This window comes from Astatotilapia calliptera, chromosome 7 (genome assembly GCF_964374335.1).
Source record: "Astatotilapia calliptera chromosome 7, fAstCal68.1, whole genome shotgun sequence".
Lineage (NCBI taxonomy): Eukaryota > Metazoa > Chordata > Actinopteri > Cichliformes > Cichlidae > Astatotilapia > Astatotilapia calliptera.
Window position 1 is genome coordinate 55,539,897 of NC_137428.1, and position 286,440 is coordinate 55,826,336.

The following is a 286,440-nucleotide window of genomic DNA, read 5'->3' on the forward strand; positions in this document are numbered from 1 at the left end:
ATGCAGCACTACGGGCAATACCTACAACCACGATTACCGACACTAACAAGCTGATCTACAGTACGGCAACAGTGATCAGTGAGATGCTTGGCTACAAGTTGAACAGCGACAAGGAGCAGTACCCTCCATGGAGAAGGAGGCTAGAGGGCAAGATCAAAGTAGCACGGAGGGAGGTTAGCCAACTAACGGAGTTGCAGAAAGGTGCGACAAATAAGGTGCCTAAGAAATACAGCAAGCTGTCCATACCTGAGGCCTTGGAAACTGCCAAGCAAAGACTCACAGCCTTGGCCAGCCGCTTGAGGAGGTACACCAGAGAGATAGAAGGCAGGAGAATAAACCAACTCTCAGTGGCAAGGGAACAATAAGAGAACAGCACCACCAAGGCTGGAGACGGAGCAATACTGGAAGAGCATATGGGAGAAGGATGCAATGCTCAGTGGCTAGAGGATCTGAGGGCTGACCACAGCGACCTCCCTGAACAGGGTCCAGTAACCATCACAGTGGCAGATATCCAAGAAAGGGTCTCCAGTATGAAGAGTTGGACAGCACCAGGGCCCGACATGGTTCACGCCTACTGGCTGAAGAAGCTGACTGCACTCCACGAGCATCTGGCAACACAAATGAACCAGCTGCTAGTTAACGAGAGACACCCGGAATGGCTAACTGAAGGCCGGACGGTCCTGATCCCCAAGGACCCCAAGAAGGGACCGGTCCCCTCCAACTACCGACCAATAACCTGCCTCAGTACTACATGGAAGCTCCTGTCAGGCATCATATCGGCTAAGATGAACAGGCACATGGGTCAATACATGAGCGGGACACAGAAAGGAATTGGCAAGAATACCAGAGGCGCAAAACACCAGCTACTGGTAGACAGAACAATCAGCCGAGACTGCAAGACCAGACTGACCAACCTGTGCACTGCCTGGATTGATTACAAGAAGGCCTATGACTCAATGCCCCACAGCTGGATACTGGAATGCCTAGAATTGTACAAGATCAATGGGACCCTAAGAGCCTTCATCAGGAACTCAATGGGGATGTGGCGTACAACACTAGAGGCCAACTCCAAGCCCATAGCACAAGTCACCATCAAGTGCGGGATCTACCAAGGAGATGCTCTGTCCCCACTGCTGTTCTGCATAGGCCTGAACCCCCTCAGTGAGATCATTAACAAGACTGGCTACGGATACCGACTACAGAACGGAGCAGTTGTCAGCCACCTCCTGTACATGGATGACATCAAGCTGTATGCCAAGAGTGAACGAGACATCGATTCACTGATCCACACTACCAGGCTATACAGCAATGACATTGGAATGTCGTTCGGACTGGAGAAGTGTAGTCGGATGGTAACAAAGAGAGGGAAGGTAGTCAGAACTGAGGGGATTGAACTACCAGAAGGCAACATTGCAGACATAGAGGACAGTTACAAGTACTTGGGGATCCCACAGGCGAATGGGAACCATGAAGAGGCCGCTAGAAAAGCTGCAACCAGCAAGTACCTGCAGAGGGTCAGGCAAGTCCTGAGGAGTCAGCTGAATGGTAAGAACAAGATCCGGGCCATCAACACGTACGCCCTGCCCGTGATCAGGTACCCTGCTGGGGTAATAGGCTGGCCAAAGGAGGAGATAGAAGCCACTGACATAAAGACAAGAAAGCTCCTTACCATGCATGGAGGGTTTCACCCCAAATCCAGCACCCTGAGGCTGTACGCTAAGCGGAAGGAAGGGGGCCGGGGACTGGTGAGTGTCAGCACCACAGTCCAGGATGAGACAACGAACATCCAAGAATACATTAGGAAGATGGCCCCAACTGACCGAGTGCTCAGTGAATACCTCAGGCAGCAGAAACCCAAGAAAGAGGAGGGAGACGAGGAACCATCATGGAAGGACAGGCCCCTGCACGGTATGTACCACCGGCAGATAGAGGAGGTGGCTGATATCCAGAAATCCTACCAGTGGCTGGACAAAGCTGGACTGAAAGACAGCACAGAGGCACTAATCATGGCAGCACAAGAACAAGCTCTGAGCACAAGATCCATAGAGGCTGGGGTCTATCACACCAGGCAAGACCCCAGGTGCAGGCTGTGTAAAGATGCCCCAGAGACAATCCAGCACATAACAGCAGGGTGCAAGATGCTAGCAGGCAAGGCATACATGGAACGCCATAACCAAGTGGCCGGCATAGTGTACAGGAACATCTGTGCCGAGTATAACCTGGAAGTCCCGAGGTCAAAATGGGAGATGCCCCCAAGGGTGGTGGAGAATGACCGAGCTAAGATCCTGTGGGACTTCCAGATACAGACGGACAAAATGGTGGTGGCTAACCAACCGGACATAGTGGTGGTAGACAAACAGAAGAAGACGGCCGTAGTGATCGATGTAGCGGTTCCGAATGACAGCAATATCAGGAAGAAGGAACACGAGAAGCTGGAGAAATACCAAGGGCTCAGAGAAGAGCTCGAGAGGATGTGGAGGGTGAAGGTAACGGTGGTCCCCGTGGTAATCGGAGCACTAGGTGCGGTGACTCCCAAGCTAGGCGAGTGGCTCCAGCAGATCCCGGGAACAACATCGGAGATCTCTGTCCAGAAGAGCACAGTCCTGGGAACAGCTAAGATACTGCGCAGGACCCTCAAGCTCCCAGGCCTCTGGTAGAGGACCCGAGCTTGAAGGATAAACCGCCTGCAGGGGCGTGCTGGGTGTTTTTTTTTTATATATATATATATACACACACACACACACACACACACACACACACACAATACACATGCAAACGACTGTGTAACAAAATTAAGAGAATACTTGAATAACCTTAACTTTTTGATACCTTAAATATCACTATAATTTACCCGCAATATTCAATATGACCCAAAATAAATGACCAAACCCATAAACACATTTGGAATGTTTCTATAGGAGCCAGGGCTGAGAGCCATTTTCCAATAACTGTTTCTAAAACCTACAATCATTTTTCAGCCACAGTTATTGCCCCCTTACTGGCCATTAAATAGAATGTGGACTTAAGGGCACTTCCACTTTTCAGTCCCCCATGTTTTCATCATTGAGGTTCCTTCGTTTGCCTGTTAAGACAGAAGTGCTAGTATCATTGTTTAGATATCTTTACTAGAAACATTGCATCTATCGAGAAGATTCTATTTTATATACACACACTGCTAGGTAATTGTATTTTCTGTATTAATTAGGTTTTATCTTTATATTTATAACTATTAAAAGCAATTCCTTTTTGCTATACCAAAGGTTCTATCTCAACATTTTTATTACACTCAAAACAACGTGTAAAAAAAACTAACTGACTAATTTAAAACTATAACTATTTCTGAAGTTTCTATGTGAGGTTTATTTTTCTGCTTCACAGAAACACTGTAAATGCCTAACTGACATGAGCATGAGCATACACAAAGAGAACAACTTACATGCTAGTGCATAGTGGTTATGTTAACTCCATCTTGTTTCAAAGGTATAATACAGATTATTTGAAGTTCACTATCTTAGTTTAATGTGTCAGCAAGCTAAAATTTAATTACTTGCACAAAGTTGAGTCCTAATGAGACTGTTTTAAAACAGTACCATTAAATTGTTATAGTTACATCTGGGGAAGTTAAAATGTACCTAAAGTTAGTAGAATCTATCTTCTTGGGGCTGTGAGACATTAAACCAAATGTTACACTTGTTGAGCAAACTACACAGAAAATAGTGCCGTTATCATGATAACTGATGATATTTGGCAATGTAAAAATATTGGCAAAGCCTCAGAATTACATCAGTCTCATCATCTCACTTTTTGAGCATTTGCTGTATGTTAATCCAAAGCTACTTATGCTGATTACATATACATCCCATCATGTAGTTAAATCTTAACTTAAATGTGAATAAAGTTACCTGGTAAGACAAAGCAGACTGTCTTAGTGTGTAAACCCTTTCATATCTACACATCTTTGACAAATGTTTACTCAAAGTATGATTCAGTGATTCATAGATGTATTTTACATCAGCAAATTTACTTATGTCAATGAAAGATACAGAGGCCAACCCACAGTTTAAATTCTCTGGGCTGGTCTTTCTGACAATGACGTGAGAAAAGCATGCAATCCTTGTTTGACAATGTGTCGTTCTCATGAAAATCTGTCCTGAAAGTGTTCCATAATAAAAACAAACAAACTGTATGACAATTCAGTTTAAAATATTTTTCTTTATAATGTTGATGTTTGTCCAAGATTACCATTAAAACTGAGGTATGGAGCATGAGAGAGGGAGTGACAAAATATATCATGACTCAAACAGATGAAGATGAAATGTTGTTATAAGACACTTCATGGGTGTGATTTTAATGTAGACAAAAAGGTGAACACCCAGGATGCATCTTCTGCTCCTCCTAAACTGCAAACATCAAATGAACTATATTACACGGCCCTTTCGGTGAGGTATCAGTTGGTGCACCTTTCCCTCTCTCTGGACAGGGATTGCTCAAAGCCATGAGGTCAGCCAGCATGCAGCTAGAATGGGTGATACCATGGCTCAGCCTTTGCCTTGGCCTATCAGCAGCCACCATTGGTATGTAGTCTATTGTAACACAAAGAGAGTGGTATCCATGACTGTGTGAAGATGAAACTTTAATTATTTCAGCTTTTTTTTCCTTCTGTTTTGTGTTACATTAAGATGAACAGAACTCAAGTACAAGTCATATTTGTCTTCTGACATAATGACGATATGTAGGTGTTATAACTTTTATCTTCTTTTTCTTCTTTTTAAGTCACGGTTCAGGACACTGGAAAAATTCCAGTAATTACAGGTAATTTTTTTTTCAGAGACAAAATAACGCAATGAATAAATAAATGATTAACCATTACACTAGTGTAATGACTTATTTTCTTTCAAAATAGTAGTGAGCCCATCTCACAACAACCAGTTCTGCAGCACATGGGGAAACTACCACTTTAAGACATTTGATGGGAATTTGTTCAGGCTTCCATCCACTTGCAGCTACATCTTTGCATCCCAGTGTAAGGCAGACTACAACAGTTTCAACATTGAGCTCCAACGACAGGAGTCCGATATGGTTACCACCATAAAGAAAGTCACAATGAAACTGGATGGTGAAGTTGTGGAATTAGGCAATGGATTCATCAAAATCAACAATGAACCGTGAGTCTGTCTTACAAATGTGATTTTTCATTGACAGCTGATGCACTGGTTTAATAGACGATTAATATTTAATCTAACTATGATGATTTTTTTTTTTATTCCTTATAGTGCTAAAATACCCTTCAGTCGGGGTGGCATTTCAGTAGAAAGCATTGCATCCTATGTTAAAGTTCAGGCAAAGCTGGGATTGGTCTTAATGTGGAATCAAGAAGACTCCCTCTGGGTATGCTTTTTACCTACTGTGTTCGACGCCACTAATGTTTCTGAAGTAATCTATAATAAATAAATTATGCTGATTATAATTACTAAAGAAAGCTAAGTGGATTTTGTGCTTGATACAAATAAATCTCATATACTGCAGATTATAGTAAATAAACTGTATATTATAGTGAACAAATAACTACCAAAGTGTGCTATATGATTTAAACACACTGTGTGTGTCGTGTATTGCTACAGAAATGTTGAGTTTTTTAATTAATATTACCTTTAGCACAGGTAAAAAGCAGCTTTACCAGAGTATTCCTCACTGCACTGTATTATTCAAATAGTAATTATAGATTTCATCTTTATTTCTGCATTTAATTCATATCTAATTTTTGAAATGGTTTTAAGGTTGAACTGGATGCAAAATTCAGAAATCAAACTTGTGGTCTGTGTGGTGACTTCAATGAACTGAATAATGAGTTCACAAATTCAGGTAAGAACTAAATCCTAAAGCTTAAAGAAGACTACAATCCAATTCAGTGATCACACTTGCTAAAACATAATTTCCTATTAGATACAGGGGCTTCTTACTGTATTGAAGAATATGGGGACAAGTGGAAAATCAGTGGTCTGTCTGACAATTGTGAGACCACGTCCTTTAAAGCTAAAGAGTCATGTGAAGTTCCGGTATGTCAAATTATTTTTGCTTGGAAGTATCTTACATATATTTAAATGCATGATATTAAATGCATAATAATCTTTGACCAACAGGAAGATCTCTGCCAGAAACTGAAGACTGAAAGTGCATTTGACAGTTGTCAAGGCCTGATTGAAACCGAGTCCTTCATTGACGCCTGTAAGGAAGATCTGTGCTCCTGTGTCAGCAATGATACGTCTTGTGTGTGTGCGACCATGTCAGAGTACTCCCGTCAGTGTGCTCATGCAGGCGGGACACCAGGGCAGTGGAAGAACCCAGATTTCTGTGGTAAGAACATAAACAAGGGGATTTGTTGTTTTCACTGTACTAACATCCAGTAGCGGTTTCAGATACGGGCGATACGGGCGGTTGCCCGGGGCGGCATCGTGGTGGGGGGCGGCATCACGGGCACCGGCAAAAAAAAAAAAAAATGCTCGTACTCATGCTGCCCTGACGTCAGCCAGCGCTTATTGGGAATGGCATAGGCACCGATTGGTTTTCTATTGCCCATTTGCTGGGAGAAAGGGCGCCCTTCCTGCTGCTTGCTGTGCAGAGAGGGGAGGGCGGGTGATTCTGTGACCGGCTGGAGCAGCATCTAATAACCAACTCGCAAAATAAAACAAAATAAAAACAAACCAACAAACACGAAAACACCAGACATTATGATACAGACTTATAATTTGCACCGATGTTTTTTCGAAATTCTATACACAAAAAGTGAGCGGGAGAGCCCTCGGTGCGCCTGCTTGCTGCTGAAGTCAAAGTAAACTTTATTGCCATCTCCACTACATACAGTCCAGTATATAGAGAGACGAGACGACGAGGCTCCAGTTACAGCAGTGCAAGTAAACAAACAATAAATATAAGAAGAGTAAGAAAATAAATCTACACTTTAGGACTAGAGGTAAAGGGATCAATAACAATTTAAAAATTTCTGAAATCTCATAAATGCACCCTAGACAAAGTGAATCTGTGAACTAAGGTGTAGGTGTGTTAGATCATGTTGTGGTGATCCTTGGGTTGAGGGATGGGTGTTCATACTGGAGTACAAAATTAAAACCAATGGAAATGGACAAGAAGTGTTCGCCCAAGGCGCCAAACAGGCTAGGACTGCCACTGCTAACATCACAATTACTTGTTTATTAATTTTAATTCTAACTTTTGTGTGCTTAAAAGGAAAATCATGCCCCTTCAACCTGGAGTATAAGGAATGTGGTAATCCCTGCATGGACACTTGCAAAAACCAGGGCACAAACCAAGTGTGTAGTGAACACTGTGTTGATGGATGTTTCTGTCCATTTGGTAAGTTTTGTAGCTTCTAGAGGATAATATTCTTTCTTTTTTTTAAAAAATTGGGGCTAGTATGTATTCACTATTATAATTCTTAGGTTATCACTTTTATTCTTTAAATGTATTATTTTTCCCTTTGACACTCTATAGTGTATTTGTGAAGCTAAATTGGATAATATTTGATCAAATGTTGCCATCCTGGGTTGCAACGTTTACCACAGTGAAATCTAAGAAAATTTCTTCTTAGGTCTTTTTAGCCCATTGGGAAAGTGAGGAAAGTGAGGACATCTATGTTAAAAAAATAGGAACATTTGGGGCCTCAAAATGTGCCGATGACATACCCATCAGACCTAATGGTGATTTTGTGTATTATCATAAAACTATCTGTTTCCAAAGGGACTGTGTTGGATGATGTCACACATACTGGGTGCATCACTGTTGACAACTGCAGCTGCCTGCATAATGGAGAAATATACCAACCGGGGCAATCCTACTCCGGGCCATGCAAGAGCTGGTAACTGTATCATTTATAACTTCATATCTATATTCACACTGGTTTATGAAGATGAACTGACGGACCTCTGTTTAACAGCACCTGCAAAAATGGTGAGTGGATCTGTAATCTTAAAGACTGCCCTGGTGTTTGTTCCATCCTGGGTGGCTCTCACATCACCACCTATGACGATAAAACGTATATGTTTCACGGAGAGTGTTCTTATGTTCTGACAAAGGTGAGGTGAAACAGAAAATAACTTTCTTTTGTTTTTTATATTATTTTTATTGTTATTATTCACAAACATGTATTATACATGTAAACTACATGTGTAAGTGCATTTTTGACTTTTCAATTTTAGGAAATCAAAGGGACTTTCAGCCTTCAAGGCGACTTGGCTAAATGTGAAAAATCTGATAAATCAACTTGTCTGGCTTCAATCACTCTACTACTGTCAGATCATGTGGTAAAATATGTGTATATTTTTATCCAGTTTATTTTGTTTTCCAATGGTTCAGATGGCTTTTCTGATATAGTAATATACTTTGTCCTATAGATTGTTAAAATTGATGCCAGTGGGCAGGTCTTTTACCACACACTGCTCACTCAGCTTCCTCTCTTTTTGGGTGAGCACTTGTTTATCTTTTAGTGAATGAAATCTCAACATTTAAATGAGTCTCATCATTTAATTTGAAAATATATACGTATAAAATATATTTCCCTTTACAGATGATATCACAATTTTCCACCCATCTACATTCTTTCTTGTAATGCAAACCACCTACGGGCTTGATGTTGAGATTCAGCTCACACCTGTTATGCAGGTCTACATCAAAGCCAGTGTATCTAATAAAGGAAAACTCGTCGGTGGGTTTGGATTTTGATTGGTTTTGGGATTAAGTTTAAAGTGTGAAGATTGTTATGTTACACCATGATCATCTTTATCCAGGTCTGTGTGGAGATTTTGATAACGATGGATCACAGGACTTCAAAACAACCTCCGGTATAATTGAAAAAACAGCTTGGACATTTGCCAACACATGGAAAACCAAGTCAAACTGCCCTGACGTGACAAATATACTCGGGGACCCCTGTAGTTTGAGTACAGAAAAGGGTAGGTCACAGTCATCATGCTCTATGTTTTGTTGATGGCTTATCACTTTTTAAGTAAACCTGTTTCTTTCTGTAGAGGAATATGCCAAACACTGGTGCTCCCAGCTGTCAGACCCAAAAGGTGTTTTTTCACCGTGCCATCCTGTGGTACACCCAGTAGAGTATCAACTTGTAAGCAGGGATTTCTTCTTTTTTGTAATCAAGTGTATGTTTTTATTTTAATTATTTATTAGCTTTAACTGATGATTAAGCTTTTTGCTGTTTCTCTTCGCAGAATTGTATTTATGACACCTGTGCCTGTGAAAAAAGTGAGGATTGCTTGTGTGCTGCTTTGTCCGCCTATGTTCATGCATGTGCTATTGAAGGTGTATTATTGACTGGATGGAGGAACAACACATGCCGTAAGTTTAAATGAAATTATCTACTACAATAAATCATATCTGTCTCTGTTTAAACTGTAAAGGGTCCTTTTTTCTTCCAACAGAGAAATACACAAATGACTGCCCACCTACTTTTGTGTATGACTACAAAATGACAAGCTGTGGTCGCACCTGTCGCTCTCTTAGTCAGTCAGATTTAACATGTGGGGTTGATTTTACTGAGCTTGATGGCTGTGGCTGTGCTGAAGGAACTTATCTAAATGAGAAGAACGAGTGTGTGTTACCCTCACAATGTTCCTGTTACGCTGGAGACACAGTGGTGCATCCCGGGCAGGTTACTACACTCAGTAATGGACAGACTTGGTATGTTTTTCCATATATTCTGTATTTTTATTAATTCATTAATTTAGTTATTTATTTATTTTGTGTTTTGATGATGTTTGATGGTTAACATAAAGTAGATAAGAACAAGGGAAGAGAAAACACCAATAATTTAGTATGCTGTGAAGTACTGCACTTGTGCTTGCCAAGATGTTTTTTTGGTGCCTTTATACTTGTAGAAGAGTATGCGATTGATTGGTTGTACTTTGCCCTACAAAAGTCTGCCTAAAGTGAAGTGAAATTGTGGCCAATATATGAGACAAAAACTGTAAACTTGTTACATTTCTATTTTTTGTCCGGAAATTTTTTTCCATGTCCATTTTTCATGGGGCAAGATATTTGATACTCTGAAACCAGGTACTAGTAACCAATGTTCCTTCTAATTTTTTATGTGTCTGAGCAAACACACAAACTCTCTGAGCGGTCCCTTGGACCACCATAAGCAACATTAGACGTGTGCACATCATTGAATCCATCCAAGTTACATGGTTTATTAAAATAATCAAATTACAGCATTTACATTTATGTTGGACGACTTTTAATTAAGTGCTTTAATCCACTTAAAATGAAAATTTAAAAAAAAATCTTGTTCAAGACCTGTGTAGTATGTTAACACTATTGGAAGTAAAAAATAACTTGAACTCCAATTTTGAAAACACAATTTTTTATTTTTTATTTTAAATAAAGCTCTGACTGTATTATGAGTATGAGTCTGTGGTCTGAGGGAGAGTCTTGTAACTCTCTGTCTGTAAAATACAGTATATGATGACCAATGTTGGGCAATTAATTATATAGTTACTTCTTCAAAAAAATGAGTTTTGCAAACAACTAAATTTTTTGCAGTTATTTACCTAAAAATGCAGTCAAGGCGTTTTTTAAAAAAAACAAAAAAAACATTTCAAACTATTTACAGAACAATCAACTGTTCTGCATCAAATCTGATGCCACACAAAGTATTTGTGCCACTCCAAAAATAATTTTTGTCCACTATGAGATAAAGGTGAACATCACAAGCCTGCAGACCTGGCAACAGGAGATGTATCACTCCTGTAACACCTGCAACATTCAGCAGTCGCCTCATTGTTCTGACACACACAACAAAACTAGTGACTACACTACACACTAACTACACAACACATTAACTTCAGACTCCAAACACACAAAACATCGTAAATCTCTCACATCTCCAAACCCCGCCGTCACTCCTAAAACTTCCCCCCTTCCTAAACATCTAAATGTCATGCTGCCAACATTTTTAGATTGGTCAACATGGTACATTTGTCCACCAATAGGAAAGGATGGGGCGGGGTTAGTTTTGTTTTTGCTCACATCATTGGCTGGAGCAGCCACTTACTGACTCACACTACAAAACAGAATAAATTGTTTTAATTCCAATTCAGGTTAGATTTTTTTGGTGCGCAACACAGATTTTCTGTGTGCGGAGACCGTGCCAGCAGTGTGCGATTACACACACTCTTAGAAGGAACATTGCTAGTAACCATTGAATCCAGTTGGATGTAACATCGTTTCAAGTTGACATTGGGCCATAGCAATGCAAATGTGTGGGTTTTGATAGGGTGAAGCAAAGTCAATTAAATACATATAAATAAAATTACGTTTTTTGCTTTACAGTAGTTAGCCTTGGGGGTCCTAAAAACACCATTGTGCACCATTTCAAATATTCTTGTCAAATAGTCCAGCTTGATAATTATTGATATTATTGTGAGATGTAAAATAAAACTGTATTATTGGCAAATTATACATTAAGTAACAAACTGAAGCCACTGTGAAGTGGACATGGACACACTCAGAAAATGGAGACATGCCACACAGTCCAATGTGAATCAAAACAAGCATGCTAGACACACTTGTCAACAAAAGATGGCAGTAATTTAAAGGACGAGTGCAAATAAATAAGAAAAGTTAAAAAAGAACATTGTTTGAGATGAAATGAAAGAGAAATTGCTTTCACTTTGGTAGTTTTACTTGATAGCTATTTTTAGGCAGGGGCAGGGCATGCGTGTTTGGCTTCTTTGTTTTTTAACCCTGTTACAAAACAAATAACTCATTTCATTCAGCAAGTGGACTCACTTAACTCTCAGGGCCTATGCAAATGTGCAAAGAAGTTAAGATTCTGGCAAATTCAAGTTTCATTATATCAAAGAACTTTATTGCTTCACTGATGTGGTTCAGGTTGTGACATGCCCAAGTATCACCAAGTGAAGTTGTCCCAGGAATGTTTAACCTGAATACACACAGCTGCAATTGATACCTTGTTATTTCATTGAACTGATACAATGCATCTCTTTTCTTTGTCTTGCCTATCTTCATTTATGTTTCAGCTCTTGCTATGGTGGAGAATTAACCTGTTCAGGAAAACAAGTGATTCAAAGTAGGTACAAAGTACTTAATTACTGTTCATTAAATGGTTATTTCTACTGAAAAGCAAAGTATAAGTAAATACAACCATACAGTTGTGTCCCTTTAAAGACACTGTCATTGTTCTCAGCATGCACAAGCCCAATGGTTTTCCTCAACTGCTCAAATGCAAAGCCGGGAGAAAAGGGATCTGAGTGCCAAAAAAGCTGCCAGACACTGAACAAACAATGTGTAAGACTGAGAAGCTGATTCATAACTGCCACACATGGACATTACAACAGCATAATCAGTTATTAAGCATATTGATGAAATATGTCTCTGTTATCCTGAACAGATCAGCACAGATTGTATCTCAGGATGTGTATGTCCTGATGGCCTGCTATCAGATAATAATGGAGGCTGTGTAAAGCAGGAGGACTGCCCCTGCTCATATAATGGACAATACTATAAACATGGACAATCTGTTAAAGTAGACTGCAATACATGGTGAGGGCTTTTTTTGTTCTTCTTGGGGTTTTTTCTAACAATTTCCTGTTATTTACTCATCCATCAACTCTGTTTAAATAAAGAGTATATTTTAAAAACACACTAAATAATACTCAAACTCTGGTGTCCCCAAGCATGTTTTTCACATCACTGAAACTTTTTTTGGGGGGAGGGGGGGGGGGGGGGGGGGCTTTGGGAATAGTTATTTAACAAGATTTAACTTCCCTTTTCAAATCTAAGCACATGCAAAAGCAGCATATGGGAATGTACAGGTCAAGACTGTGGTGGAACCTGTACCATTTATGGAGCAGGGAATTACATCACTTTTGATGAATCAAGATTTGCCTTTAGTGGAGGCTGTAGCTACATCTTCACCCAGGTACAGTCTGCACTTACGTTTAATCTTTATGACCTGTTAAAATCAGTCCTGTGATACTGACATGAGAATCCTGCAGGATTCCTGTGGAGGTGAGAACGGCACCTTTCAGGTACTGACTGAGAGCATCCCCTGCGAAAATGCTGAAAGCGTCTGCTCCTTTGACATCACGCTCTATTTAGGGGTATGTAAATATGAACAGAAATTGCATTTACAAGTTGTTTTTTTTAAAAAGATAGATACCTTAATAATTAATAATTATGCATTACAGGCACCTTCCTTATCTGTTTTTAAATCACGTCTTAAAACATATTTATTTACCTTGGCTTTTAGCATAGCAGGACTTGTTGATGTCTCTTAATATGTTTCTTATTAATTATATTATTTTTAATTTTAAGATATTTTATATGTAATTTAAACTGTTTCCTCTCTGTTTTATATTTGTAGCACTTTGGTCAACATTGTTGGATGTAAAGTGCGTCATAAATAAAGATGCTATGCTATGCTATGCTATTACCTCATTATTATAATCACTATATGAGAAAATGGGTTTTTTGAAAAAGAAACAGGGTACACAGTGTTGTCGTTAATATAGTGAGTTGGACTGTGTGTTTCAACATGAGCCCTGTTCTATTTTTGAAAATTAAGCATGGCAAAAAATTAAATATTAACCTTTTGCTGGGTACTGTAATCTGGTCTACAATTGTTGCAAATCCATACGTATTAATGTTCCTAAATGGTCACATCGTTTTTCACAATTCCCAATTAGCATGTTTTGTTTTTAACAGAACAGTGAAATTCGTCTCTCAGATGAACATATCAAAGTTTTTAAAAAAAACAGTGGGGAAGAAATACCCTATCAAGTCCACACTTTGGGTTTATATCTCGTCATTGAAGCGAAGAATGGCCTTATTGTCATTTGGGATAAAAAGACAACCCTCATGATAAAACTCAGATCTACATTCAAGGTCTGTGAGCACACACACACATACACACATACACATATATAGATAGATAGAGAGATAGAGAGATATAAACAAACTTGTTCTTTTCTTAGGGCAAAGTCTGCGGTCTGTGTGGAAATTTTGATGGAAATATCAAGAATGATTTCACTACCAGAAATAAAGAAGTTGTGGTTGATCCCCTTATATTCGGAAACAGCTGGCAAGTGTCACCTAGCTGCTCAAGTGCACAAACTCCAAAGGATGCATGTACACTGTACTCACACAGACAGGCATGGGCAGTGAAGCACTGCAGCATTATCAAGAGTGCAGTATTTGAGGCCTGCTATTCAAAGGTAAGTGTTTATGAATGTAAGTAAACGTTTAGGCTATAATGGACCAAAGTCACTCTTTACTTACATTTACAATTACTTATTCCAAAAAGGTGGATCCCCAACAATATTTTGATGCCTGTGTGAGAGACACGTGTGCCTGTAATTCAGGAGGAGATTGTGAGTGTTTCTGTTCAGCTGTAGCAGCTTATGCAGCAGCCTGTAATGAGGCAGGAGTGTGCGTGAAATGGAGAACTCCCACCATCTGCCGTGAGTGTTTTTTTTATTTTTCTGTGACAAGATACATATAAAATGCAAAGTATAATAATAACTGTCAGCATGAGCTAAGTTTACAAATAAGGTTTAATGTAAAATCGAGTTCATTGTTATTTATGATTTATTACTTTTGTTTTATTAGCTGTATTCTGTGATTATTACAACCCTGATGGACAGTGTGAATGGCACTATAAGCCTTGTGGAAGATCATGCATGAAGACATGCAGTAATCCCTCTGGAATATGCTACAATCAACTTCCCGCATTAGAAGGTATGCATTGTAAGAAAAGGAAAGTACATGCATTTGTAGGTTCATAATTATACAGCCAGGCATCACTGACCATGTCTCCTCCTTCTAAGTAAAGTAGATAATGTAGTGCAAATGTGCCCCCATGTTCAACGACTGTTTGAAACCAGCTGTATTGGTGTCCTATATCTACCTTTTAGCTAATTTACTGACAAAATACTTCAGAAACTGGTGACGGGGGCTGCTGCTCTCACTGACATCATGATATTATTATTGACCTATTATTGTACAGTCTTTACTTTACAATACTTTTCAAATTAAAACACCTCGAGGCAACTGTTGAAATGAAATAGAATTTAACTGAATTGAAAGAAAGAACGATTGGATTTTAACCACACATTTATTTCTTAATAAATAAATACGAGGACATCACAAGTTTTTTTTTAACAAAATAAAAAAGCAGTCAAAAAACACATGGTTGAAATAATATTGACCATCGACAAAAGAACAGACCACATTATTAAAACACAACTGAGAGAAAAAATCTGTCAAATGATCCACCAATGAATAAAACAGAAATTCAGCTTTAATATTTAACCAGTAAAATGACCATTTGAAAATGGTCCAAGCTTGAAAAAGGCTGTTATAAAACATTGGCATTTAATAAGAAGATGAGATCAAATTACAATTTCATAAAATTATCCATTCCCAACTATCCCATTCCTCTTACAAAGCACTAGTTACTGGTTTCCTGAAAACATGTTCTTCCCTTCCCATCAGGTATTTCTGAATTATCTGCATTCTGAAAGCTGCAGTTCTGCTCTCTAGGTGAACTAGTCCTTGTCCACCTTTTTCTTTGTGCAAAAAAAGCACAGCCTGGGATATCCAATGTCAGTTATCCCAAAAAAACTTGATCATCAAAGACTGAATTTATTTAATAATAAGGAAGTGGGCTCTAAACAAGTTAATCTATGCCACAATAAAAAACAAACTTAGTTTATAATATATTTATAATAGGCACCCTACCTTTATATGACATCTGCGGTAACAACCATCTCCACTTCCCTAACTTCCCCTCAATTCTTGTTTAGTGTGTCTTCATGTCCCAGTTACACACCCAGATACTTCAAACATCCTCTTTTCCATTTCAAACCACCTGGAAGTTTTGGGACCCCAACAATATGACATCACAATGAGCTTGAGACCTCCAAAATATCTTTGACTAGTGACACATTATCAACAATAGACCTGCCTGGCACGCCGTAGGTTTGTGTTCAGTGGACAACATGATTCATCACCTTCTTTGGTCTGTTTGCCAGCACTTTTGACAGTGCACATTATAATCAGTGCACAATAAAGAGACAGGCCACCAGTCCTTAATATAGTGGAGATCACCTTTCTTTGGTAAGAATGTTAGAACAGCTCTCGTGTAGCTCTGAGGCAAAAAAAACTTCAGCGAAGCCCTTCTCAACAACCTCCATGATATCATCACAAAGGTCAGACCAAAAAGCTTTATTGTGCCTTACTGGCATACTTTGTAAAGCAGTATAAACTTCTTTTAATGTTAGAGGCTCCCCCAGCTCCTTGTTGAACTCCTCAGAAACTCTGGATTGACTAGTCCAGAAGTTATTAAAAGTCTTTTAAAAGCTATAAAGATCTGAGTAAAGATCCACTGTGCTTCAATGATGTCACTATCTGCTGTTATAAGATCTCCAGCAGATGATTTCAAACCATGCATGAACTTGATCTGTCCTTTTGGAGGGTTTTCCAATGAAAAGAAAAACTTGTATGTCCATCAGGGAGAGACTTGAGGTTCTCAAACCAACCTTGAGCTCCTGTGAAATCTGCAGACACCTGTAGCTCCACTATGTCAATCTCCAGTTCTCTCATATATTTGGCCGAAGAGACATTGACAGTATACTGTTGACAAAATTCTTTGATTTCAGTTTTTCTCCAATCCCATCACTGCATTAAAGACATAAAATCATATTTTCTACATGTATACACTCTCCAGAAAAAAAAATAGCTGTCTAATCTAGCTGCAGACAAAAATGTTCTCTACTCCTGGCCCATGTATATTGTCTTTCTTGATTGTACATATCCTTCCCTACATCAACTAAAGACTGTGCTTCTGTCAAACACTTTAGAAATGTTTAAGTGCACAAATGAGGTTCTAAATGATTCCTGTCCAACTGATTATTTTCTATACAGCTAAACTCTCCAGCCAAAAAAAGAAACTCATCTGGCTGGCAGTTGCATAAGATATCTTCAAGCTTCTGTAAAAAAATAAAAATAAAAAATTCTCTCTGGCCCTGTATTCAGAGCATACATATTCAAAAAATACAATTTTAAAACACTCATACTTTGCCTTCACCACTATTAATCTGCCCTTTATCACCTGATGAAATTAATTGGAATCTGGTAAAAAAAAAAAAATTAAGGAGTGCCATTCCATCACTAGCTCTGTTTAAATGAAAATATTTAACATTTTGCACACCATTTACAGATTTAATGGTTGAACTGGCCAGACTATCTGCAGTCCAGCCTTCCTCTTTATCTTCATCCTCTTAGTCTATATCACTATTATGCAGTGTTGGTCAAGTTACTTGAAAAAAGTAATCAGTAACTAATTACTGATTACTTCCCAAAAAAGTAATCCCATTACTTTACTGATTACTTATTTTCAAAAGTAATTAATTACTTAGTTACTTAGTTACTTCAGTTTCACGATTTACAACCTGAATAGGTGATAAAGTGATAGATCTTTCAGCCCAATTCTACTTTTTCTACATAATCCATCATACAGAATGTAATCAAATGGAAAGGTCCCTTTTTAAAACTTGTTTTCAATCAATCAATCAATGAATCTTTATTTATAAAGCACTTTTCATACAAAAAATGTAGCACAAAGTGCTTCACATAGTTAAAAGCAGCCCACGCCACCCTCCAATTCACTCCCCGCACTCTCATTAACATAAATGATGTGAATACACACATATCCCCCCCCCCCCCCACACACACACACACACACGCGCACACTTAAAGAGTAAAAATTGGGCTGGGTTCACGTGAGCCAAGTGAGGAAACACTATAACAGGGAGCCGTCTGCACCGGGAGCCGGTCACAGACCGCAGCCTCCAGGCTGGGCACACAGCAGGAGGGAGGCAAAGGAGCCCCCCAGCCAGGCTGAGAGGACCCCCAGAGACCCAGCAGCCACGGTCGATCACAGCCCCGGTGCAGAGAGCCCCCTCCGAGGAAACACTGGAGATATAACACAATAGGCTATATACAGAGTAAAATGATCAAATAAATAAGAAAGGGATACAATATAAATATAAATAGAGTAAGAAGATTAAAAAAATGAATAAGAATAAAATCAATAAATATTAGGTAGAGCCTAAATTAATAATAAAATAACAGGATAGAATAAATAAGCATAAAATAAATAAACGTTAGGTGAAAGCTAAATTAAAAAGGTGGGTCTTGAGCCTGTTCTTAAAAACATGTACGTTCTCTGTGGCCCTGAGCTCCTCCGGCAGGCTGTTCCACAGACGAGGACCATACCACTGAAAAGCTGCCTCTCCGTGAGTATGTGTCCTGACTTTAGGGACAATCAAAAGGCCAGTACCAGAGGACCTCAGGGTCTGCGAGGGTTCATATGGTAAAAGCAGATCTGAGAGATAAGAAGGCCCAAGACCATTAAGACATTTAAAAACCAATAAAAGAACTTTAAAATCGATCCTGAAACACACGGGGAGCCAATGCAGCGATTCTAAAACCGGTGTAATGTGGGCCCGCCCTCTGGTCTTCGTCAGCACACGAGCTGCCGAGTTTATTAGTTTTAATCTTTTAACTTTATGCATCAAGCAAAAATTTTATTATATGCAACATTCTCTGGCTGAAAGAAATTTGTTTAATATTTAAACCTATTTTCTGCACATTCCAGCACATAAAATATTTTTTTTGTGTGTGTTTACACTCAGTCTTTCAAATAGATGCAAGTAAAACACAGCAGAAAATAAATAAAATCAAAGACTCAGCGGTCCTTTTGCTCTATTTTCACCTGTAAAGCAGGAGTAGGGTAGGCGGAGGTTTACCCTGGTGCAGGTGTGCCGCGGTGGTCAGTGGAAGAATCCGCGAGTTTCTCTGTGAGTTTCCCATTACGTCATATGCTTGCTTGGAAGTTTAGGGGGTTATTTTCGCTGTAAAAAGAAGTTTTCTTCCCACGCACAACGGACACTAATGTTTTTGTCACTTTTTATGGAATCAAACTTAAAGTAAGGTCAGTACTTCCACGCTTTAAACGCTGCACGCTCATACTCTCTCCCGCACTCGATATATTATCCACTGTTGATCTGCAGACAGCTGTTGTCAAGAACGTCACACTCGCTTACGTCACTGTCATGAGACATTCTCGCAAAAAAAAATCACGGTTTTAGTAATGCAGTAACGCAGCGTTCCTACGCGAAAGTAACGGTAATCTAATTACCGTTTTTGCAATAGTAATCCCTTACTTAACTCGTTACTTGAAAAAAGTAATCGGATTACAGTAACTACTTACTGCCCATCTCTGCTATTATGTTCTGCCAGATTGTTTCCTGAGCTTTCCATCTCTATTTTATCTGTGACTTCATTTTCAATTTGAGAGCTAACTATACTCTCTATTAATTTCTTTTTGACAGAAACTTTAAAGGAATCTTTTATCAGCGTTTGACTGGCTTCTGTATCCACGGTTCCATTTGTAGTCATTTTCCTTTCTTGAGGCTTCTGTTAACTCTGCTTTTACTACACTTGTGTTATTCTCCTGATTGTCCTGTGTATCCATCACTGTTTGACTTTGAGTTTTTTCCAGGACACACTCAAACTAAATGTCCAACTTTACCACAACTAAAACACACGAAAGCTCCCAAAGTTGCATGGATATTATTACCAAATCCACAAAGATCCACTCGCACCCTAAACACTAGATTAAGGTCCTCATCCCTTTTATTAATACTCATAAGAACCTGTTGCCCGTGTGAAACAACATGCTTTCACAGCGCTGATTTGAAACTTGATGACAGCTTTCTGATCTGAGATAATTTTTCCATGCAGAGACAATTCTTTCACCAGAGATTTATTGCTGATAAACAGAGGAATGTTGCAATATGGACTTAGCTGGCATGCTTAAAGGAGAAACTGACAAAAAATATATAATTCACCAAATTACACTTTTAAATTACATTTTGCCTTCTCCATACTGTCAACAAAGATCACCACTGCGCTATTTGTCTGAGCAGCAGATTTAATGCTGCTTTGACCCAAAATTTCACCCAACACCAGACTACACTCCTCGATCTTAAAACCATGTTATCTCATAAGTTTAGTGAAGTCCATTTCGGCAACTTGTACGCCAACTGGCCGAAACACTGGTATTGCGCACTCAAAAGAAAATCAGCAACACTCACTTAAACTCTAAGCAAACAATCAATTCTAAATATAATACCCAGTAAAACACACACACACACACAAACACACACAACAGGTAGAAAAGTAAAGTTAGAAGCAAGTCCTCAATCTCTCAGTGAGACTCACCACATGCTCCACTACCACACTCCCAGCATGCAATTCAGAGAGTAAGGAAGAAAGAATAAGGATTTTTTTTTTTTTAATTGTGTTCAGAGCAGTCACAGCATGGGAATCCACTGTGAAAAGCATAATACTTTGTACTGTGGCGTTACCTATTGTTTTATTTCCACTTCTCAGAGTTGTTCAAAATAGTTAGGCTAGATTTCATGCATGCACCTATTTTGTGTGAGGTTTGAAAATTTACAGTGATGTCTCAATTCTTAAGGCTGCTATCCAACTTGCCCACCTGAAAGGCCTTATTTGGAAGAAGAAACCATGAAATGTGTTGATACATGTGGAACACCACCCACAACAACCACAACAGGAACACCTCCCACAACAACCACCACATTTTCACCTCCCACAACAACAACTACAATTTCACCGCCTACAACAACAACGACAGGATCGCCTCCCACAACAACCACCACAGGAACACGTCCCACAACAACAACCACTGGAACAACGCCCACAACAACCACAACAGGAACACCTCCCACAACAACAACTACATTTTCACCTCCCACAACAACAACCACAGGAACACCTCCCACAACAACAACCACAGAAACAACCACTACAACACCTTGCAATGACTACGAGTGTACATGGTCATCCTGGAGTAATAAGAATTATCCCAGTAGTACTCCAGATGGTGGAGATTATGAATCCATCGCTAACATTACTGATCTGGACCTGAGTGTGTGCAAAAAACCGCTGAAGATACAATGCAGAGCTAAAGATTTCCCAGATATGTCGCTGGAAGACTTAGGTCAAACTTTAGTATGTGACCAACAAGATGGACTTATCTGTCATAACAAAGACCAAGGTTTTCCTCCAAAATGTAATGACTATGAAATACGAGCTTTATGTTGCCGTTATACTTGTGAGCCTACCACAACAACCACTGTATCCACAACAACAACTACAGGCTCGCCTCCCACAACAACAACCACAGGAACACCGCCCACAACAACAACTACATTATCACCTCCAACAACAACAACTACATTTTCACCTCCCACAACAACAACGACAGGAACACCTCCCACAACAACCACAACGGGAACACCTCCCACAACAACAACTACATTTTCACCTCCCACAACAACAACCACAGGAACACCTCCCACAACAACAACCACAGAAACAACCACTACAACACCTTGCAATGACTACGAGTGTACATGGTCATCCTGGAGTAATAAGAATTATCCCAGTAGTACTCCAGATGGTGGAGATTATGAATCCATCGCTAACATTACTGATCTGGACCTGAGTGTGTGCAAAAAACCGCTGAAGATACAATGCAGAGCTAAAGATTTCCCAGATATGTCGCTGGAAGACTTAGGTCAAACTTTAGTATGTGACCAACAAGATGGACTTATTTGTCATAACAAAGACCAAGGTTTTCCTCCAAAATGTAATGACTATGAAATACGAGCTTTATGTTGCCGTTATACTTGTGAGCCTACCACAACAACCACTGTATCCACAACAACAACTACAGGCTCGCCTCCCACAACAACAACCACAGGAACACCGCCCACAACAACAACTACATTATCACCTCCAACAACAACAACTACATTTTCACCTCCCACAACAACAACGACAGGAACACCTCCCACAACAACCACAACTGGAACACCGCCCACAACAACCACAACAGGAACATCTCCCACAACAACAACTACATTTTCACCTCCCACAACAACAACCACAGAAACAACCACTACAACACCTTGCAATGACTACGAGTGTACATGGTCATCCTGGAGTAATAAGAATTATCCCACTAGTACTCCAGATGGTGGAGATTATGAATCCATCGCTAACATTACTGATCTGGACCTGAGTGTGTGCACAAAACCACTGAAGATACAATGCAGAGCTAAAGATTTCCCAGATATGTCGCTAGAAGACTTAGGTCAAACTTTAGTATGTGACCAACAAGATGGACTTATCTGTCATAACAAAGACCAAGGTTTTCCTCCAAAATGTAATGACTATGAAATACGAGCTTTATGTTGCCATTATACTTGTGAGCCTACCACAACAACCACTGTATCCACAACAACAACTACAGGCTCACCTCCCACAACAACAACCACAGGAACACCGCCCACAACAACAACTACATATTCACCTCCCACAACAACAACGACAAGAACACCTCCCACAACAACCACAACTGGAACACCGCCCACAAGCACCACAACAGGAACACCGCCCACAACAACAAGTACAATTTCACCACCCACAACAACAACCACTGGAACACCTCCCACAACAACAACAACCGCAGGAACACCTCCCACAACAACCACCACATTTTCACCTCCCACAACAACAACTACAATTTCACCGCCCACAACAACCACAACAGGAACAACTCCCACAACAGCAACCACTGGAACACCGCCCACAACAACAACAACCACAGGAACACCTCACACAACAACCACCACATTTTCACCTCCCACAACAACAACCACAGGATCGCCTCCCACAACAACAACAACAGGGACACCTCCCACAACAACCACCACAAGAACACCTCCCACAACAACAACCACTGGAACAACGTCCACAACAACCACAACAGGAACACCTCCCACCACAACAACTACATTTTCACCTCCCACAACAACAACCACAGGAACACCTCCCACAACAACAACCACAGAAACAACCACTACAACACCTTGCAATGACTACGAGTGTACATGGTCACCCTGGAGTAATAAGAATTATCCCAGTAGTACTCCAGATGGTGGAGATTATGAATCCATCGCTAACATTACTGATCTGGACCTGAGTGTGTGCAAAAAACCGCTGAAGATACAATGCAGAGCTAAAGATTTCCCAGATATGTCGCTCGAAGACTTAGGTCAAACTTTACTATGTGACCAACAAGATGGACTTATCTGTCATAACAAAGACCAAGGTTTTCCTCCAAAATGTAATGACTATGAAATACGAGCTTTATGTTGCCGTTATACTTGTGAGCCTACCACAACAACCACTGTATCCACAACAACAACTACAGGCTCACCTCCCACAACAACAACCACAGGAACACCGCCCACAACAACAACTACATTTTCACCTCCAACAACAACAACTACATTTTCACCTCCCACAACAACAACGACAAGAACACCTCCCACAACAACCACAACTGGAACACCGCCCACAACAACCACAACAGGAACACCGCCCACAACAACAAGTACAATTTCACCGCCCACAACAACAACCACTGGAACACCTCCCACAACAACAACAACGGCAGGAACACCTCCCACAACAACCACCACATTTTCACCTCCCACAACAACAACTACAATTTCACCGCCCACAACAACCACAACAGGAACAACTCCCACAACAGCAACCACTGGAACACCGCCCACAACAACAACAACCACAGGAACACCTCACACAACAACCACCACATTTTCACCTCCCACAACAACAACCACAGGATCGCCTCCCACAACAACAACAACAGGGACACCTCCCACAACAACCACCACAAGAACACCTCCCACAACAACAACCACTGGAACAACGTCCACAACAACCACAACAGGAACACCTCCCACCACAACAACTACATTTTCACCTCCCACAACAACAACCACAGGAACACCTCCCACAACAACAACCACAGAAACAACCACTACAACACCTTGCAATGACTACGAGTGTACATGGTCACCCTGGAGTAATAAGAATTATCCCAGTAGTACTCCAGATGGTGGAGATTATGAATCCATCGCTAACATTACTGATCTGGACCTGAGTGTGTGCAAAAAACCGCTGAAGATACAATGCAGAGCTAAAGATTTCCCAGATATGTCGCTCGAAGACTTAGGTCAAACTTTACTATGTGACCAACAAGATGGACTTATCTGTCATAACAAAGACCAAGGTTTTCCTCCAAAATGTAATGACTATGAAATACGAGCTTTATGTTGCCGTTATACTTGTGAGCCTACCACAACAACCACTGTATCCACAACAACAACTACAGGCTCACCTCCCACAACAACAACCACAGGAACACCGCCCACAACAACAACTACATTTTCACCTCCAACAACAACAACTACATTTTCACCTCCCACAACAACAACGACAAGAACACCTCCCACAACAACCACAACTGGAACACCGCCCACAACAACCACAACAGGAACACCTCCCACAACAACAACCACTGGAACAACACCCACAACAACCACAACAGGAACACCTCCCACCACAACAACTACATTTTCACCTCCCACAACAACAACCACAGGAACACCTCCCACAACAACAACCACAGAAACAACCACTACAACACCTTGCAATGACTACGAGTGTACATGGTCATCCTGGAGTAATAAGAATTATCCCAGTAGTACTCCAGATGGTGGAGATTATGAATCCATCGCTAACATTACTGATCTGGACCTGAGTGTGTGCAAAAAACCGCTGAAGATACAATGCAGAGCTAAAGATTTCCCAGATATGTCGCTCGAAGACTTAGGTCAAACTTTACTATGTGACCAACAAGATGGACTTATCTGTCATAACAAAGACCAAGGTTTTCCTCCAAAATGTAATGACTATGAAATACGAGCTTTATGTTGCCGTTATACTTGTGAGCCTACCACAACAACCACTGTATCCACAACAACAACTACAGGCTCGCCTCCCACAACAACAACCACAGGAACACCTCCCACAACAACCACAACTGGAACACCAGCCACAACAACCACAACTGGAACACCGCCCACAACAACCACAACTGGAACACCGCCAACAACAACCACAACAGGAACACCTCCCACAACAACAACCACTGGAACACCACCCACAACAACAACAACCACAGGAACACCTCCCACAACAACCACCACATTTTCACCTCCCACAACAACAACCACAGGATCACTTCCCACAACAACAACAACAACAGGGACACCTCCCACAACAACCACAACTGGAACACCGCCAACAACAACCACAACGGGAACACCTCCCACAACAACAACCACAGGAACACCTCCCACAACAACCACCACATTTTCACCTCCCACAACAACAACCACAGGATCGCCTCCCACAACAACAACAACAGGGACGCCTCCCACAACAACCACCACAAGAACACCTCCCACAACAACAACCACTGGAACAACGCCCACAACAACCACAACAGAAACACCTCCCACAACAACAACTACATTTTCACCTCCCACAACAACAACCACAGGAACACCTCCCACAACAACAACCACAGAAACAACCACTACAACACCTTGCAATGACTACGAGTGTACATGGTCATCCTGGAGTAATAAGAATTATCCCAGTAGTACTCCAGATGGTGGAGATTATGAATCCATCGCTAACATTACTGATCTGGACCTGAGTGTGTGCAAAAAACCGCTGAAGATACAATGCAGAGCTAAAGATTTCCCAGATATGTCGCTGGAAGACTTAGGTCAAACTTTAGTATGTGACCAACAAGATGGACTTATCTGTCATAACAAAGACCAAGGTTTTCCTCCAAAATGTAATGACTATGAAATACGAGCTTTATGTTGCCGTTATACTTGTGAGCCTACCACAACAACCACTGTATCTACAACAACAACTACAGGCTCGCCTCCCACAACAACAACCACAGGAACACCGCCCACAACAACAACTACATTTTCACCTCCCACAACAACAACAACGACAGGAACACCTCCCACAACAACCACAACTGGAACACCGCCCACAACAACCACAACAGGAACACATCCCACAACAACAAGTACAATTTCACCGCCCACAACAACAACCACTGGAACACCGCCCACAACAACAACAACCACAGGAACACCTCCCACAACAACCACCACATTTTCACCTCCCACAACAACAAGTACAATTTCACCGCCCACAACAACAACCACAGGAACACCTCCCACAACAACCACCACATTTTCACCTCCCACAACAACAACTACAATTTCATCGCCCACAACAACAACCACTGGAACACCACCCACAACAACAACTACATTTACACCGCCCACAACAACAACAACGACAGTAACACCTCCCACAACAACCACAACTGGAACACCGCCAACAACAACCACAACAGGAACACCTCCCACAACAACCACCACATTTTCACCTCCCACAACAACAACCACAGGATCGCCTCCCACAACAACAACAACAGGGACACCTCCCACAACAACCACCACAAGAACACCTCCCACAACAACAACCACTGGAACAACACCCACAACAACCACAACAGGAACACCTCCCACCACAACAACTACATTTTCACCTCCCACAACAACAACCACAGGAACACCTCCCACAACAACAACCACAGAAACAACCACTACAACACCTTGCAATGACTACGAGTGTACATGGTCACCCTGGAGTAATAAGAATTATCCCAGTAGTACTCCAGATGGTGGAGATTATGAATCCATCGCTAACATTACTGATCTGGACCTGAGTGTGTGCACAAAACCGCTGAAGATACAATGCAGAGCTAAAGATTTCCCAGATATGTCGCTCGAAGACTTAGGTCAAACTTTACTATGTGACCAACAAGATGGACTTATCTGTCATAACAAAGACCAAGGTTTTCCTCCAAAATGTAATGACTATGAAATACGAGCTTTATGTTGCCGTTATACTTGTGAGCCTACCACAACAACCACTGTATCTACAACAACAACTACAGGCTCGCCTCCCACAACAACAACCACAGGAACACCGCCCACAACAACAACTACATTTTCACCTCCCACAACAACAACAACGACAGGAACACCTCCCACAACAACCACAACTGGAACACCGCCCACAACAACCACAAAAGTAACACATCCCACAACAACAAGTACAATTTCACCGCCCACAACAACAACCACTGGAACACCGCCCACAACAACAACAACCACAGGAACACCTCCCACAACAACCACCACATTTTCACCTCCCACAACAACAAGTACAATTTCACCGCCCACAACAACAACCACAAGAACACCTCCCACAACAACCACCACATTTTCACCTCCCACAACAACAACTACAATTTCATCGCCCACAACAACAACCACTAGAACACCGCCCACAACAACAACTACATTTACACCTCCCACAACAACAACAACGACAGTAACACCTCCCACAACAACCACAACTGGAACACCGCCAACAACAACCACAACAGGAACACCTCCCACAACAACAACCACAGGAACACCTCCCACAACAACCACCACATTTTCACCTCCCACAACAACAACCACAGGATCGCCTCCCACAACAACAACAACAGGGACACCTCCCACAACAACCACCACAAGAACACCTCCCACAACAACAACCACTGGAACAACGCCCACAACAACCACAACAGGAACACCTCCCACAACAACAACTACATTTTCACCTCCCACAACAACAACCACAGAAACAACCACTACAACACCTTGCAATGACTACGAGTGTACATGGTCATCCTGGAGTAATAAGAATTATCCCACTAGTACTCCAGATGGTGGAGATTATGAATCCATCGCTAACATTACTGATCTGGACCTGAGTGTGTGCACAAAACCTCTGAAGATACAATGCAGAGCTAAAGATTTCCCAGATATGTCGCTCGAAGACTTAGGTCAAACTTTAGTATGTGACCAACAAGATGGACTTATCTGTCATAACAAAGACCAAGGTTTTCCTCCAAAATGTAATGACTATGAAATACGAGCTTTATGTTGCCGTTATACTTGTGAGCCTACCACAACAACCACTGTATCCACAACAACAACTACAGGCTCGCCTCCCACAACAACAACCACAGGAACACCTCCCACAACAACAACTACATTTTCACCTCCAACAACAACAACTACATTTTCACCTCCCACAACAACAACGACAAGAACACCTCCCACAACAACCACAACTGGAACACCGCCCACAACAACGACAACAGGAACACCTCCCACAACCACACCTACCACAGGAACACCGCCCACAACAACAACTACATTTTCACCTCCAACAACAACAACTACATTTTCACCTCCCACAACAACAACGACAAGAACACCTCCCACAACAACAACCACAGAAACAACCACTACAACACCTTGCAATGACTACGAGTGTACATGGTCATCCTGGAGTAATAAGAATTATCCCACTAGTACTCCAGATGGTGGAGATTATGAATCCATCGCTAACATTACTGATCTGGACCTGAGTGTGTGCAAAAAACCGCTGAAGATACAATGCAGAGCTAAAGATTTCCCAGATATGTCGCTGGAAGACTTAGGTCAAACTTTAGTATGTGACCAACAAGATGGACTTATCTGTCATAACAAAGACCAAGGTTTTCCTCCAAAATGTAATGACTATGAAATACGAGCTTTATGTTGCCGTTATACTTGTGAGCCTACCACAACAACCACTGTATCTACAACAACAACTACAGGCTCGCCTCCCACAACAACAACCACAGGAACACCGCCCACAACAACAACTACATTTTCACCTCCGACAACAACAACTACATTTTCACCTCCCACAACAACCACAACAGGTTCAACTCCCACAACAACAACCACTGGAACAATGCCCACAACAACAACTACATTTTCACCTCCGACAACAACAACCACTGGAACAATGCCCACAACAACCACAACAGGAACACCTCTCACAACAACAACCACAGGAACACCTCTCACAACCACAACTACATTTTCACCTCCAACAACAACAACTACAATTTCACCGCCCACAACAACAACCACTGGAACACCACCCACAACAACAACCACAGGAACACCTCCCACAACAACAACTACATTTTCACCTCCCACAACAACAACCACAGAAACAACAACAACAACTGGAACACCGCCAACAACAACCACATTTTCACCTCCCACAACAACAACCACTGGAACACCGCCCACAACAACAACAACCACAGTAACACCTCCCACAACAACAACCACAGTATCACCTCCCACAACAACAACTACAGGAACACCGCCCACAACAACCACAACAGGAACACCTCCAACAACAACAACTACATTTTCACCTCCCACAACAACAACAACTACAATTTCACCGCCCACAACAACAACGACAGGAACACCTCCCACAGCAACCACAACAGCAACACCTCCCACAACAACAACTACATTTTCACCTCCCACAACAACAACTACAATTTCACCGCCCACAACAACAACCACTGGAACACCACCCACAACAACAACCACCGGAACACCTCCCACAACAACAACTACATTTTCACCTCCCACAACAACCACAACAGGTTCACCTCCCACAACAACAACCACAGGAACACCTCCCACAACAACAACCACAGAACAATTCTCCACAACAACCCCTAAAATAATTACAAATTCAGTGGTGGTAACAACAACAACAACAACAACACCAAAAACAAATCCTCAATGTCTGTGTAAATACCAGGATCATTCATTTCGTGCTGGTAAGTTTTGTGCTTCTTTCCTCGTTGTTGTCCATGCAATAATTATTTAGTTATTAAACTTTATTTTCTTATTTTGCCTTTGCTTTTTATAAAACTTTTTTTCATAAAGTGTTTAAAAAGATTTTTATCCACGTCCATTGAGGAATAATTAACTTTTTTTGCAGAAACTTGAAGTGGCCACAGGAAAATCTAATAATCAACTCTGTTGCCAGTGTGGCCAACTCACAATGTTAACAACTGTACATTTTATAATCCATTATTAGTTATTTAGCTCTAACTCAGTTCTTATTGTCACATAGGTAATGTCATGTACAATTGGACTGATGGAAAAGGCTGGTGTTACACTGCATATTGCAATTCATCATGTGGTACTGAAATCCGTTCCCAGCCATGTAACTTTACACCTCCACCAACTTCATCTATTCCCATAACGAGCTCTCACACTCCAGTAACTTCAGTAACTCCAGAAACCCAAGACTGCTTCTTTCTCAATCCACGTAGAAAGGTATTTGAATTAAAATATGTTGGTGAAGAAAAAAATCCACTGCTGTCTTTACTAAGTTATTTAGGCTGAAATATGAAACAAGGTCAAATTTATAATTTTATGCAATGTAACGGCTTTGCTAGCAATTCCACTGTGGTTGCATTTCTCTGTGTTACTGAAAGTTCTTACTGAAAGTTTACAGCAAAATAATTTTTTAAACAGCCTCTGCAACATTTGTGGACATACAGATAAGTGTTAAATTTAATACATCCAACGTGATTTATAGTGTGTATCAGTGTGTATGCCTCTTTTAGGCTAAAATATAATGTAACTCATGTGTAATTCATTGCTAAAAGCACTGTTTTTCTCTCATCAGAATGGTGAAACCTGGCATTCAAACAACTGCACCACAGAAACATGTCAAAATGGTCAACACATTACAACACATGTGCAATGTAATGTAAAAGATATTGTTTGTGAGAATAGGCAAACACCAGTTAAAGTTTATGATGAAAATGGCTGTTGTTTCCACTATGAATGCAAATGTAAGTTTCAGTAAAACCCTTTTAAAATTCCACATATCAAAGCTGCTAAACATGTAAGTAAATTAAAAAAATATTTTTTGTTTTGATGCAATCTCAATCTAATATTTGCAGGTGTTTGTGGTGGCTGGGGAGATCCTCATTATGTGACATTTGATGGACAATACTACAGCTTCCAAAAAAATTGCACTTATGTCCTGGTTAAAGAGATCACACCTCGACACAATTTTAAAGTTTATATTGAAAATGTAAACTGTAATCCCACTGGAACTGTGACCTGTCCTAAATCCCTTATTGTGTATTACAAAAACTATACAGTTATTCTCACACAGGAGAGAGGAGCAAAGACTGTGAACAAGGTGGGTATCACTTAGACAAAGTGTCTTAAAATTACTGACATTATAATATATTTAAATATTATGCAGCACCATTGAGATATTTCACTAATAGTAATTAATGCTAAAATTCCTTAGGTATATGTCAACGGCAGTCTTGTCACTACTATGTTTACAAATAATGACATGACCATCACAAATCAAGGAATTGAGATGCGGTTAACAATCCCAGAAATTGAAGCAGTTGTGATGTTCAAAGGTCTTTTATTCAGCGTAGATGTACCAATGACTCTTTTCTATGGCAACACAGAAGGACAGTGTGGTAAGCTAATAGTTGAATGTCTTAAAGTATTGATTGTGAAAGTTAAATGAGCATAATATGGTAGTAAATAATGCTAGAAATAAGTCTATGTTCTAATTAAAAACCTATATTTACAAGTCAAATTTTCCTTCACGATCTGTGATTGATATAACATTCTCTTCTGCATTAACAGTTGCAGTTTTATTGAACTTGTGACGGTGCTGTTTGTAGCCCATATGATTAAAACATGGGCTACTGTATCGCTTAGTAAAGAATGCCAGGCTCATATACAGGCTGATAGTCAGTTTGTCCCTGTGTTTGGCTGTAATCTGTGTAATGTTAACATTTCTTTTCGCAAGGTACCTGTGACAATAACACAAAAAATGACTGCAGACTGAAAAATGGTCAGATTTCTCCATCATGCTCTGACATGGCATATGATTGGCGTGTATCTGTCAACAATACGCCATACTGCAATGGGCCTCCACCTCCACCTCCACCTCCAACTCCACCTCCAAAATGCGACAACAGCTCACTTTGTGAAATCCTAAACAGCGAGTACGAATTTAAAATATAAACACATGTTAGTTCCATCAGTGAGACCACTGGAGTAATCTTCTTTATTTGACATTGTGTTTTAAGGGTATTCAAGGAATGCCACAAAGTAATAAGTGTACAACCATTTTATGAAGCCTGTAAATTTGATGTTTGCCACACAACTGTTCATATGGGATGCAGCAGTATTGAGGCATACAACTTGATGTGTGCTGAGGCATCTATCTGTGTAGACTGGAGGAATGCTACTAAAGGAGTGTGTGGTAAGACAGAGCTTTTTTTCTTAGTTTTTTTTTTTTAACCATAATGTTTTAGATGTTTTCTACCCATTTTCATCTTAAATACATATTTGTTTCTTGTAGAATATAAATGCCCAGACAATAAAGTCTACAAGCCTTGTGGGCCAACTGTTGTTCAAACTTGCAATGCAAGGTAATCACTACATTATCATAACTGCACCCAAGTAACACTAAACACAAAGTACAGTTACAGGTGTAATAAGAGCACTCAAAGAGTGCAATTCCCCACAGCGAGTGAGGCCTATACTAAAACTTTGATGTTTTATATCTTTTTTATCAGAATCAGAATCAGAATCAGAAAGGGTCTTATTGCCAAATGTTGAGCAGGTTTACAACATTAGGAAATTGCTGCAGTGCTATATTATATTAAAATGTCCTCAAATGCTCAGCTAACCTAGGTACTCATGTCTCCAAAAGCCTAGTTTGTTGTTGGAAAATTTGAAGACTATCCATAACAAATGTGGAGAATATAAAGTTTTTACTGATTTTCACATTTGATGTCACATTGACTGGATTTTTTACCCAAATTAAATCTGTTATTGGTATCTACCGTCACACAAAATGTAAACGTATCTTAAAAACTGTGAATGCTGGACAGCTAACAAACAGACAGACAGAGAAACAAACAGAACAGATTACATCATCCCCTGGGGAGGATAAATACAATCAGTCTTGAACTAACTGAAAGTTGAATGCAAAGTGGTATGAGATGAAAAACATGCATCAGTTTTAGTGACATTTCAGGTCATTATTTGTAGTAACAGATTTCAGCCTGAACCAAAGGGGACTAAGTGATGCTACTCCTACTCCAGTACAAAAGTACTACACTGACATATAATTATAAATTCTTGTTCTATTTCTGAAGTAATGATACCTCTTAACTGACTTCTTATTTAGATACAATGAACAGTTCTCTCAGCAATGTAATGCAGAAGGTCCCCAAAACAAGAACTGCAATTCTTTTGGAGAGGGGTGCTTCTGCCCAGCGGGAATGACTTTGTTCAGTTCAACCTCTGATGTCTGCGTCTCCTCTTGTAAGCATATTTTCTGTTGCATATTAAAGAAAAATCTAATGTGAATCTTTGTAAGTATACATGTGAGCTGCTTGTTTTTATGATTTAAGGTTGCGCTGGACCTGATGGCAAACCTAAAGAGGTAAATACTATGATATTCTACATATACATTTTCAATTATTCACAGTGTATTTGTTGATGTTGTGTAAATAATTCTTTTTCATCACCCATATAGCTTGGTGAAACCTGGAAGATTGGTTGTCAGGAATGTGTTTGCGATAAGAACACTTTTAGTGTGGTTTGTAAAAATGTAAAATGCGCTACTCAAAATCCAGTAAAGTGCACCGAAGGTGAGGTGCTGGTGAACAAAACAGTGGACTGCTGTGTGACACCGACATGTGGTAAGTTGTTTTGGATATCACGTATCCTCTTCTGCATGAATCAAAGCAAATATGAACAGTTCTTAAAAAAAAAAAATTAAAATAATATTTTAGGGCACAGTTTAACATCATTTAACAACAGCAATAATCAGCTCCTTAGATTAACTGGGTTTAGAAAAGGATTTTTTTTGGGGGGGGGGGGGGGGGGGGGGCAGCTGCTCACTCACTGAGCTAAACTGGTGCCCAGGAATATGCCCTTTAAATATGATATTTTTAGCTCATCTAGTTGAAGGACCTTCATCTGTCTGTCTGTCCATCCACAAATCACAATGCTCCTCCTAAAGAGGAATTGAAACTTGCACACAATGATCAATTTGGTCTATAAGACTAATTTTGCTCAAGGTTAAGGTTGGGGTTTTTTTTTAGGAAAAAACCTGTGAGTTGCAACTGATTTTGAGCCAGATGAGCTACTGCTAAATATCATTGATGTTCTGGATCTATTTCCATTTTTTTTAAATATATGTTTTCCAGAAACACCTGCTGTAAAATACTCTAATTCATTCTGGATTTTACTGGTTTGTTTTGTTTTATATCCACTAATGCTGGAACTATTTCCACCAACAGAATGTAACACGAACACGTGTCCATTGCAACCACATTGTGACGTGGGATTTGAATTGAAGGTTAACACCCCAAAGGATAAATGCTGCCCTGTTTACAGCTGTGGTTAGTGCAACTTATAGGTGTTGTTTATTCAGTGTGTGAAAAGTCTTAAACTTTAATCTAATTATTTTTGTGAACACTGTCTTATTTAGTGCCCAAAGATGTTTGTGTCTTTAATAATACCGAGTACAAGGTAAGGAAAAATTATAGTGAATATTTATATTTATTTATATGTATTTTGGAGGGTTTCTTTAAAGGCAATATTTATATTATGTGTTACTATTAAAACTGTTAAAACATTACTTTTTATTTTCACACACAGCCTGGTGATAATTTCCACAAAAGCCTATGTGAGCAATGCCTCTGCACTGAAACCAAGAATTCCAAAATGGAGCTGAACAGCTACAAGTGTAATGAAGAACAGTGTTTAAAAAATTGTGACAAGGTACTTTTTGATGAAAATTTTTGTATTTTCATTCATTCTGAATGTGAACCACTAAAATTATATGTAAATAAGGTTTTTAAATGACCTCACATTTTACATCCAGGCTCATTTATTCACATACTTTATTTTTTGAAATCTAAGATGAGTGTGTTTTTAAAACAGGTGAAGATTTATGTAATTTATGTAGTGTATTATTATTGATATGTTTGAAGACCTGATCTAAATATTGGAAAGTGCTGCCCTAAATGCTGTTGCTGATTTGTGAAATCAATCTTTAAAAGGGTTTTCATTTGTTCACTTCACAGCTAGCTATTCACATAGTTATGTTGATGTGATATGCTCTGACTTTACATGTCTATCTATAAAATATTTGTTAAATATCTGATAAATATAGTTTTTACCAATTCAGCAAACCTTCTACTCAACCTTCTTAAGTAGCAATGAGAATATTTCTGGAAAATAATATTGCTCTAATATTTTACTATTTGAGTATCACAGATCTAATAGCTACCACAATCTGCTAAATGCCACTTGCAGGATGATTATTAAGTATTTTGTAACTGCTGCCTACTAATCATGCTATATGTCGATTTAACTGGGTGAAGTTTCAAACAATATTAAATGTTGTATTTTTTAAAAAAAAAATAGGGCTATGAATATACGGATGTGCCTGGGTCATGTTGTGGAAAATGTATAAGGACAAGCTGTGTTGTGAATGTCCCAGACGTTTCTTCTCCAGTAATTATTAAGGTTGGTACAACATAATTGAAACACTTAATGAGTTGTGATATGAAAAAAATATATTTTTAATAACTGACTACTGTTCTTCACAGCCTTCTCAAACTTGGTCAAAGGATCAGTGTACCAAGTATGACTGCAAGCAAGTGAACAATGAATTTGTAGTTTCTGTACAAAAGACAACATGTCCTCCATTTGATCCCAACAACTGCATTCCAGTGAGTACAATCCTTTAAAAGCAGAGGTTTTGTTTCTTACAGCCAAATATTGACACTCAAAAAAGAACATTTGAAAGATTAGTTCGTTTCTTTCTTTCTTTCTTTGATTTTGTTTTATAATTATAAAATACAATTCCTAAAATTGTAATTTTGATTTAAATGTATTTAAAATGCACAGAAGCCAAAAACAGTCAATGTAAACTACATCCAAATAAAAATATGCATCATTAAATTAAAATAACTGCAAAGCCAAATTTTTTAATTAAACAGAATCAACCTGCTATTGGGTCTTCCAACAGTTTTTTATACAAGTAAGTTGTGTAAATTGCTAATGTTTACAGTACAAACTCCCTGTTTTGCAGGGAACTGAGCAAACAGATGCAAGTGGTTGCTGCAAAATTTGTAAGTATTAAAAAAAATCACATTACACAGTATTACTATATATTTTTGAAAATGTAATTTCATATTAATATATGCCTTCATAAATCATTTATAACTGTTAAATCTCAAATATTTTCTTCTGGTACCCCAAGAAAGAAAGCCAATGCTTATAAATTTCCTGTCAGGCAAACCACAAACAAATCATTTCAGCAGCATGTTTTCATTCACAAAGGCTTCTAGACTTAAGAGCTTTTTTAGGTGACGATCAAATTATTAAACATGAACAACAAACAGAACATGATAATTACCAATCCGGTCATTCAAGTGATTTTCTGTCATTCACAGGTGTGCCTCCTTCCCCCTGTAAAATCCACACCAACACCACCTATCTGTACATAAATGACTGCAAATCAGTTGAGAAAGTGGAACTCACATCATGTGAGGGATCCTGTGGAGCATCCTCCTCAATGTGAGATTCATGAAAATATGCAGAAACAAACTATTTACTCATTCATGCTAAACTGCATGCGCTGTTTTTTATGATAATTTCTTATTAAACAGTTGTTTGTTTTTGAAACTATCTTTATTTACAGGTATTCGGCAAAGGCCAATAGCATGATGCATTCATGCACCTGCTGTCAAGAAATGAAGACCAGCGAGAAGGAAGTGCAGATAAAGTGCGCCAATAACACCACAAAAATGTACAAGTACATTTCAGTTGACCAGTGTGGCTGCAAAGCTGCTGAATGCAAAGAGCATGATTGTAAAGATTGTGAAAAGAAAGATGGAAAACTGGACTAGAAAATCTGACAAATATATATGTCAATTATTTCTTCCTAAAACCTATCTAAACAATATAAACTTAATATCAGAAGACTAAAAACAAAACTCGATGCTAAACCTCTTAAACAGCAGAGATGTTTTAGTCTGAAACTTGCATCTTCTTAAGTTGTCTCTTTCTAACTTACAGTCCCTCTCCAAACATTTGCATGTACTCTTTTGGAGGTGGGAGAAAATGATATATTTCTGTGGTGGGTGTGTCCTTTCATCTCTCCAGAAGTCATTCCCTTACAAACTTTATAATGTGCCATTTCAGCTTCCACATAAATTTAGAAATCCAGATTTAACTGAAATCGCAGTAATTCAGTCATGGTTCTTTGAATTGGGAAAAGAGTTCCATATAAGAATGGGAAAACCAATAACTTGAATTTTAAATTATAGTTGAACATTATTTCTAACAACACAATTATGTAACATTCAATTTTATTATTAGCAAAAGAGTTAAAAGAATGTCTAAAATATCTTTGTCAAATATCTAATATTTTCAACTACTTTCTATTTCAATAAAATTCAGCTTTGATCATGATCATGTGTTCTTGTTTTGGTTTTATATCCATTTTCTGTGTGGTCATTCCTCATTTGTAGCAATAATTGCATGGTATTTGAAAATATACCATCATTAATATTACATGTATTGAATTTGGATTATTTGATGTGATGCTACTTGAAACAGCTATTGGGTGCAAAACCTTTCAACTCTAAAATATCTTTCTGCAATTGTCATTTGTAATAAACCCAAACATATAAGCCAATTTGTTGGCAAAGAGTCAAATGCACTTGCAGCACAGATTTTGAGTAGCTAGAATAAAAACCTCATCCAGAATTCACATTAGATTCAGATTAACTCTGACAGAGGGCAGACAGGGTGGCGTGGGTGGAGACAAGTGTTAAGGCTTGATTGGTGACAGAAGGATTGCAGCACGATTGAAAGGGAAGGGTTTCAAAGCTGTAGTGAGACTTGCTATGATGTATGGTTTGGAGATGGTGGCACTATAAAACAAAGAAAAATTGGAATTGCTATATAACTGGGTATAGGTAATACATATGAAAATGTGATGTTAATAACCTATAAAGCAATAAGGAGGGTAAAGCTATTAGTGAAGCAGCTGAGATTATTTGGCCAAAGCAAACTTTGTTTAAAAATTTGAAACAGCCAGGAAAGTAAGAGCATGGAATCTATTTTTATAATATTATGAGCATTAAGAAAATTAGAAAGAGGTATTAAAAGGTTGTTTTTATTCGGGGGGGGGGGGGGGGTTTCTAAAATACTAACACTTTTAGACTCTATATAACACAAATGTCATGGCAGCAACTCACTGTATGTAGATGTATGACCAAGATGACCTGCTGAATGTCATTACTCAACAGAATTCCAGAATGAGGAAGAAAGTTGATTTAAGTCACTTTGAACATGGCATGGATGGCAACCAGACTGGTCTCAGTATTTCAGAAACTGGTGATCTACTGGGATTTTCCCGCCATCTTTACAGTTTACAGAGGATGGTGCCACAGTGAGTGGTAATAGTGAGAAGGACTCATCCAGGCTCATCCAGGCTGGAAAAACTGATCAGGAAGGCTGGCTCTGTGGTCGGCATGAATCTGGACACTATGGTGACAGTGGCAGAGAAAAGGACACTAAAAAACTGCTGGACATTATGGACAATGCTGGGCATCCTCTGCACACGGCCATAAACAACCAGAGGAGTCTGTTCAGTGACAGGTTGCTTCTCCCAAAGACAAGAACCAACAGACTTAAAAACTCCTTTGTCCCACACGCCATCAAACTGTTTAACTCCTCTCTGGAGAGGAAAGGGAGGGGAAGCAGGAGGACAAAGGAGGGGGGAACAACTAAGCTGTAGTGCCTTTTCACTGTCCAATACTTTTTGTTAATAACCAACGGCGCAATAGACTTCAATACTTGAAATGTGCAATTCCCTTGTATTCTTATTCCTATTTATTCTATTTATCCCTTTTGTATACTCTTTATTTATATATGTCTCTGTATTTATATATGTTTATATATGGTATTCTGCTCACATTCTGTAACTTCTGTTGGTGCTGTGCTATTTGGAAACCGAATTTCCCAGAGGAACCCACACGAGGGATTAATAAAGTTCTATCTTATCTTAAATCTTATCTTATCTTATCTTATCTTATCTTATCTTTTATCTTATTGTCTTGTAAAGTCAGAAAAGACTAGCCAGACTACTTCCAACTGATAGGAATGCACCATTAACTCAAATAACCGCACACTGCAACCAAGGTATTCAGAAGAGGATCTCTGAATGCACAAGATATCAAACTTTGAACGCAATGAGCTACAGCAGGACCACAATGAGTACCACTCAGAAACTCAGCTACAATTCATGCAGACTGACTAAAACTAGACAACAGAGGAATGGAAAAACATTGCCTGGTTTGATGAGCCTTGATTTCTGCTGGAACACTCAGATGTTAGGGTCAGAAACAGAAACTGACAGTTCAGGCTGCAGGTGCTATGATGGTGCGTATATTTTCTTGTTAAACTCTGGGCCTGTACCTAATGAGCATCATTTAATTGCCACAGTCTCCCCGAGTATTGCTGTTGACCACGTTCATCTCTTTATAACCACAGTGTACCCATCTTCAAAAAATATTGTTTCCAGCAAGATACGTGTGCCACAAATCTCAAAACATCTCAAACTGGTTTCGTGAACATGACAATTAGTTCACTGTATTCAATGGCCTCACCAGATCTCAGGTCAATAGAGCACCTTTCGGAAGTGGATGAACAAATCTGCAGCAAGTGTGCGATGCTGTCAGATCAATATTGACTAAAATCTCAAATGAATGTTTTAATCGTGTTTAATATCCTCCTTAACAGCATCGTAATTACTGGTAACATATCTGTTAATTTGGTTAAAATGCACGTTAAATAGAAATCGTACCTTTCACTTCTGGCTTTGGTGGAACGATGGTCTTCTTCGCCTCATCCCACCGGAACCTTTATAGTGTAACACACCGCTCGGCAGTCATGTCGGCGCTGAAGTCGAGTCGCTCGTTGCCAGAGTCGTGAAAAAATCGCCAGTGTAACTCATTCTGCAGTTTTTATACTGAAGAATAAAGCGTGTCAAGATTATGTATTGAGGGGAAGCAAGGCGTTCGTTGCAGTATTGATTTATTTTGAGGTAAAGTAAGTTTTCTCCCGACTTCACCCTGAAGCTTTTTTCTTCTTCACTGTTAGCTAACGTTAGGCAGCTTAGCTGAGTAGATATAATAAAACAGTCAACACCACGTCGACTTTGCATATGTTTAAGTGCCATTAAGGTTATATAGGAGAGACTTCCTAAGAAGTAGAACTTACAGTTATGGCACTACAGTGGAGGGAGTTTAAATTATTATTGCTTGCAGCTTATTTGAGGTTCTTGAATAAACTGAGAAATAAACTGTTCGCTTTTATTTGAGCTACAGTTATTATTTTTTCATCCCACTAACCCATATTTGTTGCTATTCTCCATTTTATAGTGCGTGATTACATTAATGCGTAGTTACTACTATAATCAGCAGCAGTTTATCTGTTTTCTCAGTTAGTTGCTTGAGCCATGACATCGCTATCAGAGGAGGTTCTGTTGGTGGTGAAAAAGGTCCGCCAGAAGAAGCAGGATGGCACTCTCTATCTGATGGCTGAACGTATAGCTTGGGGTCCAGAAGGCAAAGACCGCTTCACAGTCAGCCACTTGTATGCAGATATCCGCTGTGAGTACTAGATGCCGTTAAACTACAAATCGAGGCACAGAAATGCTCATCTCTACAAAAATTGCTCAAGCTGCTGTTTCTGCTCTGTACAGGTCAGAAGATCAGCCCTGATGGGAAAGCCAAAGTCCAGCTCCAGCTCGTCCTTCACACTGGCGAGAGCACCACATTCCACTTTGCCAACGAGAGCACTGCACTCAAAGACCGAGAGGCTGCCAAGGAACTGCTGCAGCAGCTGCTGCCTAAGTTCAAGAAGAAAGCCAACAAGGAGCTGGAGGAGAAAAACAGGTACATTTTTAACGTAAATACATGTATCAAGGGTAATGTTTTAGCAGAAGTAATCACAGTCTGTACTAGCCTGCCTGCAGTAATATGTGGTGGTCGTGTTTGTAATTCAATTTTTGGATGTTTAAATGGGGGCCTTCATTTTCAAATTGTGTGAACTGGGGTGTAGATTCCCAGCTGCATTTGTTTTTTCTGAGAAGTTGGATCTCAGAGCTTTCAAACCTGAATGGACCGCAGTCCCCCAGTAGAAGTGGAAAAACCTGGTTTTGTTTGTTATCTGGAAACGTAGTCATTCAGCCATGACTAGCAATACCTGAAATGCAGTGCAATGCCTGCTGCTGCTGCTGCTGCTGCTGCATATTCACAAATAGAGCCTGATCAGTTCTCTGAGTCAAAATACATAACAGTGGTAGTACAGATTCTTTTAAACTTTTACTTCTGTTTATCGGATTGGTGTGGCTTTCCACATCTTTGAGTTCTCTATAAACTCCTATTGAGTTCTCAGAGTCCATCTGTGTGCATGCTTGAAAGTTGTTAATATTTATTTAGTATCATGATAATCCTTTTGGCTCTGCCACAGGATTTCCCATTTTACAAATATTCTGCAAACAAAGTGCAAATTACAAATGCTTGTCCTGCAGACCTGTGTGGAAATATACTCATTATTATTTATATACACATTTGTATATAAAGAATGACATCAGTTCCAGGGCTCTAGAGTGCGACCAATTTGGTAGCAAATGCAACCAAATATTTCAGTGGTGCAACTAAAAAAAAAAATTTGGTCGCACTGTTCACGTAACAAAAAAAAAAAAATCTCTGCAACTCTCTGTGTGGCCAACAACAGACACACATTATGCCCCTATCGTGGACTAAAGCAATCAGAAATAGTCAGGGGCGGGACGTCACTGATTGGCAGTTGAAAGTGCAGTTGGAAGAGGGAGGTGAGTAGCTTGAATAAAGCGATATCGATTCATTAAATCCTGAATTGACTTTTAAATATAACTGTGTTTTGCCAGAAACGACAGATTCTCAGATTAAAGCTCACAAAACTATTTCAACAACCACCAAACAGCAAATGAGAGCAGGTACACGGATTCCACACAAAGACGTAAACACAGAGCGGACCCGACGCATCAGAATCAGCTTTGTCTTTCTCGGCTTTCTCACCCGACAGCCCGCAGACGGACACGCTGTCGGAGCTCAGCGATTCTGATGCGTCGGGTCCGCGCTGTGTTTACGTCTTTTTGCGCTGATTCTGAGCTGCAGGTTTTGTCTCTCTCCAACTAAAATTCAGCGAGCCAGCAGCAAAGGAAGCAGCAAACTGCGCTTCACATTTGATCAATGTCATCATGAATTCCCTCTGACTTTTGCTGTTTTGCTTCCACCACGATAAAAATCACACTTCATGCACAGCTCTCTATCTCTCTCTCTCTCTCTCTCTCTCTCTCTCTCTCTCTCTCTCTCTCTCTCTCTCTCTCTCTCTCTCTCTCTCTATACTTCAAGAACAGTTTCTCAAATCTCTGTTTTTTCCATTATTCATTCGCTTATTACCCACCAGTCTACCGTTGTTTACAGTGCTGTCGGCCACTGTCTTTTTCTTTTCTTTTTCTTTTTTCCACTTAAATGAAAAAATTATATTTTTAAGGTTATCTGCTATAAAAAGCCAGGCCAGAAAAATCTCCTTCAAGTTTTTCTGTGTTTTATTCTCAGTTACTTTCACACAAAGGCATCTGCTGTGATGTTCAAAATTCTGATGAAGTCTCACATGTATCAATACTGATAAATGATCAGAATTGTAATATTTCTGACTGTCTGGGGCTAAATTGAATCAAATCAGGACTTTGAGAACCTGAATCAAATGAATTATAGAAATCAGTGATGATACCCAGCCCTAGTGAGCAGCCTAGGCCCGACAGAAGTGGATGTAGCTGTGGGTAATGAGAAAAGATGAAAAGAACTATTGATAACTTTTTTGTTAAGTTAAGGCCTGATCCATCTGAAATTCATAGCCAGTGCTCTGACACGGTGCCATCAATATTTGAATGCTGAAAAAGCACAGTGTATCCAGAAAACACATTATATGCTGCAATAAATGCACTGCCCAAGTGTCCCCTCTCCCCACTGCCTTTCAGCAGCATGCAACAGCAAACAGGTCGTCAGAGGAGGCCGAGATGATGATTAAGTTTAACATTTTCTACAATATTGACAAAGCACTTTAAGTACAAGATTGTTAGTTAATAATTTAGAAATGAATATTGTCTGTATGGACTGCAATTCCCCCCCAAAAAAGTGCACATGTAAAACTGCGGTGTTAAGCGATGCGGTTGAAAAATTTGAGTTAGGCACACCGGTGCGCCCATGGCAAGAAGTTAGTCTAGAGCCCTGAGTTCAGTTTAATTCGATTTTTTTTTTATTTGTTTGTTTACATTGTCTTATATTTGACTTACATTTGACTTTAGTAATAAGAGACATTACGTCTGAGATGCATTTTTAGTGGAGTTGGAATTTATAAATATGTATAAATAAAGGCTGGTAAAAACAAGAGAGGGGAAACATAATGATAATCTCATTATTTACCTGCTCTTTTCAATAATAAAAATATAATCAGCTGGCAGATTTCACATGAGTGGCCAGTTACATTTGCACTGTGGGCATGCATGAACTAATGTAAACAGGAAGCAGAGGGCAATTTTGTGGAAAAATACTATGGGGAGTCAATGATGAAGTGAAACTGTTACTCAAAGAACAAACTGAGTATAAAGTGGTCATGGTAGTAGACAACAGAATAGGAGTTGCCACAAAAGGAAAATGCATCTAGGAGCATTATCCATACACACACATTTAAGCTGATTAGGAAGCTGTTATGTTTCTGTTTAAATTTTGTGGCTGATGAGATTAAACCAGTAAACAAATGAGGGTGCCAGCATCAGCATTTCCAAAAGTGTCTTTTCTGCCCATCTAGACTAAAACACAGACCCACAATTTTCAACCAAAGCTGGACCAGCAGCATTTCTAGGTTAAAGGATCCTAAAATGCTGCAGGAGTAGTGTAACCGTGGCTCAGGGGGTTGGGAATCGCATGTGTAACCGGAAGGTCGCCGGTTCGATCCCTGGGCTCTCTGTCCTGGTCGTTGTGTCCTTGGGCAAGACACTTTACCCTACTTGCCTACTGGTGTTGGCCAGAGGGGCCGATGGCGCGATAGAAGCCTCGCTTCTGTCAGTCTGCCCCAGGGCAGCTGTGGCTACAACTGTAGCTTGCCTCCACCAGTGTATGAATGTGAGAGTGAATGAATAGTGGTATTGTAAAGCGCTTTGGGTGCCTTGAAAAGCGCTATATAAATCCAATCCATTATTATTATTATTATTATTATTATTATTAAATGGTGTGTGGGAATATTGTGATTAAAAACACTTCATTCTACATGGGTGTGTCTGATCTTACAAGATATGGCTAAAATTAATAAAATAAATACAATTAACAAAAACTCTAAAACCAAATTGACTTTGTAGTCCAATAAAAGTTAACAAAATGAATGTCTGCATAATAGTACACAGATCTGGCACTTCTTGAGTCAAAGATCGAATTGTCAATTTGTATCTATCTTAGTTAATGAGCTGACTGAGAAACAGTAAAGCAAATAAAGATGCTCCCAGCTCCTTTACATTTTTATGTGTCAACACACTTTTACTCTTTTATTTTTGTACTTTCTCCTGCAGGATGCTTCAAGAAGATCCGGTGCTTTTCCAGCTATATAAAGACCTTGTGGTGAGCCAAGTGATCAGTGCTGAGGAATTCTGGGCCAACCGGTTAGGAGGCATTAACAACACAGACCCCTCACCGTATAACAACAAACAGGAAGTTGGTATATCTGGAGCCTTTTTGGTGAGTCCATGAAGTCTGACATAATTATGTCACATTTTCTAATCTGAAGCTCTTACCTACAGCTAAAGTTTAACAGACCTCACTTTTATGCTCCACAGGCAGACATTAGACCTCAAACTGATGGTTGCAATGGCTTGAGATATAACCTGACAGCTGACATTATTGAATCCATCTTCAGAACATATCCTGCAGGTAAAGAATTATGTTATCTCCAACTCTTAAGCCCTTAAAAATCCCAGGAAGTGGTTATTACAAGCTCAGGTTTTTATTTCAGTCAAAGCCTGCAACAATGATTTTTAGGGCTGTTCGATATTACAATATTTATCAGATGACGATATGAAAACGTCTATCGTTTTATATTACGCTGTTCTTTGTTTCATGGTGTCGCAAAATAAAAAGTTTACGGCAATATTTTTTTCATGGTTTTGATGGTCACTGGCTATATTAATAAGTTCTCTCTTACTCTAATATTTAAAATAACTACACTACGGATGGACAAGCGACTGTTTTTACGCGTTGTCGTTAGCAAAAATGACAGTAAACTCAGCGTGTGGCTCCGCCGTCCGCTTGTTTATTTTCCACATAAACCTTTCACAATAAAGGTGAAGATCCTGTTGTGATTTTTCATAATAAACTGAAATGATGACAAACAGAAAGACCAGTCAAAACAAATCAAGGACCTTATTTCTAAACGAGGGGCTACCTCTGAAGCATGGACATTGTTATGAAAAATCTGACATGGACTGTACTATGCAAATTATGCAGGAAACCGGTCCCCACCTCAGACTCAAACACGGCAAACGTCTTTTACCACCTACTTAAGAGTCACATAAAAGAATATGGAGAGAGTGCTCAAGATAAACCACGCGTCGGTCAAAACACTCGACTCCAGGTACACGACGCCCAGCTGGAAATACTTCACGCAATTCGTGTTACTCGAGATTCAAAGAATTTACAGAAAATGTAAAAGTTTTTGTGATGTATATCGTTGTTGGGACGATAAATGTCTTGTATCGGGATATGAGATTAATGATTTTAATAACTGGCATGAAATCAATCAGAAAGGAAGCAAAACTACAATTTTCTCACTGAAGCAAAGTCAGTGAGAAAACTGCATAGAGGCTTCGATGTTTTTCCTCAGTCTATTAAATGTGCAGCTGGTGTCCCTCATGACATTTAGAAATTAATTTTTTGACTTTGCATTTTACTTGCAGTGAAGCAGAAGTATAGCGAAAATGTGCCTCATAACCTGACAGAAAAGGAGTTCTGGACCCGCTTTTTCCAGTCCCATTATTTTCACAGAGACCGCATCAACACAGGGACACAGGATATCTTCTCAGAGTGTGCAAAGCAGGATGAGAAGGGTAGGCAATCTGACTCCTTTCTAGGACTGCCACCACACGTAAGAAGCCATTAATGTAAAGTTTTAACATTCAATCCATGCAGGGTTAAAGACTCTCGTGACTCAAGGAGTAAAGAATCCTTTGGTTGACCTCCAGTCGTTGGAGGATAAAACATTAGATGAGGTCAGATGATTAGCCATCCTCAGTCATTTGTGATAACTCTTTAATCGTTTACCTTCCTTTACATATCAAAACCTGTTTTTTGTGACACAGGGTTATGGAATTTGCACAACACAGCCCTCAACTTCCAATGCAAACAAGTCGGTGAAGGACAGCAGCAACTCTGCCATTATAAAGCGGTTCAACCATCACAGTGCCATGGTCCTGGCAGCAGGCTCAAGGAGAGGGTAAAGAAGTCACACTTAAACCTGAGTGCAAGCTTTTCAGCGTCTTTTATCATTTTCCTGAAAATCTCCTGTTTTTGAAGGGAGTTGGCGTCTGACCAAGCCAGTGAGACGAGCAGTACAGATGGAAACTCGAGGGATTCTGACTTCTTTCAACCTCCTGTTAAGAAGGTACAATGGCTTTGCTTTTTTACAGTATTGCTCTCTGTGTAGCAGCTTCACTGACTCTGTTCTGTGGACAAACTTTCTTAGGTTAAACTACAGGAAGCCATAGAATTTGAGGATCTGCAAAGGGAAAACAGACCAAAAACAGTCCCATTAAACCTGAAGAAGTCTGACAGGTACCACATGTCCACTTATTTTCATATATTATTAAATTCTTTCTGGGTGACTCCATGCTTTTTTAATCTAATAATATCATCAGTTAACAAGTGTAAAGTGATTCTAAATTATCGTTAGTTAATAAATGTAAAACATACACAACTTATGGGCTGCCTGTAGCTCAGGAGATAGAGCAGCTCATCTGCTAATCGGAAGGCTGGTGGTTTGATCTCTTGCTACTGAAGTCTGCATGCCAAGATACTAAAACACCATACGAAGAGCCAAAATGGAGTTAGTTTGGGCAAGATATGAACCCCAAGTTGCTCTCAAGTTGTGTGTGAATGTTAGATAGAAAGCACGTAGAAAAAGCAATAAATTAAAGAATAAAGTGAATGGGTGAGTGAGGCAGGTTGAATAAAGTGCTTTGAGTCCTCAGGTAAAGTAGAAAAGTGCTATATGAGAACCAGTCCATTTACCGTTTAGTTTATTGTTTTGTTTTTACCTAAAATTTAAAAACATCTAGGTTAACATACAAACAGCTGATGTAATTTAGCTGTCTTTATTTTCCAAGAATTTTGCAGTTTATGAAATTGTTCAGTAAGCTGTGTTTGTGTTTTGAAATGTAGTTTATTGAGAGATTTTTGCAGATGAGGAAGTTGACAGAACAAAGACGGAAGTTTTGGAAAGTCCGGTGGTTTTTGATTGCATCATTGCCTGGCTGTATCTTTTGACTAAACAATTATTAGCTCAGTAGTTCTTACCTGCGACTTCTTCTGTATATTGTTTACATGAGTTAAATAAATTGAACACAAACTCTTCACATCAGAAGCCAAAAAAGATCACATCCACATATAATGCTAGTTTATTTTCCCAACAGAAATTATATCTATTAATCTTAGTTTCATGCCATGTTTTTCCCTGCACTGGCTCGCAGCTCACAGAAGCACTGCATTAGGTGCTGATTAGCTGTCAGGTTTAGAAAAGTTTGTATAGCCGGGATAGTTTGTAGAACTCTACAGACAAAAATCAGCCAAGCAAAATTTGAGAAGAGGGTTTGTTGTTGCTGATCCTTACTTCTTTTGTATAAAGTTCTCACTTGCAGTGTTTCATAATAGATGTGATGTAATACAAGGTCAAATGTTTTTGCTACAGCTTACTGTTGCTATAGCACAAGGGGCTGCTCTTCTATTTTGCAGCACTGATTCATGTTTTAGGCTAACAAAACTGCCTCGTTTTTAGTCAGACTATCCAATGTGTCTCACTTCTCTTTTTATAAGGTATGCTCATGGACCTGTGCCACTTCAATCCCAGCAGTATACAACTAGCCAAGATATCATCAACTCTGTCAACTACATCCGTCATGAGATGGCTAGTTACAAACCCAGCCTCACTCAGGTTAGAGCTCAGACTTTGTGTTTCTGTTACTTTAGCATTTGGCTAAAGATGATGTCATCAGATCTTAACCTGCATTCACATACTCATTCAGACTACAATTAGATGCATGCGTGCTATTGATGAGCCTCTGTTGTGATTCAACTGATCTTTGGAGTCATTCGTGCACAGCTGTGAAGTTTAGCAACTAATTTTCAGGTAAAGTTCAGGAGAACATGTGTTAGGGAGGTGCCCAACAAAGAGTCTGATATCCCTGTGATGTTGTTGTTCTTTCAGCTTAGAATTCAGTGTCGCTCCAGGCACATGTTTAGAATGTAAGCCTCCAGTACTTTGTGTCAGAAAGTCAAGGCAGAAAGGCTTTTAAACACATAGTTAATGTTGTAAACAAGTCCATTTAAATGGAACTATAAGCCAGGAAGTTGAGTGCTTAAACCCATCACAAAGCAGCCCTGTCATTTACTAGGAAAACCTTGGCAGACATCCATTTTTTATGACTCTTCCCTCAGAGATGGGACATTTCACATACTGAAGCTTATATTCAGTGTTGCCCCTGTCAGCGGATTGGGAGACATTTCATTGTCCCAGACTGCAATAAGTAGATGATGTTGATATTTTCACTTTCAAATGGTGATTATCAGAGCTTTCTTATATATTGTAAACTTTGTAATGTATTGCAATATTTAATTAGTTCAGTCTGCTACTGTTATTGTCTTGGAGCAACTGTAATCCACATCATTTCCTTATTAGGGATTATTGAAGTATTCTGATTCTGATTAACAGATGAGACAATTTTGGAATTAATTTATTCTTTGGTAGAAAAAAAAAGATTTAGATTATCGTACTTGAGTATTTAAATTGTTAGAAATAATCTAATAATTCAGGTAGTGACCGAAAGAGCGAGATCAGGAAAACATAGGTGGAAATTGGCTTCCTCCGAAGGGTGGCTGGCCTCTACCTTAGAGATAGGGTGAGAAGTTGCCATTCGGGAGGGGCTCAGAGTAGAGCCGCTGCTGCTCCACATCGAAAGGAGCCAGTTAAGGTGGTTCGGGCATCTGACAAGGATGCCTCCTGGGCCCCTCCTGGGCAAGGTTTTCCGGGCATGTCCCACCGGGAGTAGGCCCCGGGGCAGACCCAGGACACGCTGGAGAGATTATATCTCTTGGCTGGCCTGGAATGCCTTGGTGTTCCCCCGGATAAGCTAGAGGAGGTGGCTGGGGAGAGGGAGGTCTGGGTTTCTCCGCTTGGGCTACTGCCCCTGCGACCCGGCCCCGGATAAGCGGAAGAAAATGGATGGATGAATAATCAAACCTCTCAGAGCTAAAAAAAAAAATTCAATTTCAGATCCTCTACATTTAATTTTACTGTTGATATCACTGTAATTACTTAATCTGCTTACTGTTACAGCTTTATCAAATTATGAGCATGACAGATTTTAACTACAGTCACGCTTTTTGTAGGTGTTGTCCAGCACAGCAGCTACTTCTGCCATTGCAGCACTTTCTCCAGGTGGCGTCCTCATGCAGGGAGGTGCACAGCAAGCCATAAATCGTAAGTGTGTACTACAGATTTGGTAAAAGCATTGTTGCTGACTGTTGGCAAGCTATAAACGATTGAGCAATATGATGAATGTCAGCTGAGATGTGGGCTGATCAAGTAGAGTTGTCACCCGGGGCGAGCGGTGTGGACAACTTGTGAACAAGGCAACGTAGGATTTTCCAATTCATATCATAGGTGCATTTAATAAAAATCTTGGACAGTTTAAATCTCAATGACCTCAACGTCACAGGTAGAAGTTTCTGGAAATCTTGTTAATGCGATAACTCAAAAAGGAAGCCACCTAGGATTTTGATATTCATATGTTAGGTGTATCTGCTAGGAGGCTGAGGGGGTAGCACTGGCAGCTGCCAGTATTTTTCTATCCTTAAATGTGTTTAATTTCCACCACGAAAACGATCGGTTGTCTTGTATTGAAACATATTTTACCTAACAGCTTTGAGAATAATTAAGGTTTGTCTTTTTTCCTTCCAGAAATGGTACCGACCGAGGTTCAGGGAGAGTTGAAGCATCTTTATGTAGCTGCTGGAGAGCTATTGAGACACTTCTGGTCCTGTTTTCCTGTAAATACACTGTTTTTGGAGGAGAAGGTGACTGACATTCATTTTGTTTCCATTATCCCTGTGACCCATATATTTGACTACACAAGAAAATCATCTTTGTATTTAATGTATATTTCTGCCTCCATGTAGTTTTGGGAGCAATTAATTAATTAGCATTAATATTGAGTGAACATTAACATAAGTACTGTGCAAAAGTCTTGAGCCAATCTTTTTATATTTATATATATATATATATATATATATATATATATATATATATATAAATAAACGAGACATCGATTCACTGATCCACACTACCAGGCTATACAGCAATGACATTGGAATGTCGTTCGGACTGGAGAAGTGTAGTCGGATGGTAACAAAGAGAGGGAAGGTAGTCAGAACTGAGGGGATTGAACTACCAGAAGGCAACATTGCAGACATAGAGGACAGTTACAAGTACCTGGGGATCCCGCAGGCAAATGGGAACCATGAAGAGGCCGCTAGAAAGGCTGCAACCACCAAGTACCTGCAGAGGGTCAGGCAAGTCCTGAGGAGTCAGCTGAATGGTAAGAACAAGATCCGGGCCATCAACACGTACGCCCTGCCCGTGATCAGGTACCCTGCTGGGGTAATAAGCTGGCCAAAGGAGGAGATAGAAGCCACTGACATAAAGACAAGAAAGCTCCTTACCATGCATGGAGGGTTTCACCCCAAGTCCAGCACCCTGAGGCTGTACGCTAAGCGGAAGGAAGGGGGCCGGGGACTGGTGAGTGTCAGCACCACAGTCCAGGATGAGACAACGAACATCCAAGAATACATTGGGAAGATGGCCCCAACTGACCGAGTGCTCAGTGAATACCTCAGGCAGCAGAAACCCAAGAAAGAGGAGGGAAACGAGGAACCATCATGGAAGGACAGGGCCCTGCACGGTATGTACCACCGGCAGATAGAGGAGGTGGCTGATATCCAGAAATCCTACCAGTGGCTGGACAAAGCTGGACTGAAAGACAGCACAGAGGCACTAATCATGGCAGCACAAGAACAAGCTCTGAGTACAAGATCCATAGAGGCTGGGGTCTATCACACCAGGCAAGACCCCAGGTGCAGGCTGTGTAAAGATGCCCCAGAGACAATCCAGCACATAACAGCAGGGTGCAAGATGCTAGCAGGCAAGGCATACGTGGAACGCCATAACCAAGTGGCCGGCATAGTGTACAGGAACATCTGTGCCGAGTATAACCTGGAAGTCCCGAGGTCAAAATGGGAGATGCCCCCAAGGGTGGTGGAGAATGACCGAGCTAAGATCCTGTGGGACTTCCAGATACAGACGGACAAAATGGTGGTGGCTAACCAACCGGACATAGTGGTGGTAGACAAACAGAAGAAGACGGCCGTAGTGATCGATGTAGCGGTTCCGAATGACAGCAATATCAGGAAGAAGGAACACGAGAAGCTGGAGAAATACCAAGGGCTCAGAGAAGAGCTCGAGAGGATGTGGAGGGTGAAGGTAACGGTGGTCCCCGTGGTAATCGGAGCACTAGGTGCGGTGACTCCCAAGCTAGGCGAGTGGCTCCAGCAGATCCCGGGAACAACATCGGAGATCTCTGTCCAGAAGAGCGCAGTCCTGGGAACAGCTAAGATACTGCGCAGGACCCTCAAGCTCCCAGGCCTCTGGTAGAGGACCCGAGCTTGAAGGATAAACCGCCCGCAGGGGCGTGTTGGGTGTTTTTATATATATATATATTTATTTATTTATTTCTAGGACAATGGGAAATAGGTGCTGTGTGTACAGTATATAAGGAAAAAACTGTTTGTACAATTCTAACAAAAGCGAAAGTTTATATTTGGTATGACCACCTTTATTCTTCAACGCAGCCTGAACTCTCTTAGGCAAGCTTTTATGTAATTTCTCTAAGTAGCCCTTTAGAAATATTTCTTCTGGCTTCTTGAAGGATATTGTGTTTGGGATCATTATCATGCTGTAAAATAAAGCAGATGTTTTCCGAACAGTATTGCAAAAATACTAAAATATGTTATCTTTGCCATTTTTCATAGAGTGAACTAAAGAATGAGGAGAAATTGTGTGGTTTTTGCATGTGGGGGGGTGTCAGGCTGCTAGTAACAAAATGTGAAAAATTACAAAAAATTGGCTCTTTTTTTTTATGCCTGCTGATTTCGTAGGTCAGTAATATGTCTGTGTAGGTTCTCAGTCATCCAGGTCATGGTACTCTATGGAGCTTGGAAAGAAAGTGGCTGGATTTCTTTAAGTTTTCATTTTCACAAAATGAAAAGTCTGCTCGCTTTCTGTCTAAGCTTCTTAGACCGAAAGGTCAGCAAAATATATCAAAATGAGGGGTGGCTCAAGACTTTCTTGAGTTTTGAAATTAAAGTGGAAGAGAAAGGCTTTTGTCTTTAAGTTTTTTGACACATCTTAGTAGCAGCTTTCCTAATTGCACTGTTATTTCAGGTTAAAAAGACCTGTGTAAATGAATTTGACTCTTAACTGAAATTATCACTAATACATTAAAACTGAAGCTATAAAATCCCATGTAAAATCTTGGTAAAATAAATAAAAAAGACAACTGTTTTTAACAGTTTGCTGACTTGGCCCTTTTTCTCACTTTGACAATATTGTGACATCTGTGACTCATCCCACCAGCGTAACTAATCCCAGCATTTAAGAAATGTCCTGCAAACTCATAGGTAAACTAAGTAAAACAATAACTATACTTAACTAGGTATTTGCTATGAAAACTAATAGACATGCTTGCCACCGTAAAGCTGAAACTTATGTGAATTAGTTGACTTATATCCATGTCTGCACACCATTAACTTAGTCTTTGTTTGTTTTTTAAATTTCTGTGTTTCATGTTTTATTTTTTCTTGCAGGTGATTAAAATGAAGTCGAACCTCGAGAGATTTCAAATGACTAAGCTTCATCCTTTCAAGGAGAAAATTCAGCGTCAGTATTTGAGTACAAATGTAAGTTTTTGAGCCATCGACAGTGTTGCACAGACTTTCTTTCACCTCGTAGATGTAGCGCTAAAGTCTCTTTGGTGTTCCCACAGCTCACAGGGCACTTGGAGGAAATGCTGCAGACTGCCTATAGCAAGTTCCAGGTCTGGCAAACTCGTCGGATGATGAGGAAAACCTGAGCTCTGACAGTTTTTCAAAGAGAAGCCAAGAAAGACAGTAAAGTGGTCGGACAAATGACTTGTGAAGGTCCTCCGAACTGCTGTGAGCAGACCACAGACTAAAGCCTAATGGAACACAGTTCACAAGGGCTTAATGAGGAGGATATAGAGGGATGCTGCTACAACCCCAAATGTTCAACAAAGACTAACTGCATTTCAGTCACAGAAAACTGTAATTAGTTTCTTTCTCTTTTCTTTGTCTTTTCCTGGTGTTTGAGAGATTGGTGCCTGTAATGGTTAAAACAGGACTTTTAAAAGGGTTTAACATGACCAAAATGCAGATGGAAATGAATAAAACTACAAAAACGGCTCTCAGGACAACAGTGTGAGATGCAAGTGGAGGACTGCCAATGTGTTTCATCAGTGCACAGAACAGAACGAAATGTGCATTGATGTGCAAGACACCCTTCTGAACTCTGGATAGATTTGTTGGAACAGTTGTCCGGAAAATCTTAATCAAGAGGGGACGTGAATATAGCAATACTGTAAAGACATTTCACACACGAGTGCATTAGTACGTGTGGCTCAAATCACACTGTCACTGATTTGTAACGTCTGCACTGAAGACAGAAATGTAACTCTGAAATAAAGTGAGGCATAAAGCTTTTGTTCATCATACTGCTTGTGTAGGCTTAGTTATTTCATTTAAATCTCCACACTGCAGCTTGTTTTGCTTTGGTTTTTTTTTTTCTAATAATGTGATGAGTTGTTTCATCTTTACCTCAGAGGGATTATTTGCTGCAGTATCCAGAGTATATGTGTAGCCTTTCTAAATGCGCAACTGATTTGGGTAATAAATGCAGACGCTTTCAATTTCAGTTGATCTGTAACTCGGAGGAAGCCCACGCGCTGCTTTCAGGAAGTGCCCTCATCAGCTGAGTGAGTGAGACTGTCACGGGTCTGCTGACCGACTTTCTCCAGCACAGCGGAGCAAAGACGCAATAAATCTGGGATGTAAGAAAGCCTTGTAAGTGTGGTGTTACAGCCGGGAGAGTTGCTCGGTATATCTGGTGAGTTTAATATATGAAGCTGGAGGTGAATGGACATGACAGCGTTTAAGCTAGCATTCTTGCTAAGTTGTTATTGAAAATAAAGTGGGAGGAGCGGGCTGGTTAGATTTGTGTTAACTGTAATAAACGGTGACAGTGAAATGTTTGAAATAAGTGTTACACTTTTAAATATTTCCCCGTGGTTCCGGTGTGTTTTGACGCAAATTTTAGCTTCAGTGATTTTTGGACCGGTGTTTCAGATTAACTGGTGTTAGATTAACTCGTGACGGTGGGCGCTGCTTTTCAGGACCCATTGCCCACTAACGAGGAAGTAAACACTGCGAATATTTTAATCTTTAAGTGGATATTATTGTGTGTCTGTGCGCGTTGTCACGTTTCGCATTGTTTTGGGCCAAAAGAGAAAACGCTTTCGATTTTAAATTATGATCGCGACATGCGTGAATCCTCTGCAGCAACTGCAATGAACAAACATAGGTGACGAGACTACTGCCTGTTCATAATACTGAAATGGTTAATAAACGCGCTTTCTTTGTTCCTGTTTTTCCTGTATATTGTTACTGCTCTGGTGACATTTGAGGTTTGTCAGTCCCACAGTTGGATACAGCTACACCAACATGAACTGGGTTTTAGTCTACCCACGCGACAGTCTACAACCAGAGAAATTTTTGACGCATCAGAATCTGACTCGATTCTGACGTATTTCAGACGGAGAATGTGTTTCATGCCCAGAGTGTTTTGGTACTTGCATCTTACAAAAAACTATGGAATAAATAAAATGTCATCACTATTTATTTTTGGTTTACTATAATCGGGCTTATTTTTGCCTATTTATTTTATTCACAAGATAAAAGCAAGTTTATTTTAACATACAATAAAGGTGTGGAAAAATAATTACTTTTTTATGGTATATATTTATTTATTTAATAGCACTGATGTGTTTTAAAGTTGGTATAGATGGTGAATTAGGTCGGAGATGGAAAAAAATTGTATTTCCCTGTGTAAATGTGGAAAGTTCTGATCTCGGAGGTTGTGAATATAGAAAAATTTGGACACTACGTGAGTACTTGGTACATGGATTACTTTTTATATTCTGCTTCATACAGTGAACCAAGTGCAAATGTAGGGTTTTGTCTCATTGCTTCAGTAATGGCATTCACCAGTTTAGCAGTTTGTGCCTTCTCTTTGAAAATTTTTATAAAACAGAATTATGGGGGGAAAAACTGGGCATATAATGTAGTTACAAGCACGTTAATATGAAAGGGGTGGTGTTGGCAGCGTGTGAACGGTAACAAAGATGGTTTCACTGGCAAAGGAAGATGGAGCTATAATATTACATAAATATGAGCTTAAACACTTAATGCAGACGGAAAGCAGCACAGCTGCTGCACAGTGTCAGTAAGTGAGAGGGACAGTATAGCATTTGTTCAGTAAGACTGGAGCAGTGCTATTAATAAAGTTTAGCAAGAAAGGAAAGTGGCCAAAAAATGCTCACTGTGTAAGTTAAATGATTTCAGCGTCACAGTGTTTTCATTAAGAATAATGAGGATCAGAGAGATTACATTTTATTACTGAATTATTATTATTATGTATTAATTATTGTTTGTAATATTTATTATTTCAGGCAGAGCACCAGTGGTGTTTAATGACCTCAGAGCCTAATTGCAAATTTTATACGAGGCCATCAATTGTGAGGCCCTGTTGCTCTGATTTACAGTATAGTATAGAGCAGTAATGAAAACTGGTGTCTGGTGTAGCCAGTGACTGCAGCCTTTGGGTCAACTATTCACAGTAGCAGCTCATTTTTCTGCAACTAATGCTAACGTATTTATTGCAAAACTTTAACTTCTAACTTCAACTCTTGAATCTACACAATTTAACACCACTTTGAAACGGCTAACATCCAACACTAAATGAAAGATGAATCATTTTGAACAGCAGCTAGGGCTGAATGTATCCAGCAAGAAAAAAATCAACATCCTCCTCACGGCTTTTATCCTTAAATTCGTCAGTTAATTAAGTGCAAATCATCACTGTGCAGCACCGAGTTCTGATAATGTAGCCAGTTCTACATTTTCAGTCCCTTCAGTCCCTTCTCACCTTCATGCTGTCCTGTCAAAAGATCTCCAGAATAAAAGGCTTTAATAACAAAAAATGTTAAAGATAAACATATTTTTAACTCCAAAAAACACCCTAATGTTGAAGTTTGCTTATATATTGGGTAATAACTAAAAGCTTCAGTATTTTATCTGAATTATAATAAAATCATTTAAAAAGTGCTCTGTGCACCAAACTAACTGTTTTAAAGAGGGGGTTCTTTTCAGGCTGGCGGTAATGTAGAGTGGAGTCATGACTGGTCAATTAAAGAGGGTAGGTACGCTGCTGAAAGTCATGTGAAGCCACACGGCCGAGGGCCATGGTATGAACTCTCTCCTATTTTCTTTCATACTTATCTGACTCACTCTTTGTCCTTCAGCTGTGTTGGAGCACCAGTGAAGATGCCTCCGATACCAGTTGTTCCAGAGAACCACAATTATGTCCTGGCAGAGTTCGACTGCCTCGATCCACTTCTCTCTGCTCTGCGTTTGGACTCCGGCAGGCTAAAGGTAGTAATTCTAGCCAGTTTTCTATTTATATTCAAGTAGGCACCTCATATTCCTAAATATCTTTAAAGAAGGACTTGAAACAAAAACAAATTAGTGGATGTAATGTGTCAAGAATCTTGTTTATTTTGGTATTTGTTGTTTTGGTGGTGTTTATATTTTAACCATTAGTGATCTGAAATAAACTACCTTCAGGCCACATAAAGGGTTACTAATGGGCGCCACCATTGCCACATGAACCGCACTTTGATAATCCTGGCTTTAAAGTTAGTAGGACGTATTAAAAAAATATACAATATGGATTTAATTTCTTTCAGCTGTAGTGGAAGAAAATTAGAAAAGCAAGAATACAATTATGCTTGACATTAATTCTGTGTTACACTGTGCTGTAGTGTACCTGTTTGGCAGTGTCGAGGAAGTGGCTCGCATTAGGAACATCAGCAGGTGGGGTGCACCTGATTCAGAGGGAGGGCTGGAAACAACGGCTCATCCTCACTCACAAGGTAATAAGTGACTGTGAGCCTGTGCTGCTCTTCTGTTAATGAGTGATAGAGTTAAACATAAACAGTAATGCGGTGTTTGTTTTCTTTGCATTTGTCCACTGACCCATCACTCAATGTGCGTGTTTCTCCCAGGAGGGATCCATCGCTCAGGTGGCATGCTGCCCTCACGATGAAGACTTTATTGCAGTTGCAACAAGGTTAGCGTTTATTCAAGAAAGTAAATAAAATGTTTCGTACCACCTTGGTTTAAAATGTGTGTTAACACACCCACTTGTAGAATGCTGCCCCCTGTTGGTTAAAGTTGTAGTTAGATTCTTTTGTGGGTAACTACAAAAAGTACTTTTAAACAAGTTGCAGGCTTTTTCTTTCCTGCTTCATCTCTGTGTTTGGCTGTGGTTCCCATATTGTTCACTATGTGTGATACACATCCAGTCAGGGTCTGGTGGTGGTGTGGGAGCTGCAGTTGGAGCGGCGGGGTCGTCCAGAGAGAGTCAGCGTGTCCTGGGAGCACAGAGGTCAGACAGTTACTGCACTCTGCTGGGATACAAGCGCGCTGAAAGTTTTTGTCGGCGACTCTGGAGGCAAGGTGTCCTTTCTCCGTGCAGGATCCTCCAAAATGGGAAAGGTAGTGACTGCTGATTAACATTGAAAGCTTGGCACTAATTAAAAGTAGGTACTAGTTCAGTGGTTAAACATGCAACTATAAGAGCTGCTAGCTCTTACGGCGATTAGTTTTCTGACTGTACTTTTTTTCTTTCTCAGTTTTTTTTTTTTTATTCTGGCAGACAAGAGCAATGTTGCCTCTGCATGCTACATTTATTATTATATTTAAAATTCATCCTTCCCTATGATATATGTATTTATTTTTTTTGTCTTTAGGGGTCAGCGTTTGTTATATTCCCTGTCCAGACTGTCACCACTGTGGACTCTAAAGTGGTTCAGCTTGGGTACCAAGATGGACGACTGCTTGTGTCTTCCCTCACCCGCTGCTATCTCTGCGACACAGAGAAGTGAGTACCACCTTTGCTCCATCCGTTTGTGTCTTTCATATTCTCTTTTTCGGGAGAAACTCACAGAGCGCTCGCACTCATGCTTCCATTTAGGTAAATGTTGTCATTAATGGTCCAGTAGTAATATGTTGGGTCCATTATCATGGACATATTAGTTTTTATCACAGATTCTTCTCTTATTCTTAAAATATTAAGTTTGTATTTTTATTAAACATGAACTACAACAGATTCTTCTGTGCACAAAAGCAGTGCTACAAGCAGGATTAATACGTTGGCGAGTTTTCAGTGTCAAAGGTGCCTCACTTTTAACTTGGCTAGATCGCCATAGTAACTTATGCTGAAAATATGGTCCAAAGCACTTTATATGTCCAGTGTGCTATGCTGTGAGTTTCAGTTTGAAATCATCCGTGACACATTCTGATTAACAGTATCATTCAGTATCATCATTAACAGGATCCTATAATTGTTATACTCTACAAAAAGAATACACTTTAAACAGCCACCCTGAGCGGTAGTTTACCTGTAGCGCCAAAGGAAGCCCAACTGTAAAGTTACAGCAGTGTGAGTGATGTGCCCCACATTGTTTCAGTGATTGAATGAGCAGCTGTTACATTAGGAATAAATGGCAGCACCAACAGTGCGCTTACTGGTAAAATCACTTCTGCATTTTGCGGCACCAAGTTTGTTCATTTCTGCAGAAGAAGAGTCAAATAACGCGTCGAAACACTATTTCACGTTAGCACGCAGAGCCTGAAGTAGAAATAACAAAGAAAGCCGAATGAGAACAGAAGCCGTATTGAAATGTATTAACTTTATTTTGTACAGTATTTTTTTCTCTCTTCTCTTCTTTGCTAAATGTATCTGTATATTGTTTACGTGATTGAAATAAATTAACAAACAAACAAACAATAATCCCTGTTGTAATGCCCGTTATCTCCAACACAAATAAAGCCTGGCCACGTGGGGCTTCCTGTATAGTATATTATAAAATCAATATATATTTTATTTTTTCCTCATGTTTATAAAAACTGTATTCCGTGGTGTATGGGGGACTTTTCACGGTTGTTATGTGATTTTTGGCTTCTGTGTGTCTCTTCAGGGAGAAGTTCTGGCGTGTTGGTAATAAGGAGCGTGACGGGGAGTTTGGAGCTTGCTTTTTCCCTCAGAATAGGGGATTATTAATGGGTCAGCCCCCACTGCTGTACTGTGCCCGGCCGGGGTCTCGAATATGGGAGGCCAGTTTTAATGGCGAGGTTCTGAGCACCCATCAGTTCAAACAGCTTCTGGCGTGTCCTCCACTGCCTCTCATCACCTTTAGGTATTGTGTGCTCCTGCTTAGGACCCTGTTTATTTTAAAAGCCAGACTTCTGATCTAAATTTTCTTCCTCTGACGCAGAAATGAGCCAAATTACAATCCAGTGCAGAAGACTCCACAGTCTATCGCCTTCCCTAAGCTGCTTTATTTGGGGTAATAAGCATAATTTTTCATGTCATGTTACAATATTTGAGATATTTTCATTTTATCTGACATGTCAAATTGTTTAAAAAAATCCATATGCAGATCAGCCTGTCACTTGACTAACTATACACTTTGTTTTTGTGTATAGGGACCAAAACCTGCTGACCTGGACTGATTCTGCCATTTATATCTTCACACCTCAGAATGGACAGCTACTTTTGTGGACAGAAGTTAAAGGTGTGTTTCTGCCTTCTTTTGTTCCCAGAATACCACCAACCTTTTACTTCATGAACACAAACAATTTTCCCTTAAAATGTAACCATTTTATTATTTTACTGCAGTAACATCATGTTTATTTTTAATCTCGATAGACAAAAATCATGAAGGTTAACGATGATCACACAGAGCTTTGTTGCTCTGATATAATCAAGTGTAAATTATTCTGTCTGTTTTCTGTTTTTTGTAGATTTGCTTGACGTGGCGGTTTATCGCAGTGAGCTCTTCTGTCTCCATGGAAGCGGGCGTCTGTCCCACCTCTCCTTGATATCTGCAGAGCGATGTGTTGAGCGCCTGCTGCGCAGGGAGTCCTGGCCTCTGGCTGCTGCTGTCTGCTGTATGTTCCAACACGCAATCACTACCAGCAGGGTAAGATTGCTACCACTCCCATACTAAAGCTGCTTTGTATTAGCGTCTCGTTGGCTCCACTAAGTTCATCTTGGCTAGATTCTATTCAGTTTCAGTCATTTTCCATTACAATGAAGTACCAGCTCAATGTGGGTGACATCGTGTTTGTGACACAATGCAACAATCGAGGAGATGGAGGTGATGGTATACCTGCTGCTTGGTTTCTGATTTGTTGTCACAGAGAACGTGGTGGGCGTTGTGTTACCATTTCCCTCTTGCTTCGTCTGAAAAATGTCAGGTTTGATTCTTGTGAAGGAGTCGCTCTCATGACTCATTCATTCATGTCGGTCCCAGGCCAATCAGTGCCATGGGTTCTGTTCGTGTTACAGTTTTGGCTTGATTCAGTTTGCTTGAAACCCCGTCCAAGAAGGTGCTAAAAATGTCCCTAGTACCAGTACGATCACCTAATACTCTAAAGGTACAGTCGAGTTGAGCAGGTGCTAATAAAAAAGAGCAGCTGGAAGTAGGGTTAGTTAAGGGACATTTGGTTTACTTGGGACAACCTGGAGCAGGTGGCAGGGAGAGGGAAGTCAGGGTGTTTCTGCTTAGACTGCTGCCCTCGTGACCCAAACATGGAGGGATTGATAGAAGGAAGAGAAAAACGGAGAGAGAGTCCTTGTGTTTACTGTTAAGTTTTCATAAGAAAACGTAATGATTAATCTGCATCATCAACATCAAACACAGCAGGGCTCAGTGATATTTAAAGAAACTGTTCTCAGCTATAAAAGCAAAAGAAACTTAATTAATTACTTTATTAATAATAACAACACTGCTATCTTACCATCAACAACTTCAACAAGAAGAGGCCTTGATAGGCCTTTGCTTACACTTGTGTCAAACAGTCCTAAAGCCCGGGAGGTCAGGTAAACCTTAAGCTGTGCTTCTGTTGGCTCAGACTTCTGTGGGGCTGCATGTGATGCATTGAGACAGCTCTTTTTGTCATTTGGTGCTATTTAATTGAATCAAATTGAATTTTAAGTTTATCAAATGCTATTTTCCATCATGTTCCTTCTACGTTAGATATATATATATATATACTACATACTACTGTGTGGAAATTTAATTCAGACTTTTAAACTAGAAAGGCAGTCGTTCGACTTCTGGTCCACACCTCTAAAATAAAAATGTCAGTGGCGACGATGCTTTAGTCAGTTTTCTTGACAACTTTCAGATGTTTGTATGCTGCAGATTAAAGTTTAAGTACTTTTTAATGGTGTTTTTGCATTTTTTTTTTACTTTGTTTATCAAGATCTTAGTAGGAATTATTTTTTATTTAATTCAGGCCAGGAAATCAATTCCCATTGACCGCCTCGAGCACCTGAAGTCTCAGCTCAGTTCCAGCACACATCTAGAGCTGATCGGGCAGCTGGAAGAGGTCATCACAAAGCTGGAGCCTCTTGACTCAGCCTCCAGCAGCCGGAGGAGCAGTATCTCCTCACATGTAAGAACTAATGTGTTTCTTTAGTTCTTCAGTGGCTCACAGTTATTCTATGTAATGAATGAATGAAGTGCAGTGATATTAGATACGTGGTTTTTAAGGAGAGTTTCAACGTCCTGGACTGTGGAATCTATCGAGTGATCAGCCGCAGAGGAAGCCAGTCAGATGAGGAGACGAGCTCGCTGCTTAATCACTCTGTGTCAGAGGAGGAGCGACTCAAAGAATTCAGCTTTGTGCAGGATGAGGATCAGGTCAATCACGGTAAGAGACAGTCTTAAGTGATGCATACAGAGTTACAAAGAGCCTTCTAATACTGGTGATAAAATAACACTTTTTCCATTGTATAACCTTCATATTTAGTATAATCTGCAAAAACTGAAAATTCTCAGAGATGAAAAGTTGACAACCGCAGCCAGAATTTAGTAAATATTAGCAGACACAGCATTTTTCTGTAGAGAGCAGACTTAAGTCGATGTAACTCTTTTTAAAAATGATCAGAACAGATTAAACTAATACTGAAACTGAGATCACAGCAAAGCGGAAATCTAACTTACTTTTCTTCTTTCTTTCATTCTTTGACTCTTATCCTGATTCCATCTCTTTGTGTTTTCTCTCTCTTTTTTATATATTTGATTTATGTCTCAGGATCAAATTCATTTTCTACCCCTTCTAATTTCAGCGTTAAGAGAGAGTAAAATTATTTTCAGTTTAACGCTCTACTAAAAACCAAGAAAGAGGGAGAAAAAAAACCTGTGAATAACCTAACTAATTGGATATGGGAGCGTTCCACAGGATCTGTGTAACCCAACTGCTAATAATTTGACTCTTTGCCTCTCTGTTGTAATGATCATACATGTTTTTAATAACCAACTGTTTTTTTTCTATTACAGTTTCTGACTTGCGTTTAAAAATAAAATAAAATCATTTGATAAAAAATATTTCTCTGCTGCTGCATTGTTGGATTTGCTGTGAGTGCTGAGCAATCACTGTGATTATTGACCTGCTTTACAAATTTAATCTTCACTTTGTCCCACTGTTAATACCAAGTTTCTTATCTTTTTCCATCGTATCACTCACATACATCACTGTTTTGGGTTAATTTTTTTTGTATCGTGCAGCATTTGATTTGTGTTCTCTCTTCATTAGTGTCTGCCACGTTTGCTCCATCTGCTTGCATTATGTCCACTGTCTCTCTCATCTCTTTGGTACTCCATCCATCTGTGTTTTTCCTCCGAATCTCGCCCCCACCTCTACTCAGATCCGCAGACCAGTGAGCGCACGGAGGCCGAACGATCTGACCAAGGCCTGCAGTTTCACCTCCCGCTCTCGTTCCGTCCCAAACCCCCCCGCATCGCGCTGCAGGCCGTTAAAGACAGGTGAATGAAACAAAGAAGCTTTAACTACAAACGTGCCTCTCGCTGCAGCTCATGCGGCTTTGAGCTATATTTTAACACTTTCTTCTTCTGAGAATTGAAACTTTCACTCAAGTGCAGCTGTGCATTCATATGCCTTACTTCCCCTTTCCGCTGAAGACCCACATCTGTGTTTTATTATTCATACTGAGGCACATGTGGTGTGTTTAATTTTAAGGTCTCGCATTTTTCATCCTTCTGAGTCATTTCACCTTTGTATTTGTACTGCTTTCTCTTCCTCTTGTTGTTTTGCTAAATGGTGCAACAAAACGTATTTATTGTTCACCTTCTTGTCATCAGTGTTTCTAGTTTTGTTAAGAAGACAACAGAGAAGATCAACACTCTCCAGATGAACTCTGAGCTCTGGCAGAGACCTGAATTCAGAGAGGGCGGACCGACTGAAATATCAGCCACCACAAATTTGTACTCCGAGGAAATGGAGAATGAGTAAGTGCTGTTGCGACCCTGTTTTAGAGTGCTTAGAGCAATGTGTGTTGTTTCAATAGTAGCCATAAAAAAGAAATAAATCCAGACTGTTTTCTTTTTTACTTTGACATGTACGTGTCACAGGGTTGGTGATGAAATATCTAACGCTGAGGCTGAAATGCAGGAACTTCAGTCAGCAACAGAGCAAGCTATGTAAGTACTGCATTTTGTCAATTTCCCCAGTGCAAGATCCAGCAATGTCTTCTATTAAACAGTTACAAATATGTTTCCGACATCAGCTCCCAGATACAAGATCCTTTGGTGCTACTAGACCCAGCCTCCCTGAGAGAAGCTCTGCTGGAGTGGTTGCCGGTTCTGGAGCGAATACTTGGGTCTGTGGCGCTCAAGTCTGCTGCTGCAGGTGATTCCACTATGGATGGAGCAGGAGAGGAGAGATGGGACACGGATTATTTAAGCACCTGCTCAGATCAACGAGAGTATCCTACCTCTTCATCAGAAGAACCAACAGATGTAACAGAGAAGAACGAAACGCCTAAGCCTGAGGAAGAAGAGGGACAGCGTGAGGACCAGCTAAAGTTAGACTCAACGAAAAACGGTGCTTCAAATGGGAGTCCTGCTGAGCCAGTCCGTGTGGTGCCCCCTAAACCCATACCATCAGATCTGCTGGCTCATCTCTGTGAGCTGGCCACACTGTACACAGAACTGAGCTGCTTCAGAAACCAGAATGAACAAGAGCTGGGGTGCACAGTTTTCCTGAGGCGCTACTTTTTTCTGCTGGACCAAGAGCGCGTGAGAAGAATGTGTCTGTTGTGCCATCAGGAGCAGCCCGAGATAATGAGCTCCTTCACTGAGGCAATGCTAGGTCAGACAATTATCCTTGAAAACTTACATGTATGTGTGTTTTCAGAGTTCACAAATCGACAAACAGACAATTTTAAAAATTAAAACATTCAAATAGAAGAAAAATACGCAGAAAATAAAGGTGAATATGTTTAATTTTGGTTAGGAAATTAAATGCATGTGCTCTGCAATAATCCTATATATAACAAAAGACTAAAAACTAGTCAGAACTTTGATAAAATAATGATATACATATATTGCTCATTGATTCTTGGTGGTTTCATCTTCGTCAATATCATGCTTGTATCTGTAGAGCTCACCCAGTCTAGCAAGGTGGTGGAAGTTTTTCAGAGAGGTGATTTGCAGAAATCTTTGAGAAGTCTGAGAGAGCTGCAGCCCTGGAGTCCAGCTCATCTCCTCGCTCACTTTCACAGGTCGGCATCCTTTTTTGATATATCACATATTTAAAGGTCCCTTCTTTAATGTTTGACCTTCAAAATGAAACGCAAAGTCTTGTATTGTGTGATGTGACAGTAAAAGTGATTTGATTTTGATTTGATTTGTGATTTTAAACTATAGAAATAGAAAAGTGGTGTTAGACCTTGTGAGATAAGTTTGCTATGTTATTTTCCAGACTGTATGAGAAGCACGGTGAGGCTGCTGTACGCTCCTTTTCCCAGTTCTATCCTACCATAACTCCTGCTGATGTAATGACCATGGCAAAAAAAAGCCATTTCCTGGCATATCTGGATAATCTGGTACAATCACAAACTGAGGAGCACAGGTACGTCTTCAGCTTAACCTTTTTGTTCAATTAAATAAAACACCAAGCTCATGTTGTAGAAGCAGAATTTCACACTTATTTCTTCTTCTTTTTTGAGGCTGTCATTTTTGCAGTCCCTCCTTGATCCAGAATCGCTGAGACAGGATTGGCTGGAGCTGGCACTTACCCATGATGCCCCACAGTGCTGTGATACCCTGACCCCTGATGGACAGCCAAGGTAAGTTAGCACATTTTTGTCTTTATCCTTCAACTGGCAGAGTGAGATTGTTTATGAGCCCAGCCTTACATTTCCATGTGCCATTATGATACAGGAACTGGCTCAATGATGCCACAAAGATAATGGAAGGTTGTGTGTGAGTTTTCTCTCATTTTGACAGTTACTGTTTCTGTAATCTAAAATATTTTGTGCACAAACCCTCAAAATATTTCTAATATTATACAAAGTAATAATAATGGGCTTTTTTTAAATTGATTAAGTTGGTCACCAGTTTATTTGTATTTTGATCTTAAGGTAGTTCAACATACTGTAATGCTGTGCAAAAGTCTTGAGCCACCCCTCATTTCTTTTTATTTTGCTTCCAAAAAGCCAGACTTTCTTGTATTTTTTTAAATGCTCTTGAACAATAGTTCTTTAGCTTTCTGTAGGTCTTGTCATAATTTGGGTCTGCATTTCAGATGTAGATGTTGAGGGATCTTGTCAAGATTGATGGAAATATGATTTTTTTTCTGTAAAATCTGTAACGTCTTATTGGCCACAGTTTCATTTTTCAAACACACGGTTAATGCAATAAAAGCACCTGGATAGAAAACACACAAATTTACACTATCAGTTGTGGATTGGCCTCCCCAGATCTCAACATTACTCAAGCAGTGTGCGGTCCTCTTCATAGAGAACAGAACAAAAGGCAGCCAACATCCAAAGTGGAGTTTTTAATGTATGACGAAACCTGGAGAGCTACTCCTCACGACATCTTAAAGAAATTAAGAAATTACGTTTCTTTAAGACTCCATAAAAATGATAGAAAACAAACAAAAAATTACAGGAGAACATTTTAGAATGTGTCTCACTAATAAAGGTAACAGTGTAGAAGTGACTAAAGTGACTAAAAACTTTCAGACTAATTTTAGTCACTAAAGCAGATAATATGTTTGTTTGTTTTTTTTTATAAGTGCTATTATTTAACCTGTAAGGCCCAGTAGATTAGCTGAACATGATGAAAACGAACCATAGCTGGATAGATCCAAACATAGCCGTTTCTACTGGAATCTATTTAAGTAAGATACTGAAGTGAGAACGAGGAACAATAATAAATATCACTAACTTCATGTGTTTCCTGCTGCAGGTGGCATTCACATTGTTTCGCTTGGGGCTATGGACGCCTTCTGTCGCTGCTGATTCGCATTCCTGCAGACTTTTCCTCAAAGCAGAAGATGTTACAGACTTGTCGAAGTCACGGGTATAATTAGTAATTAGTTGCCTACCTTAAAAAAAAAAAAAAACAGGATGTATGTGGTATAACCCTTTGTGTAACGTGTGTGTGAAGGTACTGGACGGGCTACCTCTACCTCTGCAATGAGCTCCAACTTCGCACAGAGGCTTTCATCGCCATCTGTCAGCTGGATGACATCACCCTGCTGGATGAATCTGATGGTAAGACGAAGTCTTTAAACCACCGTCTCTCAGATAAGAACAATTAAATTTGGGAAATCTTCACTGGATGATGAGATTTAATTACAGTAAACACGTCAGGGGTTGCTTTTTTTAATACAAGAACAGTGCTGCATCTTTAAACTCATTACAAGAAATACAAAGATACAGTACGTCTAACTATCCATTAATAAGTAAGTAAGAGTGAGGACAGTTAAAGTAAATGCAAAACCTGTGATCAGCTGTTCTTGTGCGATGAGCAGGTAATACATCTAAATTAATCATTACCATGTAATAAAGATGGTCTCGATAATCTTCTTAAACTCCAACTGTGGAGCAGGAGTTATGAAATACAGACTTTACTGACCGACTCATTTAAACTGAGTAACTCAAGTCGATTCATTTCACTTGGTTTCAAATCACCACAACGTTGACCTCAAGAGATTTATAATGTAAGGTAAAGACCCTACGATAATAGAGAGAAAACAACCCCCTATGAGCAAGCACTCCCATTCTACTGTTAAATATCCTGAGAGCCAGAAGTAAGCCCGTAGTCTGAGAGCAAAGTACTCTGTTGGGGTTATGCGGTACTATAAGGTCTTTAAGATAAGATAGTGCCTGATTATTCAGAGCTTGGATGTGAGGAGAAGAATTTTTAATTTGATTTAGAGTTTAACAGGGAGCCAATAAAGATAAGCCAATGCGGGAGAAATATGTTCTCTCCTTCTATTCCCTGTCAGCTCCCTCGCTGCAGCATTCTCCTTTTATTTAATGCTGTGGTGGAGGACAGAGGGCAGCCTTGGAAATGTTTGACTTCACAGGTTGTCTGAATGAAGAAATTCAGGAATGCCTTTAACACTTGCGCGGACCAATTCCTTGGAACTGTATCCTGTTACTTGGCTGGTTCATTTAGTTATTATTGAGACCTTAAAATGGCCACGTTTGTAAACCTAAAAAAGCACTAACGTGTGTTCCTTCTCTTCTTTATTTGCCAGGTGTTAGGCCCCAGACCGTGGACGAGTGGAAGCTCTTGATCCAGCTGTCTCAGCAGTGCAGCAGCACGGTCAACTCTGAGCAGGTCGCAGGTGCGAACGGGAGCGACTGGTCCAATGGCTCAGCAGACTGCAGAGGAAAGATCAGCCCGGAGAGCCTGACTCTCATGCTGGCTAGGACTGTTGGGCCTGACCAAGCTCTGACCATCCTGGAGGACTGTGGTGTTCAACTGGTCCTTTCACCCCACTCCAAACTGGTCTGTGAGGTGCTGAGAGTCGCTGAGAAGAGGCAAAGGTGGGTCAGGCTATCAAATGTTTAGAATCTCAAAACAACAGGATAGACTATTCATGTATTGTTAGATGCAGAAAACGGTAAAAAATTGGGGTCTCCTGCAGTTCCTGGCTGATGTGAGGAAGTAACGTTCACAGAAACAAACCTGCAACATGTTTGGATGTTTGCATAACAAACTGCTGACACTGATTTATTTCCTTGTTCATTAAAACACGTAGTCGAGCGAATTAGTAGTGGTAATTGTTGTAGTTTGCACTTTTACACGCACTGAACTTAAGTTAGTTGTTAGTTCGTTATTTTTTTGTACTTAACACAAAGCAGAATCTTGTGTGACTAAGATTCCCAAATGGGACTAAATGTAGTTCACAGCTCAACAGCAGGCTGCAAACAAACTGACCCTATACTGACTACATTTCATGTCAAATTTGTTTGTACGGTTATTAAACCAGAGGCACTCTGAGAGCACAATCCTCCATCAAGACAGCTCACTCGCTGGGCTGTTTACTTTTAATGGAACATTATTATATTTTGCATATATCATTTTGTTCTTTTTACATGTTCTATAAGACGTTTGTAATGCAGCAGAAATCAGATACGTTTATAAAATATACATTTTATATTTATATTTTTATATTTTATATTTATTAACATTGATCAGATTTCGTCTGAGCAAACTGTAAGTTGGGTAAATGAAGGAGACTGAAATGTCTCCCATCCTATTTTTAAGCTGTGATGCACATTGACACACGGTCACATTGCTCTGTCCACTGGATTAAAATACAGGCGTTGCTTTTTAAAAGTCAGCTCAGGTTAAAAATGTCTTTGTCATGAAAAAAACTATTAAAAAGTATTTTATTTTTCAGGGCCATGATCCAGACGATGCTCGAGCGGTGCGATCGGTTCTTGTGGTCTCAGCACGCCTGACTCCAGATCTGAAACCAAACAACATACAGCTAACACTTACAAGTCTTCCCACTAACTGCTGTTAAAACTGTGACTTAATTTATTCACTGTGATATCTGTCAAAGTCCCCGAGTTTAGATGAAGTTATTTATCTCAGAGTGAAAACAGTATTATGTGTCTTCATTGTGTGTACTTGCAAATTTCTGTGAATACTCACGCGTGTGTGCCTGCAATGTGTGAGTTTTTTTAATTAGTAGTTCTGGTTACTGCTTTTTGCATGTTTCATGCGACCAAATGAATCAATACATTTTTCTGCTTTGGCAAAAATAAACTGACCAAACTAACTGAGTAAAATAATGTGAATAAAAGCCATCTGCATCAAAGCTCTTAATGCTTTCATTGTTTGTTTTTAAGGTTTCATTTATTGTGCTATCGATCCTTGTTACTGTATTTTTCCCTTGTGAATCTGTGCCAGATAGACAAATCCAGAAAGCTCCAAACACAAAGGTGGCTTTAATCCAACCTGCAGACCTCAAAACCAGGTGATGGTGAGAAATGCTTTATCCCATATTTGGGATTTTTTTTTTTTTTTGTTACAGCAGTTGAAATCATAATGAAATAATTATAATAACAATAACATTTAGTCAATGTGGACATCCAGGTCACATCAACATCCTGGCATAAAGCTGTTCTTTCTCTATCTCTAGTCTTATTCACAGTCTTATTCACATTCACCAGGACATAATGTCTCCCAGCCCACATCCACAGAGTCATAAGTACATAAAGCTTCACTCTTACCTTTCACTTTGAAAAACAAATACCTAAATTACAAGAAAAAACAAACTGACTATCCAACCATATAGTGAAGTGAAAAAGAAATACCCTGTTTCAGTTCTAAGGTGTTACATATAGGGACATCATAAAATGAATCTGGTCCTTAGCAGCTCTTAAATTATTAAAATGCAAACCCAGATGAATAATATAGATGTTATAACACCACGTCATTATTTTTTTACTAAAACTGGTAGCAGCTTCTCCGATTACTCTCTCTCAGCAAGTGTGATGACCTTTATAAAAGCAGAAATTTTGTCTATTTGCAGGAGCATATGGGTGCACGTTAAAGATCACAGAGAAGGAGCTGTTGCTGTCATCAGTCTGGGGAGGCTTAGAAGGCAATATCTCCAAAAAGCTCATCATTCTGAATGTGAAAGATTATTTATCCATGGAAAACAATTAACATTCATGACATGTCAGCTGTCCTAGCAAACTGTCCCTAAGCTCAGTCCATGCTCAGAGAAACTGCACATTGCAGGCATTGAGTCAACCATGAACTCCTTTGTATACAAAATCTTGTGCTGTGACCTCAAGAGAGCAGAGCATAACTGAATGCCCACAAACCTCAAAGAACTGAAGCAACACTGTAACAAAGACTTGGCTCAATAATATGAAACTGATAGTTATATAGAAAATAAATAATAGTAATAATAATTACTTCAAGTTATTGATGCTAAAGGTGTTTTAGCATCAATAACATAGTTTTAAGACCTGCTAAGAACCAGGTGGCTTTTTTTTACTATCAGAAATGATCACCTGAAATAATCCACTTGACCAGAACTCATTATATACAAGTGAGGAAATGTGGGTCAACTGACACTTGATCTACCTGTATGCCAAATATTTGGTTGTACCTTTGTGGATACATCGACTCTTCTCTGGAGCACATGGAGTAGACGGTGGGTCAACAGAGATAATATTAATAACAGCGTAATGAAATGGGACTGGTGAATCATTTGATGATATCACACACCTGGAACATCAAAGGGGGGGAAAGCAAGCATACATTTGAGTTGTTAAGCCTCACAGTTGACAGAAACACTCTGAAATCTTTCTGCCTCATCCTTGTGCTCGGTTCATGGTCATTTCCCAGAATCCCCGCTTCCAGCTCACCCACCTGTCTGTGTCACTGGCACAGGGACCATCAGATTGAAATGTTTGGCATGTGTTGAAGACACAGACACCCTTTTAATTTAAAAAAAAAATCCCCAAATACTAAGCTTAGCTTCTCATTGTGAAGTCTAACTGCTTTTTTTAAACAAATCTGCCACTAAAGTAACTTTGACATCTAATATTTCAGCCGCCTCTTTGTTTGGTTGAGTGCTCTACTACAGCAAAGACTCTCTCTGCTCTGCTGAGGGATGGGTAGGATTATTTATTTGTAACGCTGATTTGACAGAGGCTTTTCATCGAGGGCGAGAGCACAGACGTAAATTTGATTTGAGAGGTTATTAGGTCGAGGCTGCGAGTCCTGCGTTTGATGTTGCCTTTCTGTCACCATGAAGGACAGATAAGGGGATTCTGCACATACCTGTTGGCCCTGCTCACAGTGTATACATAGCACCCTTGACACTTGGAGCCAAACACACACCTACACTTGCTTGCACTCAAGATGAGTCGGAGCGAACGCAGCGGTAAGATCCTCCGATTCCTTCTCTGAACCTGAAGCGATCCTTCTTTGCTCACACCGAAAAGTTTTCAGAATCACAATGACTACAGCACTTGTGGTGAGTTTCTGCTTTAATGTACAATTTAAAGTTTATGCAGAAATTTTGACCTTTTTTTTCAAGATTTGAAGGTTAATGTGGTTTCATTTCAGGTGTCTGCATCTCTTTTTCAACTGGTTGTTGTCCTGCTCTTAATCCCTGGTCATGCTTCACTGACCAAAGTGAAGCACGGCAACACCTCAGGTAGGATTTCTGATAATTGCTGAAAGGAGAAGGTGCTTTGGAGCCTTTCTAACTGCTCTGCTCTGTTATGGTCTCAGGAGTGGTGTATCTGGGATCTGCGTTTGTTGATGAGGCTCTTCAGAGGGCGATTGAGCTGACTGATGCTGCTTACACCCACACGAGTGAAAGGTAGAAATTCTTTATTCTGGTCTAAAATATATCTGGAAATATCTCAAACCAGGCTGACACATAGAAGAAAATAAATCATTTTACGTCTGCGAGGGACTGAATACACAGTTCTGAATGTTTCCAGGGTGAAGACGTCGCTGTCTGAAGGCGCTCTGAGACCCAGTGACCTGCTGGCTCAGTTCAAACAGATTGAAAGCACAACCAGGACCCAGATCCGGGCTGCTGAACTGCTGGACAACACAGTGGAGCTGATCAGAGAGATGGTCTACACTAACACCATGATGCAGCCCAACGCTTATGGTACTGAACAGCAGCAGAACACCATGTAAACCTGCGGGCCATTTAATCTGATGTATGATTAAACAAGCTTTATTCTACATCATATTTTTAGTTTGTTTCAGGATATAATATTACACAGCCAATTTATCTCTTCTATAACTCTTTGTTTTATGTGCTTTATTTAACCAAGTATGGGTGTTTTTGGTATTAAAAAATCTCTTGTTTAGGAGGACAGAAGATATTTTTACAATGATGACTACAAACAATACAGTTTACATATTGTGCCAGAAAATATTAGTCAGCATAAGTTGACTCATGGAGGCTACTGAAGCATAATCAAGCTCAGCAAAACCAAATTCCAGAAATAGATTTGGATCATTTGGATCATTTGAATCATTTGTATCTGCTTTTGACAGGAAAGGACACAACAATTGATCTGATCTTTCTCATATATATTTCTTTATGTTTCAGTGTTACTAACTTGGACCTTGTTGTGCTTACCGTGCTCCCTCAGAAATGCTGAGTGAAGAAGATACGGAGAATCTGCTGCATGTGACGGGCTGCTCCGCTGAGCTGCAGACGCCCAGCTGTCAGATAGACTGTCTCTCTGAGCGTTACAGATCCGTCACAGGCGAGTGCAACAACAGGTCAGAGCATGTATAAAATTCGACAGGCTGGCGCAACAGAGATCGTTGTTTTCAGGTAACCATCTCTCTGTGTTCTGCTGCTGTACAGACAACATCCGAGATGGGGGGCTGCTAATATCCCGTATTCCCGTTGGTTGGCTCCAGAGTATGAGGATGTGTGGGGGATGCCCAGAGGGTGGGAACCAAAACACACCTATCACAATGCCAGCCTGCCTCCAGTAAGAGTCCTGCAGCAGCTCTCGGTCTTCTGTCCTGCCAGCTGCTGTAAGCCCATCACTCCTCCTCCTCATCTCGTATGTTCCAGGTGCGGCTGGTGTCACAGGAAGTGCTGTTCACTCACAATGACAACATCTCTGTGGACTCCACTCTGTCCCACTTGCTGGTGGATTGGGGTCAGTGGATAGACCACGATCTGGTGCTGACGCCTCAGAGTCCCAGTACGGCTGCCTTTAAGACTGGAGCTGACTGCACCCACACCTGCAACCGAGACTCACCCTGCTTTCCCATCCAGGTGCATTTCACCAGCTCTCTTGGAAGGCTCTAATTTATGTTGTTTTTTTTATAATTTTCCTTCACATGCTAAATGCCAAACCCGTAACCTGCACAGTTTCTGTATATTTACTGTATAGCAGATTATCTCTTACCATTAGCACCAAACACAGGTTCGGTAACACTGTCAATGGTTTAAATAGAAAATATAAACCAGGAAATACTCTCTCATTACGCCCAATTAGAAGATTTCTCATTGGCTGTTGTACGTAAAGTTCTGTGAAAAGAAAGTTCACTTGAGTCTAAGGAGCTTGGAAAGAAAAGCGTCTGGACTTCTTTAAGTGGCTTGAAGACGTTTCACCTCTCATCTGAGAAGTTTTCTTTCCAAGCTCCTTAGACTACGATGACCTGGATACTGAGAACCTTCACAGTTCAGTTGACTGTTTTCATAGGAATTAAGAAGTTTAGGCAGTTTGAAGGTCTGGAGCATTCAGGTGTGTGCTAAGACAATGCTGCAATCTTGAGCAGACATTCAACCAAATTTACCCCAAGGTCAGAAAATGCAATGCTAAGAGAAATTGCCAAAAAAAAAAAGAAAAAGATCTACATCTAAACCCTACAGCACTCAATTAGCATGTTAAGTGTTAAAGGTCATGACAGTACAATTACAAAAACACTGAAGAAGTATTTGGAAGGATTGCCAGGAGAAATCCTTTTCTGTCTAAAAAGAACATGGCAGCACGGCTCAGGTGTGCAAGGTTGCACAGAGTCATTTGGTACTGGGCGAGAGAATTTATGGTTTTCAGGGTGTTTATCATTAACTCAGTTTCCCTGGGTCTTTTACCGTGTGTTATGAATAAATCTTCTTTTTTTGTACCAGTACTGGTTTTATTTTGTCGTATTTATCCTCGACACCCTAAAGGCTGGACCTTGAAAATATTGTCCTACATAAACCAGTCCATGGCGCAAAAAAGGTTTGGGACCGCTGCACTAAATGACAAGCAAGGTGGTGGAGGGGTGATGATTTGGGCTTGTTTTGCAGCCACATATCCTGGGCACCTTCCAGTCATTTTGTCAACTATGAATCTAGTCATGTATAAGGACAGCAATCCCATGAACACCAGTGACTGTCTGAAAAAGAAAGGAATGAAAGTGTTCAAATGAGCCAATCAAATCCAGACCTCAGCCTGACTGAAATTCTGTGGGAGGACCTTAGGAGAGCCGTGCAAATGCCTACAAACCTCAATGAACAGAAAGAATCTTGAAACAAAGAGTGAGCCAGAATTCCTCCACCATGATGCGAGAGACTGATAAAGTTACCTCACGTTATTGCTGCTAAAGGTAGTTCTGAATCACGAGTAGACACATGTCTGATATTTTTTATTCTTTACTCCTGGAGGTGAAATTGTTTTAGAAATTTGAAATTGACAGCTGTTCCCAAAAAAGACTAGACTTGCATCATTTTTTTTCCTTATATTGTTGCTTTGGAAAAGAATGTCCTTCCCTCATCTGCAGCAGTTTAAAGACAACTTTCTTTACTAGATCCCACCATCTGATCCTCGTAATGGGGTCCAGAGTTGCATGCCTTTCTTCCGCTCTGCTCCCAGCTGTGGTGCTGGAGTTCTGCCTCATCGTCAGCGGGAGCAGCTCAACGCCATCACCTCCTTTGTCGATGCCAGCATGGTGTACGGCAGCTCCACCAGCCTGGCTTCTGCTCTCAGAAACCAATCTTCTCCTCTGGGCTCAATGGCCATCAACTCCCAGCACTCAGACCACGAGCTCGCCTACATGCCCTTCCTACCTCGCCTCCAGGCTCACCTGGACCCCTGCGGCCCTCGCAACTCCACCACCTCAGGAACATCAGACAGGTCTGCTCACCGACAGAACACCACATCCTGCTTTCAAGCTGGTGAGTGGGCGAATGTTGTAAATTCTCCACCCACTGTAAGCTTCAGTGCAGCTGTTGCTCATGACTAATGCTTCACAGGTGATTCGAGAGCCAATGAACATCTGGGATTGATTGCGCTGCACACGCTCTTCCTGAGAGAGCACAACCGACTGGTCAAAGAGCTGCACCTGCTAAACCTTCATTGGAGCCCAGACACCCTGTACCAGGAGGCCCGCAAGATCATAGGAGCCATTCATCAGGTATCTGCAGGATTATCTGATGAACAACATATCACATCTACCTGTTCTCATCCCTTTGACTGGTGTTCTAAATCCTTTAAGATCCTAACATGGGAGCACTACCTGCCACGGGTCCTTGGTGAGAATGCCATGTCTCATCTGATGCCTCCTTACAAGGGTTATGATCCTGACATGGATCCCAGCATTGCTAATGTTTTTGCAACTGCTGCATTTCGTTTTGCTCACGTCACCGTGCAACCAGTAGTGACCAGATTGGGGCCAGGATATAATGCTAACTCGCAGTATCCCTCTCTGCTGCTGCATCACTCACTGTTTGCCTCTTGGAGGGTTGTGCAGGAAGGTAATGAGCAATGTTGTTGTTTTACTCTGATTACATGTACTCAGCATTTCTATTTCTGTTTTAATTTCCTCCTGTTGTTTCAGGTGGTATAGACCCAGTGCTGCGTGGCCTCCTGCTGTCTCCAGCCAAGCTGCAGACTCCCGGTCAGATGATGGTGGAGGAGCTGACAGAGAGACTCTTTCAGGCACAGGGTGGGATGCCTCTGGACCTCGGAGCCCTTAATCTCCAGAGAGGCCGAGACCACGGCCTCCCCGGTATCAAGACTTGCAACCTCTCGCACCGATATCCCATCTGCTGTCTGTCCTATTGTTCTCTTTTCCAGCTCCATGTTTTCATTATTGAAGTCAGCTAGAGTAGCTTTGCACCAGTCACAGTTAAAAGTAATCCATATGTGCAGTATCTTATATTTATCCTTAATACAGTCTCTCACTTCCGCCTCTATCTGAAACAAGATGCTTTAGAACCTCCCCTTTTAAACAGACTTTCTTGTGATTGGCTGCCCCCCATATTAGAGGAGGGGCAGGTGGGTGGAGATTACTTGCACATACAGTGTCTTTATTTTTATTTTTAAACTTTGTCCATTTTTACTATCAGTATCCACTATTGTTACAGTATATAGGACATTGCAAAGTGCTTGAGCTACCCTTCATATTTTGGGAAATTGGAGACATATATAAACACACATTTGTTCAATTCTAACAGCCTTAAAAGTCAATATTTGGTATGACATCTACAGAGTGCAGCCTCTAAGCTTCTTGACAGTTACCCTTCAACTGAGGCAATTTCTGATGAAACTTTGTGGAAATCATCTTATTGATGACATCTTATCAGACTGTGTTATTGTTGCCATTTATGACATATACAACGAAAGAAATTGGAATAAATAAATAAATAAAATTCTCTCTCTCACACACACACACACATGCACACACGCACACACACACACACACACACACACACACACACACACACACACACACACACACACACACACACACACAGAATAGGTCTCTTTTAAATGATTTAAGAAAAATTAGGATCCACAATCCATAGTTACCAACACCTGCATTTACCTCTTTTAGTCTAATATTTTAAAAGAAATTACAGTAGCGTTAAGACCATAAAACCATGTACCAGCGGTTGTAGTTTTTCTGCAGCTACAGTATTCCTTCTATTATCACAGGGCTTCCATTCTGGGGAAATCTGCAAAGTAGAAACCATATGTTTATTATATTACTTTTGTATATTTTAAGCCATAGAAATCCTCCCCATGCTCTTATAAACCCTATTATAACTTTGTTATTCATTTTTTAGGCTAGATAATGCTTATTTTTACTGCAAAAATAAATTGCAATTTTAAAAATTAAAACACGCAGAAACTGTAATATAAATTTGCAGATAAATCGGAAATGTAGCGTGTCTGGAAAGGTAAAACACGATATGACATGGGAATACTGTATACTAATTCTTGTATTAAACTGTGTGTTTTCATATTCTAGCTGCAAAAAAAATGAGAGCACAGTTGATGTTATTGTAATGTAAGTCAACGTGCACAACATCACAGCATCATTAATAGTAGTTATACTTGTTTCCTTGAAAGTCTGCCATGAAAAGTGTGTGCTGACTCATGATGAACCAGTCCCAGATGTAGGAATGTGTTAATAACCCTGCCAGGTGGCCTGTAGTCCTCTAATAGTTATTTGTGTTGCTTGTTAATTAAGAGTTAAAACTGGCCCTCTGAAATTTCCCTCAGGGAGTGACTTCTCACAGAGCTAAACCAACTAGTTCCTAATGCACGTTATCACGTGATGCTAATGCAACAGTCAACCTTGAGAGAATCCAGCTATGCAACCTAATCTCACCTTATTTATTTCATTTTTGTATATCTACACTTAAGTTTGAAGGTTCTAATTTCCCTCCTATTACATCTGCCTTCCTTTTTAACTGTAAAGCACTTGGTAAAATCAGTATTTTGCTATGTTCACTTTCACATGAGCCCCATATATTTAATGCTTATCTCACTTTCTTTACTCCATCTTTAACCTGCAGTCTTCTGACTCATCTCCTCCATCAGGATACAGCTCCTGGCGAAAGTTCTGTGGCCTTTCTGTTCCCAACAACACACTGGACCTGGCTGAAATTCTGGGCAACTTCACTTTGGCTCACAAATTCCAACTGTTATACGGGACACCACACAACATCGACGTGTGGGTGGGTGCCATCTCTGAGCCAGCTCTGCCCGGAGGCCGAGTCGGACCGCTCCTGTCATGCCTGCTTGCGAGACAGTTCAGAGCGCTGAGAGACGGTGACAGGTGGGCCACAGCTAAAATTAAATTATTAAAAAATTAAGTGAATGTCTCTATTTAAAAACAAACAAACAAACAAAAAATTCATGATGTGATATTATAGTATATAAGTATATCAGAAATCTGTTCACTATTTTTAGTACAAATTATATCAGTAAGGAAGCTGACTAAATATTCACTGATAATTTATGGCAAAGGGGTGGGATTAAATAAGTGTATACTTCTTCCCACTCCCTTTCAACATGTAAATTAATCAGAATGTTTTTGGGTTTTTTTGTATGTAATTTGTATAGTATTTTTTTCTCTTATTTCTTTTCTTTTCTAAATGTACTTATATATTGTTCACATGTTGAAATAAATTACCAATAAATAAATAAAATAAATAAATATGATGCAAAAAGTGAAATTCTAAAATATGTGCTTGTCTTTCAAGGTTTTGGTGGGAGAGGGAAGGAGTGTTCACCCGCGCTCAGAGGAAACATCTGCGTTCAGTCTCTTTATCCCGCATCATTTGTGACAACAGCCACGTCACACATGTCCCTGCCGACCCGTTCTCACGCACCGAGACCTCGGAGGACATGTTGGCCTGTTCTGACCCCCTCATCCCTCACCTTGACATCAGCCCGTGGAAAGAGCAGGACTCGGGTGAGGCTGTGGAAAACAAGTTGTGTCGAGTATGAAGCTGGGATGGCCTTATTTTTTCACTGACTTTCTCACAGATCCCCGCTGCGGTCCAATACCCAGGATTCAATTTGGCTACTATCTCCTCTGTAACTCGGTGATCCTGTATCAGTGTCACTCTGGCTACAAGCTGCTGGGAGCTTCATCCATCAGTTGTGATCCAAACAGCCAGCAGTGGAGCCCAGCACCCCCATCGTGTCAGGGTACGAAAACTAAAATGTCCAGTCAAGCCCTGATGGCATGTGTTGTTGTTTTCTTTTAACGCCAGAGTTTAACATTATGTTTTTTGTTTAAGGAATTATAATTGTTTTCAAAAAAAGGCATTAAAGCTTATTTTAAACACATTTTTAGTCAGCTATATTATCTACATTAATTGTTTCAATATCTGGGCTGCAGCCCCCGGTGGACTGGTACTGCGGCTGGGCCCTAGTCATTTATTTTTTTTAAATAAATCATTCAGTAAACTTGTTTTTTAGTTAAAAATATCCCATTAAATATGTCAGTTTAATGAAGAAAGTACTCGAGGTAATGAAAACAAGTGATGGGACTACAAAAATAAGATATGCATTATGCAATTCTTTGTTTTCAGCCATATTTTGCGTCAGCAGTTGATAAAAGTAAAATGGAGCAGTGGCTGTCAGATGCCACAAGAGACGTTTGAAATAACGAGAAAATGTAATTAAAGGCTTGGGTGGACTGCAAAAGATATTCTGTGGGCTGTGGGAGTAATAAGTTTGGAAATACCTGGTCAGTATCCTAATGAGATTTCAGCAAAACCTCTGAGATTAACTCCACGTACCTCGTAGAGACATCATTTGTTTCTCATCTGTTTTTTGGGCTGATTTTGCAGATATCGATGAATGTGAGGAAATGACTTCTTGTCCACAACATCTGGAGTGTCTGAACATACCAGGCTCCTTTGTGTGCTCAGGTTGGTTTCTGATCACTTTAAATATTTCCCAATGTGAATTTTAAACACCATTCAGCACGTAACTTCTGAACACCTCTTCACATGACCCAGAGCCCTCCTCGCTATCGGCCGTCTCCATCGTCACCGCAGTGATAGTTGTGTTTGGAGGCGTGGTCGTGCTGGTGATGGGCATGTTCTGTTTTCGAAGGCGAGTCATCTGCATGCAGAGTTCTCATTTTACACAAACACTGGTGGGCTAGTTTCAACAGACTGAATTGAAATGAAATGTAATGATTAAAGGAGCTATGCAAACATGTTCATCCATCGCTAAAAATATTTAACATTTCAATAACTGAATTTGTTTCTTGCAGATATCTCCCAAAGAGAGAAGCGCTGGTGACTGCTGGATGTTGCCAAGAGAAAAGTTAATCAATCCTTTGTAAGAGTTTGGTTGATTTTTGTTGTAATATTCCTGTGAAATTATCTAAATGTTTTTAAATGTTCTTATGTATTTAGTTGACTAGCTGCAGTTTTTTTCATCTTAATTTATAAGTATCACATCTGTGTTCAATAACAGTTCAGCTTATAAGAAATTCGTCTTGATTTCATCTTTTCTCCTCCCGTGCCCTTTGATAAACAGCAGGGCAAACTATTTATTAAGGTCTGCTGTAATCGGTACAAAGAGGTCATCAAAACAGCAGCTCAGAGAAGTCTTTCCAATCCGGAAACTCAAATCTTACTGGAATGTCGGCTTCATAAAGCCCCTCTGAGCTGGACACAGTCTCAGTATTTCCTCGGTATTCCTGCTTGAGAACCTGTTTGGCGTATGTAAGTGTTATGACCTTATTCTAACCCCAAATCTGTGCCCAGAGCAAACATCACCCCTGGGATATCTGGTTGCACTGGGTTGAAATTAATTGAAGTGATGAGTCTTTCCCGGGCAAACTTCCGGAGTCTCCCTCTCTTGATCGGATTTCTAATAATAAAAGAGACATGGTACAAAAGTGACAGCTGGTATACAATGCCTCGTGTTTAATGCAGCTTTTACACAGTTGGTTATGAGTACACTGAGGTCAGGAACCTCAAAGCCCTGCATAAGGCTAAGAAGCAGTTATTGCACGTTCTGACACACTATACTTCATTGTTACCTTTAAAAGATTTCTGTTTTTTAAAAAAGTCAGTAACAATAAATCTATAATATGAGATACAACCTATATACACTATGGCTATTTTCTGCATTCATGCAAAGTCAATTATGGCTTTTACTTTATGTTCATACTGTTAACTACAGATGTGCAAAACTCAATCACATCTTAAAAGCTTTTTTCACCTGTCACTGTAAAGCTCTCCCTACTCTGAGCATGGGTGGGTAATAATTAACGATACATCTGATTTTTAGGTACAGGGCTAACGAGAAGCTGAAGGTGACTAAGTTAAGTCTTTGTACAAGGCAGAGCAGGAAGTGTACCAACAAAATTAAGGCCACGCTCAGAATGAAGGTCTGGGCTGTGGTGTCTGAGCTGATAACTGAAAGTACAAAGAAAACAAGCTGAATCATTGCTGTGTGGAAACAATAAAACTATTACACCACATATTTGTAATACTTGAGGTTAAGATTGTGCTCATTATTTTGCAGGCTAATGCCTGAATCAGGACACACAGTCTATTGTATAAAAATGAGAAATTTTGTATTCCGTGGGTGATTCAGTAAGAAGTTTCTCCACACTTTCTTGGGGACAACAGTTATTTTCCAGGAATGTGGTGCAACAGAAAAAACTTCTCCGACATGTCTGGGAATAATATCATCTTTTTTTCTTTTTTTTTTTAAAACATGGACTGTAATGTCATTCCTGGAGTGCTGGTTTGATTCTAATTGTTTTATTGCATTTCCAAAAGTGACAAACATGTTTTGCTTCCCTTGTTGGTGACCTTTGCTGCAGCACTGTTCAACCTGATCAAAGACATGTGCGTTGCCACAGTTACCCAAGGCTGTAACTGCTATGCTCTCTTGTTGAGTGTTCCAGGTACCGTCCTAGCCCTGGTCAGTGAGGTAGAAACCTAATTTGGCCACATTCATCTCTCTACGAAGACGCATGATTTCCCAGAACATCTGCTCCGCTGAACATGGGAGGAACAAAAAAAATTAGAAAGAAAGATGTTGGTTGTTGGCAAAGTTAAGACCGAGTGGTAACAGAGCCGCGCACCTGTAATTCAATTTTAAAGGAAGACACATTATTCTATGTAGTGCATAACTTCATGTGTTTTCTGGGAAAGAAGAAATTATTAAATGATACATCATATAATAAAAAGGACAACTGATTATTAATAAAACATCAACATAATGATTATTAAATAAAGATGTAAAAAGGCAAGATTAATCCATCACAACACGGCTCGTGCCCCAAAAAATACAGTGGAAGAAAGTTACCACAAAGTTACCATGAAATTACCCACTACTTACTTATGCTGTACTTAAAAATACGACCTACTACCTACTTGCAGTACAATTTGTATCTTTCAGTAAAATACCTTAAGTTACTCACTACTTAAAATTCCTCATGCATTGCATAAAATGACTTGCATAATAACTACATTTGCTTAAACTATTTATTTCTGTGTCTCTGCTAACTTACCATCATGTCTCACCAGGCCCTGCTGGATGTAGCGGATATAAGTGAAGAAATTGCAGACAGCCGTGATCTAGAAAAGCGAATATGTGACAAGGTCACGACTCTACACAGTGGCTACGCAAACTTTTATAACACTGGCATGTCTTGGAATTTTGTATCATTCAAACATTATTACTATAACTGCAGAAAAGTAATGAATGCAATTTGAACTTTGCAATTTGTACATATGAAGATGAAAATCACATTAAAGGCCTCTAATGAGAATAAAACAAAACATACAAAACACGAGAAGAAAAAAATGATATACTATGAAAGCTACCTGCCTTAAGGCTTCAGCTAGACAGAAGATGTTAAGTCGTTGCGTGAGTGCATCATTTGCTGGGTGGAGTTAACTAATGCTAATATGGTGCAAAGCGTGCTTAGGGCGAGGCACACAGAAACCAAACATTCCTTCAGAGAGAAAGATTGCCTGAGAGAAACAGCTGAGGATCTGAACCACAGGTAGAAACAACATGTGTTTGCTTGAGTCAAACTGTTTGATAAGGGTGTGCAAACAAGACTACAGGTGTGCCTTGGACGGAAAGGAAGTGATATTTACCCGTGCTCGGCTGGAAGGTGAGATGTAATAGTAGCTCTCTTTGTCGCCAAGTTTAATGCGATGTTTGCAAAGCCGTGACAGGCCACTTAATGCACATTTTCTACAAGAGAAAACAACGTGTCAACAATTTATTGCAGCACAACGTAGATGCACAATCATCTGTTTTAGGACAGGATACAGCAAACATGAGCTTACGGGCCTTTCGTTCTTCAGCAGTAAAACATACTGAGAACACTTTACAACTCGTTTTAGTGAAAGAGGTGCGCAGAGAGAAAGTTAGCCACAAAAGGAATGAAAGTGGGATCCCGTCTGGTTCATTAATTTACAGATTTGTTTATATCGTTCCACACATCTGTGTTGACAGTTTTTTATTTCATGCCACAGTTATCAGAGTTAGTGAAAAGCTGAAAGGGTTATTAGCTCCCGAGAGGACTTACGTCTCTACTGCAGCCCTAAAGCCACTGGAAAAAAAAAAAAACAATTTTAGATCAGGGTGATTAGAAATGTGCCCACTGATTAAACCACTCTCAGTCATAATTATAAGATAGACAAAAGGCTCTGATCATAAACCATCGATGGAAAAACCAAACCAACCAAATCAGAGCAGTGAGTGGTGAAACACGACAGGATGACAGTCAGGTAACTCACTTAGGACCTCCACACTCTACAGCTGAGGCTTTAACCATCGGTACTGCCGACATGGCGACAGGCTCAATGGTCAGAGAGTTGTTCTCCACTGCGCTCTGGACCAGGTGGGACAGCTGTGGAGAACAGGAATCAATAACTTTAACATAACTTCACATTAACTCTTCCACGGCATGCGTTTTTTGGGCATATTGGGGCCAGATGAATGTAAAAACAAAGAATTGCCACATTTTTTTTTTTACCTTATTTCTGTTTTTAAGAAAAAATAAGAGCCACATATGAGGATAATCGTTTAAAATTTTGATAAACAGTAGCAGTATAATGTCCTTATAAGTGGATATCAGGCCCTTGTAGAGCAAAATTGAGTATTTTGGTCTAAATAACCAAAAATGTGATGTCCACATATGTGGACGCCAGGTCCTAGGAGGTTAAAATACACATGAAGCAGCATGGTAGCTGTACAAAGAAGCAGTGAGTATGACCTCTGATCTCGTGAAGGAGAGGCAGGGCCCGATGTCTTCTCTGTAAATACGACTCAGGAAGGCGGAGGAGCGGTCCAGGCTCGGGTGTTCCTTCCACATCAAAAACTCAGCAAACAAAATGGAGTCCATCTGCAGAGAGAAAGCCAAACCCTCACTCAAACTGGATAAAACTGATTCTCTGACACACATCTAGATTAAAGACGTGTTTAATCCCCAAAAGACCGATGACTGACAATAAAAGATCCACTGTTGAACACACAAAAGTGTTTAAATACTAAAGATAAGAAAATCTTGTATTCAAAGAATTCGGGCTGTCAAAACATCAGAGTTTAAAAAGGAAATATCGTCAATATAAAGCCCATAAAATTCCTCCACCTTATTTAGGATTTATATGATAGAAGACAAATGATCTCAGCAGACCTGAAGTGAAAATCCTTTTAAAATAATCAGGAAGTCTGGGAATACCAAAACAGACTGGACTGGAGCAAACCTTGAGCACGCTTTGGTCAATTTATATAGCTCATAATCTGGATTTAGAGAGTGTCTATAAATCTATGTTCTTCATACTTCAAACAAGGCAAGTCTCAACAAGAAGCCCATTTTAATAAAGCAGACAGCGCTGATAGGTCACCTGTGGGTTTAACAAGCAGTTAAAGAAAATTCAAAACACATCAGTCGATCCTTTAAGGTGAAAAACGTAGTTAAGGTCCACCATCGCTATGAATTAAGGGATGTAATCATCTCCTCTCCTTTCATAAAAAGGATGGTCCGATGCATCCTCTGCTAAAGGATGTAATAAATGAAATACTGAAACACCTCATTTTGTTATCTGGAGAATTAAAATAGCTCTTAGTAATGCTGTTGTGCAGATAACTCCAGGTCAGGTCACTCAGTAACTGTCCCAGGCAAAACTGGCTGTTCGACAGCGCTCAGTCAAAGTTATGGAGTTTGTTGTAGGAAGGGATTCCCACAGTGTGAAAATTATGGAGTTTCATACTGAATTTGGCAGGAACACTTTCAGTGGCTGTAAGATCTACAGCGCCTCCTTCAATATTGAAAAAAAAAATGTAATATTGAAAATTGTTTCTAGCTGAATGGACACTTTGAGCTCTTTAAGCTAAAAACTGCTCCAAACGGTTTGTTCATTTCCATTTTGACCATTTGTTTAACTTTAGCTTTCATTTTTTTTAATGTTAGTTTTACTTTTTATTCTTATTCTTATCAATGGTGTTGTTGTTGGTAGTAGTAGTAGTAGTATATGGGCGGTACTAGCAACGGGGAAGTAAAATAATCCAATGCATCATTATAACCACTTGACTGACAGTCATGTAGACATCCTCAATGTCAAACATCAGCAACAATGTCTCCTCAGGCTCATTGCATAGACAAATACAGTGGGGCAAAAAAGTATTTAGTCAGCCACCGATTGTGCAAGTTCCCCCACTTAAAATGATGACAGAGGTCAGTAATTTGCACCAGAGGTACACTTCAACTGTGAGAGACAGAATGTGAAAAAAAAATCCATGAATCCACATGGTAGGATTTGTAAAGAATTTATTCGTAAATTAGGGTGGAAAATAAGTATTTGGTCAATAACAAAAATACAACTCAATACTTTGTAACATAACCTTTGTTGGCAATAACAGAGGTCAAACGTTTACTATAGGTCTTTACCAGGTTTGCACACACAGTAGCTGGTATTTTGGCCCATTCCTCCATGCAGATCTTCTCGAGAGCAGTGATGTTTTGGGGCTGTCGCCGAGCAACACAGACTTTCAACTCCCGCCACAGATTTTCTATGGGGTTGAGGTCTGGAGACTGGCTAGGCCACTCCAGGACTTTCAAATGCTTCTTACGGAGCCACTCCTTTGTTGCCCGGGCGGTGTGTTTTGGATCATTGTCATGTTGGAAGACCCAGCCTCGTTTCATCTTCAAAGTTCTCACTGATGGAAGGAGGTTTTGGCTCAAAATCTCACGATACATGGCCCCATTCATTCTGTCCTTAACACGGATCAGTCGTCCTGTCCCCTTGGCAGAAAAACAGCCCCATAGCATGATGTTTCCACCCCCATGCTTCACAGTAGGTATGGTGTTCTTGGGATGCAACTCAGTATTCTTCTTCCTCCAAACACGACGAGTTGAGTTTATACCAAAAAGTTCTACTTTGGTTTCATCTGACCACATGACATTCTCCCAATCCTCTGCTGTATCATCCATGTGCTCTCTGGCAAACTTCAGACGGGCCTGGACATGCACTGGCTTCAGCAGCGGAACACGTCTGGCACTGCGGGATTTGATTCCCTGCCGTTGTAGTGTGTTACTGATGGTGACCTTTGTTACTTTGGTCCCAGCTCTCTGCAGGTCATTCACCAGGTCCCCCCGTGTGGTTCTGGGATCTTTGCTCACCGTTCTCATGATCATTTTGACCCCACGGGATGAGATCTTGCGTGGAGCCCCAGATCGAGGGAGATTATCAGTGGTCTTGTATGTCTTCCATTTTCTGATGATTGCTCCCACAGTTGATTTTTTCACACCAAGCTGCTTGCCTATTGTAGATTCACTCTTCCCAGTCTGGTGCAGGTCTACAATACTTTTCCTGGTGTCCTTCGAAAGCTCTTTGGTCTTGGCCATGGCGGAGTTTGGAGTCTGACTGTTTGAGGCTGTGGACAGGTGTCTTTTATACAGATGATGAGTTCAAACAGGTGCCATTCATACAGGTAACGAGTGGGGGACAGAAAAGCTTCTTACAGAAGACGTTACAGGTCTGTGAGAGCCAGAGATTTTCCTTGTTTGAGGTGACCAAATACTTATTTTTCACCCTGGTTTACGAATAAATTCTTTACAAATCCTACCATGTGGATTCATGGATTTTTTTTTCACATTCTGTCTCTCACAGTTGAAGTGTACCTCTGGTGCAAATTACTGACCTCTGTCATCATTTTAAGTGGGGGAACTTGCACAATCGGTGGCTGACTAAATACTTTTTTGCCCCACTGTATCTCCAGAGAGACAAGATTTTGATTTTGGTTTTTGATTTCTTTAGCTTGTTTTCAAATACACAATATCATTTCTGGTAGTTTTTAGTTCTCTAAAAACTTGTTTTAGTTCGTTATAATAACCTTTGTTCATAGTAAGACATAACACCAGTTATGTGGACAGGATCTAGAGACAATAGCTCCACAAATGACACATCACTTGCAGTTAAACATTAATCCATTATGATAGAAAAGTCAAACAATAATTTCAAACTCATAAAAAAAAAAAAAAAAAAAAAAACAACAGCTGCAAAACTGTGAGCCCGAAATTTACAACCTTGGGTAATATGGATAAGAGACACCAGGGACAATTAGTTTTGGTAACCCTACCACACTTTAGCAATGAGCCAGAGGCACTGACATTACTGAACCAGCTCTACAAATTCTCGAAATTATGGCGACATAAAATGGTATCTTTTGTTTTTGTTGTAGTCATACTAGACAATCCAGTGAGTGTGTCATGCTTGGCAATTTTCAAAAATATCTATAATATCTCGATATTAGCCAACATATCAGTGATTATCTGTCAAGAACTGGGTATAAACTTTGTGTATCACTAATGTACGTTCAACACAGATAACTCCAGTAAGAAGCAAACAGCTGCATCAAGAAGTCCCTGTTCACCTTACATACACGCTGACAAATTTCAATACAAACTACAGAAAGAAAAGCTCTCAGACCAGACTCACCACACTCTTGACTCAACAGATATCACAGTCTAGAATCACAGTCAAGACGCAGGTAAATGTGAAAGATTAGAGAAATGTAGGAAATGTAAAGGAATGCAGATTACCTGTCTGCCATCAGTGCCCATCCCCTCTATCTGTTTTTGCCATTGAGGGTCATAGGTCATACTGACAGACTGGCCAGGTATCAGACAGAAGATCAGAGAGAGGAGGGCAGGAGCAGCAGGCTGAGAGAGGAAGAGACCCCAGATAAAGACAAGAAGAACAAGTCGGAGAGGTTAGCAGAAAGAAGGGAAAAAAGGAAAGAGAATCTGGCTAAAAGTGATAAAAGTGACTGGAAACAGAAATGGGAAATAAAGTGGGACGCATACCTGAAGGAGAGGAGAGACAACTGTATAAACTTCAGTTTACCTCTCGGTCCTCTTTGGACACAGGCTGAATGGAAACTTCTTTTTTTGCAGGTGAGAGTGGAAATGCACCACTGGCACTCTTGTTCCGTATGTGCGATTTGTACGATCCCCTGGTACCTGAAGACTGCAGCTGTGGATGCAGCTGGCGATTTGGTGAAGAAGGTGTGGACGTCAACACCAGAGTCTTGAGTGCCGTCACTTCTGCTTGCAGAACATCAATCTGCAAGCCAGACACAAAAAAATTTAATATTGATAATTTGAGGCTATTTTATGACCTTCAACTATGTGAAAAAAAACTGTTCTGATTCAGGAAAGATTTCTGTTCTTCACTGTTTTAATTTTTTTTTTTTAAAGAAACTTCACACACCTTCCCCTGAGCCTCCTTGAGCTGTTTCTCTGAAGCTGCTTGTTTCACGTTAGCATCACGCACCATCTTGTGAGCCTCCTGTTGAAAAGTAAATTGAGACTAATTAAAATTGTACGTTCAAAGCTCAGCAGCTAGACAAAGACAGTGACTGGCTGGTCAACACAGCAGAACATGTAAGGAAAAAGATGACCTTCGTGGCATTAAAAAACTACTTTTGGTAAGAAGTGTGCTGTCAATTTTGCGACTGAAAGGTATTTTCTGCAGCTGGTCTTACTGCATATGTTTAAGAGTGTAAGATTTTGAAATATACTTTGGATTATTTTCCATCAGAAATTATCTGCGCTGCTCTTAACAGACTTCTGTTCACTATTAAATTGAGCTGGCTGCATCTTTGTTTATATATTGATGCATTTTAGTAGCTAAACCTCAGAGCTAATTTAGAAGAAACTTGGTAAATCTTGCTCTTAACAAAGAGATGGACTCCCCCAGAGTCAGTGGGTCAAATTTTTTTCAAAGCAATTACAATGTTGCTTAAAAATCACATCAACCTGAAATTTTTATTTATATAAAGGAAGTGATGGTTCTGTAGAAATGCAAACTGCTGATTTAAGGACTTTTGTGGCATAGCACCAACCACCTTCTTCGTCACCAGCTGTCAGAATTACAGTGCACTCAGCAGAGAGCGATGATTACTGCTGACCTCAAACAGACTGGCTGTCAGCTCCTCTAGCTCCTGCTCCAGTTGATTCCTAACTTGCGACAGACGCTCGCACTCCTTGTCCTTTAGTTTCAGTTCCTGAGATGTGCAGGGGAAAAGGACACAACCACATTTAAAACAGAGAAGAACATTTGCATTGTCAGCGCCTTGTTTTCCTGGTCACACTATCTTTTGTTTCTCTGTGTGTGCGCAACCACAAAGTAGGTTACTATACATTCTTTGCAGCATCCAGCTGTTCCCTGAGGATTTCGGACCCTTTTTCCCTGATTTCCAGGGAGGAGCTGCGAAGCCGGGAGAGCTGGCCATGGCCTCGGATTGACGTGGGCCCGACCTGGCCTCCTCCCTCCATTCTGGTCTCTGGTTCTGGATCCAGATCTACCAACCTTCACAAGACCACAAAAAATAAATTGTGTAATAAAAATAAATAAATATATAAAAATAAAATCAATCCTGTACTTAACTACACCCTAATGAGGTTTTTACAGTAATTTAAAAGACTAAAATTAACACCAATGATAAATAAACTAAACATCTACAAGAAATAAAAAGTAAACTGAAACTAGAACCACTTTTTAAAACTACACTATAAAATGTAAACAAAAACTAAAACTGTAGAAAACCAAATAATACTTAAAAGAAAAAACACCAAACCATAACAACCTTAGAGCCAGTGTGATTACTTACAAAACCCTGAGATTCATTTCTACTTACTTTTACAGTGTCAACACAATCTAACAACAATAGCCTTCTTGGTTACAACAGTGCGCTCACTGCAAGACCCCGGGGTGGACCTCGCACCACAGCTTGGAAACCCCTGATACAGCATTAAAAATCCCGACATTTGAATTTAAAGGAAGCTTAAGTTACTTTTATCCCCAAGTTGCAGATAAATCGGTCCACAAAGCAGCTAAATAATTAGCAGACCTTGAGCTAACTAGCTAGTTAGCTTACATTTCCAACTTTTTTTCCTTTCTTTTTTTTTTTTTTTTTTACCACGGAGAGGTCCCGCGTCAGTATCCGCCCTTACCCTCTCTGTCAGTGTCCGGGACAGCAGATAAATAAACCTCCCAGCCCGTCTGCGTATTTGTCAGCTGCTCCTCTCCAGTTTCCCTGAGCTGCTGCTGCTGTTAAGTTAAGAAATATAGCATAAACCAAGCTAATGTCCGAGCGAGTTTCAGTGAAACTAATCCCAGTCGTTTTCAATCACAGCTGAGGAATGCGGACGCCTGCGCAGACGATCAACCGCCCAGCAGCAGCAGTTTCAGTCAGAAACAAGACGAAAATCAAGAGCAATGCCAGCTCTGGTTTGCACTTCCTAGAAATAACACTCACTCCTTTCTTCTCCTTTTTTTTTTTGCCAAGACAGGAAAATGAGTGTATCTCCTTTTTCCTGCCTCCTCCTCCTTCTTCTTCTCTCTTCTTCGCTCTCACAAGTCACATGATGACATCCACCCGACTGCCCAACCGGCACGTCCTGTACGTGGACCAACAAGGTGTCACGGGTCTACCTGCTTAGGTGTATGCTTTTTGCGTGACCAGAGACAACCGATTACAGAGTCACTCTATGGAAAATCAGTGAGTCCCCCCTCTCTGATCCCCAAATATCAGCTGATAATTTTTATTTTACTTTATTTTGTAGTAACTTTATCATACTTAATGGAACCATACAAATAATTTTTCTTCACTGGGTAAAAGCCATTCAGGGCACAGAAATGAAGCAAGAGGCCTAAAATCCAGCTTTTGTAAGTGCAATGTAGCACAGAGTGACAGAGCCTTATGTACTTACCGTGTTTATATACTTTATATTAAGTGTTAAAATCTCTTACATTCAAGGATGATAAAACATAACGTGCGCTAGTTGCATTTATTTATTTTTTTGTAATCAAAATTTAAAAATAGTAAGTTACTAAAAATTGTTTTTTCATTTAGTAGAACTTGATTTTTCCGATTGTGCAATACTAATTGTTTACCCACAAGTTATTTTTAGTACTGTGTACTGGCAATGAATAAGATGTCTTAACATAGTTATCTTTTTCTCTTTTTTTCAGTCCACATGTTTGCATACTTTTTTAAGTTCCTGGAACTAATTAGGTTGTACAGGGTACTCAGAATAAATAAGTTGCCCTAACTTAGTTATCTTAAGTAAGATTAGCTTTTTTGAGGCAACAAGTTTGCATACTTTTTTTAAGTTCTGGGAACTAATTTGATTTTACAGTGACCTGATTCCTGCTGTAATTAAATCAGAAGTTTGATCAAAAGATAGTCAAGAATCAATAAAGTTGAATAAAAATATAATTTTAATGTGTAAACCTTTAAGCCCTGTCTGTGAGGAAAGTGTAGCAGGCAGAAAGATAGAGAAATAGAAATGTTTTTGATTTTATTATGCATGAACAACCAGAAGAAGTCATTTTTAACTGTATTGCGATTGATTAAGCCTTCTTTTTTTACAAATTGGATTCACTGTTTTTGAGATTTGCTCTGCTCACTGCCACGATCTTGGATTGGGGCAGTGAGGGCGTTCTCCCCTTAGCCATGCAGGATGGCTGAGGATTGTAAAACCAAAACTGAGAAAGTTTTTGATTTGAAGGTAAATATGTTAAATAAAAAAGTTAATTATGAACCAAAGTTAGTTTGCAGTCTTATCTGCAAACGTGCTGAACTTATTGTACCAAAAGGGTGGTGAGATTTTATCCCCTATGGTTGCCTCCAGGGTTCCTGAACTTTAATGTTCATCATGGTTTTATATTCATATGAAATATGGTTGAAGTTACAAATAATAATATCAGCGCCAATACTCTAAGTTTACATTTTTTTCTATTCTTGGATCTGTTTGATGTCACTAAGAGCCAATATTCTAATATGGTTATCTCAGCCCCACACCTTTTACTGTGAAATCAGAAGCCCCATCCACTTGCTCTTCAAACCTGGTCTGCCAAAATCACAGAGCGGGGATGTCAAACTTGTTTTATATTGTGGGCTGGACCAGTTAAACTATCCTTTCTTTAACTACACACGTAATCCCTGAGATATAGTAACATAGTGTTATGTGTTAACATATATATATATAATGTAAAATATCTACTTCAGGTTCTTCTATGAGATAAAGAAATGCTGTTGCATTAATTACAGACATCTGTCAGCATGACTCTTTTGGGTGTAAATTGTAAGAAATAAATGTGTAAAATTACAGAGTTCTGGTATCTCATTGCCCAGGCTGTCCTGTAAGTATATATTTTTTTATTTTACTGAGGGCCTATTATTACTATTACTATTAAACAAAAAAGAAATTTCTTAAGTAGTTTCTGGAAAAAACAGGAACTTTGCTGTCACTGAATTGTTTTACTTAATTACTTTGGTGTAGTATGAATGGCCATGGTGGAGGTCTTTATCATTTGGCAAAACTATAAAACTTACAGTTAAAAGTCTAGGATTATTCCTTCCTTCGCATTTTCTAAAGCCATCCAATTGGCCGGATTGGAGTCTTTAACTGGCCGATTCCGGCACCTGGGCCTTATTTTTGACACTCCTACTATAGATGGTGTAAGAGACCGATTGTAGCTACTCAGCTGTTTATGAAGTCCTGAAACCGCACGTGATGAGCAAGGAGTGGATCTGACTTTAAAACCAAGAAGGAAGCCCACTTGTTGGGTAATGACATTTAATTGACGAGTCTTTAGCCAATGAGCATTCTTAGACAACCTCCTGACTCTAAGCCTAATCATTTCAATATGTCCTAAAAATACAGAGCAAGGTTTTTTGCAACCAGATGAGTCGCCTCCTGCTGGCCATTAAAAGGAATGCACAAATCAGTAGACGTAAGACCAGTGTGATAAGGGTGGGGATAAATCATGTCCAGGAACACTAATTAATAGATCACAATTTCACACAAGGCTGTGAGACTGTGTTGGTTTACATGAAGCAGCCAATCAGAAGAGAGGACAGGGAGCTACAATGGTTTCCTTCAGCGGATGAACTTGGCTACTCCAAGGTCCAGTTTTTCTTAAATTTTTTTAATCTCTGACATGTCCTGTCAGTGAATTTGTCAGTAGGAAAGAATTAGGAATACTGCTGACTGCAGGGTTTAAGACGCTAAAACTCGAAACGTTCTGTGCGGATTACATTTCAAGCATTTATCCTCCATCTCAGGCCAACAGCGGCACGTTTTCCAACTTTTGCATGATCGCTGAACAGCAGAAGGATTTTTCATTTACAAAACATGCCTAAGAAAATACCAATCACTGTTGGAGTTACACTAAAACTAAACACAGACCTTTGTTTGCACTTTTGCATATCTGACTCGGTCACCTTGTTACAAGTGCACGCGCCCACAATCACAGACTTCACACTGAGCAGGACTTGTGACAAAGCAATGTGCTACTTTTAGATACATTTTACACCATGTGCAGAATTACACAACTATCTCTGGAGAATCTGGATAAAGGGAAGATAAATGTATACATGAATCTTTATACATAAGCAGCAACTGGCACGTGTTATGTTAAAAAATGTGTTTTATCAGTTTATCCAGTGCTCCAAGATTTAACACTTACTGTCCGACAACACAGCCTTCCTCCTCGATGACCTTGCTAGACTTGTGCCTGACAGTAGACACATTTTGTGTGCCAAAGAAGACTGCAGAGGAGTATACTGCAATCCCAGATATTCCCGCCTTGAGGACTTCATATCCCGGGCTCGATGAAGTTGAAGGTGGAGAAGAGGAAATCTGGACGCTGTGAATTCCCTCAAAAGCATCCATAAGTTATCTCTCAGGCTGTGCAGAGATTCATCAAATGCTGTTGGATAGCTCCTGGGATGATTTAGTTTGTGGAAGGATGACTCTGACGTGTGTGGGTATTAAGCACCTAAGATGCAGAAAACACAGAGTTACATACTGCAACTTAAAATCAGTGCAACTAACTTCAAGATCTTTTCCCCTTTCTGAATACCACATTTTCTTTTCTTTGCAGGCTGATTGTGCTCAGTCTGTTAAACTGCACTTGTGAGATGAATTAAGGAGAAAAAAATAGAGAGGATATACTCACCAGAAATATGTAAAACTGATTCACAGATGTTGCCAGTGCAGAAGAAAATCTGCCAAAAGCAGCAGAAACCAAACACCCTGCACTTCGCCCTGCTGTTGGTCCTTCTGGTTATACAGGAAGGGTTAATCACTAACACACTCTGACCAGTAGCGATTCAGCTGTATGCATTTTTTCCAGCAGAGGGGGGTCACACACGTTCTCACCTGACCAGGAGTTTGCCATGATGAAATCCTGCTACAGATGGGAAAAAAACAGCAAAGGTGACCTGACATTGAAACACTAGAACAATAGCTCAGAGGTGTGTACCTAATGCACACCTCTGAGATGTAGAAAAAGTGTTAAATTACAAAAAGTCGAAGCAGGCTGAGATTTGGTTCACAGAGTCATATTTCTAACCTAAACCCACACACTCAGCATTTATACTCGTAACCAGCCTATTTGTGGCAGTGTGGGTTCTCTGCTGCCCTCAGATTTGCTCAGATTAACAGGAGCTGGCCTCACAATGCAGCTTTGTTGGAGAAACAGATTAACACATCAAGTGACCGGAGGTGTAGGAGGCCCTCGCTCGCTTTTTCTTTCCTGCTTTGCTTTCTCCAACATTATCCCTGAACGCTGCCACCGCACATCTTGAACCGCAGAGAGCATGATGGCCATTTTCGTTTTCTTTAAGTAAGTCTGCGCATATCACCTCTCTCACAACCTTGAAATCCGAATCGCATCACATTTCAAGGTGTCTTTTTCCAATCAGATTAAATGAGGACCACAAATCAACCCATCTGAGCTGCTTGGTTTACCTCTCTGTCCTTTCAGATCTGTCACCACACTGGTCTTAAGGGGCTGATCGCCGAACCTGAGCTCAGACGAAGCACGGAGGACAACACCACGCTGGTTTCCTTCATGTCAGGCCACAGTCAGCCAGCACGTTGGCCAACAAGCAGCAGCAGCGATGACAGTGACGTACTCCCGCCGAGTTGCTGATGCGGGTTTGGGGACCTTTTTTCACCTTCTCCTGCGATGGAAGGGCAGCATCTACAAACTGCTCTACAGGGAGCTTATCATCTTCACTCTGCTCTACTACTTCTTCAGTGTTGTTTACAGGTAGGAAAGTCACATTACAGCAGCACGAGTTTTGCTCTCATAATGACATTTTTCTGTTTTTAAGAGAGAGTTAACTGTTTTGGTCCCAAAACTGGGAATTATGAGTCATCTTTTAGGCCTCAGTTGGATTAGGAACATAATTAACTTTAAATGTAATTTTACTTTAAAGCTTCAAAAAAACAAACAAACAAACAAAAAAAACTAGCACTCATAAATTAATTAGACTACCACTCCAATGTAAGGTTTATGTCCCTTATGCTCTATATTTAACAGTATTGGTAATAACTAAAATCAGTTTCTGTAATGGTTTATGGCTCTTTAAACAAAGTGATATTTGTATTGCTAAAATATGATTGTTGTTGTTAAGCAGAAAGAAAAATATTGTAAAGCACATTATTATTATTAACTTACATTCCTGAACAAAGAGTTTAGATTTAGTGGTCAGATGTTTTGTTTTCTTGTTTTTATCACAGATGGTGTAATAAATCACTGTACATGCTTTCCTCTCCTTTTTATTGTGCCATTCAGTGTTATCTACAAAAATGAAAATTCACAAACATCTCAAAAGTTCATTCTTATTATGAGTAGATGTTTGCGTGTCTGTTTGAGTAGCACCCTGCTACATAACGGCATCTGTGACCCCTTTTACAGCTCTTAAAATAGCTTTAAGTGTTCTGCGAGATGTATTTCACAAGGCAGGTATTAACAAAAGTAACAACCCTTCTGACTTTGGCAAGTAAAAGAGTCACTTTGCTGTTTTAACAGAGCTCGCGTCAGTGCTTTTGATATTTCCCTCACCAGGTTTGTGTTAAACGATGATCAGAAGAGGCTGTTTGAAAAGTTGTCGATATACTGCGACCGCTACGCAGAGCTCATCCCTGTGTCATTTGTGTTGGGTGAGTTGTGGCTCACTAACCCTAACCCTTTTAAGTCAGGAGGGCATCACTGAAAGTTTCACTTCATTTATCTTAACCAGGTTTCTATGTGACTTTGGTCGTGTCCCGTTGGTGGGGACAGTTTGAGAATGTACCCTGGCCAGACCGTTTGGCAGCATTAGTCGGAGGTCACGTTCGAGGAGCTGACGAAACATCCCGGCTGACCCGCAGGACACTTATGAGGTACGCCAACCTCTCTGGTGTGCTCATCTACCGCTCCGTCAGCACAGCAGTCTACAAGAGGTTTCCAACCATGGAGCATTTGGTGCAGGCAGGTGGGTCGTTTGCTGTTATTAGTCTTGCCTCTTTAAAACATAGCATGCTGTGCAGAAGCTGCACAGCATTCAGACCCAATGTCTTCTTCTCATGTGGCTGAACTGATGAGAAGATTATGAGGCGAGCTCTGGCTGTTCACCAGGACTATGCGTGCAGGAACACGCACCTTTTGGCTGCTTTCATCAACACGTTGTGTTTTTCCATCTCAGGTTTGATGACATCAGAAGAGCTGAGGCACTTGGAGGATTTGCCCTCCCCTCATAATAAGTTCTGGGTGCCCTGCATGTGGTTTGTCAGCCTGGCTCTGAGAGCACGGACTGAGGGTCGCATCAACAACGACGTGGCGCTCACTGCTCTCCTCACTGTAGGTGCCCGTGTGCAAACCAAAGCCTCACAGCCTGCAAATATTTTCTGGTTTTGCATGACTTTTACTGTTTTCTGTTTAGGAGTTGAATAGCTTACGGGCGAAGTGTATGAAGCTGTACGGCTATGACTGGATCAGCCTGCCTCTTGTCTATACTCAGGTTTTTGTTTATATTGCATTCAGCACTGAAACCAAAAAGTAGCCGATAGCAGTAATATTAGGTACTAAAAATATAATGGTTTTCTTGCAATAATCATCATATACCTTAAATCGTTAACCCTCCCTAATCCAGATGCATTTGATCGGCAATAAAAGCCATAACTCAAGATAAACTGTTTCTCTAGGATGGTGTAAAACAATCCTAATTAAAGGCATATAATCAGTTAATGCTCTGACTTTTTTTTTTAATTAGGTGGCAACAGTTGCAGTCTACAGCTTCTTCCTAGCGTGTCTGATCGGTCGTCAGTTCTTGGATCCAACTCAGGGATACCCTGGTCATGAAATGGATTTCTACCTCCCTATTTTTACCCTGTTGCAGTTTTTCTTCTATGTTGGATGGCTGAAGGTGAGGGACCACTGATTGATCATGTCTGTGGTTCTTAAAGTTGAGGCCTTCCGCCACAAAAAGAAAGGAATTTGCTACTGGACAGTTCATCCCATTGAGCACTAAAGATGTGCAGAACAAGACTTGGAAAACATTTTTCTTTAATTGAACAGATGAAACATCCCCAACTTTGACAAAAACAGCTGGTCAACAAATGAAATAACCACTTGTGTTGAAAAAATAAATATAAACAAGAACTAAAAAGGAGGATTACTAACATCTAAACTCTGGATTATGCTGATTGCTGACTTTGACTTGTTAATTTGTCCACTGAGTTTCATTGAGGTAGTGTGTTTGTTTTGGTCTCAGGTGGCTGAACAACTCATAAATCCATTCGGTGAAGATGATGATGATTTTGAAACCAACTGGCTTGTGGACCGCAATTTGCAGGTGTGAATCTAAACCAAACTATTTGCTAACTGATCCTAGACAGCGAGTGTATTGTTTGAGTCAATGTGGTTTTCACTGTGTCCCAGGTCTCATTGTTATCTGTGGATGAGATGTACGATAGCCTGCCTCTGGTTGAGAGGGATATGTACTGGAATGAGTCGGAACCTCAGCCGCCCTACACTACTGCCAGCGCTGAACACCGCAAACCCTCCTTCATGGGCTCAGCGCTGGATATCAGGTTTAATGATTCTTTCTTTCTTTCTTTCTTTCTTTCTTTTTCTTTCTTCTTAATAAACTTGCTGAACATATGTCAAACCTTCTGTTTGGTCTTCAGTGTTCCTAAGGAGGAGATGGAGTTCCAGTCCAATCTGGAGCAGATCAAAGAAAATGAGGAAGCCAACTACTCCACTCCTCTGCTTGGAGGGCTTGGTCGTCTTCTCGGTGTCCACTCCCCAAACTTCCCTCGCTCCTCCCGGGTGTCACTTCTCCGCCGTCGCCCTGGAGCTCCACTAAGCCGCTTTCCCCTTTACTTGCACACAGAGGCACCTTTGACTCAAGGTCAAGCCTGCCAGGAGGGAGATCCTGACTACGCCTTTTCCACCACACCCTTGTACGAAAGACCAGGTTTCTATAGCTGCCCACAAACCCCAATTCACTGCATTCCTCCTGCGGTGCCCCGTCCTCGACCTGCTAGGAGAACCCAAAATGACTTGGATCACAGCTGCAGTTCTCTAGCCCCTCCAACTGTGGGCTCCCAGATGCTGCCTCCCGACACCCCTAACCACATCCCCCCTCCGCCATCCTCTGCTTTCCCCTGGCTGAGTGAGGATGGGGATACGCAGAGTGCACCTACCTTCTCCTTCCCCGACCCTCCACCTGAACTCTGCCCAATATCTAAACTCAGACTGGGACACGGCCTGCTATCTCGCCGCCCTCCCCCTCCTCGCCTCACCCTGGACACCCTACCATCTGCTGACATTCAGCCTGGACCAGCAAGTGGCCGGGCTGCGGGAGGCGGAGGAGAAAGGGTGTTCTCGTTCACTCCGCCCTCTCGCACAACGGCAGCAAATCCCGGTAATCCCAACAGCAGCTCTAGCAGCATTAATGTAACAAGCACCAACAGCGCAGGCACGACGGGAAGTCTTTGCAACGGCACAGGTCACGGTAATTTTAGTAACCATGGGAACTTCAGCGGCAACATGAGGGCAAGCAACGGGGGCACCAACGGTGGGTTGAGCAATAACATGAACACAGTTTCCACTTCAGCGCCATCGCAGCAAGAAACCAATCAGCAAAACTCGCCCAACGATTCAGGAATCTCACTCGCCGAAGGAGACCTGCTGGGCGTTCTGGTGGATGGTGGGGTGAACAAGGCAGCAGGAGGGAGGGAGCAGGACTAAGAAAAGAAGGTGTGACTCACTGTTTTTTTTTTTAAGCACATGTGCCAAATATCTCACAAAAACAGGCACTGGACTGTATCAGCTGGAGCCACTAAAAATTATTTACTTTCCAATGAACTCTCACAGAAGAATTAACCTACTTGTAATATTTTTTAAAAAAGGACCTTATGAGATTTGACCCTCAGTGCATTATGGAAAAATACTTTCCAGTTTCATCAGTGGCAGCCAAAATGTGTATATTCTTCATCTGTGGTAGTCTTTGCATCAGTGTCTTTATTAATAAATATTATATATTATTCTTCTTTTGACACTATTAAAGTTTTTTTCCAAATAAAATGAAAAACTTTAATTTATTTGTACATTACAACTTTATTGTTTTATTTTACAAGCATACTGAATCTACAATTTGACTTAACATCTGCAGAAGGAAGCAATCAGTCCAAATAAAATACAATGAGAAAACATTTTCACAGGTCTCACTGCTTATGCATGTTAATGTTTATTTAACTGTCAAAAATAAAACAAGCTGAAAGATTTTATGAGACATTAAAAAAATGACAAAAATGTACAATGTTATTCATAATTATGGATGGTAGAGCTAGCTTGTCTGCTCCAATGGACCTGGCATGTTAAAAAATGGTGTATATTTGAGAGATAGGGAATTGTATTCTTAGCTGTGAACTATCAGTGTTCTGTTTCAAGTATGCTTCCTTCAGGATTTGATAGATGGGTAAGTGGCTTTTTCCACCATTAAAAGTGCATTTAGCTGCAATTTCAGCTTTCTGAGCTATCTCATCGCACTGCCCTACATCATGCTCTTGAGGTGGCTCGTCTGTTTAAGTCAGATGTAGTGAAAGTGGAGTTTCATTGATTGGACAAAGCAGAAGGCGTCTCACAGTGAGATACAGAGCTCAGTTTTCAGAGAACTAGAGTTGTGCTAGTAACCAAAGGTTTCTTAAAATAAAGACAAATGGAAAACAACACACACACACACACACACACACACACGCTATAAAATAATAAATATAATTAAATTAACCAGTGTTTTAGTATTGTTACATATTGTAACAAGAATATATTGGAGTGGTCTATAAACATGGTTCTTGGCTTTTATGTGTGGATGGTGGTTAAACTATGAGAAATATTCTGTGAAAAAAAGAAAAAGAATAAAATAACTGAATAGGCCAGAAAAACCTTATTGCGAATAATACCGTGGTAGCTTTATCAGTACACAGAAGCCTGGGGCTTCAGCTGGACAAAATACCTCAGCCTGAGTGTGTAATTTTTGGGAGGTGTAGCTTAATGCCAACATGGTGCCACACTACCTGAAGAGGAGCTTGAAAAGCCAAAAAATGCACCAAGATGGTTGGACTTAAGTGCTAAATAAGAGCTAATGAAGTGATGACACACATGGTAGGTCCAACTCTGTCCAAAGTGCCTTTACCTTACTTTACAGTCACAAAATTTTAAACACCACTGGTATAACAGATAACAAAGCAGAATTTCTCTTTGCTTTTTAAATTCTCAAACAAAAAAGGTTGATTAACAATTTTTCAATGCATGTAATTTAAATTATTGCAGCCTAAAACGTTTCAGTGCCACGGTCCAATCTTCCTAAACCTGACATGTAAGGAAACCTGAATGCATAACTAGCATGATTTAAAGGCCTGCTTAGTCTTTTTTTTTTTTTTTTTTTTACACACTACACGTAGTATGAGGTGAGGGTTACACAACTCCAGTCTGCGCTACAGCCTCTGCTAACAGCTAATGAACACAAATAAAGCAGCATTCTTTTATAACATATGCAGTATATACTGTATTTGGCAGACATGCAGCAGAATTACCCATGATCACATGTGCCTCAATTTAACTGCCCTCTTCAGCCATGGTGTGTTTGTCAAAGAGGTACTCAGCCATGCCGCTCTGAGGGGCTCCCATCCGGCGTAGGTTTGAGGTCCAGTCTGCGAGCTGTTTGATGGATTTTACCTGCTCGTCCAGAAAATGTGTTTCTATGAAGTCGCACATCTGCGGGGGACGGAAAAAGACAATATGCTGCATCTTACTAGATAGTCATATCCGAACAGCGGAGACTGTACATCCTCCACGCCTGCTTCTTACATGAGGGTCATTGTGTTCAGTGGCCATTTTCTGCAGGTCCAGCAGGGATTGGTTTACATTTTTCTCCAGCTGCAGGGCACACTCCAAGGCCTCCACGCCACTCCCCCACTCATCTCTATCCGGTTTCTAACGCATTAATATTTCAAGAAGATTCAGCACCGATCAGATTCATGTAAAATTATTCATATTAAAGCAACCTGAAGCACTGCAGTCCATCCATTTTTATAATTAAAAAACATTGTAAAGCCTTGATGAATAAAAAGACTGTTTTGTTTTTTAATATAAAAAGACATGAATTTGGCTTTTTTTTTTTTTTTAACTCATTAGCGAAAATATCCTTACATACCCTGATGTCTTGCAGAAATATTTTGCCTCCCCGCTTGTTCTGGAAGGTCATCAGCTTCTCTGCATGCACAACCTCTTCTTTGGACTGATTGTGAAAAAACTTTGCAAAATTTGGCAAGCATTTATCATCCCTTTCAAAATAATATGCCTAAAAGTCAGGAGAGTAAACAAAAATAAACAAACAAAAAGATTAAAACACTCTTTTTAATGCCTTTGAAATAACACAGGGCTGTGATACATAACACCACTGACTCAGAAACATTTCTTACCATAGAGAGATAAACATAAGAGGCATACAGCTCCAGGTTTATCTGTCTATTAATGGCAGCCTCGCAGTCATGGTGGAAGTTTTGACGGATCTGAGAAGTCATTTCTGGAAAGATCATAACAATAACTAAATGCTGATCAAATGTAAGGCTGTTCATAACTGGAGAAGCAGATTATTCAGGCAGTTAATTGCAGTATGTTGCATTTTAAAAAAGTATCTAGCCATCAATACTGAGACACTGAGAATTTACACTTCACGTGTTTGTTTGCCTGCATCAAACTAAACACAACTACTTTTAAAACATCTGAAAAATGTCCCTACATATAAATAATCGAGTGGACACTACAACGTCATCTGTATTCACATTAATCCAGACAAATGACCTTGGGACTAAAAAAGGCAAACACCAGAGCAGCTGTTGGTCAAAGTTAATAGTAAAGTAGCAGACAACTTCTGTCTTAAATTTGCACCTAGTTAATACAGAATCCGTGTTTCGTGACACTGAACTTGTGATAAGACGAGACACAAACATTGTTTACCTGCACACGCAAAGAAACCACAGCGTTCAAGCCTGCAGCTACTGCCAAATAACGGGCTACCACCCGCGTTGTTTTATTTGTTGTTCTTGTTGGCCGTGGTGTACCTGCGTATACTAAGCATTACGGTAAGTGCTGCTTTTAACATAAAAGCTGCCTCTCGGTGTCTCCCGCACAATAACAGTCTGGTGTTGAATTGAAATATTAAAACTCTTAATCGATCTCGTTACACGCAAGTCACTAAGTTTGAAGGGAGTATATATATATCCCAATTCCCCAGAAGCGCTTTTATCGTTAAGGTATTTCTTACACTACCGTAATGCTTAGTATAAATACATGAAAAACAACGCTGGTTGCTTGCGTGACCCAAGCGGAGGCTGGCTTAACAGCTATGAGGAACGTTAGGTTATGGCAGTGGCATGAATAAGGCCAACTTGGTGGCTAAATTATATCAAAATTTAAGCTTCGTGCACCTTGCAGGCATCGAAGCCCACGCTAACTGAACAACAGTTGCGTTGCCAAATATATTCAGCGCAGCTAATCGCTGCTAGCAACCAAATCTTAGTCAGCTGATCTCACAAACAACAGGACAGGTTGCACATTTAAACCCAGCTGCGGAGGAAGCGGTTATATAAACCAACCTTCTTCGACGATTTCACACGTTTCGCTAAACTTATCGCTGATAGTTGCGCTTGCTTGCGACATTAAATTTCCAACTAAGGACTTAACTCGCCGTTTTGCCGACGCGCAAACGCACTTAGGTGACTGCAACGCTGTTGACGTTAGCCGTTAAAGGTGCGGAATGGACACGTTAAAATTAAAAGCTTTTGTGGCTATGTGGACAGCACACAAACCAGTGTGCCAGCGGCTGCATTAGTCTGAAATTATGTTTAATCATTGTGCATTGTTTTTTTTTATGTTTAAATTAAAGACTGACACATTCCCCAAAAATTAAACACTGAAGATTCAAACTATGAAAATATTCATAACAAAAACAAGTAAATCTTGTAGATCTTGGGACCTGTCTTGTCTTTCATGCATTGCGTATTCCGTAGACCAAAGGTAAAACACTACAATGGAAACTGGTACATATTTAATGCCGCCTTTTAATTTCGATTTCTTTTATTATGCTGTCTGACAGAGATGTCAGTCTAATTTTACAGAATCTCCCCGCTCTCTCTCAGGATAAAAACATTTATTTACAGTTCATTCTTGTAATGTTAATATAAGAAAAAGAAATGCAATTGCAACAGGACGTCTGTTTTTTCTACGCGATGAAGAAAATTGCTTTTGTAGTAAATAAATGAAATCTGTCAGCATGACTCTTTAGGCTTAAATTCTAAGAAATAAACATTTAAAAGCATTCAAGTTTATAGCTACTGTTCTTTATCAGGAGCTACAAAGACAAAAAGTCCAAAATGTAGGCCTTCCTTTACATTTACCAAAGCTGTCCAGTGGGTCCAATACTGGGCTCAAGACCTGTCTGACACCCATTTTAGGGATCAGTAAACCCGAATAAAGAGCATCTGAACTTTATAATAATAAATGCAGAGAATTCTCGGTTGTAGCCTGAAACTAAACGAAATTAAAAACCCAGATTTTAAACCAATTACAAAGTCTATAACTGAGAGGCTGCATGTGTGATCTAGATCGATGTAACTTAAGTCAAGCTAAACCTTACTTTAGTGAAATAAACGCACCAAATTTAAAAATTTTCCCCAGCCGTGGTGCCAAAACTATTAAGTAGCTATTCTGGAACACACAGACTTCTTAGCAGAGGATTTCCCTGAGCTTTAAGCTTTACAACCAGCTTTCAACACAGTGCTGCATTTTGAACTAAAAGTCATGACAACTGCTGAGTGACAAAATCCTTTTACAGCACATACCTCTAATAGAGAAAGTTTGACATACCAGATTGAAGAAAACAACCATAAATATTATAAAAGAGATTCTGCTTTAATGTCCAGCAAAAACAACCATCACCATTGTTATTCAGTTAACCTGCTTTTAATTTACAAGCCAAAACAAAACAATTACATTTCTAAAAGCTAAACAAACCACAGATACAAAAACCTACTGAGACAAAGATGTGAAACACAAACATACATTTAAAAAGAATATTCAGAAAAACAAAAAAAATGACTTTATTTGAAACAGATTTTCAGAATTTTAACTATACAGCAGTTTAATACATCTGTATGAGTGTACAGATGTTACTTTCCAGCTGGAGGCGAGTGCCACACTGCAGAGCTGGTACGTTTAAAATATCTGGGCTTGCTCTTGTAAAAGATGTTTTCTAGTCGTGGTGACTCGATTGCTCCAAAGAAAGAGTCCAAATCAGGAGGGTTGAAGTATTGCTTCATTATTATCTGCTGCAGATTGGGACCTGGAAGAGAGAGAGAGAACACAAACAGGTCTGTTTAGGGGCTTTAAATAGCATGCAATATCCACAAACACATGTGGGTTTAGCTCAGTTTGGTAGGGGTGTAAAATTGTGACGTAGAGACCAGAACTGTGATACAAATGTCTGAAATATCTTATCATGGTTCAAGTTTCCTGTAGTGTCATACCTAGGATTCTTCATCCCAAGTTAAAGTGTGCTAATATCAAGGGAGCCATTACATTTCAAGTTCAGTCAGGAAATGAAGTTATATTTGTGATCAAGTAATCAGTTGTCCATTTAATCGTTTGTGCTCTGCCCAACTGGGAATGAAATGCTTGGACCAGCTGGCTGTTCAGGGTGCAGAACACATGAAAACATGGACGTTACAGAGTGCCCTCTGGTGGCCAAACTATACAATCTTAACCACTGTAAATGTTCACATTGCACATGTGCAGGTATGGCCAAAATCTCATATCCCAATAACAATATACAGGGCTGTAGACTAACTTTTTGCCATGGGCGTAACTTTAAAAAGTTAGGCGTACCGGCACACAGCCGACAGCGCTGTAAACAACGGTAGACTGGTGGGTAATAAGCGAATGAATAATACAGAAAACAGATTGGAGACGGGAAACTGAAAGTACAGAGAGAGAGCGAGAGAGAAGCAAAATTCATGACGACATTGATCAAATGTGAAGCACAGTTTGCTGCTTCTTTTGCAGCTCAGAATCAGCGCAAACACAGAGCGGACCCGACGCAGAATCGCCGAGCTCCGACAGCGTGTCCGTCTGCGGGCCGTCGGCTGAGAAAGCCGAGAAAGACAAAGCTGATTCTGATGCGTCGGGTCTGTGTTACGTCTTTGTGTGGAATCCGTGTACCTGCTCTCATTTGCTGTTTGGTTGTTGTTGAAATTGTTTTGCCAGGGAAAAAAAAAACTCAGTTATATTTAAAAGTCGATTCAGGATTTAATGAATCGATATCGCTTTATTCAAGCTACTCACCTCTCTCTTCCACCTGCACTTTCAACTGGACCACAGCCAATCAGAGAGGTCCCGCCCCTTACTATCTCTGATTGGTTTAGTCCACGATAGGGGCATAATGTGTGTCTGTTGCTGACCACAGGGAAGGTTGCAGAATTTTATTATTTTTTTGCTACCCGAACAGTTGGTCGCACAGGTGCAACCAAATACTTTTTACTTTTTTTTTTTTTTTTTTTTTAGTCGCACCACTGAAAAATTTGGTCGCATTTGCGACCAAATTGGTCGCACTCTAGAGCCCTGATATACATCACAAAATAGTGGCTTTCTAAATTCTGTGAATCTCGGGCACCTCAACTTGTCTCAGATTTTCAAAGCAGGGTCTTAAAAAAAACCATCATGGTGCTGGGCCATTTCATTTCACCAGCAATTCCCTAAATTTAGGCTCAGAGTTTCAGCCTAAATTTAGGGGGGAAAGAAAGAAAACCCCAAACATGGTGGAGAAAAAAAAAAAAAAAAAAAAATTCTCAGTCTTCCTGAGGCAAACAAATTCAGGCTTGGTGACAGAGTTAGAGTTAGAGTTAGAGTTAGAGTTAGAGTTAGAGTTAGAGTTAGAGTTAGAGTTAGAGTTAGAGTTAGAGTTAGAGTTAGAGTTAGAGTTAGAGTTAGAGTTAGAGTTAGAGTTAGAGTTAGAGTTAGAGTTAGAGTTAGAGTTAGAGTTAGAGTTAGAGTTAGAGTTAGAGTTAGAGTTAGAGTTAGAGTTAGAGTTAGAGTTAGAGTTAGAGTTAGAGTTAGAGTTAGAGTTAGAGTTAGAGTTAGATCATGGAGGTTACAATATTTCTTTGACTGGAGCTGTGTAGTAGCAGTAGTAGGACTCCATGGTGAATTTTGAGCTTAGTATGAATCCACCGTAACAATTTGAGACAATCAATTATAACTGAGCTGGATTAACGTGTAACACATAAGCACTTCAGGTATACTGAAGAGTTAAGAGATCATTAAATACCTTCTGCCCAGGATGGAATAGGCTTCCTTGGTGCAGACTCGTCATCAGTAGAGTCATCACTGTTTTGGTCCATCCCATAGTCTTCTGAATTTTTGGACAAAATCAAAGGTTTATCTCCACCCTTTGGCGTGATGGCATATGACTGTGGCGAGGAGTGCTGCAGAAAGAGGAGGGAAAAAAATAATTTAGTCTTTGTTTAGAATAAATATACGTGTGTTAAAAATACATAAAAACAATCACATACCTCAATATCAACAGTCACGTTGAGATCACCACCTTTTCCTACAGGTGTGCTCATTACTGAGCGCTGAACAGTTCAAGAAAATTGGGAAATTACACATTAATTTACACCCTTTGAAACATTTATTATAAATGTTTGCTACTGAGAAACTAAATTAAATGCTAATCTATTACCTTTGTCATGGACACACACGTAATCATTTTCACATGCTTAAGGCTTCAGATGAAGAGACATGGTATAATGAATATAATCCAATGTAAAAAGTATAATATCTATTGTTATTACCTCAATATCCACAGTCACATTTAGGTTAGCAGCAGTCTGTATTGCATGGGGAGAGGGAGAAGGAAATTTAATAAGGTTTAGGGAAAAAACAAACAAACAAACAAAAAAAAAAAAAAAAAAAAAAAACCACCCTTAAAAGCGGTTTCATTTGAAATATTTTTGTTGACTATATGATCTCAAATAACAGAACGCATAGAAACACAGGAAATATTTCTGTAGTTTGGGTTTGCTCCCCAGTTTGTACTAGGGCTGCTCGATTATGGCAAAAATGATAATCACGATTATTTTCACTGAAATTGAGATCGCGATTATTTGACGATATTTATTTAACCCTTTAAGACCTACTATAGAACCAAGTCCGCCAGAGCTTATATTATTTTTTTTACATGTTGTAGTGCCATTTGTGGGAGCATTTCAAGTTGCTAAATAACTGTTATAGCCCATATTTTAATAATATGTATGCATTAAGTCCATAGTAACTACATTAATTGCAAAAAAGTGCAATAAACTACAAAAAAATTTATATCGTTTTTGTTTTTTTACATATATTTCTACTTGGAGAAATTTAAGAGGTTTATCCCTCAAAACTTTAAATACAAAAAAGTTGCAAAAAATAGTTTACAACAACAGGAAATTTAGTTTGAGTATCTTCATAGTTTTATTTTGGAGATACACCAATTTTTATATACTGCAGGAAAAACAAAAAAAACAATCCTATGATGCAAATTTGCAAAGAAAACAGCAGGTGCATCAAAATAAACTATTTCCAGCAGTGCAATTTGAGTTCTAAGCATCCCAGAAACTATTCAGAAAAGTTAAACATGACCAGTATAGGCTTTTAAGGCCTACAAGTAAAAAACTACATTTTCCGCGAAAATGACGTCACTTCCGGTTTCGGGCAGGAAATGGCGGACATGCGATGTTTGCGCTGACGTCTGTTTCACTGTGGGAAGTGTTACGAACAGCTGATCGGATCGGCAAAGCCTGTTTCTGGAATATTATGTTTTTGTTCCTGCAAGCGCTTTTTATGCAATTTTTGCAAAGCTTTATGTGGAACAAAACCGTGACCGAGGACAAGCTGATGGCATAAGATGTAAGTACAACTCCTCCGGTTTCATATGCAAAACAAATTATTGAGCTAGCTTACTCGGTTCGGGTTCTACAGGGATTTAAAAATAGTTACACAAAACGGAGCACTCTGACCGGATTTAAAGGGTTAACAATGACTTTAGAAAATAATATAAAATAGTGTGCAACACCACTGAAGTTTTTTTTTTTTTACCTCTCTTTTCAACCAACAGCAGTCACTCTCCTCTCCAAATAACTTCTGCTTAGCTTTCCGAGCTTCCCCCGGGTCCTCTTAATCAGCGGTCTCCAACCTTTTTTGCGCCACGGACCGGTTTATGCCCGACAATATTTTCACAGACCGGCCTTTAAGGTGTCGCGGATAAATTAGGGAGGGGCTAATAATCGGCTCTGTCATTTTTAATGATCGTTGAAAGCCCAGATCGTAATCGTGATTAAAATTCAATTAATTGAGCAGCCCTAGTTTGTACCCATGTTAAGATGTCTCGATGAACTGAAGGTTTTGCTGTACCTGTGTTTTAGCAGCCTCTTGAGCAGCAGCGTCCCTCTGCTTAGCAGCTTCCAGCTCTTTAGCAGCTTTCTCTTTTGCTGCCAGCCTTTGCTGCTCCTCCTAGTGGAAGAAAAACCAGACAGCTGAGCAGCTGCAGTCACAAACAGCTGCTGACAGACGTCCTCATACATTAAGTTAATGAGATTACCACGTGTTGAGTTTTTATGAGAAGAGAAAACTTTCCGAGTCATTTCCTGAAAGAGTCCTGCTAATTAACATCTGCTGAAGTGGATCCCCATCAAACACCGTGAACGAGAAGCTCTAGCATAGACAGTGGAGAACCTGCTGCAGTCTTTACATACCTCACTGACCATGACATCAAATGCAAGAAAGCCACAGACTTGCATGTTTCTGCCACACTGATTATGTGTGTGCACTTTCACCGTTCAGTACTTTAGGACTAAACATTGAAGTAAATCTGATTTCCTTTGCTCTGCTAAATTGAAAGTACCTGAAGTAATTTTCTCTGCCACATACAAAAATGAGCTGAAATACTGAAGCCACTGACAAGTGAACTGTGATGCTGCATCACATTTCTTTGCTGGGAAAGCACCCAGCAATAACACATATTGGTACATACACCACAGAGAAAAAACAAACACCACCACAGGTTCACATTAGGACCAATACCTTATAGTTTGGGCCAATTAAAATTGTGCTTGTAATATGCATCATCAGGGATTGTAACATCTAGTCCTTTTATTTAATAATGCTGCTAATATTATTATTATTATTATTATTATTATTATTATTATTATTATTATTATTATTATTATTATTATTATTATTATTATTATTATTATTATTATTATTATTAATAATAATAATAATAACAACAACAACAACGCACAGACTCACATCTTTAATTTCAGGGTATTCACACCCATGTTTCCTAATCATCTGAATCAAGTTCTATTTTTTGTTTTTAAATATCAAGCCCAAACATGGGGAATTCCACTCACTTTTTATTTCTCTTATTAGGAGTAACTATTGCGAGTGCTCAAACATCAAGTTTTGTTTAAAATTCCGTTTCTTACCAGTTTTCTTTTTTCCTCGAGTGCCTTCCTTTTCTCCTCGAGTTCCCTCATCTCTTTCTCTCTCGCTGCTCTCTCAACTTCACGCTGCAGAGCAAGAGCTTTTTCTTTCTCCACTCGCTGTCTGCAAGCACAAACATCACATCAACTTTAAAAACAAAATCCAAAAACAAAACCTGGAGTGAAATCACATCCTTTTCTTACAGGCTTTAACAATCTTTTTTGTTTGTCATTTCAGGTAATTAACACTTTAGGTATGTTAGGTATGGTGTTTTGTATATACACTACTCCTCCACATCACTGATCACAGTTTCCTGTTAACTGTTTCCATCTGTGAGGGACAGAGAGTAATAAAGGACAATTTATGGATGTTTGGAAAGTGAGAAATTTATTAATCATTTGAAATTCACATTGTTTAAGTCCTACTTTGCAGAGCAAAAAGTTTCCAGTGCAGCAGGATGATATCAGAGCCACCACAGCTCTTAGCACTAAAGTTAACAATAGCCTTTTAAGCTAAACATCTGGAGTTATATTTGTAACGGTGACTGTTAATGTTAACAACTGTGGATATATTTTATCTGATAAGCCCAAGTAACAGGTGTCCTTAAATTGGCAGCGGGGTCATTTATAATATGGAGCAGACTGGTTGTATAGCCAAACAAGAGAAAAGACCCCGGTCCTTTCTTTTTTTGGGGATACATTTTCAGTTTAAGAGGAAAAAACCGTTACAGTTAGTGGATTCTTAGAAAAGCCAATCAAAACCTAACAGTACTAATATATGCTCTTGTTTAATCAGGACCACATATTATTCTTCTGCATTCCTGTATACTGTGAGAAGTATTGAAATCATCATATGACCTTTCCGCAGCAGCTTGCCGTTCCCTCTCCAGCTCCCTTTCCCTCTCGCGTTCTTGCTCCCTCTTCAGCTCGAGAGCTTTACGAGCCTCTTCCTCAGCTTTCTTCTTGGCCAGCAACTCTTGCTGTCGCTTTTCTTCCTCCTGATTTAACAAACAAACAAACAAACATGCATGCAGTATAAGAAAATATAGTGCCTTTAACCCTCTGCACAAGAGCTGTAGTGCCAATACTCCACAAAAAGCAAATAACCTGCTGAATCTTCTTCTTTCTGGCCTCCTCTTCCATTTTCCTCTTCTGCTCTAGCTCCTCTTGACGCTTCAGGGCCGCTTTCTTCTTGGCCTTCTCCTCCGCCACGCGCTGCATGAATGTGTAGAATGGGAAAGACCGAGCAAATGTGAGTTGGTTTCTTTTAAAGCGGAATATACAGATTCAGGCCCAACAGAGCTGTTGCATACCTTATCATTTTTCTCATCAAGCTGAGCCATTTTTTGCTCAATCTTCTTCTTCTTCTCTTCCTCCCTCTGCTCCTCTTTTACTTTGGCCTCAACGACTCTTCTTAACCTCTCATCCCTCTTCCTAGAAGACGATGTTAGAAGTTAATTAAAAGAAATTTAAGTTGTGCCTTTGATTCTGAAATATGTGCATGGTTAACCTTTTAAGTTCCTCCTGTTTCCTCTTCTTATCCTCTTCCATTTTCCTCATCCTTTCCTCCTCTTGCTCCTGCTTCTTTTTAAGTGCTTCAAGTTTGTTACGCTCTTTTGTCTGAGAATATAGAACAAAGAGGTTACAAATTAAGTAGATTTTCAAATAAAAACCTCATCCTGTCACAAAGAAATATGATCAAGATGCTGTAAGGTGAAAAGGTGGCAAACAATCATAAAATTAAAAAAAATAAAAAAAAAAAAAAAGGGGGGGGGGGGGGGGGGGGAGAAGGCCCCCTACAAAAATAAAGCAAAAATCCATCCAAAATGCCAGTTTCATGGTCTCTAAAAGGTTCAGTTAAATCAAATGTGCAGATTAGAATAAGGAAACTATGCATTAAGAAGGCCATGAGGGAAAAACCACCAAGTGCACAAACACAGCACTGTACAAATCCCAAAAGTAACTGTGCGATATACTTCCCCAGTTTTATCTTAATCCACAAACAGGTCAATCACATTCAAAAGAAAATAAATAAAAAGCTTAGGTTAAGATGGATTTCTACTTTATGATGAAATAATGTCTCAAAGACAACACTGAGATTACCAAAGCTATTTAAAGTGATTTGATTTCTGTTAGCTTACAACATGACAAACAAAGACCATTAGTGATCCGTGAGATCAGGCTGATGAAATGTTTACAGAGCAGCCCCTTCCACACACGGCCGCTGTGAAACAAATGCATTTGATAAGCTTCAGGTTGTTTACATGCAGGTCGATCTCATGCCCATAGAAAGTGCAGCGCAGAGTCCACCTTTACATTTAGTACTTGACTTTTTATTTAAAACACCCAAATGTCATGCCAGTGGGAAAGAGGCTTGGATGGGGAAAGTGCTAAATGAGTACAAGTTTAATCAAGTCACACAACGGGAATATTAAACACCAGCAATGCCCAAAAACAAAGTGCTTCGATGTTTGACATTACACTTACCACTATGCTAGTGTTGAACTGAGGAGAGGAGAAAGCACATCCAAATAAGGTCCGCATAATTCATACCAGACCACAAATATGACCCACAACATTTATGAAGTGTGTTTTTTTGTTTTTATTTGTCCCCCCACATTTTAAGCTCCCATAAGTTTCTCAAATACATACAAGATTTAGGTTTATGGGATACTCACTGATGAAAGGACCTTTTCACATTAGTCAGATTAAAAGTGACTGAATGCAACTTTAAATTCACTGCAACACTGACTATACCGAGCATGTGGAGAGAAGCTGGTACATATTAAATAATGCTACCTTGCAGCGTGTGAAGCCTACCTTAGGATCAATCCTCAGAGGAGTGTTGTGTTTGATGAAGGACTTGATCACTGCGGTCCGGCCGACTGAATTCGGAGTCATCATCAGCATCTGATTCTTTTGGACGGTGTGCAGAAAAGACTTCATGTGGGGTTTGATTGCCTGTTCATCCAGAGCAAACAGAAAGTGTCAAACCTTAAGAAATCCACTTAAAACATGAAAATGTCCATCAACCATATTAAGAGCTTCTTACACTTTGACTTTTCTTGGGAGGAGAGCACCTCTTTGTCGGACTTTCATCTATAGTATCAGGTGCTTTACGCTTAGTGCTGCGACTTGACCTTTAAAAAAAAAAAAATTAATTAATAAAAAACAAACAAAAACAAACAAACAAAAAAAACCCCACACAACACAGGTAGAAATAAATAAAAACACAATTCATTTAGTTTTTCCTGTAAATGTGCTCTTTATCACAGCAGTCATATAGCACCCACCTCCGAACTGGCAGCAAATTCAGCTTCTCAGTGACATCTGAAAGAAAACAATGTTTTCAGTGCAAATAAGTCTCAAATGAAATGACATTTAGACTTAAAAAAAATATATATTGTATTTGTTAATAGTTTCCATACTTGCTCGGTTAGGAGTCATCTCACTGATAAACAATGATGGGGGCGCCAGTTTGGGTGAGTTTGCAGCCACGGAACGAGTGATGCGCACGAGACGTGTTGTTGCTCTGTACACAACCACAGTGGATTTTTAAAAACGAATAAGATGTGATTGAAGTGCAGACTTTCAGCTTTAATGCAGGGGGTTTAACAAAGATTTTACTTTGACTGCTTGGGAATTACAGCTTTTTAGTTTTCACTTTTAGTTTTGCAGCATTAGGCTGAGTCTGAGCACAGCCCTGTACATGTCACAGTTCATCCTGCTACTTCATCAATAAACACATCAAAAAATGACCTGGTTCCACTGGCAGACATTAGGCCCATGAGATAACACTACCTCCACCATGTCTGACAGATAATATGGTATGCTTCAGTTTGGTTTCCCTCTTTCTCCATACTTTCTACTTCTCATCATTCTGGTACAAGTTTATCTTGTTTCTACTTGTACAAAGAATTTCTTTCCAGACCTGAGCCAGCTCATTTAGATGATTTCTGGCAAAGTCTAATGTGGGCTTCCTGTTCTTGAGCATAATTTGTAGTTTGCATCTTGTACCAACTTTTTGCATTTACATTCATGAAGGCATCTGTTGATCACAGAACGTGACAATGAGATGTCTACCACCCTCATCACTCCTAGGTTTCGTGCTTATTGGCTTTGGGTAAAGATTTAGTTTAAGGATCAGTAGATTCAAGAAGACCATTCAGAACTTTTTTTTTTTTAAAGCTCTGTTACAAAACCATATCATTACGATTCCCATATCCTTTTTTTAAAATAACACTCACACTTCCTGGTTTTCCCTCTCCATTTCCTCCTCCTCCACGCAAGAGTCATCTACAATAATAAAAAGTCAAACATTTCAAACAGCCCTTTAATAATTGGGAAATTAAGTAATTATAAGCAAACTAGTCCTTTTCTTACCACTAACTTTGGTGCTACATGTGGAGTTACCCGCACGAGTAGCTTTCCTCTTAAGCATGGAGCGGCGCGAGGCACGGCGGACAGATTCCTGAGTCATACTGTGCCGCAGGCCAGCCAGAGAGTGACGTAGCTTCAGGGAGCACTGCACAGAGCTTCGCCTTGAGGTTTGAGCAGATTCAGCTATTGCAATCTTAGCAGCTGTACGAGGAGAGGGCTCAGGCTCTTTTGCAAGCTCAGCAGACAAGCGGTCTGCATGAGAGATGCTGACAACGGCTTCAGGTAAGGGAATCTTAAGAGACTCAGGAGGTGTGGCGTTGCCAACTGTGTCATTTGGTTTGACTTTAGCATCATTCACCTCCTTATTTTCAACCACCACCTCCTCCTCCTCCTCCTCCTCCAGCATCTGCGTTTTGTTTTGCACTTCTTCAGCTTTATCGCTGTCATGAGGTGACTGGCTCTCATCATCTACCACCTCAGGCTTTGTCTGTTTGTTTCTGCGAGTGGTGCGTTTGGACTGTCCAGTGCTGCTGGTGTCAGAGGTGGAGACCTCAGAAATGGGATCCTCTTTAGCAGTGAATTGCAGTGATTTAACAGAAGAGCCACGAAGGTTACTGCGCCTTCCCTTTGAGTATCTAAGCAGGAAAGGATAACGTAAGAGTTACAAAAAAGGTACAGCACGCTTCAGACTGCCTTCACTAAAACCAGGAACTGATAAAACAAACCTTTGCTTTCCTTGATTTTCTTCTTGGCGACCCAAAGACACACGCTTCCTGCGACTGTTTTTCTTCTGTGACGGCGTTTTTGGCATCAACTCTGGTTCAGCATTAAAATCTCTGAAACAAAGAAAAGAAAGCACTCCATTAGAGAAAAATTAAACACATCTATAGAGTAGAGCTACATAGAAGAACATATTTATAGCCTACCTTGAGAACATGCGATTGGCTTCTTGTTGTATCTCCTCAAGCCAAACCATGTGGACATTATCGATTTCATCGATGATGTCTTGTGCTTTGCCACCTAACATCTGCGTGAGGGATAGCACTGATAGTACAGGGTTCATGGTGACGACCTGAGGCACAAAAAGCCAACAGTTCTGAGATCACAAGAATAGTTAAGACCCAATTTACAGGGGTATTAAAAAAAAAAAAAAAAAAAAGACTCATTTTTATCTTTTTTAGTGCCAAAATCAGCAGGGCTCTCCTAAAAATATGTCTTTTCTTTAAGTGAGGTTAAATTGATATGGGGGAAAAATGTAATGTACTGAAGCTTCAGTACATTATTATCAAAGAGAGGAAAATGCAATTTTTCCAAATCATGCTTATGTACAGTCACCTCCCAAACACCAGTTTTGAACTGGGGGGGAAATTGAAAACCTTTAGTTTTTGCTATGATCTTGCTTTCTTTTTCCCTTGCAGTGGAGCCCCTTCTCCCCTCTCCAAGATTATGGATCAGCTGTTAAGAGTCACCTTAGTTTCAAGCAGCCCCACACGGAGCATCAGCTACAGTTTAGCTGAGAAAATAATTACTAATCTTAAAATTTTACCCATACCCTTTAAAGCATTAAATCACCTTATTCAAGGACTTATGAAGCCCTAATGCAGCTGGGGAATCTACTTAGTTCATTGAATGGGGCACCATCAGCGTTTGAAATGTCCTTTTCAAAATAGCTTATTAAAAATGTTTCATATGCAGCAATGTTTGGTTTTTTTTAAATCCTTCTCATTGTCTCAATATTTTTTGCATTTCTTTTCTTTGTTCTTGTTTGTAGTGTTTTTGTTTTGATTTTTTTAAATCAGTTTTAGGACGACATATTTAATTCCTTTATATGACACACCAATAAATAAAATGCACCAATATTATAATAAATGTCAATCGGTGAAAAATGGCTGGTCTGAGTATTTCAATAAACTGCAGATCTACTGAGATCTCCTAACATAGAAAGAAGAACAGAATAGCCTGAAAAAGAGAAATTATCTAGTGAGTGGCAGGTCTCTAGGTGACAATGCCTTGTTGATGCCAGAGGTTAGAAGAGGCTAGCCAGACTAGTTCAAGGTGATGGGAAGGCAAAGGTAACTCAAATAAACACTCATTACAATTACGACATGGGAAAAAAAAAAAATAAAAACAAACCAAAAAAAAAAAAGAAAAAAAAATTCTCAATGCCCAACTCATTCAGTGTTAAAGCAGATGCCGTACAACATCAGAAGACTACAGGGGGCCATTCCTGTCAGTTACAAAGAGGAAACAGAGGTGACACTTTCCACTGGATCACCACAAGTGGACAAAAGAAGACTGGAAAACCATTGCCTGATCAGATAAGTCAACAATTTCTGCTGCAACATTTGGATGATACAGTCAGAATCTTGTGAAAACAACTTGGAAGCACAAATCCATTGATGGTTCAGGCTGGTGAGGATATGGGGGATATTTTCTCGCCACACTTCACCCCGTTACCAGTTGCTTACAATTTCCATGCTTTTAAGGTCACAGTGTACTCCTCTTCTGACAGTGGTCACAAAGCTAAATTCATCTTAAACTTGTTTCTTGCACATGAGAGTGAGTTCACTGCACTCAAACGGCCAAACAAGCAACAGATCTCAAACCTGTAGAGCATCTTAATGATGTTGCTGAAGAGGAAATTCACATCATGGATCTGCAGCACCTGTGTTATGCTTTGAAGTCAGTGTGGACCAAGCTCTCTCAGCAATGTTTACAGCATCTTGTTGAATCTATGCTATAAAAAAAATTAAGGCAGCTCTGGGGGCAAACGTGGGTCCATCCCAGTACTAGCAAGATGTACCTAACAAAGTGGCCACTGAATGTAAGTATTACACGGGTAATATCCGAACCAAATGTGCTTAAAAAGAAACCCCGGAGTTCCTTTAAAAGGATTAACGCACTAACCATTTTTTCATCTCAATAACCAATATCTATCTATCTATCTATCGTTCCTGTTAAAAAACTGTTTTATAGAATAAAACGTTTTACAATAAGACTTTAACCTTTGGACAGCTGTGCAAAGAATACAAGTAATATTAGACTAACTAATGTGTGGGATTTCCTGATAACGTATTGTAACGTTCACAAGAACCAGACGGTTGGGTCTCAGTTTGTCCGTTTATTCGCCACATAAGCAAGCGGGTTGCTAACTCAGGGGAGAGCGCACTCGTGCTACACCTCTCTTCAGCCTGGCACCCACACAACACAGAACCCAGGTCCCCCCCTCCCCTTCCTCCACACCACCCTCCCTACTTCCTGCAGCACAACCAAACATGAATCTTAAAAGAACAACAACAGTGTGCAAAGATAACCAACATGTACAATAACACTTAACCATCGTTACAGTATACTAAACTTGAACAGTGCAGTTTTCCACTTCCGCGACTACACTATATGACAATTAAGGTCGGTGGGTATTTAACAGTGTTGTCGACCAAGAGATTTGTTTTTAATATCTTATTGCAAACCTGGCATGTTGAGATACCATAAAAATAGCATCATTACATGAGCTAAATATTCCAAAAGCACTGAATAATGTATTGAAGTGAACAAAATTAACAACGTTTTCAAATGAACAAGCTAGGTTAGCTAACACAAGACACTTAAGACAGTGCACGCATATTATTTTAAATACTACTGTAAGACTGTTGCAACAGTAATTTTAAGACACATCCGCATAATATAACACATCTTTATCGCGTTTTACTGATAGCTGCTCTGCCGTGTCCTAAAAGTACCACGTTTGCCAGCTAACGTTGATGACCTTAGCTAACATTGTCTATAATGTCAAAATATTTACCTTTGATGTTCACTTTTCTGACGGCTCGTTCTTTTAAAAAGCTACATCAATTGTATACTTGCGTAAAAGACAAATTTGCTAAAACGAGGAGCTTCCCACTTTAATGAATATCCAAGAAGACAACAGCGACCCTACAAACTGTCCCGCTGAAACCGTTTATAACTTGTTCAAACCTCTCCAGCCAATCATGAAGCGCTGTGTCCCCGGGAGGCGTTCGATTTGTGGATTGGAATATTTGGATGGGCGGAGCTCACCCCGGTCAGAATAGCTGGGGATGAGGCGGAGTGCCGAAATTCGTGACACGAGAACTCAAATCGTGCGAACCCGAGCAGACGTTCAAGGCGGAGTTACTGCGCTGCCCAGATTTAAATGGACCAATCGGAGATCTGTCGTGGTCCGCCCCTCCAGCACTCAAACATGCAGGAATGACAGTGCAATATAACCAAAGTGGACCAGTTTAGAAAAATGTATTTTATTCTTTGTTTCGTTCTTTTTTCTTTTTATTATTTAAAATCACGCTTGGAAACTGTGGGTTTAGAGTTCGGCTGGCTCTTATTAGTAAACATCTGGATGGAAAGTGTGGATGTGCTCATTATCAGAAAAACCTAAGACTCTAGATGGTGTTGGATTATATAATAGTTTACCACAGGGGATTTGACGATTAAAGGGTAGAGGGTCGCAAGCACACACAACACAAGCACTCTAGTGTGCCTAAATCAAGAAGACGACACAATTGTATTTCAAGTAAACAGTGATGACCTTCCTCTGGATTTTTTCCCCCCTGCAGACTGAAATAGTTTTCTCCTGTCAGGAAGCAAAGCTACAGGATGCTTGAAGTCATGAATCTTACAAAGGTCGTGGTAGTCTGTAAGTCAAAGTAAACAGAAATGCATTGTGTATATACTCTTGTGCCCTCATCCTTCCAGTCATAAATAAAAGTCTATAATGCATTTTAATTATTGTAAGTTGTTTAGTGTTTTGCTTTTTTGCATGGCATATCTAACTACAACTCTAATCATCTAACAGTCACCATTAAAAAGTGTGGATGTGCTTAGTGTCAGGCAAATTAACATAGTTCACTAAAACTTACTCCCTAAATTAGTCTTTTCTTAATGTAGTCAAAGGAGATGGTGCAAGTATTCATTATCCCCAAGTAGAGAGACACTAGGGAGTGTCACAATTTTTACACGGTGATAATGTATCAATACAAAGACACCAAATATCTATATCTCTTCAAATAAATTAAAATACTCTTCAAACACTGCAGAAAGGAGGGCCCTTTTCACGCACCACATCTCCTGAGGAACCTTGGAAGAGCAAATTTACATTAAATCAGTTAAACAAAACAACATCCTACACTTTATACACTTAGTTTGACCAGTCTATCTCCTAATTCAAGGTATTGGCTTGGTCACATGAGTGAAAATTAAACACCAACCTCCTTAAACCTATAAAAGAAATTGATGGCTGGTGATTTGTTTAATTTGATCACATTATGCATTCCTGCAAACAACTGCAGTCTGAGTTGGACTGACTGCAATCACTGTCAGACAGATTGCTGAAGGTCTGCAAATAATTGCTGTCTAATTTATAAATGCAGACAGATGGCGAACATGTTGCCATCAGTCTCCAGATGTCCGAGTCTTGATTAACAAACAAACTCGAGGGGACTCGACTCAACTGGCTGCCAGCGGCTTGTATTCTGATAATACTCCAGTTGGTAAATCACAGTAAATGTTACTGCAATACTCTGCATGTGACAAAATGTTTAAAATTGCTATAGTATCATATCATGAGTTAAATCAAGTGATAATATTGTTACAATGCGGTGCCTGGTGAGTCCCATCTTGATCAAGGACAATTAGCATACATAAAATATAAAAAATATACAAAGATTAAACTCAAATGTCAAAGCTGCTCTGAACTAAAGTGAAAGGAAGAGATTCAAAACTAAAACAAAAACACTAAATAAAAATACGTAATTATAATAACTCTGATAATCATATTTCCTTTGACATCACAAACTTCAATAACTCAGTAATTTAGACTCAAAGTTTCTCTGTATTTCTTTAATTAACTTTAAAAGTCCACAAATATTACACAAATCCATCAGTGTAGTACTGTATTTGTTGCCCTGCTCAGATCCGTAGCTGCTGGGGGACTTAAATTAATACTGCCCTTCTTTATTCCATACATTTAGTAAATCAAGCAAAATATAATAAAAACAAATAATATGCTTTCAACTGTCAGCATGTGAAATGTTTCGGAGGATCGGTGCTCAGGTTTCAGAAAGGCCAGCAGGAAGCAGCTGAAATCAGTTTGCAAACGTATCCGGGCTCTCGAGGGAAAGTTACCGGCTGCCCTGAAAATATAGACGTATACAAGTTTGGATCAGGTTCAGGTATGCACACCGGTTTCAAATCTTTTTCTGGCAGGCTATGCTTTTGAGTTCATGCCCCACACATTATTTTTTGACATCACTTCCAGCCTAGATAAGGTAAGCTGGAGAAGATCACAGTCTTGAAGTTTTTTCCCTGATTATGAGATTCATATGTTTTTCACTTCTATCAATATTGTGTCCCCATATAAACAGTTAAATGATAATTTCTTTTTGCTATACTGTGAGAAGTGTTTGTCTCTTATTAACATAGAAACTATCAAATTATCTTCATGAATAAAACTTTCTCTGAAGAACTGCATGTTCAAACTGCATGTTTGAACTTGTGCTTTACCTGGTGTGAGGGGGATTTTAGTTCCTGATGCCTTCAGGACAACTTGTAAATTACAGGGCTTAGTATTGCCTGGACTGCCTTCCTGTTCCCTCAGTATGATACAGACTTCTTCCTTCCTCAGCAGCCAGTCCATCTGGCTGCCCAGGTAGTTCACACCACGGACACAAAGCTCGCAGACGTCGTTGGGAAGCAGTGACGAGAATGCCAGGCAGTCCTTCTGAACTCTAGGATATAAAACAAGTATGTGAAGCTTTGTATCACTGTGAACACACTGTGGACTGAACACACCGAAGTGTTTATTTCCTGGATTAAGAACTAACCTAAAACCGGTGTAGCCAAACAGCACAGCTTGCAGAAATCCTCCCATACCTGTGAGAAAGTTGACTGCACCGGAGCCATCGGATGATTCACTCCATACCTGCGAGGAAAGGTAATCAATCTTTCACCCAGTAAATGTCAGGTGTGTGTTTATGTGGATGTGTGAGCCAAAGGGTACCTGGAACGGGCCCTGGATGTTGTTGAAGCACTTTTCAAGTAAAAGCTGAGCTTTCTCAGCCTCCCCGAGCTCCAGCCAGCCGATTGCAAACATCCCCTGAAAAAGGAAAGTAAAAAGTTTTGATTCAAATATGAACACAAAAGTCAGTCACTGCACCACAGTGAGAAGTAAGACTTCTTATTAAGTACATTAAGTACTGATTTGGATCCTCTTTTGTCTTAATAACTACTTTAACCTCCTAAGACCCAAACTCTTTCATGGCATGCATTTTTAATTTCTTTCTGCTATTGGGACAAAATATGATGTCCACATATGTGAATGTCAGGTCCAAGGAGGTTAATTCTTGTTGACACAGATTCAACAAACCTCAAATTTAGTTCATTCAGCAGTTTCATGTGACCATAGAGGATGCTGTGTCTTTCATACCCATGTCATGGCTGGACCGTGAGGGTCTGTCACTGGCTCGTATGCTTCAAGGTCATTCCTTCTAACCTCTGGGGACATCGGCAATCCAAGAGGATATCCCAGCATCACTGTGTCCGCCTGCTTCACGGGATGCCCTGTTTGTCACCCAGAGGATATTCTAGCATCAAGTTAAGAATATTTAAGGTTCTTTCTTAACAGAAACAAATATTAACCTTTAATGTAGCCGTCGTACTCAGGGTGGTACTGATGCTCTTCGTCAAAAGGTATCTTAATGTATTCGGCCACTGCTTGCCATTCCTTGGGCGCAGGGTGCTGAAGGAGTTCAGCCAGTTCAACAGCAAACTGAAGACTGAAGACAAATAAGATATTTTCATTATTACTGGTATTGATAAGACATAAGTTATAAGGTGTTATAGTTATAAGTTTAATCTTGAATACAAATACCCAAGCTTGGCCACTGTGTTTGTGTACACAGAGTCATTGACATTGTAGTAATATTCATCGGGTGGCATGACACCTGAATGGAAACAACATGAAGTTAACGTTCAATATAAAATAAACCAAAGTGTGAGTAAGATCCTTTCATTAAAGCGGGTAACTGATGCACTGAATTTATTTGGCGTGACGAGGTTGAGTACCATCTAGGTGATATTTCTGGTCCTCGGGCTTCCAGGTTACCCTTGAAACCCAGTAATCAGCCACACCATAGATGACCTCGCTGCCCAGTCCCTCTCTGAACATGGACAGATCCTAAAGCAAAGAGCTAGATTAACGACGCCAGGTAGGAGGGACAGTGAGTGGGGATGTGAACGAGCATACCTCGGTGAGGTAGAGATAGTGCTGGAAAGCCAATGTGACATCTCCGTTGATGTGAATCTCTTGTTGTCCATAAATGTCCTCTGGACACACCTCTCTCCCTGACACAGCACTCTCCCACGGGAACTTTAGACCCTGTAAAACAGCATATTTCTTTAGAAGACTCAGACTCTGTTTGATTGTTATTATTAAAAAGTAAAGCCGGACCTACAGAGAGTCAAATATATGGCTCTACAATAGCATACAGCAGATACTAACTGTGCACCAATGGTGCAGATGTACAGAAAATATTACAACCACTAGGGTCTGAGGTGTTAATACAGCTTTATTCTCATGCCAAGTTCATCTTTATTCTAGGATTTTCATTATTATATCCCAGTTGTTACTCTTACTCTCAGAATATGTCACACAGTTAAACAAAACAAAAACAAACTGCAAGAAAAAAAGGATTATAAGAGAACATGGATTTTCCACTAAATATGGGCACTGTGAATGCACCAGGACACGCAACAGCTATTACGATCATAATCTCTTTCCAAGTAAGTGATGGAAGGATACCAGGTTTCAACAAAGTCGTCCTGTTTATCTTTTACAGTATATCTGATTTTACAGTTGAATCTGTCGTTTCTGCCTCACTGTTGTACCCACTGCTTGTTTTGTTTTTTTTACAATCTAACACTGAGTTATTTGCCTGAAATTCCTCAGAAACTCTTAATAGTATTAAGATTTGCTCTGGTTCTGAGTAGTTTTGATATTACAGATTATATGTCCAACCTGTAGTATTGCTTATACAGCATCCTTGCAGGTAACTGTGAAAGTATTCAGAAGGTTAATATGTCACATCCTATATTAAAAAAAGCACAACATTTGAAAAAATGTCTTAATGGACTTTATTGTAAATATCTGCACAGGAATATTAATTCCACTGTGTCAGGAATGTGTTTTAAGACCTGTTCTGATAACAAAATCCGCCTGCGAGCCTCTAAAACTGAACAACGAACATGTTGGATGTTATTGTTTAGTCCATAACCAAATATTTAGAGAGTTTGGTTGGGTGGAAATTGTGTAAATCTACCAAATGGAATCACCACTGTTGGTGGAAACTAATATTAACACGAATAACTTGACTGTTTAACCAACATTAAACAATGGTTGAACAATAATTGGTTACAGCTAAACCCGGCCAAAACAGAAACTTTTGATTATTGCACCAGACCAGACAGTGCAATACCTGATATTAAACGGCGACTGGGTGACTTAGGTTCCTCACAGAAACATAACCTTAGAAACCTGGGTGTTGTTTTTGATGAAGCTTTTTCTTTGGAGGGACATTTAAATCAGATAGTAAGAACCTGCTTTTTTCACTTGAGGAAGATTACAAAACTTAGATCTATCGTGTCGATAAGTGAACTCGAGATGATAATACATGCTTTTGTCTCTACAAGACTCGACTACCGTAACAGCCTGTTTACTTGTCTAAACAAGAAAGGGCTAGCTCGTCTACAGGTTGTTCAAAACTCTGCAGCGAGGCTACTGACCCCCTCAAACAAGGGAGCTCACATGACCCCTGTGTTACAGTCGCTGCACTGGCTACCAATCAGATTTAGGTTCCATTTTAAACTTCTAGTTTGAACTTTTAGAGCATTACAGGGACAGGCCCCTCCCTATGTTGCTGATTTGATTCGTACACATACCTCTTCTCGTAACATGAGGTTATCAAACCAAAACCTTTTAGTGGTCCCCCACACTCGTTTTAAAACTCGAGGGGACTGATCTTTCCAAGCTGTTGCACCCAGACTGTGGAATGCACTTCCCCAATTTCTACGGTGTTTGGATTTGGTGGAGACCTTCAAAAAGCAGCTAAAGACATTTTTATTTCAAAAAGCTTTTAACTAGACCAGGGTTTTTATGATGTATTTATGACTGTACTGTGTTTTTACCTTGTAAAGCACTTTGTGACACATGTCGATGAAAGGTGTTATATAAATAAACTTTACTTACTTACTTAACTTTATTTAATTTTTTTATTATTGTAACTTTGTTATTTACTTTACTGTGTTCTGATGTACCACCACATCATGAGTGCGTTTGTGTGTTCTGTTTTCAGAGTTGAACAGAAAAAAAAACAGTAGAAACAAAAAACAAAAACACTCCACCGATCGTCTTATACCTTGTAGCCTTGCTTTTGGGCGTTGTCTTTAGCACCATCTATGGTCCCCACCCTGTACTCCAGCACAGCTTGGGCTAGTTTCGGATAAAAAAGGGCTATCCCGGGATACATCCAGATGTCCTGCCACAGGAAGGAAGAGTCATTGTGTGACACAACATATAACAGAATCAACAACACATGGCCATTGGCTGAATCTAGCCTCACTTGGTCCCAGAAAACATGGCCCCAGTAGTCCTGGCCTTCTCCACCATTAGAGAGCCCTCCTGGACTGACTCCACCAAAAGAGCTGGAGGTGTCATGTATGGACGGGAAAGCGCTGAGGAGGTAGAACATGCAGCCAATCAGGGCCTTGCAGAGGCTCTCAGACCCTGTCACCTCCACTTTGCTCTGCAGCCACAGCTCTTGCCAGGCCTTCTCGTGAGATGGACGCAGACTACCAGTTGCCATCAGATTCAGGCCCTCATCAAAACTGGCCTCAGCCAAGTCTAAACTGCTGGCTGCAACCAGGATGAAACCCCAGCGAGCCTCGCTGTGCTCGGGAGGGAGCATCAGAGTCACGGGCACGGGGGTCCAGATGAGGTGCACAGTAGGACAAGAACCTCCAGGGTACTCAGCTGTGGTTGTCTGTCCCTGGATGTGGCTGAGAGAGGGCTGGATTTAGATTGTGCAACAGTTTTTCCTTTTACTAAAAAAATGTTGTTAGCCTCACCTGCCTCCTCTGTAATCAGGACCGGTCTCAAACCTGATGTCTTTGCTTTGAGGTGTGAATGAGCTGACCAGCTTAACCGTGACAGGCTCCTGTGAGGTCGCCTGACGCTCCAGCAGGATCTCCATCACCATCAGGTTGGGATAGTGTCGGTGAGAGTACAAAGACTGTGTGGCAGTGGCGCTAGCGGAGCTCAGAGTGTGAATAAAAATGCCTGCACAAGAACAGGAGAGAGAAGTATGAGACCAGATCGGCAACAACACCATTGAGAAAACACCTGCACAGGAGAGTCTACCTTTGTGGGTGTCCAGGCTGTAGGTGTGTTGGACAGATTCCTCTAGCTCCACCTTAACAGCTAGAGGGCAGGGGACATCTGCTCTGTGGCAGCGCCCGCCCTCCCCATTATAAACGCCCCCCATGTGCATGATATTATTGTACACCCTCCAGCCCAGATGGCCATTCGCAAGTGGAGGGAGGAAGCGGAGGTTACTAGGGAGGGTGTCGGTGGTGAAGATGTAAGGGTCCGAATCACAGGACATGATGAGGAGATTACCTTCACTTTAAAGGCTCAAATCAAACCAAGAAGTCAGGAAGTTTTCACCTAAATGATAAAAATGTTTGATTTGGAGTGAAAAACCATTAAGATTAATAATGCAAACATAAGACTGTAGATCTCAAAGGCTTTTTTCCTCTGTGGACCTGGACCCTCTATTTTTCACAGGTTCATGTTAGTAAGACCATTTGCAGAGTGTAGACTTTGACACTTATGTGTCACAAGCCATGCCTAAATATAACCATAAGATGTGTCATGCAGACACTGGTTGAAATTTAGCAACGCAAAAACAAAAATACACAAATAAAGATAAAATGTCCCCTTATCAAGTAAAATCATGGTTTCAAAACACATTAAAGTTAAAGCTCTGTCGCTGCTGCCAGCAGCATGCACAAACACGTACAGTAAGTCCTTAAACTCATTACTTAAGCGGGAATGTTTTATTCTCACGTGAGAAGGAAGAAGCATCTGTTTCCGTAACAAAGAAGAATGCAGGAAAACCAAAGTCCAGGCGAGACCCGGACGAGATCCCAAACCGCTTGTTCTTTAGGGCTCAACTCATGAAACAAAACAAAACAAAACAAACCCAAAACTTTATGTGCTTTTATTTGTTCGAGATTTCATATCTAGTGCACTCGAAAGTTGTTGATGAAGTAGCTCTAACTCGTTTGTAGGAGGAGACCTGTGTCGTGCAGCACAGAAAATCTGGATTACTTCAGGTCTCATGTAAAACATGGGCTGGATTAACTGTGGAGTTTAAAGTCAGTTAATTAAATCCAGATGCTCTGTTAAAAACAGCATGCCCTTTCCGTGTTACTGGCGATGTCAGGTGCACTTTTCATGTTGTGCATAAAAGCAAGACATTAATGTAAACTTTATTTAAATGCTGATAGTTTAATGAGACCGGTTATGTCACAGGCTCAAATGGCTGCTATCTTATCCGTACATATATCCAATTAAATCAGCAGCACACTCTTCAGGCCACACAGAAACACTGTTTGTTGTCGGCCTGTTCCCCAGAGGCATCACGTCACTTTCTCCAAATTAAAGCTCCTCATTTTCCCATCGGCTCCACAGTCACACTAAAAGTTTTCTCTTTGCTTTAGCAGTCAGACTTAGATGCATTGTCCTCGTTCGGATTTTCTAAACACAACATTTTCAGTTATATTTATGTTATAATTAACTAATTAATAAAAGCTCCAAAGATAAAGATCACCATCGTATTTTCCGTTATTGCATTTTTAAGCTTTCCAGTGCTGCACCTGTCCTCCTGTGGGCTGTGGGAAAAATAGATAAGGTAGATAAAACGTAGGGCTCTATGAATGCGTGCTTAAAATAGCTTGTAGTCTGAAGTCCTTTGTTTGGGCAGTAAGACTAGAAAAGCGCCAGTCCTCTGTCAGTACCAGCCACATACATTGAACCTCTCAAATAGAGTGTAAGGCTAAATACGAGGTATCCTGTGAAGTTTTTGATCGCTGGCTCTAGGACAACACTTTTATGAGTGTCCCTGTTTCGTTTGTACCGTGTGAGGACACCAGGACATCAGAGCAAGTGGGCAGCTTGAGTCACATCCTGCTGTTACTTTGCTTTTATGTAGATTGGATGGGTAGCAACCCATCCAATCTACATACAAAAAGAAATAAAGCCATAGATGTCCATGAAACAAATTATGTGCCAGTTATTTAATGGCAAGCCTATTTGTTGAAATGTCACTGCATCAGTTTTTATCATAAAGCTCAACTTAGATAAATCATAGAAAGAACTCTACAGTGTATTGTTCTGGGCTGGGTGACCTCTTGCAGATATCCCCAGTAGTGTCAACCCAGTGTCCAGACCTGTGAATTTGCCCCTCCCTGCTGCCGTGACTGATTCAGATAAAGAGGTAAACGATGCGTTTTGATTTGGCAAGTCACACAACTTCAGATTTTTGACATCAGCAGTCATTTAACAAACAGAGGAGATGATGCTGGAGCTGTCGGCTCTGATGTTCTTTGGTGAATGCCGATTGATCTGCATAGTGCTGCACAGGTCCCACTGAAGGAGTTTTTCTAATCTAAAAGTCTCTGAATCTGCTCTTCCCATTCCTCCTGGCAGTTGCGGGATTGATGCCCTCAGTTCTGTCCAGGTATCCTCATGTAACGGCCCATCTCAAGATTTCTGCTCCGCACTCTTGAGTATGTGCTGGTGCGTCATTCACGTTCCACAGGAACAGCTTTAACTTCTTATCTGCATCGGGTTTATGAGCCATAAGTTATTCTCTGCGCCACAAGTGTTTAATCTCTGCAGATTTATTCTCTGTGTGCACCTTGGAAAAGATGAAGATGTGCCAGAGGTCTGCTGTGTTTCAACAAGCTCAACTATCTTGGGACTGATAGTCAGGGTGTCGCCACATCTACTGATTCGGTTTGGAGACAGTGTGTGTTTTGCGAGCCCCAAATTTATGTGCTTATAATTGATGACTCAATGGATTCATTGATTTACAGGAGAAAATCTTTAGTTAGAAACATATTCTCTGTATACAGGTCAGTCTGTTAGGGTCAGGTCAGTCACACTTGCACACTAAAAGTGAATCCAAAGTAAGATTTGGAATACCGAAGCCACCATAAAGCTGTTGCCAATTCGGTTTGGGTCTTAAAGTGTATGCTGCCAAAATATCCAGTTAACCAGTTACTGAGAGAAAATGGCCAAACAATCAACCTGAAAATTTTGGTCTGTTGCCTGTTTTATTTGATGTTGATCTTGGCTTTACTTCCCCGATTACAAAAGCATTGTCTCAGATTTATTTTTATTGCCGAGTCCAGAAAACAAACTATAGAAATAAAAATCAAATCAATTATTGACCGTCAGCTGACATGCAGCATTGCATTACTCGCACCTCTCGGTGGCGCCAGGGAGCTGCCCGTGCAGCATCTGGCATCATGCCGGGGGTCAGAGCCACAAACCCTGGGAAAAGCAGTGCTTTGTCCATATAAGGCTGCAATCCATCCGCTTCCCTCTTCCTCCCCAGTTCCCTTCCTCTCTCTTTCTCAGACCTGAGGGATATTTAGAGAGAGCGCCTCAGCCAGCCTGCCCTTCCTTATTAGGAGCTCAGCTTGTTGTCAGAGGTTCTAGCCTGCAGGACAGTGGTCCATCTTTCTACTCTCAGATGAGACAAACAGATGGATGGCTCGTGTTAACTACACTTTACTGCAAGTGGGAAGAAACACTGGGACTCGCACAGCTTCACCCATATGTCTGAGCACTCCAGCATATGTAATGACACCAGCTTCTATCATGTCAAGTAGCTCTTGATGTATTGTCCACCTGGGAGCAGAAGCAGATTAATGCAGCAGCACAAACATACTTTAAATACATCTGTGTTGGACTGTTTCCTCTTTTAGGCCTCTTGGTGTGTTACAGCTGTTCAGTTTCTCTCTTTTTCCCCCCAGTGACAGAGGACATCTGGCTACCAGCAGACAGACTAACAGACACCGTGCACATGGATGATACAGTATAGTGTGGGAAAACAGAGCTAAACACAAACAAACAGGTGACCGCAAAACATAAAAGTGAGCCACTCAATGACTAGAGTTACAAAAGAGGCAGGAATCCATCTGGGAACTGAGTGTTGTGTACACTGATAAGACAGTCTGCTTGAACAGAGGTGGATAATAACCAAGCATTTGCTACAAACACACTTTTATTAGGGTGCAGACATCCATTTAATATATTAGAAAACCAACATGTGAAGCAAGGCTACATGGAATTTTACTTCAAAGGGGTATTGTTCAAGGCTAACATTTATACACAGACTGTACATAACCATGCTCCTTTGTCAGAGGAATTGATGCCGAAAAATTATGAAAATATTTAATCCAATGACAACCAAAAACCACTCATAGCATAATAGGATGTGCAATGACCTCTGATATTCACCCATTGGTAATTTCTAACTCTACTTGCTTAAAGGCAAGCAGTCGTGAGGTGGTAAACTGAAACGTTTTCTGTCTGGAGGACGGGCAAAGCCTCGCAGATCTTTAGCGCTTTGCAGAGAATAAAGTGCTGCGGTCGACCGACCGGTCAGTTTTTGTGTGTGTGCTTTTCTTTTTTTGTTTTTAAGAGCATGGAGTGTATCTGTGGTCACAAAAATATAAAAATGATGTGGGGAAGTGCATAGGTGGAGAGGTAGGTGGCTTCAAACACTTGCACATGGAAAGACAACAACCCAACAGACCTTCACGGATGACTCCCGTTGTCAGGATGACGCTGAATGTTTAAACAAGAAAAAAGAAAGAAAGAAAAAAAAAAAGTAGGATGCACCGAAATCTTTCTTGCCTGACAACACATTACATTTGGACTGCGAGTAGGATGAGGGGATTGGGGGGGATGAAATAAAAATAAATTGTGAATGTGTGTTGTGAGATGTGTTCACAAAAATAAATACTAACTGGGAACTTTAAGGCCCAGACTGTCTTGTGTGCATCGAGGAAGTACGGATAGGAGTGCACAGGAGTGCGTTGGCGCTCACCATGACGCACAGTTTTGCGTGTTGCACCAGACACAGAGTGTTCTGGCTGTTGTCGGGTCTCATGATGCTACTGTGGAAGCCTCTGGCCGCAGCCACGGGGTCTTTGCTGTGACTATCCGGCATTAAGGCACACAAAAGACACGCCAGCTGTTCGCATAGAAGCACCACAATCCAAGTCATGCTGTAGTGCTCATGTACGAAGGACTTTCTGCTGCTTCTCTCCCCTTCTCTCTCTCTCGCTCTCTCTTTGGCACTGGGAGGAATGTATGGCAGGGAGTGATGGATGGATAGGTGGGTGGAGGGAGGCGGGGGGATCCCTGCTCTTCATGTCACTCTCTCTCCCTGCATCTATTTGGAGAGTTTGCTGATGACACGGATGAGTGCTCCATTTTCATCTTTAAGGCGCTGGTTGTCTGCCTTCAGGTCAACCAAAACCTGGTGGTAAAGATTAAACTCACTTTAAAACAAATTCTTTACACAATATAAATGCAGCTTTTATTTTACATTTGTCGTGGTCACATTACTGGATCAATGAGCTGTTGGATGTTAAGAGATTAATGCAGTCAACAGGTTTGTGACTCTGAAGCAAAACCCATAAAGCTTCTTTCCCAGGAGTCGCAGCGGCAGATGGATCTGCACAGATTTGACGTCGGATGCCCTTCCTTCCTGGCACAACCTTCCCAGGGTTTTCCATCTCCTCCCAGTCTTGAACCGCAGATTCGCATTAGGCGAATGTGTTAATCTGCACTGTAGAGCCAAAAACTATGCACAATATAAATTTGTCCAATCTCCCCTACAAGGTCATCTCCATCTCACCGTCCTATTTTTACATTTCTCTCTCGCTCCCTCTCTGGAAGTCAAGCTGACCTCACTTTCACGTCGAGGGATCAGAACTGGGTCTCTGGCTCTGAAGTCCACAGTGTCTAAGCCCAAAGGCAATGCCTGAGGTCAGGAGCACAAATGGAAGAAAGCTAGAGCTTTATTTTTTGACATTCATGGGCTGAGCAGTGAATTTGTCCCCCATGGTCGGGTTGTCAGCATAAAGTTCCGCTGTAACATCCTGAGGTGTTGGAGAGAGGACCTCTGCCCTCATGTGCTGCCTCACAGTGCATTGAAGGCTTATTTATTTTGGCCTCTGCCCAACAACCAGCCCAACTTGCCAGATTTTTGCTTTCTGCAGCTTCATCCTCTTCCCATAAAATGAATTTAAAGTTGTAGGATTGCCATTTTGTCAAGGCTTTCCATCACAGATGAAAACGTGGGTGAAATGAGATATCCAAGAAGTGATTTTGAAAAACAAAAAAAGCAAACAACAACAAAAACAAAGGCCCTGGGAGCTGTTTGGCCGTACACAACACCTTGCAGAGGAGAGGAGCCTAAATTTATTCGAGTATAGCTTTTGCAGTTTTTTCCAGCAGGCACTGTGACCCACTGCAGCAAAATCAGCACATGAAACTAAACCACATCATTAATGACTTTGCCATTAACTTCTAAATCAGCAAGCTCAATATAAAGAACCAGTAAACAGCACTTCCTAAAGTAAAGTAACAGCTATCAGTGTAGTTATGTGTGCTTTGTTTGTCTGATTAACTACAGGGAACAAAAAGGCTGATATAGATAACAGTGCCATTTAGTATTTCTACTTTTACATTAACAGTACAGAGAATTGACATCCTGTTGATAGGCTGGTTATTAATAAGTCAACAACTCCTTTTAAACCAAAGGGTTGATTATAAATTGCTGCCTTAGCCTCCAAGCCATCAGATGTGTGATATATATATATCAGGTGTGGATAAACTAAGCATTTAACATGTTACATGTTGCTCCATCTACAGTTCACTGAGGCTTTGAATATCAGAAGTGGAACTAATAAACCAACTTGATAGCAGAGAACGAAAAAAAAAGACAATAGATTCAAACCTGGATCTAAAGAGCTCATTGAATTTGAGTGTGATATTGTAATAAGATGTAACTGTTGCAACAGTCTCTTGTGCCCCTTCTTCTTTTCTAAATATTCCACAGCAACCTGTAAGTGGAATTACTAGAAAGTGGAAGTTTTAGCCACAAAGTTGCCGAGTCATAAACCCGTCTGCAGACTAAATAACTGCAGAGCTCCAAACCTCCGCTGGCATTAACATCAGCACAAAAAACTGTGTGCTTTCATGGCCCAGCAGCTATGTAGGTAATGTGTAGGTGGCCCAGTACTTTTTTTATATATTGCACATAACTAAACACTGGATATACAGGGAAGCAGCGAGCCTGCCTCAGTCAGGTTACAAAACTAAATATCATCTTGTTTATTTGATGTTTTAGAGTGGGTGACACGATGAGCTTTGCTTTTTTTTACCTTACTGAACCATTTAGCTTTTATCATTTTTAGTTATTGATTTATAAATAGAACTATTCTGTTAAAAGCCATGCTTAATCATTTGTCTGCTGTTACACAGAAGTTTATTATCTTTCGAGAAGGCAACAAAATAACTCATTCTGTTCAGAGTCACAATGGAGACCGCAGAGACATAAGATGCCTCAAGTTGCTAAGCAACTAAATGAAGAAATTGGCTCCAACAGACACCACCCTCGTCACACCACCTGGACACGGTGCAAAACAGCTCTCTACCTTGTGCTCTCACCACACTGCTGGACAGCACAAGCGAAAGCCAAGCTAATCGAGCAGAAGCATGCAAAAGTGCCCGTGGGCATGATAAGAGTCGTTCTCAACATCTTCTCACCTTTAGCTCCTCCTCCAGCTCCGCCATTCGCCGCTCCAACATCCTTCGATCCTGGCGCCGGGGAAAATACGACATGGGAGGGTGGGGAGCAGGTAGAGAGAGAAAAAGAGAGAGTGACGTAGAAGGAGCACAAAAGTTGAGCGAAAACAAGCGAGGAAGTGGTTTGAGTGAGTAGAGAATAGAAAGCGTCAACAGACAGCAAGAGTGGCTGTAGTGTGGCAGATGAAGCGAAAACACAGCAAGTAACATCATTAGCAAGGGATGCATTACCTTCCTCTCCCGCTCCAGCAGGGCTGAACAGTCAGTCAGACGCTCCTGTCTCTGTTGAATACAATAAACCACGTTTACATAACCCGCACTGGTATTTTTACATGATCACATGCAGGCCTGTATGCAAAAAGACATCAAAAAGGTACACCCTGGAACCATGGACACAATAAGCCTGCATGTGAAACTGGGAGCTCACTGCTAGTAGTAGCAATCCAGAATTGTATTTGAATTCTGCTTCCTTACACGTCCTGAGGATCTGGCCCCGTACAGAGCATTTAACTGTCACAGTGCAGGCTTACAAGTGATTTACTAGAGTTTTCAAAAGTAGAATAAGAGGCAGAGCCTTCAGCATTCAGGCACCGCACCTGTGGAACCAGCTCCCAGTTTAAGTTCAGGAGACAGATTACTTTTTTTTCAGAAAACTTAAAGTTGCGACAGGATTAGGTGAACATGAACAGAACTCTCTCGTAGGTTCAGGCTGCTGGACTACACATCACTACTGCCATTAACATTTGTCTTCTCTCTCCTGTAGTTTGTGTTTTGCACTGTTTTTCCCCCTCTATGCTCTCCTTTCATCGACCAGTCATGGTAGACTGATTCTGCTGGACTTCTCTTGCTGTTAAAAGAAAGTTCTTCCATCCCACTGTTGCCAAGACCCTAATCACAAGGGCTCATCAATGGGGGCTCTCTGTCTAATATTTTAAGGACTTTAAATTTACAAAACAAAAACCATAGTTGTCAATTGGTGCTATATAGATCAATTTTAATTAGGGAAAAAAAATGTAAAAAAAATTACTAAATAAATAAAAATTAAAAATATCCAAATTCTAAGAACCTTTTTAATCTAGTAGCGGTCTCACTTTTCCCTCATCTGGGTAGAGCATTTGAAGGGTTGCCTACGGATCACTGACTGTACAATACACTCCCATTGGAGAATACAAAATAATAATAATAATAATAATAATAATATGCAGAAGGTATGAAACCAGGATTCAAATGCAGTCGAAGGCTTAAAACAAAGGGAACATTATATGGGTTTCTATATTTAGCAATAGTATTTGAAATGAGGTTGAAAAAAAATCATAAGCAGTAACAAAGAACCTGCCCTACTAGTTCCACCACTATGAGCTTCTTGCTTTGACTCTGCGTGGTGAAAGACGACAAGAACAGTTTCTGTTTGACTTTTTGTGTGTATTTGTTGTCACCTGCGTGGCCTTTTCCAGATCCAACCTGGTCTGAGTGACACTCCTCTGAGTGTCCTGGAGCTGTGACTGGAGCTGGCTGTTTTGTCTGGAAACCTCCTCAAACAACTGACAAACACCACACACACACACACACACACACACACACACACACACACACACACACACACACACACACACACACACACGCAATGAAGAGTTGGGACAAATAAGGCAAATGTATCGCATGATCTCAACAGCGATACATTTGCTGTCGGTTCACCTTCTTAAAGTCCTTCGTCTCAGATCCTCCTCCCCGTGTACGGTCGCTATAGGATGAGTCCGACCTGGTTATATGAAAACAAAAAGGTCATCCACACTGTGAATGGAGAAAATTCAGATCAATCAAAAGTGGGATTCATACCTGGAACTCAAACGTTGGTCTGTCTGTAAACAAGAGGGGGGAAAAGCAAATACCTTACAGCTCTTTTCTTAAGTTACATTCTAATGAGATCACAAACAAGAGTTCACGGAGACCTGTGAATTGAGCCCACTGGTGGAAAACTCTTCCTCTCCACTGGGATCATTGTCTTCACCCTGCAGACGACACAGACAGAACAATAGGTTCTTACAGACATTGGCCCACAACAATCTACTAACTTTGTGTTACACTCCGTCTCCGTTTTTTGCAAAACACTGGGAAATGCCTAAAGGCTGCAGTGTGGTGGGACACACTACTGGAGTACAGAACCAACACTTATGCAAGCTCCCGAACCAAAAAACAGAGACGGACGGGAGTTAAAGGTGGTTAAGATGAGACGCATGAGCAGAAATATTACAGTACTGTGCAAAAGTCTTAAGCCACCCCCGATTTCTTTATATGTTGGTAGGAAAATGGTAAATAAATGGCATCAATTTACTGACCAATTTCTGCTATTTTTTTTTTTTTTTAAAAAAGAACACACTTCACACAGTACTGACCTATGCCAAGGTTTGAACCAGTAGCTCTTTGGAAATCAACAAACAATAACATTCCTTTCAACATGGTCAGGTACAAGGACTGGACTGGACTTGAATGAGTGAAAAATAAGCCAATGTCCAAAGCAAAACTTTGGAAGACTTTCAGAAAGTCTGGAGGACTATTGGATGGCTCATTGGAAGTGAAACCCAAAAGAGTTAGGGGTGGCTCAAGACTTCTGCACAGTACTGTATGTTTAGCTGCGATGCAAGCATTTTGTCATTGAGCAGTCCAATAATCAGATATAAATTTGTGTCTACTACATTTCTGTGAGTTAACTCTTTTCCTACAAAGACGACCTCCCTGTATCCTTAATGGCTTTTGATGCAAACCCAGTCATTTTGTTACATAAGCTGAAGTATGACGACCTGCTCGGTTCAGAGAAGAGCTTCGACAGTTATCTCTAGTAGGCTTTCAAGGGGTAAACAGTTAAGCTAAATCAATTTGATAGTCTGCATTTTTTATTAGACTTGAATGTGAATAATTCACAAAGCCAGGAGAAACGTTACCATGTTTGTAACTTGTTTAGCCAAATGCAATAACTTACTAATGCAAAGCTAACATTAGATTCTTACCAGAAAAATAAACAGAGCGCCAAAAAAAATCTTTTCACTTGAAAACTAAAAGGTTTTTGGCCAGCTAAAGGCACTTTAAGAGTTTTAGCTCTCTAGTGAATATTAGAGTGCCTGACTGTTTTTCCCTTCAGTGTGATGCGTTGTGCTCCTTCTTCATAAAACCCTCAAGTCAAGTTTTCCCCTTATTCCTCCTCATCGTACACATCTTCGTTTTCTATTTTCTCTCGCCAAATTTGTCTCTTCTTATGAGCATATCCATCCTGCATTTCATTTTTCAGATTAATAAGCAGAATTTACCTCCCCGGTCCTCTGTGCCTTCCTCCTGGCTTGAATTTGCCTCCTCTCATTGCGCTCCCTGGCCCATCGCTCTGTCTCGCTCTCCCCTGTGTTGGCCTCCACATCTGGAACAAAGCCAGACAGCAGCCTTTTAAGACCAAACTAATGTTTGCGAGCAAAAACCACACGCTGATGAGCGAAGGAAATGTGAAAACAAAAACCCAAACAAGCAACAAGGGCGGCAGCCTACCTCTTCTGTCAGAGGTCTGAGGTCTAGGTGTGCCAGCAGGTTGTGTGAGGCCCAGCAGGTCTGACTTCTGCAGGCTGGCAATACGAGACCTCCAGCTCAATTCCTGTAAACACAGCATCCCCTACTTTGTGACGTCACATGGTGTTACATAAGGACAGCAGTCAACAGGCCTCTAAAGTGCCGGCTCTCACCCCTTCCTCGCCCTTCTTCTGCTTTGCTTCTTTCTCCTTCTCCTCTTCCTTTTCTCTCCCTTTGTTGTCCGTCTTCATGGTCTGTATGGTCTTCTCTGCCTCCTGCAGATCTGTTAGCGTTACCCCCTTGAGGTGAAAGAAAACACAGTCAAGCGCCAAACTGACACAGCCTCTATCAGTAGGGCGAACATCTGAGCAAGTATCCCCACCTGAGTGGAGCGGCGGGATTGCCGTGCATGTCGGGAGCGAGCTTTCCTCTGCGCCTCTGCCTCCTCATCCCGCACTGGTGTCAGGTAGGACCTACATTAGCCGAAACGCAAGTTTAGCAACAAAGTCGCGCCCTTCGACATCCTCAAAGACACGCTTATCACTCACTTGCGCCTCTGCTTGGCTTCCTGTTCGCCTGCGGTCGTGCTCTGAGAGTTGGAGGTGGTAATGGCTGGTTGATCCTTCTTTTCCGTCTGTTCCTGAGGAAGTCTTTTCGTAGAAAGAAAGATGAAAGGTGACTCATATTGGTCCAAAGGAAAAAAAAAAAAAAAATCGTACATGCAGTGTAAAATGAAAAATACCTCTGAGCCAAGACACTATTAAGGCGGCCGAGTCCAGCAGAGCTCGTTCCTGTGCTAGCTGAGGTCACGGTGGGGTCATCCAGTCTCTTTCCATAAGATGAGCTGGAAACAAGACAGAACCCATTGGAAACTCAAAGGCACCTTTCACAGTCGCGCACAAATTAGCGTTTGCCGTTAGGGGACAGTGACAATTACACACAAACAGCAGAGTTAGACGGGCAGTGAGCAGCATGACTGACCTGTGAAGCAAAGACGGGGTGGAGCTAGTGAGATCATTTCCTGACTGACTATTGAAGCGTCGGGTGTAAGAGGAGCTACGGCTTAGCCAACTGAGAGAGAGACACACACACACACACAGGGTGACAAGGGGACATATGCAGGGATTCGGATTCTGGCTTCACAAACGCGGACGTGTATGAGAGTTGAGGCCCACCTGTTGGAGTTGTCAGCAGTGTTATCTGGAATACTGAAGAGTCTCCGTGTTGGATTGGGCGGCACTCGAGCAAGCCTTGGCTCCTGAGCGCGAGGGGGAAGAGATCAGTTTGTCATTTATTTATGTGACTCAGTGAATGGAGGCAGTAAAGAAGCCTTTATTTGGCCTGTCAAGCTAGATTTATAGAAGTACGACTGTGGTTTCATGAGTGTATAAACCTATGAATCACGCGAGCGCCTGCGTACCTTGGTGTCAGCCTCAGAGCTGAGGCGGGGGCTGGAGGCAGAGCGGCTCATGCCGAGGCCGGACTCTGGAGGTCTGCTGGTGTCCTGGCTGGGGTCAGATAGCCCAGCTGAGCCCAGAGTCACAGAGCTGTCCGCCTTCCTCAGAGATGTTCTCCATGACCCCGGGGCTTCAGTGACTGGAGGCTTGCTTAATTCCTGCTACACACACAGTCAACATTTTTATTATCCTGCCTTGCTGTCACACAGCCGTACATGCATCTCATGTGTTCCAAGTCTTTTTCCCGTTTACCCTTTTCACTTGGCTCGCAGTGGTGCTTGTTGACATGGAGGTAGGAAGCAGATTGGTGGTGTTGCGCTTGTTGTTCAAGTTGTTTATGATTTCTCGCTTTTTCGCTTTCTCTGCAAGAGTGCAAAGGTTATTAAAAATGCTCTTTTGCCTTCTTTGTATGAGCGCAAAGGTCATTAGGATTAATCAATAACAATAACTCTGAACTATAAACACAGCCAGCAGGTACTTCAAAGCAGAAACAGCTTCTCTCACCTGACTCTGCATCGCTCTCAGACTCGCTCTCCTCCTCTGAGCTGGAGCTGCTCGAGGCTTTCGCCTGGCCCTGAGACTGGTTCTGTCCCGCCTGGCCCTCCTCCTCCTCGTCCTCTGCCGGACTGCTCTGCAGGGCAGGAGGCGGAGGGTGCTTCTCCCGCTCGTGGAGGCAGATCTTCTCCTTGCTGCTCATACGAGAGATAGAAGTCCTGCAGGGGCGGGGCCAAGGTGGGGGTGGGGGGTGGGGGGGTGGAACAACAGGTGGCATGCAGGGAGCTGATCAGTGAGGGTAATCATTCCATGTGCAGCCAATTAGAGCGAGCATGCATCAATCAAGACCTCGGTAGGTGAAACAGTGGGTCATTTTCTGTGCCGCCGTTTCTGCTTCGTTTGTAATTGTGGCCAATTGCTTTGCACCAATTCGAGCCGTTTCCTTAAAGTGAAACGTTGAAATCATTCACACAGATTAAGGAGCAGCCACAGAAGTGAAAAGAACAAAAAAACAAATGCTGTCTCTCAGTGCCACACTACATATTAATGGTAAATAATATGGTTTACGTGCACATTTGGCCCTATTAACCAAGACATCAACAGCAAAGCACCCATCCTCTGAAAAGTGTTTGAATTATACTTGTTTTTACTCGAGAAGGAGAAACAGTGAAAAATGGCATTCAAAGATAAAATAAGACATCTTTTCACGGAGAAACAAAGTATGCGTTTATATCGTCAACAACACTTAGAGGGCAATCATTTTATACTACCTGAAAAACTTAAAACATCCTCGCTTAGTTCTACATGACTTTTCAATTCAACATTACAGAGAAATATTTATGCTTTAGTCAGTTTCTGTTTCTTTTACCCCGCTTGACCAACTTCTACCGGTTTTTGCAAAGTTTTGAAAAAGTCCTTTATTTCTACTGTCTACTGCATATTGTTAGCACACAAAGAAACATGCTGGGATAACAACAGGACACCTTGGGACACTCTCCAAAGACACATTGTTTACCTTTAGAGTTTCCTGGTTAAATTAATGTTAAAAAAATGTTATAAAAAAAATGTATATATTTTTTCTTTTTTTTGTGGAGCTTTTAATCAACTGCTTGCAAACGCTTGCACTGCTGCATGAGAAGTCACAAATTTGAAAACCTTTTTCTGACATTACATCATATCCTGTGCATCTACTGCTCTACTATTCCGTTCCACCCTTTTGGCCTGGAAGGCCCTTCGTACTAAGAGCAAAGAGGATCCTACAAATTTAAGACTGTTTAGTCTTTAATATCTAACGTGAAGGAATATGACAGCATTATTTGAATGTCTTTAAGTCACTGGCATTTTTTTTTCCATCTGTAATTTTGTTTGTTTTTGTTCTTGGAATCTTTCATGTACAGAAAAAAAGAATCCATCTACCTAACCATCTCAACCATCTTTAAATGTATGAAATACATCTTTAACACTGTTTTCTTGATCCCCTGTTTACATGAGCACATCACATTGGATGTTCTGTGAGCGAGCACACCAACCTTCACTGTAGTTTTTACGCTGCATATACTGCAATGTTGGAATTTACTCGTATCACCCACCATTTTATTTTACTGTTAATATATTTTTTTCCTTCTAGTGTTTGATGGCAAATATAGTCTTGCTAGGGGGACTTAATTATTTGTTGTAAGCAGTGTTGGGTAAGTTACTTTAAAAAAGTAATTAATTACTAATTACTTAGTCAATATTGTATTTAAAATACTTATCTAATTACTGTGTCTGAAAAGTAACTTAATTACTAAATAAGTAATTTACTAAATACTTCTTAAAACCCCTATAAACCTTGAGTGGACAATCAATAGAAATTAAACTCTTTAAATAATAAATACATTTTTTAAAGACGGAGACTCTACAGTACGCAGCGGTAGCATCTCTTCCACAATGTAGCCTGCAATCATTTTTTAAGCTCACCTTCAGACGCTTTCTGTGCTGCTGAAGTAAAATCAAGTTTTGCCTGCTTAGCAGGAGTTGCCACGGTGTTATCCATGGATGATGAACAAGGATCACTCGGAAGTGTTTGTCTATGCTCTCGTGTCAGGCGCTTCAGTAGATTACTCGTGCTATTAACAGCAGCCGATAGTTTTTTTTCTCCCCAGGACATAGCTTACATATTACTGTAATATTCTTGTCTGCTTGTTTCAGAAAGGTGAAGAGACGGGAATATGTCCATTTCATAAAACAGCCACTCGCTTCAGCCGAGTCCGACATCTTCCGCTTTAGAACAGCGGTCCCCAACCCCCGGGCCTCGGACCGGTACCGGTCCGTGAGTCGTTTGGTACCGGGCCGCGAGAGTTGAGGCTCAGGTGTGAAATGTATAGTTTTCAGGGTTTTTATCGGTTTTCAGCGTTATTTTGTTATCGTTTTTATCGTTTACTCAGTTTTCCTGGGTCTTTTCAGGTATGGTTTATGCCCGACAATATTTTCATGGACCGGCCTTTAAGGTGTCGCGGATAAATACAACAAAATAAAACTAGTACCGGTACCGAAAAAAAGAAAATTTATTCATACCGGTCCGTGGCGCAAAAATTGTTGGGGACCGCTGCTTTAGAATACGACTATGCAGCAAACTGGCGCGAAATGATGTGCACCTGCACTGCAACGATGTTAAAGCGGCAGAGTTTACTTCTACGTTTAGAAGACAAATTATTGAAATTAAATAATGATATTCAGCCAGTTTAATTATTTTACAATGTAACGCAAGTAAATTGTAAGTAACTGTAATTAAAATACCTAAAAATGAACAGTAATTAGTTACTCTACTTTTTCAGTGGAAAAGTAATTTAATTACAGTAACGCGTTACTTAGTAACGCATTACACCCAACACTGGTTGTAAGCTGCCATTTGCAACAGGCTGGATTTAGCATTTACAATGTGATCAGCAGCGTTGGGGAGTAACGGAATACATGTACCGCCGTTACGTATTTAAAATACAAAATATGAGTAACTGTATTCTGTTACAGTTACCGTTTAAAAAGGTGGTATTTAGAATACAGTTACTTTGTTGAAATAAATGGATTACACGGCGGTACTTTCCTGTTTCATATTGTCGCGGGTCAGGACTGTTTGGGTTTTGTTTGACAGCTACATTCTGTTGTTCCAGGTGGCAGCGTTACGGTTGCCATGGTTACAGGGCGACGCTCTTTCTCTGCGTGTTTCCTGGGTGAGAGAGCGGCTTTTTGTTGTTGTTGTGCTAAGCAGGATGCTACATGCTCTAAAGAATGTAGCCTCATGGGCAGTGTAGTCCGTGCTGCTGGGAGAATGGACTGCCATACCCGTTATGTGTCTGTGAGCGCGAGGAGGGAGAAAAGGGCGAGTGGAAAACTACGAGTTATCATCGAGCAGAAACGGGAGCTGGAAGCATGTAAATATAATAATAACCACTGCAGCCAAGAAGAGTGCCTGATGAGCCCAGTTGTAAGTAAGCTATTAAGACGCTGTGTTCGTGTTTTCCTCCAAAACAATAAGTTCCGTTGGAGCAGCCTTTCAACGCCTCACTCTGTTTCTCGCTAGCAAAGTTGACCCAGACAACGAAGTAAAGCTATTTTTCGGCTACGAGCCCAACTCGGAGCCCGACATATTAGTCAGAGGTCCCTTTAATACGGTTCGGAGCCGCGGACCTTCAGTAACAGTCATAAATCACAGCAATAGTACATTCACGTAGTTGTAAAAAAGCATGATAATATATTAAGTAATCCAAAGTATTCAGAATATGTTACTCTCATTGAGTAACGTAACGGAATACGTTACAGAATACATTTTGGGGCATGTATTCTGTAATCTGTAGTGGAATACATTTTAAAAGTAACCTTCCCAACACTGGTGATCAGATGCAGACTTAAAAAGAAAGCATTAATATTCAGTATGAAACTGAGAGACAGACTGCTACATCTACCCAGGTTGGTGGGTAGAAGTAACACAGCTGAAGGGATGGGAACACTGGGACTGTCACACCTGCATGCAGACAACAGCTGGATCAAGGATTACTGGGATTGGGCTGAGGAACAGCATAGCGTGTACACACTCACACACACACACAGATATACACAAACATACGGACGCACCAACACACTGGCACTGACCTGCGTGGGCGGACTGGTACCATGGGGATATGCGAAATGGGCTCAATAACAGGAGTCTGTTTCTCTTTCTCGCTACGTAACTGAAGAGGAATATAAACAGACATAAACACAGAGAGCACTCGCCGCTGGAACGCCATCAATCATGACAGGTCTGTCCGAGCAAGTGAGATAGTCACAGTGCCTTGTGTGTGTGTGTGTGTGTGTGTGTGAAGACAGACTCACAGCGTTCTGCTTCTTCTGCAGCTCCTCCAGAACGTCCACGAGGTTCTCGTCTGCAACATCTAAAGGTGTTTGTCCCTACAAGGACAGCCACAGTGATCAGTGATGGCACATGCTAAAGCTCCAATCACAGACTGAACTGCAGAGGGAAAGCTTGTTCGCCGTGCCCTCACCACATTGTTGACGGCACCCATATCGCACATGTTGTCAACCAGCAGGCTGCACACCTCCTCCTGCCCCCAGTGAGCTGCTGCGTGCAGAGGCGTCCACCCGTCAGTGTCGCTGCAGTCCACATCCACCCTGCACTGTAACAGTACCCTGAGCGAGGTGAGGGAGTTGGGAGGAGTGGAGGTGGGGGAGAGAACAAGGCTAAGAATAAAAGCCGTTTGACTTGGCATGGTAACAAAATTAAACAAAAGTCAACAAGCTGCTCTTATGTGTGCACTTATGCTCACTTCAGGACTTCAATGTAGCCTTTGGCAGCGGCGACGTGTAGAGCCGTTGCCTTGGTGTTTGGGTGAGGTGTGAGTGTGCCGTCTCCTGCCAGCACCGCCATGGCATCCCGGAGCATGATCCTCTCCTCTTCCTTTCGGGCCGTATCCACGTCTATTCCTGTGACAAGCAGTGACAACCTCGAGTTAAGAAGCACTTCAAAGCATCTAAAACTCCCCTTCCATTTAGATCTATGATGAGTGATGACATCGGGGTTACAAGTCAGGTTTAATGTACTCTAACTTAAGTTTTGTTTACGAAAAGCTTACAAATATCAGGACAATTCTGTAAGTAAAGCATCCCACACACAAAAAAATAAATACTTGTGAGTGTAAATTTATCTCATATACGTCATCTGTGCTCCCGGTTGTATTTGGATCTCAGCTAACACACATTCGACAGAGATAAAAGCACAAGCCTGGAGTCCAGAACAATTAAGGTCACAGAACATTTGGTGCACGGCCGCTGTCCTTGTTTCTTTGCCTCCTTTTGGAATGAACAGGAAAAAGGAAAAAATGAAGTTCTGAGGCTCCATATTTATAAAAAAAAAAACAAAAAACTGAAGCCTGAGCTCTGTATGATTTCCTGATTATTGCTGCTTGTGAAAAACTAACGCAACCGGCACCAAAGCTGTGTAGAATCATCAGTATAGTTAATTCCTTGAAATACTCCCAACATCATCGCTTCGGTTGACTAACACATGTGAGCTCACGTTTGTTTTCAGTCTTCTAACTTCAGTAAGATTACTGACTGTACATAAAAGTTCTCTTTTAATTTGGCATCATCACTCATCACACTGAAAATTTGATTTTCGGTTTCAGGATTGCAGGTTTGGCCTAAAAATACAGATAACACGGAAACGCACAATATCCGATTACAAGCAACCTTGCATTTGTGTTGATTCTACACAAAAGTAGGGTTTATATTGTCTTTTAATTATTAAGATGGATGTGCACATCCCAACAGAACTGACAACCTTGAATCAAGCCCCCGTGCGCTCACATTGGGAGCAGTTATCTTGCACAATTGCCCATATTTCTCGTGTGCTTAACCTTAAAACTGAGGAAGCATTTCAAGGCTAGGATCTCAATCGATACTGTGCCCAAGTCCAGCTGAACTGTACCTGGAGCCACATCCTAAAGTGCACTAGAGTACGGCACCCAGCAATCACAATAGTCAAACAAGCTAATGTGACTGCATGTTATGAGTCACTTAGAGGGAGGACACCAGAAAGGTGGAGAGGAGAGGTTCCAATTCTCCCGTTTTTGTTGCTTTTACCTTGTTTTTTAATTTCAGCTTTCAGGAGCCTTTCCATTGCATCTTCTGTGGCAACATCCAGAGGAAGCTCTCCCTCGCTGTTCACTGCTCCAACATGAGCACTGTGTTCTATCAGATACCTTAAAAAACAAAGATACATTTGTCAGATAGCAACGGTAAAACCTGAATGGAGGATAAACGAGTTTTCTTGGCACCCTCCGATGAGCTTTTGGCCTTCAGTCAAAAGGAAGATCACTGGTTCACTGAGTTTAAAATACATTTTTATTCAAGTCAAGTAACACCGACTGTTAGCCTTAAATGTATGTCGACCGATTGTGCAGTCAACCCCCTCTCCAGAAGGCCAATCACGAGCCTGGGAAAACCCTGAATATGTGTGAGTTTTATGTGTGTTATCTAACACTGATTTACGTCTGTGTTTTCTAATCCCTCAGCACCACTCGGCTGTGATGTGACAAAGTGATGGTGGTCGACACTCACTTAGCAATCTGGATGAAACCGCAGGAGGCTGCAGCATGCAGAGGAGTCCAGCCCTCGTTGTCTCCTCTGTTGACGTCGCTCCCGTTCTCCACCAGGAACTGCACCATCTCAGCGTTTTCATCAATGCAGGCCTGCCAGAGGACAAACGTCCGCATGATTGATTGCCGTGTACAAGTGTTTACTGTTTATTCTGACATTAACAAATGGATGCCAGTCTGAGTACAGTTTCAGTACAGTAGAGGAGGTCTCTGACCCACTTCACCATGGTTCGTTGCTAAAGGCAAAACTCCAGACTCTTCCAAAATCTGTTAAACTCAACCAAAGCAGCGGGGCTAAAACAATGACTACTGTGTCTCCTTGCTGTAATGACTTTCTGCTAAGTGGGTTGCTAAAAGCCCTCAAGTACTTTCCAAAACAGTCATTTTGCAGCACAAGTGAAACAGCGATTCTATTTAGCAGCTTTTCCTCAAGCTAGGTCGAGCAAAGAATCTAAGTGTGATCAAACACAAGTCCCGGGATAAATCCCACGAGGACCTCATGGGATTTTGCTATGATAGGTTACTTTGATTTAAGTTAATATTTATTAAAAAGAGCCAGATGGAAGGTTCTTGTACTGAATAAGTATTTTTTTTGGCTGCTTTTTCACTCATTTTCAGCTGATGGTTTTCAGAGGAATGTTTTTATTTGGTTTTTTAAGCCACTTAACTCTGACCTATGAATCATTCAAAAACTAACTCAAGAGATAAACCAGTTTTGAATCTAAACGTAACAGTCAACTTCACCAATAACCACTTTTAATTGGCAGCTATTAGCTAACGACAACATTTCCCGGCATGGTGTGCAGTGTGTCCTTAAACACTGAGGAAACAGAACAAGTGGATGACAAAAGGAGATGTGGGTAGCTTTAAAAAATAAAAATAAAAAAACTGGCAAATGGACAGTCTCTTAAAGTCATGGCCTTAAGAAATAAGGAAAAAAAGAATCCAGCCGAGACCAGAAAGATGGATCTGGCCTTTCATCCATCTACTGTTTGCTCTGGTCTCATCAGAACGGTGGCTGTCAATAAGCCATTTTTAATTAAGGGAAACGGGGAGAAAAGCCTGAGGTATGCGCCAAATTACACAGGAACTGGACTGAAAATCAGTGGCAGCACCGATTCCTCACGCCTGATGGATTGACGGATCCAAATTTGAAGCTTTGAGCTCAAAAAGGCAGCCAACATCCAAAGAAGAGCATCGAATGTCTTTCAAGAAGCCTGGAGAACAATTCCTGAAGAGTACTCAAAGAAATGATAAGAAAGCTTGCCAAGGAGAGTTCAGGCCGTGTTGAAGAATAAAGATGGTCATACCAAATACTGACTTTCAAAGGCATTAAATATGAACAAGCTTCATTTTTAGCTTGTATAATGTATTTCCATGCATGTTTGCAAATGTTTCCGTATCTACCACTACACCAATTTCACATTTTCCTATCAAAATATAAAGAAATGAGCCGTAGCTCAGAATCTGTGCGAAGACCAAATAAATAAAATGTTAATAACACAAAAAACTAAAAATATATTACTAGCGTCTGTACCTACTCTTTGATGGTGTAAGAATCAGACAGGGAGTAACATAAGATTATGCTTTTGTTATTCTTCATTTTTGGGTGAAAACTGATGTAGACACTGACTTTATAAATAGCATTATTAGTTAATTTACGAATGTCTTTTAATTACAGGGATGCACTGATATATTAGCTCACATTCACTAATGTTTAACTGTCAATTTAGAGCAGCGTAAATGTTCACTGACTGAACTTTGCAGCACTCCATAATTCCATTCACCTGTCTATATAATATTAGTAATGCTCTGTGTTTGTGAGTCTCTACTTCAAAAGTAAGATAATAAGTAAGACAATAGTTTACTCAATATGTGATATTATGGCAATTTTGAACATTTTCCTATATTCTGAGTATTTTTTATTTAATATTTGCAGAAAATTTGCCTCCTATCAGGTGACCTACGCAATCGTCTCGTAATCAAAAGCGGTCGTGAGCGTGCAACGCCCTCGAGCTCTGAGCAAACATTTAGTCACCACAAGTTGCAGTCGGTTGCAGAATGTGAAAAAATTATTTTCTAGTTGCAAGGAGGTTTCTTTCCTATTTTAACTTGTGTAACTTTGAATTAGGATGCGGTTTTGTCATGCTGTGTGCGTCCAGTGTTGGACGATTTTTTTCAGTAAAGTCGCTTTAATGCAAGTTTGCTCGGCTAACACCATCTCGGGAAGGCGGTGCATGAGATGAGCATTTTCATTGATTTGATGATAATATCGATATTTGGTGTCCCGGTATCGGTACGATATGAAAAATATCATGACATTATGCTGCCCCACGGCTATTATAGCCTACGACTAAAACTAGGCGGGAAATAAATATTTGAAGTAACAAAATAAAATCAAAAACTACACTTTTGAAGTTTTTGTCTTATTTAACTTTGTCAACAAAATCAGCACGAATAGGCTTTGGTAAATACTTTTGTGTTTACTGGAAAAACCACATGTGTGGCTGTGAATCAGGTGTTTGCATTGTGATCGCCGCCCTGAGCTTCTGAATAATTAAAGAACACTAAAACTAAAACTGGCACCCTCTCTGAAAACTAGCTAAATTGAACAGAAGAGAACGTTTTCAATCGTAAACAATGAAACCACTCTTTATTAAAAGAGGGATCATGGTGTGCCATCTTTTTAGTGGGTACCTGTTGGCAATGAAGCTATTCCTCTGTATTTTATCTCATATATGCATGTATGCAAAGACAAGCTGCTGCAGACTCACATTGGAGGAGTTTTCGACGATGCTGCTTCTCCAAAACGAGAGCGATTCTGAGTAATCAATAAGTGAAATCAAAAGTGACGGTCCATATTTTAGATACAGTGCCAACACAGTTTCTCCTGCTCTCTCAGAGTTTGCATATATGTAAACATCTGTAATACTCTGAAATACAAATGAAGTTTAAAAAAAAACTTTTCTTTTTAAAAAAAAAAAATAGCTGTCAATACATTTCACTAAAAACTACAAATGTTAACTTCACGAAGAAGGTTGCAAAGTCATACGGATTCCTCCTCTGGGGACTACAGTGTTTATTTAAACATTATAATAAATTTAGTGGCAATCTACTGCGTAGTTGCCGAGATCGGCCTGGGCCAATGCGGCACATAGCCAGTGGCATGGCTATAAATACTTGATAAAGGTGGAGATTTGTCTTTTTGTGACTCTGAAGCAAAGCTGAACTGAATACTAACAAAACGATTAGTTTAATCTGCACTGGTGTCTCATTTCACTGATGTCAGCAGGTGAGATGATATTTACTCAAAAAATGTGACGTTACCGAAGCAGTTCTTCTGTGGGACGTCACAGCGCCAAGTGTCTGTAACACGTACAGAAACGTCTCCATCAGGCCTGTCTTAAGCCACCTAAGAGGCTTTTCTTTTAGGCTAAATCAACTAATCACAAAGCTGGGGAAAGCCTCCTCCTTCCCTTTTATAATATGAGAGATTTAGGCAGGTAATGCATGGGAAAAAAAACAAAAAACCAAAATGTGATCATTGTAAGAGCTGAAAATGGGGCTCAGTAACAGCGGGGGGGGGGCGGGGGTCGCCCACTAATGGAGTGGGTGCTCTGAGCTGAATGAATGAACAGTGGGTACTTCTGGCACCCTGCGTGTGACGACGGTCCATACACACACATACACACACTCTCAGCAGACTCCTTCACTGGGTCATCAAGTGACTCATTGTGAAAATCGCCTTTGACAACAGCAGTTTGTGCTGTTTGAGGCATGTTTTCCATTTCTTCATCCGAAATCCCTAAAGTCCCCTCCATGGGGAACTGGCAAAGGGAAGGAGAAAGAGAAAGCAAGAAGAGGAGGAGGAGGAGGAGGGAGAAGACAGAAAAGGCTTTGGATGAAGAGGATGGAAAGTTTGGAGAGTGCGGGCCCTATATTTAATTCGAGTTTCCAGGCAACCGATGAGCAATAGGGGGAGAGAGGGATGGAGGGCAAGGAGGGTGACCACACTGGGTGACCGGTCGGACATGTGGAGCCACCAGAAGACTCATCTGAACCAGCCGTGGTGGGGCAAATTCACTAAACTGCCTCAAAATTGGGAGGGAAAAACCACATCTGCATGAGCACGCAGGCCAGAGGACTTCGAAGCAGATCTTTTCTGTATGTTCTCAGGAATCCTGGTCAAAACTCATCTGACCCTGCTTTCACTTTATGAGATGAGACAGCAATGTGTTTACCACACAGTGCCATTAAAGTGGAGGAAATGCTGCATCACCGAGGGCCTGTGTGACAGTGATGGTGTCCAGAGTGAGCCTGGGTGTTATGACTTAAGTCAAGAGCAGGGACAAGAGGAGGACTTGAACATGCACCGAACAAGTCCAGCCTATCTTCGACTCATGAACGCAACAATCACGAAAACTGCAATAATAAAATGTAAGGGTGAAAACTTCAGTTATAATGCCCTCCCTCTTTTCTTTTTTGCTTTAAGACCTTTAGATAGGACGGTGAAACTCTCTCTCCCACTACTTTCCTGACTCTTCGGCAGGGCCTGTATGCCACAAGCCTGCCCATAACTGTCTAAAAATGGTCCACCAGGCTCTTTGGTTTTTACCGTCTGCTGCCCTCTCGTTCGCTTTTTTTTACGCCATAAAAAGAAGCCTGTAATTTACTAAATGCAACAGTGCGGATCAGACAGCCTCCCAACGGGCTAATAAACCAAGTTTGCTAGTGTTAAACAGGCCAGAAACTCTTCCCGGACTTTATAAAACAAACGCACAGAGGAATGAGTGATGGATTACAGGAGCTGCTGGGCTGGAAGTACGTTAGTGGTCCATTTTACCTGTGAGTCCTCTTCGCTGTGAGGATCATTAAGGGATCAACGCTGAGCCCTTTTCCCTTTAGATGAGCGACAGTTGTAGCAACTGTAGCGATTAGCTCGGGCAGAAAGGAAAACTAGCTGCTGACAGTTAGAGGGGCAAAACTTCCTACCTGGTGAAGCGCTGTCAGTCCGTCTACGTTAGCGTGGTTGATGTCAGCTCCCTGTCGGAGCAGCGCTGCCACCTCCTCCCGGTCTCCGGCGGAGCAAGCAGCCATAAATACGGCTCCTTGGGCGAACCGAACTTTCGCCCGGCGCGTTCCGGAACCGCTCGAGATTTCCCGGGACTCCGAACCCGTCTGATCCGTCTCTGAGCCCAGCCATCGCTGCAGCTGATCCTGCCGTCGCTGCTTGGCAGCTTCGGACCGGGAATGGTCAGTGGCCGCCATCTTCCCTGGTCTGTCCCGGACAGATTCAGCTCATGGTACGAGGAGAGAAGCGGAGTGCCGTGTTTGGATTCCGCACCCCCGCCCTCAACACACCTCCCGGACTGCGCCCCCTGGCGGACAACACGACATAGCGAACTTCTGCGACTGAGTGGCAGTTCTGCGCTGCCTTCAGGAACTACTCGGAAGTTTCCCTGTTATTTTTTTTTTTTACCACAACCACATCAATTTAAGGGGAAAAAAAGTTCAGACAGTTAAGATGACCAACCACACAATCAAAGAAATAACACAGATTCCCTTTTAATATTTGTTATATTATATATTTATTATATTATATATTGCAACACAAACACAAAATTATATAAGTAAATACAACAGTTTTTATGTTTTTCTGTCATATTATTTTAATGCTCGTTTTTTTCTTTTTTCTTTTTTTTTCTTGTTTTGATCTTTATGAATAGAATAGAATGCCTTCATTGTCACTATACAGATGCATCTCCTACTCAGTGCAAACATGGCGGTGGGGGGTAAATACATATGAACAGTATTTAGACAATATATATATATATAATGTACAAATATAAAAAAAAAAGAAAAGAAAAGAGAGAGAGACAGAAAAGTAAATATGTAAATAAACAGCGTTTTGTATTGTTTGGATTATTGCACATGGAATGTAGTTTTGCACAGTGGTGTGTTTATCAGTGCATGTGCATGTGTAAGTTAAGGGTAGTTATGGCTAATAACTGGATGATACCAAGTTCACCAGCTTTCTTAAAAGGCCAGAAGTGATGAGACTTATGTGTGACACGTTTTGCTTTTATATGTGAACAGAATGGGGGGGATATTCAAATACTCCTCTAACCAAAACAACAATAAAAGCTCCTCAATTTGACCCAAAAAACAAACTCCTTTTTTTGTACTGCAATAATTTAACATATTTTAAATTAAATCAGAATCAGAAAGACTTTATTTATCCCCAAGGGGCAATTAAGATACAACAGAGCAGCATGACGTTAAAGATAAGGACAGGGCATAAACAGGCAATAAGAATGAGTTGATAAATACACAGAATATACAGTATATACACAGTTTTAGAATTAAAGTGACTGAATAAGTGAATGCACTGCTGTGTTATGTTAGTAACTCAAGAAGAACTCAAGAGTCATGCACTTTCATGCAAATATAATGGAAAAGGGGGATAAAAAGTAAAATATATATTCTTGATACTAACAAGAATGTATTTTGTTTGCATATGTAATATATTATCTGTCCAGAGGATACAATATATATCACTTGGATTAATTGTTTTCTGTATGGCATTTTCAGTCTCTTACCACAGACACAGTCACAGACTAGACTGTAAGCTGCACAGATTCTGTGGCTGTAAAACAAACCCAAATCATCACCACTCCACTCCTGATCTAATCTGAGATTGTCTTATAAGTCTTGGCTTTTTTTTTTCAGATACAAATGTCATGGTCCTTTTAGAGAGAAGAGCATTTCTCCTGAGAAAACACGTCATACTTATTTAGTCTTTTTTAATTGTTCTCTCATGAACTTAAACATTTAACATGCTAACTGAGGTCTGTCTAGTCTGAGATGTAGCTCTTAGTTTTTCATAGTTTCTCTGAGCACTTCACAGTCTGATGTTGGAGTGAATTTGCTTGAGTTTCTCAATAGCTACTAGCAAACAGGGAAATTGTGGCAGCTTTTCTTTTGTCCTAACATGGCATTGTCCATGTTAGGACACTATTTATGTTACCCTTTTAGTTGCTGTCCAACTGTATCCTGCTGTGTTATTTTGTCCTTGTTCATTTCACTGCGGTATTTTTCAAAGTCTGCCATGATCCCTGAGTCATTATTTGGTCACTGCCTGGCATGTGTTACGTTTTTCTTCTTTTCATTGTCAGCTACAGGTTTACAGGCTAATGTGAGAAGAGGAATATGAAGACACAAATATTGATCATCACTTTATTTCACAATCACAAACATACATCCCTGGGGCAGGGATAGCTCAGTAGGTAAAGTGGTCGCCCCATGATCGGAAGGTCGGCGGTTCGAATCCACTTAACGGCTACCCTGAGGTACCCCTGAGCAAGGTACCGTCCCTACACACTGCTTAGTGGGCTGCCCACTGCTTCACTGAGTGAATGGGTCAAATGCAGAGAAAAACAAGTAATTTCCCCATGGGGATCAATAAAGTATCCATTATTATATTTTTCTCTGAAACATTTTTTTGTTTTACATCATTTGGCACTCATTTTGCAATTATTTCATTGAAGGTTAAGGCACAGCATGGGAGTAGATCACACAGTTAAAGATGCAGCACACAGTGCAAGAAGAATTTTAACAAGTAGGTTGTAACCTACGAACAAAAGGCACAGTCAGATTAATGGGACTTCATAAAAAAAAAAAATCACATTTTTGATTTATGCACTAAACATGTAGCAACAAATCAAATCTGTCAACATTCAATGCTAAATATTTAAAATCATTTATAAAAAGCTTCAACTTACATCTAAATAAATCAAGATGATCAAAAAATATATACGTGATTTGGAAAAAGTAAAGCACTTTTGTATTTTTCATATAAATAATTGTTAATACATAAGGCATTGCCATTAAAATGAACCAAGAAACATAAAGTGTTGTCTTTCACACTATGCATTGACACTTGCATCACATAAATGGAGTAGGTACGTGTACTAAACAGACTGGTTCATCAGTCGTTTTGCCCTCTGTGTAGCAAAAGTTACTTAAAGCTCATGACTGGATACAGAAGGAAAACTCTGATTAACTACTGGTCAGCACTCCACCAAAAACATAAACACACACCTATTTTAACCGTGCAACCTCAAGTGCTCATTCTTTGTTTCCAACATCCTGTAATTCAAGTCTGTACATGACTGAGCACATGTGCTAAGTTTAAATGCACTTCTATAGACATACGATCATGATGTGTGTATGGCCTTACAATAGTTGAGCAAAAACCTCAGTTCAGCGTCATGCACTGGTCCAAAGGCATTTAATACAAAGTTAAGTGTAAATATGTGAAACAATTAAAATTTCCAACCATTAGAAAATGGGGACGATCATATTAGAAAGATCTTCTTTCAGCCGAAAATACCTTAACATGAGGAAGAAGACAGATCTTTAAATCTGATTTGATGTTCTCTCTATCAGCACTCTTAGCAGCTACTGGTAGTTTCCAGAGTTAGCATCATTTGGAAGATTAAGACAACCTGTGTGCATTGTGAGACCTTCAGAGGAAAGGTCAGAGGAAAGGTCAGTAGCAGAGCTGTTATCTGGTGACATCATTCCAGTTTTGAAGGAGCCTTGCAGATCCATGTTGATACAGAGCACATCTGAAAGCAGCTGCCTCTTGTAGTTTTCCAGACGCATGAAGACATCCTGGACTGAAGAGCTCCTCCCGTTCACCCAAGTGGGAAACAGGCTTGGGGAGCTGAAGTGGGATGGGATGGACTTGTAGTGGTGCAGCTCCAGTTGGCAGAACAACCTAGTATTCATGAGAAGTATTTACCAGCATGAATATGGAGTAAGCTGTAACTGTGTGATTTTGTGTTATTAAATCAGGTTTAGATACAAAAAATATAGATCCTAAAACCTCACTGTAGATCATCTTCTGTGAACTACACGGCAGGTAGCTACAGCAACCAAATGATACTGTTGCTCTGTAACTGCTGGATGTGTCAACACGGTCAATTTATCAGACAGAACAGGGATTTTTAGTCGCTACTTGTTTCTGCTGCCCCCAACAGGATCACATAACCAGTTACTGTAGGTTTAACCCAGTTGAAATTCAGCCCTGTTCATTCACTGTATGAAGCAGATCCAGTTTTGGGGTTTATCAACATGGCATCATAATGACAGGCGTTGTAAATATGTGGCATAAATGGATGGCAGAAACAGTAAGTCAAAGCTTTGTGTAACTGCAGGGCTAAACCTACCTGGCAGATACACTGCGGGACAAGCTTCTGGAGGTCTGGCGAAGAAAACACTGTAGGATTTTCAATAACTGTTCTTGAATCCACACCACATCTTCCTGTACATCTGGCAGCCACTCCAAAAGTCTACACAAGGGACAAACGATTATTAGTCACCAGAGGACATAGTCGCCAGAATCAAAATCAGAATACTTTATTAATCCCTGAGGAAATTATAAGGTTACAGTTGCTCCCAGACAGTAAGAGCAGTAACTGACTGAACCAACTTAAATAATACTATAAATATTGCAGTAATAGTAAAATGGTGCTAAGATCGATTTTCACTGTATGCACTCTAAGTGAAATACAGTTTAAAGGTAATTAGTTCAATAAAAGGGACTACATGTACAAACAGACAGACGTAATGAAGTCCTATAGCACCTGAGAGTCAAGGACATAGCAGACTCCAGGGTGAGAGTGTAGGGAAGCATCATGGCTGTGGCCATCCTGACAGGAAGCAGGTTGCTTAGCGACTGCGCCAGGCTCCTCCTCTCCATGCAGGCCTCGACCAGAGCTGCAGAGGGAGGCAGAGAGACAGAATTACCCTCCTCTGTGCAAAACTACAAAGAAACTGTACACAAGTTCTATCTTATGACATATCAAATCGATTTTTTTCGGTACAGGGAAGATTGTGTACTTTATTTTCCCACAAGACTTGCAGTGACGTAAAGGTTTGAGCACTTTTACTCTGAATTTGTACTGTGACTATTATAGTTAGCAGAAAATTTGCTGATTTCCAAAAGATGAACCATGCTCTTTTTAATTTTAAACTAAGATAAGGGTTTTATAAAACAACTGGCACTAGAATAATCACCTCTCAGTTTTATGCCTTTACCCATGGGTTAGAGGTGCAGTTCATATCCAAGTCTGCCCTGATTTGACCTTTAGCAATTTTATCATTTTAGACATTTGTATAAATGTTGTACGAATTCTTCATTAACAAAAAAACCCCAAAAACCCAAATGTTTGTTGTGAGGTCACAGTGACATTTAAACACAGAGAGTTCCTCCATAAGTTCAATTTAAAGAATTCACTCCAGGTATTCCTGAGATATGACACAAGACGTCTAGTCACAAAAACATAAAGATCTTGGCCATTGCTGCCTCTTTTCTGGAAAAAGAGTAGCAGGCAAAATGTTTACAAAGGTCTCAGGACTTTAGTTAGATTTACAAGGCTTCACAAGGATCGAAAAACTCAGCTGGCTACATAAAGGCTTACAAGCTGTGATTTCTCCTAAAGAGAGTTTTAATATGAACCAACTGTGCAAGATGCTAAAAACTTTGTTTGAAACTGGGAGAAATGGAACAAAAAAGCAACATTGCTTAACATTTTAAACATTAAGTCCTTGCATTATTGTTCACAGTGACAAATATTTTAAAGATTATTAAAGGAGTTTTAAATTGTTTTTAATCTCTAGATATATTTATCCACTACCCAGGCAGATGCTGCTTTCAGTTTACACTAAAAGGTTCCATTTCTTGCTTTGTCACAGTGTACCAACTTTTCAACTCAGTCTGTACCTTCGGCATCATGTTACCTTTGTGCAGAGCGGGAGGAAGGTACTCAATGATCTGCTCGTCGAAAGAGGCGCAGGCATAAACCTCCAATGCTGTCTCTTCCACCTGGGACTTTTCTTTGTCTTCACTTTTATTTGCGTCCTCCTCTTCACTGACTTCCTCATTTTCTTCTTTGTTAGTTAGTAGTGATCTGTCTGTATAAATTCGGTGGAGATTAAGCAATCCTGAAAAGAAGAGAAAATACCAGAGTAACTCATTTAATCTGGGACCATCTGTCAGAGTCATTTCTTAATAAAATAAATAACTTAACGAGTTCATAATGTTTAAAATACTTGTGTTGCTAAGTGTCACCTTAGTAAACTCATGCTTTGAGTTACATAAAGCTAACGACTAACAATAACGGCTAAGAGACGCCAAATCACAGGAAAAATCAGTCTATTGATTTGATCACATAGTCATCGGAAGCACAAGCAGTGATAGTATATCTGGCTGATAATGTTTGTACATATCTCAGAGCCAGGGGACAAAAGATCGATTCGACTTGTCAGTACCAATCAGAAGAAGCTTTGAAGTAAGTTGGCAGATCAACAACCCTTACCATTTCTCTTTAAAAAATGCAGCGCGTCCGTGTATCCCTGTTTACACATGGCCTTCATTACCTGCACTCAAAACAAACACATAGAGTTATCTCACATGAGTCAGAGAGGTCCACTGAGTTCACTCACTGAGCCAATCAATTTGTCGGCAGCTGTGTGTGTATCTCTATGTGCATAGATCCGGAAGGCTGTAATCAAGCTACATACCATTGGATCTGGAGGAAAAAGTGCTCTGGAGACTCTGTAGAGGTTTTTGAGAGTGAACTTGATGCTTGTGTTGGTGAAGCGAAGCTCGTGCATGTTGGTCGAGGTGTCTCGGGGGCAGATGTCGCTCTCTCCTGAGAACGGGGACACGGTGATGGTGTTTTTTAGCTCGTACTGAGGGAGGTTGTCTGAGATTCCTCCATCAACGTATCGCTACACGAATAAAGAAAAAAAAACATCAGAAAATCTACAGAAAGTAACACGTGATTGACTTTAAAGGACTCGTGTCCTTACAGCATTTCCTAAACAGGATGATGATAGCAATGACATAAAATCCCGTGTATTGACTAATCTGTGTTTTTATTGAAGTGGAGGCATGGCAGAGGTTTCACACTGTGTCAACAGATAAGATGTGGATGACATCAGCCATCTGAACTTGAGCCACTGAGGGTTAAGAGAGTTAGAACGGACTAACTTTCAAAGCCTGTGTCTGCACCATCATATTTGGCTCTGCTACTCTCTAATTTTGGTCACAAGCTCTGCATACAAACAAGAGCACGTGAGCTCCAAACAAACCATCACAAAGGCCACGGCGAGCAGTTGGGAACGCTGGTATTGCTCAATGATGTTTCCCAGAAAAAAAACCTTTGTTCTAGAAACATGGCCAGCAAAACTTCCCTCTTTAGTGTGAGATCTGCGACAAACACTAACTCTGCAGGAATTTTATAATCATTGTTTCCAAGCACATGCCATTCAGAGCAAACACATTCTCAGGGAAGGGAGGCCCCTGACAGGAGCACTTACAGAAAGAAGAAAAACTGCCAAAAGTCACAGCAAAGCACAATAGAAGGAAACACGATGTGTAATTCAAGCAAAGCAGCAAAACGGACTCGCCATGACATGTTTTAAACATGCTGTGCTTCTATATTCCAACATTTAATATCTTCTTAGGGAAAGATTTAATTAAATATTCCAAAAGCAGGAACGTGAGATTAAAAGAAAGGTGCACAGGTGCCAGATAAGAGTACATTTACTTACTACTCCTTGCAGTGTGGGAGGAATGATGCCACAGTACACTGGGATGTAGGCACTGCAGACACACGCCTGATTTGGAAAAGAAATAATAAGAAACAACGTCTGATTAATAATTGTAAAAGGAAATACAGTTCTTTGACTGCTGGAGATTTTCTGATTGATTTAAATCAAATCAAGCAGACTGCAGCTAAATAATACTCTCAGCACATAAACGCTGTGATATCAGAAATTATTATTATTGTTTTTCTGGTCTTAAAGGATATTTTATGATAACATTAACTGAATTTTTTTTTAAAAAACTAGGGCTGCAGCTTGTAACTTTTATTATTACAATATAACAACCTACACAACAATTCAAGCACAACATATCAGAAAATGGTGAAAACATTGTGTGTCATAGTCCAATGTAGCATCTGCATATCATTTGTTTTGCCTCAATAACAAAGGAGCTGCAGTGGAGATGAATATTATGTTGCAGCAAGCCTGCTGATCAAAGTATTAACACTGCATACCTGCACCACTTCCTCCTTGTTGTTGAACTGGGTCACCAGGACGTTTTCTCCATCTGTAACTCGGGTGAGAGAGATTCCCAGCCTCCCACTGGCTCGATGGTGGCAATCAGCTGGCAGAGTGCGTCGCAGCATGTGTCGCACGATCTTCACCAGGTTAAAGGAAGGATGCATCGGCCCGAGGAACCGCTTTCTCGCGTCTTTGGCAACCTCAATGATGCTTGCACCAGCCTCTCCTGTGAAACAGGGAAACAGACATTGGCGTCTGGGAACTGTTGTGCACTTTATGACAGAAAGTTTTGGTGCTTTTGTTGCAGCGAGACAGGTTAATGGACATCAGTGTAACACACACACACACACACACACACACACACACACACACACACACACATATATATATATATATATATATATATATATATATATATATATATATATATATATATATATATATATATATATATATATGCTTTTAATATATATATAATTAAAAGCATGCCAAATTTTAGCAATACTCCAATATTACATTCATAGTACTTGGGAAGGTCGTGTAGTATACAACAAAATAGACACAAATACATTCACAATCGGTTTTTACATGCACAGCATCAGATAAGGGGACTTGCTCGGGTAACAGGCGATACATTTAAAGCAAGAATTAGAAGATTGATGACAATCCTGTTACAAAACATCCTCTCTTCCTCAGAAGATGGTTATCACTTTTGAGTTGCACCACTGAGCTGATGAGCGTGAGGATGGCCTCAATGCCACTCTGTTTCAATTTCATGCTACATCATTTTCTTATCCCGCTCATTTCAAGCTATAACGCATAGTTACATGCAATAACTCCTACATAGTACTCGAGCTTAGTAATCTAAGACCCAAAAGATACTTGCCGAGACATACTCCAGTGACCAGAGCAGTGGCGGTGAGAGCTCCAGCAGATGCACCGTATATGTGCCGGGCGTTCTGGACCAGAAAGGGAGCCTGCTCCTGCAGGCAGCTAGCCACGCCAATGTGGTAGATACCAAGGAAGCCGCAGCCGGCGAAAGAGATGTTCCACGGGGAGTCCAGTGGAAACATCCTGCCAGGGCGGTCCACAGCTGTGGGCTCCAGTGGGGCTAAGGTCGCTGGAACACGATACGACTGAGTTTACGCAGATACCAACTTAGAAAAACTTGCTAACAGTCTGCTTCTAGAGCCTGTTCATAACTTAATGTCGGTCTCCTGTTTTGGTTAAGCCTAAGTCAGATTTTCCGTTGCAGGTAGCGCCGAAACAGTCAGACTGTTTAAAAATGCCTTCACGGTAAAAAGTAAGAAAGCTGTAATTACAAGCAGCCCTGGACTGGTTAATATACCGACGCAGTAGACCACGGGGACTTGTTGTGATTTCATGAAGTACTGGCGTGAGGAGGGCGTAGAGCGAACCCGGCTGGCCAATCATCAACGACACCGCAAATTCTAGTTCACCAATCACAATCGAGAAAGATACTAAAGCGACCAATCACACTCTGCGTTGTTGAAACACCCGGAAAGTCACAGAGCGGTCACACGCGTCTTCTCTGACAGCTGTCAAAAGTTCGTCCCCAGACGGAGCAAGGCGTTTTGTTTTGTCCTTTCTATATTTGTCTATCTGTTTATGTTTTTTCGTTGTCAGGAAAACATGTCCTGACAACTATGAGGATTTTCTTCAACGATTGGTGTTATCGCTCGGAAGGTGTATTGATTTCCTGTTATGCAATATTGGCAAAATAAACCAGATTATCCCCCCCCCCCCCCCTCACCACCACCACCACCACCCATACACACACACACACACACACACACACACACACACACACACACATACCTCCCGCGCGTATCGCCACAAAATAGTAAACATTGGTACAAGTTGAAATGGTAGTAGGGTTTCGCAACATACAGTAATGAAGTCCCAAATCTCTTGCGCCTGAAGTACACCCAGCAATAACACTGAAATGTTTTTCTGCAACACTTCACAGAAATAGATTGCAAATAGTCACTGCTGTGGGAACTGATTCAGATTCTGTTCGGGACACCATATTTCTTCCATAAGAAAGCCACTAAAAAACAACAACAAAAGAATACAGGAGGTGACACTTTTTTCTGACCGAGCATTATGTTCTGCTCACTCTGACTCTACCACCTTTGACCTTCGGCATAATTTATCTTAGTCAAACAAATACTTTTACACTTTAAAGCAAATTTTCCACTATGACCTTTTGACATAATTTCCTCATCGACATATTGATTTCTGGACTTATCACTGAACAAATGGACAACACAGTTAAAAACAAGTAGCACGTTTGAGGACGAATGATGACAGTATAGAAGCTAAAGGTCTTCTAGAGCTATTTTCTATATAAAAAAAAATATTTATTTATAAACATACATATATATTAAATATCATATGTTATGGCTGTTTTGTGTATGCCAGAATAACTGCAGACTGAAAATATTACTTTTAAGTAACATTTGTCAGTAAGTTAAAAGTAACAATTTTGGTATGTGTATAATTTATATGAATATGTTAACTGTAAGTTAATGCAAATATTAAATCAGGAACTCAATGCATTAGGCATGTATACATGGTCAAGACAACGTGCTCTTCAAACCAAGCATGAGAATTAGGAATAAAGGTGATTTAAATAACTTCAAAAGCGCACGGTTGTTGGGGCCAGACAGGCATGCCTGAGTAATTCAGAAACTGTTGATCTGCTGGGTTTTTTCCACAGGCCATCCTGGGGCTTACAGAGAATAGTCTGAAAATAAGAAAATATCCAGTGATCTGGGTGAAAATGTCATTTTGATACCAGAGGTCAAGAAAGAATGGCCATACCACTTTGATCTGATATGAAGGCAAAAATAGCTCAAATACTTAAGCTAAGGTATATATACGAGCATCTCTGAAAAATACAAGAACGCTTGGATCCATTGGAGGTATCAAAGATTCAGGCTAGTGGTGGTGTAAAGTTGTATGGGATTTTGTCTTAGGACACTTTGGGCTCCTTACTACCAACTGAGCATCATTTAAACACCACAGCCTGCTGATGGAATCTTTCAGCAGGATAACACACCATGCCACAAAGCTCAAATCATCTCAAACTGGTTTCTTAAACATGACAATGAGTTCACTGTACTCAAATTACCTCCACAGTCACTGGTAATTTTACCAATTTAAAAAAATAATTTTACAATTATTTCATTAATCGTATCATTACGTTCGCGTTTAAAATTGTTCATAGCATGAAACATCTGAAAATAATGTTTATGGGTGGACATAAACATAAACATAAACATAAACATACATACATACATCATCACATTATAGCCTACAGCAATAAAATGATCTCAACAGCGCCGCCCGATGGACAAAGGGGGACTAACATCACTGCACACGTTGCTAAAACGACAGTCCCGCTCTCTGCTGAAACTTTGGCGGCGCCACCATCAAGTCGCTCGTTGTGATACACAAGAGCTACCGAAGGGGCGGGCTTCTAGAATTAAACGGAAAATGTCGATTTGACTCCTCCTATCTTCCGTCGCCAGATCTTGTGAACAAAACAAACGAACAACAGTGACGCAGAGCCCTCTTTTTAAAAAACAATCTGGTTTCAGGAAGTAGCGATAAAGAGTTAAGAAACCAGACTCCTTTGTTACACGTTAGTAATCTAATAACGTTGCATTAAGTCGTACACAGCTCTGGTTAATTAAAGCGAATACTAAGAGCTCCACCGTAGTGAGCGGATATTTTTTAATTAGCATTTTTGTTCTTAATTATAGCTATGGCCATAACTAATAACGTTTAGCTTCGTAGTGGTTAGATTAAACTAATTCAGAACTTGTGCCACACATAAACCGTTCGTCCCTTCTCATGGGAGCCTCTTAGCTCCGTCTGGGTGTAATGACATGACCTGAACATAACAAATGTTATGCGGGGAGAAATTCTCAGGAAAGTACTGGGCGAGGGGCAAGTCAGCTAACAGACTGTGTGTTCAATGGACAGAGGCAGCGAAGACGACGCGCCTCCCGATGAAGATTGTGGATGCCATGCAGCCAGCACGGAAGACGGAGAGGTGGAGGTTACACCTGCATGCAGCCTTTCAGGTGGAGTTGCAGAAATTTTGGCCCACGGAATCTGGGGACTTTTGAATCAGGAACAGGAGAGGATGGCTGGCCCCACTATGTTTGGAGAGCAGGGAGATGTTGTTGATCCCCCCTCTGTGTCTCCCATCAGCCTTATGGATACCTGTGCTCCCTCCATATCCACCCTTCCCTCCTGCTCATACTCCTCCAGCCGTCACACCGACTTTTCCTCCTCATCTTCTTCTCCCTTGTCCTTGTCTCCACCCTTGCCTCCTTCCGTGGAGCTTTCAGCTGTGTTGACTGATACAAGATTGACCCTGGATGTGTACCGGGGAGGTGCAGCTGCATTGCCCCTCCTTTGGGAGTCCATCCCGGGGCAGCTGAAGGGCCTTCAGTACCTGAGGCTGGGCTCTGAGGAAAAAGCAGGGCTGGATGGTGCACTGGATGTCCTGTCCCATCTGACAAAGCTACGATCACTGGCTATTCGGGGTACTTTTTTCATAAATTTATTTCAGTGTCATCTGCTTGTCACCATACTTGTTTCATTGCATTTTAGTTGTTGCCTTTAGTTAAGTTAAACTATGTAATACTGTGTCATAGAATGATAATTCTTCTGTGATTCTCTGTCTTTTTCTTTTGCTCTAATTGCATTTTTCTTTCTAACTAAAGGACACTGTTTACATGACTCAAGGGGTGACCCCCTGCCTGGCCTCCTCACCACCTTACCAGCATCTGTTTCCTTACTTTCCCATCTGGTGCACCTGGATCTCTCCTTCAACCAGCTCTCCTGTTTACCATCCTGTCTGCTTAGCCTTTCCATGTTGTCCTCGTTGCTCCTCTGTCACAACCACCTCTCGGCTTTGCCCTCTGATATAAGCCAGCTTTCCTCCCTCACCTACCTCTCCCTCCTGGGGAATGAGCTGGTGTCTCTCCCCCCGGGTCTGGGTCAACTGAAAGCACTACAGACTCTGGATGTGTCAAATAACCTCCTCCAGGAGCTACCTGACGAAATTGGTTCACTGGAGGAGCTTGTTAAGCTGGAATTGTCCCAGAACAAGCTAAAGCAGCTACCAGAGAGCATGGGTAAGGGCATATGGGTGAGTGGGTGTGTCTAGTGAAAAATCACTTAATGTAAGATAAATTGGTTCCGGAGCAATTCAAAAAGAGTAACATTGTCTTTTTTTTGTTGCCCAGGTTCTCTCCTTTCACTCAGGGAACTTGTCATCTACAGCAATGACCTCCGTCTGATCCCACTCTGTCTGAACAAACTGCCTCTGCTTAAAATAGACGTCCGTGACAATCCCCTGGGACGACCTCCAACTCCTCCTCCTCTCTCTCCTACACCTGGTGAACAGAGAAAAACAGGAGCTTAAAATCGATTAGAGCTCAATGTATTTTGATCCTGAACATGCAGTGCTGAACTTTGTTTTTAGCATATTAACTGTGTTTTATTCTCACCAGATGAAGCAGAAACAAAACTCCCAGAACTGCACATTGGGTTTAATCAGCACAGGTACAGTGTCACTCATAGCAGGCTCATATTTTCTCATTCTTTGAAATAATACCGTTAGTTAAATTGATACAAGCTATATTTAAAAAAAAAAAAGGTTTGATGCTCCTTTTGCTCTTTAGTTTCTGCATTTCGTCTGCCGGGTGTCACGTGTTCCTCCCAGGGGGGGCTGAGCTGGTGTTCCCCCCAGGATGCATAGTGACAGCCACAAAACTGGCCTGGGCCGAGAAGAGGCCACAGCGAAAGTGGGTACAGCTGGAGGAGCATGAGATCCTTCTTAGTCATCCGCTGGAACTTCGTCCTCATGGAGTCACATTTTTAAAGGTATTTTAAAGCGTATAGGAACACTCCATAACTATTTAGTTATCATGATTTGGTAGTTTGTGATTTGCGGCTGTGGAGAAACCGAACTTTACCTCTGTTTACATATTTGTTTAGAACCTTAGTTATTTACGCACTCGGGTAAACATGACCAACCTAGTTCTTTTGTAATATTAGTTATACAGTCATCAGCCACTTTATTCGTTTCACCTTGTTAGTACCAGGTTTGACCCCCTGCCTTAATTCTTCATGGCATACATTCAGCACAGTGTTATACATTTTGGTACAAATTGACACAATAGCATCACACAGTTGCTGCAGATTTGTTGGCTGCACATCGATGATTCGAATCTCCCGCTCCACCACATCCTAAAGATGCTCTACTGGATTTAGATCTGGTGACTGTGGAGGCCATTTGAGTACAGTGAGTTCTTTGTCATATCCAAGAAACCAGTTGCTGGAAGCAGGAATCAGAAAATTGGTACACTGTGTTCATAAAGAGATTAGTCAGCAGTAAGACTTATGTAGGCTGTGGTGTTCAAATGATGCTTACTTGGTAGTAAGATGCCCAAAGTTTACCAAGAAAAGACTTCCCAAAAAACTCATCAGACCAGGCAATGTTTTTCCAGTTGTATTCTCAGTTTCCTGTTCTTAGCTGTGAGGTGTGGCACCTGATGTGGTCTTCCACTGCTGCTAACCATCTGCTTCAAGGTTTAATGTTTTGTTCATTCAGAGATGTTCTTCTGCATACTTGGTTGTAATGAGTAGATATTTGAATTACTGTTTCCTTCATATCAGCTCAAAGGAGTGTGGCTGTTCTCCTCTGGCCTCTGATATCAGTAAGGGATTGAGCAGGTGTACCTAATGAAGTGGCTGGTGAATGTATGTATCAAACCCTGGGCCATTTCTCTATGTTTGTTTGCACGTTAGGTTAGCAGGTGCCATAGGTGTGGATGTGAGGTAGATAATGGGCTTAAAATGCACAAAATAAAGCACTGTATGAATGTGTGAATGTGACTAGTAACTTGAGTGGTTTCCATCAAATATTTGCTATTTCCTATCTGTTTCTTTCTTGCACTTGCATGAGATAAATGCATCTCACCTCTAAAATGCTTACAGCCTGTTGAGGTATGTGTGCCATATCACCGGACGAAAAGAAAGGAGGTGGTGGTGCGGACGTTTGATGGACAGTCATGGAGTACTTTGCCCACTGAGCTAAGGAGAGGAAGTGAGAGCCATAGCAGTCGCCCTGGGGGACGTCCAGCCAGGGTAACCCATAAAACATGCTACTGCAAATGGATATTATTACAATTATTTTTTTGTCTTGGACAAACAGTATTACTATATTAGTGGTGAAACTGGCTTCTTTTTGTACCTTTAGCTGGCATGCTGCTCAGTGAACCACTTTTCTTGGTTTATGGCCGTGTCTCGCCCAGTAAAGGACAGCTGCTCTGTCACACCAGCCGGAGGCTTACTGGTGTCAAGTGCTGATCCTGGAGTAAAGCTTCACTTTCCTCCGGATTCCACAGTGGAGACTCGCACCATCACTTTACAGGTCAGCTAGCAGCAGTACCTACACATGATTGACATCACTGTTCTTGTCTGGTCTGCAAGACTTTGGTGTTTCCTGATTTGCAGGTGTTGCAGGTGTCTATGTCAGACGTGCAGGCGCTGTGCGGTGATCCTCAGGCCAGAGTCAGCCCCCTGCTTTGTCTCTCCCAGACTCCCAGCATGCATTTTCTACAGCCAATCAAAGTTCAGATTCCCCTGCCATCTGGTGTCACCGGTACATTAGGCCCTCCTGATGCTCACACATGTGTGTAATAACACATTAAATTAGTGTATATTAATGTTTTTCTCCCTTTCTTTGCAGGCCATACAGTTGATATGTCCTGTTTGCATCTGCTCCATGGAGATCCCACTGCCCAAACCTGGACTGACATCACAGCACAAGTCTCTCTCTATGTTACCCATTTGTATGCCATTTTCTACATTACGCATTTCTCCTGGTAAGGGTCAGCTCTATATCACCATAAAGCACTTTTGAAATGTAATTTACAGTGTAGGATTATAATGTGTGTACCACTACAGGTACTGGCTCTGGTATACTACACAGCGCTGCGTCAGTGGGGCGGTCAGGAAGATCTACCAGAGGTTAAAACAGTTCAAAGTCCAGTTCCTGGTCCTCCAGAGGAAAACTGATCCTTCACAGGTTCTGCTGCAGTGCTTACCTTCTAACAAGGTTTGTGGTGATTTTTCTTTTCCTGTGTTGTCACTGTGCACAGAGTCAGCCACTGTGGGTGGTGTCATAGCCTTGGTAGTGTATGACTTTGAACTGATTTGTTTCTGGTGTAAACTGCATGCTCAGGTGCTGAGCAATGGTTGTGGTGTTTCCTGCACAGGTAGAGAGCAGAATGCAGTCTTTGACAGAACAATATGATGGACCCCAGCCTTCAGACCTGTGTGACCTGCTGGAAGGAGAGCAGTTCTTTGCTGGCTTTGAAAGAGGCTTAGAAATCAGCACAGGTATGAAGCCTTAGAGAAACTTGTTTGAGGTTGATTTGGAGTTTTTATCAAATCTACTGTACTGATCACATGGTCGCCACTGCTCACACAGTGAGCTTAACTGGCAACCCTGATACAGATAAGTGGAAGAAGATGGATGGATGGTGTTTTTATATCATTAGTGAACAGAGCAGACTATACCATTATGGCATTTTCTCCTCTGAACTGTATTGTCAGCCAGGGTAACCAATCTAAGGGAGAAATCCCGTCGTCCTTCAGCACGTGTGGGGTGAAGTTGCCAGATATAGGAATCACAACCAAAATTTACATAATATTTGCAGCACATTCATAGATAACTATGTAATCAGATCAAAAAGCTTCATTTCTATGTTGCAATGGTTTCAGACTCAATATTTCATAGTTTGTTTTGGGCTTGGGTTAGGTCCTCTGTTCACTGTTTCACCTTCTGTGTGCATTTATTCTTCTCCTCTGCTCCCCTCCCTGCTTGTCACAGTGAAACAGACACATAGGAGCAAAGAAGGGGAGAAGAGGAACAGTTAAAACATGGCTCAAAATAACACAACCTATTTTGTTGCTGTAAAAAATTTTTTACCACCAAAGCGCTAAACCTTTTTAAATGTTTTGTTTGTGATGACATTTTCATTAACTTAAAGGTTACTTTTCCCCAGGAATACAATGTCGCTGTGTTTTGGAAATCGCGATTTGAAAATTAACTACTAGATTTGCACACGATAAACAGGACAAAGGTCATTTTAAAGGAGAATCAATTATCTTCTTGGACAAAAATTAAATATGTGTTTAAACCTATACAGATGATTCTTTTAAGGATTTAATCAATGCCAGGAGAAGGACTTTAGCTTGTTTGTCTTTTCTTCCGAGGTCTTATGATGTGCGGTTGTGTAATGATTGGCCTGACATAACTTTTTGTCTCACACTGATATTTCCCTGTTTTTTTCCAGATAGACCAGACTGTGTGGGGGGAAGACTCTGTTTCGAGTTTTACTCCAGCCTGAAGAATCTGAAGGAAGTTTATATCTGTTCAGCACAGGGTCAGAAGGGACCAGTGAGGGGGCAGGTAAGTCATAGACCCCCACCCCCCCACCACCACCACCACCATGCACACACTGTCTGCTTTATATTTAACTAGGAAAGCACATTTTTTTTAACTCACAGGCTTGCATGCAAATATGGTATATAAGAAAAAAACGGACTTTTCACAGTATAAATGAGCTTGAAGGTCACATCTGTGAAAGTGCCATCATGCACTTTATCCTTTAACATGCTTGTGCAGCAATTTCTACATGATGGGACCAGATGTGACCTACACTATTTTACAGGTTAAAACAATTCTATAATATTTACTGCTGTGATTTTTGTGATCCTGTCTTAGTGGTGTTGATTCAGTCCTGTGGTTTCTTTTTATTGTATTTTAGCTCATCATTTTCCTGTATGCTACATTGGAGCTGGAAAAAAATATTAGTTGCACCTTTCAAAACACTGCAGGTCCAGTCCTGGTAGCTCAGAATTGAATCAAAACTTGTGGTCAAGAGTTTTAGTCTATAGCAAAAGCTGAACACTTAATGTGAGGTATGGATTTTTAAGATAGCACAACATTACATACATAGACCCCACATACCTTTAAATCTGTTGGTTTAAAAAAATGTGTGGAAGCACATGGGAATTGATATAATTTCTCTATGAATGGCCTCAGAAGACCCCACTCTGTTAAAAGTAGACAGCTGAATGACCTTACCTTTGGGGAGACGAAGGTAAAGTAAATACTAAAAAAGATACACATTCTCTTGAGGCATATATCATCTTCTCAGTACTTCTCAGATGTCCCATGGCTTAGTTCAGAGATAATAAATCTCTTTTCACATGTTTTCTTTAGAGCAACATGAAGCCAAAGATAGCAAGAAAGTAGTTATCCCCAAATGTGTGTGGGAGGTGAGGTGTGCCTGATTTGCTTCACTGATATCTATCTGTGTGTCCTTTGTGCCAGGTACCTATTTAGGTGGACCTATAAATCCAAATTTTAAGCCTGACAGCTGAGATTTGTCAGAAGACTACACTTTCTTTAAAAATGGTTCTTTTACAGCTTGTACCTTCCTAGGATACCTAAAACAGTTGATTGAAAACTAATGAAATTCTCTGTTGCAATTGCTCACCATTAGAATATTAGATATTGGTGGTCTCTCTCCCATTATTTCCTAATGGATGTAGTGCAGTTTTTATGGAAAGGGGAATAAAAAGGAAAAAGCCTTCTGTTTTAGTTCCTTCTAGTAAACTCACTGGTGCTTCCTGTGTGCTTGTATATGTCTGGATAATGTCTGTTATGAGTAAGATATCCAAGGAGAAGACTTGTGCTCCTCGCATGGTGAATAAGAGAACATTTTTAACAGAGGCATCTATGTGGAGAACTGGTTTATTGACAAAGATCTGTCCTCGTCAGCTTTACTCTGTGGAGCTCACATGGGAATGCCGTAGTACCCTACTCAATCTTTACTGGCAACCCAACGAACATCAGTCTGGAACTGCAAGCGTGTTAGACAGAGAATTACACACTTCACCCACTTCACAATGATAATAAAGAATCGCATCAGTTTCGGCGTGGCAATAAAGAAACTCTTCCTCGCTGCCCTGCGGTGTGCTTGCTCCATTATTTGAGGGCAATTTTGGTTTAACTCAATAAACCGTGGACCCTGGGCTATCAATTTAAAGGAATTGTTATTCTAAACTGGAAACAGTGTAATCCAGCCTGTTTTTCCAAGGAACCACAGAGCGACCAACAACATAAAACTGTTCTCAGGGCCTGATATATAATACTTCTTGCCCAATGGAGTTTGTGTCTAAAGGAGATTAATTCCTAATAAATGTTCTTGTTGATTATAATGAATCACATTTAAAAAGGTAAATGTGCTTTCTGTGTTTTATGGTTAAACAGGTTTTGGACAACACTGATAATATGCTCTGCACCTCTGTTACAGGTGTCCTTTTATAGAGGGGAGATTCCCAGCAACCTGCCAGAGGAAGTAGCCAGAAAGAGGAAAGGACTCGACAGCCAGTGGCTTACAACTTTACCTCTAAGACTTCCTGTCAGTTGAAGAGATGGATCCTATTTTATTCTTATCTTAAAAGATGTTATTGCATGTAAAATGTTCTGTCTATATACATTATTATTAGTTTCTAAACTAGACTCTTGTTAGTACAGAAAAACGTTTTCTAAGCATTATTTCAGAGGAGGCTTTCTCCCTATGCTCTAAAGGGACCACTTTCTTTATTGTTCTTGTAGGCTCTAAACTCAGAGAACACTTTCATCATGGAGGAGGTCGAGTATCCTCCTCTGAACCTGGGTGACCCTGAGAGTGGCTACCTGACAGAAGCCAACCTGCTGTCCATCTCTCTTCAGATAGCACAAGACTGGCGTGTTATTGGCCTCAATCTGGGCTTGAGCTATCAAGAACTGGAACGCATCCAGTACAAGAACAGGTAGGACTGAACAATCATGTTCACTTAGAATTACTTAAGTGAAGACATTTGGCTTTTCCACGTGGAAGCTGCACATTTCAGTCGAGCTTGAAGGTGTTGATTTTAAATCAGTAATGTCAAATACATTTTTTTATGTTTTATGAACCTCCAAATAAGTCAGTAACTACTCTCAACTTTTAGGTGAGTGAATGAAGTGATAATCAGTGGTGCTCAAAAATACCCCTGAATGACAGAGTAGGAAATTCACTAGAGGGTTACCCAAGCAACCTCATTCTGAAATCTCTGTGATGTGTTCTGAGTGGATAGTTTTCTATGCAAAAGAAGTGTGTGTGAAAACATTACTCACTCTATCTATCTATCTATCTATCTATCTATCTATCTATCTATCTATCTATCTATCTATCTATCTATCTATCTATCTATCTATCTATCTATCTATCTATCTATCTATCTATCTATCTATCTATCTATCTATCTATCTATCTATCTATCTATCTATCTATCTATCTATCTATCTATCTATCTCAAATTCTTGTTAATAATATATGAATAATTTGGTAATGGGTGCCATATAAAAAATAAATATGTCAAACTAAGTCATTTACATTTTTAGCCAAGAGAGAGGTAAAAAAAAGAAAAGGAGGAAAGTACATTTGTTGAGTGAGTGATCACACATCATGGCACAGTCAAAGCTTTGCCAGGAACAAGATGGCGTGAGATGTATGTAACAGGAGGAAAATTCCCGGAGTGGGAGAGACATGCTAGTGAATTTTGATTGTTTTAATCTGCACTGCCATCACGAAGCCATCTGGGACACTGCAGGAGATTACACACAGGCTGATGCTCATCTGGCCCTCCCCCTTCTCCTCGTGTTCAGAAACCCTCTATTGATTCATCCTGGAGGTGGAAGAAAAACGCATTATGTATATGTATGTGTGTGTGCGTGTGTGTGTGTTTTTGCATTTGTGTGTAGGATTTTAATGTACGAATCTATTCACATTTTAATACTAATGTGCGTTAGATATAACAGGTATAACAGTAGGAGATTAGAGAGTTTACTGTGGGATTTGAACATATATTTCAGTGGTGTGTTTTCCTTCGCTACCAGGGACAATCTGGGTGCCTTGGTCCTGGACATGCTGTTTCACTGGGCCCGGGCGCAGAAGAACGAAGCACCCGGGGCAGTATCTCGGCTGGTGGCTGCTATGATCGAGAGCGGCCGGAGAGACCTGGCCGAAGAGATCGAGGACATTGTCAACATAGGAAAGAGAAAGTACACAGAGTCTTTGAGGAGAGTAGGTCTGGAAGCAGAGAGCTCCTCTCTGGGTGAAAAACAGCAGTAGATGAGCCCATGCTGGACACAGATGGCTGACTTACACTTGAGTGACCTGCTTGTTTACCGTGGGCCTCCACTATCTTGTTCTGTTGTCATCAACTGCAGAAGTGCACAATCATGATAACCGGCTATGTGCTGGTGGCACCTTTCATAAGCTCAACAGAGGAACAGGTAAAATGGATTTACTGTGTAATGGCCTATACCTTGTTTTTAACAAACCAACCCCCCAAGTATGTAAGCATCTAAAGCAGGGATGTTGAGCTCATTGTACCTGATGGCCATGCACAATCGACTTTGATCTTCATTTAAGTCATTTAATTATTTAATTTATTTTATTTAATGAATCTATTACCTTGGTGTAAAATGAAGGAACATGTGTTAGGAATAGTAGGAAGAGATGCTCAAAACGTAATAAAATGCAGTTAAAAGTCATAATTTTATGACCTCCTTAACATTTTCCAAAGCTGTCCAGCGGGTTGGATTGGAGTCTTTGCTGGGCAGATTTTGCCCCCTAGGCCTTATGTTTGACAGTCCTGATCAAAATCATCTTAAACTTTTGACTCCATATCTCAAATCTTTAACTTTTTATATATTTGTTTTCTTTAGCACTTTATAAATGTGTCTCATTCATTTAAAAAAACATCTCATTATTTCAAACCATAATTTCACTATAATTTTGAAAGAGCATTTCATGTTTTTGATTCAGAATCAAATTATAATAACAAACTATAATTATTTTTGAAATATACCAATGACTGGATCTATTAATGTTGTTTTTTTTTTAATTTCTGGTACCTGTTCAGACAGCAAACAGCTCTGAGACCTGTGAGAGCATGTTACAGGACTGCACTAAAACTGCAAACATAAGCCATTTTTACAGCTGATTACATTTCCTCCTTGTGTGCCTTTGGTCACTGAATAATCAGTTTAGCTGCAGCACAATCTCAGTATGATATGAGGACGTTAGAGCTTTGTAATGTATGAATGTACACTTTTTTAATATGTCTTATAAGTAAAACTGGGATATAATTTTTTGTACTTGTCAGCTGTTTTTCTTTCTTTGGTCGTGACTCACTCATTTATTGCCGCACGCTCAGCCCCAATATTTCAGCTCCTGCCATTTTTTTTCTATTTCGGTATTCAAGGTCACTGTGATGTGATGAAGCGTCACCATGACGCCGACTCCCATCCCCCATTGCTACAACTTTACCTCCTGCACTTCCACTACACGCCACTAGAGGCCCCCATTTTTAAAATCCTCTTTTCTGTTTTTTTTTCTATTTCACTCCATCGCTTTCCCTCCCTCCCTCCCTCCCTGCCCGCCTGCCTTCACTCCCACCTCCTCTACCTCCCTCCGCCGGACTGAACCGCTAGTAACGCCGGTAGGTAAACCACTGTGGGTTTCTCAGCTGAAGATACAGAGAGTAAAGGCTTTGATTTCATACCGCAGCACCACCGAGGAGACAGCGGAAGCGGCTCTGTGTGTCTGGTATGTACATAACGGGATGCAGGCAGAGCCTTGCGCTTCTCACCGTCTGGTATCTGACTCACAAAATGTGCCTGTTTGCCTAGAGCCGTTGAAATCTCACCTGGGAATAGGGTAAAAGGCTGCACGTTGAGCTTAAATGTGTAAAACGGCACAGGAGAGATGGGGTATTAGCTTGCTTGAATGTGAGTTTGTCGCGTATTCATGGTCAGTAAATAATTTTCCGTTATGTGGTAAGCCGAGGATTTTGGGTTTTTTTGTTATCCTGTGCTGGTTTTAAAGATGTTTAGTTCATAGCCGGGCCTATTGCAGACTAACGTTATGTCTGGCCCACCGTTATGAAACAGCGGAATAACCGTTACACCGGTGGTCGGTAATATGCCTTCTCATATTTGGCCCACAAACCGCGCACACAGGTGCAACCGGGGTACGTGCAGTGCTGCAGACAAATGATGGGGTTTGTTTAAATTTTAATGCCTTGAACGCAAATATTAGCTTCTTTGATATTTGGTTATTACGGTAGAAACGGGTCAGAGTCCGTCTTCTGCCGGCTTCTCCTCCATAGTGACGGTGTTATCATGTGGGCTGGGATTGTAGTAGTGAACCCATTTAAACCCACCTACCCTTTTTTTAACTGGCAGAGAAAAGTAAAAGCTGCTCCTCTTTGACTCTGACAAGGCACACGTTGCATCTGGTTAAACGCTAACTTAGGACCACTTCTAGAAAGATCCAGCATTTTAAAGAATCTGCAAAATTAGGTAATGGCATTATTGCTGAAAAGGATACATAACGGAGGCCATTCCCATAGTACCCACTCACTTTACTGTGACTCCTCGCTCTTCCGTCTGGGGCCCCAAACTCCCTTCAGTGCACACATAAGGTAACATTTAGCTGCTGAGTGTGCTGACATGTACATGAAAAACCAGCACGTTTTTCAGATGAACAGCATTTGTAGTGGAGAAGTAGTCCAAACAAAGCATCTTTACTGCTTGAAATAATTCATGAGGTGAGCCACTCTTGAGTATAGGGTGTCATTCCTGTGCTTTCCACTGGATCTATCACACCTGTATGTCTGTGATACACATGACTTGGCATTACATTCATTCAGAAAACTGCAAGTTTTCAGCCTTCCCTGAAAGTACGCTAAAATGTCTAGGCAAGGACCGATAAATATCACTAATGTATGTGCACCGAATGGAGAATGAAGTGTAGTGGTACTGATGGTGGGGGACAGTACTGTAAATTGTAAGCAGATACTTTAAAGCTGAATCTGGACCAACAATAGCATGATTATTCCTTTATCGAGGTTGTAGGAAAGGTGAGATGTAAGCAGAACTGAAGAGACGGGAGAGAAAAGCCCCGTGTGACTGGAAACTGGGCCACAAGGGAGACAGTTGGTGCCAGAGGAGGGACTAAACAACGGCATTCGTTGGCAAAGAAGCGGGTATTTTTTGCAGCCTGAAACCTGTGGACTCTTGGTTCCCATCTCCAGCAGGTGTTTCCAACAATGCATGCTCTGTGTGTCAGTTTTAATGGCCCCAAAGAGCACTGCCACTGACAGAGATGATTTGTGCCAAGATCACAACTCCCACCCCTCCTTTTTGTAAATGGAGATTGCGAGAGAGCTTTCATAAGTAGGCATTAGATTTATAATCCCGATGCAGTAGGGAAGAGGGAGTAGCAATCAGATTTATCTGTGACACCACAAATTTCATCCCTTGTTTCTGCACTTTTGTCCAAAAATAGCCAAAATACAAGCAGCTGATGCTTCATGGTGAAAACAGTAGATGTTGCTTTTAGTGTAGTAAGGAAATTTAAACTCGGTCATCAAATATGCTCTAATATCTATATAGAAGTCAGCCGAATGATAACATGTTGAAGCAGCTTTGCAGTAAACTTAACCGAATTCATAAATTAAAAATGAGGAAAATCTTGTCCCTGGAAGAAACTGGACAGATTGAGTTTATATTAGGTGTGACCTCTGTGCTCTTGCAGCTCAGAAAAGTACTCGACATCTGATAGAGAATTGCAAAAATCCCCTTGTCCCCCTCCTCTCTCCTTGGATGCCTCAGAGTGTGCATCTGATTCATCAGATCATTTCTTGTGAGACAGATGGATCGGTAACAACAGCCTGCGCTGAGCTAATGACGATGGCCTGTTTGACTTTCGTGCGTTTCTGTTTTTTCATCCAACCATAGTCACGTTAGCTGAGCACTTACTACCACTGCACTTTGTCATTGTTGCTGCTTACTTCCTTTTATGCTTCATGCTCAGTCAGCAAGACCTCTATCCTGCTGCCACTTGGGAGAGGAGAAGTAGCCCAGGCTCTGTGGCAGATGAGGGAATTATGCTTGTAGCTGATTTAAATGATAGGAATATCATTTGCATTCTACTTATCTGACATTACTAATGTCACTTGCATAATGATCCAATGTCTTTTCTGTGCTTGCTGCATTATTATTTGAAATATTTGTATTAGATTAAAAAAAAAGGCTTCAGTATGGCACACCTTTGTTAGGATTACGTGGATGGAAGCACTAAATTTCACACATATTTCTTAGGTAGGTTGTTCCCATGTTCTTGTTTCTCTATGGCAGCATTTTTTGTCCCGTTCCTGAAGTGAGAATAGGGGTCAGAAACTCAACTGTTATCTGTCTCAGTCTGAGCCTTGACTCTCTTCGAGGCTGTTAATCAGAAACGTCTAGCGGGTGGTTTTATGGGGCCGGCTTAAGTTGTTCAGCTCAAGGTTCTGCTTGAGTTGCATAATCATGTATTGTTTACTTATGAGTGCTTATCAGTTTCAGTAGTCCAAACTCAAAATATGACCTTAGTGTGAACACTCTCTGTGCGAGTGTGTGTGTGTGTCAGAGAGATGCTTCGAGTCACTTTTACTTGGCTGATTTGATTAAGTTTTCACTTTTGTCTCATTTTTTGCTTTTAAGTTGTTTTCCAGAAGACCTTAGAACTGAAGAAGCTTCTCGGATGAGAGGTGAAACGTCTTCAAGTAACTTAAAGAAGTCCAGAAGCTTTTCTTTGCAAGCTCCTTTGACTTTTCCAGAAGTAATTCACTTCCTTGATCGATAAATCAACATCGTGCCTGCCTATAAAAGATTTTGTTGGCCGCCAAAGAGGAAACCCTGGATTGTAAATGTCTTTTGTTTTTTTAAGTGGGGTTTCATTTACTCAAGCTTAAAATGTAGTTTTGTTTTTCAAATGGCAAATGTTGGAAAATGTTGCTGTGAAGTAAGGTAACACAGACGCTTAGCTTGAACTGTATGTGGATTAAAAGTTCTTGTGTGTACAATGAGCATGAAAAATCCCTGTTTATGTGAACTACAAATGAGGCACCGCTTTGTTATTTTCCGCTTATGCTGTGCAAAGAACAGCATAAGAAGTATGAGCAGTGTCTCTTGCTGTGAACACTGCACACTGGTCCTAGTTGTTTCCACACAGACTCCAATTGTCATGACAAGACAGCGCAGCCACGCTATGGCTAGGGGTCAGATGGATGCTGGAGCAGACATAGCTGTGGCGTGTGGCTGAAGTGAAGTCGACAAAAAAAGCTGCAGGCAGTGTAGAGAAGGAGGAAGATGTCAGTTTCGTGGCTTTCATTTAATATTCAGTCCTGTTACTAACCAAATGTATAGCCACTTTTAAATTCAGCTTATATCCCCACTGCTGGCCGTAGCGTTAATATGCCTATGTTCGCGAGGAAGTCAGCGAGAGAAAAACAAAAGGAGCATGCAGCACAGTGGAAATGTGGGCGCAGTGTCGCTGCTCGGCGAGAAAACAGTTAAAGGAAGATGAGCGATGGAGGTGGGTTGTGAAGTTGCCTGTGTTTGGCTCCAAGGAGCAGTGAGGACAACGCCCAGGCAACAGACACCAGAGACAGCTCGCTGACCTGCTCTAAACCAATTCCCCCCCCCTTTCTTCCCTCTTCCACCTCTGGAGCAGCTAGCAGGGGCCTCAAGTCCACATCCAAACTAAACACACCAGACTGCAGCTGCATTCGTGCCCTCTGTAAACCGAAACATCACCTCGTGCTGCGAAATGTCTCTGAAAGCGGATCCGAGGAATTAGTGATATTGGTGTTGTGCAACTGTAAGCATTTGTACTTCACTAAGAAGCCCACAAGTCAGCAAAGATCTGTGACGGAAAAGCTGCGTTTGAGAGTCGTGACTCGTGACTGAGGGAAGTGATGGGGGAGGGTTGGTGAGAGGGAGAGAGCAGGAGAGGGAGAGAAGGCAGCGGAGTGCACATGTAGAGGCAGGTTGTGATTGGTGGATGAAGGGGGAGGAGAGAATGAAAGGGGAAATGGGAAGCATCCTTTTAAACTGAAGGCATTCTGTACCAAAAATAGGGTGCATCTTATCCACTGCAGACATATTTTATCTAGGTTTTTTTTTTTTTTCATAATTACTGTTTTAGCCTGCAGAGGGTTGAGCTTCCTCTATAGCACCTCAGGTTGACAATGAAAGCATGAAAAGCATGGAAAGGCATGAAAACATGAACATTCAAGGACACGCATGCTGCACAGATGTTTGGCTGGTGACAGAGTTGTTTAGCAGTTAGTAATCAGTCTGCATTAATGGCTAAAGCTCTCTCAAATCTACATTTACATTTATGGGATTAGTCTTGCTTTTTCATAACATGTTGATAGTTTTAAGTATTAATGGCACACATTGATTTATTGTCTTTCATCATGTAAAACGAAACACATTTAAGTTTGTCCAGTGTGAAAGAGTTTGTCAACAGGACCTTCTTATGGCAATATAGCTATCAAAGTTGAGGAGACATTTTATCAAACCTCCACTTTTACCAAAGACCTACATTGCTGTGCTAAAGTCTCGAGCCACCCCTCAGGAAATTGGAAATAGATGCAATGGTTTGTGCGGCACAAATGGAAAAACAGTATATTAGGCAAAAACAATTCTAATGAGCCTGAAAGACAATATTTGAGACAAGCAAATCTATTCTTTAATGTAACCTGAACTCAGTCAAGCTTTTTCGTAATGTATTTAAGTAGACTTCAGGAATAGTTCTCCAGGCTTCCTGAAGGACATTCAGAGCTCTTCTTTGGATGTTGGCTGCTTTTGTTACAATCTCAGTTAAAATGATCCCACACTGCTACGATAATGTTGAAGTCCAGACTCTGGGGAGGCCAGTTAATGACTGATAGTGGTTCATTGTGTGTTTTCTACCCAGTTGTGCTTTTACTCCATTGTAATGCTAATTGTGTTCGATCAAAATCTGTCACTATTTTTCTGTATTAATAATTGTATAATTACCCAACACCACTGGCTGAAATGCAGTCCTGAACTATGACAGAGCCTCCACCATGTTTTATAGATGACTGTAGACGCTCTCTGCACCAACTCTCCTAACTTCTTCTGTACATTTTGATGATGATTTGAACAAAAATTGTAAATATGGATTCATCACACCATAAGACCTGTTGCTACTAATTTTCAGTCCAGATCTTGAGTCATTTTGTCATGTTCGCCCTGTTTTCCTTCCATAAGAAGGCCTTGTTAACAGCCACCATTTCTTATGAGGCTTCAGTGATGCTTAGATCAGCTGAAGTGTCACGGCTGCCGAGGCGAGCCGTGTGGAATAAATGAGGATCCAAGCGCAGGCAGTCATAGAGGAGTGAAGGTGATTTATTGAACACAAAAGAATGTGGACAAACAGCAAACGGGGCTCGAACTGAACTAAACTGGGAAACAACTAAACTACAGAGCACAAACCTGAATGAAAACGAGCAGAGGAGGATGACGATGAACAGCAGGGAGAAGACATGGTGGATACACAGACTGACACTGAGTAATACAGACGAACCGGCAACAGGCAGGAGAACACACAGGGCTTAAATACACACACACACACACACACACACACACACACACACACACACACACACACACACACACACCAGTAATCAGGGGATGAGAGACAGGAGAGCAACACAGCTGGGAGGAATCTGGGCTGACGGGACAGGGGAAACGTAAACTGATCACACTCACATACGACACGGACCTTCACAATAAAACAGGAAACTCAGATACATGGAACCAGACAAGACATTGAACTAAACAGACAGATTCACAAACAGATGGGGAGACACCATAGACAGACAGGTACAGACGCAGACTTAGAGGCAGATCGAAAATAACAGAACTTAAACAATCATCATCTAGAAAATGATAAACTAAAAGCGCTGGGTCACCGACCCAGGACCATGACAGTACCCCCCCCAAGGGCTGGCACCAGACAGCCCAGCAGAAACGAAAAAACGGACCAACACAAAACAGAAAACAACCCGACCAGGGCGGGCGGAGGGGGCCCAGGACGGAGGGACAGAGTCCAAAAAAGGCCCAGATGGTCAAGTTCAGGAGGCCGACCATGCGAATGGCAACGGGGCAGGTCCGGATGCCGGCCGCGCAGTAGGCAGTGGCGTGGAAACAGTTCTGGGGGCCGACCGTGCGGACGGCAGTGGCGGCGTCCAGGAGGGCGTCCACGGTGGCGGAGATGCCCAACAAGCGGCCTGGCAGATGACCGACAATGTGGAGGTGGTAGTAGGGGACCTGAAGGCTGCGTGGCCCCTGCAGCCCCAGGCGAGGCGGAAGCTGAGGCTGGACCAGGCGAGGCGGAAGCTGAGGCTGGACCAGGCGAGGCGGAAGCTGAGGCTGGACCAGGCGAGGAGGATGAAGACGAGGATGCTGGAGCCGGACCAGACTGCAGCTGGTGATGAGACTGCAGCTGGTGATGAGACTGCAGCTGGTGATGAGACTGCAGCTGGTGGCTGGACGGGCTCCTCGGGCCCCCCGGCTGACGAGGCAGAAGGCTGGACGGGCTCCTCCGGCCCCCCAGCAAAAACAGTCACAGAACCAGTGGGCACTGGAGCCCCTGGCAGGAACGCAACAGGACCAGCAGGCGCACGGGCCCCTGGCAGGAACGCAACAGGACCAGCAGGCGCACGGGCCCCTGGCAGGGACGCAACAGGACCAGCAGGCGCACGGGCCCCTGGCAGGGACGCAACAGGACCAGCAGGCGCACGGGCCCCTGGCAGGGACGCAACAGGACCAGCAGGCGCACGGGCCTCTGGCAGGGACGCAACAGGACCAGCAGGCGCACGGGCCTCTGGCAGGGACAGAACAGGACCAGCAGGCGCACGGGCCTCTGGCAGGGACAGAACAGGACCAGCAGGCGCACGGGCCTCTGGCAAACACATAGCGGCCTGCAGCTGCGCAGAGCATTGACCCTGCTCAGGCAGCGACAGCCGGGTGCAGTCCTCAGCTGGCTTCTTAAACTCCAGGGGTCCAGAGTCTGATGGGGGCTGAAACCCAGCCTCTGGGAAGGCCCTGGAGTGCATCTCAGTCTCAGAACTGGCCAGCCTTTGAGGAATGTTGACATTATCATTAGGTTTGACGCTCTGCTTAGAACAAACGGATGAAACCCAGTTCCTTTTAGATTGATTTGACTGGGCTTGTTGTACCGGAGTAGCAAGTGACACAGGGTGCAGGGCTAGTGGCTGCTGAACAGGAGGCTGAACTGAGGGTGACTGAAACAATGGTTGGGATGACGGCGGTGGTGGAATTGGAGACTGAGCTTGAGGCCGGGCGGCTAACTGAGCTGGAGGCCGGGCGGCTAACTGAGCTGGAGGCCGGGCGGCTAACTGAGCTGGAGGCCGGGCGGCTAACTGAGCATCCGGTTGCAGTTCAAAAGAATAAACAGTCCTGGTATTATCAGAGCTGGTGTTAATTGTCTCTGGGATATATGCCACAGTTTTAGCAGACCCTGGGTTAGCTGACATGGGTTTAACAGGTTCAGAAGAACAACAGCCCTTTGCTTTCGCTGAAGTCTTAAAAATGCCAACCTGGGAGAGATCAGTTATCACGAAGGTAGGTAAGCTTTGTGAATTAGCTCCCACTGACACACCCCGAACAACCCCAGAAGAAAAAGTCTTACAGTTCAGATTGGAGCCGTTATCCTTTTTACTCACCACAGTCGGCCGCTCTGATATCCTGGGGTCCGACTGTGGTGAGGGGCGTCGACGGCGTGAGTGCCGTTTCCCATTTGAAGGCTGGACCGACGGGCCGGGCAGGACACTCTCCGTCGGGTCAGGGAGTGAAGCATGAGTTGCAGAGTGGGTGGTAGCAGGGGGGAGAAGATGAAGCTCGTTCAGAACGAAATTCTGTGTGAGCGGGTGAAGTGAGCTGAGCAACCAGGGGAGACCAGAAACTAAGCGCTGTAGCCGAACAGCTGTGCCTTGGCGGAATTCTCTCCCCTCATGCTCGAGCCATAAGTTAATTAATCTGTCCACCGAGTAAATAATGTCCTCCCGGAGCTCCTCGGGCGGGTTGACTGCTGCTGGGTCCATAGTGGCCGGTTCGTACTGTCACGGCTGTGTGAGCGGGTGAAGTGAGCTGAGCAACCAGGGGAGACCAGAAACTAAGCGCTGTAGCCGAACAGCTATGCCTTGGCGGAACACAAAAGAATGTGGACAAACAGCAAACGGGGCTCGAACTGAACTAAACTGGGAAACAACTAAACTACAGAGCACAAACCTGAATGAAAACGAGCAGAGGAGGATGACGATGAACAGCAGGGAGAAGACATGGTGGATACACAGACTGACACTGAGTAATACAGACGAACCGGCAACAGGCAGGAGAACACACAGGGCTTAAATACACACACCAGTAATCAGGGGATGAGAGACAGGAGGGCAACACAGCTGGGAGGAATCTGGGCTGACGGGACAGGGGAAACGTAAACTGATCACACTCACATACGACACGGACCTTCACAATAAAACAGGAAACTCAGATACATGGAACCAGACAAGACATTGAACTAAACAGACAGATTCACAAACAGATGGGGAGACACCATAGACAGACAGGTACAGACGCAGACTTAGAGGCAGATCGAAAATAACAGAACTTAAACAATCATCATCTAGAAAATGATAAACTAAAAGCGCTGGGTCACCGACCCAGGACCATGACATGAAGGGACAGATGCATGCCACATGTCCTCTGTCAGGTCTTTGCTGGATTTATTTCTAGTTCTTAAGGACATACCTTTTAGATACTGTTCATCAGAATCAGAATCAGAATCGTGTTTATTGGCCAAGTATATGTGCAGACACATACAGGGAATTTGGTTCCGGTAGATGGTGGCTCTCAAGCACAGCAATGTAAATCTCACACACACAAGTGTCTATATATACACATTACACATACATACACAAAGCTATGTAAACCAACTATAAATAACGAATCTAAACTTATATACATAAAATACAGAAATGAATGAGGTGGAATGAATACTACAAAATGTACATAAGGTGCAGTTGCAGTCTGGCAGTGGGAGCAGTGTGACAGGTCAACTGTTAAGAAGGGAGATGGCGAGGGGAAAGAAACTGTTCCTGTTTCGGGTGGTCCTGGTCTGCAGGCTTCTGTACCGTCTGCCAGAGGGCAGCAGATCAAAAAGTCTGTGTGCAGGGTGTGAGGGGTCTGTGATGATTTTCCCTGCCCGTTTCCTGGTTCTTGAGAGGTACAGATCCTGGATGGAGGGCAGGGGGGCGCTGATGATCCTTTCTGCTGCCCGTACAGTCCGCTGCAGTCTGCTCCTGTCCTGTTTAGTGGCTGCTCCATACCAGACTGTGATGGAGGAGCACAGGACAGACTCAATGACCGCAGTGTAGAACTAGATCAGCAGCTCCTGTGGGAGACTGTACTTCCCCAGTTGTCTCAGGAAGTACATCCTCTGCTGGGTCTTTTTGAGGATGGAGTTGATGTTGGTCTCCCACTTCAGGTCCTGGGAGATGGTTGTACCCAGGAACTTGAAGGTCTTCACAGTTGACACAGGGCTGTCTGATATGGTGAGGGGGAGCAGAGTTGAGGGATGTCTCCTGAAGTCCACTGTCATCTCTACAGTCTTAAGAGTGTTCAGCTCCAGATTGTGCTGACTGCACCAGAGTACCAGCCGCTCAACTTCCTGCCGGTATGCAGACTCATCACCATCTTGAATGAGGCCAATGACAGTGGTGTCATCTGCAAACTTTAGGAGTTTGACAGCCGAGTTATTGGAGGTGCAGTCGTTAGTGTAGAGGGAGAACAGTAGTGTAACTTCTGTAACTTCTGTCGGTGCTGTGCTTTTTTGGAAATCGAATTTCCCAGAGGAACCCACCCGAGGGATTAATAAAGTTCTATCTATCTATCTATCTATCTATCTATCTATCTATCTATCTATCTATCTATCTATCTATCTATCTATCTATCTATCTATCTATCTATCTATCTATCTATCTATCTATCTATCTATCTATCTAGTGGTGAGAGGACACATCCTTGAGGGGCACCAATACTGAGGGACCGGGTTTCAGAGGTGATCTCCCCCAGCCTCACTTGTTGCTTTCTGTCTGTCAGGAAGCTGGTGATCCACTGACAGGTAGCTGGTGACACGCTGAGCTGGGAGAGTTTGGAGGAAAGAAGTTCAGGCACAATGGTGTTAAAAGCCGAACTAAAGTCCACAAACAGGACCCTGGCATAACTCCCGGGCGGTCAAGGTGTTGCAGGATGTAATGCAGCCCCATGTTCACTGCATCATCCACCGACCTGTTTGCCCGGTAGGCAAACTGCAGAGGGTCCAGCTGGTGGCCTGCAATGTCTTTCAGATGGGCTAACACCAGTCGTTCAAAGGATTTCATGACCACAGACGTCAAGGCGACAGGTCTGTAGTCATTCAGTCCTGTGATGGTGGGTTTCTTGGGAACAGGGATGATGGTGGAGCGTTTGAAGCAGGAGGGAACTTCACACAGCTCCAGGGATCTGTTGAAGATGCGAGTAAAGATGGGAGCCAGCTGTTCAGCACAGGTTTTGAGGCAGGAGGGTGAGACGCCATCTGGTCCGGGGGCTTTCCTGGGCTTCTGTTTCTGGAATAGTCGGCTCACATCCTGAGTGTGTATTCTTAGTTTCAGGGAGGAGGAAAGGGGGGTGAGAGGTGTGGTGGAGGTCGTTGAGTCTGGATTGGAGAGGGTGGTGGTGGTCGTTGAGTCTGGATTGGGGAGGGTGGGGGTGGTCGTTGAGTCTTGATTGGGGAGGGGCAGGGTGAAGGGGGGAGAGGTGGAAGGTGTGTTGGGGGTCAATGTCTGAAGCAATGTCCCTGGGGAGGGGAGGGTGGGGCGTGGGAGTCTGTCCGTCTCAAACCTGCAATAGAAAGTGTTTAACTCGTTGGCCAGGTCTTTGTTTGCTTCAATAGTGGGTGGGGGGCGTCTGTAGCTGGTGATTTCCTGCAGGCCCCTCCACACTGACGCAGGGTCGTTGGCTGAGAGCCGTTCTTCCAGCTTCTGGGAGTAGATCCTTTTAGCTGCTTTGATCTCCTTGGTCAGTGTGTTCCTGGCTTTCTTGTACAGGACCCTGTCACCACTTCTGAAGGCGTCCTCCTTGGCCTTACGAAGATGTTGGAGTTTAGGAGTGAACCATGGTTTATTGTTGTTGTATGTGCAAAAGGTCTTTGTTGGCACACACACGTCTTCACAGAAACTGATGTATGATGTCACAGTGTCCGTGAGCTCATCTAGGTTCTCAGATGCAGCTTCAAAAACAGTCCAATCAGTGGAGTCAAAACAGTCCTGCAGTTCCTGCTTTGCTGCGTTAGTCCACTTCTTCACAGTTTTGACTACAGGCTTGGCACGTTTGAGTTTTTGCCTATAAACTGGAATAAGATGGACCATGCAGTGATCAGAATGTCCCAAAGCTGCCCGGGGCACAGAGCGATAGGCATCTTTTAGAGTGGTGTAGCAGTGATCCAGTATGATGTTGTCCCTGGTGGGGCAGTCTATATGCTGTCTGTATTTAGGGAGTTCGTAGTTTAGGTTTGCTCTGTTAAAATCCCCAAGAATAATTGTAAAGGAATCCGGGAATTTCCTCTCCAGGGTAGTAATCTGGTCAGCCAGCTCGCACAGTGCGTTGTTCGCGTTGGCCTGTGGAGGGATGTAAACTCCGGCCAGCATGAAGGAAGAAAACTCCCGCGGTGAATAAAAAGGTTTACAGTTGATGAAAAAACTTTCCAAGTGTGAGCTGCAGTGTTTCTGTAACACTGTGACATCAGTACACCAACCTTCATTAATGTAGAAGCAGACTCCACCACCCTTTGTTTTCCCTGAGAGCTCTGTTTCGCGGTCCGCCCGGTGAAGTTGGAAGCCCGGCAGATTTAAGACAGCGTCTGGGACTCGCTCACTGAGCCAGGTTTCAGTGAAGCAGAGGGCAGCAGAGCGTGCAAAGTCCTTGTTAGTCCGGTTTAAGAGCAGTAATTCGTCGACTTTGTTTGGAAGAGAGCGGAGATTCGCGAGGTGAATGGAGGGGAGTGCCGTGTGGAATCCTCGCCGACGTAGTTTCACCAGCGCACCGGCGCGACTCCCCCGTCTACGTCTTCTCCAGGAGCCACAGAGAGCTGCTGCGCCTCCAACTAAAATCTCCAAAAAACTTTCCGGGTTTGTGAAAAATGGATAAGAACTATAGTGAGATGACTGCCTGATGTTAAGCAGTTGATCTCTGGAGAAAGTGATGTGGTCTGAGTGACCAAAAGCGCAGAAAATAAACAAAAACAAGAAAAGTGCGAGAGAGCGCAGTACCGAGGCTGCCATCCGCGGCGCCATCTTGGAAATAATTCATCTGCTGTAGATAGCTTTTTTTAGGCCTGCATCTTCTTCTTTCTTTCCCCACTTGAGATGTGCTTTTTTAAAAAGTTTACCTGGGTTAGAGTGGAAATATTTATGCTCGTCTGTGAACTGTGGGATATACAGAGCATAATGAAGTATCCACAGACACCAGGACTGTAGAGTGTCACCGCCCATCTTTCACCAAAGCTTAAAAACCCATTTTTTGGTATATTGACTTTCCATTGCAGGCATTTACATAATTTTCATCTCATTTTTGAAAGCACTAAACAAACAGAATAACCTTAATAGGAAGGTTTGCAAAACCTATGGAAGATTTTTAGTTTCAATGCATTTAATATAAGTTGCTTTGAGCAGAAGCATGCATATATATTTATACTTGTTGCCGTAACTTGCTACCAAAGCAAGTCCATGTTGTAATATTTGTAGAGGTGACATTGCTTCATGGTAACCTTTGAAATTTTTCTCATTCGGGCGACTTCATGACAGTGATAGATGGGACCGGTTCTTTTTCTGTTTCTTTACAGATATCCCCTAGCTTGACCTGACAACAGCTGGAACAAGTCAAGTGGACAGAAGATAGTCCCGCTACATAATCCCACCCGGACAGCCGAACACTACTCTTAACAACAAACCAGCCGGTTAGCAGACGCATTAAACTTTGACCAGTCAGGGCTTCAGATAAATGGCTGACAAGCAGATCAGGTAAGGTTACAGAGGTTTGGAGCTGTGGCTTTGTTTTTAATCTAGTGACCATCCACATTTGATATTTTTGTCTTTGTGTTTATGGTTGTTACCTTCATCCAGTTTGCCTGCCAAATTGATCAATGGGGGGATCGCTGGCCTAATCGGAGTGACCTGTGTGTTTCCCATTGACCTGGCCAAGACTCGGCTCCAAAACCAGCAAAATGGATCTCGCCTTTACACTAGCATGTATGACTTTCTTTTCTTTTTCCAGCTTTAATCCACAGTAGCCTTGTGTAGTGTCACTCAGCCTATCAGGCAGCTCTTCAACTGACATACCACAACTGTTGTGCTTGTGTTACAGGTCAGATTGCCTTATTAAGACCATTCGGTCAGAGGGATATTTTGGGATGTACAGAGGTAAAGTGAAGATTTTTGACTTTGTATGTGATTAATGTGCAAACTCATTTAAATATAAGATAATCATTTTTCTAACCTGTGTAGGCTTGTGTGCTTGAAGCACCTCCTGTTATGCGCGTATCAAGTCTGTTCACTTAAACAATGTTTTAATAGTTGATGCTTTTTAGTGTAGTTGGCAGGGACATGGATATCTGCACAGAGCACAGAGCCTCACATTCACCCTCTGATGATGAAATTTATGTCACTCAGACCTAAGTGTATCTTTGCATTCTGCAGATGTGGAAAGTCTAACATGAGATAACATGGGGAGTGGTGGTTTTTCATGTGTCTTTTTTAAGACACAGTTTTAAGAAACATAGATTTCCCTTTATTAGTTTTTACGTAGTTTTTTTTATTGCTCCAAGAATATAAATCCCATGTGGCAAAATAAGAACGACACAACAACCAATGACAGTCACACACATGAGTGAATAACAGTCACTCTTACAAAGGACAAAGGGAAACTGAGGCTATAGATACACACATGAGGTAATCAGGGAAGTGGAAACACTAGGGTAACAAGAAACGGCTAAAACTAATTAAGACAATAACAAAGGAAGTCAAACCTACAACAAGGCACAAGAGGAAATAACTAAGAAGGGAGTCACCTGACAGAGATGAAGATTTAAAAAGTTACAGGAGGATGCTGCGAACGCTAGACTAAACAAGATCAAAATATAAACACTTTTAAATACCAGTGGAAACCAGGTTACAGTAGTAACATGTACTAAAGGCTAAACATACAGCCATTACAATAATCAAGAAAAACCTGGTACACAAAGTTAAACAACAACAAAACTCACAAACTGTAGAGAAAAAAGAGACTACTTAAATACTTATTTTTTTCTTCTTCTTCTTTGTGTCTTACTTTCCTTCTCTGCCATTCTTATCCTCTCAGGAGCTGCCGTGAACTTAACGCTAGTCACACCGGAGAAAGCCATCAAATTAGCTGCAAACGACTTCTTCAGGCATCACTTCTCCAAGGATGGGTGAGAAATGAAAGTGCTGACAGGCAGATTGACACTTGCCCACTCCTCTAATTCCCACTGTAATTAACTGGCGTGTTTACTAGCATATAACCTGACATGTTAGCTGTCTTTAGTGTCACCAAGGCTCCAGCTAATCCCCCATTTTCTGTCATCTTCTCAGAGGCACCGAGCACTTCACGCTGGCTTGTTAACTGTTTGGTTTCTAAATACAGAGTTACATGTACGTGTGAAATATAATTGGCACACAGTGGAATCACATTACATGCGCCAAAAACCGATCACAGTGCGCTGCTGAATAAAAAAGTACCTGTTATCCACCATGAGCACTGTCTGTGCAGACAACCCTGGAGCTCTCTGGGGCATCCGTCTCCATCGCTATGGAGACAAACATGTAGGCTGATGAATGATTGACTTGTCTGGCCCACCTGCTCGCCTTGTGAATTATTAATCTGCCCTTGTGCTTGACATGTTGATATGGAAGACAAAGATTAGCATCACCAGCACTAGTGGTTACAACTCCTTTTTCGAGGACTGTGGAAATGAAGTTGTCTGGCTCTCACACTGTCAGTCTAGTGTCTGCTTTAATCTGATCGCGCTTTTACCTTTTGCTTCTCCAGAAAGATTACTCTGTTCAAAGAGATGTTGGCCGGTTGCGGTGCAGGTACATGCCAGGTGAGTGAGTGAGGCGCTTCTTTAATTGCATCCTCCTGTTCTCCATCTGGAACACCCAGCTTTAACACTGCCAGTGTCAGATCACATCCAAACTACTGGACCTCATTTGTCTCTGCCTACAGCTGGAATTAACCACAGTCACCTTTAAATGAGAGGTGGTAGTCATAAAACATACTTGGGAGTTTCTCACTGCAGATAGTGTTATCTGTGATCTGAATGTGACCTGTAATATTCCTTTTTAGTGAATGATTTCTAATCACTGAGATGCTGTCCCGTTAGCGGGCTATACTCTGGCAGCTAGACGTGAGTGCTCAGATAAGACTCTGTGAGAGTGCTCAGCCATGTGCGCTGAGTGAGTGAGTCAGAAGGAAATGCCTGTTGTCAATGAGGCCAAAGGCTTCAAGCCCGAGGAATGTGATTAGATTAAGTGTAGCAGACCTTGGATTAAGATTGCAGCTGAGAACATGACCATCTCACCCTTAATCCAGTTAACTAGTTACTACTGTGTGGATTAGAGAGGAAAACAAGAGTTGGCATTTAACTAATGGATGAAATTAGATTTACACTGCACTTGTTTTGTTCCCCCCTCCACTCTATTAATCAGTCGTTTCAGATTAATTTGTTCACAGTCTGTAAATGTTGACAGTTTATGTGAAACCTTTATTTTGCTCTAATTGTAGGTTATTGTCACAACTCCTATGGAGATGTTGAAAATTCAGCTCCAAGATGCTGGGCGGATTGGTAAGAGGAGATCTAATCTAGCAAATACTGCGTTGTTTGTGACATTGTGTAGTAACAGTGGCCTCATGTGGTCACGTCAGAGATGACAACAGTTTTATCTTATTGTCTTTTTTTCTGTTACAAATCCAAAATGTTTGTTCATGTATACCTGCTCTTAGCATCGAGTGCTTGAACTTTTCTTTTAATGTTCCCTGCAATTTGTAGCTGCTCAAAGGAAGCTGATGCCAGAGACAGTGGCAGCAGGTACCGTGGAGACGAAATCCCCGACAGCCATGCAGATAACCAGACAGTTACTGAGGGAAAAGGGCATTGCTGGGCTGTATAAAGGCCTTGGTGCCACGCTGCTCAGGTAAAACAGATTTGGCAACTGTACTTTTGTAGTTTTAGTGAATTTCTCAGAACTTACTGTCATGGTTTTATTTCTCTGATTTTATAGGGATGTTCCATTCTCTATTATCTATTTCCCCCTTTTCGCCAACTTGAATAACTTTGGAAAAAGAGGCGCAGAGGGCCCTGCTCCTTTCTATGTTTCGTTTATATCAGGCTGCGTTGCGGGAAGCACAGCAGCTGTGGCTGTAAACCCCGTTGATGGTGAGCAGTGGCACTGAGAACACTGTTTCTGCAGTCTTTGCACTGATGTTTGATGTTATATTTACCTGAACTCACTGTGTTGCAGTTATAAAGACTAGACTGCAGTCGCTGACCCGAGGGAACACAGAAGACACGTACGCTGGAGTGACTGACTGCATCAGGTGACCTAATTATGCTTTTACAGCACATGCAAAGTGCTATGTACAGTCACCCGCCATGTCTGCCGGTGCTGGATGTGTTTTTGGGTTAATCCTATGTTTTCCTGTTTGTTCCCCAGGAAAATCATGCGTAACGAGGGTCCATCAGCCTTCCTGAAGGGAGCCTACTGTCGAGCCTTGGTTATCGCTCCTCTGTTTGGCATCGCCCAGGTGGTCTACTTCCTGGGCGTGGGTGAATTTATCCTCAGCTTCTTGCCTAAAAAAGACAAATAAGGAGCACCTCCTTTCTGCCTTTCCCTCCCATAATGCATTACACCAACTTCGCGAAGATTCATCCCATACCGAGAGAAGTTTGTGATGGGTCCGAGCGTGACCATTAGTACAGATTGTTTTTTTGTGTTGAATGTGTTCAAATCATTCAGGAGGGAGCCTTAGTTTGCCAAGCTGCCTATGGCGGCACAAAAAAAAATCCAGTTGGCAGGTTTAGCCAGCTCTCTGGAAATAAAGCCACAAATATCAGCTTGTTTTAAGTTTGAAAAAGAATATCACTTTATAATTACAACATTGTACTTATCTTTTTGAATATGATTGTTAAAGTTTTAAAGCAGATGTACTGCCCTCGGTTGCTGCAGTTCTGCCACCCTACAGTACCAAATTTTAGTCTTTAAGTGACAGATGAAATCTTACCAGTTGGTTTGAAACTATAAATTATAAATGATGATGATCAGATTAAAAATAAATGCACATTCCTTACTTAGGCAAGTAGAAGAATATTAGTCCTGTAAAACAAAAAAAACAAATCAAAAACACAACCTTCCCTTAACCTTATGTCTTAAAAGGTAACACACAACGAGTTACAGTAACACAGGCCTCTGTTTCAGACAAAGACCGAGGCAACTTGTTGATGTGATACCAGCACAATCGCTATGATCTTTCCATAGGAGCCACATCCCTTCCTGTAAGTGGTTGTAATGAACCCAGCCATTCAGCTCTGAGCACACTTTGATTGCCATGGCTTTTTAAGTAGATCAGGTTCCATCTGATGCGTTGCACTACCACAATGGTTCAACTGTTGGCCCCCCTCCACTACGACTATAGCTTTGTTTCGTGGATACACACTGGACTGAAGCACCAGTGTGAGAATCGGTGCTCAACTACAAACTACATGCGTAAACTTTGTTTGAACTTTGACGGAATCACAAAACAGCTGCGCCCTCACGCCTTTTTATGGGTCAAGCGTATCGCACTCCTGCCCACACCCCAATCACTGATGTCACAGCGGGGGTTTAGTTAGCCTTTGTCAGGCGACCGAAAACACCTGCTGTGACATCACTGATTGGATTGCGACCTAAAGTGCAGCAAGCAGTTTTCTGCCACGCGTGATGCACGGTGGATTCAGACGGACAGCATTGCTGTGAACACTAAATGAGCTGAAAGTAATTCTAATGGAAAGCCAGATTATTAGTAATTATTGATGCTAACAAACGGTCAGACCTCACCTCCTGAGATTTATGAATACAGTCATCCATTGTGGAGCCAGCAAGTCCAGAGCATTTCATCCTCACATCAGATACAGACCAAATTATTTTTGTTTACAGATGAGTTCATATTCAGTTTGAATTCTTTATCCAAACTTGAATTCAATGGCAGGACCCAAAGAGCTAAAAATCCTTTGGATATCAAAAAATCACACTAATGCGTTCTCAGTGCAGTCGATGATTTTTTTTTAACCAAACATCTGTTTATTTGCTTTAGAGGGTTTTGTTTGCTTTAAGCTGCGAGGGAAAGCAGCCCTGTTGTATCTCGTTTATGCATCACGACACTGAAGCGCTGCCATTGGTTTATCTCACCGGAGATCAAGGTGACTTTGAAGTGTATTATTCCAATCACATTCCCTCCTTGTTCCCACCGTTCAAGCAGCTCGTCAACTGCACTGTTGCACTGTAGATACACGATGCAACTTTTCAGTGTATTTAATTTGTGGGAGTGAGCTTTATTTATCGATATTCCTTTCTGTGGGCAGTATAGCACTATGTATTTGTGTGTTGTTTTTCTTTTCCTGTGTCAAAGTGTCCACCTTAACTATATTGTAAACATGCAGATGATATGAACTTGACGTTTTAGGATTTATTGTTTGTTTTGTAAATGATGGCTTTTTTGCACACCTACCTCTCCAGCTCCCCTGTCAATTGATGTTGTGGTGATTTTTATGTTTTATGATGATGTGGACATATCGAATGAAGGAATATTAACGCCGGACACATCATATGAACTTAAATGCAACATTTTAATGAGATTTTTTTCTTAAATGTTTGCAGTGGGAAACATTAGTGTCGTTTTCTTTTTTTTTCTTTCTTTTTTTTTCTTTTTGGAGGGGGTGGGGGGGGGGAGGCATTTCTGCCTATTGCCTATTGCTATTGTTTAAGTGTGGGTCAGCCTGTTTCATCAGCTAGGACCAAATGAAGCATCGGTGATAGAGGGAAGTGTCTTTTGTTTTAAGTTAACGACTCGCAGAAATGCTTAAAGAGTTCTAAAAATTAAATGTGAAAGCCGACAGAGACCTGCTGGCATCGGACGGTAAAGAAAATCTGTCTGTTTTGAATGGTGCTTCTTTCATGAGGTGGCTGCAATATGACAGTGGCTGCACTAACGACCAAGGCCACACTGACTGAATCACTTCGAGCTAATCTCAGCGTTATCAATGTCTTAACTGAAAGCCATAGGTCAGTGAGGGACATCATCTGGCACCTCCAGCCATGTCGGCAGATAATAAGATGGCCCGTCTGCTCACGTGAGCTTGGCTTCATAAAGTACCGCTGTAATTTTTCTTTTTGTTTTTCTTTTCCACATTCCAAGTTCATTTCGTATTTGCTGTTATTGTCATCACAATGCCTACGTTTGTCTCGTCCAGATTTCCTTTAAAAGCCCACCCCTCCCTCGTTGCTCTCGGATCGTTCTCATCTGTTTTTTTGCCCGAACTTTGAACACACTGCGCAAGTCAATTTTCTTTAAACCCTGCTGTGAATTTAAACTGACCTTGTGCATTAGGTTTTTTGTGTGTATGTGCGTGTGTGTCTGAAGGTGTAGTGGTGTAGTTGATGTGTAGTTGTTAGTGTGACACCGCGGTATTTTTCTCTTGATTCTCTTGATTGTCGGTCCAGTGCCCTCCCCCCTCCCGTTCTTTCTATCTGTTGCCCTCCTCTGCCATCCAATCTGTCCAGCATCTGTCGCCAGGGTGCGGGCTAACACAGAGGAGCTTTTAAAACACCAAATGTACGACCCGGAGTGTATACAATCAAAGAAAGCACAAAGGATCATTAGGCACAAGAGACCCGCTTTGGATACTCGAAATCTTGGAAATCCATCTGCTGCTTTTGCAGACGTGATTTAAAAGTCTTGATTTATTTCTTTGCAGAAGTCTTGAATGAAATGAACATGCTAGCTTATGTATGTCTGTAAAACTGGATCCATAGGGCGGAGACAACAGGTCGTTATAAGAGACCCAACGTGATGGTGTTCACTACGTCAGCCGTCACCAGTTATCCACAAATGTATATCTCGTACATATTCTAAACGAATCTAATATAAGAATGTAATGTAGGTGAGATGTATTATGAATATAGTGAAGAGTTTATTACGTTTTAATCTAAAGATTTGTGCTTTACACATTCACCGAGAAATTTCACGAACCAGCTCACTGATATGCAATAAGTAAAGCCACACACACACACAGACACTCAGTAGGAAAAAAGTAAACGCTGAACACCATCTGTCAGTCACAGGAAACACAGTGTATGAATAATGCAGCTGGGGGGACCTTGGAGGCCTTTTGGGGGGTCTGAGCTCATTTCACGGCCTCTGTTCTCTTCCTCCAAGAGGAATTGTGCATTATAGCACTTTAGAAATCGAGGACCCCCCACCCCCGCTGTCCACCTACAAAGTCTCTCTATGACATAGAGGGTGTTTATGAATATGTGGTGAATGACACGGTTGTCTTAGACATGGTTTACAATGCAATGGAAAATAAATAAATTGTGTTCCCTGTCACAATTCGCTGTTAAATAAACTCACTGTCCTGAAATCTCCTGTTGTGGTTGTCTGTGTGCTGAGTGTCACACTTTTTCCAACTCTCATTATTGTGGTCCGGCGGTCGTCCGAGAGAACACAGAAGAACTGACACAGCGTTTTTTTTTTGTTTTTTTTCACGTGTAATAGTGCTGTGAAGACTAAACAGTAGGGCTATGTTTTGAAGACTACAAGGATGACATTGTGGCTCCTCGGGGCACGGGTGCAGCTGTGACTGCTGTTATGGTTTTTGCCCGATGAAGCCACCAGGTGTCAGTGTGGGGTCGCAGTAGAGCTGTGATCCTCTAGTGGGAGTGGGAAGAGAGCAGAACAGCGCCTTATACTACAGGTGTATGCTAAGCTGGGGTGGTGTGGTAGAAGATCACGCGCTCCCATCTCACTCACTGTTTCAGCTTTCTTTTGTTAGTCTCTTACAGCTGTGGCAGACCTTATAGGCAGCTGAGCCTCTTTTACCTGAGCTCTTTGTGGTTGCACTCGCTGAATAAGGTCTATGTGTTTAGAACTTGCATGATAGGAATAAGTGCATTTTCTTGTGCAATTTAGCCTAATGTTTGGGGTTTAGGATTCCTGCTTGTGTCAGCAGAACATATTCATTATTAATCCCTTGCTGTTTGCAATGAATTTAACATTTTGTTCATGGCATTAGTTCTCTGGGTGCTATTTTGCAGCAGCCTGCAGCATTATTACATCATAGCACTTTCATACAGCCCTGCATGCACACCACACACACCCCGCTCTCTCTTTTTCTGTATGTCTTTGTCTTTGATCTTATTTAGGCAGAGTTAGATTTCACATTGAAAGCTGTTCCTCTCTGAGAGACTCCTTTCCTATCCACTCCAGTGTTTACACGCACAGCAGATTAGCTGAAGGCTCATTTTACCACAATGACAACACTTTGAAATACAGAAATAAGCACCAGCTGCTGTTCTTTTCCTCACTCGAGTCCTTTTCATGTGTCATGACTAAAGCTTTCCACCGTGAACTATTATTAGCCTTTCCTGCTTTCTAACAAGAGGATGGGAGAAGGTGGAGGAAGAGGTGGTCTAAGTTGGGCTTAATGGGAAAGGATGATGAAGGAAAGAGGAAATCAGAGGTGGAGACAGCAGAGGACCATCTACAGAAGGAGCAGAGAGCCGGAGGAAGGGAGGGGATGACGGTGATGTGTATATAGGTCACTAAATCAATGGGAATCAGGTTTTTGAAGGGGAGAGAAGGGGGTATTTATAGATACCAGTGGAGACAGATGCATCAGTGACAGGCACAATGCTGCTGGGAGCACAGGGGCGGGGGGTGGTGGCTGTGGCGTGGGGCAGGGGGTGCGAATAGACTGTGGTCAAATTAGCCTGTGGAGAATTCTCCTAACAAATGGCAAAAAGATTCTCAGGTCGTGAACAAATAGCACGAAGCGCAGTGGAAAACAAAATATAATCAAATGGAAATCACTGCAGGACGCTCTGAGCAAATGACCTTCGCAGCTCTATTGACAAAACGCAGGCAAACAGTTAGTTGAGGTATTGCAAATGCACACAGCATTTGCATCTACAGTACAGCTCTTCTCATATCCTATTGAATTTCTAATCTGTGATATCAGAGGGCCACGTGACGGAATAGAATATTAGCTTTCTATTTTGCAGACTTGTGTGGGTAACATTCACATTTATTACTCAGGCGATCTGAGAGTCTCTGATAGTCTGTGAAGTACAATAACATACCGCAGGAGACGCTGTCAGAATTTCACAGCAGAGGGAATTGATGACCAGTGTCCATTTTAATGATAATTTGTTTTCAGATTTAATGCCATGGATTAATTGAACTACTTCTATTTTTTTACAACATCTACTGAGTGGCAAATGTTATGATGTGGGCTCTATGGTTTAGTTTTAATAACTGTCATGACTTATCCCATTTATTTTATAATGCTCTAGCTTCATGCGACAGGAAGTTCCAGCACAACTTGGAAATTTGCTCATAGAAAGGGAAAAAAATAATTGAAAATGTTTTAATTTGCTTTCTAACTGGCTTTTTCTAGAACTAAGTCAAGGTCATGGACAAACTGTTCCTTCACCACTTCCTGGGCTGCCAATGGGTGATGTAAGGCAGGCTGAATACCGAGTGGTAAAATAACCGACATCTCATTTCTGCATCTAATATAGGGATAGTCGTCACATCACCTTGCATCAAAAAGTGACAGGGGAAGCACCCAATGACTCCAAGAAAGCCCTCAGTCTGCCCGGGGCCTAATGATGCGGTCGGCAAACTCATGCAGGATACCCTCTTGCATGAAATACTATACAACGCGGGGATATGGATATGAGGCAGGTGGGGTGAAGTGACAGGGCCAGATGGGTTTCCAACTTTTCTCGCATCATATCAGTGTTAGGTGGTAGTGAAGCACTGGGTTTTACAAATTGATCCATTAAAATGTGTCATTCAGACAGTGTGCCGAGTACATGAGCGCTGCCATTGGTTTGTCTTTATTAATTAAAGACAATTAATTAAAGACTGGTGATTCCACTCCACTATTATCATATCATTTTTAAGAAATGCACTTTTAATATTCAACATTTGTTTGGATATTTAAATAGTTATTTAGTAATGATTAGCATCACTGTTGATTAAATATTTACTTATAACTTTTTTTTTTCGAGTCACATGTACTCATGTAAACAAATTACATGGAAAATTAACATGTGATCAGATTACTTAAAGTCAGCATTTTGGGCATGAACTTCTTCCTGAGTGGATCAAATCAGTTAATGTTGGCATCAACGAACAAAAGCTTGAACTCTACTGGAGAAGGAGACAGTTTTGCTTGATAAATAGCTTAAATGAGGATTTAGTTGTCAGCTAATCATTTCACCTGCATTTTACATGCACAACCTATGGCCATTCTAATAAAAGAATCACTGGGCATTTACATTTTTAACGCATTAATCTTCTGATTAAAAGAGAAGCTAAAGACTGAAATGAACGCAGGATTTTGCTTGTAATTTGGTACCTTTACACAGTTAAAAGCTGTTTAAACCAAAGAGTTTTCCAAATTAACCTGTGCAACATGGTTACAAGCCCTGCCTAAATAAGTCTCCATCGGTGGGCTGTGACTGCACTCCCCTTTACGCGCACAGGCACATTTTTAAATATGATAAACATATGCAAAGCAAGCGAAATTATAAAAAAAAATCACACGTGGCAGACTTCTTAACACTGCTGCAAAAGTCACTTTCCCCATTTTGTCCTCTGAGCCACAGCGCACAGTGGTTATTAGAGAGAGAGAGAGAGAGAGAAGGAGGCAGGGAGAGGAAGAGAGGGAGGGAGGGAGATAGTGAGAGTCTCAAACTGGTTAGCCTACCTATCCACTAGGAGGAGAGAGGAGAAGCTGTTGAGGAGAGCAACAAAAACAATAAACAGCTACTACTACGAAATCACATCAGCGGAGCTCACGGTACGCGCCGGAGGAGTACGCAAACAAATACCTGCGATCGCGTTTGCCTCGGAGTGAAGTAACAGCCATGTATCTGAACAGGGAAGAGGACAATAGCAAAGGTAAGATCCCGTCAAGAATTGTGCCCCTCTGTGCGGAGGGAGAGAGCGTCCTGTGACAGTTTCAAGGTGTTTCATTTCTGACCCGCTGCTTCCTTTTGAGGTGACTGGCACGAAAAGGTGGTGGTGTTAGGGAATGAGAGAGGGGGGTGTACCCTCCCGCCATCCCCAACCTCCTCGTTAACGTAATTCTTCTGAACAAGCCCCATCTCATCCTTTGGCATGGACCGGGGATGCTGGTGAGAAGTGTGGGCTGTCATTATGTAATATCTGTGCAGTTAATTGCCTCCTAGGAGAATCTTTAGCCCATTCCTGCATTTCTACCAGTGCACCATTTGAACCATCAATTGTGAACCTGTTGTAAGCACATCTACTTTGTCATATGCATGGATTTGCCAGCGTGCATTGCGTTGTGTTGTTGGAGCTTTCGGGACATTTGCAACAGCTACTTAATAAGGGCAGCATAACACAAGGTCAAAGCCCTTAGCTACAGTGAAACCTGTGTGCATGTAGATGTGTATTTATGGTGTGCCTGACATCCTGCAAGAAAAAATAAATTACTAATGGGCTGCAGCTTATTGCTTAACGGGGAGAGACAACCGTGCAGCCGCTAGAGGGTTAAAGAGGGTACAAAGGAGGAATATTTGAGTAATCTCTCCCACGTGTTTTTGAGGCGTGATTTCTTCTCTCGTCGGGTGCCCAGAAGCACACTCGACTCGCGTCCCCTGCCGTCACCAGCAAGCATAAATATAACTCTCCCGGGCTGAGAGGTAATGCTAATTACCACCTAAATCTTCAGGTTATACGGAAATAACACCTGCTGCTTTTTTCTTTTTTCTTTTTTTTTTTTTTACCGAGGACAGGGCTAGGGGGAGTGGCGGGACGTGCTGAGAGGGGTGGTGGTGTAAAAAGAGCAAAAAAAAAAAAGGAAAAAAAAGAAAAAGAGAAAAAGAAGAAAAAAGAAGCAGAGTGGGAGGGCCCGTTTTTTGTTCATTTCCCTGTAATGCGAGATAATGTGATCCCCAGCACACATGCAAGGACCACAACACGATGTACTGTACGGGGATGTGTGGCAGCAGCATCGGCAGCACCACTGGGGACGGAGAGAGATGCTGGCTTTAGAAACAATGATGCAAGTGAGATCAGCGAATAAATGCGGTGTCAGAAACAGCAGAAATATGGGCTTGATTACACAGCACCCCCCCCCCCCCCCAACCAGCACACACACACACACACACACACACACACACACACACACACACACACACACGCCCACGCCTCAGAAAAAACCTTCAACACTAGACACTTTGGGGGAACCTGAGAAGACTGAAGCACCTTTAAAGTGATGTGTCTCCAGAATAAAGAGAACTGATGATAAGTCACAGTAAAGCAATGTACCCCCCCCCCCCCCCCCCTTCAAAAAAGTCAAGGGGTTCCAATAGGGTACAAAAACATGTCGTTTTTTTTTTGGGGGGGGGGGGGGGGGGGTCATCTCACCTCTTTAAAATTCACACTGATGCAACAAAATTCACTGTTTTAATTATTCTTGCTGACATTCGCGTGGAGGGTTCCCAGTTGAGTGTGAAGCTGCTTAAGCATGCAAAACTGGACTGGACATGACTTTAGTGGCCAAACCTATTGGCACCCACTGGTGAGTTTGGACCCTTTTTGGGGGGGTGCCTAAGCACATCTGAATTTCATCATAGCACAGCACAGGTTACAGCTAAAAGCAACTCTATTACTAATGTCCAGATATATAAAGTGGCACTAAGACTTTTTAAAATTGCTTAAAGTACAATGGACTAGCTTTGTGTGGTTAAGATACTGACAAAAGCTATTATCTGCTTTGCAACAAATTGTTCTTTAACTCTGGAAAATTATGGTCAACATAATTGAGCCTTTGCCTCAGGTTTTATAACTGAAGTGCCCACCCCAAAACCAGTATAAGAACTGTGATTATTCATTCTGAGTCATTCTTAGACAGTACAATAAGTAGTGTCTTATTAGACTGCAGTTGAATTTAGGTTTGCAAAGGTAAAAAGGAGGAAAGGAAGGAAAAGGTTTGATCCTAGAATTGCCCCTGCTGACAGCTAAAGGTGGTTAGTTTACATCTGAATTTCCACTTTGTTTATTTTGGGGTTGTTGTTGTTGTTGTTTTTTAATTGTGGCTATACTGTGGCTTTAGTGTTTGGATGCCAGATTAATACAAAATATTATTACAAATTAGGATTATTACAAAATGAAATGTCTCAAGAACTGCTGGTACAGATATTCATGTTCCCAAATCTGTTGATTTCCTGATATTTTTTTTCCAGAACATAACTATCTTGGCACCGTGAGTTCTAATACTTTGGTTTATTGTCAAAATCCATCATTTTAATAACACAATCAGTCTCCGCTGTGGTAATGTTTGGTGCAGAGCAAATGCTCGCCTGCTCACACACTAAACGCTAAGATGGTGAACATTATCAGCTCAACATCAGCATGCTAGCACTGTCATTGTGAGCACATTAGAATTTGTGCTTAAAGCACCGCTGTGCCTCTGCCTACGCATTTCTGCAAAGGGAAATCCGAACATCAAAAAAATCTGTAGTTTGGGGGCCACACGTGTCAGAGACAGGTTCAAGGTGAGCTTTGCAAAGTGAACGCTGCTGTAACCCGGCGTTAGACAAAAGAATGTTTTCAGGAATTAATGGACTGCAACTGAGGAAGTAAAGTTATGAGTACGGGCTCCCGACGTGACGGAGCTACTCTTCTGAGTGAAGAACTTGTGATTGACGCTTTTAATTGATTGAAACGAGTCGGTGTTTCCCCTCGCTGCACTGATGTGGCCTTTAAATTCACACCGCGTCTCAAGGTGGAGTGGCAGGGAGAGGGAGAAAGGTCTGCCGGGGACATATTGATTATGGCCTCAGAGGATTAAAGTGTGGGGGGTGAAAACAAACAGGTTGATCATATGTGAACCTGACAATCACACAAACTGTGGGCTACCGTCAAATAAACACCCGAAATAGGACTGAAAGTGGGCTGTGATCACTATAACTTGAGAACAAAAGTCAATCACTGAAGAAAGAAAAGACTGAAGATTGATAATGTGGCACCCTGTTATTGTCTCTTCAGTCAGGCAGCTAAACGGTTCCTCATTTATGCCCATTGGAAAACATTCAGCAACTATTAAGAGCATTTACTGATCAGAAAAATGCTGCAGTGTGAGCTCCAGGAGTGTTTGATAGTAGGCAGCATGCTGATGTTCCAACTCATTTGTACTTAATTCTCATTACTACTCGATATTCAGCACTCACATGCCAAACCACACCCGTTTTGAACTAGGCCTTCATTTTAGTCAGCTAGTATAAACACCTGCCAGATCATGTGGCTGTTTCGGCACAGTCTCTACCACCCTACTTTGCCATATTGGCACATAAAAATACACAGAGACTCGTGTTTCATGGTTTCGGCAATATGACAAATGTACTTTTGAAGACAGGATGATCAGTACTGATGGAAGTATTTGCTATTTAAACACAGAATAATTGGAAAACAGTGGGTAGTGCTGTGGTGGTTAGCACGCCTCACAGTAAAATGATCCTGAGTTTAAATCCATCACCTGGCTGGGGCCTTTCTGCGTGGAGTTTGCACGCTCTCACTGTGTCTGTGTGGGTTCCCTCCGAGTACTTCAGCTTTGTGGGAAGAAGGTTAATTGGTGATTAGGTTAGGTTAACTGGTGATTCTAAATTGGCCATTGGTGTAAATGTGAGCATGAATAGTAGCCTGTTAGCCCTGCGACAGACTGGCAACCTGTCCACGGTGTACCCTGCATCTTTCCCAGTGACAGCTGGGATAGGCCTGAATTGGATAAGCAGATGGATGGAAAGCCAATTGGAAAGTCATGCACAGTGGCACTAATAGTTCTTAAATAACAGTAATCAGTTTTTTGGATTTCTGAGTTGCTGGGTGCTCTGAGAGTTCAGGTTTTCACGAGCTACTGATTCATAGTTTATTCTCTAAAAATTAAAGTTTCAGATTCCTTTTACGATATCCAGCAGTCCCAAGCTCAAAGATGTTCAGCCTGCTTTGAGAGAAAAACAGATAATCTTCATATCTGAGAAGTTGAAAACAGCTTCACAGCTGCTTTTTGTTTAAAAAGATGGCTATAGCGCTTTCTTTTAACTTTCATCCTTATATCTAAAATACAATCTTTAGGTTCCTTTTGAACAATGATTGTTTTAAACCAAAGCCTGCTGTATCCTAATTAAAGATAATTGTTGTAACTGATTTTCTATACTTAGGTAATTAGTCACTGGAATTATCTAGTGACACTGCCATTGTTCATCAATGGATTGGGTCTGTATGGGGCCTCACTGTGTGTATTGTGTGGCTTTTTTTTCTCTTTAACGATCACCAGCGAGTGTGAAAAATCTGTGAAGCATGCAGCATCATCACCCCATGCATAACCAGAAGACTGCCTCTACTTGTGAAATGTCTGTGCTACAATTCGACTCCCTCTTCAGCGGGAGGAACAACAGTAGTCAGAGACTGGAGGTTTTGTTTCCAGTTGAAAAAGTGCATTTTTCAGCTTGTTGAAAAGCAGGAGAAGAGCTTTCCAGCTTCATCTATCGATAATAGATTTGTTGGACCGATACTGAGACATCTATTGATAGATTGCACTGAGGATACGCTCCGAGAGAGAGAACCTGTGGTTGACTGACTTCTTGTATTGTGCACTCACCCTGCGTCGCTGACAGTAAGAGGTGAATCCCTAATATGTCTTCTTGGGGCAGGGTCCCAATTTGTCGGATGCGTGATTAAAACAATCCAGTTTACGGCAAACACAATTTTAGAACTATAACGTATAAAGCTGTACACTGACATTTTATTCTCTCTGCTTTCTGTGATGCATACTTTCTGGAAACAGAGTTTGTCCATCTGGGACAAATTGCCCTAAATATATTTGATGTGTGGTCCCAGACTCTGTCTGGCACCCCATACTACTTGAATATGATGTATAGTAATAACGTCAGGTTCACTATTGATTTAGGTTGATGCTGGCCTTGGTTTTGGGCTGGCGTCCAAACATTCGGGCAGGGCTACCAATCTAAATGACTTAAACTTGGCATGCAGGAGCTGCACTAAGATAGCTCTTCAAGTAGAGTATATATATTTTTTGGCTTCTTCATAGAATATGCAGCCTGTAATAAAGGTTATGCAGCAAGCAAATGGCATCATTTTAGAGGAGTAATATCATGACTGTGAATTATCTCATCAATTACCGGATTGGACGAGCTCCAGAAAATAAATGTTATAATTTTGATGATCCCATTATTTTTGAATGAAGCACCATTGTCAAGTTGCAATTTAATATGTCTATAGTACACTGGCTTATGACTCTTCACAAACAGATTCTGCTTATGAAAATGTAGCATATGTAAGTGAGAGACGTTTTTGGTGCAGGAAGCTTCCTGGTTTCTGTTTGCAGTCCACTTGTAGTCTGGAAACAGAACGCTATTGACGAATCACGTTTGAGCATGGTTTAAGGAGATCGGAAAGAAAGCGACTGGACTTCTTTAAGTTTCGTGAAGACGTCTCACCTATCACCAAAGAAGCTTCTTCAGTTCTGAAACCAGATGGTGGAGAGTTTAAATACCTGGGACAGGAAACTGAAGAAGCCTCTCGGATGAAAGGTGAGATGTCTTCACAAAAGTTAAACAAATCCAATCACTTTCTTTCACGTTTCACATTTTTGAGAATTTTTTGGGGGCCACGTTTTGGCATAATAATGATCGGTTTATACCATATTTTTCTTTAGTACTAATAATATTCCCATGTGCTTCAGCTTTTTTTAGCGTTATTTTGCAGATGTTAGCATTCGAATGAGCCTGACTCAAATGGCAAACACGTTAAAATCAAACAGTCACCACATTTAGATAAAAGCATTGCTGTGCCTTAGCATGACCTCAGAGAGATTCTATATGATTAGAGATAAAATTATTAGCAATTGCTAGTATAGATTTTATTTTAACCTTTAACCCATTTCTATTTATGGTTTGCCACCACCTTTCAGACCACGGGCAACATGCTGAAATATGCTCTTATATATGAACCAAAGTTGTGGTTAGAGTGATTTACTGTAATCACTTACCGCTGAATGAAAAGACCCTCATTGTGCCCCGGGTGTCTCACCTTTCTTAGCGTGCATCAAAGGATTTTAAGTGCGAGGGAAATGAAATGGAAAAAACGGAGGAGGTTTGTGGGGTGTCTTTAACACGGTGTGAAGTGTAGGTGTCAGCGGAAGACTGCGAGTTCCTAACCTCTTTGTTATTATTGCCCTGTAGAAATTGATGATGTCCCTCGACTTCATGGCTGTTTTACTAATGTTGAACGGGAAATTATTTTTGGGGGATTGCTGTGGCAGTCTTGTAATGACCATGCCTCTTAGAGCAAGATGAATTGAAAAAAAAAAAGAAAAAAGAAAGAACTGGATCCTGGGAGAAAAAGATGTCTGGCTTAGCAGGTGCATTCAACAAGTCTGCATTTGTGTGATCAAACTTTGGAGAAAGGTTGCTCAAGATATTTATTCACGAAGCCCTCTGTTTTCCCTTCTAATATTGTTTAAAACATAAAGCAGCTGGGAGCTGTTCTGAAGTCCTGTCAGCTTGCTGCATTCATTTCAGATGTAGATTAGATGGAAATGTCATATATTATAGCAAATCTGGAGTTAAACACATGAGCTTCAGTCTGCATGCATCAGATTGCTGAGCACAATCGTGGCAGAGACCTTTTAGATATGTGTAAGGTACATAAATTGGCACGGGAACAGTGTTATTGTACAGAGTGCTTAATCAGCCTGTTTGACATTTAATGGATTGCTCTGTCAGCTGAGCTCATGTTTATTTCAGCTTTGAATGGATAGTCAAAGAGTTAACTGCTCCAATTTATGATACAGATGGGTGTTATGAGCTGAGCCATTGGGGGGAAAAAAACAAAAACTCAAGGATGACTGGAGTACGAAGAACAGGCTCGGTTTCAGGCAATTAGATGCTTTTGTAGGAACACCTGCAACGAAACATGGATTTGGACCTGCTGCTTCACTGTTCCACTGAGAGGCCTCGTCATCCTCCCCGGTGGAACAGGAAGCCGTATCAGCTGATTAGAGCAAAGTCTAATCACACTTTGAATCAAGCAATTTGCGCTACTGAGAAATAAAAACCGCATTTGTGGAGAATAGATTTATTTTTTGCTCCACCTGCACCCTTTCTGGGAGCATCACTCATACATAACATGGAATCAGCCTTATGTAATGTAAAGACGCATTACATTTAAATATTTATTGTCTCGTTTACCCCCCTCGCTTCTCCCACTATCCAAAGCACCCTCCCGATTGAGCATTTAACAAAGACTTCCTCTTTACAGACATGTTTCATATTATTGCCACTACAACTATTGGCTGCTCTCTTATACACAAGGGGTTGCCACAGCGGGTAGCTCCACATGTTTTGACACCGGATGCCCTTCCTGACACAACCCCAAAAGGATCTGTGTCTCCTCTGGGGATCAAACCGGGGATCTTTCACTTCTTAGGTCAATGTATCAACTGCCTTCTTATATAGAAAAAATAGAGTTGTTATCAAAGCATTGATAAATCTGATATAAAACTGCATTAAGTGTGTTTTAAACCATTTTAAAATATTTATATGGCTGCAATAGATGCTAAATAGGGGTAACTGCAATGTAATTGAGCAGCTATTACAAATTATCCATGCAGGAAGTCCAGTTTTTCTGTTAATATAACAAATCAGTCAGGCCCTATATAGCAGACTTGTTGATAGAGCTTCTTAGTGCTGGAGTTATTTTTATGGTGGACTCTCCCAGCTGACTAGATTGCGGAGGAGGGGGAGGTCTTTCACTTCTCCATTCTCTGCCATCTTCTGTCCCTTTCTCCTCTGTGCCTTCGCGAGGAGGAGAAAAAAAAAGAAGAAGAAAAGGGGGGGGGGGGGGGGGGCACCGGTTAGCATCAGCCGGCCGGCAGGAGAGTGATAGAAAGCAAGAGCTAGGGAGGCAGACGATGGAGTGGAGACGAGCGTTGAAAGATGGAGGGAACAAGAGAGACAGAGGGAGAGGGAGAGGCAAAGAACAAGCCCTGGAGTGCTAGCCAGTCAAGGTCACGCAGAGGAGAGGAGGCCTTGTGTGTATATGTCTATGTACGTGTGTGCAAAAAGGAAGAAGAGCGGGGATGGGAGGCATGCATAGTAAAGAATGAAGGGTAGTTGACAGCTTTAGTCTGGGATAGGGGAAGGGGAGAAAAGGAAGCAGAGGAGAAAAAAAGGCAAACTTGAAAAGAGCAATGTGACTTCATAACTGACTGGAGCGGTTTAATGTCTAACTTTTAACATGGCTGACTCAAATTTAGAGGCAGCGGTGGGACATTTGTCATGTTTGTGGTTACTGCGTGTGTGTAGCGAACGTTTCTGTGTATGCTGTTGCGTAACCACCCAGTGCCGCCGTGCCGGTTCGTGTTCTCTTCGCAATCTCTTTTGCTTATTCTCCTTATCCCCCCTCCCCAACCACGGCCACCACAATGACCTCCACAGTCTCATTGCAGCTCCCACTGTCAGTAGGTGCCATGATGCATTTGGTTAAGTGCATCCTACCACCTTTTTCCCTGTCCTAAAAGCAAAGAGGCAAGGCTGAGCGACTGTTAATCCCATCCAGGGAAGTTGCTCCACTTTTGATTAGCGATGGAGAAAAGGAGAGTATTGCATAATGGATAGCCTGGCGCTTGTCATCTTAGGATCAAGTGTTTTGAAAGTGGGATTGTGGTTTGCTGAGAATATCCTTTATTCGGTTATCCGAGCAGGATGCAAAGAGTCGTTTGGAAATGTGATCACTGCTGTCTCTTCAAACTTATTAGCTCTGTTTGCATCTCACACCCAGGAGAGATTACGTGTGCGAGCAGTTGCCATAGTGTTTCAGAGCACCATGGCGCTGATATGAAAGATCTGAGGTGGCTCGGGCGCTCTATGAGATTATCTCTCCAGAGGAACAGTGTCTGGAGTGTTGATAATATATGATGGCTATGTTTACAGCAGGTCAAGAGTTTGCCTAAGCCCCTTGAGGTCACTCCAAGCTCTTACTCTTATTGTTTTATATGGCCTCATCAGTAATGTAGTCGTGCTCTGTAGTATTTTACTTTTTTAGAAAACGTGCCCTTTTCCCTCGCTGCCAGTCTTAAATCACCACCACTAATCCTTGCATTAAACCTCCAGTGGTCGCACAATCGCATTCACTTTAAGGCTCAGAGTGAATTCTTTGCGAATTATCCTGTTGACAGACATCATTACCATTCCAGAGCATAATTAGTCTTTCCACACCACGATTTTACACAGATGAAGAGTAATAGCTTCTGTTATAATGGGTTCAAAGCATTTTTCCAGCTACCAACTGTAATTTTGCTCATCTTAAACAGACCCTGCAGAACTGATCTGCAGTGTGAGCTAGCATAAATGACCCTGAACTTTTGTATTTTTTTTAATATATTGGGTAGCTGATGACTATAGACAGGAAACTAAGGGAGAGAGACAGGGGGTATGACACGCAACAAAAGCCCCCAGCTGGATCCACTCATCCACAAAGGTGTCCTCTAAAAGAAAACTGCCCAAAGTCATAAAAGCAATAGTTTGACATTTTGGGAAAAACGATTACTGTACTCCCTTTGTAACTGAGAGTTAAATGGGACGGTTGACTACAGGGTTTCTGTCAGTGTGCTGCAAATACATTGTGCTTGAGCATCCCTCCGGCTGGGTCTAAGCATCAAGGAATTTTTTTAAGATGTTTTTTTTACATATTGGTTACAATAGAAAAAAGAGCATGCTTTAATATCTGTCTATTTAAATTATACCAGTTCTATGTGAGCACAGTTAACTGCAATTCTGTGCTCTCACACCAGAATACATTACTTTCTATTCATGCTGGAACTGAGAAATAAAATACCCAGAATGATTTGCACAGAAAAAGTAGCACATATTCATTTATGCTTTTCAGACTGCTCTGCTTTTTTCCTCATAGTATTTTTCTGTGGTGTGTGGATAAGGGTAATGTTAATGTAGGTGTGACAAAGGGCCAGCTCATTGTAGATTATTATGCAGTATTATTAACCATTAGGGTACAACCATGCTTATATATGGTGAGTACTACTACACGCCCATGCTGTAGTGTTTTGTCTGTATGTGCTCTTAGCAAACTGATGTACAACCACACTGAGCAGAGTAAAAGTAGTGGTGGTAGAGGTTGTTTATATAAATAAACCTCAGACAAATATGAGACTCATAGCATGCTTATATATGGTAAAATGTATTTCCGTCTATCATCAAGGTTTTCACACCTGACACCTGTCCATTAAAAAAAAAGTACTACTACTACTACGGTGTATCTGATATCCGCGTGTTGGTGTCCTGCATCATCATAATAATGTTGGTCCAGGACCAACATTACAACTGACCAATGAAGTTGCTGTGATGTCATATCTTTGGAATATGGAGGAAAAAGTAACAAAATGCCATTGTTTACATAAATCTCTTGTGTGGAAGTGTCTTTACTAATTTATATGATCAGGTTACTCATGTTGTTTTGCACGTGATAGTTTTTAATAGCGTTAGCTAACTTCTTGGCTAATGCAAAATGAATGCCCAGACAAGGTCTGTTTAGTCAAATGACACTGAAGTCAGAGTGTTATTATAATGTAGGAACAACACCTACATGAGTTTATCAGGTCATGCCTACTGTACACCCTATTAAATGTAGAATGAGAAACTGGTGTGCAAGATTTTGTTCAATCGAACATGCACTCATAAAGTAAAAGAGGATTTTATAACTTAAAATCCAATATAACTGCATATTTACATGCATCGTGGTTTTCCCTATGCACGTCATCATGATGCACTCGACTAAAATGCATAAGATCACAGGCAGGAAAAAAGTTGGTTTTATATGCTGGACTAATTGACATGGCTTGAAATCCCATTGCCTTAAGTACAGTTATACAGTTAATTATGCTACATGAACCTTGTAGGTGTCTAAAGGATTGGTAGGTGGTTGCTGGGTAGCATCATGTAGCATCATGTGAATCTCTTCCAGTGTAGAGTTAGTTTAATAGTACTTGTGTGCCAAGTTTGGTTCCTGATCTCATGGTCGTGCTGGAGAACTCTGAACAGACACATGAAGAGACAGAAATTGTGCATCTTTTAATAGGATATACCTTAATTCACCCTGCTAGCCTAGGCTGATCAAAAGGATGAAAACACTGAGAAAAAAGCTAACCTGCCAAACATCCCTCTATTACTTATCAGTCTAAAAATTTATATTACTATTTATTTAGTATAAAGGATCTTTTTCTTTTACCATGGTGAGATTTTGTAACCTTTAAATAAATTAGAGTTCCAGAGTGTATGCAAAACTAAGCAAACAGGCTACTAGCTGTAGCTTCATACTTACTGTACAGATAGCAGGGTGGTGTTTTTCTTCTTCACTAAAGCGCTTCTCTTAAAATGTCAGATGCTTCGTCAAAGGGAGACAGGGCAGCCGTACATGTCAGTAGAGCAAAATACAGCTCCTACACCAAAGTCACCGCAAGTTGCCATCGAGCTAACTTAATGCAAGAGATGACACTGTGTGCTAACAGGAAGAGAAGGTGAACCAGGAATTGTGTGCGTATTTTGTTAAAGAACGGGCGTTTAAATTGCAGTTGCATCATGCTGTTTGCTTCAGTACAGCATGTTCCACAACTTGGTGTGTGTGCTGGAGCCACAATTTCTATGTGTGTGTATGTGTGTGTGTATAGCCTCACTGTCTCTTGGTATTTAGCAAAAAGTGTGTAATTTTGTGTGAGCCACCCTGTATCTGGCAAGGTAGTCAGACTGACAGATTGGGCTGTATGACTGCCATCTCCTCAGCTTGGCTGGCCGAGTATTTCTCCCTCGTTCCTCCGTCTCATCTCCCGTTCCTTCAGTGGTGACCAGCCGGGCAAGGGATATTTTCCTTCATTCACCTTATCTAGCTGTATAGGTAAGCGTGCTCCATGGATTAAGTCCCTTCACTGTTCCATAACTGTAGCTTCAGTAAATGCTGGCTCAGATGTCCTGGTCTGTCTCCCTCTGTGCACAAACCAGGGAGGTAGCTTTTGACTATGTGAGGTTAAAAATGCACAGGATGGCAGTGAGCACTCTCAGTGTGTACTCTCTTCCATTAGCAGGTTGCGGCCACATCAGGACGTTGGAAAGCACACATAAACTGTAAATTATGAAGTTGGGAGAGCTTTTGTTCTGCAGGACTGGGCCAGGTCATGAATAGGATTCAGCAGACTCATTGTCCCTGTGTGGGTTGTTTTCACACTTCTGCTTTTACTGCAACTCATAGACAGACTTGGAGCAACAGCTGTCAGTATGTTTTTGCTTTGCTCTCTTCTCTATCCTTGTAAGTTCACTCATTTTCTATTAAAAACAAATATATATATATAGGTATTGTTTTGCAAAAAGACAATTTCAGCAAACGTGTTTACACTATTATTATATTTCACATCTGCTTTAGATTTATCTCGCCATTCTGAGTGTCTTGTAGGGAAAGGGATGCGCATATTGGTGAGAGGAGGAGGAAGAGGAGCAGGCAGAACAGAGAGTAATGAGCCTGGGCAGGAGGGACAGATGATGTGGGAAAACCTGACATAGACAAAAGAAACACACAGTCCCACATCTCTAAACCCAAATATGGATTCACATGGCTGATTAGGGAAATGGGAAAATGTGTGTGTGTGTGTGTGTGTGTGTGTGTGTGTGTGTGTGTGTATACGTGTAGGCGTGTGAGGGCAGATTCTATATAATCAAGGGGCTTGGGTTCAAGTTATTTGTACCTGCTATAAGTACAAAAAGATGAAATTACTGATGCCACCATCTCCTCCTCGCCTACCCTGTCTCTAAAAATGATCTGGTTTACTATTTTCATCACCCGCTCCTTTGCCAAGTTAACTTTTTTTTCTTTTTGAGGTCACAAGATTATCGTCCTGTTTGCTTTAGTGACGCCATGAACTGGTACAGCTGGAAGAGCACAATGAATTGGATGCAAGCAATTGTGCATGCACGGGAGTGAGCTGAGAGAGCTCAGCCTCGGACTCGGTAGAGCTGAGACACGCCAGATTGGGCCGAGTCGTCCAAGCAGTACATTTCTGATTGGTCCGGGCTACAAAGATGAAATGTGCCTTTTGTGCCTCTGGTAAACACGTGTCTCTTTCTCTTTGTTTCTTTTCTTGCTCTTTGCTCTCACGCTAAAGAACAGCAGCACTTCTCTACATCCACAGATCATATTTCATGTCCACAACAGTCATTGATTAATGCCAACCGCCCTGAGACCCTTCTTATGCTGATTATGGCTCTCAGACTTGGGAGGGGCTGCTGATACCCTTAATGAGTCATAAAAGGCGAATAATTATACACTCCAACAGTCTTGACATTGGGTGATATTTCAATATTTGGTCACTTACTCTCAGAGTCTATTTGCCCACAGAGTTGGCACGCGCTCAGATGCCCTCAGACACGCATTTGCACAAGTAAACAGCGAAATCTTGACTTTCCAGTCCCGTGGTGTGTTCCATGCGTTCAGGATATTTGGGCACAAGCAGGATCCCGCTGCACAGCCCGGAAAAACAAACAGGCGGGTCAAACAGAGAGCTCACTGTGATTCAGCTCAGCTCACTCACAAGCAAAATAAGCATGTTGATTGCATAATCAAAACAAGATGCCTGAATGCCTAAAACCACTAAATGATAATTGTCATGGTATCATCCAGTATGCTGACTCTTACAGCGCGTCCTCCCTGTGGTGATAGTCCTTCCTGGGTGGTAATGTTTGTCAGCTGCTACTGTACACAAGAGTGATTGTGCTAAAATATGTTATCTTATATGTAATTTTCCTCTTGATAAGGACGGTGAATTGCTTGCTCATCAGTGACAGTCGGCACACTCTTAATGACATGATTGAGATCTTCACTTGGTAAATAAGCTATCAGTGGGATAATGCATAGGACGTCACAGTATCTGCCTCTCGCACCATCTTTCCCTGGGGTATATCTGTTCCTCCCTTGTCTCTGAGTTCACTGCCCTCTACAAAACACTGCTTAATTAGAGAGCAACAGAAGGAGGAGGTAAGGACAAAGTGGGAGAAATGAGTAAAAGCAGAAATGGGAAAGAAGGCGGCTTAAGCGTGTAACTAGAGGAGGTAAAATGCACGCATGGGAACAGCTGTAAGAAACAGACGCCAGACGTCAAGAGCGTTCGTAATTAGGATCCTTTTTTTTTTGTTTTTTGGCGGAGCGTTGCTTAAAAAATGACACTTAATATTTGGTGATCACCGCAAATTGAGATCCTCCACTGAGCAGGCTCTGACTCTGAGGAAAACACACAATGACTGCACATCAGATGTCGCCGAGGATTGACAGGCGTGTGGCTCCCAGCTTCCTCTGACAATTTTCCTCCTCCTTAAAGCGCCTGACAAACCTCATCATGCATGCAACGTCCACTAATATGAAACACACCAAGGAAGCATGAAACATGAATTACACCAGGTCATAGGGCAGAACGTATAGATCTATAGGTCTCTCATGTCGGGGAATACGTGATGTATCTTTGCTGTATATTGTCTTGTGCCTTGAACTATGTTACATGTTGACTATTATGTGTAAAAATAAAGGGCCTTGGTTCAGTAGCAGTAAAATATTATCATTCTGTGCAGAGATATTTTTGACACCTCTGTTTCAATCCAGATCTCAGAGCCCCCCCCCCAGCCCCAGGCCCCTCTCCTTAACTCTTCTGAAATATTAATATAATGTAATAGCCTGTTGGTATTAAATATTTAATTCTGTGTTATATCTGCATCTCATATACTGCTGGTCAGTGTTACTACTTCCTTTGAAATGTTGAAAACTTGCAGGACGGACAGAGATTTGGGCCGGCAGAGGAGCAGATGATGGTTGGGAGAGGAGGGGATGTTACAGTGTCTAGTGTGAGCAGAGAATTGCTTCGGGAAGTTCAGTGAAAATGCATCCCGTGTCCTTTAGACTGCTCCATTTTCCTCTTCTTCTGCTTCTAAATGCGGCATGTCGTGCTCTTTTTCCCACTGTTTATTACCCACTGTTTGCAGCAGCACTTTGTGTAATGTGCTCCAGACAGATTTGACAACCTGGATGTGGACCATAAAATGCCTCCTGCTGGCGCGCTATCTACCAAGAGATCACAAACCCAGGTATTTGGAGTCTGTAAGGTTTAGGTAGAGCAGTGAGGAAAAGAGGAATTAATGGAAAGCAGGATGGGGAAGAAGAGGTTGGAATTAAGGTCGAAGATTCTTCCCTGACCTTAAAATCTTATGCAAAGTTGGATTCTCCACTGTAAATGGAGTTTAATTTTAAATATATAGCTCAATAAATGGAGCTTAATTTTGACTGTCTGATAATATCATCTCATTTCAGTTTGATGACGTATGTGGTAATATTCCAGCAATGACATACGTCCTGTTTTTAAAGTGGAACCTCAATCATGTGGCAATGTAGTTTCAGAGTAACCTGTCTGAATATGTATGAATGGTTTCTACTCGGGTCATATAGTGCTGACCTGAAGCTATTACTGTGTGCAGTGATGGAGAAGGAACATGCAGTGCATGCATCCATTTACCTATAGTGTGTCCGTGGTCTAAGGTATTCTTTTGGAGGATGAAGCTGGAGCATGCATGCAGCTTTGCAGTCTGATTTAGAAACAGAGGTCTGCATGTGTGACTAATACAAGTATCCTAATCGGTTTCTCTGCTTTTCCTCTAGTTTTACTACCCTTGTTTCCCACTGAGTTACCATTTCTGTCACTAGTTTGCTAACTTAAAGTTACTAAGTCTATTAGCCGCAGCCAACCAGCCAACTAGATGACGTCACGTTCTGTACTGGCACAAGATGGCGCTAAACATGTTCTAAAAACTTGAACTTTATGCACTTATTTCTTAAATTCAGCTTCACAGACAGAGTTAAATCTATCTCAGTGTTTGAGAGCAGGAATCCATAGTGTAAATTATCCTTTATACATGTGTTTCATGTCCACTTTACCCGATGTCGTGGTAACATCTGTCGGTTCAGCATTAATTTTCAACTATTTTTCCACCAACTGACAAAATGACTGCCAACAGTTATTCAATGTCAAAATGTTTGTTAAACAAATGATTAAGTTATACTGAAGGTTGTACTTTGTGAAAAAAAATAAAGAAATAAGAGAGAAATATAAGGACCTCCCTTTTTCATGAGTCTCTTACTCTGCTGATGGACTCCGCCATCTTGGACTTACAGCTGGTGACAGTACACGCTGTTAGCTCTGCATCCCTGGCGAGCTCAGCATAGCAGCACGAGTTTGTTGACTGCAGGCTCTGGTTTGAGTGGCCCTGCAGCTAGCATTGGATCTGTTCAGAAGAAGGACAAACTGAATAATGTCAAGGCCTATCACATGCGCCGGCTTGTAGGAAGGACTGGGACAAGCTGGAAAAACCTGAATGTTCAAAATGAGAGCAAGGAGACTGTCCACTGGTAAAAATGAATCACAGATGGCGATTTTGTATTGGATAGATTAAAAAGTTTTTTGTATTTAGATATCTCTCTCTCTATCTCTCTATCTTTCTTAAGTGAGTAGTAAAATATACTCTCTTCAAATTCAGCTCTAATGGGAGTGCACAGCTGTAAAACAGCCTCTGTGTTTGTGCTTGTTATGACTGAGCCAATGCTACTACTACTACTTTAGTAGTAGTAGTAGCACCCTACACCCTAGCACCCTACACCCTCACTTATCTTAACTGCACTACTGTATAGCTCTGTGTAAATAATCATTCTGTACATTCGATAATTTTTAATCCTACAACTGTTTACAACTTGCATAGTTCCCATTTCTGTATAGCTGTATATCTCAGATTTCTGTAAAGTTATTTATTTCATATTCTGTATAGTTTTTCATATTTATATCCTGTTCATAGCCTGTACATAGCTTGTACTCACTACAGCCTGTACATACTTATAGTTATAGAATATTCACAACATACTTCATACCGTGTACATTATAACATACCATAATAGACCCATTTCTGTAATATACTTACATAGCTATATTATTGCTAATATATATTGTAATATATCTATATCACTAAAGCACTTCTGGATGGATGCAAACTGCATTTCGTTGCCCTGTACCTGTGCATGTGCAATGACAATAAAGTTGAATTCTATTCTATTCTAATTCTATTCTAAAGCTCTGTTTACATTTTGATCCAAAATGAAGCCTCCTAATACAGGTGTTCCTGCACCCAAACAGCTTTCAGGATCTCCTGCGATCAAATAGCTCAAACAACCTTCAGCAGTGGTCAGTGATGCATGTGACTGCATATTCAGTGTACTGTGAAAGCAAGCGCCTCTCTGACTGCATGTGAAGGCTGTGGGGTCATCCTGTACGACATGCATACAGTACCACAAGTTGTTTGTTTGTGGCAAGCAGGGCGGGCTGTGTTTTGAAGACCATTCACGAGGGAACCAAACAGCATTTCCTGTCTCTACAGTAGATCTGTGGCTGAGGAAAACAAATGTGTTTTTTTTATCCTTTCAACATTATAAACATACATTAAATGTGTGCCAGGAAGCAATGTGGTCAGGCCAAGTGTAATTTGCAGTTTATTCTAGGCACATTCTGGATGCGTGTTTGTTTCCATGAATGGCTGTTCTCTGCAAGAATCACGGGCCACCAGCCATAGCTATAAGGCCGAGAAGAATTTTGAATCTTTATCAGCTGGCAAACCTGACGTGGGCAGGGAAGAAGAACAGGAGGAAGAATGACGATAACTATTGTAAACTGTAACCCATTTGGCAATCAGCACACGGGTAATGAAGTACTGAGAGATTCAAGAATGTTTTAGGGATGACATTAGGAATAGGAGGAATAAGTAAGCCCTGCCTGGCCCTTTTTGGCTTTGCAGTGGGAAGCAGGCTAATAAAAAGCCCTGAGCATCTGTAGGCCTGCATGCCTATGCTCCCTCACTGTCTTCCTCCAGCCATCAGGGCAGCACAGCCACAGCCATACGCACAGTCTCCTCTCCCCCCTCCCCTTCCCCAGCTTCCAGCCTGCCAGGCCCCAACTAGCACAGGCTGGAGGTAGGGCATGCTGGCAGTTGTCTACGTTTCAGATTTTTTTTTTATTACTTGCTCTGGTCTAATCCTATTTTGGGTGCTGCTTTTTGAGCAGAGGTTTGCACAATCTCTCCAGCCCAGATGCACGGAGGAGTGACACCTTGGAACTCCTCCCCCCTTCCCAAACCTTTACATATTGTTACATAATCTGCTTTATGACCACTCCATCGTTCAACCACACATCACCGTGAGAAGCACTGTGGAAGGGGCACTTGCTGTAAGTTGTTGCAGAATGGGGTGGGGGTGGGGGGGGGGGGGATACAGTGGTCCTTAAGGGAAGCCCAGATCTTTGCTTTGTATGTTGTGTTCCCTTGTTTGCCTTCGTTATTCTTCCTCGTCTTAGATCCTATTTCAATGATGGTGAGCCCACACAGGAGTCCTCCAGAACAGCCTGGTGAATCACCCTGCATCCACAGGCACAGCTCAGCCACGTTCTGGCAATCGCACAAATAAGCATGGACACATACCCCCACACACACATCATACTCTTTGCTGAGCCTCACATTTCTTCCGTGCATCGTTTAGTGTTTTGAGAAGGTATTGTGCTCGCCACTTTAAACACTTCCATTAGATAACTAGTGCCCTTTCATTAACTTATGAATAGTCACTGATTTTCAAAATACCCACAAAGCTTTCAAGTGCTTGATTCAATATTTATTCTACTTTTTCCATCATACCTTCACGCTTTGACTTCAGGCAGGCCTTTTAGTCCCACTGCTGGTTTCTTCAAAGTGCATTTGCACACTTTGCAGGTTTAGGTAAATTAAAACAAGCTCTTGTGCGGTTGCTCTGTTTGTGTGGTTCATTTGGATAAGTTTACATGCTGCCATAAAAACCTTGATGACCACCAACATAACTCACTGATGAAAAATAAAAGCACAGCAGAAATATCAGTTTAATTTACCCAACTGAGTTATTAAATTTCCTTCTTACTTTTGACCTTGGCTGTGGGTACTTCAGGTGTTAAACACACTTGTGTCTGCACTGCCTATATCTGTAAAGATTTTCTATATTGTCTTCATTTTCCTCTTGATGAAGATTGTCATCTAGCATGACATCCTCATGGTGGATTTCACAAAATCTGCAAATATGATCTAAATCTGCAGATGTTATGTTTCTGTGGTGGGTTATGGGCTATGAAGCATCAGCGTTGTGTTTAGGAGTTAACTAAAACTCTGACATCATGAACTTTTCTATTCCAGCCAATGTTAATGTGCCCAAATTTCATCTCACTGCTACCTGCACTATCACAGAGTAAAATCTCTGTAATGACTAAAAGGCTAAACGAGTTGTAGGGCCTTGTTGTGCTGGAGGAGTCAAATATTTTTATGTATTTTTCATGTAGTGATTTCACGGTGACAGCTACAAACTCATGGGTGATCACAGAGGCAGCTATGATGCCAAAAAAAGATGACCGGCATATTGAAATTCCACCTTTCTAGCCAGACTCTCGACTCAGCAACTCTCTGCCCCACCAGCCGTGATATCGGAAACAAAAACACATTAAGCAGAGTATCTTTTTAAACATACATGCTAAACATTTACTTTGAATTTTATTGTGTGAGGAGTGGTCAGAGAAGACTGCAGATGTGTGTTGAGCTTCTCTTGTCATTTTGAAATTCTTATTTAAATATCCAAAAGCAAACATGTGACCGGTAAAACAAAAAATGAGGCAAATGTTGCAAAGGCTCAGTTACACTCAGCTCTAATTTAAAATGCCACCAGCAGATGGAAATACCCACCTTCTGTTTTCTCTCTTTTGATGATAATGATGGATTGCTGTAGCTGCTTCCCACAGCATGAAGATGTTACATGCAGACAGTGTAACAAAACAAAATACCTCAGTAAGGTAAAAATCGACAAGAAAGTAACACATTTAAAGAAAACAGAATGTAGAATCCAAATATAGTATAAAAAGGTTAATATAAAATGTACAAATCTAACGAATAAGAGAGGTATTGTGAAAATTTTAATGGGGCAATTTAAATTTGTTTATGAATATCATAATGATAATATTAATTTAAAGATCTAAAGATTAAATATTTAAAGATGCAATAATCTAAAATTACCTCAACTGGACAAACTAACCAGTAATAAACTAAACTAACCTGAATTGAAATTAAAATTAAAACTTTAACAATTCTGTTTTGCCGTGTTAGTCAGTAAGTACTGGCTGCTCCCGTATGGGATTACAACAATGCCACCTTATCCCATAGTCCAGCCAATAATGCGATTCACATTCGTATATACGCAGCTAATCAACGTAGTTGACAGGCTATGACAGCGTCCTTATGCGCCGACACCGGTGTTTTAGCTAGAAAAGCGGTGTGGCTGATGTGGAGTGAAGCCACGTTAATGACAACGTGTACAACCATTGGAGATGTGAGCAGGACAGACGGAACAATTGACTGAAAAAGTGTGGACTTTATACCAGTTTTTAAATTGTGTTGATAGGCCACGTAAAACCAGAGTTATGATAAAAATATATGCAATGTTTGGTTTTCTTCCTGAATATTATCTATATCGTTGTTTGTATTTACAACAGGAAGAAACAGTAAAAACGGCGTTTTATAAGAAAAACGCTCGAAAGCCCTTTCCACCTGTGAGCAAAGACAAAACCAAAAAAACCTCACTCCTTCCTATTGGTGGAAAAATGTACCATGTCCACCAATCAAAAAATGATATGGCAACATGGCATTTAGTTGTTTAGGAAGAGGGACGTTTTAGGAGTGACGGCGGTGTTTTGAGATGTGAGAGATTTGTGGCGTTTAGCGCAAATCTTGTGTAGTTAGTGTGTAGTGTACTCGATAGTGTTGTTGTGTGTGTGTCAGAACAATGAGGCGACTGCTGAATGTTACAGGTGTTACAGGAGTGATACATCTCCTGTTGTCAGGCCTGCAGGTATCAGGCTGTTGTTCTCCTTTATCTCATAGTGGACAGAAATGATTTGTTGGAGTGGCACAAATGATTTGTGTGGCATCAGATTTGATGCAGAACAGCTGATTTTTCTGTAAATAGTTTGAAATGTTTATTTAAAAAACGCCTTGGCTGCATTTTGGGTAAACAGCTGCAAGAAACTTTGTTGTTTGCAAAACTCAGTTACTTTTTTGAAGAAGTAACTATATAATTAATTGCCCAACATTGGTCATTATATACTGTATTTTGCAGACAGGACAGTCTCCCAGACCACAGACTCATACTCATAATAGAAGTCAGAGCTTTATAAAAAAAATAAAAAAAATAAAATTGTGTTTTCAAAATTGGAGTTCACGTTATTTTTTTTTTTTACTTCCAATAGTGTTAACATGCTACACAGGTCATGAACAAGATTATTTTTTTTAAATTTTCATTGTAAGTGGGCTAAAGCAGTTAATTAAAAGTACATAAATGCTGTAATTTCATTATTTTAATAAACCGTGTAACTTGGATGGATTCGATGCTGGCGTGACCACAGTGCACACGTCTGCTGTTGCTCACAGTGGTCCAAGGGACCGCTCAGGGAGTTTGTGTGTTCGCTCAATAATAAGAGAATAATGAGAAATGACACAGGGAAAAAGTATTGAACACATGAAGAAAGGCAAAAAGGCACCGAAAGTCATGACACCAGCTGAAATCTATCAGTGATTAGAAAGCAATCCTGCCACTTAGTGCAAAGTAATATCAGCTGGTTCAGTCCCACTCAATTGCCATGACCTGTCTGCACGCTCACCACCAAAGACTCCATCGCTGAAGGAAAAACATTTTGAATCAAGTTCAATAATATCAAGCGAGCACGCTTCATATAATTGAAGGAAGGATGAACAAGAAAATGTAGCGAGACATTCTTGATGAGTTCCTGCCCCAAGTGGAGGAGTTCAAGTATCTCGGGGTCTTGTTCGCGAGTGATGGGAGAAGGGAGCTGGAGATCGACAGACGGATTGGGGCTGCAGCTGCAGTAATGTGGACGCTGCACCGGTCCGTCGTGGTGAAGAGGGAGCTGAGTGTAAAAGCGAAGCTCTCAATTTACCGGTCGATCTACGTCCCTACCCTCACCTATGGCCACGAGCTGTGGGTAGTGACCGAAAGAACGAGATCGCGGATACAAGCGGCAGAAATGAGCTTCCTCCGAAGGGTGGCTGGCCTCTCCCTTAGAGATAGGGTGAGAAGTTCGGCCATCCGGGAGCTGCTGCTCCACATCGAAAGGAGCCAGCTGAGGTGGTTCGGGCATCTGACAAGGATGCCCCCTGGGCGCCTCCTGGGTGAGGTGTTCCAGGCATGTCCCACCGGGAGGAGGCCCCGGGGAAGACCCAGGACACGCTGGAGAGATTATATCTCTCGGCTGGCCTGGGAACGCCTTGGTATTCCCCCGGATAAGCTGGAGGAGGTGGCTGGGGAGAGGGAGGTCTGGGCCTCTTTGCTTAGGCTGCTGCCCCCGCGACCCGGCCCGGGACAAAGCGGATGAAGATGGATGGACATTCTTGATAAAAACCTGCTGCTGTCTTCCAGGATGATGAAGATGAGATGAAGGTGGATGTTTCAGCAAGACGATGATCTCAAACGCAGCCAGAGAAACTCTCAGTTGGTTTCATAGAAAGCAAATAAAACTGCAAGAATGACCCAGCCAATCATCTGACCTGAATCCAGTAAAAAATCTATGGAAGTAACTGAAGCTCAGAGCAATGCATCCGACAAGTTTCTCCTTACAGGAGGCGTCTTGAAGCTGTCATCTCCAACAAAAGCTTTTCTACAAAGTGTCAAATAAACTTCAGCAAGTGTGTTCAATACTTTTTCCCGGTGCCATTTCTCATTATTAAACATTCTATGTGTAATAATCTATGGTTTGATTTCTTTGCATGTATGGATTTGATGGGTTGTTTCCGACATCTAGTGAGAATTTCACGTCGATAGAAAAATATCTGCTTAGAAAACTGGTGACGTGTTCAGTACTGATTTATAAGTACATGGGGAAAAAAATTAGGAAAATACGCTTGGTATGAACTGAATGCATACCAGCATACCAACTAATTTCATTTGACCAGATTCTATTAAATTTGCATTGATTTCATGCAACAAAATTATATGGAAAGTTTACATATAATTAAATTACTTAAAATTCAGTTTGGGCATGAATATTTTTTTTAGTGTACTTTCATTTTATCAGACAAAAAGTAGTGCTGGCGCGTCCCTACACTCCTCCTCGGGGGGGACCATGAATATTTTCTCTAAATTTCATTGTAATTCATCCAGTGTGCCCATCCAGCGTGTATTTCAACTGAGCAAAAACTACCTTATTTAAAACCATGACACAAGCACTGTTAAACCTGTCCTCTGACTGAACCCGCTCCTATTCCAAGGAGCACAGCGGAGTGAGATCTTTTTTTAGAAACAGTAATGATACAGAAAAATCTGTTCAAAGCAACCAGATCTGATGTAACGGCAACCACTGTTTTGGGGGCTTTCGGGAATCTGCCCCCCCCCCCCCCCCCCCCCCCGATTGGCTTAAAGGTCACGTTGCATACAGATCACACAACTGTCCCGTTTGTCCTTTTAGTGATCTAACAGACCTCATGGAGGCTGAGAGTCTGCCTTGATAGCATCGCTTGTTTTTTTGTTTCTTTTTAAACTTTTCTTTTTTCATCTGACCCATTATGCATGACGAGAACTGTAGCTCCTTGAAGCGACTTAATTAATCATCCTTAGATCAGGTTAGTTCAGAGCTTTAGCTTTTCATTCCAATTACAATAAATAACCGTCGCAGTGCCGGTTAGATTGTTTGTGACAACTCAGTTTACATGTGGTCAGCTCAGCATTGTGCGCTCTCAAGAGGGTTTCAAGTAAATTGAGACAGTGATGGAAAGCAGCGCACTGCTGCTTTCCACATTTAATTATATATTTCGGGTGGAAATACCGTGTTGCTCATTATTACCCTGCCAGAAGAGACGTCTACTGTGATTTCCAGTAATAACTTAAATCTCTTCTCTTTCTCTCTCTCTTAATTCCTCTCCAGCCTGAACTCACACTCCCTCTATTATTTTCTTCCTCAGTTATGCCAGCAATAGTTAGCCAAATGGCATCCTTGTCATGATGTTAGGGTGATAATGTCAAGTAGATATGAGAGCTCTGGGTGTGTATCGCTCTGCTTAATGACAGCCAAGCCTGCCATTAGTTCACCGCTGCCCCTGCCAGCCAGATGGAAAACTTTGCAGTATTGGCTGACATGACAAATAGTGACGGGCAGCACGGTGGCACAGTGGTTAGCACTGTTGCCTCACAGCAAGAAGGTCCTGAGTTCAATTTCACCATCAGGCCGGGGTCTTTCTGTGTGGAGTTTGCATGTTCTCCCCGTGTTTGCGTGGGTTCTCTCCGGGTACTCCGGCTTCCTCCCACCGTCCAAAGACATGCAGCTTGTGGGGATAGGTTAATTGGATAATCCAAATTGCCACTAGGTGTGAATGTGCGAGTGAATGTGAGTGTGAATGGTTGTCTGTCCCTGTGTGTTAGCCCTGCGACAGACTGGCGACCTGTCCAGGGTGTACCCCGCCTTTCGCCCTATGACAGCTGGGATAGGCTCCAGCGCCCCCCGCGACCCTGAAAAGGATAAGCGAATGGATGGATGGATGGATGGACAAATAGTGACACGCACAGTACTGCGAGTAATACGGCCACTCCCAAGCTGTAACACAGAGGTGGTATTGACTGCAGGAGCAGGCCCTCCTTGTGAGTGTAAAGCATTGTCACAGCAGCTTGTATTAATATGCTAGTGAAGAAGAATTAAGACAAGCTGTTACAACGTGGAGCTGGGCTTGAAGTGTCCTCAGGTGTTGTATAATTGACTTAATGTGGAAGGAAAAATCACAGAGCACTCCCCGCAGAAGCGAAGGCCACAAGGACCGGTAAGCTGTGGAAAACTATATTTCCCATGAGCTCGACTGTAGCCTGCCGCATCGAGCAGCTGCGTGGCATCGTCAATAAGTCTCAGTCTGCTGGGTACTACCCAGCTGTAAATTGTTGACAGTTTTACAAGCAAACACATCAATGAGCAGTCAAGCAACAGACAGCAGCGCTGAAGGCCCTTCCTCGATGACCCCGTGCTTATGAAAATGAAATTATGTTTATATAGAGCTGTCTGTCTCCAAAAAAGTGAAACTTCACTCATTTAAATAATTAATTATCAAATGTGTTCTTTTTTCTTTTTTTTTTTGGAAGAAAGCCGCTTTGAGTCAGAGGAAGAAGATACATTAAAGAGTCGCCGTTAAGAGAGGATACATTTCATTACTTTAATTTGTCCTTCCTTTGACATTGCCTGATGCTAATGAGGGTTATTTTCTGTGGTGTCACTCCAGCTGGAATCTAAATGCAGAGGGGTATTTAAATCTTCTCCTGACACAAAGCCAATGCAGTGCTGTCCCTCGGGCCTCCGCACATTTCGCAACAGTGTAGAGAACAGGATCAGTCGGGCCGTAGTGGAGCTTAACCATTAATGCACAGGCCTCTGACGAGAAAGGTCACCTGGGAATTCTCCGTTCCATCAGATGAGAGCAGAAGTCACTGAACAAATATAATGCACCCTATAGTGGTGTTGGCCTGTTCTCCCTTTGTGCTCCTATGACAGTGTAAATTACAGCTTGGCTGCCTGTTGCACATACAAAGACACCGGACCCATTTATTTTTCCTCTAAACGAACCTTTCACTCCGTCTCACTTAGCTGTCGCACACTTGCACATCCTCCTGTTGTCAGCGCTCCTGACACCAGCCGCCGAGAACATTGCGGTCACAGGAGAGGCAGGGTGATCACTCATCGCACCAGCTGAGGTTATCAGCGTGAGGTTTTGACTCAGTGGAAAGGGAACGCCACTTGCAGAAAGACCTACATTTAAGGTGGACGTACAGAAAGACACACACGCAAGGCTGGCATCGGGTCACTTAAGGTTTGCGTTTTAGTGGCTTTTTTATGGAGTCTAAAGGGAGATGACTTTGGCTGGGTTGTGGCCGAGTCAATACTTTAACCTCTAGCTAGAAGCTAAGGAAGGTTCTGGGATTTTACTGCCAAGTCTGTCCAGACAGGTAATAAAGTGCGTTTTACAAGCAGCCTTTAATTGAATGAAGAAGGCAAAGGTAGCGCCCTCCAGGTAGCCATGAATCAAAATTAATTCATTTATGACAAATGGAGTCTGTCTGGCATTTTCATATGAACTTTGCTCTGTAGATGTGTGACCGTCTGGGACGAGAATAGTCGTGTGAATGCCTTAAGCCGAGCTCATTGTGTAGTTTGATGAGATTTTATATAAACCATAACGGATACGCGGAGTCTAGGCCGCTTCACTGTCATTTAGCTGTCATTTAGCTGTCATTTAGCTGTCATTCAATTAAAGTTGCACTTGTCCTGCCAATACTTTAATTACACCCTCAATAATTGTTTTCCCACTTTTGAAAGACAGAGAATATTTAGGCTAATATTTTTTCATGTAAGTGTAGTGCAGGAAGTTAGACATCGATTAAAAAATAGCGCATACACACACGCACGCGTGCACGCATACAAACACATGCCACGAATGCATGCAACTTGGTATCCTTAGGCAAATACAATTGACTTTGACTTGGATTAGATTTTATAATACCACCCACATAATACATCTGGAGCATCCGAAACCTCTTTGTCTTGGTTGATGTCACCAGCAGTGAGCTGATGATGTGGGCAGATGGGGACTGTAGGCCTGCATGCATATGCACAAGCTTCACAAATTGCTTCTCAATAGCATTACAGTTGAATCTCTCTTCCCTCACTCCCACTCTGCTTTTTCCTGCACTGTTCTCTCTCCACTTTTCTTGGTTTCTTCACATCCCTAAAGTGCATGCGTTCCCACTCATGTCATTGTGCTTAAGCTGTGTCAAGTGGAAGAATATGTGTGCGTGTTGGTGCGTGCAGCTTTGAGCACATGTGCGCATTTTTAGGAGGGCTTCGGCTAAAAAACAACTTTCAACACAGATGGTGAAAAGCGATGCAGCTATAAATTAGAAGTTACAGGAGAGGCACACAGAGAAGAAGGTGGTAAAAAGTGAACGTCGAGTAGGCGTAGGAAGTCAGAGGAGCCAGGAAAAATGTTTGGCGCTAAAGACTATAACCATTTTGAGCTTTGATGACGATGACTATTGGAAAAAAATAAAAGAAAATGTGAGGGAAAAAATTAAAAGGGCTGTACCGGTGGCAGCGACTGTGTACAACCATGCAGTAACCAGGCACAGCAGCTCCGTCACGCTTTGCATTTCTCCACGTTATGTAAACATATCTGTAGTAATGCACACAGCATTGGAAGACTTTGAAGGATGGTGGCTCTTTTAAGCCTCACCACAGCCAAAGAAGGCCCTGATAAAAATATAAGGAATGGATTAACCAGTGTTTACTGCTGTGATGTAAACATAACATTAACCAACTGCAAGAGCTAAATATTCAGTGGGATCACAGGGTGAATACATTAAGGGGAACTGGACACGAGATTACAAGATTCATTTAAATGAAAAGCTTCTCAGTGGTGCATATGAGAAAGTAAACACAAGGACAAGAAGAATTTTCTATTTTAGTGACCTCTGTGGATCATTGACTAATAAGGATTTTGAATCTTTGCCTTGAACCTCTATAACCAGATAGTCACCAGCTACTCTATTAAGTATACCTGTTCAATGGCTTATTAATGTAAATTAATGTCATTTTAGACATGTAAACATCAAGATAACCTGCTGAAGATCAAACTGAGCATCAGAATGGGCAAGAAAGGTGATTCAAGTGACTTTGAGTGTGGCATGGTTTTTGATGGCAAATGGACTGGTCTGATTATTTCAGAAACTTCTGATCTTCTGGGATTTTTCCCCCACAACCATTTCTAGGTTTTACAGAGAATGGTCCTAAGAAGAGAAACTATCGAGTGAGCAGCAGTTCAGAAAGGCCAAACTGCTTCAACTAACAACCAGTGTATACACAACACATTGAACCTTGAAGCAGATGGACTATGGCAGGAGAAAACCAAACTGGGTGCTTCTCCTATCAGCTAAAACCTAGCTGATAGCTATCGGCTCCCCAGGCCAGGGAGACAATAGTCAGTGGATTCCCAGATATAATTTGTTTATGATAAATGAACTTATGTCATACATAATAACATAGACTAATGTGGTAATCTTAGACATACAGCTCTAACTATGAGAACCAGCCACATGCCGTTCAAACCTTTTGTTTTGGCGGGCCAAAAAAAGAAAAGGATAGTTTACTTAAAGGGAGGGTGGCCTTAAACTGAGAGGAGCTAAAAGAACAGGATAGGCTGAGCAGGAGGGCTCATATAGGATAAATAAAACCTGGCAATCGTGTAAAACTCCAACAATGAGATTCTTCTACAGCTGGAAATGGACATAATAGGTCTCCTTTAACAAGTTCGCAGCCTGAGTAATAAGGAAAATGTGGGAAAAAATGGAGACACCAGGGGAAAAGTGTATCAAACAATTCAATAAACTGTTTATTGTGAGCCCTGACCCTTCTTAGAACAAATAGCATAGGGTATATAGAGGCAATTTAATGCCCTTCAACCTAGAATAATGGTAGTCATGGTTGACTTAGTTTAAAGCTCAGACACTCATTACAGGGATGGACACTAGTCCACCTCCAGAGTATCAACAGCCACCACGAGGACTTAAATCAATACGTTCAAGGGCACCAGTGGGACTGGTGAATAATAGGTTGCTTGTAACGGTGTGAAGGAGCCATAACATCCTCAAGCTTAGGAGCCAAGAGAAGCTCATTTGGTTTGACCAGGCGTCTGTCCGTACGTAACAGTCATTTATCCCAAAATGACACCCAGGAGGGGAAAAGTGCGAAGAGTATTTAAAAGAGAGGAGAGTGGTCAAGTCTGAGGAAGGGGTGATGGTTAATCTGACCTGAGGAGCATCAGGTAAAGAGGTAAATTAATGAGAAAATGAAATAATTAAAGAAATGATTAAATGATAAATTGCAGTCCAAGCAGGCAGATGAGTTAACCTCCTTTTAAGTAGTGTTTTTGTTTTTTCAGGCATCCTTCAACAAACAACTGTAATCCATTATTAATGTGCGTTTGATGCGAGGCAGACGCACACTTACAAACACAAGTCTGCCTTCTCAAAGAGAGCGTCTTTGAGACTTACATATGAAAACCATTCATTTCAATCTGACCAGTTAATTCAGTCTTTCTGAGGCTGAGCTGGGGGAGAAATTATAGCAGACACACTGATAGATTACGTGATAGATCAGACCGTGCAGACAGGATAAAGTCCTTATCAAAGACAGAAGAAATGGATGTAAGCTGAATGTCAACTTTATCACTCGTCCAATCAAAATTAGAAGTAGATAATATTCATTAACCCCTCGGTGAGATCACAACAACAAGGAGAAAGAAGAAATGTTATAAATCAGTGTGTGGAGTTAAAATACAAATATATAATTTATTGATAGCACACTGTTTCCTACAGGGTAGTGTGGGCTTTAACAAAATGATAATCCAAAGAACAATGTGCAGCCAAAAGTGTAACGAATTATATATACAGAAAGATTCAGCTGTTATTCTGACAGTTTATTACAGGCATATTTACCACACAGAAGTTAAGCTGTCAGTCTATTCTGTGAGCATCTGTCCATGAGCAGGCTGCTGCTTATTTATCACCGACACTTGTGAGTATTTACTAGTAGCATACAGTAGATAAGAAAACCATTTGTATTATTGAGTTATTGTATTATTTTGCCAAAGGATAAATACATACATACAGATTCCTTCTGTTGTATTTAACACTACCTCATAAGATTTGGGGATTCTAGTGGAGCTTTAGAGCTATTTGTCTTGGGCATCCTCATGGGGACACACATGTGAGTGCTCTTTTGACATAATACACATTACTACGCAGGTGTCACACTGTTGGATTAATCTATAGATGTTGGTAATGTGTCAAACAAATGCAGCGATGCACCGGTCGGCAACCACGAGGCTGAAAAATGAAAAAAGGGCCATGCAATGAAATGTGCTATATAAATAAAACTGCCATTGCCAAGGGCCAAAAGCTGCAGTTCTTTTAATGGGCATTTGAGGCTGGTTTCAAAAATATTAACTCTTTACCCTTTGCAAGTCTAGGAGCAAGCTTTGAAGTTCTTTTATATAAGGAGTGGCTTCTGCCACATTTCAGGCCTGCTTATAGAACAAAATGACCGGGTGTGCATCAGAAGTTAATGAGGGTGGTCTCTGCCTATCCAGCTACCCTTGGAAAAACCCAGATGCTAAGAACATGATTTCTCATAAAAGCAGATCATATACTAAAATTAAGATTATCCATGATATGAGATGTCCAGATCTTTGCCTCAGGGATACACGTATTATGTGTATTGGTAACAGTTGATGTAAATATAAGTTTGTTGACAAGTAAACTCCACAGTCTAACTTTAAATGATATTTTATATAACAGCTATATGGCAGACTGAGAACTTTATTTCATTCCCTTATAAATATTTAAACATTCTATCATAGCTGCAGCTCATTTTACACCCCTACTGCCCAGATTTTGTTGGATTTTATGGTTGATTCATCCGTTCACTGTCAGAGGTGCTAATAGGGTGATGGTGGCATTATAGGTGACACCAGGCATGTGCCACGTGATGCTTTGTTGGTCAAACTCCAGCTCAGATTGTCACTGTGCTTACCCTTCATCTAAGACAGACGTAGGCGGCTGTCCTCTTGCTGTGAAACAGGCTCTGTCATGGCACAACAGTGTTGCAGCTGAGCCACTGAGAGCATATATGGACAGAAAACCGGCACAAGTCCCTGTAGCCTACAGCGGATGCAAGAGACACTCTAACCACAGGTGCTCGCCACCTGTCACAACTTCACTGGTTACTTTACACATCCCAGTGATTGCAGCACATGGGGCTCCAGGTTTCACTGTGAATTGGGATTTACATTATGCTGTCTGGTATGGTTTTGCACAGTTATCATCACCGCATGCTAACATAAAGGGATGGAAAGCATTGACACCTGAGAAGCAAGAGTCCAGGGTCCAGGTACCAAAACCCTGAAAACACTTCTTTTAAACCAAGTGCTGTTGATATAAAATGACACGACTTTGGGGCAGAAAATTAATTCAGAAAGGATTTTTCCAAAAAAGGAACGATTAGGAGATATTTGACATTTCCAGAAGAGCTGCTTTGTTTTTTGAATCAAATACCAATATGCACCCACCAACCGGCTCACATTGTTGTCTGCAAGAAGGATAGAACTGTCAATAATCTTCCGTCCGTCCTATTTGAAGTGGCGTTCTTTCGCGAGCAAATACCTATTGAGCCTCGCCAGACTGCCTGGCTTTACAATAATGTGATGAAACATGCCAAAACAGCAGGTCATTCTTTGAGCACTCTGCAGCATTTCCAGCATCCAGCTCTGTGCTCACTGTGTTAAATGTCACCTCATCAACTGCATTATTTACCTGGAACTGCAATCATTTTTCATTATATCCACATCTCGTCTGCTGAATGTTTTTTAGACTCTTCCCACTCAAATTATTTTGTGCAACTGAGCAAAAGGCGAAATATTTATTTTGTGTGCCTTCGTATGCATGCGCTGTTTACTGACATCTAGCCTTTTGTCTTGAGACGCCAGCTGCAAACATTGGAAATTATCTGAGCTCCGAATTGAGCCAGAAGGTAGATAGAAGCAAATTGAAATGCTCAGTATTACAATATACCTGGAGGTAAATACCATTTCTGCTGTTACGCACAGATTCTGCCTCAGAGGGGACAGACTGTGAAGACATCTGAGTGACATCTAAGGATTACCCCGCAGCTCAGTGGATATAAAGAGGGCAGAGCCCAGGCTCAAGTACAAGAAGCAGGGACATTGAAGTGGCAATTAGGCTATGAGCTTTTCACCTAGAGCTTCTAAGGCACTGGCCTCTCCACCTCAGTCAGTACATAAAGATGAGGTATGGCAGCTTTGCTGACTGGATGCTGCTCCAGTTCCGCCTGTCCAATGAGCAATTTCTTCTCTCCCCCCCCGAGGATTGGTCCCTTTCTGCCTGGCTTACCTCACTTCATGTGCACCAGATCTCCTACGTGCATTTTATCCCTCAATGCTGCTAGCCATACACTCTATGCAAAAGAGTCTGCGCTTTGATATTTCCTGCAAGTTCTCGTTAGCCGTCCACATTTAACCTCCTACACGAAGCGCTTTGTTGTCCTGAAAGGGTTTTTTATTGCAGGCTCATTTACAACATCACCGTCACCACTCACACCAGTATGTAGTGCCATTTATTTTCTCTTTTATGTACATATAAAAAGCGATCGCCACTGAAATCTCAAGCAAACAAGCGACTTTCAAGTTCAAGAGTGCTCTGACTTCTAAAAGCTTCTGATCAAAGGGTTCAATGGCTCGTTTAGCTCACTTGTCAGTTTTTACTGAGTGGTGCCATTTTCCACCAGCCTTCATTTAAAAAGGGTCCTTTCTTTCGTTACTTGGTTACATATGGTAAAGATTGCATTTTATGTTTGCTGCCCTCGTTTAACTTCAAGTGGAAACCTTATTTCAGCTCCGGCATACAAGTTTTATCTTCCACCTCGCTAATGTATCACCTGCTCGAGGATTTCAGGCTAAAAGTTTTGTAGTGTTCACGGGGAAAGATAAATTGAATTTCCTGAGTGCTGTGATAGCTGCGTGTTGTTCGGGCTTCTCTTACTCTAATGATGCTTCTTTTTCCTCCACAGCCGTGGCGCTGAAGATTTGCATATCTTCATAATACTGCAGAAGCAGTGCATTTCCTTCTCGTCATCCCTCAGCCTGCATGCTATAGCTGTCTATAGTGTTTCCCAAAAAAGGAGCACATATCCCATGAAGTGGAAAGCAGAAGTCAGCTGTCCATTACTGAGAGCAGTAGCATGGCCTCTTTGGACTGCGTTTTAGTTGGAAGCTTTTTACTCCCTTAGCTCTCATGACTGACACAGCTCATAAAGCACACCCCCCCACACCCTCCGACCTTCAGAGAGAATACAGGACCCTACATCAGCTGCTGGCTTTCACAGATCCACCTGAGTCTCCAACCTCTTCCACAGTTCAAAATAGCCATCAGAGAGCCACTTAGCTCTGCAGCTACCACAAGCCGTAGCTGGACACTAGTTCAGCTCTCCTTATTTAAGATCTATCACTCCCTTCGCTGATGTCATAGCATCTAATGGACTCTGCTTTATTGACTTCTCTGTGAATATACAGTAGCAGAGTACATGGCATCTATTTTCAAACCGCTATGAATAGAGATAATCATCATTCAGGATATGGGTGCGTTTCACTGACCCTCTCATGCTCAGAGGGGCATGTTTGCTCTTCTTTACCATTAGTAGCCGGTCTGTTGATAAAGACAGATGGATGGATAAAGACTATTATGCTGATTATATCTACTGTATCTGTACAATCAGTGCATGTTCAGTCGAGCTGGATTGTGCCTTTTTTTCCAGTCTGGGTCAGTCTCTGTAATCAGGAGATAAACTCAGGTAGTGTCTAATGTTTGAGATGTTTAGGATTCTTATCTTGCAGGCGATACAGGTGTAAAAGCAGGTTTCCATCAGCCACACAGAGCAAAGTTCAGTTCCCGCTGGCGCCGGTTAAGACACGTATTCTTTCTGTCGCTATAGTCTGAAAATCCACAGAAACATCTGCAAGCAGCTCACGACACAGAGCTGCTGAAGGAGTTGCGTGGTTGAGGCTTTTTGTGCGTTTATTGTTTTCTCAGTTTACAGCTGATCTAAGAGTGGTAAGAACTTGACAAGAAATGCAAAAAACATTATTATTGCTACATAATGAAATTAAATGTGGCGCTGTGTGAAATAGGTTCATTGTGTTAAAAGTCAAGGATGCCGACATTTTGTTTAGAAAGCACTGAATGTAAGCCAAATCTTGTTTCTAGGAAAGCTCCACAGAGTACACAAATCATTAGCTGGTCACAATGGTGCAGGGACATATTTAAAAGTGGATCGACAGACACACCGGTAAACAAGCATTTAAACTGTAATAAATGATATAATTTACTGGCTCCTGTTGAGAGTCTAAGGTGGCTAACACAAACCAGCTATTGGCAGGTAAAAAGAAGGACCTGGCAACACTATTCCTCATTTTAGGTTGTTTGCTTAGCTGAAATGAGGACAGTCAGCAGGAACATTGATAAAGGAAAAATAAAAGGACGACATTACTTGTTATTTATTTATTTATTTTTATAAGGGATGCACAGTCTGTGTTGCCTATATTTCCCCATCCAGGGTTCAAGGTTTTTTTTTTCTAATGCGCAAACTAAATGATTCTTTTGCACCCCAAAATAAAATGTTATAAGACAAAATAACCATCCTTTGTCCCACAAAGACTCCGTGTGTGGCAATGCTTGTGTGGTTGAGTTTGCTCTCTCTTTTCTGAAGTGGCCTCGGGTGTCTCAGTGACTTGAAAACAGCGGTTCAGGTTGAGGGAAAGCGCGAATAAAATGGAGATCCCATTCAGACTTTCCCTATGAAATATCACCTGCCACTATTACTCCTTTCTAGTCATGTCAGTTCCCCGAGGAGATGGCAAGGTGGACAATAAGGCAAAAGATGTGACAGAGAAGGGAGATGAAAAGTAAGGATGCAGTGATGGTAAATTATGGGCTGATGCCAAGGTTTAAAATACTTTTTGGCTCTTTGTTTTGGCTCTTTTATGTCAGGGTCACAAAGACATCTTTGTTATAAAGAAGTAATTCGACTGTTTTGAAGTCGTTTAACTCTTCTGTGAAAGGAGTTGATGTGTGGAGTGCTGAAGGATGGACCCAAATGCAGGACGTGGGATGTAAATAACAATAAAAAACCTTTTATTGAAGCCAAAGGTGCACAAGTTCACAGAGGAAGGCATAACAGACACTTTAACAGCAGACAAAGAGAAGACGGGACTATTGCCACATTCCAGATACCTCGGAACTCACTCCTGGGCCGATGCGTTCCAGAAAAGCGTGTCGTCTCCCAGGATTGAAGCTGTGATTTTTTTTTTGCTTGTTAGGCAAATGTGTAAAGCACTACACTACAAAAAAACTACCTGCTATACCACCATGCAGAAAGGCAAGTTTAAATTGCCTTTGAAAAGCCATCGCCACGTCCAAAGGTCTCAGTGAGAGAGCTTTCCAGTGTTGCAAAATCTCTGTCTAGTTTTGAGCCTGATCACATGACCTCAGAGACCTCCTGGCGATGCATGGATGTAAAGTTCTTGTGCTTGTCCACGCAAAACTCTAAAAGAAAAAAAAAGTCTGGAGTTGATGGAGAGTCTCTGCAGCTGAATTAGCAGCGCTGTGTCATGCGAGTACCTAGAAGGCAACCCGCAGATGCTCCAAGGACGTTTTGTTAAGATGAGTAAACAACGAATTACAATAATCCAGACGTGACGAGATAGAGGGATGAATAACAATCTCCAACTCAGAGCGTGACACAAACAGGGACCAGATATCACAGTGCAACGATAAAACTAATCAAGCAAGAAACAAGGCTGAAAATTGCTAGAATAGTAATGAAATCAGAGTATAGTGAAATCAGAGGATAACTTTAATCCAAAACGTCAAACTCTAATACAATGCCTAAGATTTTAATCGCCTAAATCAACGAAAAGCTACCATGACATCTTCATCCCACTGTCTTTAATCGTTAGGCCGGCACAAAAATTAATGCAACACCACTACCATTACTTAATGCCATCGCATTTGCCTGTAGGCCTACGGCCAGTACCGGCCCCACGTCTGGCTGGTATATTGGTGTATCCTTAATGGAAAGGGCAGTTATGACAAGCAAAGGAAGGAAAGAAGACAGCAGCTGGGAGGAAGGCAAACCCAGTAACTGAAAGCCAAAGCCTGCCTGTTTGTCATTGTTTATCACTTGTGGGTGTGAAAATGTATCCTGACATCCATTTATCGCTGTATGTTTTAGAATCAGTTAGAAAGAAATCCTGAATTTGAATACATAGCCATCTTTCCTGCAGCGCAGATAAGAAAAGCTCAGTGAGGCCGTCTGTCCTCGTGCTGCAAAGTGAAGCCCATCCAGTTGTTTTAAATGTGAGAGAATGTGGAATTGAAAACTCAAGAGTGCTGATGTGTGAATCTATTCTGACTCAGCCACACACTGAGACACATGTGAGCAGCAATAGATGATGTTTTTTTATGACTCTCTTCCAGAGCCACCTCTCTCGCTGGGCATCTACCGATACCCATAAATCATGAGCTCTCTTGTATAGTCAGCCTCTCCTCTCCTTCTCCTCTCTCCCCCTCCTCCCTCCACTTTCAGACTGTCACTTAACAAGCTGTGACACAGTGACAGTGATGTGTGTGCATCTGAGTGATGCCTGGCTCCACTCCTTATTGGAAAGGTATTGAAACGCTCCGGCATGAAAGGGCTGGTGATGAGATTGTATTTCTTAGGTTTTTATGAGAATGTAAAAAAGAAAAAAAGAAAAAAAGGGAGCTCTGCTCGGCTATTCAATTAAACGTGGTGAGAGAAATCCCTGCTTTCTTTTGGGTTGCACCCTTTGACAACATGATGTACAATGTCCTCCATGTTTCTATTTTACACATGTTGAAGAAAATATCTGTGTGTGTACCAAAAACCATCACTCACATTTAAAAAAAAATCTCTTTCCACCCTCCTGTATGTGTGTGTGTTTGTGCACAGGCTCAGTGTCCCTCAGTGTGTTCCTGGTCTCCCTTGCAGTGACAGTGTGTGCTGTTTGGCTGGTGGCTCTTTGTGGCGTCTGTGGTTGGTGTCAGCGCAAGCTGGTGAGTTTACACACACACACACACACACACACACACACACACACACACACACACACACACTGTAGCTTCCAGTCACATTTGTTGCCACCCCATTATCCTTCAGTAATCAGAGAGCCTTAAATAAACAGTGTGGGTTTGCTACAAAAAAAAGACATTTCAGAGCATCATCAAAAAAGTACAATGTGTGCAGCTATTAAGAAAGTCTGTGCAAATATTTTGTGCAGTTGAGAAATTTCGAACGCAACAATTTATGTGGACGGATTAATTGTGGACTGACAATTCAAATACAGCATTGCAAGTAGTAGTCTTGTTATTAACAGCTAGCGCTACTTGACTGTTATTGTTGACTTTACTTCTAGCAAGTTGAATTTTCTTGTTAATTACTTATTATTATCATTAATTGTCTAATTACAATATTCCTGTGAGGTTAGCAAGATAGCGAATCAAGCATAAGTTCCCTGATTTAGAAGTGACAGGAAACACAAATCCAACTTTTCCAGTACACGCACTAGTATTCAGCCCTTGCTGGTCATAAGCCTGGATAAATGGGAGGATTGCATCTGGCATTGAAATCTGTGCCAAGGTATATATGTGGATTGATTTACTGTGGGAAATAACAGAGGAAATGAAAGTTGTAAATGCAAATTTTACATTACTAACTGGAACTGGAACTTTTTTTAAATTCAACAAACATTTCTAACTTGTTTTGATGGTAGAAATATATGCTGCTGAAGCTATAATTTTACTGTTCACCTCACAGGAATATAGTAATTAGCTTAACAACAAATTTGAGTTGCCAAAACTCTTGGAAACAAGTTTTGAAAACTCATTTTGCCTCATTATTTTGAGTTTTCTTAGCACTAACCAAAACGGGATTATTAATAATGATTTTACAGTGTTTTGTATTAACTGCTAATCATTAATTAGTGTGTAAGTAGTTGAATCACTGTATCTGGATTAGAATTAATTTTATCTAACTTTTTAAACAGCTATTCATCGATTCTTCTAGAAGTTTATCAGAAGAGGATGACAGGTTCATAAGATGGTTTCTAACTGAACAATAAAAAATAAGACATTCATATATTTGCAGTGAATGGACTTTGAACTGACTCTTTGTTGTCCTGTGAATAATACAGCTTTTTAAAAACTCAAACAATTATGCAATAGAAAGTACTCTGTAAAAGGTTTAGAAAGAAACTATGTATCCAATGGGACCAACTTAAAGACTTTTGCAAAATGACAAGGCCCTTTCTCAGTCTAAGGAGTCCCTGTAAAAAGCAGCATTATAGTGATTTCCAAATGGGTTATGAGATTCATAGAAACATTATCATGTGTTTGCCACAAAAATACATTTAACTCAACAATTGAGTGGAACTAAACAGCTTTGAGAAGAATGGGTATAAGCTAACAAAAAGGATCACAATAAAGAAAACATAAAGGAACAGATAAATGATTTAGGAATGACCATAGCTAGCTTAAACTGTGGCTATTAGTTAAGGCATTAGCTAACAGTACAGCTAAAACAATGAAACTGTGAGCTAAAACTAATGGATAAACCATTCAGATAGTTTGCTAAATATTATGATCACTTGTTAATGGAGTATTAGTTGTATTTATAGTTAAATGGCTAAGACAGTTCGCTTACAATCCGATCAATATTGTCGCTAAAAGCAAACAGCTGAAAGTAATCCACATCCACTTTAACATGAATTCTAATGAGGTTCTGTTGATGAAAGGGTTGAGTCCATCTGACAGCCTGTATGAGTACATTAGATGAAATAGGCTGATAAACACTGTAGTAGGGTACTAATTAACCTCCTAAATATGACCATCTCAGCATTTCTAAAGAGTGCTGATACAGCGTCAGCACCAGTCCACTCGATGGGAAGAACCAGATCAAAAAGACTGACCTCTGACAGGGGGCATGTCATCGTGATTATGTGGTATGAAATGTGATTGATTAAAGGGAGGCAACCACTCTTTAGACAGACCGAGCGGTATGGGCTGGTGGCACTTTGGCTGACTGATTCTTTTTTTAATTTTTTTATATTCACATGCCTCTAAAGTTAATTGGTTTCAGGTTCATTCTGTGCTTGTACAACCGAGGAACACGGGTCACCTATTTCACATTTATTGTTGGCTCCAACTCCTATTTATTTGAGCTCACCATCACGCTGCTGTTAAACTTACTGGTCCACAGATGGCAGAATTTGGCACTGCAACAGGCTCCACACACCACATGTCTCACTACATAATATCATTTGTATCGCCAGCAAGGTGACTGTATCTAGATTACTTCTTGATGCCATTACAACATATAGGGAGGAAATGATCTGTGCTGAAATGCAACAGAGGTACAACACAGGCTTTCTATTGTTTGCTTCAGTGGAACATCACATTATATTTGATATTCCACTTTAAAGTAAATGGAGCAGTGAATGACTCCCAGTTTTCTGCTGTGGATGGAGGTAGTTCTGCTGCCACTACCTTGGAAAGTCCCTTAGGTCCTCTCCAGAGCACTGCTGTAAATGGATCTTATTTCCATCCTGTGATAGTGCTGTGCAGCAGCCACAGAGGAGCAGGGGGCTGGGATAGGGGGCCGATCTTTAGGCCTTATGACCCTGCGTGGGCAACTGTCCTCACACCACAGTTATTATAGTTGTTTTTTTTATAGTTTTTATTTGCATTTGTTTTCAGGAGCTTATTTCTAGCACTATGTTGGATATGTTATCATCTATAAAACAGAAAGCTTTTTTCTTCTTCTTGCAAATGTCATGCTTTCTAACAATAGCAAGAATAAAGAAGAAGGCAGCCAATATCACTGATTTATTTTAATTGGACCTGGCTTTGATTTAATTAAAAAATGGGGTAATTTTACATTACAATCAGGCTTTTAAGCTAATATTTGATTTGTGAAAAGAAGGCTAAGAGGAATACACTCACCTCCCCTTTTTTAGGTTTACCTGTTCACATCCTTGTTAATGCCAGTGGCATGGCAGCAACTCAGTGCATTTATACATTTAGACAAGGTCAAGATGGGCTGGTCTGAGTATTTCAGAAAATGATGACCTGCTGGGATTTTCCCACACCAACATCTCTACAGAGAAAATGTTCAGTGAGCGGCAGATCTCTGGGCAAAAATACCTTGTCGATGACAGAGGTCAGAGGAAAATGGCCTGACTGCTCCAAGCTGAAAGGAAGCTAACAGGAACTCAACTCTCTTGTTATAAAGGTTTGCAGAAGAGCATCTCTGAAATCATAGCACGTCAAGTCATGAAGCAGATTGGCTACAGCCACAGCAGACCACACTGGGCACCAATGACTACAATTCATACAGGTGCAAAAAAACAAAATAAAATATTGAATATTGAAAAGAAAAATGTCCTGATATGATGAGTCTTAATTGGTCCTTTAACATTCAGATGGTAGGGTCAGAATTAGGCAAAAACAGCATGAAAGCATGGATCCATCCTGCCTTATAGAAACTGTGCAGGCTGGTCATTGTCTAATGGTGTGCAATATATTTTCATGGCTCACTCTGGGTCCCTGAGTGGAAACTACCTGAGTACTGTTGCTGACCATGCCAAGACCGTGTACCCATCTTTTTAAAATAACACACCATGTCACAAGGCTCAGATAATCTCAAGCCAGTTTCCTGAACATAGCAGTACTCTAATGGCCCGCAGTCACCAGATCTCAAACCAGTAAAGCACCTTTGAGGACTGTTTCCAGCCCCTTGTTTAATCTATGCAATGAAGAATTAAGATAGTTCTGAAGGAAAACAAATGAGTACCTAATCGTGTCTGGTAAGCCTACATCTTCAACCAAATTCAAGATCTCAGTCATTACATTAAACCCTCCATTATGTTTTGTCATAATGCCAATAAATATGGAGCCAAATCCAGGATTCAGGGACAAGAAACAACTGAACAGTATATTTGGACAGGAAAGTTGCCTCCTTAAAGCTTGGAGCTTGGAGGGGAGAGTATGGGGTGGAAAATGGGCAGGCAGATTAGAAACTGGAAAGCATTTTTCCCTCAGCAGGAGGAAACCAGCATGAGAGCGCAGGTGAACCGAGTTTGAAGGAGTGGTCCAGAAACTTTCCACAGGGCAAGGAAATTCAGAGACGTGTTTCCAGCTGTCTTCGCACCAGGCAACTCACCAGAGAAACAGAACAGAAAGCAAGGTTAGGAATTTCATGGAGAACGGAACCGTGAGAAACCACTACAAACCCTGATTACCACCAACGAAGAGGCAACAATTCCGCTTGAGCCGGTCTTTAATACTGCATCCTTGATGAGCTGATGAGAAACATGTGCACAAGCTCCAGAAAACTAGAAAAACCAGCCTACTGCTCCACCTGAGAGGTGCCAGGAAACCAGGTCTGACATGAGGGTATTTGGCAAGAGGGAAATAGGTATTATAATTCTGTGCCATTAATTTATGAAGGCTAAAAAAAAACTTCCCAGGCTCATATAAACAACAAGTCTAAATTGACAAACCTAAAAAACTGTGCCTCAGGCACAGGATGACCATCTCATTGAAGATACCAATTTGCGTACTTATGTTTTTTTCTTATCTGTGCATCTTACACTGTTTACATCAGAGCGTGTGCTTTTGTGCGTGTGTGTGCTGTGGCGGGGGGTTATACAGAGTGGCATTAAGATGTTAATTAAGGCCTTTGTAATCTTTGGACCACTTATTTTGAGAAAAATGTCAGCCGCCCACTGGTGTGAAAGCACATTAAACGCAGACGGTTGATGTACAAAATAATTAAGTGTGACTGAGATGAATGGCGGTCATTTGCATTGATGAGAAACTTGTTATTGGTAAAACAGCGCACTTTGACGAAGCACAAAAACTGCTAATCTTGTTCAAAATCATTTTCCCACGTTAATCTTATCGTCTTCAAAATGCCTATTTTGTATATGGGGCTAACAATAATGAAGGCTTGGCAGCTATATAATCTGTTCTTCTAACATAAATTGCACTACAAAAGGTTTCCGCATCCACACTTAGCTGGAGCTCTTTATCTCTGTTATTTTCCGTGGCAGCGACGTATTGCCTGAAAGCATGAGTAGAGTGCACATACAGTATAATTTGCTTTATCACAGTAACTTCCAACTAAACCCTGTTATTTTAAATACCTGCAATATATGGTATGATACAAAATCACACAGGCTTTTGTTTTTTTTATTCACATGATACTGTCATTAGGAAAAAAGCTCTCAGCATTCGATCATTTGATGCTCATTTTATCTAAAACCACCACTGGCCAGTCCATGTCTAAAACTCTAATTTTTGATATTTCTGAGTGTACTCTTTGACAGTGTCAGCTTTCATAAAAACAAATGTTTGCCTGAAGCTTCACGTGTCAGTTGCGAGTGGGCCCATGCCACTTTCGCTTATGATTCATAGGTTAATAGACAAGACATTTTGGGCGAGTGTTGCTTTCGGTGTTTTAGAGCTGGCAACCAGTGCAGTGGGTTTTTATTTAAAAAGTCCTCATGTGCAGTCATCCTGAAGCCTCCTTCTTGCTTAGCTCTCTGTTATTTAAGCCCCCTGGAAGTATTACAAATTGAATGCTTCTCCTTAGGCTTCCTGTTTGCTCATGGCTGTTTATAAACTCGCTGGCATCAATTAATATTTTTTTAATATTTGCTTTTTTTAGTCAAGTAATTATTCTGTGCTCTTCCATCCTGACAACTAAAGGAAGTACAGACGATAATGCAGTGATGAGCTCGTGCGTTGAGAAGCTGAGGACTGTCAGCGGGGGCTTGTGTTGTAGGTGTTGGGAGAGATTTTGAGATATCAGAGGTGATGCAGCTAACATCTGTTTGGGCAGCAGTGGCTGTTTGGCATTCAGAAACTCTCCGCCTGCTCCTGTGAGCCCTGTGCTGTTTGATCCATGACATAGTTGTGAGTGAGGTTGAGATTGGACCTGACCACAGTCGCAGCCTGATTCAGTCCCTGTTGGGCTTGTATCAACAACATTCGGCACTTTGCTTGCATTAAGTGGATGCCAGGAGTTCACAGTCGTTAATGGGATGATAGTAATTACATTCATCGGAGGAGGGGGGAGATGTGAAAATTGATAATTGCTAAATTTCAAAAGGAGAATTGTCACAATCATCGGGAAAATTACAGTAACTGCACAGTATGTAAACGTTTGGATTCTTGACCTGTCACGTTCAATGACGGAAAGCGGTGTCGGTTCTTTCTGTGCCTTATCTTTCCGCCATTATGTCTTCTTCTTCTTCATGTCAGAAAATACTACAGGTACACATACGTATATAAAAATGTTTTGACAAATGCTAAAAACTCAGTGATCACTTGATGATTTAGCAGCAGACGACCATTTTAATAGTGCACTCCTCTCTAATTATGGTGTGATGTGGGTAATATTGAGCGAGCATGTAGACTCTTGCTGCCTGCTAATTCACAGCAAACAAACACAGCTGGGTGTTGGAAGGCAGTGCACTGCCAGCAGAGACAGAGAAAGTGGTAGTTTCACTCAGTCTCCTCTCATGTGTTCCTTCAAGAAAACCCTCAGCTTTACCCTGGGCAGTCCAGCATCAAGCCTTTGTTCACTCGTCTGCGCTCACTTATCTGATGGAGCAAATACAGAAAACAAAGAGAATCGGCAAGTTAATAAGTAGTAGTTAATAATTCAGAATAGCCTGTACAGTCTTAATTCGCTCTGTTTTAGACAAAAATAAGACAAAAGAAGACGTAGCTTACTGAACAACAAGAAACAGCAAGTCTTACAAATTAGATGAGAAAACTCAGTTTTGGGTAAGGTGGCTAATTAAAAGGAGTACGGTAGAGTCAACATCAAGTCAACGCTCTCTTACAAAACAAGAAGTATTGATCAGATTATATCAATGACAAAAGTAAATACATGTGTCTATGTTTGTGTGTGTGTGGGCTGAATTAGTTTGTTGGTCATGTAGCTCAGACACTGTCTCTCTGGAGACAGCTGGCAAGTTACACTATATTGCCAAAAGTATTCACTCAGCCAATCAAATTATTGAATTCAGGTGTGCCAATCCCTTCCATGGATACAGGTCTATGAAATCAAGAACCTAGGCGTTAGACTGCTTCTACAAACATTTGTGAAAGAATAGGTCACTCTAAAATCACAAAGTGGGGTCAGCAGATGCAGAGGTGCATAGAGGTCGCCAACTTTCTGCAGAGTCAATCGCTACAGACCTCCAAAGTTCACGTGGCTATTAGATTAGCTGAAGGACAGTGTGTAGACTGTGTATTCTTCATGGAATGGGTTTTCCATGGCCAAGCAGCTGCATCTAAGTCTTACATCACTAAGCGAAATGCACAGCATCGGATGCAGTGGTGTAAAGGACGTTACCACTGGACTCACTGGCAAGCAGTGGAGATGTGTTTTCTGGAGTGACGAATCACACTTCTCCGTCTGGCAGTCAGATGGAGTAATCTGATTTTGGTGGTTTCCAGGGCAACGGTACTTGTCTGACTGCATTGTGCCAAAGTTTGGTGGAGCGGGGATTATAGTGTTGTGGTTGTTTTTCAGGAGTTGGGCTCAGCCCCTTAGTTCCAGTGAAAGGAACTCTTAATGCTTCAGCATACCAAGACATTTCACGCTCCCAACTTTGTGGGAACAGTTTGGAGATGGTCTCTTCCTGTTTCAACATAAGTGCACACCCATGCACAAGGCAAAATCAAACCTTTTTTGCAAGTCTGGAGTGGAAGAACTTGACTGGCCTGCACAGAGTCCTGACCTCAACCTGCCAGAACACCTTTGGGATGAATTACAGCAGACTGCAAGCCAGGGTTATCCAACATCAGCGTCTGATCCCACAAATTAGCTTCTGGAAGAGAGGTGAAAATTCACATAAACACTCTCCTAAACCTTGTGGAAAGCCTTCACAGAAGAGTTGAATTGGTTAAAGCTGCAAACCCATATTTATTTAACCATTATTTATACGGGTATTCTGATTTAGACTCAATATCTCATTTACAAATGACCTGTTTCAGATGGCATAGTAAAATTACACCAGTAAAAAAAGCAACAATAAAAAAGCTTAAATTGTCTAATGTTTACATGGCCATATCACTACATTGAACCCTGAATATTGTATCATATAAAAACTTCTTCTTCTCCAAAAAAGGGCATCCAGCGAGTTTTCAAGACATGATGAAGCATGAAAGACTACAAGTCTAGAATGAATGGTTAGCCAATAGTTGACATATTTGCTGGTTTTCCTTAATAAATTTCCCCAAATTTAATAAGAGACAGCTCAAAAACTAAAAAGCTTGAAAGCCTTAGGGCTATAGATAAGAGTTACTTGGAACATTTTTGAAATTTTAATAAGCTTGCTTATCCTTGCTAACCCCACCCAGAGAGGAAACCACAGCAAATACTTACGATCGACAAATGAATAACAGCATCAGAAAAGGGAGCCAATGGCAGTGATTCTATTAAACCTGTTGTAAAGCTTTTAAATTCCAATTTTGCAATATTTAATGCAACAGAAATGAATCATCCACATGAAGGTTATAAAAAGGGCAGCTCTTCATCAGGAATGAAAAACAAACTGAGGCATTCAGTATTGAGATGCAGTATTTTGCTAATGTCACCTGACCTGACTCAATTCATTTTTTCCACTCACTCAAATTTAAACACATTATTTTGGCCTGATTTAAAGAACTCGCTGTCTTCTTATCCTTAGAGTGGCTTGCTTTAGTCCTTGATAAAAAAGACCTCCAAACATGGCTTCAACAAAATTATATTTTATTTGCACAATTGAGGGGACAAACTGCCAGGCGCTTGCATAATCTGCAGCAACATAAAGTGGCACAATAAAACTTAAAAGCACAATGCATCCAAAAAACTCAGGATTTAGGGCCCGCTGTCACTCTTGAACTCTTTTGCAGGCATTTAAATGATATATATTGCAAAATGACGTTTCCATCAGTAAAGTTTATGAACACATTACTAAAACTAATTGAGACAGCTGAGAGAAGCCAGAGCTGATAAAGAACAAGACATTGCCTATTTATTCAACCAAAAGTATTATTTTGCTTTCAATGCTGATTATGTAATATTTGAAAATGTTTGCTAATTGCCTAATTACTCTTTTTTTTGGAGAGCCTTGGGTTCTTAGTTCCACTACGTCCTGCTCTACAGCCCTTCTATATTCCAATAATTTAATTTGTAACCTGCTCTGCTGCAGTTTGATTGTTAAAACGTATTAGTGGATTTTTTTTTTCTCTAAGTGGAGCCTCAGTGCAATTTGGGTATCTTTTATAATTGCTTCATCATAAGAGTTGGAACTATTATGAAGTAATGGCACAGAGCCAGACGCCACCCAATACTATGATCGTTGTAAACTCCCTGCCATTAAAGAAGAAGACAAAAAACACTTTTTTTTTCAGCCGCCATTTGAAATATTGACTTCATTTTCTTCATTATTTCTCGTCTCATGTCTGTGCCGTTGTATTCATCACTATTTTTGTAGCCTCCACACCTCCCATGAAGGCAGAAGCAGAGTGTTTGCCATCCATTCTTGTGAATGAGCCGAAGGAAGAGTGAAGAGGAGATGGATTTGAAGCTGTGCGTGTGTGTGTGCACGTGCACGGAAAGACAGATGTGTGTTTGTCACTCAGTGCCCACTGCAGAGTGTTCGACTCTTTCCTTGTTTTCACATCCAACCCGCTCGGGACTATCTGTCACTCATTGCTTCACTCAGTTCACTATTTGCACCTGTCCCCCCTCCTCCCATCTCTTTGTCTCTCACGCTGTTCTGCACCGCCTTTGTTTTCTCTCCTTTCTGGTAGCATCTTCTGTTTCTTTTCTTTTTTTTTTCAAATTTGATTTCTATTTTCAGCCCTCAGCCCTCTTTCTGTACTGGACTCTCACTCATCATCTGTGTCTTCCCACCTTCCTGAAAATTTCACGATAGCGTTGAATGATGCATGAGTTTCCTTTGATAGTTTGTCCTCACTTCACAGAAATACAGACAGTTCTGCCTTCCCAGAAATGATTGTTCAAGAATACTGTGTTTGCCTATGTGCAAGTATTTGTATAGGGAATGGTGTAAGAAATCATAATCGCTGGTTTTAGGTCTCTAGCCAGCATGTCATATCAAAAATGTGCTTTAAAAGTTCATGAATAGGCTGAGGACATGTGCTCAGTGCAGCTCTGTGTCTATAATAACAGCTACATACACCTCTTGTATGCAGCTGTTCAGCGAGTCATCCTGTCAGATCAGTCTTTATTTATTTGGGGACCTTTCCAATTTAGGTTAGCGCTGATTATACAATAGGCGAGTGGCTTTGTTTCACTGTGTGCAATGGATATTATCAGTAGAGCTGTGTGGGCTTTATCATTTTTTCTCAGCAGTGTTATTGTCAACACTGGCTTTGAAACTAGTTCAACAGGATCCAAAGCCATAGTGTCAGTTTGCCTGCTGGGATTCAGTATATAGATTCTGACACATTTGCATTTCCATATAGATTCGCTTTGTCTGAGCATCGATCATGTAGAAGTGAGTCAGTCCAGAGGCAGTCAGAATATGTGGTTGATTTTTCCTTTGTGTTTTCTCTACATGTTATTAAGATCAAAATTATGATTAGTTTTGTTATTAAAGCAAATGTGATTTCAAAATGACGTGGAAAAATACACTCACCAACCACTTTTAGATCTAGATTTGATCTACCATGGTAGTACTGGGTACAGGACCCCCTTTTGCTTTCAGAAATGCCTTATTTCTTCATGGCATAGAGTTAACAGGTGCTGGAAACATTCCTATGTTGACACGATAACATCACATAGATTTGGGGAATGCATACCCATGATGATAATCTTCCTTTACTGATTGGATTGTGATCTGGTGACTATGGACTGATTTGAGTACAGTGTACACACCGTCACGTTCAAGAAACCAGTTTGAGAAGATCTGAGCTCTTTGGCATAGTGTGCCGTCTTCAGGAGATGGGCCCACTGTGGTCATAAAGGGATGGACATGGTCAGTAGCATTACTCAGGTAGGTTACGGCATTCAAAAGATGCTCAGTTTGTACTAATGGATCCAAAGTTTTGCCAAGAAAATCTCTTCCAAACCAACAGACCACCACCAGCTTGAAATGTTGTTACAAGGCTGGACTGATCCGTGCTAACCCTGCCATCTGAACTGTTGCAGCACAAATGGAAACTCGCAAGACCAGACAACAATTTTCCGATCTTCTAGTGTTTTTGTAGTTGTTGGTGCCCAGTGTGGTCTACTGCTGCTGTAGCCAACCTGCTTCAAGGTTCAATGTGCTATCATTTCAGAGATGCTCTTCTGCAAACCTTTGTAACAAGTGATTATTTGAGCTATGGTTGCCTTCCTATCAGCTCGAAGCAGTTTGGCCATTCTCCTCTGACCTCTGATGTCAACAAGACATTTTTGTTAGGATGCCTGGGTCGTTCACCCAGTGTTTTTGAGTTTATTATATTATTTATCATTTCTATTCTTTGGTTTCTTTGTTAGAGTTCTGTCTTATGGTTTATGTCTCTGTGTAATCCTTGCTGTCTCGCCTGTCTGCTATATCCCCGTGTCCAGTCAGTGTCTGTGTCTGCCCTGGTCCCACGTCTCTGTTCCCTCTGTTGTAGTGCCTGCCTGTGAGTCTGTCTGTAATTTCGCGTCTCTGTGTTATGTTTCCTGTTTTACTTTGAAAGTCTGTGTCATGTAAATGCGTCTGGTTTTGCTTCCTTTGTCTCGTTAGGCCTGATTTGCCCCAGCTGTGTTTCCCTCCTGTTACCCATTCCCTGATTGCTCCCTCTGTGTATTTAAGCCCTGTGTTTCTCTGTGTCATGATCTACCGTTTACGATGCTGTGTGTTCTGTCTGCTTGCCTGAGTTTATTTGGAGTCTCAGTTTTGTTACCTTTTTGAGTTCACCTTTTGCCTCCGAGCTTCTGCACTTTGGGTCCACCATTCCTGCCTGCTCACAGCCCTCACATAACAATTTTCACCCAGAGATCTGCTGCTCACTGACTATTTTCTCTGTTTTGGGAGATTATCTGTAAACCCTGGAGATGGCTGTCTGGGAAAATCTCAGTAGATAAATGCTCAGACCAGCCCATCTGAAACCAAGAACTATGTCACATTCGAAGTCACTTCAATCACCTTTCTTCCTCATTCTAATGCTTAGTGTGATCTTCAGCAGGACGTCGACTTTACTTGCCTAAATGCACCGTGTTGCTGCTTTGTAATTAGCTGGGCTACCAGATTCTGGCTTTTCATGGCTACTAGAGCGAAATGCAACAAGGAGATAGGAGAATCCTATCCATCCTATCCTCAATGTGTATCAGAGCATCACTTTCAGAGTTGCATTCACTGTATTTTGTGGGATAGGGACTTTTCAGACTGATCTCCCCCCTTATTCCACTTCCAGCAAAGTGTCAATAGAGCTTACCTTCAGTATGACATATGTGTTAAGCACCTTTAATTGAAATGAGCTTTTCCAGAAGAATGCCCACAGCCGACCTTACTTTTTGGTTACTGCAGGTAATGTGCTAGCTATTTGAAATAAGGCTTTTGCAGGACTTTCAAGAGGCTTCTCTGCAACACCCAGCAGATTACCTTCAACAGGCAATTGCTATGTAAATTTTTAGGGTGGTGCGAATGATAGTCATAGTCAGGAATGGTTCTTCACTGCAGATTTGATTTGACTTTGATTAGTGTAATCAGTAGACCAAGAAGTAAAGGACCAATGGCACGGTGTTCCTGAGATAACAGGAGACGCATTCGCACTTGAAATTAGTACAGCAAAACCACAGCTTCAAAGGACAAATCTAAGCTAACCTTTTGTTTCTCTGCTTTCTGTCATCCCCTCCCTCCGCTTGGCTCAAGGGGGAGACGCATAAGCCAGGAGTGGAAACAACAGACACTCCAGTCTCATAGTCATAGTCAGAAATGGCTCTTCACTGCAGATATGATTTGACTTTGATTAGTGTAATCAGGAGACCGTGAGGTAAAGGACTGATGACACAGTGTTCCTGAGATAACAGGAGAGGCATTTACATTTCATTTTAGGACTGAAAAAAACACGGCTTCAAAAGGAGAAATCTAAGCTAACCTTTGGTTTTTATTATTTTTCTGTCATCCCCCTGCTCTTGGCTCAAGGGGAAGAGGAATAAGCCAGGAGTGGAAACAGCAGACACTCCAGACTCGGCACGTGGGCGAGGGGAGAAGAAAGCCATCAAGTAAGTGCCTGGTAACTGGTATGGGTAGAAAAATCTGGTGATAATGAAGTCCATTTGGTTCAGCTTCAAGTCCCTCGATGTACACTACACAAAAAAAGAAAGAGAGCCCACGTTGTTCTATCCTGAAGAGGGCAATCTCTACAAGAGCATGTTCAGGAGGCATTAAATGAAAGGTTAGTGATTTAATCAGTAAAGATTAAATCTGCATTATCTTACCTGTGAAGCTTTTGGCTGGACGAGTCTGCTCCTGCACTTATCTTATTGGATGTAAGACAGGTCTCCTTTAAGTGCCGCACATCTGCATCGCTTAAGACGGTTCAGGGTCAAGTAAAACAAGCGGGGACTCGAGCATTCACAGTGAAATGCTCAGGAGGATGTGTTTTTTCTAACATTTCTTGCAGGGCTCAAACTAGTATTAAGGTATTTTCTGTTCTTGATAAAACAAGGCCATAGGTCAGTACCAGAAAATGTCAGAATCATAATTCAGAGTATTCCACTTTATTCCACAAAATGCCTCTGTTAACCTGCTCATCACTTCTTTTCTCCTGTAGCCTGATTTCGCTCCAGCTTATTTTTCCGTGTGTGCGCCGTGTTTTTATTTTCCGTTTGAACGGTTTTGAGCACTAAAGACGAGCTTCTGTGAATGTATTCTGACTTGGGTTGTTTTAAACTCTTAATTTCTTGCATTTTCTCTCTCACTGGCTCCAGCAGCATCGCTGTGCTCTGTTGATCATTTCAGCTTTGAACTCCTTCTCTTTGTGTATCGCCTTTCTCTCCCGCTCTGTCCCCGCGCTGCAGCTCTGACCACTGCTGTGTGATTTGTATGACATCAGTGATTCTGCTCACCTTTTTCTCCCCTTCTATGACTGTCTGCAGTTTACCTCTCTGCCTTCTGTCTCATGTGTTCACGCTTTCTCACTGCTCACGCGAAGGACGGGGGCCAGACTTCTTAATGTTTACTCAAATGTCTCTCATCAGTGGTACCATGCTTAATGAACAGAATGTAATCACATGCTGTATGTATTCATCAGAGTATAATTCTTCTCTTGCTCTATCTCCTTTTTTTCTGTCTCTGTGTCTTTGCTACAGTACATTGCTATGAAAAGCTTTCAGTGAATGCCTTTTTCCTCCAGGCTGCTGTTTTTTTTAAATTTATTTATTTACTTTTCAGTCACACCACTATGGTGGCTTGTTTACTTCATATAGAAAGATAGAAATGAATCTGGACTTGTTTTGTTTCAAACTCCCATTTGACGCAGCTCTAAGAACAACCCTCTTCTTCAAACCGACCTTGCATCGTCTCCAAAACGAGGAGCGGCTGTTGGGAATGGTTGGTTGGTGCCGAGGCTGTCCATAGTTGTGTTGCTCTGACCTGTCTCTCTCTCTGGCCACAGTGATCTAGACAGAGACTTTTGGAATAACAATGACAGCAGCACAGTGCAGCAGAGGTGGAGCTCCTATCCGCCCAAGGAGTTCGTACTAAACATTTCTCCCTATGCCCCATATGGAGATCCGCGCCTCACGCTCAAGTGAGTCTTGGTCCAAAGCTGGTAAGAGACTTTCCCCTGAGCAGGGCTGTAATGAGGCAGGGGCAGTGCCACTCCAGTTTCCTTTCCTTTCCTTTCCTTTCCTTTCCTTTCCTTTCCTTACCCTTCCACTGTCCCTGTTTCCTAGTTGTCTAGTCGCCACTGCTAGTCAATCATCAAATTAAACTTCTCGATGTGGCTGTTATCACGCATGACAGCTTATTAAATTCACCTACTTTTGTAATCTCCATTATGTCTCTGTTCCTTAGGCCCACATTTTCTTATGAATAACTGGGGCTGTTTAGCCAAAGGCCTTTTTAAAAAAAAGCCATAATCCATAAATGTCACAGTGTTGCATAAAATACAGGCTGCACATTTTAAGACCTGTTTTTTTTGTTGTTGTTCTTGTTTAATCTAATTTCCACCATCTATAGTAATCCATCCAATGCTAGCACACCCGAGGGCACAAAGGGTTAGTAATGATTACTCATAATCTGCCTGGGAAATGTGAGTGAGGGAAATGCCATACATGCACATTTCAGCATCCCGCAATGGCTGTTCGACTCCGACTGCAGCACAGCGGCGTAAACCCTGCAGGCTAATTTCTGCTGCTTCTCCTCACATCTTGTCACCTTTAAATGAACACAGAGGCGCATGTTCAGATGCCCCCCTACTCCCTACAGCCCTGCCGCTAAACACTAACTCCTGACCTCTAACCTCTCTCCCATGGAGTGTAACCATGGAGACGGACAACCCTCGTAGTTCCCCTTAGCAAAAAAAAAAGAAAAAAAAAAGAAAAGAGATGTGTATACTTTAATCACCTTCTCTGTAATCTCCGTCTCCTTTTCCTTGTGTTCGCTAAAAATTGCTGGTTGCTGTTGTTGTTGCCGTGGCGGTGGAGGGTTGACCGTTACACCAGGTTGCAGTTTTGTGCCAGTGTTCGCCTGCCGTTTACATCCATCTGTGGCTTCTTTCTGAATCCCATCAGTATAAAATCTAACATGTGCTGCTACTAACACTGAAATACTTGAACTGCATCTGTTGTTTATCTTTTTGGAATTCATGGTAACACTGCTTTTCCTTACTGCAATGAAAGCTCTTTTTTATTTATTTATTTTCCCATCCACTAGGCACTTGATTCCAATAAAGCATTGGCAAGGCCATGCCCCTGTGGGCACTGAGAGAGCTCACAGTTTAGACACCCTGCTACCAGGCATATGTCTGATAAAGTGTTTAATAACTGGTCATCTTTACCAGACCTAGCCATTGAGGAGTGCGTGTTAAAAAAATGCCTGGAGAAAGGAGGCAGCAATGTGTTTATGAACACAGTGGCTATATGCATTTGCGTCTGAAAAATGCCTTAAGATGATGGCTGCTGATCTCAAATTGCCACACGATAGACCCTCATCTTTGTTTCTTTAGAAGTTCACCTTCAGTTCATTTCAATTTTACTTACAGTGTATAGCGCAAATTCAATTCAACCCAAACTATCTTTTAAAGGTTTTTCTTGATTGCCCTTATAGACGTCTTTTCAGCTGGACTTGCTTTCACGGAACATAAACAGATGAACTTTTGACTTCAGTAATGGTTAAATAGGCTGTTTTCAATAACGTGTGAGCCAGTTTAAAATCAAAAGCAAACACTCAATTAGAAGCTGAATAAATTATGAACTTATTTCTCCCAAGGAGAGATGGGTTGACCTTGTGACATCAACCAATAATATGCCTCTAAAGCCAACAGACAGCTGGGAAATCATTTCCTGTTTGAAACTCTCTTGAGATCAGCAGCTTTCAGTCTCTGTAATGACGCTGAGCTTCATTTATCAAACAGGTTTCCTATCCAGCAGGATCGCTCTCAGTGTTTAAGGATTTATTGGATTTGAAGTTCAATTCTATCATTTAAAAAAAATAAAACTATACATTTTTTGTCAGGAGCAGTCAGCAGCCACCATAATATCTTAGAAAAGTGGCTGTAGTCTGTTGATATCTTTCAAATTTATGAAGTCAAGCTTAGGGAGTGACTTTAATTAGACTCAATATTTTATCTATCTGGTGGCTTTAAAAAACGGCTAAATAATATGCGGCTTTACTTCTTTTTTAAATCTCTTAAGCTTTCACTGTAGTTCAGTCAGAAACAGGATTGATGTCTAAAAGCTTTATACATCTGTGAATACTCTGATTCATAGCGCCACTTATTGATGTTTTCCTCCTGTTAATGAAAAGTAAAGGCATCCCCCTTGTGCTCAGTTCGATAAATGAGGCTCATGTCTCCTGTGTTGACCGTTGCTCCAGCAGTGTCATCTATGTTGTTGTTGTGATTGATGACTTATCCACCAGCGCTGTCAGGTCAATTGGTCAGAGTTTCATGTGAAAGGTGACCTTTAAACGGGCACGGTGCAAGTTTCGCACCTCCTGTACCCACGTGGACTCACTGTGTTTTCATTACCTCATATATTTTGTCTTTAAGAGCAGGAGGACCTTGCATATTAATGAAATGTAGTCATGTCACCAGAGGGCACTAATGTTCTTTATTTTTGATCGTCAATGCTTTCACTGTAGGCATGACATGCCTTAATATGAACACACTGATTAATCACTGTATCTGTAGCCATTGTCATCTGATTGCCCTCCCAGTAATTTCGACTGTGGAGTTTCAAGAATTTCACTAATTTCTGAGTAATGTTACATACTCTAAATGAAATATGAGACATTGAGATCAGGACCAGATGCACTTAACAGCTTCGGATGAAACACACAAACAGAACTCATCCTCTAAGCTGCTGCAGTGAAGATAATGCCATAAAAAGTAGCACATCTCAACTCAATGACTAGTGTCTGCACACTGTTGCTGCCAGTTAGAGTTTTGGTCCTCCAGGCCCAAAGCTGGGACTTTTTGCTGGTTTTCCATCCTCCACAGGCTCCCAGTAAATTCCTCTCCTCCTCCCCCTCGTCCTCCTCCTCCTCCTTCATTCTGTTCTCCTTGCCCCATTCCCTGCTTTTCTCCTCAATAGGTTCCAAACCTTTTTTATCCACCTGCCTCTCACTTGGCCTGGAAAATAGGCCTGCCCCTTCACACAGTCTACTGATCTGTCTCACCACCTCAGCCCTGTGGTTGCTCAATCTATTTCCCTGTGTGCGTGCGTGCGTGTGTGTGTGTGTGTGTGTGTGTGTGTGTGTGTGTGTGTGTGTTTGTGTGTCTGTGTATGTGTGTCTGTGTCTCTCTCTCACACTCTTTGGTCTTTTTCTCCTCTGCCTGTCGTTATTCTCCTCCCTCTATACCCTCTGTCTGCCATGGGATCCCTTTGCACCCTGTCTCTTTCTCTTAGTGGGGCAGTATCAGGGGGTCAGAAGGGGGCGGCAACTGGCCATGGGGATACTGGGGGGGGTCCTTATCGCAGTGACAGCGTGAAGAGCATGGTGACAGAGGGAGTGAAGGCCGGGAGGTGGCAGACCGTCCAGGGCCACATGCAGTCTGGAGGACTGAAACCCAGCAAGTGAGTTCGGAACCCGAGCCGAAAAAGCAAACATTTCAGTCGCCGTGCAGCAGAATAAACACCTTTCCACGGCACGACATTTATTCTTACAAGTTCGCGCCTTGAATGAATCCATTCAAAATAGAAACAGGGAGAGCGAGGTCAAGTTCAGCAGGGGAGGAAGGTGCAGCTTCGATGACAGCGTGATGTAAGCGTGTGGGCACAGCGCAAGGTGTGAGTGCTAGGGAATGTAAACCTCATCATGAGAAGATAACAATAGTTCCTCGAGCTGTATCACACTGACTCAGGCCTCCAGCTGACACATGCAGAACGGCTGCACAGTACAGCTTTGTGCACAGAAATAGTCTCATTTTCGCACACTAACTGAAATAATGCACCACACGCTGGCAGCCCCCCCACCCTCACCTCCCTTTAATTAAAATTTAGGCTGAAAGACGAACTGTGTGTTGGTCACTGACTGTCTGTACCCACCAGCCATGACGCATGACATCACTGGGGGTCTATATTCAGTGTGCTGCAAAAGACGCAGCTAACTTTCGGTACTTTGTGATTTTTGCACCTCCCTTTGGCACTCCATGTGTGGGACTTCTTCCTCCACAACACATTTACGCTCATCACTTCCTCACTCCTCGTTCCCTCCTTCTCTCCTCTTCTCATCTTTCATTTTGCCCCTGTCTATAATTGGATTCTATTTTCAGGCCGCTGTAAGTGTCTATGTCTCTTGTGTTTGTGTCTCGCACCCCATTTTCTCCTCCATCGTCACCCTCTTCTCTTTTCGTTGCCATCTCCCTCTCCCTTTTTCCTCTTACCAGCTAAAGCCACTCTACATATTCTCTTTTATTTTTTCCCTTGTTCCGCCCTCAAAACATTGAACTCTTGCAACACCTTTCACTGACCTTTTTATCCTTTTATTCGTGACTGTTAAATGTGATGTGTGTCGTGCTAAAAGCTTTATGCAAAACTGTGTTAGGTGAAGTAATGCAATGCGGAGTAAACTGCCCCTAACTGATGTGAATAGCTCTCTCATGACCTAATTCTGGTAGTCTGGGTTACACAGCGATCTGAGAAAGAGGAGGATATATTTAGGGAGTAGAAGAAACTAGAAAAAAAAAGATGATGACATGTTTGTGACAATAGAACCGACAAAATATACAGTAGCAACGAAGTATGTATAACATACTCATGCAAATACGATCATATATGATGTGTGACACATCTTTATGTTGTTTGTGACATTTTAGGAAAGGCAGTGAGCCAATAAAACAGCATTTATTAAGGGGAGGAGTGAAAAATGAGAGGCTGGCAGAGGGAGGGAGTCGTGCTGTAGAACTTGGTTGGCTGTTCGGATGTCTCTAGAGGTGCGCCGCATATTTAAAAGACGAAAAAGACTTAGAGAGAAAGGAGGAGAGTCTGTCAGGGATGGGAAAAAGTTGACTGACGAGTAGAGGAAATGGTGATCTCTCATCAGACCAAAAAACCCTCGCTGACGAGGCCAGGAAGCTGCAAAGCCACGACCCATCCGTCTCGACGCGGTCACGTGGCACAGAGCCGTTCCACGCCCGTGCGGACAGTGCACATCCGACCGCTGGCACCACGAAACACACCCTCATGCAAACAGCACGCTCAAACCTCGCGGACGTACAGGGTGCACACACGTCTGACTCAGACGCACAAGACTACCTCACAGTCTACACACTGCTGCCCGGCGCAGCCCCATGAGCAGTACACAGCACACAGCGATCACTCAGGCTGCACCTTCTACTGCTATTTCTGCTACTGCTGTTACTGCTGCTGCCTCACGTTGCTCTCTTTCTCTCTCCTCCTCCTCCTGTCTCCACCTCCCAACACTCCTCCCTCTTCCTCTTTGTCCTCTAATACCACTCTTCCGCCTTCCTCGTCCTCCATCCGTCCATCATCAACTTCCTGTTTGGATGAACTTTCCTGTATTTACCCTGATGTCAACCTGACTTCTCCTGCTGTGCCTCCCTACTGCCCTGTGCCACCTTGTCTCATCCCTGATGATTCTTTGCTTTTCTTCTTCATCTCATCACCTGACATCACCACTCCTGACCAACTCACCTCCTGCCACGGCTCCTCTTCTAAATCTTCTCATTCCTCTTCTACCTCTGACTCCTCTGCCCCTCGTCATCATCCTATTCTGTGCCGGCCGTGGCCTTCTTCACGCTCTCTTTCCTCCCTGCTCCTCTGCCCTCCCAGCTTTGGGGATCCAGTCTTATCCTATGCTTCCACTTTGGAGCACTTACCCTCCGGGCCGGCCCGGCCTCGGACGCTGCTGCGCCAGCAGAGCCTTCAGCAGCCTCTCATCCACCCGTCAGGCCCTGGTCTCTGCCATCCCCCCACCACATCCCAGAGCTTGGGACAATTACACACTGCACCTGGACAGCCTGGGGGAGGCGGGGGTGCTGGGAGAGGAGAGGGAGGTGGCAACAGTGGTGAGGGTGGGGATGCAGGTACACGAGGTGGTCCCCGGGGTGCACGGGGCGGTGCAGCAGCGGCAGGTGCGTCTCGCTATAGGGGAGGTGGAGCAGGAGGGCGCTCGCGTGCCAACCCGGGCAGCTGGGATTACATGATGGACCAGATCCGGAATCGTGGGCTGGATGTCAAGTCCTTCCTGTGAGTCTCTATAACTCTTCATTCATGCTTTAAACTAGCGTCACTCTGCTCAGGCCTCTGTCTAAGTGTATTACAGTATACGCTAGGTCTTTCAGAGTTATTGTGTGCATTTGTGTTCTTTACTGCTTGACTTAGTGCCATTGAATAAAATTGCTTCTAATACATCAGTAAATAAGTAATAACTTAATCTGCTTTTACCTTTATGAAATATTGTTCTCTGCCTTTTCCCTTCAGGTTTTTTCTTTCAGTCTGCATCTGATATCCAGGGAAGGATATTACTTCTGTCTGTCAAAATTTGTACAGTGCGCGTCTATATAAGCGTATGTATAAGTGTGTGTGAAACTGTGAGTTTCAGAGTCGAGTTTAATCATTGCTTTCACTGCTACTTGTGGTAAATCTGACTGCTGACAAGGAGATAGTCTCTCTTTCTATATGTACATTTACAAAGGCAATTCAGACAATGTTAGAGCTGATCATGCTAATGAAGCTTAATGCAGATGAGGAGACAAGAAATTGGCTTGGATGAAAACTCTCTTGATCATGCTAATAAGGGGTACAGTTATGAATGTAAATAGCACCTTTTCTCTTTATTTGCTGTTATGTATACTATGTGGCTCTGCAGGACACGGATCAGTGTATGTCTTTACCAAGTCATCCACCCACTTATACTAAAAATACATAGTACATATTATTTATTGGGTACATATAGTAACTCGATATGGCTCCTGAAAATCCTAGAATAATGAGTCTTCTGATCATGTAGGCACAATATTTCACCCCTCGGTTGTAACAAATTAAAAGCTTTTTATTGTGCAGTTTGTTAGAAAACTATTATTCTAAATTTAGACTGAATGCCATGTGCAAGAAAAAATAGCAAGGAGGTATGACATATTGGAGGCCATTTCGCTCCCATTCTGTGGCAAAATTGTTAAATGTTTACGCTGCATGCTCTGCTAAACAGTAACATCTGTTTGGATGGCATTCAGCCTGTCTGCTGCAATTGTGGTTACAGGACAGCGCTGCTGGTGCTGGTTCAGAACATTCAGAATTTGGTCTCATTAAAAAAGTCACAATATATTTTACATTCACTCCTTCTCACCCAATTAGATCATGCTATTTCTGAGCCACCCTTTGGATAGCTGTTAAATATCTGGTTTTGGAGACACACCAGTGGGCCTAATCCATGTTTCATGAGTGTTTGCAGCTAAAATGGCACCTTCTTTTTCTTTCATCATCTCTGTATAACTGCTGGTTGTGCTGCCAGCCTGCTCACGTGTGCGGGACCGTGTGTACATCACACAGCCCACATGTCACTGCAACACTATAAGAACAGGGGTTAAGGAGCTGTGTGTAGATTTGTGTTAACCCTGAAGCATTGATCTTATGTCACCGGGCCCATTTCCTCTACAACATATTGGTACTTGGGGGTGGGGGGGTGGGGGTGAGGGATGAAGGGATGAGCAAGGACACTGCCAAAGTAACATGTGTTTAATGTGGACTGAATCAGTTTTACACTAGCCTTTCATCATCTGTTTCTTTCTTCTTTAAAAAAAAAAAACATGTTATAAAGCCTCTCTGGTGTTTCAGTATAACACTAGCTAACGGAGCACCAGCAACGTAGCACATGCAGGCACCAAGGTCACTGAGAATATTGCTCGTAATAGTCAGCTATAGGACTCATCGTTGCTAATGTGAGATTGAGGTCATTGTCGTTGTATCTACTTTGCTGCAACAGGAACACCTCCTATGGTTGATGACAGAGCGGTCTGGTAATAGACGTGACCCATTGTTCAAACCGGTTAATTTCAATCTTGGCCAGAATCCTTGTCCTGATGAATCATTGCTGAAGGAATGCGTTGATGTCATTGACACAGATAGTTGACTTTTGGAGCCGTTTGACCACATGGCTTTTTTGTGGCTTTAAATCGATCGTTTATCCCAGTGTCTGTAATGTCTTTTCTAAATGGTCTCTCTCCTTCCCAGTGCTCAATGGCTCAAGCAAAGTGCTTTAACAATATTGCCCATACAGTACTTAAAAGTGATGAGAGTAGAGAGATCCAATAAACATCATACCTACAGTATCTACAGTATTACTGCATAGACCATGTTATATTATTCAGTGGTTCTCAATGAGGAGTACAGGTTAATTCTGCTGATAGTTTGAAATATTATGACAGGGACTCTTAGCTTTGTATGCCTGGAATGCAATATTTATATCAGAACCACTATAGACAAAAGAAGACTGTACACTCGCTAGCCACTTTATTAGAGACACCTTGGATTGGATTGGTCATTATTGAAATAACATTTTTTTTAATGTGATTATAAAATAACTTTTAAAATACATCCAGAGCCACCTTATTAGGTATACGTTGGTAGTACTGGGTTGGACCTCGTTTTGACTCCAGAGCTGTCTTAATTCCACTTGGAATAGTTTCAACAAGATGCTAGAAACATTCCTCAGAGATTTTGGTGAATGCAGATTTGTCGGCTGCTCATCCATGATGTGAATCTCTAGTTTCACTGCATGCCAAACATACTCTACTGGATTGAGATCTGGTGACTGTGGAGTACAGTGAACTCATTGTCATGTTCAAAAAACCAGTTTGAGATGTTCTGAGCTTTGCCACAACTTGCTGGAAACAGCCTCAGAATAATGGGATGGACATGATCAGCAACACTACTCAGGCAGCCTGGGGTGGTTAAACAATACTCAGTTGGTACTAAGGGGCCCAAAGTGTGCCAAGAAAATATGCCCCACACTTTTACACCACCAGCAGCCTGAGTTAGTGATACAAGGCAGAATGGATCCATGCTGAATGTTGTTTAAATTCTGATCCTACCAGCTGAATATTGCAGCCTGAGTTTCCTGTTTTTAGCTGACAGGAGTGGCGCCTGGTGAGGTCTTCTGCTGCTGTGAGGTCATCTGCTTTATGGGCCCTCTGCATGCCTTAGATAAAACAATTGGTTATTTGAGTTGTGCTTGATTTCCAATCAGCTCAAAGCAGCCTGGCCATTCTCCTTTACGCATGACATCAACAAGGCATTTTAAGACACTAACTGGATTTTTCTGTTTTTCAGATCATTCTCTATAAACATTAGAGATGGTTGTGTAGGAAACCCCAGTAGATTGGCAGTTTCCAGCCCATCTGGCTCCAACAACTATGAAATATTAAAAGTCACCTTCTTCCCCATTTTGATGCTTGGTTTGAGCTTTCAGTAGGAGGTCTCTATGATATCTAAACGCCTGATGGGGTTGCTGCCACGTGATTGGCTGATTAGACATTTGTGTTTATGAGACGTTTAACAGATGTACCTAATGAGGTGGTCAGTGAGTGTTTATTTGGGAGGATAAATTCCATCTAGGATGCCCCCGCCCTTCCACTTGTACGAGACTAGCAGCAAGACCCCCATACAGAACTGAGCAAGCATGACATTAAGTCAGGCAAAGTATAAAAAGGAGGATTTAGGAGGAGGTGGGATGCAAAGTGGCTTGGACTTCTGCAGCAAACGTAAGCAAAGTAAAGCAACTTAAATAATGTTCTCTAGGTTAGATCTGCTAGTATGACAGATATAGCAAAGGCACTGGCTGATGTGGGCACACTTTGAGCTACCACGGTGTATCGTGAATTACAAAAACAATCAGAGGCGAGTATCACCAGATAACGAGGTACCTCAGTGGATCTGAATAGAATAATCTAGAATAACTGATTCAAATATATTCAATATATTCATATTGAGTGAGCTGTAACACCAGAATGCAAAATGTTTAAGCTGAGTGTATATAAAACTAGCAAGAAAAAAGGCAGAGAGGTTGAAGCAGACAAAATAATAGTTATTATAGAAATAGAAATATAAAAAAAAGGAATTGATACATTTAGCCAGCAGTAATGAATATATGAATTGAAATCACTGCAATGAAAAGGACTATGAATACAGTTGCTGGAAAAATGAATACACGTGTGACAGATGGTGTCAGGAACTCATGTTAATGTTAATGTTAAAGGGTTACTAGACATAAAAGTTTTTAAACTACTGGTGTATAAAAGGGAGATTATTAAACAGACTTAACAGTCCTGCAGTAAAAGCCTTCGACGGTATGCGAGAAAGATGAAATTGTGAAGTTTAGGGTGATATCTCTCTGCGGCTTGGCAGCCCCATATATTTCTTTGCCGAGATATTGTAACACAGCGAGAGGCTTAAGCTATAGAACCGTGGGTGTGGATGACAGGAAGGAGGCAGTGATGAGGAGTCAGAGAATTAAGTGCATAGGGGTGAGGGGGAATATGGTGGGTGAGGGGGGTGGGGTAAAAAAAAAGGGCGAAAAAGGGTGGGGGGGATTTGGTGAGAATCTGTAGCACAGTAGAGATGATGAAATGAGAAGAGTGCAGCAGTGAGAGAGCCGTGACCCAGAAAACGACACACACCGTGCACCTCAAGATACTGTATCGCTCAAATAGAAACAATTAGTCCAGATCTTCTTAATGAGGCTTAATTAAATCTTAACTCTGGAGAAAGACGCCTCGCATGTTCAGTGGGAAAGGTGAATGTGGAGGAAAAGCAGAAGGCAGGTGAAATCACTAGATAAATGACAGTGTGTGTGTTGGGGGTGTAGTGTTTTTTGCCTGTGTGACGTGTGTGTGCGCGCACCTGTAGACACCTTATACATGCGTGGAAGCTGACGTGCAAACTCCTGAATATCACATCCATTAACAATCATTACCCAGAGTTTCCTGATGTATTTGCTGTCCGACGGCCTGTACCCGCTCCCGTTGAAATCATTCGATTTTTATCAGTTTGGCCTTTCACTTTAAGGTGTCCTCTTAATATCCTTCCCTGGACTGTGCGCTTACTTTGTGGGGTTTTATGTGGAGTTGCAGAGTTCCTCTTTTATGACCATTTTCTCCGTCGCCGCTTCTGCTGTTTGCTCTCGTATGATCTGTTGTTGTTTTCTCTGCCTCTGAATTTTCAGCCCTCGCTGTCACCTAAAATGACCTCTCCTTTTTCCTCTCTCTCCCTGCACCTCGCCTTTCTTTATGCTCGAACCTTTTGCATCTGTTCTCTTTTTCCTTGCCTCTCTGTCTCTCTACCTCTGTTTCTATCTATTTTATTTTATTTTATTTTTTTATGGGGAGCCAGTGAAGGAAAGCTGGTGGTCCTGGCTTTGGCCATTGGTGTGGCAGAGCAAGATGACTTTGCCAATATCCCTGACCTGCAGGAAACAGCGCAGGCAGCACCACCGCCACCAGCCAATCAGGAACCGCCCCCTGAGAAGAGGTACCAGACAATGTACTAGAGCGCTTGTTCTGTGTGTGTGTGCTTGTGTGTGAGAGAGAAAATTGGCTGCAAATGAAAGGATGTGAAGGATATGCTATTGAAGAAAAATGAGAGGTGATTTCAGAATCTAGGTAGAGGAGGGTAGTTTTGTTTGTAAGTGTTTTTGGTGAGTCACTGCGTTGAAGTCTATTGTGTCATAGACCTGCGCCTGAAATAGCACCAGAGCTCAACATACTGCTACAGAAATAAAAATGAGCGCTAACTACGCAACCAAATGTAGAAAATTTCGCCGTAATGCTTTGATGAGTGAGGAGATAAAACAATTTGGGTGTTAGCTGGAAAGCAGTAATGAGCTCATAAATCACAGCAGTGAGATGCTCACTGGTACTCTACTCTTTTTCTTTTTTAATCTTTGGCTTTTAGCGGTAAAATTTCAGCCAGTCAAATCAAACAGTGCTTTCTCATGCCAGTGTACTTTTTCTTTCCTTTTTCCCCTGACCACGATAATTATCTGCCTTATTGCAATGACGTTTTTCAGCACCATTTTCATCTCTGTTTGCTTGTCTTCTCACTCCTGCCTTTCAGAGACCTCCCATTGGTAATTGTCTTATTTCCTTTGTATTTTTATGCCTTCACTATCCAAGTCATTTCTGCCCCGTGTTCTTTCTTCCCTCCTGCTCATTAGCTGCCTTCAATCACCCTCTGCCGCTCTGAGAGTCTCGTCTCTGCAGCTCCACCGAGGGCCCAGAGAGCCTCCTCATTATTCCACAACATGTTAGTCACTTACATAAACATGCTGCTAAAAATAACCGCTTTCTTTGCCAGCCAACTTAGACACTAGAAGCCAAAATATTTCCACTCATCTATAAGGATCCACCAGCCTTGCTCACCGTCCCCCAGTCTCTTGAAATAATTGGGTTTGCATTCTGTTTAGGAATTGGACCTACTTTTGTGAAACAATTTAAGGCTAACAAATGAGTACAGTGTGAAACAAGCAGAGCGTTTTCAGTCGTTGGACGGCCGTTTTCGATTGTTCACAACAGTGTCACAGAGAAATCCTTGATTTGGTCCAGCTTTAGGCAGACGCGACACACTCGATTTCCTCTGCAGTCCAATTAGGCAGTTTTAACCTCACTTTGATTCTGTGACAAATGGGCGACAGTGTGCAGATGCATAATATGACACACACCTTTAAAAAAAACGGCAGAGGACGGCGGACAAATTCTGATGTACTCGTCACACCAATTATTCCTCATTCACAAGTGTTTCATCAATTTGACACGTGATTTAAAACTAGAGCTCCATTACAACACAGATGGTAACTGTTTTCTTATCTGGGCTGCACAGCCGCAGTGCAGACATGCACATGTGCACCATGCAGCTGCTGACATTTGAAGGACCTCTTGTGTCTTCAGGGTCATGGAAATAGGCCTCCCTTAACTAATAAGTTCCTTTATTTATCATAAGTTTGCTTTTAGAGCTACTATAGCCACCAGCTGCTTTGTCTACTGGTTTTGTTTTTTGGCCCTGAGCTTTCTGCGACCACAGAGTTACAAACAACCATCAAAGTATCCTTTGAGAAGAAATGTTGCTTCTTTTTTACTAATATCAAAAGTCTCCGCATTGTTCACAATTATAGCCTGAAACGCAGCGAGCCGCAGAGGAGAATGACTTCCTCTGTAATTTGTTGTGTGCATTGCGTCTTGCCTTTTCAGCTTTTTGTGTTCACACCTCTTTAAATGAGTTGTGAAATCCACTAAGAGACCAAACAGCGCGTTTGTCGCTCGGGCCAGCGTGTGGTCAACAGGATCCGCCTTTATTAGCAGACTGCATTGTACTGTTTCCTGGATTTAATTTCTTTCACTCAAATAAGAATGACTGGTAACTTAAAGCCCGTGAACACTGGAGAACTGGAAGCAAATAAACAATTTGACTGTAATTGAAGCTTTAAAAGTGTTGACCTTTTAGTGAGCCTTCTGCTGATATGTCATCTAATTCCACTTGAGACTCTCATGGTTTTGTTTATTTCGTGTAAAATTGCAAATTGCAAATTTTAATGAGTGATTTAGCCACACTCTAATTGGCTGCTAAATTTAGAAGCTTGAAAACCCCCCAACATACCTCAACAGTCTATTAGAAGTGCAAGTTGTAAGCTTGCTGGCAGTGTATAGTTCCTGGTGGTGTTAGTGCTGACTTCACAGTAAACGTGATTGAATCAATTACACTCCTGGCATATTGCTCACTCTGAAAGGGGTTCTCAAGCCAAAGACAAAGGCACGCTTTCATTCGTCTCTCTTACCCTTCACACTCGGTGTTTCATCACAGTCTGTGCATTTAAACATGTGCTCGTGCCCATCATTCATCTTCACCTGCATTACTCATGCTACCCCGCATGAATTTATTTACCTAAGATCTGAAAAACATGTCACTGGCAAATGGCTTCAGCCAAACATCGAGCCTCTGAAGTTAATGTGAATATTTTATATATCCGTCAAATGGTAACGGAGTCAGTGTTAACATCAAAGGGAATTCTTTGTGCTCCCCACGAACAGAGAAGAGCTGCCGTCTGCACAACTGATATTTCATGCCCTACATTAATGAACCAGTCAGTTTTTCAGAGCAACTACTGTAAATAAATGTACCCGAGTAGAGAGCTACTTTCGACTGCTCCCTTGTTCTCAAGGGGTCACCACAGCGGGTAGCGCCGCATGTCTGATTTGGCAGATTTTTACGCCGGATGCCCTTCCTGACACAACCCCACAGGGATTTGTGTATCCTCCTGGGATCGAACCAGCTAGAGCTTTAATTTTGTAGACTCTTGTTTGTTTGAGTAATCTTATTTTATGCTGCTTTTAACGTACAGTAGATACACGGCCCTATAAAAGGTTTTCTTTTTTTTTAAGGCCTGCTTGGCCACAGACGCATGTGAGTTGTTACTACTTCCATCAAAATTGCAATACATCTATAAAGTTTTTCTATAAAACTATAAAGTTTTATTTGAATAACTGTTTGAGATTAAAATGGGGAAAATGAATAAATATTTTTAGATATAAAATTTAGCTCAATTTATTTAAACAAACAAACAAACAAACAATGTCTTTTTTATTAAGAGGTTTAATTTATTTAATTGTAATACTGATTTAGTTGTTTTGCTTGTTCTAATGCTGTTTAACTGGGACCTCATTACGTTTTGTTCCCTTTTCGCCTGCCTCATGTATTGGAATGACAATAAAAGATTCTATGCAGTCTTCTGGAAAACTAAGGACACCCAATGATTCAGTAATTTGTAGCGCCAACTTAAAAAGCAATATTGAAGCAATGGTTTTCTGTATGACTATCAGTCTTTAATGGCATTGTGGAAGAACTTTGGCCCACTCTGTACAACGTTACATCCCTTCATTGAGGTTTTTGGGCATTCATGTATGCACAGTTCTCTTAAAGTCCCATCTGAGCCTCTCAGTCAGGTTGAGGTCTTTCATTGAACCTTGATTCTTTTCTTTTCATTCTGTTGTAGATTAACTGCTATGCTTGGGATCATTGTTTAGCTAAGTTTTAGCTGTCAGACAGATGGCCTCACGTGCTCACGTGTGACTCTAGAATACTTTGGTGTACAGAGGAGCTCATGGTGGACTCAGTGACTGAAAGGTGCCCAGGCCCTGTGGTTGCAAAAAAAAAAAAAAAAAAATCCCAAATTATTACCCCTCCACCACCTTGCTTCACATCTGATATGAGGTGCTTGATTTCCACCGTTATGGCTAAGAATACGACTAAAAAGGATTTCTTCTGGCAACCCTTCCGAACAAGCCACACTTGTTTTGTCTTGTCATGAAATTGAACATTTAACATGCTAGCTGAGGCCTGCAGAGTCTGAGATGTAGATCTTAGGTCTCTTGTTTTTCTCTGAGAACTGCACCGTCTGACCTTGGGTTGAATTTTATCTGGGGCGTTCACTCCTTGGAAGACTGTGTGTTAACACACACCTGAATGCTCCAGACCAGGCAACAGTTAAAACTTCTGCTTTCATAGTACTCCTCACAGTTGCTGATGATCAATTAATCAAGTGCTTTAATTAGCAGCACCTGTCTGCTATTTACAGAACCCTATTCATTCCTGTGGAAGCAGGAATGGTGTACTTAGTTTTTCACAGGATTGCAGAGATTCATTTGAAATTTAACTTTTTTGTAAAATAATGGATGCCAGTAATGGAAGGTGTATGTACAAGTGGTCACTTTGAGCCAAAGGCTCAGGCTTCAGATTCTAAATTTGGTGTTCTTAGTTTTGTATTATCTCAGTAAGAGTAGATATCCCTAATACACTTATATGAGGCACACAGATCTGGCTGTGACTAAAGGAAGCCCCACGTCCCACTGTTCAAACCTTCTGTTTGCAAGGGACATCCAATTAGAAGAAAATTGACTTGAATGGGATGTGAAAGGCAGTCAAATGTGCATTTTTCTCACTGTGAATAGGCTATGAATCATGTGAATCAATCAATAAACTGTAGAATAAAGCTATCCCACTGCCGTAAATGAATAAAAATAGGGGGTTGGAAATGGGTATAATTGATGTATTTAATCACAAGCCTTTAATTTTACCATTTTTCTTTTAAGTGACCCAGTCTTTAAAACTAAGGTTTAGAAACCTTACACAAAATATTTCAAATTAGCCAGCTACAACCGAATGAAAATGTTTGTGCTTCACTATCAAATAATAATGTGAAAGGTTAACACATTTGTGGTGTATTTCAAAAGTTTGATTTAAGTGCTACTTCCTTTTATGGTGAAGTTTTTTAAATTGCTCCCATACTATATTTAATTAATTAAAAGATCCAAGTGCTTTGTTCACCACTTTAAACAGCAGTGCTCCTGGTCCTGCAATGCAATTAGCCAAGCAATCTTATTAATGGTAAAATGTATCTAAAGTACTTAAGACACAAACATTACTGAGGCTTTTCTTTAAGCCATCAGCAGTATGTTAACGGTCCATTGCTGCTTGAAGGCAATCCAAACATCCCACTGGCCATGAGAAGGTGTTGAAGTGTGTGAGATTCTTAATGCTTCCTCACTGACCTTGTGTGTGCGATGGCTGGATGAAAGTGCTCTCCGTGGCCATTTGTTTATGAAGTGTGGCAGGAGCAGACTGAACTGCACCACAGCTGGTGTTAGTCATGTGGACTTTCAAACCAAGGTTACAGAACAAGGCGGGGAAAGAGGAAGTAAAGGTTACACGATAGACTATCAGAGAGAGCAACTACAGGTTTTAAGATTGAGTGTTGCTTTAATTTTGGGGCGAGAGGAGGTCGCACATGCTGAGATGTTTGCGGTCCAGCCATCCATAGGTTGGACTTCTAAGAAGGCTTAATTAGGATGTTAGAGTGGCTTGTTTATGCCTCATTGGTCTGCACTCACAATTCATTTGCGACTCAGTGAACATATACTGTAGGTTCTCCTCCAGTGTTGCTATAAAGAGAAGGCACAATCCCAGAGAGTCTCGAATCTAGATCTCTCTCTGAGCAGCAACTGCACAGCCCAATGAGGATGGAGGCTCAGGATAAAGGGGGCGGGCTTTACGCGTGTGCCACATTAACATTCAATCCACTTGCCTGTGGTCCTTCAATTATTCATCCATGCATGTTACATCATTTTGTGTAAGCCAGTGGAGTTGTCTTTTTTTCCCTGAAAACATCTCTCTGATATTAATAGATATAGATGTGTATTTCTCTGCCTTAAAGACACGATGCACTCAGTGAGATTCTGAGTCTCTGTTAATTGCCAAGTGGGCTATATATATATGTACATATAACTTCATAATTTATGAGCTTATTACGTTGCTTAAATTGACATAAAAGACAAACGCAGTGGATGGCGGTTAAGACCATTTACCCAAATCAATATAAGTGTGCGTTTGTTTGACGCTGTGAGTGTGTGTTTGTCCTCTAACCACATTAGCCAGAGTGGGAGGAGTTAAATCTTTATGTGGTGGAGGATTGTGTGTGTTTAGGCTAATGTAACGACAGGGCATCCTGAGGTCACAGTTTATCATTTTAATGGTCGTTATTTCAGGCCTCGTTTTCTTAGAAAAAAAAAGGAGATATTACTATAATTCAAGATGATATAATTTGCACGTGTGTTTGTACATCAACATGTAAATTGATTATGCTGCGCTCTGCTAGTCTGACACAGTGCTCCTCCTGTGACAAGGGCTTTGCAGACCCGACTAATCAGCACAGTCTTCGGGGGCTCTGGCTAAGACTGTCCCCGAAGCTTTGGCTCCCTGCGGCCACTGTGCTCATTCATGCATTACAGGGGGAATGTAGAGATGCATTCAGTTACATGCTGGGGGGGGGGGAGTCGATCGCATTAAGGCAAAACCCTCCCAAAGAAACCCCCAAAAAAACCACACACACAAAAAAACTCGGTCACAAAGAGATGAGGAGGAGTGCTTTCATCTATCCATCCATCCATCCATCCACAGGTCAAGGGAGGATGAGAGAAAATTCAAAGTGAAAATCCATCTTCCTTCAATGAGAGTAGCAGGAGGGAGTACTTATTGTACTGAAGGCAGGGCTGAAGGCAGCACTCTCGCCAGCAGGTACAGGCTGCTACACATGCTCATCTCATTCATCCAGATAGATGGATGGCGTTTGGGGAGACGAGCTATTAGGAGCATTAACCTGGGACTCTTGTGTTCTGCCTCAGAACAGGTGGCACATATGCGGCAGCCTCCACCTCAGAAGCCAATCTGCGAAGCTAATCGAAATTTTAAACATTTGGTAGATTCGTGTTTGAAGTTATAATGGACCGTTAAAGCGGTTTTATTATTTTGTGTTGCTGATATTCCCTGGATTGATAGATTAGTTGTTTTAATTAAGCTCTGAGGCATGAATACTAAAATTGCTGAGAGTTTTGGGATGCCATAAAGGGAACCGTGGACTGTTATAGGTTAGGTAGAGACTAGGCTCATCTTTCGATTTGAAAGTAATCATGCTTGCCAGTTTTTTAGTACCTTCAGCACTTTATTGAACATTAAAAAGAGAGAAACTGAAGCTCGGGGAAGTAGCATGTTAAAAAGTCAAAATAAAATATATATAAAACAGTACTTACTTAATAAAAATAAACATTTGGCAGTGACTGAGTGCCTTTGGGTTTTTTTTTTCTATTTCCATTTGGAATTCAGTGAAAGAAGCAGAAGGCAGTATTTAGTATTTAGCACCTCACTTGTTGCTCATTCCTGAAATGGGATTTCAGTAAATGATGCTATTTTAGGCTAATTTCTAGTTTCAACATGCAGGAAGTAATTAGTCGTCAGTGAAAGCATCCATATTTATGAGACTTTTTGGTTGTAGCTTGAGGGAAGAAGCAGGGCCCATATGGAATAGAAACAACAGAACAAACTTACACTAAATGTTTTAGTTTCACGTGTATTTTATGTCTTATGAGAAATAAATGTCTCATACCATGATTTACTGATGAAAGAGTTCCAGTTTATGGAAGACCAAAGCTGCTTAAAAGAAAAACTAATTTATAAAATGCAGAATAAATTAAATATTATTTTTTTAAATTTCCTTCTGTATATTTATTCATCTATTAATAGTTATTTCTCTTTCATTTTACTTATTCATTTAATTTAATTTATTATTTTTAATTCATTACTTTATTCATTATTAATTCAAACTTTTTTAATTCAATATTTTCATTTCTTGATTTCTTTCTCTATGCCATGCTTCAGCATGCAAATATGGAGGCTCAAAGTGTGCCAAATCTGTCCCTAGTGGTTGACCAGCACCAACAGAAATGTTAATAAAATATTTTATGAAAATGAAAATAAATATATTTATATGAATTCTAATTATATGTTATATATTTTAGTGCATTTACTGGATTTTTTTTAAAATATCAAACTATTTGTTATTTTTTATTTTGGCAGTTCTGGTCCTCCACACCCTTTTGCATTTTTTTATGCAACACAGTTATAAACAAACAGTATGCTGTGCAGGAAAAATGAGAAAGCAGCCACTTTCATGAGTAAATGATAGTATGCGGCATATAGTTTTTACAACATTTTCTTTTTCACATAGGGGACGAGTGGCTGAGTCTAGTGTGAATGTACCTGTGTTTCATGTGGATAATGAGTTATGTAAGCAATGCACTGTTGTGGTTTTGACTGTGACTGAGCCTGGAAAGTATGCCCTACCTGTAAAGAATGACAGATGGCGGCTATGAAATTGAGCATATACATTGAAATACATCACTTCATGGTTTCAGGTGAGCGTGTTTGCTTGAGTGTGACATGTTTGCAGAGGGGTGGGGAGTCTGAATGTGTTTTTTAAAAAAAAAAAAGAGGGGCTGGGCTGGGCTCTCTTTTTCGCGTCTCTCTCCAGCCTAGAAGTGGAGTGTCTTTCTCCCCCTTCCCCCTCTCTACGAGCTGCTGGCCCTCGGTCAGGTAACAAAACAGGATAGTATCACAGGACGGTGAAACCCAAAGTGGCCCCGCCTGCCTCCATACGTCTGTATGTGAATGTGTGTGTCTGCGAGGCTCTCACCTGTACCTGTCATATATCCTATACCTTAACTTCTTTGTTCTCAGTGTGTTTGCCTGTTTGTTGCACTCCTCTAAACACACCCTTCCCTTGCGGCCACTCCTAACATCCTCTTGTCACACACATCCCAAACCCTCATATGTATGGTCTGTGTTTCTAGAGTCGTTGCTATGCCAACAGCCCACTTTCTGTGTCTTAGCTGTGGGAGAATCTGATCTGAGTCTACTCTGCCCCCCACTGGATACTGTAGACAACTGCAGGCTTAAATCATGTCAACCACATCAACCCCCATGGGGTCAGAGGGAAAAAGCATTGGCACCAAAATGTATCAGTTGTAGTAATGCCATCTGCCACATTTAATATTGCCTTGCTAGAAATTGAATAAACTGAAACCAATCACTTTCAATACACAATGAGATGTACGATCTGGAAGCGCTAACTGATCCGCAGGCCCAGACGTTTCTTTAAAGCAGCCTGGTTGCAGGGAGCAGAGGACCACCTCAGGTGCTGTAGAGCAAGCCTTATAGAGCGGCCATTCCCCTGACAGCAGTAGCTCTTACCTGAGAATGCACTGAACCCCTGAATGAAGCATGAAGGAGAATGAATAATTGAAGACGTTCACTCCCCCATCGATAGTTGGGAGGTGGAGGAGGAGGGAGGTGCCTTGCTTTACTTCAAGCCCTAAGAGTCTCCCTTTGCTTTAGACTTCTTGAGTAGATGCTCATGTTTTAGGTGTAGTGTTTTGCGCAGCTTTTTGATTCTCTCAAACTCATTGCCTGCAGTTTAGAGCCAGTGCAGAATAATAACAATAAAAGCAATAATAATCAGGCAATATGGAAATGCAAATACCTCCCTTGGCGACTAATACAACTAACAGCAATTCATAAGCATCCCCTTCCCTTCCTGAAATGGTTAACATCCCTCCTTCCCCCCCGTCTCACTCCGGTTCCTTTGCTGGTTGAAGTGATTGTTTGCTTGTCTTGTTTGCTCGCCTTTTCTGTCTGTCTATTTGTCAGTATATTTTCCTCTAGTTTTGTCCGTGTGTTCTGCAAAAATGTACACATTATTGCATTCAACATCAATTGTCATCCAAATTCGAAGCTTAGTGGGTCCAGAAAAACAAACAAACCAAAAAACATCCCTCGAAACAAACTTGGTGAAAAGCTCGACAGAGAATGCTGGCCGGACAGACAGACTTTCTATGGGCTCCTTGTCTACTGCCTGTTCAAGGCATTGCCTTCACTCTCCGAGTGACAACTACTTGCATATAACATATATGCACATGTAGCCAATGCCAGTTTGTGCTTTGGCCCCTGTGTCCCTGGTCCACACTTTTAGAGTGTTGCTAAATGGTTGAAAATTCAGGTTAGTCTTAAAATCAACTTTTATCATTTGTAGTTCTCAACTTAATTTCTATCAACACCCTCTTTTGTAACACTCTAAATGTGCTTTTCCTACTACTTGTTCCTTTTTGTGTTTTTGGTGGTATTATCATTTCGTGTGGTATATCGACTCCTTATTTCCCCTCTCTCTATATTTTTTGGTTCTTCTATCGATTATTTTGAGCTCTCCATGCAGAGAATAGTGCTTCTTGCTCTCTTTTTCCTGAAGATCAATTGTATTTATTGTCTTTTTCTTTTACTCTCTGTGTTCTCTCTCCTCTTTTTTAGCATGTATGCCCCTTTGTCTCCTGTTAAAGATATTACGTGTGCATAGCCTTCTTTTTTTGTCTCTTATTCTTTGATACTTATCAGACTGACCAAACTAAGCCTCTCTTGTGTTTCCAGGCTTTCCTTCCTTCTTTCCCTATCTTTTCTTGCAGCTCTCTATTTCTCTTTAATGTGCTGGTGTTTGTTATTTTTTTCTCTTACTGTTCATACTATTAATACTTGCTATCTCTTCTAATACAGATAAATAATTTTCAGCTTGCTTTTTCTATTTCTCACGTTCCCTTTTGAACCTTCTGTCTTATCTGCAGTCCTTATGATTTCCATCCAGTGTTAGTGTGTGTGTCCTCTCTGTGTCTGCTCATTGCTTTTCTCTTTCTCAGTGTTTCTGTTCTTGTTCTCCTTCTCGATTCACTGTTTGTTTGTTGGTGTTTCAGTGTTCAGCCTCTCCATGTGCCTTGACTAGTCATTTATCCAGTGCTGTTTGTCCAATGCGTCATGTTATGCAGGACTTTTGCATCTGACTCTCTTTTCTTGTGATATCTGTTCACACTTCCTTTAATCTTAAAATATTTATTCTCTTTAATTTTTTTTGTCTTCTTCTGCTAATTTCCTTTTTTTTGTCCACTTTGTGATTCTTGTTTTCTCGATGTATGAACATAGTGATTTTTCTCCCAGAATGTTTATCCCACATGTTGTTTTTTAAACAATACTCATGACAAGGAACTAAACTTCACATCTATTAACATCTGTACCTAAGAACCAGCTGTTCCATGGCAGATTTCTGCACTCACCTTTGTTTTTATAAAACTTGTGATGTTGGTGCAACTGAGGGAAATTTAAACACGCAAAATACTTTACAAAGCCGTGTAATGTCTGTCCTGTTAAACATCTGGTCATCTTCATGTTGCTATATATGTCTGTCTACTGTTTTTAAAGTAACGTCATGTTGCTATATATGTCATTATACATGTGTGTCCTGTTAAAGTTGTCATTTGTTAGTTGTCAAAAGACTGAGCATAATTTCTACCAGGATGATTAATCGGATTGTGTCAATAAATTTAGTGATTCTGTTTTATGTTTTGTCTGAAAATGTCTTTGTTTTGGGTTTTTTTTTAGTGGAGGTAACTTTCTTGTAAAGATGTGGATGTTTGCCAGGGTGGAGCTCTCTATATATAGTCATCTCAGACTCCAGTTTTCCTCAAACACCACTTGCCGCATCAACTGTCCTCAGTTCTAGCGCCCGCCATTAATCTGTGGAATCTTTGGCACATTTTACTTGGCTTTGCTCATGAAAGCTACAGAAAAAGCAGCTTGAAGTGACATCTATCCAAAGTTAACTTGGACCACCATCGATTGTTCCAGATAGGCAGGTTTCAAGCGTTAAACAGGTGGAGGTTGGACTCCCTGGGTGCTCAGACATTCTCTCTTTCTGTAGATGAATTAGCTTCACATGTCCTCGCTGTCTTTTCTTGCTTTCAACCTGAGCTTTTCTTTGCAGAGGCAACAAGCCAGCCAACAGCCCCAAGGGCCAACCTCCTGATGCTGATGGCCACTCCTCTGTAACCGACCTGGCCAACTCTCTCACTGGAGACATGGTGATGGTAAGACAATGTCCCACTTCAAATCCATCTTGCTGTCTATGATATGATTGGTCTATAACCTGACTTTTACTGTTTAGGCTGCTAATTTTCAGTGAAAGGAAGTAGATTATTTTTTCCACCAGGGCAAGTTAGCTGGTTTCTACTGAAGATGTAAAGAACTCCCATAGAAGCTGAAACAGCTGGCAATATTATTATTAATAATAATTATTGTACAAGCTCAATTTATATGGGACTGAGTGCCTGAAAATCATACTATAGAAAAACTATGTTGGGCAGTGCAAAAAAGTAGCCCATTTAACAGTGTCAGAAAAACAATACTGGTGTAAAAGTAAGCTATATCAGTCCATACACTAATAAGTAGGTTTTTCGCTGTTAGTTTGGGGCTTTTAAGTAAAGACCTAGATTGGATGGAATTTTAAAGGTGGATCCTTTGGTTTTTGCTTTGCTTTAAGGACTGGTAGTAGACAGTTTTCAGTTCATGTTACAGGCTTTCTATAAAAGTTGTAATCTGCAAGCACCATTTGAGAAAGGGATGCATTATCCCCTGTTCTACTTTCATAATTTTATTCTGTAAAATATCTTTGATCAGTTCACTGTCCAATCCATTCAATCCATATTTATCTTATATTAGACTTAGCACAGATCCTCATATTATCTAATGCCTAAAAGAAGCGGTTTCAGCTCCTCCCCCTTTAAGGCCAACCTCCCTTTAAGCTTTTTCAATTGGCTGTCTGATGCAAACCGAAGATATGAACAGCATATGGATGAGGCTGCTGCGCTCGCAGTCAGAATTGTGTTGCTGAGATGGTTATATTATATTCTGACTGATATTGTGCAAAGTAAGGAGTAAAAACATGCTCTGAAACCAAATCCATCCACTTATCCAAAGTAAAGAGAGCAGTTATGTTACAAGTTTGGTTCAGCCACATTATGAGCAACCTGATCTTGTCATCCCAATTCTTGTTTTGTATTGAAGAGCCTCATTAGAGCTGTCACCTGCAAGAGTTTTAATGATGAATCAGAAAGCTGATATGAGTTCTACCTTATCGGTTCAAGTGAGTGTCTGACATCGTTAATAAAGATGTCCTTGAAGATTAAAGGAGTCTTCATGGTGTCTGTTGTTTTGAAATGAAAAATCCAAATTCTTTAATATTAGGGTGTCCAAGTACTTTTGGCCACATACCCAGAAGGTAATTCTCAGTCACCAGGTAGGGCACGTGTTGCAGTGCTATGGTAAATCCATACACAGGTTAATCTAAAGCTGGCAGTAAGGGAGCTGTAATAGAACAACATACAGGCAGTTCCTACAGTGACAATCAAACGAAACAGGCATGCAAGGTGACTCACGCTGTTTGATAAATTAGACTTGGAGAATTTCACACTTTCTCTGCTTGATAGTCCATAATGCCATATTGACATATTGCTGAGCGAGTCTTTGTCACTTTGAAATTGTAGCCCTGGCCTCGGGGAGCAAAATCAACAGTTTCAAATAATGCTCAGTGAGACTTTGCCTGCATAACACAGCTTTACTTTTTGTTAGAGGTAACGGCTGCACATAGTGGCTTTAATAAACTGGTGGTTGTTTATCGCCACTCAGAGTTCTCAGAATTCTTTGTTCCAATTTATGTTATTGTTAGAAAGCGAGTGGGAACGGGAGAGGAAAAAATAAAGGACAGAGGCAGAAGGTGGAGCTGCAGGGAGAAAAGAAATGATTGTAAAGACAGCTGCAAGTGCAGAATGCCAACCTTGAGCTCTGCTTTCCTGCCTGTTCTCTCCAAGCCTCTCACACAATGCTCCCTCTTTCCTCCTCTTTCTGTTTGTCTCCCGCTCTCTGCTCCCCTCTCTCCGGCCGTTGCTTCCATCAGATAGTGGCCTTTTAGTGCACAGCAATGATAAAGCAGTCAGAGTGGCTGTGAGAGAGAATGGGTGGTCTAAAGCTCCCCTATCTCCAATCTGAGCACCTCCTGCCTCTTAAGAACATTAGTAAGGAAATTAAGCTCTCTCAGTCTTCTTAATGTCAGAACAATCCCTGCCTTTGAGCAGCTGCTTTAGCACACCGTGATAGAAACGCAGCCCTAAAATCTCCTCCCCTCACAGCTTCTCTCTGTCAAGGTCTGTGTGTGTGTGACACCAGATCTGTGCCCTTGGATTGAGAGTTTCATGTGAGTGGCTGCTGCTGCTGCTGCTGAATATCTGAGCATTATAATTATTTGTCTGCTTTTGTTGCCCTGCAGCTGTCCCCAGGTTCGGAGGATGATGAAGGGCCCATCAGTGAAAAGCTGGGTCGGATCCAGTTCAGCATAGGCTACAGTTTCCAGAACACGACCCTCACAGTCAAAGTTCTCAGGGGCCAGGACCTCCCGGCCAAGGACTTCTCTGGCACCTCCGACCCCTTTGTTAAAATCTACCTACTGCCTGACAAAAAGCACAAGCTGGAGACCAAGGTCAAGAGGAAGAACCTCAACCCCCACTGGAACGAAACCTTCCTGTTTGAGGGTCTGTGTTTACATACTGGAATGTTCTCACTAAATATTTTCCATCACCTTTTCCAAATATGCTGCCATCTGTGGTTTGATTGGGACATCATTGCTTTCAGTTTGATAGCCTGAAACAACAGAAAAAACTATAAATCTGTCATGTACAATAACCAAAAGTAGTAACACTTTTAATTGCGTGTTTATGTAAAATCATGTTGCACATTTGTAAGAAGCTGAGTCAGATAACAAACAAAAGCTAATCAAATATAACCGTCATGGTCCTGGGTCTGTGACCCAGTGTTTATGTGTTTTTGGTTTAATTAATATTCTTTGATTTAGTTTTATTTATGATTCAGTTTTCATTGCTCTTCCTAGTCTAGTCATTTATATGTCTAGTTCTTAGGTTCTTGTTCATTTAATCTGTCCCCTTGAGAATAACACCCCCAAAAAATGGATAAAACAAACCAGAGCAAACAAGTTGGAACATGAAGTACGAGTCTGTATACACACTGGGATTGACTCCTCAATAGGACACGACTGGGGACTGACCACAGCTGGAAAAATGGTAAAGTATAACTAGCTTTCAAATTAAAACAGGAAATATTCAAAAGATGCAGAAAGCTAAATGAGATGTAAAAAGGGGGACAAAGGCACTAAAACATAGAAAGATTTGCAAGGCAAGACGGCGAAACATTGAGGTTGCTATGAACTTTGGGAGGAAAAGATAAAATCCAAACAGAAATTAAACCTAATCAACACAACAAACCAATGCTCAAAAACATCACAACAACCTGGGACCATGACATTTGAGGGGGATGAATTCTATAATTAGGGCTTTGGATAGCTGTAAACCAATTTAAATCAATAACTGAACATTTAGGGAGATTTGGTCATTTGCTTTCTTGCTGAGAATAATGCTAGAAGATTGAGACCACTTAATACTCACGCAGCCAGGAGCTGCTTCGCTTTGCATAAAGACCGAAAACAGGCACGAAGAGATAAATTCAAAAGCTCCATTTTAAAATGTAAAACTATTGCTTCAAGAATATGTGTCTTTTTTAAATAGTCACGGCAAAGGATTCAGATTGCGCAGTGCGATTACCGAGCTGTTACAAAGAGCTGTCTCTCAACACAAAAAGAGCATTGTGGGAGATGTGTGAAAACACATAACGTGTGAAACTGCAACAACATTTTTTTGCATTGATAAAAGCTCCAGTTTAAGAAACTGCGGAAATCATTCTGAGTCGAATAATAACGAATGCTCTTGAACACTGCAGAGGTTTCGTAGCAGTCGCGCAGATGGCAGTGAAGTGTCTCATTCCTGTATGATTTGAATTGCTTGTGAAATGGTAAAACAGCCAAAAGTAATGTTCAGAACCTTTTACAAAATCAGAACAATGGCCTGTGCTCTAGGAAAAATGAATGAGTTGGCTGTTTTTTTACTGGAGCCTAATATTACTTCTCAGCCAAAACCATCCCTCTTTGCACTGCTGCAGATTACACTGGCCTTCTTCCCTCTCTGTGGTTTAGCCCTCACCCTTCAGTGTTTTCTGTTTCTGTCTCTGTTTTAGGCTTCCCTTATGAGAAGGTGAGAGAGCGCACTCTCTACCTTCAGGTGTTGGACTATGACCGTTTCAGCAGGAATGACCCCATTGGAGAGGTGTCAGTCCCCCTTAATAAGGTGGAACTGGGCCAGTTAAAGACCTTCTGGAAGGAGCTGAAGCCCTGCAGTGATGGCAGTGTAAGGAAGGGAGGGGTGACCGCGGGGTCGAGCCGCAACGTGCGGTTTTATTAAAACACGTGTGACAAATTTGTTGACAGTTTTCAGCATGTGAGCTGGATTGACATATTTTTATTTTTGGCGGGTGAGCCACGTGCTCGCCCATGCCTGCCTGGGTGCTGGATGGTCTGTGTTTGGCACAAGGAGGTTAGAGCAGAAAGGGCAGTGATATAAGATTACACAACAAGCTAGTGAGTAGCCTGGAGTTTGATATTCCCTGATGAAATCTGATATTAGTCTGGGTGATTCATACTCCGCTGTGTTTGTTTGCGTGTGTGTGTGTGTGTTCCTCAGGGGAGACGAGGAGACCTGCTGGTGTCTCTCTGCTATAATCCCACCGCCAACACCATCACTGTGAACATCATCAAAGCACGCAATCTCAAAGCCATGGATATCGGGGGCACCTCAGGTATACACTCCCCTTTGTTTGTTTAGGCTCTCTTTCTCTAAGCATTTCTCAGCAGCTGGAAGTCCTTCCTGACTTTGGAAGCTCTGTGCTTCACACAAGGCTCTGTCTCTGTGTTCAAACACTCACTGACTCGTCTGCTAACAGGACGGTTGCTGGCCACCGTCGATAGCTACAGCAGCAAGGTGACATTACTTCAAGCGTCTCTCCATTGACCTCCCTCTTTCCTGTCCTCTCTTTCTGTATATCTATGAGGATCTTCAACCTCCTAGCCAAATCTGTGTCAGCTCAGTCTGGTTGCTGCTAGTTTTTAAAGTGTCCTGTCTCGCTGTGAAATGCTCTCTGTGGCATATTTCTTGTACAATTACAGCTTCCCGCAGTAGTAGGACTGGTGGCTGGTAGTATGACAGAATCTCACAATGCTCCAGAACTAGTAGTACAGATCCCAGGCCCTATTTCCATAAATACTTCCTCATTTGTATGTTTCCTCGCTCGGGGGATAAGTTGACCTTGAGCTCAAACGAGGTATCTGCTTCCCTGCTGCCTTTTCTGACTTTTAACAATTAGGAGGGTAATTGCAAACCTGACCCTAAAAAAAAAGAATAAGAAAAAAAAATCACCATGTGCATCTTCATCGTCTCGCTCATGTAAACCACCGCACTCTGCTTCCACGCTGCAGATCCCTATGTGAAGGTGTGGCTGATGCACAAGGACAAGCGTGTAGAGAAGAAGAAGACGGTGGTGATGAAGCGCTGTCTCAACCCCGTCTTCAATGAGTCCTTCCCCTTTGACGTGCCCGCCCATGTGCTGAGGGAGACTACCATCATCATCACCGTCATGGATAAGGACAGACTCAGCCGCAACGATGTTATTGGCAAGGTAAGGTTTCACAGGTGCCGTCTGTTCAGGACGTGCAAGCCTCCTTGTTACAAAGTCTGAAACTGCAACTGATTAAAAGTACTTTCAGGGAACAAGCAGTCGCTACCGAGGTAGGTCAGCTTGTCATTGCAGTTTACTCTGTGACCACGGCAATGACAGAGAGCACACCAAGGAAGATAATACAGTAATTAATTAATGAATTATACACTCATACATTATTCACCAGCAGCGAGCAAAACAATCAATAAGGAGAAATCATCCAGGAGCATAATGAGCTTCAGGCTTTGATTATCTGGTGAGGATCGTGTCACCCTGCTGGCCGTTTTCCTCTTAACGGAAGAGCTGGGTTTGTTAGCTAATAATTCACTCTCTGGGTAAACAGATGAGAAGACTGTTACCACTCTCATGTCTGTCCTTTGAAAATATAGCCACCAGATGGTTTAGTTTAGTTTAGCACACAGACTGAAAACTACGTGCCATTTTGATGTGGATTTATGTGCCAGACTAATTTCATGGCGGAGCTGAGAAAGTAACAGGTTCCAGGCAAAAAAAAAGGAAAATTTGCTAATTTAGGCAACAGCAAAATGCATTTTACCTTCATCAGTTATGCAGCCTGTGTGAAAGCTGAGACACTGTTCTTTCTTCATTTCATTAGTTTCCAACTCATTGCAGCTTTCCAGGCTCTCCTCGCATGTCAGACGTTGCATGCACAGAACGGCTCTCTTTGCAAAGGTGTTGTCATGACTGAGTGAAGCCATGAGAAACTTGAACCCAAAATGCACGTGAGAATGACAAAAAGCCATTACTTTAACATTTATTCCCTCATCAAGCCTCTGCCTTTTTTCTTCCCCTCTCTCAGATCTACCTATCGTGGAAGAGTGGACCAGCGGAAGTGAAGCACTGGAAAGACATGCTCGCTCGGCCGCGCACTAATGTCGCCCAGTGGCACGCTCTCAAGGCCTGATCGCACTACCCAGCTTCCTTCATGGCCCCTTCCCGTCTCCTATCCCTCCCTCCTCCTCCTCCTTCTCTCTCTCTCCTCTCTATCTCTCCCCTCCTCCCACTCCTGTCCTTATGCACAAGACTGACTTGCTGCCAGGCTGCGAAACACGGGTACAATTAGCCATCTGCTCTCTTAAACCTTTAAAGTCCTTTTCTCTTTTCTTTCAAGGATCTCAAATTTTTTCTCCCCGACCCGTCTCTTGTGTTCCCTCCTCTCATACAGCCCCATCTCAGTTTCCGTGTCTCACCCCTTTGCCAATGGTTCCCCTGTTTCTGACTGTCTGTATGTCCGTCTGTCCGTCCTTATGCACTTTGCCTGTGGAGGTCTGATAATCAATTCCTTTGCCGATCCCTTAGTTTTGAACTGCACTGCAGCCCCTGACCCATATAAGGTGCCAGTCCCGTGGGATCACAGAGAATCGTCAGTAATGATCTAATCTCATATAATCCTGTTGTATGAATATTCCAGGTATACAATACTATACAGTATGTACTGTATGTACATATACATATGAATATATTAGGTGTATAGATTGGCAGAACTCCCCTATACACACGACTAGTATACAGTATATTACTCATAGGTCGCCTGCTGTTTCCCATCTCTTCCGTCTCTTCATTTGCCGCCTCGTCCTTGTCATCTGTCTCAAGAGTACTATATTCCCCCTACTTTTCAGTCCTTCCTCCTTTTTACTCAAAAGTGGTTTAATGTTCAGCTGAAGTTGTTGAAAGCAATCAATATATGGTGTGTAATGAAACCAGCTGAGCTCAAGATGGAATTGTTGATACCGCTGTCTCTTCTCTCCTCTTTTTTCTTCCCTATGTCCCTTTTTTCTCTCTTCTTTTCCCCCTTTATTGTTCCCAATTTCTCTTCCCCTGGCACAATATTAGCGAATTCCTCCCCCACTCCCCCTTTCTGGACGTCCCTCCCCCTCTTCCTCCTCGTCGTCTGTGTGCTGTGGGTGCTGTGCTGTAGCTCCGACAAAAATAGAGATTAAAAATTTAAAAAATAAACTGAACTTTCCGAAGCTGGGAAAGCAGGGACACGATGAACTTGTGAAACGGAGCGCTCCTGATGTTTTCCAGACAAAAAAGCCCCGACACGGAGAGAGAGAAAAAAGAAGATGAAAACACAAACAAGCAAACAGATCCTTCCTCCCCCTCAAGATACTATGATGTCATTTTTCACAGCATCACCAACTGAGGAAACGAGTTTAAAATCTTCTTCCAACGTTAAGATGAGAGCAGAGGCAAGAGGCCACGTTTGTGCAGTTTACGCACGTGCACGTGGGTTTGCGTGTGCACACTTCCGTCTGTTTAATGATGCTATGAATTCTTTGTGCTGCCCCGTGCTCATGTTTTACGCTGACGGGGGTGACGATCTCCGTCCGTTTTGACTGTGCGCTGTGCTGCGGTGATGTGTGCCTGTTGGTGTGCGTTTGTTTTCACAGGAGCCGTTCTGTAGAAATCTTCTCTTTTCTCTTTCTCATGTTGCGCTCTTCTTGCTCTTCTTACTGCCATTGTTTCCCCATCTTCTACTGCCCTGCCTTCTGAACGAGGGCACGGGGAAGTTCTATCTGCACTTTTTGGAAATGTAATAACAATAATAATGATGATGATGATTATAGTGATGGTGAAAAATTAAGGGAGGAGTGTCTGAAAGGGCGAGCAGAAGTTGGGGAGAGGTGACGTCTTCTCTGTGATTTCAGGGCTTGGAGATGTAGGTCATAGAGGATGCAGGGCTCTCATCCTCCTCTTTTTATTCTTTTTTCTCGATGTACGTGCATGCACACGTGCATGTGTGTGTGTCAGCTACCACACTCCTGGTGGCAGACTGCTGGTGTCTGAAATGTCAGGCCGGGATGGAGATATCAGGCTTGTCTTCTTGTCACGTGGAAGCCGGCCAGCACAGCAGTGCTATTTCACAAAGCGTCGATCAACAACAAGAGCGTGATCAGAGCTCTAAACAACAGTCTGTCCTGTATTCCTCGCCTCAAAATGCTGAACAATTGTTAGGCATCTAAAACAGTCATTTCGATGTGCATTTTCCCAGTTTCCACACTGGAAGAAAAGTAATAAAACAATAAAACATTCTTTGGGTTTTTGTTGCACTTCAAAGGAAAAATGAGCAAGCGTGTATCACAGACAATAGGTGTGATATTAGACAATGGCCTGATCTGCCACCGTGAGATACCGTAGAAGCAGATTAGACATTATCTCTTCACTGAGTGCTAGAGAGTACCATAGAGTGTACCGTTGCCCTCTTTGCCCGGCACATTCAACACAGCTCGATATTTCTGTAACGTAGATAAAACTGTCATAAAGCAGCAGCAACTGGAAAAGCTGTCAACTATTAAGAGCTACTTAAAAAAAAATCTGCTTTCTTAGTGTGCTCTTTACTACAGCCTGCCTGTGTGGGGGTTTTTTTTTGCATTCATGAAGTCTTGACAAGCGAATCACGTCACCTGTTCCTTTCTTTTCTTCCAGCGGCTTAATTTTCTAAATGAAAATCCTCATTTCAGGAAACTCTCAAGTTAAACAGACTTACCAAGTAAATATAATCAGTTTGTTTCTTCGCTGAAACGTAACCATTTTCGTAATGCAGCGTGAGTAGTTTTGAACTAACTCGGCCTCATCAAAAAAAGCTGTGGCCCCTGCAGTGGATTTTATTTCCTCGCATCATGCAACAATTTGACAGTATCTTGCATTTCGGTGTTTATTTTCAGTTATGCCAACCAGTTCAACACTTGACAGACAGTATGAATTTGCAGTTGTGTAAGCGTGCGTTGCTCCTTGTCCAGTAGCTCTCTAAGCTGGTCTTGGGCATGTGCTCAGTGTGTTCTGGGTAGTGTGGTTTGTGTGAGCCAGGCTGCCGCGATGCGCTGATCCAGTCCAGCAACCTTCAGAACAATTGGCCAGCCGTGGAACAGGGCCCACTGTTTTGACAGCCACTGCCTGCAGTGTCACAGCACATTACACTCCCATTAGGTGGTCAGAAAGGAGAAATATCTGCCTCCTTGGACCTGGGGGACTCACGATTTGCAGAGGTATCACTTGCTAAGAATAAAAGAAAACGTGGCAGACTCTCATTAGTTACCATGTTTGTGATGGACAGGGATAGAGCTCGTCGGCGAAAAAATGGAAATCAGTGGGTGTTCGCTGCTAAAGCTGTGAAAAGCACACGTGCAGGCGATGAGTCAACACAGTACCTCTGCTATTTCCTTTTGCCAAGATTCCTCGTTGCTCGAAAAGTGATAAATTGCTATGCTACAGGGGCTTACAAAGCTTAGTCATCAGTGACCCTGTAAACCTGGGGATACGGCTTTATTTATAGAAACATGAGGCACCGTGTAATGCCTCTGATCCTGACAGGTAGGACTGGAAGCTGAAAGGATACAGGGTCAAGCTTTTAAAACTTACAGCTTTTGAATACAGATTATTTCTTACATGGAAATTCAGCGTGTGACATTTTCTCTTTTCCTCAATTGGTGGGCCAGCAGATAATTAGCCAGAGACACTTTAATACTTTCTTTGAGCACGTTTTAGTGAGCGAACCGGAGACGTGAAAAGCTCAACATGCAGTTTAGTCATTTTGGCGTTACTTTCTCGTTTGTTTGTACTCCCACAGACCACACTGGTACATCGGCGAAAATTAAAAGAACCGCAAAACAACAATTTTCCCCATTTAAATCTCTGCTTTTGCTTTTAAGTGGTAACAAAGTGAGCTTTCATCATATCGCAAAGCTGTTAAAAGAAAGAAATGTTTCAGTACAAAATCTTTCATTTTGATGTGTTAGATGAGTTCTGCATAAATGAGAAACTCACAATGTGTTATGTCTCACAGTGAGTTAATTTGAGTGAGGTTTTAAGTTAGTAAGAGGAAAAACATTAAAAACAGCTTCAAGAGCCTGTCATCAGTTCAAAATCATGTTTACAAGCCATTCTCATAAAGTTGGAACAAGTCACAACGTACCGAGCTGATAAAACACCGTTAAGCGTATTTGTTTAGCTGCTGAAGAGGGTCTCAGCTCCCAAGCAGAGCATTCTGTTTAAACCAAGAGCTTGATACTTGCAAATGTTAAATATGCAAAGAATTAGACATCAATTATCTTCATTTGTTTCGGTTAAAACAGAGTACATATGCTGGTAGTCAGAAAAAGAAAAAGTCCATAAAGTTAACCATTGTTTCTACATGTGACAAGGAAAACAAAATCCAGGTGTGACTGTAATATTGGGTGTGCACAGCAGTATCCCAACTATCCAGGAAGTTGCTCACTCCATTAAAATAACCAGGAGTCCTGAATATTATGTTGTCTTTGCCAGCAGTCAAACAGCAGCACTATTAAAATGGATGCTGCGCTCAGAGCCAAACAGTATAAAGGAGAAAGCAATTTCCAAATCCTAGTTTTATTATATTGCCACCTGTCTCACATCTCTAAACTTATTGCTTTTTGTTGGCACCAACACCGTCGGCAATGACCTTCAACAATCCTAAGCTCATGAATGCAGCATGGCAGCGGTGCAGATGCTCCCAGTCGAGATTCTTTCCTTTCTTTTTTTTGGACCAACTTCTCTCTCTGTTCTCGCTCTCCTTGTGTTCAGGCTCGGCTTCGTCTTTCATCATCTCTTCATTCCCTGGCGGAGCTGGCGGGTAGGTGCAGGTGTAGATAATTAGTGTTTGATTACAAAGCTTCAATTCAAGATAACTGACACAACCATCGCTGACTCCAAGTTTCCCAGAGAATAAAGACTCTTCGAGGGGATTTTTGTAGTTAGTAAATTTTTCTTTCCCTCTGATGTTTTTCTTTCTCTCCGTTTTAGTTAAAGTCTCATTAACTGTTGGAAAGATGTTCTTGGATTTTTGTGCAGGCGTTCATGTTGCCCTCAGGATGAACTGGAACCTTTTTAGGTTCTTCTCTTTTTTCTGTGGTATTATGATTCAGTCAAAACCTTTTTAGTGCTTTGGTTTATGCCCGAATCCAACAAAACCGAACACCAGCTGTGATTATGCTTATTTAATATTAATTGGTAAATTCTGGCATGATAACTAAACTGCTCATTACTCATTACTAAACTCCCATTTAACAGATATTCAGTGGCTCACTTAAGAGTAAGCAGTAAATTTAAATTTTGCCATGCCTGTATCACATCATTATGCTGGCATGCTGATGCCAGCCTTTATTGTCAAGGTAGAGTACGTAGGAAAAGTCTTGAGCCGCCCCTCATTTCTTTATATTTTGCTTACTGTCAGCTTGCAGGTTTTCATAAAGTGGTCTTGAGTAATAGTTCTCCAGGCTTTCTGAAGGTCTTACTATGATTTTCTCTTGACATTGACTACATTTTCAACCATTTTCAGTCCAGTTCATAACCCTTTTGAAAGGAATGTTTTTTTTGTTTGTTTATTTGTTAATTCACTCATCACCGACCTATGAGTCATTCAAACATAACAAGGCACCTAACTCAAAGGATGAATCAGTGTTGTGTCTACACAGACAACTTAGCAAAGAATCAATTTTTAATTGCATCTTTAGACAGTTTGTTACTTGCAAAAACACATCAATTTACAATTTCTTTAGTTGAATTTAAAAGTGGGAAAGAGGACACAGTTTGACAGGAATAAAATAGCATTCTTGTATCAACAAGGTGATTCCCAAAGAGCTATAAGACATAAACTTAGTATCTCAGAATGGTGTGCTGTGTGTTCTTACAAAGTGTCAAGGTGCCACAAGAAGTGGCAGGCCTAAAAAACTATCTGCAGCAGGATCTGTATCTCCATCTACTGCTCACTGAAGCCTCATCAGAAATAGTCTGACGACGAAACCAATCTGAAGGAAGGAAAACTGAAAAAACTGCTGAAGAATGAAAAATAA

At 41.3% G+C, this 286,440-nt stretch overlaps 14 protein-coding genes across 36 annotated transcripts; 8 read left to right on the forward strand and 6 right to left on the reverse strand.

Annotated features, from left to right (window-relative positions):
• The first annotated feature begins 4,210 nt into the window (after positions 1-4,210).
• Positions 4,211-37,655, forward strand: LOC113026609 (mucin-5B-like). Its single transcript, XM_080303301.1, has 47 exons — positions 4,211-4,574; positions 4,774-4,812; positions 4,904-5,165; positions 5,274-5,388; positions 5,778-5,862; positions 5,944-6,056; positions 6,141-6,354; positions 7,243-7,368; positions 7,753-7,870; positions 7,949-8,087; positions 8,211-8,315; positions 8,406-8,475; positions 8,579-8,716; positions 8,799-8,963; positions 9,039-9,133; positions 9,237-9,363; positions 9,447-9,705; positions 12,066-12,115; positions 12,233-12,333; positions 12,437-12,588; positions 12,829-12,967; positions 13,044-13,148; positions 13,753-13,932; positions 14,022-14,261; positions 14,351-14,507; positions 14,656-14,784; positions 20,594-22,308; positions 25,351-26,707; positions 29,060-29,935; positions 30,235-30,440; positions 30,796-30,964; positions 31,076-31,320; positions 31,435-31,618; positions 31,957-32,155; positions 32,240-32,415; positions 32,515-32,584; positions 33,349-33,485; positions 33,575-33,606; positions 33,700-33,865; positions 34,469-34,570; positions 34,660-34,700; positions 34,830-34,952; positions 35,601-35,702; positions 35,786-35,908; positions 36,271-36,310; positions 36,635-36,758; positions 36,883-37,655. Exons 1-47 carry the CDS (start codon positions 4,496-4,498, stop codon positions 37,088-37,090), a joined length of 9,897 nt encoding a protein of 3,298 aa, XP_080159427.1. The 5' UTR covers positions 4,211-4,495; the 3' UTR covers positions 37,091-37,655.
• A 2,441-nt stretch (positions 37,656-40,096) lies between these two features.
• Positions 40,097-54,402, forward strand: gtf2h1 (general transcription factor IIH, polypeptide 1). 2 transcript variants are annotated; one of them, XM_026175650.2, is made up of 15 exons: positions 40,097-40,296; positions 40,679-40,864; positions 40,957-41,149; positions 44,866-45,031; positions 45,130-45,223; positions 46,246-46,395; positions 46,478-46,557; positions 46,648-46,781; positions 46,862-46,949; positions 47,031-47,119; positions 48,377-48,494; positions 49,949-50,039; positions 50,520-50,635; positions 53,480-53,572; positions 53,659-54,402. In XM_026175650.2, exons 2-15 carry the CDS (start codon positions 40,711-40,713, stop codon positions 53,743-53,745), a joined length of 1,653 nt encoding a protein of 550 aa, XP_026031435.1. In that variant the 5' UTR covers positions 40,097-40,296; positions 40,679-40,710; the 3' UTR covers positions 53,746-54,402. The 2 variants fall into 2 exon arrangements, with proteins under 2 accessions (XP_026031435.1, XP_026031434.1); XM_026175649.2 differs by having other exon boundaries at positions 40,098-40,296; positions 40,696-40,864.
• Positions 54,403-54,590: 188 nt separating this feature from the next.
• Positions 54,591-70,189, forward strand: hps5 (HPS5 biogenesis of lysosomal organelles complex 2 subunit 2). 2 transcript variants are annotated; one of them, XM_026175585.2, is made up of 23 exons: positions 54,591-54,794; positions 57,268-57,397; positions 57,787-57,897; positions 58,030-58,094; positions 58,330-58,522; positions 58,777-58,907; positions 60,007-60,225; positions 60,304-60,375; positions 60,515-60,603; positions 60,833-61,011; positions 62,333-62,491; positions 62,590-62,749; positions 63,747-63,864; positions 64,201-64,347; positions 64,471-64,539; positions 64,626-65,209; positions 65,501-65,621; positions 65,822-65,971; positions 66,069-66,188; positions 67,315-67,428; positions 67,516-67,622; positions 68,615-68,906; positions 69,767-70,189. In XM_026175585.2, exons 2-23 carry the CDS (start codon positions 57,290-57,292, stop codon positions 69,825-69,827), a joined length of 3,369 nt encoding a protein of 1,122 aa, XP_026031370.1. In that variant the 5' UTR covers positions 54,591-54,794; positions 57,268-57,289; the 3' UTR covers positions 69,828-70,189. The 2 variants fall into 2 exon arrangements, with proteins under 2 accessions (XP_026031370.1, XP_080160002.1); XM_080303876.1 differs by having other exon boundaries at positions 54,591-54,751.
• Positions 70,190-73,709: 3,520 nt separating this feature from the next.
• On the forward strand, positions 73,710-82,338 carry epx (eosinophil peroxidase). The gene is made up of 12 exons (XM_026175721.2): positions 73,710-73,862; positions 73,949-74,155; positions 75,676-76,042; positions 76,121-76,281; positions 76,363-76,621; positions 76,705-76,875; positions 78,696-78,933; positions 79,361-79,572; positions 79,647-79,811; positions 80,459-80,539; positions 80,630-80,726; positions 80,890-82,338. The coding sequence occupies exons 1-12, from the start codon at positions 73,809-73,811 to the stop codon at positions 80,945-80,947; spliced, it is 2,070 nt and encodes a 689-aa protein (XP_026031506.2). The 5' UTR covers positions 73,710-73,808; the 3' UTR covers positions 80,948-82,338.
• Positions 81,524-95,281, reverse strand: rab3il1 (RAB3A interacting protein (rabin3)-like 1). 9 transcript variants are annotated; one of them, XM_026175714.2, is made up of 13 exons: positions 95,132-95,276; positions 94,640-94,951; positions 90,304-90,472; positions 90,072-90,167; positions 89,372-89,449; positions 89,006-89,224; positions 88,702-88,821; positions 84,874-85,002; positions 84,395-84,507; positions 84,184-84,207; positions 83,747-83,846; positions 83,152-83,218; positions 81,524-82,636 (listed from the first exon to the last, which is right to left on the reverse strand). In XM_026175714.2, exons 2-13 carry the CDS (start codon positions 94,843-94,845, stop codon positions 82,551-82,553), a joined length of 1,407 nt encoding a protein of 468 aa, XP_026031499.2. In that variant the 5' UTR covers positions 94,846-94,951; positions 95,132-95,276; the 3' UTR covers positions 81,524-82,550. The 9 variants fall into 9 exon arrangements, 7 of the variants coding, with proteins under 7 accessions (XP_026031499.2, XP_026031500.2, XP_026031501.2 ...); XM_026175715.2 differs by lacking the exon at positions 84,184-84,207 and having other exon boundaries at positions 95,132-95,277; XM_026175716.2 differs by lacking the exon at positions 88,702-88,821 and having other exon boundaries at positions 95,132-95,271.
• A 380-nt stretch (positions 95,282-95,661) lies between these two features.
• best1 (bestrophin 1) lies at positions 95,662-101,004 on the forward strand. 2 transcript variants are annotated; one of them, XM_080303884.1, is made up of 10 exons: positions 95,663-95,800; positions 95,942-96,229; positions 97,031-97,125; positions 97,206-97,439; positions 97,650-97,804; positions 97,887-97,964; positions 98,217-98,369; positions 98,718-98,798; positions 98,885-99,036; positions 99,133-101,004. In XM_080303884.1, the coding sequence occupies exons 2-10, from the start codon at positions 96,078-96,080 to the stop codon at positions 100,196-100,198; spliced, it is 2,166 nt and encodes a 721-aa protein (XP_080160010.1). In that variant the 5' UTR covers positions 95,663-95,800; positions 95,942-96,077; the 3' UTR covers positions 100,199-101,004. The 2 variants fall into 2 exon arrangements, with proteins under 2 accessions (XP_080160009.1, XP_080160010.1); XM_080303883.1 differs by having other exon boundaries at positions 95,662-95,800; positions 98,885-101,004.
• fth1b (ferritin, heavy polypeptide 1b) lies at positions 100,548-104,266 on the reverse strand. Of its 2 annotated transcripts, none has more exons than XM_026175722.2 (5): positions 104,107-104,266; positions 102,931-103,034; positions 102,663-102,809; positions 102,317-102,442; positions 100,548-102,223 (listed from the first exon to the last, which is right to left on the reverse strand). In XM_026175722.2, exons 1-5 carry the CDS (start codon positions 104,168-104,170, stop codon positions 102,065-102,067), a joined length of 600 nt encoding a protein of 199 aa, XP_026031507.1. In that variant the 5' UTR covers positions 104,171-104,266; the 3' UTR covers positions 100,548-102,064. The 2 variants fall into 2 exon arrangements, with proteins under 2 accessions (XP_026031507.1, XP_026031509.1); XM_026175724.2 differs by lacking the exon at positions 104,107-104,266 and adding an exon at positions 103,469-104,065.
• Positions 104,267-105,456: 1,190 nt separating this feature from the next.
• incenp (inner centromere protein) lies at positions 105,457-119,499 on the reverse strand. 3 transcript variants are annotated; one of them, XM_080303880.1, is made up of 20 exons: positions 119,210-119,499; positions 116,334-116,434; positions 116,133-116,243; positions 115,411-116,042; positions 115,275-115,323; positions 114,456-114,559; positions 114,321-114,357; positions 114,080-114,167; positions 113,848-113,988; positions 113,515-113,532; positions 112,538-112,647; positions 112,341-112,461; positions 112,135-112,242; positions 111,886-112,025; positions 111,031-111,151; positions 109,955-110,053; positions 108,358-108,393; positions 108,076-108,138; positions 107,832-107,988; positions 105,457-105,851 (listed from the first exon to the last, which is right to left on the reverse strand). In XM_080303880.1, the coding sequence occupies exons 2-20, from the start codon at positions 116,432-116,434 to the stop codon at positions 105,679-105,681; spliced, it is 2,409 nt and encodes an 802-aa protein (XP_080160006.1). In that variant the 5' UTR covers positions 119,210-119,499; the 3' UTR covers positions 105,457-105,678. The 3 variants fall into 3 exon arrangements, with proteins under 3 accessions (XP_080160006.1, XP_026031510.1, XP_026031511.1); XM_026175725.2 differs by having other exon boundaries at positions 116,334-116,479; XM_026175726.2 differs by lacking the exon at positions 113,515-113,532 and having other exon boundaries at positions 116,334-116,479.
• A 1,764-nt stretch (positions 119,500-121,263) lies between these two features.
• Positions 121,264-127,821, reverse strand: pgghg (protein-glucosylgalactosylhydroxylysine glucosidase). 2 transcript variants are annotated; one of them, XR_013910123.1, is made up of 14 exons: positions 127,559-127,821; positions 126,851-127,156; positions 126,559-126,769; positions 126,054-126,489; positions 125,850-125,969; positions 123,683-123,814; positions 123,502-123,613; positions 123,308-123,380; positions 123,076-123,212; positions 122,864-122,997; positions 122,438-122,533; positions 122,311-122,359; positions 121,942-122,165; positions 121,264-121,571 (listed from the first exon to the last, which is right to left on the reverse strand). XR_013910123.1 is itself a non-coding variant. In XM_026175734.2 (14 exons), exons 2-14 carry the CDS (start codon positions 127,092-127,094, stop codon positions 121,495-121,497), a joined length of 2,094 nt encoding a protein of 697 aa, XP_026031519.2. In that variant the 5' UTR covers positions 127,095-127,156; positions 127,559-127,808; the 3' UTR covers positions 121,264-121,494. The 2 variants fall into 2 exon arrangements, 1 of the variants encoding a protein (XP_026031519.2); XM_026175734.2 differs by having other exon boundaries at positions 122,262-122,359; positions 127,559-127,808.
• A 2,948-nt stretch (positions 127,822-130,769) lies between these two features.
• Positions 130,770-151,897, reverse strand: LOC113026684 (protein phosphatase 1 regulatory subunit 12A). Of its 8 annotated transcripts, none has more exons than XM_026175731.2 (25): positions 151,512-151,895; positions 146,482-146,612; positions 146,005-146,123; positions 144,690-144,846; positions 144,408-144,552; positions 144,238-144,312; positions 144,016-144,095; positions 139,897-140,081; positions 139,645-139,754; positions 139,356-139,553; positions 139,111-139,193; positions 138,917-139,006; positions 138,678-138,779; positions 138,484-138,585; positions 138,318-138,408; positions 138,109-138,234; positions 137,918-138,038; positions 137,689-137,792; positions 136,336-136,395; positions 136,223-136,245; positions 136,082-136,145; positions 135,823-135,927; positions 134,618-134,668; positions 134,348-134,398; positions 130,770-132,050 (listed from the first exon to the last, which is right to left on the reverse strand). In XM_026175731.2, exons 1-25 carry the CDS (start codon positions 151,785-151,787, stop codon positions 131,964-131,966), a joined length of 2,736 nt encoding a protein of 911 aa, XP_026031516.1. In that variant the 5' UTR covers positions 151,788-151,895; the 3' UTR covers positions 130,770-131,963. The 8 variants fall into 8 exon arrangements, with proteins under 8 accessions (XP_026031516.1, XP_026031513.1, XP_026031512.1 ...); XM_026175728.2 differs by having other exon boundaries at positions 139,356-139,550; positions 139,897-140,105; XM_026175727.2 differs by having other exon boundaries at positions 139,897-140,105.
• Positions 151,898-153,741: 1,844 nt separating this feature from the next.
• Positions 153,742-161,013, reverse strand: pnpla2 (patatin-like phospholipase domain containing 2). Its single transcript, XM_026175737.2, has 9 exons — positions 160,546-161,013; positions 159,653-159,885; positions 159,144-159,209; positions 158,109-158,318; positions 157,904-157,964; positions 157,326-157,529; positions 156,170-156,302; positions 155,753-155,875; positions 153,742-155,301 (listed from the first exon to the last, which is right to left on the reverse strand). Exons 1-9 carry the CDS (start codon positions 160,730-160,732, stop codon positions 154,980-154,982), a joined length of 1,539 nt encoding a protein of 512 aa, XP_026031522.2. The 5' UTR covers positions 160,733-161,013; the 3' UTR covers positions 153,742-154,979.
• Positions 161,014-162,413: 1,400 nt separating this feature from the next.
• Positions 162,414-173,969, forward strand: pidd1 (p53-induced death domain protein 1). The gene is made up of 15 exons (XM_026175738.2): positions 162,414-164,242; positions 164,423-164,836; positions 164,948-165,100; positions 165,215-165,266; positions 165,386-165,587; positions 166,704-166,853; positions 166,966-167,139; positions 167,223-167,370; positions 167,458-167,593; positions 167,676-167,826; positions 167,987-168,110; positions 169,070-169,185; positions 171,098-171,205; positions 171,403-171,599; positions 172,708-173,969. Exons 1-15 carry the CDS (start codon positions 163,666-163,668, stop codon positions 172,940-172,942), a joined length of 2,937 nt encoding a protein of 978 aa, XP_026031523.2. The 5' UTR covers positions 162,414-163,665; the 3' UTR covers positions 172,943-173,969.
• Positions 172,944-195,484, forward strand: slc25a22a (solute carrier family 25 member 22a). The gene is made up of 11 exons (XM_026175739.2): positions 172,944-174,424; positions 187,637-187,814; positions 187,917-188,042; positions 188,158-188,213; positions 189,151-189,241; positions 189,859-189,913; positions 190,594-190,654; positions 190,859-191,003; positions 191,091-191,245; positions 191,331-191,406; positions 191,523-195,484. Exons 2-11 carry the CDS (start codon positions 187,795-187,797, stop codon positions 191,674-191,676), a joined length of 939 nt encoding a protein of 312 aa, XP_026031524.1. The 5' UTR covers positions 172,944-174,424; positions 187,637-187,794; the 3' UTR covers positions 191,677-195,484.
• A 60,135-nt stretch (positions 195,485-255,619) lies between these two features.
• Positions 255,620-280,786, forward strand: syt7a (synaptotagmin VIIa). The gene is made up of 8 exons (XM_026175742.2): positions 255,620-256,939; positions 262,079-262,216; positions 273,924-274,026; positions 276,261-276,522; positions 278,075-278,244; positions 278,578-278,692; positions 279,369-279,568; positions 280,428-280,786. The coding sequence occupies exons 1-8, from the start codon at positions 255,756-255,758 to the stop codon at positions 280,530-280,532; spliced, it is 2,277 nt and encodes a 758-aa protein (XP_026031527.1). The 5' UTR covers positions 255,620-255,755; the 3' UTR covers positions 280,533-280,786.
• The last annotated feature ends 5,654 nt before the right edge of the window (positions 280,787-286,440 follow it).

Excerpts from the sequence above, each read along its gene's own strand:
- slc25a22a (XM_026175739.2), top strand. The coding sequence starts at position 187,795 with ATGGCTGACAAGCAGATCAG. Across the intron at positions 188,214-189,150 it reads ATATTTTGGGATGTACAGAG|GAGCTGCCGTGAACTTAACG; the intron begins GTAAAGTGAAGA and ends TTATCCTCTCAG. Across the intron at positions 191,407-191,522 it reads GGAGTGACTGACTGCATCAG|GAAAATCATGCGTAACGAGG; the intron begins GTGACCTAATTA and ends TTTGTTCCCCAG.
- incenp (XM_026175725.2), bottom strand. The coding sequence starts at position 116,470 with ATGAACCCTGTACTATCAGTGCTATCCCTCACGCAGATGTTAGGTGGC. Across the intron at positions 110,054-111,030 it reads TCGAGGAAAAAAGAAAACTG|GAGGAGCAGCAAAGGCTGGC; the intron begins GTAAGAAACGGA and ends TTCTTCCACTAG. Across the intron at positions 105,852-107,831 it reads TATTCCATCCTGGGCAGAAG|GTCCCAATCTGCAGCAGATA; the intron begins GTATTTAATGAT and ends TCTCTCTTCCAG.
- best1 (XM_080303883.1), top strand. The coding sequence starts at position 96,078 with ATGACAGTGACGTACTCCCGCCGAGTTGCTGATGCGGGTTTGGGGACC. Across the intron at positions 96,230-97,030 it reads TTCTTCAGTGTTGTTTACAG|GTTTGTGTTAAACGATGATC; the intron begins GTAGGAAAGTCA and ends TTCCCTCACCAG. Across the intron at positions 97,965-98,216 it reads TGCCTCTTGTCTATACTCAG|GTGGCAACAGTTGCAGTCTA; the intron begins GTTTTTGTTTAT and ends TTTTTTAATTAG.
- pnpla2 (XM_026175737.2), bottom strand. The coding sequence starts at position 160,732 with ATGTTTCCACTGGACTCCCCGTGGAACATCTCTTTCGCCGGCTGCGGC. Across the intron at positions 159,210-159,652 it reads ACAAGGAGGAAGTGGTGCAG|GCGTGTGTCTGCAGTGCCTA; the intron begins GTATGCAGTGTT and ends TTTCCAAATCAG. Across the intron at positions 155,302-155,752 it reads TCCCGCAGTGTATCTGCCAG|GTTGTTCTGCCAACTGGAGC; the intron begins GTAGGTTTAGCC and ends CATGAATACTAG.
- LOC113026609 (XM_080303301.1), top strand. The coding sequence starts at position 4,496 with ATGAGGTCAGCCAGCATGCAGCTAGAATGGGTGATACCATGGCTCAGC. Across the intron at positions 14,785-20,593 it reads TCAACTTCCCGCATTAGAAG|GCTGCTATCCAACTTGCCCA; the intron begins GTATGCATTGTA and ends TCAATTCTTAAG. Across the intron at positions 32,416-32,514 it reads TGCTACTAAAGGAGTGTGTG|AATATAAATGCCCAGACAAT; the intron begins GTAAGACAGAGC and ends TGTTTCTTGTAG.
- gtf2h1 (XM_026175650.2), top strand. The coding sequence starts at position 40,711 with ATGACATCGCTATCAGAGGAGGTTCTGTTGGTGGTGAAAAAGGTCCGC. Across the intron at positions 46,950-47,030 it reads TTCAACCTCCTGTTAAGAAG|GTTAAACTACAGGAAGCCAT; the intron begins GTACAATGGCTT and ends AAACTTTCTTAG. Across the intron at positions 50,636-53,479 it reads CACTGTTTTTGGAGGAGAAG|GTGATTAAAATGAAGTCGAA; the intron begins GTGACTGACATT and ends TTTTTCTTGCAG.
- syt7a (XM_026175742.2), top strand. The coding sequence starts at position 255,756 with ATGGTGATCTCTCATCAGACCAAAAAACCCTCGCTGACGAGGCCAGGA. Across the intron at positions 276,523-278,074 it reads CGAAACCTTCCTGTTTGAGG|GCTTCCCTTATGAGAAGGTG; the intron begins GTCTGTGTTTAC and ends TCTCTGTTTTAG. Across the intron at positions 279,569-280,427 it reads GCAACGATGTTATTGGCAAG|ATCTACCTATCGTGGAAGAG; the intron begins GTAAGGTTTCAC and ends CCCCTCTCTCAG.
- fth1b (XM_026175722.2), bottom strand. The coding sequence starts at position 104,170 with ATGTCGCAAGCAAGCGCAACTATCAGCGATAAGTTTAGCGAAACGTGT. Across the intron at positions 102,810-102,930 it reads CTTATGTTTATCTCTCTATG|GCATATTATTTTGAAAGGGA; the intron begins GTAAGAAATGTT and ends CCTGACTTTTAG. Across the intron at positions 102,224-102,316 it reads CTGAACACAATGACCCTCAT|ATGTGCGACTTCATAGAAAC; the intron begins GTAAGAAGCAGG and ends CGTCCCCCGCAG.
- pidd1 (XM_026175738.2), top strand. The coding sequence starts at position 163,666 with ATGGACAGAGGCAGCGAAGACGACGCGCCTCCCGATGAAGATTGTGGA. Across the intron at positions 165,588-166,703 it reads ATGGAGTCACATTTTTAAAG|CCTGTTGAGGTATGTGTGCC; the intron begins GTATTTTAAAGC and ends AAATGCTTACAG. Across the intron at positions 167,827-167,986 it reads AGTGCTTACCTTCTAACAAG|GTAGAGAGCAGAATGCAGTC; the intron begins GTTTGTGGTGAT and ends TTTCCTGCACAG.
- epx (XM_026175721.2), top strand. The coding sequence starts at position 73,809 with ATGCCCAGAGGGTGGGAACCAAAACACACCTATCACAATGCCAGCCTG. Across the intron at positions 74,156-75,675 it reads CACCCTGCTTTCCCATCCAG|ATCCCACCATCTGATCCTCG; the intron begins GTGCATTTCACC and ends TTTCTTTACTAG. Across the intron at positions 79,812-80,458 it reads AGCACCCCCATCGTGTCAGG|ATATCGATGAATGTGAGGAA; the intron begins GTACGAAAACTA and ends CTGATTTTGCAG.
- pgghg (XM_026175734.2), bottom strand. The coding sequence starts at position 127,094 with ATGTCCTGTGATTCGGACCCTTACATCTTCACCACCGACACCCTCCCT. Across the intron at positions 122,534-122,863 it reads ACGGTCCAGCCATGACATGG|GGGATGTTTGCAATCGGCTG; the intron begins GTATGAAAGACA and ends TTCCTTTTTCAG. Across the intron at positions 122,166-122,261 it reads TTTGGCTACACCGGTTTTAG|AGTTCAGAAGGACTGCCTGG; the intron begins GTTAGTTCTTAA and ends TTTATATCCTAG.
- hps5 (XM_026175585.2), top strand. The coding sequence starts at position 57,290 with ATGCCTCCGATACCAGTTGTTCCAGAGAACCACAATTATGTCCTGGCA. Across the intron at positions 60,226-60,303 it reads CTGCCTCTCATCACCTTTAG|AAATGAGCCAAATTACAATC; the intron begins GTATTGTGTGCT and ends CCTCTGACGCAG. Across the intron at positions 68,907-69,766 it reads GTCGCTGAGAAGAGGCAAAG|GGCCATGATCCAGACGATGC; the intron begins GTGGGTCAGGCT and ends TTTATTTTTCAG.
- LOC113026684 (XM_026175727.2), bottom strand. The coding sequence starts at position 151,787 with ATGGCGGCCACTGACCATTCCCGGTCCGAAGCTGCCAAGCAGCGACGG. Across the intron at positions 137,793-137,917 it reads TCAGACCTCTGACAGAAGAG|ATGTGGAGGCCAACACAGGG; the intron begins GTAGGCTGCCGC and ends GCTTTGTTCCAG. Across the intron at positions 136,146-136,222 it reads GACCAACGTTTGAGTTCCAG|GTCGGACTCATCCTATAGCG; the intron begins GTATGAATCCCA and ends TCATATAACCAG.
- rab3il1 (XM_026175714.2), bottom strand. The coding sequence starts at position 94,845 with ATGGATGCTTTTGAGGGAATTCACAGCGTCCAGATTTCCTCTTCTCCA. Across the intron at positions 89,450-90,071 it reads TGACAGCCAGTCTGTTTGAG|GAGGCTCACAAGATGGTGCG; the intron begins GTCAGCAGTAAT and ends ACTTTTCAACAG. Across the intron at positions 84,208-84,394 it reads GTAGAGTGTGGAGGTCCTAA|TGGCTTTAGGGCTGCAGTAG; the intron begins GTGAGTTACCTG and ends TTTTTTTTCCAG.